The 228,082-nt window shown below is 38.5% G+C and overlaps 4 protein-coding genes and 1 pseudogene across 9 annotated transcripts; 4 read left to right on the top strand and 1 right to left on the bottom strand.

Annotated features, from left to right (window-relative positions):
* Positions 1 to 10,431: 10,431 nt before the first annotated feature.
* Positions 10,432 to 141,618, bottom strand: LOC127447903 (collagen alpha-1(XVIII) chain-like). Of its 6 annotated transcripts, XM_051710076.1 has the most exons (42): positions 141,484 to 141,618; positions 141,290 to 141,363; positions 51,351 to 51,892; positions 48,206 to 48,289; positions 47,045 to 47,098; positions 38,979 to 39,036; positions 36,861 to 36,991; positions 35,480 to 35,506; positions 34,279 to 34,485; positions 33,571 to 33,597; positions 33,063 to 33,125; positions 32,012 to 32,089; positions 31,605 to 31,652; positions 31,088 to 31,216; positions 30,719 to 30,781; positions 29,792 to 29,836; positions 29,176 to 29,307; positions 28,982 to 29,050; positions 28,874 to 28,900; positions 28,668 to 28,766; positions 27,125 to 27,160; positions 26,933 to 27,022; positions 26,821 to 26,850; positions 26,683 to 26,718; positions 26,496 to 26,555; positions 26,330 to 26,407; positions 24,692 to 24,727; positions 24,514 to 24,567; positions 20,713 to 20,784; positions 20,541 to 20,606; positions 20,356 to 20,386; positions 19,642 to 19,695; positions 19,486 to 19,520; positions 19,259 to 19,390; positions 19,014 to 19,167; positions 17,790 to 17,854; positions 17,248 to 17,379; positions 16,499 to 16,531; positions 16,087 to 16,374; positions 15,801 to 15,998; positions 14,812 to 14,927; positions 10,432 to 12,163 (listed from the first exon to the last, which is right to left on the bottom strand). In XM_051710076.1, the coding sequence occupies exons 1-42, from the start codon at positions 141,492 to 141,494 to the stop codon at positions 11,950 to 11,952; spliced, it is 3,978 nt and encodes a 1,325-aa protein (XP_051566036.1). In that variant the 5' UTR covers positions 141,495 to 141,618; the 3' UTR covers positions 10,432 to 11,949. The 6 variants fall into 6 exon arrangements, with proteins under 6 accessions (XP_051566036.1, XP_051566033.1, XP_051566034.1 ...); XM_051710073.1 differs by lacking the exons at positions 141,290 to 141,363; positions 141,484 to 141,618 and adding an exon at positions 63,404 to 64,769; XM_051710074.1 differs by lacking the exons at positions 141,290 to 141,363; positions 141,484 to 141,618 and adding an exon at positions 63,404 to 64,766 and having other exon boundaries at positions 17,248 to 17,376.
* Positions 141,619 to 154,120: 12,502 nt separating this feature from the next.
* Positions 154,121 to 156,260, top strand: LOC127448036 (uncharacterized; annotated as a pseudogene).
* An 11,545-nt stretch (positions 156,261 to 167,805) lies between these two features.
* On the top strand, positions 167,806 to 227,523 carry LOC127447933 (obscurin-like protein 1). Its single transcript, XM_051710160.1, has 25 exons — positions 167,806 to 167,962; positions 177,089 to 178,208; positions 184,461 to 184,730; positions 185,406 to 185,666; positions 185,772 to 186,077; positions 186,169 to 186,435; positions 186,532 to 186,807; positions 196,036 to 196,311; positions 196,404 to 196,676; positions 196,819 to 197,094; positions 197,173 to 197,448; positions 197,555 to 197,830; positions 202,429 to 202,704; positions 204,152 to 204,421; positions 204,508 to 204,774; positions 204,902 to 205,171; positions 205,689 to 205,955; positions 207,256 to 207,522; positions 209,648 to 209,760; positions 209,942 to 210,095; positions 210,935 to 211,096; positions 211,203 to 211,307; positions 211,658 to 211,924; positions 225,579 to 225,848; positions 226,787 to 227,523. Exons 2-25 carry the CDS (start codon positions 177,194 to 177,196, stop codon positions 226,798 to 226,800), a joined length of 6,474 nt encoding a protein of 2,157 aa, XP_051566120.1. The 5' UTR covers positions 167,806 to 167,962; positions 177,089 to 177,193; the 3' UTR covers positions 226,801 to 227,523.
* LOC127447930 (obscurin-like protein 1) lies at positions 187,117 to 189,257 on the top strand. The gene is made up of 3 exons (XM_051710153.1): positions 187,117 to 187,245; positions 187,702 to 188,541; positions 188,838 to 189,257. Exons 2-3 carry the CDS (start codon positions 188,349 to 188,351, stop codon positions 189,206 to 189,208), a joined length of 564 nt encoding a protein of 187 aa, XP_051566113.1. The 5' UTR covers positions 187,117 to 187,245; positions 187,702 to 188,348; the 3' UTR covers positions 189,209 to 189,257.
* LOC127447924 (obscurin-like protein 1) lies at positions 190,779 to 196,111 on the top strand. Its single transcript, XM_051710144.1, has 3 exons — positions 190,779 to 194,103; positions 194,459 to 194,734; positions 195,242 to 196,111. Exons 1-3 carry the CDS (start codon positions 193,791 to 193,793, stop codon positions 195,556 to 195,558), a joined length of 906 nt encoding a protein of 301 aa, XP_051566104.1. The 5' UTR covers positions 190,779 to 193,790; the 3' UTR covers positions 195,559 to 196,111.
* Positions 227,524 to 228,082: the final 559 nt, after the last annotated feature.

Here is a 228,082-nt window from a genome sequence, read left to right as displayed (position 1 = left end):
GTGCACTTACCCAATAAGTGTGATTTAAGACCACAACCGACATTAGAGTAATTAGATTGCGAGGCACTTAACCTAGCAGAATAACACTGCATGCTCCACTGCAGAACAGGCAGAGGCACAAGCCACACAGGAAGGGCTTCAGAAAGGTGCAAAGAAGTTAACCAGGCAGAAACTATACCTATAAAGCAGAAGGAACAAAAGTGGAGAAAATCATTATCTTAATCTGTATTTTTGCCTCATTAAAATAAGATAAATTTACTTGAGACGCTAAATTTGCAAAAGATATTAAAGGGATAGTTAACCCGAAAATGTAAATTCTGTTATCAGTTACTCACCCTCATGTTGTTCCAAACCCATATTAATTACTTTTCTTCGTGGAACACAAAAGTAGATCAGCATAATGTAAGCCTTAGTCACCATTCACTTTCACTGCATCTTTATCCATACAATGAACATGAGTGGTGACTGAGGTTTATATTCTTCCTATCCTCATTGATAAATAGTTTTTTCTTGTTTTAAGCATAAACGTAACTATTAATGCTTAAAACAAGAAAAAACTTTCCAGTGCGGTAAGAACAATAAACTTAATCCAAGAAATATTTTCTGAAAACAAGTCTTATTTTCTTACACAATTTTGCTGCTCAAGTAGCCTAAATGTATCTAATTTTAAGGATTTTTTTTTTATTTATTTTTTTAGATAATACAAAAAGACTAATTTAGAAAATAATTTGATAAATATTATGTAGGCCTACTAACATCAAAATATATACAATACAGTAGCATATATGTATACTGTGTAACTGCATGTTTCTTTTTTTTTTTTCTTTTGCAAAATTCTCACTAGATTCACATTTGCTGTTAGGGTTTAGAGTAAGAGTTGTGTTAGGTTTAGGGTTAGGGGTAAGGATAACAGTGTAACTACAGATGTACTAAAATGCACGTACTTTAAATGTTCGTACAATGCAACAACATGCATGCACATACTATAAGTACATCATTACATAGATGTTTAAGACACCTAATATAATTTGTTTTGGGTTTTTTGCAGTGTTAGCTTCAGTCACCATACACTTTCACTGGATCTTTTTTTTATATATACAATGAAAGTGAATAGTGACTAAGATCCTTGGAGACTAACATTTTTCCTAACCCCTCTGGCAAATAGTTTTTTTCTTGTTTTAAGCACAAACATATCTAAATTTTGTAAGATATATATATATACTTAAAGCATGAAAAACACATTTTACCAATGCAGTAAGACAAAATAAAGTTCAATGAAGATACACAGTATTCTCTGAAAACAAGTCTTATTACAGTATCTTACACAATTTTGCTTCTCAGGTAAATGTATCTTGTTTTACAGATGTTTTCATATTTTAACTATACAAAACAGTTTGATTAATAAAATAATTTTATGCTGTAAGCCACAGTGGTCAATGCACACAATTATAACGCTCCTGCATTTTGACACTGTCAGATTTGCCATCGTGCTCCCAATATTATTTTCTCTGCATATAACCAAAATCATAGAGCCGGAACGGAGTTCATTTCATAAAGACCTTTTTTTCTCCTTCACAGATCGATATTCAGGCTCAGTTCTTTTCTTGATAAATAATCAACAGCAAACTGTTAGAATGATAAATGAAATGCACATTCACCACAATCCCCTACACTGCAGGAAGGACTTATGTGGAGACGAAGATGTAATAATGTCCTATTAATATCCCACAAAGACGGTAGCTCTATATACGCTATGCATGACAGCATGGATGTGCAGTGGAGAAGCATATGCACTCAAAGCAGTGAAACTTATTTTTGCACCTCATTCTGATGTCCAAGCGGCAAGGGCATTATTTCAGGGTTGGAGCTCCTGAGCAGTTCTCAGCTTCTCAGAAGAGTACATTAACTCCTGTTGTGCTCAGTGAATTTTATGCAGTGGCAAAATCGATGTATCTATCAATAACAAAGTGCATCATGACATGGGCCGATATGCAAAGCCTGAGCAAGCACAAACATATGATGATGATGATCCAGAAAGAGTTGCTTTTTCAGCGTTCAACTTGCTATACAGCCCTCCCAGCTATCGCATACATCAGTCTGCCCGTATTTACAAGTAAACCTGTTTAAATGGATTGAAGCATGGAGCCGACAACGATGGTAAATTGTGCTAAGACTATGGCATGCCACACTGTGCAGGGCTTCCTCCAAGAGGGCTTGGTGGGAGAGAGGAGGGCCATAAAAAATGCATGAGCAACAGGAGGAGATGTCACATCGGATATGTTTCCAGCTGCAGAGATACTAGTGTGTGGAGAGCCATGAGAGTGAAAGGTACAAGTGAACTTGGGGCTAAGAGGGGAGAAGTGAGAGGAAAAGCACTTAACTTCCATGGCAAAACCTGCCACAACCATTGCCACGCTGTGCCAGCAATAACAGAGATTTAGACACAAGACCTTTGAAGCCTGAGAGATTTAATGGCTAATGGATAGCTTGATGGGGAAATATCCAAAACAAGAATTGATTTAGTCTGTAGATAGGCTGCTATTACACTATCTTCCACACTAATTTATATTTAATGTGAGACATTTTGAAGTGCCAGACCTGTTTCATTGTAAACACGCTTATGACAATGACGTTTTGAGAGTGCGGAATGTCACTGCCTTAATCTACAATTTTAGTAAGATATGTCATCAAATATTCATTAATTCTGCTGTACAATCATGCTTTAAATGTCATGCTTAGCAGGGATGATGGGTGCTGCTTAGATGAGGATTTGTAACATGTGACACTTTATAAGTGGACGTTATTATATTGGATTTTGATGTCTTTGTGTTGTGTTTAACACAAATGCAGACTTTCTACTGAACTACCATTTGTTAGTAATTTACTTGTAGGGTACTAAGCAAGGTCCAAAATTAATAATCAACAGTTTTGCAAATAAATGTTGATATTAACTGGAGTAACTGGTTATTGGAGGAATTGCAACAGTAACTGTTTTTTTTTTGTTTTTTTCAATCTCAATCCAAGACAATTACAACAGTCTGATCCTCGCTTTTTTACCAGTCAATTACAATCAGATACAATCAACCAAATAAAGCTCAGTGAATAGCTATATGCTGAATACTGGGCCTACTATCTAAAATAGTATGAAAAACAGACAACATTATGCAACAATAAATATTTAAAAATGTAGTATGCTACATTGTTGCCACATGACTTCATCACTTGCATGTTTAATACACTGAGAGGCATCCAGGGGCGTCATGCACCTATTTTTTTTAGGGGGCACCAAGGTCAGCCACCACAACTCCAGTCCGTTCAGCCGTCCGACGCCTTTCTTCCACTGAAAATACGGAATCCGCGGCTAATGAGGAACCATGTAAAACCGCATTTCATTACTTAAAGTTTTTATAATGACTGAATAGGACTTGATTCACACTGAAATAAGATAATAAGTTGCTGCTTTCTTTTAACATGTAGAAAAGAGTGTAAAGATGCCACAAAATCTGTCTAATGCGTTTCAGCACTAAATGAACAGCGACCGATTAAAAAACATAAATAAAATCTATATTAGACTATAAAAAAACTGATTGACTATTCCACAGAGATTAGATGTAGTTGGCAAACATTAGCTGCACTGAAGTTGATGCAATTAATTTGTTTTTATTACCATAACACTGTGCTCTAATTTGGTGCTGCTCAGCCTTCCGCATGAGCGCGATCTCCGAAGCAGCCACTGGACGGCACGTGTAGTGGAACATATTTGGCTCGATTGGACTTTGACAGACATAATTTAGACGTGAAAAAAGATTTCTGCCACCAAATGTTTTTTTTTACATGCAATAATCATTTTATTTCATTATCAAAAGTAAAAAATACAAAATAAAATTTAAAGTTTAAATAATCCATTCAAAATCCTCTTGGCTTAAAAGTCTAAGGGGGCATGTGCCCCCTCAGTCTGAATGGGCATGATGCCTCTGGGGGCATCCAGTGAGGATAGTTCGCATTTAAAATCCATTTTCTTTACATATACTGTATATCTTAACTTTTAGTAGTCCGATCAAATAATGAGTCAAGAAAATCGCAGATGATTTTAGTTCCAGTTCATTCAACACACTGGAGATGAACGTCAACCTTGAGATACAATATACCATGCATATTTGGTAGCAAGTCCTCCGGGTATTCTGTGCATAGAAAATGTGCAGCTGAAGTCAGAAGTTTACATACACCTTAGCCAAATACATTTAAACTCAGTTTTCACAATTCCTGACATTTAATTGTAGAAAACATTCCCTGTCTTAGGTCAGTTAGGATCACTACTTTATTTTAAGAATATGAAATGTTGTCACGAACTCCCTTGTGTTTGTCCCATCTCCTTCCCATTATGTTTTGTCTATTAGACCACACTTCCCATGATGTACCTGTTGATCACATTCATCTGTTCCCCATCTGTTCTGTGTTTTGTTATTACCATTGTGTGTATATATAGCCCTCATGTTTCCCTTAGTCTTTGTTGGTTCTTGTTAGTTTGCTTGTTTGTTAGCCTATTAGTGTATTTATGTTATTTTAGCCAGAAATCTGCTGTTATGTTTGTTTTCCCTTTTGCTCCAGTGTTTTAGTTTGATCTTAGTTCCATCTTCTTTGTCTTTTGAGTTCCTTAATAAATGTTCTGCAGTTGGATCCACACTCTCTCATCTCATCCTTCCAAGTCCCGTAACAGAAGAACGGACCTAAAAAGATGGATCCAGCTGAACAACTCGGGCGAGTCACCCAAGGGTCATCTTCCATGGAGGCTTATTGTGTAAGGTTCTAGAGCTTGGCCTGTCAGGTGAGCTGGGAGGAGAGAGTCCTCAGGACCGTGTTTTGGCTAGGACTGAATGATTCGTTGAAGGAGATGGTCCCTTTGGAATGCGACGGCCTGCCCCTTGGTGGCTTCATTACTAACATCGTTATGGCTGGTCTTCTGCATTCTAACCCAGCAGCCAACCCTCTTGCAGTGGTTTCTATGGCTCCTTGCTCCAGGCCTTCTGCGGCTCCTTGCTCCAGGACTTCTGCGGCTCCTTGCTCCAGGCCTTCCACAGCTCCTTGCTCCAGGCCTCCCACGGCCAACGAACCAGCGTCGCAAGCCTCGTCCATCCCAGAGCCAGCTCAAGCCCTAGAGGAATTTTCATTGGGCTACTATGGTTTCAGTGGTCTCCGAGCTCCCATCAACAGAGACCACTTTCTCCGCAGCCTCGGTGGCCTTGGAGCCTTCCTTCATCGAGCCTCCCATGGCTCCGCCCCTCGAGCCTCCCACTGCTCCACTCATGGCCATCTAGAAGCAGAAGAGAAGGGCTCCTATTCCACAGGAGCTGCCAGTTCTTACGACCACATAGGCCGTTCCCCCGTCACTGCCCGTGTCCACGGCGACGGAGGCTGTTCCCAGTCCCGGCCCTGTGGCTGCCTCCCAGGCCTCCTGACCCAGTCCCGGCCCTTTGGCCACCTCCCAGGCCTCCTGATCATCCGCAGGCTCCTCCCTGGCCTCCTGATCATCCACCAACTCCTCCTTGGCCTCAGAATCATCCTCCGGATCCTTCCTGGTCTGCTTGGCCCTGCCTCCCTTCCCATCCATCTTTGGGCATCAGGAGCCACCCATTAAAGTGGGGGGTACTGTCACAAACTCCCTTGTGTTTGTCCCATCTCCTTCCCATTATGTTTTGTCTATTAGACTACGCTTCCCATGATGCACCTGTTGATTACATTCATCTGTTCCCCATCTTTGTTCCCAGGTGTTCTGTGTTTTGTCATTAACTTTGTGTGTATATATAGCCCTCATGTTTCCCTTAGTCTTTGTCGGTTCTTGTTTGTTAGCCTGTTAGTGTATTTATATACACAAACAAAGATTTTTTTAGAAGAATATTTCAGCTTTGTTGGTCCTCACAATCCAAGTGAATGGGTACCAACATTTTGACTCCAGTGTTTTAATCCATGTCTTCAGAAGTGATGTAAAAAAAAAAAAAAAACCTACAGTACATTTACATATAAAATAATCATAATAATAATAAACAGTTATGAATGCTTTTGCCTCCAGTATATACAATACGATGTAACACTTAAATGAAATAAGGTTTATTTTAGCCTTCGCATAAAATATGTGACAGAACCAGACAGAGGCCTAGTCAAATCTCTCGTACCCTATTGCCAAAGAGCTTGTTGCACCCCTGCTGAGTTATATAGTATCCACGTAAGTCTCTGTGACTGCAAACACGAGGAATAATCTGCAGCTGACTGCAATCTCTGTCGCGCTGGCACAGGAAATCTATATTTATCAGCAAGTAAGTAATAACCAAGTACATCCAAATGGTCTACAGACGGTAATGATACGAGAGCAGGACAAGATGTTGGCTTTAATTACATTGGTAGCGGAGGCAAAGCCATGTCTGTCCGACGTGCTATGTTTATGCTGTCTTTGTGAGTCACTGAAATGAAGCTGCTCTGTTTTGCTGTGGGGTTTTATGGAGGTGGTTTATGCTGCTGCTTCATTTACTCTCTTGCGCTTCACCTCATCTTTGCATATGAAGGTATTATCAGACCAAACCGTAAATGAGATGCAACTTAATGTCGTATTGCACATGCTGTTTTTTTATTTATTATTATAATTATTATAATTATTATTATTTTATAAGTAAACATACTGTAGAGTTTGTTTGTTTGTTTGTTTGTTCATCAGGGACTGAAATTAATTTCAAATGAAAATACATAGCTTATTGGCTAAAGTGTGCATTTCTTTCCAAAACAATAATTTTTATTTAAAATATAACTATATCTTTTTAAATGGAGGAGTTGGACTATTTGTGGTAGAATTGAAAAATAGATTATTTTTTGAAATCGACTCTCAGGTTTATAGATTGAAGAAAAAAAGTAGCCAGTTATTGTCCAGCATACATGATAACTTATTCAATATCAAATGATATAGAGTCTGATAGAAAGAATGATTGATTTGCTCATCTGTGTGGATTAATTTAGCCTATTGTTTCTCAACACGTTATAGCAGAAACCCAGAGGGATTTTCCAAGTAAATTTTTTCCATTTGCATTACAAAAATAATAATAAAAGAGTTTTAAGAAGATCTGAAATGAATCACAGCATTTCAAACTTTGATTTCAAGCATAAAGGCATGAATGTGCATGAATGTGTACTGTGAAGACTGAGGGAATGAACGAAGCATTGTGAATGATGTAATAAAATATGAAACGACAGTACAACAGTGCAATATATATATATATATATATATATATATATATATATATATATATATATACACACTGATCAGCCACAACATTAAAACCACTGATAGGTGAAGTGAATAACATTGATTATCTTGTTACAGTGGCACTTGTCAAGGGGTGGGATATATTAGGCAGCAAGTGAACAGTCAGTTCTTGAATTTCATGTGTTGGAAGCAGGAAAAATGGGCAAGCGTAAGGATCTGAGCGACTTTGACAAGGGCCAAATTGTGATGGCTAGACGACTGGGTCAGAGCGTCTCCAAAATGGCAGGTCTTGTGGGGTGTTCCCTGTGTGCAGTGGTTAGTACCTACCAAAAGTGGTCCAAGGAAGGACAACCGGTGAACTGGCAACAGGGTCATGGGTGCCCAAGACTCACTGATGAGCATGGGGGGCGAAGGTTAGCCCGTCTGGTCCGATCCCACAGAAGAGCCACTGTAGCACAAATTGCTGAAAAACGTAATGCTGGCCATGATAGAAAGGTGTCAGAACACACAGTGCATTGCAGCTTGCTGCGTATGGGGCTGCGTAGCTGCAGACCAGTCAGAGTGCCCATGCTGACCCCTGTGCACCGCCGAAAGCGCCTACAATGGTCACGTGAGCTTCAGAACTGGACCATGGAGCAATGGAAGAAGGTGGCTTGATCTGTTGAATCACATTTTCTTTTAGATCATGTGGACAGTCAGGTGTTTGCACGTCATTTACCTGGGAAAGAGATGGCAGCAGGATGCACTATGGGAAGAAGGCAGGCCGTCGGAGGCAGTGTGATGCTCTGGGCAATGTTCTGCTGGGAAACCTTGGGTCCTAGCATTCATGTGGATGTTACTTTGACACGTACCACCTACCTAAAGATTGTTGCAGACCACATACACCCCTTCATGGCAACAGTATTCCCTGATGGCAGTGGCCAATTTCAGCAGGATAATGTGCCCTGCAACACTGCAAAAATTGTTCAGGAATGGTTTGAGGATCATGACAAAGTGTTCAAGGTGTTGACTTGGCCTCCAAATTCCCCAGATCTCAATCCGATTGAGCATCTATGGGATGTGCTAGGCCAACAAGTCTGATTTATGGATGCCCCACCTTGCAACTTACAGGAGTGACATCAGGCCCGTGGGAAGGTACAATGCATATCAACGGGTTAAAGGATCTGCTGCTAACGTTTTGGTGCCAGATACCACAGGACACCTTCAGGGTCAGAGCTGTTTTGGGGGCACGAGGGGGACCTACATGATATTAGGCAGGTGGTTTTAATATTGTGGCTGATCGGTGTGTATATATATATATATATATATATATATATATATATATATATATATATATATATATATATATATATATATATTGACTACATTATACAGTATTTTAAGGAATAATTGCACAAAAAAAATAAAAATAAAAAATAAATCACACTGCAGCTCTATTTAAGTCAATAACAATGAATACATTTTAACCAAACAATTTTATGTTGGAGGGGGAAAAAGTTTATGTCCAACTTCCCAGATACAGCATGTCATTTTATTTAATTTTTTTAAGCCATAATCATGAGCTTGTCAGGCACACCATACTTTATTATTATTATTTTAAGTATTTATTAGTATTTATGTAAGTATATATATATATATATATGGCTATTCACCAACTTTCCCAAATTCTGTTATCATGGATTGTTTTACTCCAGGCTCAGTTCACCTGCCTGAAATGCTTGCAGATGGCCTTTAAAGGAATAGTTCACCCAAAAATGAAAATTATCTCATCATTTACTCACCCTCATGCCATCCCAGATGTGTATGACTTTCTTTCTTCTGCTGAGCACAAATAAGATTTTTAGAAGAATTTTTCAGCTCTGCTGTACCTCACAATGCAAGTGAAAGAGTTCCAAAATGTTGACGTTCCAAAAAGCACATAAAGGCAGCATAAAAGTAATCCATAAGACTCCAGTGGTTAAATCCATATCTTCAAAAGGGATATGATAGGTGTGGGTGAGAAATAGCTAAATATGTATGTCCTTTTTGAGAGAATTTTCATTTTTGGGTGAACATTCCTTTAAGTCCTGAGATATGAAATGGGCGACTTCACCAGCTCGCTGTCAGCAGTCACTGATTTGTGCCTTGAGGTCCTCTCAGGGCCATATCGCTAAATCCTATTGAACAGGTTGTTAAACCCTTCAGGCGGACAGAGAGTCAGTGCAATAGGCGCTGAGGAGGGATTGCAATGTCATAAAAGAGGCACGCTGTGCAATTTAGAGACCTGCTTGAATCAGGACTTCAGGCCCTCCTGTTGTAGATGCAGAGCAGACGTTTGCCTGAGAGTTGTTCGGTGCTTAAACAGCATTTAGTAGAATAGCAAAGTTTGCAATCCCCACCAATGAGAATGAAGAGCACTTACTGTATGCTAATCAAAGGTGGCTTTTGTGTGAACTAGGCAATGATTTAAATATCGCTTCATCTAATCTTTAAAGGATTAGGTCTGTCATTATTTACTCCTCCCCATGTTGTTCCAAACCTATAAGCTGTTATTTTTTTCTGTGGAACACAAGAACAATTTTTGAGGAATCTTCATATAGCTCTTTTTCTCATTTGTGTACACATTCAGATTGAAAAAGGCTTACATTACTGACACTGAGTGCCCTTGGTTTTTGCTTGTGTTGTAACATAATACAGCGCACCATTTCAAATATGAGGAATGGACAAAGCTATCGCATGGCTTCAGAAAACTTGAAATATAGCACACTAGTCATATGAACAACTTTTATGGTTACAAAATAACATCATACAGCTTTAGAATGACATGAGTGTCAGTAAATCAAAATAACTTTGAGTTTTAGGTTAACTCTAATTGGCTAATGCTTGTATAGAAATAAGATTCTCTTCAAGCAAACAATAGGTGGGAATCATTTTTATGTGAATTTCAATTTGAAATTCATAATTGTAAAAAAAAAAAAATAAAAAATAACTTTTTTAATTAGTAATTAGTCAATCCAAATAACAGCATTAAGAGAGAAAACACACGTATGATTTAAAATGGCTTGCATGTGAATAATGTACGATATGTTAAGATTGTGCATGAATAGAGAATTAAGTTATGTGTAGATATGTGCCATAGAAAGGTCAGGTTTTAGGGAAATATACAGTATTTTAATGCATAGTGTCAAAGAAATTGTGGCAAATGACAACAAAATCATTTATTCAGTGCCTTTGAGACATGGTAGAGCACATACTTTAAAAAAATAAAATAAAAAAATAAGGACTAGGAAAGTCCATAGGGATGTACCGAATACATCAGTAGCACTACAGTGGATTACGTGTCTAATTCCATATGCATAGAAAATGAAATGTCTTCATAAAACACATCTATGTCTCTCCTAAACAACACTGTCAGCAGCTGTTTTATCAGTGAAAAGCACCAAATGCAACCAAAAGCTCTTTTATGTCTAAACAATGAATTATGGGATACAGTATGTTATCTACATTTTTGAATTCTTTCTATATCGGTATTTATTAATACAAACAAATCTTGCAGCCTCCCCTTTTTACATATGTCATCCACTTTGCTTTTTTGAAAAACAAAAAAACAAACAAAAAAAAAACATTTGGATTCAACCAGAAAAGTAAAACAATGACACTAAGAAGAATGTCCATATGAAATTTCACATTAATCACAATAATAATATATAAAAGTGATCCCAAAGATGCAACAGAAGTATTTAAAATAATTTTTGTTTTTTAAAATCCCTTTTGAGGGATATGTATTGAAATTTTCAAGGCACATTATTACAGCATACTAACTGGACTCTAACAAGAGAGTTACCACACTCAAAAAATAATAATTTTAGCCTATTTTTAAGATTCACACACTTCAATTTCATTACAAAATTCCATCAAATTTAATTGTGCAATCTTACTTTTATTCAAGTTTTATTAATTGAATTATGTTAAAGATTACACACTTCAATTTGATGAAAATGTATTATGAAATTAAAATGCGTAAGTCTTAAAAATAGGCTAAAATATATTTTTTTATGCATTTTAGCCAAGGTTAACCATTTCAGTTTCACAATTTTTTCTATGGGAAAATTGAACTCTGTAAAAAGTGCCAACTAAAAAAGCACAAAAAAAATAAAATAAAAGTTGTATTTTTCTGTTTCAAATCATATTTTAGCTCTCTTCATTGGGAAATAAATATTTTCTCTTTTTAACCCTTAACCTATAGCTAAATGTTGGCCCCTCGGTATCCAAAAAACTTTGGATGAAAATGGAAGCAGTATGGACAAATTAGTGGAACAATTTACACAAAAATATGGAGCTAAAATTGGTGAAATATACCAATTAAAACATCTTCAAAATAAACATAAAAACAACACATACAACAAAAAATTAATATACAAAATTTTATATGGATACACTTAAAAACACTGCCTCAGTTGGCCTCACTTCTCTGGTTTAACCCCCTGAAAAATATGTGCCAATGCCCTTAGAGAGCGCAAACACCTCCACGTTCAACTGCCTCTTTGGCGTTATGGTGAGGGAGCAGACAATGGGCAAATTCTCTTTAAGGCAGACTCAGTTCTTTACATTTTTTGTTTATATTCTTTTATTATTATAATTCATAGGCACAGGCATCTACTGGAGTGGAACTAGGCCTGTTTAAACAGTTGGAGAGTGTTCAAAAACTCTTGTGGACGACTTTATTTCTTGGAGTGTGTAATGTAGCTATTTTCGATGCACAGCACGATGTAGGAGCTGGAGCAGCTGCTGGGAGTCTGCTGGAGGAGTTGGCTGGCCTGCAGGGAGGAGGCCAGGCCTGTCACCACATGGTCTCCGGCCCTCCACGTCTCACAGTAGTTATCCGTCTGCCGGTGACCCTTACCATTGGACCCATGCCAGATCATCTTCTCTGGCCTACAGGACAGGGGAGGGCAAACAATTGTTTTAGCTGGTTTAATGCCTAGATGAAATGACATCCACTTTACAGGGTTCCCACACTTTTTTTTGACCAATGAATTATTTAATTTTTCCATGACATTTGTGACTGTTGGATAATGATTTTTAAAAATAATTTTGATTTAGACAGATTCACTAATGAATTGTTCAGACTGATTTATGAACTTGTTTGACCAATTTATTGAAAAGAACTGACTCAATAGAACAACTCACATATTGGACATTAGTATGTTTTGCATCTGGGTATGCCGGGTTATAGCACTCTTCTCTACCAGTTGATCATTATTTGATGAATTACTGCTGCCATGATCAATAGAAAATGTACACAAACTTCTTTTTAATAAAAAATCAGTTCACTGCCTGCTTTCCTCGGGCGGTAATAGCGTGATGTTTATTGCACCAAGCAAATAGCAGAGTTTTGTGAATTAAGTCTATAATGAGTCTAATTTACATATAAAGGAGGCACGTTTGCGTGGAAATGAATGACAATGGCTTAACATAAATACTCATGACGCAGCACTGTTTCAGTGCTGATTGTGCCTGCTTAAACTGGATTTCGAGTTGTTAGTTAATAAGATGCATGTTTTTGAAATTGCCCCACGTGATCCATGAGTAAAACTACAGTATATTCATCTTTATATGTATGAATCCATGAGATCATTACGTGTAGGGCTGTCACGATAATGAAATTTGGCTGATGATTAATTGTCAAACAAATAATTGCGATTATGATTAAAAATTGTCTCTTTAAGGGCTTTCACAATTAAGGTGTGCTTTTTTCTGCTTGTGTGCTTTATACACCTTAAGAAGTCATTTTTACACATTTAACTTAAACTATATAAATTGAATAATAAAATAGGGAAATGTGATTTAATTTTAAGGCTTTAAAAACTTATGAATAACATGAAAAATTATGTTTTAAATATCAAAATATTTCTAAATACTTAAAATATGTCTCTCTTTTTGGTCACCTTTAGTTTTGGTAAATTTTACATTTACACTGTTGTTTTTTGAACTCATATTTTACATTATATATTTTTATATAAAAATTTGTTTTATATATATTTTATTATATTTTATCATATTATGCAATAGTACAATATTTCTGTTCTAATTTCTTAACTTTCACACGTTATTTTAATGCTCTGATTAAACCCATGAGCCCTTATTTGTCATGAAGCGAAACCTTGAGATTACATTTAATCATTTCATCACTCCACAGAAATAGAGTAAGCGTGCGTCTCCTCCTCTGTGTTACTACGTGTATGAACCAGGAACATTTGCCACTACATGATTGTTTAAAGTGAAACCGGAGCACTTTGAGTTCACTATCACGGTTTATTCTTGTTCGTTTATATTTTTGCTGGAGTTTGGCTCGGGCCTCTGCTGACAGCGTGCGCATCAGTGTGTTTCACGCGCTCTTCAGGACAGGAGCTGGTTGAGGTCCGCGGTGCAGCTCAGTGATGCTCGGACACGGACTTCAACTGAATGACACACAAACGTGCCGTTCATGGCATTTATACAGTATATTTGCTTAAAATTCCCTCATTTGGGCATTAAAATGTGATTGGAATGAGAATGCCCAATAATCGCGGTTATCTGAAATAACCGCGGTTAGATCAAATAATCACGATCAGACGGTAATTTAATAATCGCGACAGGCCTAATTGCATAGAATGTCTAAAGATTGATTTTTCGGTCATTTGATCTAATATTTAATATATTTTAAATGTTGCAAATTCATGTAGCCAATGAAAATCCCTGAAATTATCACAAAATAACAAGATACAAAATACTTATTTGTCATTTTCAGTTTTGTTCAAAATGGGCTCAAATTGACTGATCCAGTCACAACAGAGATTAATTTGTTAATATAATACTTGCGATATTATAAAATGCCAAATGTGTTTGAAATTAACAGAAAATTATGCACCCTTTTCTGAAGTAGCTATTTTGGATAAGCATTATCTTAATTTGTTACTCATAAAAGCATCTTGCCATCTCAACATTATTAGCATTGGTCGAAAAATTGTGCCCTATTACTATTGCCCCAATATCTACACCATACCACTACAAACCCCCTGCGGGCCTTTTACCCCAAGTGTTTTATTTTCAAAACAACCTTCTGTTATTATATCTTTTCACACAAATTATGTTGCTCCATCAATATTCAATAAAAAGAAATCTCTCCAACAACTTTAAATTTTGAAAATTGTGGTTACTTTGCATATCAGTCAGACAGTCTCTTCCAGTCTAAGAGGGCGGATCTTGGCTTGAGTAAGCTGCAAAGTGGATCAGACTTTATGCCGATAGTTAAAAAGTCTGCCTCTGCAAGACCTTTTTAAAGGTATTTTTAAGCAGTTAGGTCTCTCTAAGTGCTTTAAGTTGTTCTCTTCACAAGCTAAGCTGTTACACAGCGTGGCAGAGACACATATGACACATATGACTGTGTATCTTGATATATTATTAAATATTAAATCAGTCATTTATAGCACCATTGCAGTGACATACTGTATTTTAGAGAATAATGAAAGCTGACAGGATGTTTCTACTAAGGCCTCTGTTCGAAGGGGTCACACAGATCAGACAAAGCCAGTGGCACTCACCAGGCACTGTCTCTCAGGACATCTCTGCCATCAAACGAGTAGATGGGAGCATTGTCCTTTATCCTGCTCTCTGAATCACTGAAGAGAGACTCCCAGCTACTGAAAAGCACTTGATCCTATAGAGAAGAGAGACCACATGAGTTCATTGTGTGGGTTTGGTATAAAATAAATGATTGAGGAATGAACAACATCAAACGATGATGAAAACAATATTTCAACAATAAATTCTGATTGGTTGAGCCATGTTCGAAGTTGTTGTGAAATGCCAATAGAACTATTCTGTTTGTAGTACAAAACTAGAAAATTAGCATTTCCAAGCCATGGGTTCCCTCTGGAATTGCTAACAGGTTTTTAGAATAGCGTTTTTATGAGTAAAACTATTTTTTAAAGAGACATTCCCATTTTGTTCTACAGCATAAACTACAGTCTCATATGTCAGACGTAAGGCACTAACAAAACATTACATAAGGACTACAACGGTCCAATTTAATGTGAGTTTACATGCTTCACAAATGACTGAATTAATCAGAAAACCATTGTACTCCTTGCTAAAGAGCAACTTGATAGCAACTAGACCACATATTCTATATTATAATGGCAAGTTTCTATGTTGCTTGGCAACTGTGAGCAACTTACAGTTACGCCACTTCCACACTAATACTTTTTCGTTTGAAAATGCATGAATTTAGCTAGAACTGCATTTTCCTCCACCGAAAATGGAGTGTTTAGAAAACGCTCTCCATTACTGCATACTTTGGAAAATGATGACATTCAGAAACTGAAAATAGAGTCTTCTGTTGTTTTGTAAAACCAACAAGAAAATTGAGGTTGCATACTACAGTGGTTTTACCATGGTTATAGGCAGGTTTAAGAACTCCCCTTACCTGTGGTAAAACCTGGTAACACACAAAACTGTACTACACAGCTTCTTGAGGCTTTTTGTTTTAATACATTTTAATGGAGTAACTGATGAGTAATGGAATACACACCTTGAGGTTAACAATCGGCAGTGTGTCTCTTTCAGATTTGCGGACGATGCTGTAGAGATCCTGAAGTTTGGAGGAAAGGAAGGCCCTGAATGTTCCCTTCAGTCCCACGGCTCGAGCTTGCTGGAAGCACAGGAAGTCCGCTCCACGAATGCCTCTCATGTTGCCCACTTGTGGAGCGTTCAGGGCAATAAGATGCAACTGAACAGAGAAATAAAAAAATAATTCTAGTCTACAACACAGAGAACCTGTGCAGATGAAATGTTGTGATGAATTTGACTGAACTAACCCCTGGTCCAGATGTGTGGGTGTGGCCTTCTGGTTGATTGACAGGGGGGTTGGGATGGCGGGCAGGAGTGACCGGATATCTAATATGTGGTTGCACAGGATTGTACCCGTTATCAGTGTGGGGTGGGTATCTAGGTTCAGGCTGGGAGGGGTACTGCAGATTTGGCTCCCTCCAAGGAAACTCAACCGGCTTGTGTGGTGGAGAAATCTGCTCTGCTCCATTGTCGGCTGTGTGGTCCTGGGAATAATGAACAACAGGGGGTGGCTGGACTGCTGCCACCTCATTGTTCTGGAGGAAGAGCCAACAAGCTACAGTCATACCTTCAGTAATTGATATGCATATCCGCAAATAGCAACTTGCTGTGATTCAATGTTGGGCGCATAATTTTAATGTTATTATTCATACAGCTTACCAGATCTCCATAGAATGGTTTATAATCACCAAGCTGCAAAAAAAAAAACACACACACAAAATAAAAAAAAGGCTCAAATTTGCAGAAAAAGACAACAATGCCTGTGTTTTGGATTAATAATATTGTCCTTGATATGTGTCAATGACAAGAAAAATTAAAACACATGCCAAGTTCTTATAAATGTAATCATTGTATTTACGTTGGTTTCATACGTTTATGAAAAAAACTTTTATACCATTTTAAAAATCAATTTGGATTTAGTGACTAAAAATGTCAAGTGGTGTAACTGTCAAGTTAAATAGTAATAACATATAATTTACACCTCAAATAAAGTTCAAAAGCATTTTCTACGAATAAAGTTTTCTTGAATCGATCCAAACATTGCCATATCATGAAAACGTCAAATTATCTGTATTTTTAAGAAACTTACTCATCTATACACAGTCATGAGTGTCGAAAGGGGTCTGCTCTGATATAATTTTGTTTTCTTGTAACATGAAAACAAAATGCCTTTCTGCATGTTTGTGATACCATAAATGCCGATTTTTCTTTTTCCCTTTTTTTTTTTTAAGTTTCACCATTTTTCAAAAATATAACACATATTAGTCATAGAAAATATGTATTTAAATCATTGTCTGAATTAATTGCATTTTTATTTTAAAAAAATGTAAATAAGTGTATAGGTCTGTAAAAAAATAGTCTCACATCATTGACCCAAATCCAGAGGTGTCCTGTTTAAAGCATCATACCATCACTTGTCTGACACCATCCCGAACTCTGATGTAGAGATCACCTCTGTCCAAAATATATATGAGAGCACCTTCTGTCTGTCTGCGTGCTGTTGCAATCATTATGTCATAAGACCTCAGCACAGTCACCTGCTGACAGCGAAAAAGTGTGTATTATGTTGTGAATGCTTCCATGCTGTGAAAATACACATTTAAAACCAGGTACAATTTAAAGTATAACACTTTGTGTGTTTTAAGGGAATGTTCACCCAAAAATGAACATTCTGTCATCATTTACTCAGCCCTAGCTTTTCCAAATCGATATGATTTCCTTTCATTTCTGTCACCATTGACTTTCATTGCATATTTTTTCCCCCATACAATCAAAGTGAATGGTGGCTGAAGCTAACATTCTGCATAACATTTCCTTTTGAGTTCCAGGGAAGAAGAAAAAGAACAACATAAAGGTGAGTAAATGATGACACAGTTTTCATTTTTAGGTGAAATATCCCTCTAATCAGAGATGCTGCATTATTCATTTCTGAAAAGAATGTCCCACTCACCCCAGATCCTTGGCCAGGGATTCCAGGAGGGCCAGGGGGACCTGGAGGTCCAGGAATATTGACCGCTGAAACAATCAAAATCACATACCAGATATACATTACAATAAATGTATAGGATTTCTTTCTAATCCTTACAATTATCAAAATAGAACATCTGTTATTTCATGTACTGAATAAGACACAATTGGAATCTCTGTAGACATAACTAAATGGATGTGGTTTTTACAGTAGGTCAACAGAACCTGCATGAAATAAAACTTATATATGAAATTAGTTATATAGATATATCATTATGTACACTATATAATGAAGGTGTACATTAAGAGTTCATTAAAGGAATGTTTCTGTTTCATAATTATAGTCACGAGACTTAAACATAAGTATTAGCATGATTTTAGTGTGACAAAGTTGTTGTTGTCATGACGATGTAGCGCTGGTAAACCCTGTAATCTTGCAAGTGGCATAATACCTGAAAATCATGTAAACATATATATTGTTTATGTTTTGTGGCTATACTTTTGAAACAGTGTGTATTTTAAAGTTTATTCACTGACCCGATTTACTTCCAATGTAGGTGCTTTTTTATTTTTTAACAAACGAGGGACAGGTCAAAATTATTTTTGTGGTAATCAACATTACACCACAAATGCTGTTGATTAAGCTTAACTTGTACTGAACCCGGAACATTCCTTTCAGTGATCGGACTCTATTAATACAATTCTCGTTTTAACTTAAATGGGATGTAAGCAGTACTTGAACAACAGTTATTTTCCCAAAAAGTTGGCAAAAAGGCCTTAAATCCATAATCAATAAAAATTACAGCGCAACAAGAAATTGAGCTTTAGTTGCCAATATTTGATGGTCAAAATAAATGAGGAAAAGCATTGTGAAAAATAAATTATAAAAATATACCGCTACCACAGACATTCCCATCCAGAATAGAATTCTCAGAGGATCCTTTGAGTTGAGAAAACAGAAGGTCATTTGCTGTGTAATTTGCTTTTACCCAGTTTACCGGAGTTGTGTGAGAAAAAACAAAGACGTTCTCAATTCTACGGGATTAAAATCACTAATTATGTATGTGAAACACAAATTTACCCAACCTCCTCAAGGACAACTAGTCCAATCTGAATAGGCCTTATATATCATCTAATCCTCTGTATAAAAAAAGTTTTAGTTCCTCATGGATATTCTTATAGAGAGAGTAAGGGAAGTCTAGCCTACCTGGTCTATAGGGTCCCGGCAAGGATTGTGACCCTGGTGGGCCAGGCGGACCAGGAGGACCTGGGTTTCCTGGACGGCCATCATAACCAACACCAGGTGGTCCTGATGAACCCTGAGGTCCCGGGGGCCCTCTGATTGAGTCTCCTTTAGGCCCCTGGAAGAGATGCCCTTGATGAGAACTAAACATCCATATATAGCTGATTACTCAATTCATTTCACATTTAGACACTCCCATTAACCCTTACAGGAAGTCCAGGGTTTCCTGGTGGTCCTTGTGGCCCCTGTACAGCTCCAAAATGCGAGTCATAAAATCCACCACCTGGTTCTCCTTTCTCGCCTTTAAGACCAGTCTCACCGCGCTCTCCCTTCACCTCATTCTGATGAAACAGATGTCACATTTGGCTATACCCTACTGCTATCATATTCAAATTATTGTTTTATCAAATACTTTCATACTGGTTGAATTTCATACCTTGAGGGCGTAGATATCAAAGTTGGAGGCAAAACCTATGACAAAATAGAAAGTATTACATTACTAAATTAAATACCTCAATAAATTTTACAATGCTTTCTGAAATAGATGGTATGGATTCCTTAGCATTCAAGAGTCTAAAAACAGCAATTTTACCTGGAGTTCCTGGAATCCCAGGGGCTCCCTGGTTTCCTTTCTCCCCTTTTGTAGCTTAAGAAAATAAAACAATGCATTGTTCAAAATTGTCTAAAATTTGAGGAATTATAAATATAATTCCATCTGTTAAAGTTAATGTGAAACTTCATACACAACCCATTTTACTCCTTTAACAGGACATTTTTCTCAGTGAAACAGGATATTCATAAAAAAGAAAAAGTAACCCATAGGACGGGATATAACTTTTATGTAGGAACATGCATTAAAAAGGGTAGTTAAACCAAAAAAAAAAAATATAATAATAATAATAATAATAATATATATATATATATATATATATATATATATATATATATATATATATATATATATATTATTATTATTATTATTATTATTATTATTATTATTATTATTATTTGCTCATGTCGTTGCAAACCCGGATTACTTTTTTCTTCCATGGCAGACAGCCTCAGTCACCATTTATTTTCAATGCATGGTAAAAAAAGATGCAATTAATGTGAATGGTGATGGAGGCAGTCACTATCATTCGTCCAAACATCTACTTTTGTGTTCCATGGAAGAAAGTCATACAGGTTTGGAACAACATGAGGGTAAGTAAATTATGGCAGACCTTTCATTTTGGGGTCAATTATGCCTGTACGGTAGTAATTTGTTTTATTATTTGCTGTGATTAGAATGACTGTAACAACCTACCTGGATACTGCCTTGCAAAATCTTCAAATCTCTAGAATGGAAGATGGAAATTACAAACTATTGCTGTTGCTTAGAGAAATTATGAAGAACATGATCATTGCACTTCAACACACACAGCATATGGAGAAAATTTTTGCCCAATTTCATGCATGAATTACAGCTTATTTGACACAAAAAGCACTTACACTGAATCTGTCCAAGGGCACAGCAGGCCCAGGGGGACCCGGGGGTCCCGGGGGACCAGGTGGACCCTTGAAAAGACACAAGATAACTTATCAGAGGAAGCCATCCACATAAGAAATACAGATGGAACAAACTGCTCTTTTTTGTTTCTGAGTTAGTGTGTGGTGTACTCACTGGGTAGCCATATCCAGAGCCAGACCCTGAGTCTCCCTTTTCTCCTTTATATCCGTTTACACCTGGACGGCCCTACAATCATAGAGTTAAGGTACTAAGTAAAAAAAAAAAAAAAAAATCCTATTTTCAGACAAGGAAAATGCCAACATGCAGCTATGTGCTAGATCGGTGGTTCTCAACTAGAGGGTCGAAACCCAGAAATTGGTCACAAGTCTGTTCTGATGGGGTCGTGGACAGCAAGGAAAAAACAATGATAAATGCAAATAATAAAATGCAACTATTAACTAACTAACTATTTAACTATTTAGCTATTTTAAATAAATAGCCTTATTTGAATAGGCCTTTTAAAAATTTTAAAGGGAGGAGAACCCAAGTCTGAGTCCCGGCTTGAGGTCTTTTTCCAATTCTGACCCCAATGTGATCCCAATTCTCTCCCCAATCAATTCCCGTCTCTCTATCCACTATATTATCTGATAAAGGTGAAATATATACACAGAGGCAGAGCCAGGATAATTTACCTGAGAGGGCATTTGAAATTCCGAAGGGGACACAGATTTGTCACTTAAGAAGTAACGCTGCTGAAAATTAAGTTTTTCCTCCTAATACATTTGTTGTCATCTGAAAGGCAGCGCAAGTCATGGCTTTGATAGATATGCACAAGCATAAGCTCAACTGAAACATCACCAAACATTCTAAATAAATAAAATCTGTTAAAATGAAAAAGCTTTGACAGTTACAATGTGTATGCTCATTTTCTCACTTTCCTAATAATGAAGCATTTCAAAATAAGCATGAGGCAAATGTTAATTAAAAAATTAACTAACTAAAATTACTAATGAGAGAACTATAACATTCCATCGAATAAAAACTGGATTGAGGCTTGCAAACCACACTAACTTAAACACCTCCTAAAGCAGAGCGCATGATATATGTTCATTTCCTGGTGTTGTGAAGCAGAGGCTGAAGCCAGAAGACGCTTCTTTATCCCTTGCTTGTATACATGTGTCTGAAATTGTGGCATGTCAGCACTTTAAAATATGCCAAAAATATACAAAATAAACAAAAAGCGAAAACCAAAAAAATCAAATGATCCTCTGGAGTGCACACTCCAAAAAATTGCCTATATTTAAGATTTACACATTTCCATTTCATAACAAAATTAAATGAATAAAAAATGAATTTAAATATGTTTAAACTGTATTCATTTTTTAATGAATTTTGTTATGATTTTGTTTGAGTGCATGATCCGTTTATCAACCTAAATAAAACAAGACAACTTTACATATATTCATAAACAAAACACAAACCAGCCCATCTGGCACCCACAATCATCCATGCGATTATCTAATCAGCCAATCATGTGGCAGCAGTGCATAAAATCATACAGATACGGGTCAAGAGCTTCAGTTAATGTGGCATGATTGTTGGTGCCAGACGGGCTGGTTTGAGGATTTCTGTAACTGCTGATCTCCTGGGATTTTCACGCACAACAGTCTCTAGAATTTACTCAGAATGGTGCCAAAACCAAAAAACATCCAGTGAGTGGCAGTTCTGCGGATGGAAACGCCTTGTTGATGAGAGAGGTCAACAGAGAATGGCCAGACTGGTTCGAACTGACAAAGTCTATGGTAACTCAGATAACCACTCTGTACAATTGTGGTGAGAAGAATAGAATCTCAGAATGTTATTCTGAGATGCGGGTTGGCACTGTTTTGGTGGCACGAGGGGGACCTACACAATATTAGGCAGGCGGTTTTAATATTGTGGCTGATCGGTGTATACGGAATATATATATATATATATATATATATATATATACTATATCTATATCTATATCATATATATATATATATATATATATATATATATATATATATATAAAATATTAATGTATATATTATGTATATACTGTATATATAACTAAACTATATTTAAAAAACGGAGTGACTATTTGCACCCCAGTGTAAATAGCATCTGCCAACAGGACAGCTATTAGCACCCTAAAAGTCTGGTGGAACCACAGAAATATACGACAACCTAGACAATAGGTTTCGCTGCAGTGGCGTTGGGTGTAAAGATGGTGTATGAATGTGTACTGTTGTCCTAGCGACTGCGGTTTGAAACTGTGTGTTGTCCCACCATTTTTTTTATCCGATTTTCTGTTTCCACTCTTAATATTTCCTTTAACACTACTTAAAATAATAGATAAAAATGAATATAAATGTTGATTTCATTACAGTGATTGATGTCGGGCAGTGCAGAGAAGGGTTTGATCCAAAGGCGTGGTCTGTGATGCTCTCTATATCTTTTGTTATGATATTAAATGCTTTGAATCCAGTCAAACCTCATGGCATTTTGTTTTGGATAGCGATTGCCCTATGCAGTATCTGGTATTATTAATATACACTATATTGCCAAAAGTATTCGCTCATCTGCCTTTAGATGCATATGAACTTAAGTGACATCCCATTCTTAATCCATAGGGTTTAATATGACGTCGGCCCACCCTTTGCAGCTATAACAGCTTCAACTCTTCTGGGAAAGCTTTCCACAAGGTTTAGGAGTGTGTTTATGGGAATTTTTGACCATTCTTCCAGAAGCGCATTTGTGAGGTCAGACACTGATGTTGGACGAGAAGGCCTGGCTCGCAGTCTTCGCTCTAATTCATCCCAAAGGTGCTCTATCGGGTTGAGGTCAGGACTCTGTGCAGGCCAGTCAAGTTCTTCCACACAAAATGTCTTTATGGACCTTGCTTTGTGCACTGGTGCGCAGTCATGTTGGAACAGGAAGGGGTCATCCCCAAACTGTTTCCACAAAGTTGGGAGCATGGAATTGTCCAAAATCTCTTGGTATGCTGAAGCATTCAGAGTTCCTTTCACTGGAACTAAGGGGCCAAGCCCAGCTCCTGAAAAACAACCCCACACCATAATCCCCCCTCCACCAAACTTCACAGTTGGCACAATGCAGTCAGACAAGTACCGTTCTCCTGGCAACCAACAAACCCAGACTCGTCCATCAGATTGCCAGATGGAGAAGCGTGATTCGTCACTCCAGAGAACGCGTCTCCACTGCTCTAGAGTCCAGTGGCGGCGTGCTTTACACCACTGCATCCGACGTTTTGCATTGCACTTGGTGATGTATGGCTTGGATGCAGCTGCTCGGTCATGGAAACCCATTCCATGAAGCTCTCTACGCACTGTTCTTGAGCTAATCTGAAGGCCACATGAACTTTCGAGGTCTGTAGCGATTGACTCTGCAGAAAGTTGGCGACCTCTGCACACTATGCGCCTCAGCATCCGCTGACCCCGCTCTGTCATTTTACGTGCCCTACCACTTCGTGGCTGAGTTGCTGTCATTCCCAATCGCTTCCACTTTGTTATAATACCACTGACAGTTGACTGTAGAATATTTAGTAGCGAGGAAATTTCACGACTGGACTGGTTGCACAGGTGGCATCCTATCACAGTACCACGCTGGAATTCACTGAGCTCCTGAGAGCAGCCCATTCTTTCACAAATGTTTGTAGAAGCAGTCTGCATGCCTAGGTGCTTCATTTTATACACCTGTGGCCATGGAAGTGATTGGAACACCTGAATTCAATTATTTGGATGGATGAGCGAATACTTTTGGCAATATAGTGTATTTCAATGTTTGCTTTTAAAAAAATTTTTTTTTACTTTCGTATGAGAAACCATTTTTGTACTGTGTTGAGTAGCCACTTGTGAAATCTAGGTCTTGAAGCAAAACCAGTTGATAGCCACTGCCCTAGACACCAATTTATTTGAGAATCATGTTACTTACAGGTCTGCCTGGCATTCCAAATTCACCTTTCGAACCAGGAGGTCCAGATGGCCCCTGAATAAATTAGATATAAATAAGAATAAATTAGATATGTTTCCATCAAGTAGAAGCTTGACAGAACTTCTCTGTAAATACTGGATGAGAAATATATATATATATAAAGAAAGAACAAACTTACAGGAGGACCGACTGGTCCTGGATTCCCTCTCTCTCCCTACAGTGAGTGAAAAACAGCTTAACTTTGATGTACACTACCAGTCTAAAGTTTGGACACACCAGTTCATTTTAAAATAATAGTTATAAAAACTGACACAACTAAAATTGAAGTATTGGAATTATATAATGAACAAAATATTAAATCAAAATTATCTTATTTCAGATTCTTCAAAGTAGCCACCCTTTGCCAACATTACAGTTCTGCACACTCTAGACATTCTCTCAACCAATTTCCTGAGGTTGGTTCACTTTTTAAACAGTATTGAAGGAGTTCAAATGTATAAGAACCCCATTAATATCTGGATCAATTCATGAATTTAAAGAATATATGATTAAAATTTTACAAGCTTTATAAAGAAAATCATCCACAATTTTTTACTTGTCCACAAAATTCATTACATGGATTATAGCATTAGCCTTTAGATGCAAGGTTTTGAAAATCATGAGAAACTTAAATTCATTTTTTTCAAACGTTTGACTGGTAGTATAAAGAAAAGTCTGAAATGACAAAACTTACCAATATGATATTACCAAATATGGTAAACGCCCCCATAAATGCTAAAAAAAAAAAATGCCATCAACCTTTATCAGATTGATTTTTCATCGCTTTTGGAAGATGGCACGCTATACACAAGCGATGAAGAGTGCGACTCTGATGATGAATGGTTGCATTTTAAATAGCGACTTGACCCAGCGGAGGATATATTTTCTGATAAGTAATTTATTCATCTATTCATTGTTTACGTACTGTGTGATAATAGGGTACAACGAGGCAAAAGGCTCCATGGGTTAAAATGCTCCTTTGATTTTATTTTCTCCCGAAACACTAATGAACAAGAAATGGTACCCTTTTCAGGAGTTTTTATTTTGAACAAGCATTATCTTCATTTGTTACTCTAAAAGCATCTTGCTGTCTCAAACATATTTGCAATATTTTACAAATTATGCCATATAACTATTTCCCTAATATTTACACTGTTTCACAAAAAAATAAAATTATGCTGTTGGTAATAGTTATATAAATTCTATTGTGCACTATGTTGTAAGTAAAAAAAATCCTCACAGTGGCATTCCACACTGACAGCCCCATTAGGGGGTGGACCCTAGGAGTGGAGTACATCAATACTCATGACCATTGACACTCCCTTGTATACAGCCTTTCTAAAACAAAAGGTGTCATACAAAAGTTAAATCAATGTAGTGTTTTATGTGAATGAATGGACAGGATGGTTTTCACAATATGTTGTAACAAAGACTCTGGTCTACTAAATCCAGTACTCAAAAGTCTTGTGAAAAAATATTTAGTATGTTTTATATGGCCCTATCTCAGTGTCCTTAATTATTTTTATTTTTTTTTAACTAATCAAGTTTAAATTTGATTTTCTCAAAAATACAAATGTGTACATACATGTTTCTCACATATTATTGTAGCAAAAGTTGTGCTGAATACAGTGTAATGCGACTTTTGCAATTAATATGGTGTAAGTAACTGAAATAAGCACAAATGTCAAAACATCTCCAGGATCCAAAAAACACCTCAGACTCAAGAGAGCTAATTCAAACGAAAATCAGATCAAAAGCCCAGTTGTTGGAAGCTTACTTTCTGGCCTGTCAATCCACCAAGATAAAGTGGGTTTCCATCAGGTCCAGTAATATGTCCGGGTTCTCCTTTTTCCCCCTGCGGACAAAATAATGCTGAAACAGTAAACTCAAGAGGTTTACTACTCTTTATATTAAGTTTTGTCTATAGATTGCTGCTTACAAACCTTAATGGCATAGCCTGGTGCACCAGGCTCGCCTCTGTCACCCTTTGGTCCTACTGGGCCCTATTTGAATAAAGAGGAAGAGTGCAAATGTGATTAACTACATTTTTGAATTTTCTGAAGAAAATGTGTGTGATGCTTGCCAATATAAAACACTTATGCTGCTTATAAAACATTATATTATACCTACCGGTAATCCTGCTTGACCAGTAATACCAGGCCCACCCTGAAAACCACAAATACAGTATAATAATGCAGTTGGTCTCCTAATCCTGTGCACCATCCTAACAGTTGTTTTTCTTTACAATTAGAAGCTGCATTTTCATACCTGAGGTCCTGCTCTTCCAGCTCCATCATACTGTATAAAACATGACAGCCAACAGCTTAGTAGAAACAAAAGCCATAAAAGGTAAAAAGGTCAAATAAATCTAAAGACTTACATTTTCAGAATTTCTATATATAATTTGTCCAGGAGGTCCAGGTGGGCCGGGTGGACCTGGAAGACTAGTCCCATCTCGACCAGGTTCACCCTAAACAGATGTACACATTGAATAATTATCAAAGAATTAGTTTTACATTTCAGAGTTGAAAAATATTACATTGATCACTTCAGATGTATAGAGTAAACTCACTCTGTCTCCTCTCTCTCCCCTGTTCCCCTTTGGTCCCTGCAGTCAAATGCAAAACATAAGCCTCTTACTTACTGGATTCTGGACACTCAGGCCGCTTTTCACACCTGGTACTAACATCCATCCCAGATGATCCGATTATAAGTGGACAGTGCTAAATACAGGTGTAAACAAGGTCCACAGCCTTTTGTGATCTGATCAATTAAACCTCAATTGGAGATAGTCACCATATCACATCACATTTGTAGTTTAAATGCTAATGCATCCTAATGCATCCCGACAGCAGCGAAGGACTGCCTACTCACCTAAAACCCCACCAAAACAAGAGATTTAAACTTTGCCAGCTTGGTATGGTTTTAAATAAACTCGTTTGATCGAATTTTTAGTGCGTGCAAAAGACCTTATGAAACACCTTTCGTATGCCTGCCTTAACATTTAGTGATGTTAATTTGCTTTTGGTAAAATCATCTTATAAATGAATAACTGTAATGAATTAAAGGAATAGTCTAGGAATAGTACTTCTGTGTTCCGCAAAAGAAAGATAGTCATACGGGCTGGAATGACATGAAGGAGAGTAAATTAAGACAGAGGAATTAATTAATTATTAATTTTCTGAGGAACTTTTCCTATAAAGGCCAACATATTCTCTACGCAAGTATGTGAATGCAGATGCGATCCCTTGGCCACTGCATTGTCAACATGTGGTCCGGTTGTACATGGGGGCATGGCCGAGCGATGTCTGTGGAGAGCGAGGATTGACACCTCTGGAAAATCACTTCTAACAGCTCTTTTGTGTTTGTAGTGAGAGCGGAGAGGGATTTAAAGGGCAATCCAGACCACCAGAGGGAGAGAGAGAGCCGAGCTTGAAGCTGTGTGTGTGTGCTAAAAAGCAAATATCTGAGTTGGTGCTTATAGCTAAAAGCGATCTTTTCTGTTAATAAAAATTTGACGTTGGAGTGCTCACCCGGCTCCCGTTTCCTCTTTACATGACCGAACGAACCTGTTACAATGCTTAATGTGCATTCTTGCGTTACCATGGTGGGAATAAACCTCAGTACTTGATGGGGTGATAGCGTTACCTTCAAATGTCTGTGCCATTGAACTGGATGTGTTATTATTCTGGTAAGTTGCTAAGAATATTATGACTTTAACTTACTTAGCAATATTGTCTTTGAACTGTTGCTCTGCCATGACAGTAGCTGACTTAAAAGAGAAAACTCACCGTAGAAGTGGACAGTTCACACTAATCTCCCTATAGTGCTCCTTGTGGCAATGCTGAGAATGCAATGTGTACTTGCGTTGGGTTATGAATTGTGCTTGGAAACATTTCAAAATGCATTGACACGTAAAATCGAGCTTGCATAGCCAGATGCGTCAGCGTTCACACACTTGCATAGAGTATGTTTCAGCCTTTATGTTGATCATTTAAAGCACTATTTTGATAAGATTAAAATTCAGGAATACTGTATTTGGGAGCAACAGTGTGCCGACTAACAGTAATACCAGGTGTAAATGGGGCCTCAGAGTTTTAATACAAGAAACATACCTGTGGTCCAGGGAAGCCATCCAGCCCTGGGTGGCCATCTCTTCCCTGAGGTCCCTCACTGCCTTTCTCACCAGGAAATCCAGGGGAACCAGGCTTACCCTTAAAAACAAATTATATACATGAAAAATCCCACATATATGATGAAAATAAATAATGATACCTTTGGATTACAGATTTAATTTTAATTAATAAACAAAACATCTTACTGGTTGTCCTGGCAAACCAGAAAGTCCCTGAAATTTAAACGTAGAACATTAAATTAACTGCTGAAAATGGAAATAGGAGAAAATAAAGATACAATCAAGAAAACTAACCTGTCTTCCCACAGGTCCTCTGACTCCAGGGACTGAACCAAAGTTAATTCCAGAGCCTTCCATATCATCCTGAACACATATACACAGCTCAATATTCTATGTATAAATGTGACCTTTTCCACAAAAAAAAATAAAAATAAAAAAAATACTACCGGTACACAGAGAATGCGTTGATCTTAATGACGAATACTCACAAAACCAACATGATAGCTTGGGCCAGGAGGACCAGGTGGCCCTGGTGGTCCAACAGGTCCCATTGGTCCTGGAAGACCAGCAAGTCCACTCTCTCCTGGGAGGCCAGGGGAACCAGGGGAACCTTGAGCACCCTTAAAAAATAAAGAAAAAGATCAATGAATGAGGGTCTGTGACCCCAAGGAGGTCGGCCAATTATTGTTCATCTCAAACTAACTTTAGTGAAAATTACAATATTAAGCTAAATTCAACAAACCTAAAGAAATGTTTTCAGTTAAGAAGTTTAAGTTCAGCTAAATGTTTCATTGTCCCTTCCACATTAAAATATATTGTTAAGCAAAATAAAAATGTATAGTACAAAACTTTGTACATCAATAAAGATTATTTTAATGGTTCTGCAATGCAAGCATCATACCAAAGTATGTAAATATATCAATATCGTCCTATGCGCATGCTATTGTAGGCCAGGTTTAAAATGCAGTACACTTAATTTCACATAATATTTGGCGGGGGTCCCTGCTCCATCTCTATATCCACTTAGGGATCCTTGGCCTGAAAAAAGTTGAAGACCCCTCTTTTAGAAATGTATGTCTTGGTGTGTGCATTACACAAACTTACCTTCTCTCCCACAGGTCCAGGTAGGCCCAGCTCACCGGGGTCACCCTGTGGAGCACATAACCAGTGTAATGTCTAAAAATAGCTACCATTACAAGGATCTCAAAAGAGCTGAATTATATAAGTCCAAATCCATTAAAGCACTATCATAGCTGGCTATATATAGACAGGGTTCCCACACTTTTTGACCAATGAATTTACATTACTTTTCATTTTTGGTTTAGAAATAATTTTGCAGCGATTATGTTGATAGATTTCAACTTGCATGTCAAATGCCAATCTTTAAAATGAAAGCTGATGTGTGTAATTATTTTCAATGTTAAAATCTATTCTCATTTCCCAGCTTTATATGTAGTCAACTATAAGCCATTTGCAGACTGATTTCACCTAAAAGTGTAACACTGTGGCACTATTAATACCTTGCTTTGTTTGTTTGAGTGGCCTGTCCAGCTCAACACAGCAAGATTGTCTCAACCAATGGTGTGAGTTTGGGGTGGAACTATCTGTTTTTAAAACCAATGAAAAACAGGGGAGTTTTCTGGAATCTGGTAACCAAGAAAGGTAATGTTCAGAATGGAATACTAGCTTATTACTTACTGAATACTGAATATACTGTAAAAATACTGAATACAATTCTGTCTGGTGACGCCAGTGTAGCAAAAATTACACACTTCAGCTTTAATAGATTAAAAATGTATGTTTAAGTGTACAAACGTCTCCAATAAACCTCAACGAACAGGCTGGTGTAATCACGCTGGCTTGGGAGAAAGTTTTACTCTACAGAAGAAAGATATCTAGCCAATGAAATTTTCGAGAGCTGAGCAAAACTAGAGTAATTTATATTCACTACAGAACTTTCCTAGACCTTTTAAGATTTGACACATTTCTATGACTTTTCCAGACTTAAATTCCCTTATATCTGACTCCTACCTTTTCTCCTCTTAGGCCTGGTGAGCCTGGTTTTCCATCAGTGCCTGGTAGACCTGGTAGTCCCTAAAATAAAATTAAAAAAATAATGCATTTAAAAAAATGTAAAAAATAATACACTTTTTAAAATTATTTTATGAGCTTCAGATAGGACAGTTGGAGAGGAAACAAGAAACAACAGGGAGAATCGAGTGGCGGTATCATGAAATGGCCCAAGCCAGATTCGAACTTGGGTTGTGCGCACACAAGCGCCACCACTCAACAAATTAGAGCACACGCAACCTACCAGGTAATGTCTTTGACTAATAAATATTGTATTGCAAAATATCTGTTCCAATGTTATACACATGTACCGTGTCTCTTCGGACTTACCGGTTGACCTGGAGCACCATTTTGCCCAGGAGGGCCAGGAGGACCAAAACCACCAGAGCCTGAAGACCCAAGGCCAGGGGGACCCGGAGGCCCGGGACGACCAGGTGGGCCAGGCAAACCGGGCAATGCCTATCAACAAACAGGAAGTGCCTAAATTAGAAGCTGCAACTTTTTGGAAACAGACAATTTTAGAATGGCAAATACTGTTTACTTGGTCATATAAATTACTATTTTCCCATTCTCAACATCCAAAGTCATTAATGCTGCACTGTAGTACTCTTGGGATATATGAAGTAAATCAAGGAATTTCAAAAAAACTTAAATGACTGATTTCCTTGTTTTTAATGTTTGTGATATTGTAAAATAAATATTTCGACACTGTTTGTGTTTACTTGGACAGACACATACAGTATATCGGTACAGTGGCTTTAATTGCTCCAGTAGGTTTACCTTTCCTTTTACAGCATGACATCTATAAGTTGATCCTAGAAGTTCATATAGTGTTCACAGGACCTACCCGCACAATGTCCATACCAAATCCAGATCCCTCCATGTCCACAAATGTCTATAAAAAGAATACAGAGAAAAGACCATTTGTGACCTGCTCTATAATTTTGAGTCACTTTGTCCCAAAAACACATTTTGAGTATTATGCACTATTGTAAAATTGAAAGAACAGAGATGTATTACATGAACCAACATTAAACTTATTATATCTCTGCAATGGTTTGAAGTAGAAACATAATTATATAGTTAGAAATCCTTAATTTTCCTTTTTACTCTAGTGCATAAAACTCAAAATGTGTTTCTGGGTCAATGTGACTCAAAATGATGGAGCAGGTCATATTTTTCTAAACCAGATTTTTAAATGTAGACATGGAAGAGGAAAGGGACCACTAAAATGAGTCTGGGTAATGAACTCACAGGCCTATCAGAGCGAGATGGGGGTCCTGGGGGGCCAGGAGGCCCACGGGGTCCTGGCTGGCCTTCACCTCGTTCACCCTAAAATGAAGACATATGACAAACATGTTGAAAAATGCTAACAAGTCACAGTCTTTGGCTCTGTGTCAAAACCTAGTAAGCTGCTTGCATAGGCAGCATTTTAAGGCATCAAGGGTGTGCTCCCATGCAAAGTCTGCTCTAAACGGTAGGCATAATTATGCTGCTTTCTAAAGGCCTGAGTATAATTCAGTTGTTCGTGTTGCTGATCGCTCCACGCACAGTATGCGTGACGTAAATTTGTCATAAGCCAGTCCGCGTGGCCTGAACGCATGCCTCCAAGATTTTCTCGACCCGCGGATGCGGTTATCATCTGTGCACATCGTCGCTGTATGCGCCAGCCATTGACTCCACTAAAAAGTATCACAAAGCAGTCGTAGTACGCATGCGTCGAACTTGTCTGTCTGCACTCAGGGTCAATGGAGCAACGTGGTCGACCAGGCGCAATCCGATCCGGAACGCAGTCAACCGAAGTATACCAGGGCCTTAAGATACCTTCTTTTGGCCAAATACTAAGGCAGCATTGCTTGTCTTCTTTGTAGAGATGTCAATCCCACAATGCAAAAATGTTGATTAAAAAATAGCTCCCTAAAAAAATCTAGTTTAATATTGTCTATTTACCCAATATGTATGTATTTAATGTGTTTTTTTTTTGTTTTTTCTATTTGTGTATATTGTCCTTAGCTTGGGAACATGCTGACGCCAAACTCTACTGAAATCAATTGTGAGTCAAGTGTACTGGGTAGTTTGCACGGGAATCTCAATTTGTATGAGTTGCTGCCTGTGTAAAGTGTTACAAATCGTTCACTTATGAAGGTTCCATTTCAGCTAGGATGCTGCCTTAAAAGGCAGGATAGGAACAGAGCCTTTAGGTAGCATATGCTTCGTAAGGATCATCATTAACTCTTTCCATGGATAACTGTATTGAATGTTGATTATTTTGAGAAGAAAAAAGAGGAAGAAAAAAGAACCTTACTTTCTCTCCTTTAGGTCCTGCATTCCCAGGAGTTCCGGGAAAACCAGGAGGTCCAACAGGGCCCTATTACAAATATAGATGTTTAGTCACTTGAACATGATCAATTTAAATGAAAATACAAATACTGCTGGTAAAACAGCATAAAAACTGGTTTGCTGGGCTTAGCTGGATAAAGCTGGTCTTTCAGCCTTGCCTCTGGTCTTAAGCTGGTTTAGATGATCTCCCAGCCTGGCCAGCTGGTGTTCAGCTGGTTTATCTGGTCAGCCAGCTGGTCTCCCAGTCTGACCAACAGACAAGTGTCCAAATCCCTCTTAACCCAGAAAACCAGTTTAGTCTGGTTAAAACATTTTTTACAACCTTAGAGAAAGCAAACTGTTGCCAAATACTGAGATTGAAAAAGGTATCATTTCAGAAGAATATTGCCATCCACACATAACGAAATGTACTTGACCCAGGTCTATTTTATAAGAGGGTTGTATTCTGAAATGCATTACTTAAGAGCACTTACAGCCTTTCCATCTTCACCAGGATCACCCTATAAAAGCAGAAAGTACAGAAAATTAGTTTTGTTCAGATATGACCAATGCACAATGCATTATGCATTGTTTCAAGGGCAGAAACAAATGTGCCTTTGTGTTTGTAATGATGCATATCTTAAACTTGTATTATCATTGTTCTCTAGTTGTAATGGGGAAAAGCATTCCAACACCATATTCTATTACTGTCCTAACCCATTAAGAGCAAACACTATAGCACTTATCACATACTGTATATGGCTTGACAATAGTGTAAGATTGTTCCTTTTAAAGGGATAGTTCACCCAAAACTGAAAATTATGTCATTATCTACTCACCCGCATATTGTTCCAAACCCGTTAGACTTTATTCCTTCCACGGAACACATGAGGAAATATTTGGCCTGAATGAAAGTCACCATTCACTTTCATTGCATCTTTTTTCCATACAGTGATGTTGAATGGTGACTGAGACTGAACATTTAGCATCTCCAAAATTATTTAACATCTTCTTTTGCATTCCACAGAAGAAAGAAAGTCATACTGGTTTTGAACAACATGAGGGTGAGTAAATAATAAAATAATTTACATTTTTAGATGAACTATCCCTTTCAGTACAAATGAATTCACTAACAGAAACGACAAAAAAAACAACAAAAAAAAAAAGACAGAGGCCATTATTGAACAGTTCAAGCTACTCACTGGCTCTCCATCAGCTCCAGCAGGGCCAGCGGGTCCTGGTGGCCCTTGTGGTCCAGGTGGTCCTCTTGGTCCCATCACCCTCTGCACTACAGAACCATCTCCCCTCACCTCTACTTCTGCACTGGGCCCTGGGGGACCGGGAGGCCCTGGAGGCCCAGGGCTGCCACGGTCACCCTTTGGTCCGGGATAACCAAAACCGGGATTGCCCTGAAACCAAAGGGCAAAAGACATTTGAGCTTGAGTAAGCCTCATAATCTCAGACAACACAGGTAAATAAAAAACAAATAACTGACAAGACACAGTTATTTTCTCTTAAAATAATAGTTCACCCATAAATCATTTGCTCAACTGATATCCAGTTCTAACCCCATTATTTCTTTTCTTTTGAAAAACATAAAAGGTGATCTTAAAATATTGAGCTCATATTTTCCATATGGTGTAAGTGGATGGTGATATATAATGCGAAGCTTCAAAAAGCACATTGAAACACCCCTAATGTTACATAAAAGCAATCCATATGAATTGTGCGCTTTTTTCCAAGTCTTCTGTGGCCATACGATAGCTTTGTGTGAGGAACAGATATAAATGCAAGTCTAGTTTACCAATAAACTTCCTCTCTGCTGTAGCTCTCAAATCTAATTTGTAGTCACATTTTTCAAACTTGCTGCATCACAATCGATTGTGTGATACCCAAGAACCAATGGTGGTTGGTGTCAATGATGTCAAACCTGGTGTGAAGCATTTAAAGGCAGCATTTTTTAACTGAACACAAATGCAAATGAGATTTGTGAGCTCTGGTGGAGGGAAAGATTATCAGTGAATAACAGCTTAAATTTTGGTCTGATGTTCACACAAAGCTGTCATATGGCTTCAGAAGACTTGGATAATAGTGAACATGTCACATGTAATACTTTTATCAGGCTTTAGTCATTTTTAGAGCATGGCGGTATAGATCACCATGTAATTTTGTTGTACAGAAAAAAAGAACCTGGGAAATTTAATCTCATTTTGTGTTTCACAGAAGAAAGAAAATAACATGTGGTTGTAACCACATGATTGTGAGTAAATAGTGACACAATTTCCATTTGCAGGTCAACAGTCAACAATAAAGAAGTTATTTACATTCCACAGGTGCAAGATATATTTTCTCATTGCAGTTATGCCCAGGTTGAGGTATCAAAACAGTATTATCACAACAAACCTTCATTCCTTTCTCTCCAATGGCACCCTGAGAAAACACAGAAAAACATTATTGTACTGTCTGCCACAACAGGTGACTGAACATTTCAGGACCCCATCATTGACTTTAAAGCTTACTGTGAATTTTTAATTACAAAAAACCTTTAAAAAAATGAGCTAAAGATGTCATAACATAAAATAATTGTAACTAAATTATAACTAAACTGAATAGTAAATACATTAACATTTGTGTATTTTAAAGGGATAGTTCACCCAAAAATGAAAATTCTCTCATCATTTACTCACCCTCATTCCATCCCAGATGTGTATGACTTTCTTTCTTCTATAGAACAGAGAGTAAGATTTTTAGAAGAATATTTCAGCTCTATAGGTCCTCACAATGCAAGTGAATGGGTGCCAAAATTTTGAAGCTCCAAAATCCACATAAAGGGAGCATATAAGTAATCTATATGACTCCAGTGGTTAAATCTATATCTTCAGAAGTGACATAATAGATGTGGGTGAGAAACAGATACATTTTTAAGTCATTTTTTTTTTATCATAAATTCTCCTCCCTTCCCAGTAGGGGGTGATATGCATGAAGAATGTGAATCACCAAAAACAGTAGAAGAATAATTGGAAAGTGAAAGTGGATTGGAGATTGACTGAGCATGGAGGAGAATTTATAGTAAAAAAAGACTTAAATATTGATCTGTTTCTCACCCACACCTATCATATCGCTTCTGAATATATGGATTTAACCACCAGAGCTGTCTGGATTACTTTTATGTGGATTTTAGAGTGTCAAAATTTGGCACCCATTTACTTGCATTGTATGGACCTACAGAGCTGACAAATTATTCTCAAAATCTTTGTTTGTGTTCAGCAGAAAAAAGAAAGTCATACACGTCTTGGATGGCATGATGGTGACTAAATGATGAGAGAATTTTCATTTTTGGGGGAACTAACCTTTTAAGATTCTTTTAGCTTTGTGTTGTGGCTAAGAACATTTATTGTATAAAACAGATAGTTCTGGATGCTGAGTAGTTAATATAATATACCAGCCAAGCTAAAATCCAAAATATAGCAACATTCCGTAAGACATTATATCTTCTAGCAAAGGGCTGGAACTTAATGATTTATTTTATTTTTTTAAAGAAAATGATGTTAAACTGAAAATATTTGTATTATGCAATAACTGATTAATTAAAACAATAAAGCACTTGAGGCTGTGAATTATACTGTGAATATAGTTAGGCCTGAAGGAGTAGCCCTTTATCTGTGACAATATTCACAACATACAGTAGCACCGTCTCTTGTAGCTTATTGATTAATTCTGATACACAGATGTAGTAAAACAAATTTGTAGAATCTCTCAGTTAGCTTCACAGTATTCAACACACCTCCTCTGCTTTTGAACCACCACCAGACACAGATCCAGATCCTGAATCGCCCTTCGGCCCCGCAGGGCCCTTGTCACCTTTGGCTCCCTTCTCTCCTCTGTCTCCTTTCTCTCCTCTTGCTCCAGTAGTACCTGTGAATTTCAATATAAAATATTAAGATAAGAAATCCAGCAGCACTGTTGCAAGCTGCAAGGGTAAATCTCATGCCCAACATAGATGGGAGCTCCTTCAATACTGTTTAAAAAGCATCCCAAGGTGATACCTCAAGAAGATGGTATGAGAAAATGTCAAGAGTACATGTCTGCAAATTCTAGGCAAAGGGTGACTACTTTGAAGATGCTAAAATATAACACAGTTTTGATTTATTTTGGATTTTGTTTAGTCACAACATAATTCCCATATTTTATTTTATGTTATTCCATAGTTTTGATGACTTTACTATTATTCTAAAATGTGAAAAAAAGAAATATATATATATATATATATATATATATATATATATATATATATATATATATATAATAAAGAATGAGTAAGTGTTTCAAAACTTTATATATATATATATATATATATATATATATATATATATATATATATATATATATATATATATATATATTGGACAAAACTAGCTAAAACTCCACATATTCATGTAAGAATATGCCTACCAGCAGATGCTCCAATAAGCAGTTAATTTTCATAAATCAATACAATTACAATATAACAATGTTTGTCCAATGAACAAAAGGCCTATACGTATGTGCATTAAACAACATACATAAGTGGCGACACTAACACTTGCTCCCAATGTGCTTCATTCTTTCTTGATCATCCGCACCTTTATGCCAGCTTTTCAAGCAAAGCATCAAGTAGAAATTCTGCTTAGAATTTCAATGCAGGTTTCCTTGGCGACCCACCTGTTGAATCTGCAGAACCAAGCCTGGACTCCACGGAAAACCACAGGCCATCATCAGCTGAGCCTAATGTTCTTAGAAAGTTTGAAACTTGTCTAGAACCATCATATGACTCTAAAATTTGTCTGGTAATTCAAACTGAGCCCAAAGTTTGTCGAGAATCATCATAAAAGCCAGAAGATTGTTGAGAATCGCCATAGGAGCCAGTGGTTTGTCGAGAATCGCCATATGAACCATAAGTTTGTCGAGAATTGCCATATGAGCTGTAAATTTGGCGGAAATCACCATTGGAGCCAGACGTTTGTAGAGAATCACCATATGAGCCTGAGGTTTGCAAAGAGTAATCATCTGCACCTAATGTTAATCAGGACTTATAAACTGAGCTAGATTTAAGGAAAAAAATCACACTTTAGCAAACTATTTACACACAACTTTGCCTTGTTTCCTTCCAATGTCTCCCTAATCTACCTTTTCTTTGTAAAGCTACTTTGGAACAATGTGTTGACAATATATATATATATTTTTTTATAAACAATATGTATTCATTGCTAAATAAATAAAACTAAATAGAACTAATTTGAATAACTGTATTAATTTAAGCCATCTATTACAAAGATCCCTTTAAAGAATACTTTTACACTTTCTCGCACCAGAAGAGGGAGCCAAATATCATTGAGTCTCCTTTCATGGATACACTTAGCTTCCATAAAGCCAGTCAAGTCTACCAGGCAAGTATCTAAAATAATTTTTTCTTCTTCATCTTCTAGTAAACTTCATGTCTAGGCAACAGGACTGACAAATAGCATCACCATGACTAAACCTCATATTTAGCTTTCAATCTATACCCTGATGAAAAAACTATCTTAGATCAGCATGAATTTGCATGCAGGTCCAGACTGGTTTAGTAAACTAGTACTAACCAGACTGCTAATGGTCAAGATGTTGGACCAGTATAGCCATGCTTGTCTTTTCATAAGGGTAAACTTATCATGCAATCTAAATGTGTTGCCTTTCATGAACAATGGATTTGTCAATATGATCGATGTGAATTCATAAATTATCCACCAAAAACACACGTATTAAAATGAAGGTTAATCCAAGTTTACAAAAGAAAAAAGAGCCACTTAGTGTTGAACGGTGCAATAAATACTAATGATGAGCTGTGCTGTCAAACTGGTTCAGACATTGAACAGAGAATGCTCACCTGTCAGTTTGCTGGTCACCGGCGGCTGCGGGAGAGGCAGAGAGGAGGGAGGTGTCGGCTGCAAATGATATATATTATTACAATTTCACTTATGTAAATCAACATTAAATCAGAATGCAATTTACAAAAGAATGTTACTTTTTAGATTTTTTTTGTCTGTCTTTATCTTGTTTTCCAGAAAAAAAAAAAAAAAAAAAACTTAAACATACTTTAATATTCCAGGTTCAATATTTATTAAGCTCACTCAGCAGCATGGCATCATGTTGATTGCCACAAATAAATTATTATATCTTATCCTACCTTTTCTTTAAAATAAGCAAAAATCAAAGTTGCAGAGGGGCACTTACAGTGGAAGTGAATGGGGCCAATTTTTGGAAGGTTTTAAGGCAGAAATGTGAGCTTATAAAAAGCTTATAATTTTATAAAAGCACTTACATTTATTATTCTGTTAAAACTTGTGGATTATTGAAACTGTAAAGTTGTTAAATCGTAGTTTTAGGGTTTACAGTGTTACATTGTCATGGCAACAAAGTTGTAAAATTGGATATAACTTTACACAGAAAAGGTTAGTAAGTGAGTTTATCGCACTAAAATCATGTTAACATGCGTCTTATGGCTATACATTTGAAACTGTGTGTATTTTAATGTTTACAGATTGGCCCCTTTGACTTCCATTGTAAGTGCCTCACTGTAACCCAGGCATTTGCTTTTTTTTAAAGAAAAGGAGAGGGCAAGTCTGAATTATTTTTTGTGGTAATCAACATTATGCTACAAATCCTGTCAATTGAGGTTAACTTGTATTGAACCCGGAATATACCTTTAAAACGATTAATTTACCTGATAAGCAAACCTGTGCAATACATTTTTCAAGCAAGATTTTGCCTCACTTGTTTTTAAGCATAAACAAGTGAAAAACAAGTGCAAAAAAATCTCCCAGTGCCACAAGATAAAATACACTTGTATACAAAATACATTCTCTGAAAACAACTTCATAGCTTATGTAGTTTTGCTTATCAGGTACATTTATCTTGTTTAAGGATGTTTAGGTATTTCTACTTTAAAAGAAGATTAGCCATTTGAGAACGGGGGTTTTATAGTGTAGCAAAGAAGAACCAAAGTAAACCACTGTTTATTCCTTGCATACCTGTTTCGACAAAGTTTAATTTCATTTTACTGCTTGTGTACAAATGCAAACACTTAGGCTTTCTGTGACCATCTCAAACAACCACAGAATGTTTACACAATTTTTGTGCCGCTGGATGCATGGTTCTGCATATGTATCCTCGCATATCGCAGCCAGACAACTGGGAAAGAGATACATACAGGGGCCCCAAAAAGTATTTGGACACTTAAGTCTTATGTTTGTATGTCATTACATCACAAACACAATATCAAACCAACAGGCATCTGCAAACAAAAATAAATTATACTAGATCTTTTCTCAGAATGAACTTTTCTTGCAATTAACTTTAATCAACTGGTCCCAATGTGATTTTAAGTGGTTGTATGAAGTCTGTTTCCTCAAGTTCACACAGGCATCCAAGCAAAGTATTGACAGATGTAATTGATCCTATTAACTATGGACATGTTCCGACAACCAGAAAGTGTCCAAATACTTTTTATCTTAATTTTGGCCTAATTGAAAATGAACAAGCTCCTTTTTGTGAAATGTGCTGCTTGAAAAGTGTTTGTGCTATATTTCTTTTGAGATAAACAGCACTTGCTTTGATATTTTTTTTATATAATGCAAAGACATTCATAAATTTTTAAGTGTGGCTTAAGTGGTCAGATACTTTTGGGGGTCAATACAGCTAACAACTGTCAAAGCCTTCTCACAGAAGAGCTGGACGAGTAAAGCGCAGACACAAAGAGGGCCTGACCTTGCACTCAGCATAACATAACACTGCTGAAAAAAGACCCAGCTGATGTAATACCAGGCATCAGGTTCTGAGACTCTCTGATCCTCAGATTTCATGCAGGGATTGAGAAAAAGGAGTGCTCTGATGGCCACCGCAAGAGGATGCTGACAGTGTGTATTTTTGGATAAAGACAACGTTCATCTTTTAGAATGCATGCTGTGGGTCCCGTGGTCTAAAGATAGGGGACAGGGGTGGGCAGGTGGGGGGGATGCATGGCTAGACAAGGAGGTACTGCTAAACATCTGCCATCACTGTCACTGCTGAGGAGATGTAAGAATGTCAACCGCCACTCACTGATAGACAGCTCTCTGCACTTCCTTACTGACCTTGAACACGTTACTGTGAGCTATGGTGGAGAGAGGGATAAGACGCAGATGGATATTTCCATACATGTTGAATGAGTAGGCCATTCTTTTCTGCATATGTTTTTTGCACCGTGGTCTTCCATGAGAGCAATTTGGATCCTTTCATGGAATGTAATAATTTCTTTTTGGATATATCTGGAGCTGGTACACTTCAGTGAGCTTGTTATACAGTGGAAGTCAAGCTTATAGGTCATTGACAAGTAATGATATGTCTGAGGTGATGAAAATTAGAAATCCTTTTAAAACTTAGGCGTCATTTTTGGGTGGAACGGGTGAGACATGTACCTACTACTTTTTGACTATGCTAATTTTGTTCCCAGCACTTTTTAAAATAGCTTTTGTCAGGTAAGTGTCTAATGCAGAATTAAAACCTCCAATTCTTGAACAGGAGTTCCCATTTGGTTCATATAATAAGTTGCATAAGAGTGCTAGAGTTTATTATTTTTAATGTTATAAGGAGTGCTCGTTGTGGCTGTTATCAGTGGCATTGAGTGATAGCAGGCGGCAATGTTCTCTCGAGCATTCAGAAGTACACTCTATACCCGCTCCGCTTGCGCTCCTTTCCAGTTAAATCGCAAAACAAAATGCAAACAGATGTGTCCCTGCTCATGATATACAGTACATCCACTAAGATACAGATGCAATCTTTGTTTATTAAATGAAAAAGCTGTATTAAGGCGGATTAGAACCCGGAAATCCTTGTACTAGAGGCTTGAAAACTTGAAACCAATCGGTCATTCTGACTGAAGACTTATTACTGATCCATGTATATATCCACTGACTAACAAAATCCCATTACTGAGAGTTGTAGATGGACGGATCAAGTTATCAAATTACTTATGCGAAATAATTATAGGAGCTCTTGAAATGGTCATCAAGAAAGACTATTTATAAAAACAGTAAAAGATTATTAAAATATCTGCACAAAAACGAATGATTATTTATGAGTTTCGCCATTTAGGGACAAACTGTCCCCACTACTTGTTCAATTTTAAATCACATGTGTCGAGTTGATAGAATCTTAATCCATGTTGGATTCATACATTTTTGAAAAAATATAGCATTTTCTACCAAAAGATAAAAAATAAAATAAAATAATTTAATTGCTTTAAAAATGTCAAGTGGTGTAACCATCAAGTAAAAGGTATTAAAATACTTTTAAATACACATGAGTGTACACAACCTAATCATTAATTTAACTTCATTTTTCTTTTTTTTTTTTTTTTTGTCACGGATATGCCTGAACAAAATGTGAAATTTCAAATAATTGTCAAAATGTGTGATATTTTTTAAAAATTTACACACAGTCATGAGGGTCTAATGGGCTCCTCTCTGTTTTATTTATTTATTTATTTATGCATGTTGGTGGACAAGTTTTTTTAAATATTAGCAATATTTAAAAAATAATTTGTTCACTGCTAATTTTTTTTAAATAAATAGATAATAATAAAATATTCCAAACTGCTTATGCCAACATTTCTTTTTCAAGAATTTTAACTTTGAATGAAATTTTTCTTTCTTTCTTTTTTTTTTTTTTTCTTTTTTACTTTCTCCAGACAGATACACCACTTAACACATTTTTTTACTTTAAAGCCCAAGAACAAAAATCTAAATTAATTTGAACTCAGAAAATAAAAAACATGCTCATCATAGTAGGGCTGTGTTCAACGCAATTGTTTTGAAATGTAATTTTGAGTGTTTTTTGAATAACTTGAATAAATTCAAGAATGAGTGTTACATCATAGGAACCCCAAATAGTATTGGGACACTTTTGGACACTTAAGTTATGGACACTTAAGTCTAAATTCAATTGTATAGATAAAAAAATACCAAACCAAGTGGTATCTGCAAATAAAATAAGATAGGCCTGTTCTTTTAGTAAGTTTTGCCATTATTTTTAACCAAGAGGTGTCAAGGTGATTTTTAGTGGATGTAAGAAGTCCGTTTACACAGGTGGACTAATAGAATAATAATAATAACCAAATACTAGTTTTTCTTTAAATTCTGAACAATACATACAGTATATTGTTTTTATAATTTGAAATCTGTAACAAACCTCTTTTTTGTGAAATGTTTTCCTTGAAAATTGTGCTTGTTCTATATTTCATCAATACCACATTCTCACATTTCAAAAAGTGTCTAAATAATTTTCTGGTCCTTTGTATATACAGTATGAGTCACTAGCTTCCCTGAGCATCATTAATGATTATTACATTTACATTTTCATTTAGTCATTAAGCAGACGCTTTTATCCAAAGTGACTTACAAATGAGGAACATAGTTATTCGAAATTGCATAAATAAAAATTAGATGAATACAACCTGCTTGAGTATGAAAGACATACTAAGATTCATTTTTCTTGACTTGAAGTCAAACTTGTGTTAACCACAATCACAAGACTTCTTTTTCCCCTCTAGATATAATAATCTTACAAAATTAGATTACACAAAGAGGCCTACACACGAGTAAGTCATGCAACACATTTTGCAAGAATGCATGCCCACCAGGTGTCCTTGCCTCAGATGCACTTTCAAACATCCAAAGAGAGTTGGATTGACTGTGAAACAAGGGTGGAAAATATCCAAGGGGAGAATGTGCCACTAATAAAACATGGATTTCTTGCTAGGAAAAAGGGAAGTTCACTTTATAGCATTTTGGAAAATGCTGTCTGTTTTCTATGTCTGTCATAGCATGTTAAAACATGTTGCATTCTGTAAAGGAGAAGAAAAGATGTCCAATTTAAAATTACTAGGTTAAATAGAAGGGAAAAAGAAAAAAACCTATGTGCTTGGCACCAGCTGTTTAAAAGATTTTAAAACAAATATAACAGCTATAAATACTTGCAAGTGAAAGGCAAGTGGCTGCTCGGAAGTAGCAGTGTTGAAACAGTCAAATAGTAGGACATACAGTTCTCGTACTTTTAATTAAATTCCTTTTTAAGGAATTAAAAAGTGCCCTAAATGTTCTCAAATTACATTACACACCAGCATTGATGAAGAAATGGCATCCTTGGTAAATATGAGCAAAGAAGGATGTGAAAAATACGTCTTTATTGTTTATCCTTTAGATTTTTCATTCAAAATATTCACAAAAATCTAGCCTTTAATTGAAGTAACTAATTGAAAGGGGGAAAAATCTCATAATTAAATAAAAACATTTCTCCAAAACATGTTTGCCACAATTGCCACACCCCTAGAAATTCTTATGAGTAAAATATATCTGAAGTATATTCCCCTTCATATTTTTTTTTTTTTTTAGTACACCTGGGTGACAAGGAACATGAAATTGTTCAGCCATCACTTCTTGTTTCACATGGGTATACATATGAGGTAACACACAGGCCAAATTCTCTTAGTCATCTATCACAATGGGTAAGACCAAAGAATAAAGTTTTAATGTGCAGCAAAAGCTTGTTGAGCTTCACAAAATGGGAAGTGGCTATAAGAAAATAGCTAAAGCATTGAAAATACCCATTTTCAACATCATGGCAATAATTAAGAAGTGGCAATCAACTGGAGATGTTAAGAATCAGCCTGAAAGAGGACATGTATCTATATTGTCTCTACGCACGGTGAGGACGATGGTTCGAGTGGCCAAAAATACTCCAAGGATCACAGCTGGAGAACTGCAGGAATTAAGTTGGGTCTTGGGGTCAGAAAGTCTACAATCAGATGTCACCTACATCACAAAAAGTTGTTTGGGAGGGTTTAAAGAAAAAAGCCTCTGCTCTCATCCAACAACAAACTCAAGCGTCTTCAGTTTGCCAGAAACTACTGGAACTTCAAATGGGACTGGGCTCTATGGTCATACAAAACAAAAATAGAGCTTTTTGGCAGTAAACACCAGAGATGAGTTTGGCGCACACATAGAGGTAGCCATATGGAAAAGTACCTCATGCCCACGGTTAAATATGGTGGTGGCTCTTTAACATTGTGGGCCTGTTTTTATGCCAGAGGTCCTGGACATTTTGTTCGGATACATGGCATCATGGACTCTATCAAATACCAACAGATAAAAAATCAAAACCTGATTGTCTCTGCCAGTAAGCCTATAATGGGCTGTGGTTGGATATTCCAGCAGGACAATGATCAAAAACACACATCGAAATCAACACAAAAATAGTTCTCAAGAACTATCTGCCATGGCCATCCCAGTCCCCTGACCTGAACCCCTTAGAAAACATGCAGGGTGAACTGAATAGGAGAGTCCACCAGCGTGGACCTCTGAATTTGAAGGATTTGGATAGATTCTGTATGGAAGAATGGTCTCAGATCACTTACCATGTGTTCTCCAACCTCATTAGGCATTATAGGAGAAGACTCAGAGCTGTTATCTTGGCAAAGAGAGGTTGCACAAAGTATTGAATAAAAGGGTGCTAATAATTGTGCCACACATATATTTGACAAAAATTTTGATCAAATTTGTGTTGTGTTTGGAATTGTTTTATATCTATTTGAGGATACATTTTTGTGAATATTGTGAATGAAAGACCAAAAGAATAAACAATAAAGATATATTTTTCACAGCCTTCTTTTCTCATATTTACCAAGGGTGCCACTATTTTTGGCCACCACTGTATGCTGTCTTTTTACATGGAACACAAAAGGAGACATTTAAAAAATATTGTTACACAACTCTTGCCATACAATACAACAACACTTTATTTATGACCATCTGTTAAGTTCCAAAAAGTACATAAACACCATAGTTAAACTAATAAATACTAAAAAAATGGAAGTCTTTGTGGCAGGGCAGAGGGTGGGGCCGGGATTCCGCACACCCGGCCTCTAATTAGGCTGATTAAGCCCGAGAGGGATAAAGGCGACCGGAGACGGCAGTGCGACAGAGAGAGAGTGTCGGACAGCTGCCCGTAACTCTCTTTCTATCGCACTGCCGTCTCCGGTAACCTTTATCACTCTCGGTCTTCATCAGCCTAATTAAGGGCCGGGTGTGCGGAATCACGTACCGGCCCCGCCCTCCGCCCTGCCACAGTCTTCTTAAACCAAATGACAGCTTTGTGAGAGTGGCAAAATTGGCAAGAAACAAAGGTGTTTTGGCATCATTGATGGGCTATTTTTGAATGTGGATGCAGACACAGGCTAGATGTGAACATTACCAGTGAATAACAAATTCTGTTCCTTACATAAAGCTGTCGTTTGGCTTTAAAATACTTTGAATATTGTGTACACGCTGTATTGATTTTTTTCCTTTTTTCTTTTTTGTTGTTGTCCTTTTTGGCTCTTGACAGTCCCCAGTCTCTATGAACTGTTGTTTTATTTGTAAAAAAAATAAAAATAAAAAAATGTTTTATTCTGTTTTCAAAGTCAAACTCTCTCTTTAAAGAAAAAGCAGACTCTTGATTAAGAGGAACTGTGCAGTCCACACTGAAGAGCCACCTGGTTTCTTCACATTGTAATTAGCTCTGGCATGCTCAGACATAGACCTTGCACATCAGGAACAATTTCCACATGGTCTATTTCTGAATTAGTAACACAAGACATGGGAAGATGGGCTTCAACATCTGGGACTAGTCCGGAGATAACAGTGCTCATCCGGGACTTTCCCTCAGAAGATGAGCAAGTGAACAGTAACAGACCTGCCAAAACTCACCGACTGCTGCTCTCTAAATAGCCCGGAACCACATGATTGTCATTGGATGCTGGTTTTAGTGGGGTGATTTAATGGATCGTAGCAATTTACTAGTGAGAGTTCAGGTTCACATGGTTACAAAGTCCAAAAAAAGAAACACAGAGAGACATTCTGAGCAAAATTATGTTAATACCTGGACTGATTGTTGTCCATCCTTGTCACCACTTCCTACGTAATCACCTGATCCCTGCAGAGGGGAGAAATACATGAATTCCTTTTGACTGTTAACAATGAGAAAGGGTCAAACCATTACAATGTTATCTATACAGCTGGAGGGCATGTTCAGGTCATACATCATATTGATGGGCTTTATCCTGTGGAAAAACTAACTGGAGGCAACCATTCTTTTTTTTTTTTTTAAATGAAAGGAGGAAAATTCCAATCACACAGAGTGATAGTAATCAGACGACAGACACTCTATTACCTTTAATGGAAAAGTGAAAATGTTGTCATCATTTACTCTCCTTCACATTGTTCCATATCTGTATAGATTGTTTTCTTTCATGAAACACAAAAGATGTTAGGCGGAATGTCCGAGCTGCTGTATTCCATGTAACATAAGTGGATGGTGATTTATCTGGCTAAACTCCAAAAAGCTCAATGAAAGAATCATAAAAGTAGGCAGCACAACAATGTTCTATATTCCAGGTCTTGTGAAGCCATACAAAGCCACATCACATGGCTTCAGAAGACTTAGAATACAGATCATATGAACTATTTTTATCATAATTTTATAGTGTTTTAATAGCATGGTGATAAAAATCACCATCCACTTTCATTGTTTGGGAAAGAGTAGCTCTGATATTCTGCCTAAGATCCCCTTTTGTGTTTCACAAAGGACAGTAAGTCATTTGGGAATAGAACAACATGAGAGTAAATGATGACCAATTTTTTCATATTTAGGTGAACTATTCCATTAAGGACTAAAAACCCTGGTACAGTCTTTTATCTCCTCGAGAAGCAAAGTCACAGCAAACCTTATTAGTTGTCACTGATCTCCCAGAGTCCAATTTCAGTATGTTGCATTTGCCATTCTTTGGATTAATCATCCATTTTACTGAACCTTTGAACCAACAATAAGTGTTTATAGCTAATGGTCTCCAACTCATTTGAGAAAATCAGATGTAATGTGATACATTCATTTTGCTATTTATTATTTTGTTATTAGTTCAGAGCCAAAGCTGCGCTTGGCAAAGCTGTTGAGATGCAAAGCTGTGGAGAGACACATGTGATACCTCATTTAGTGAAAGTGATTATTTAACTCTTTAGAGAGCTTATGTGCTTTAAGTCATACCTCATCTGAGTCATCCTCATCTTCCTCACAGTGGTGTTCAGCTGCCCTAGGGTCTTTCAACACCCTCAGATCACCGATGACACCCTAGAACACACACACAGGTTGGCAAGCTTGTTTCTGATGGGCATGCCAGGTGTGATGTATACAGTATACTGTATCTATGTCAACAAAGACTATCAAAAGAGGGGCATAACTAACCCTACAAAATTCTGAAATTCCTGTAAAATTTTCAATTTTGACTTTTCACTCAAATTGTTATGTTGTTACTTTGAAAAATGCAAAATAGAAGCATCATCACTAGTGGTCTCAGACCATGTCTACACCTTATTATAATCAATGATGCTGTCTACACTGAAAGCGGCTGTTGCGGTGCATCCATTGCGGCAACAGTAAATGGGTGTCCCATTCCATTTTGCACTGCTTTACTACTGCCAAAAACACAAATAAATGGTTTAGAACATTCGTGCCGACACATCCAGTGTAGACACCCTCAAGCCATTGCGTTGCTTCAACGGACGCGCCCGGTGTAGACAGGGTGTTAGACTTTTGGACCCCACTGTAGCTATCTGTCTCTTTGTGGGATTTCCATTTTATGTTTTTGGCATGATAACAACCCACATGGAAACATTCAGTCCGTTATCCACCAAGCAACACTCATTAATTTCCACCTTCAATACCCAAAGACACACAAAGACAGCTGCTTAATACTGTTCGTTATAATCATTAAGTTTATCTCCATTTCAGACCCCTTTGGTTGGGGTTACAGGAATTTGTCAGTGTTAAGATATGGCAGGACTTCCCCTCTAATGTCTCAGTGAACGCCCTGTGCTAAGGTCAAAGGTTAAGGAGCAGAATGCAGTCAAGGAAGCTTTATGATGTCTTAATTGCCCTTTTGTGCCATGCCGTGAACTCTGCTGAGACCCTGTTCCAGCCCCAACTCGAGGTCAGATCTACAGGCCCTGATCGCCTAACAGTTGTGCAGATAAGCATACGGTCTTAATGAGCAGGTGGGATAAGCAATCATATCCTGCTTAATCACGTCTGTAATTATGATGAAAGCCATGTGAACATGAGGACATCAGATGAGCCCAATTTCAGAAGATACTGTACATCTGCCTCTGAATGGCCATTATGAGTCCACTGAGCTTTGGGAAAAGTGAGGCATTCCTGCTGCCTCAGTTGTCTTGCTATGGGTATTTGACAAAGTGTGTGAATTATTCCATGTGGGGGCCCCCAAAACTGAGCGAAATGAGGTTGTAATCAGATAAGGTTTTTAAAGGAATAGTTCACCTATAAATGAAAATTCTCTCATTATTCACTTACCCTGATGCCTTCCCAGATGTGTATGACTGTCTTTCTTCAGCAGAACACAAATTAAGATTTTTAGAAGAACATAGAGCTCTGTCAGGTCCTTATAATGCAAGTAAATGGGTGCCATCACTTTAATGGTCCAAAAGTCACATTTAGGCAGCATAACAGTAATCCACATGACTCCAGTCGATCAATGAATTTTTTCTGATGTGAATCGATAGATTTATGTAAGAAACAAGTCGATAATCAAAATGTTTTTTAACTTTAAATCGGCTCTTCCGTCCAGGGCTCTGATGCTGTTTGAAAAGGCCGAACTCTCACGTGATGTTCGTTCTTCTGTTGCAAATAAGCGCCGCTTATGAATTCTCGTGTGAACTCGCCGACACACTTATGTCATGCAACAGCTACGTGATGCGTCAACTGCTGGCAGGAAGCGCTTTTCAAAAGTTATTAACGTTTTAATTATCAATTTCTTTTTACACAAACATATCAATTTGCTTCAGAAGACATTTATTGTTCGACTGGAGTCACATGGATTACTTTTATGCTGCCTAAATGTGACTTTTGGACCGTCAAAGTGCTGGTACCCATTTACTTGCATTATAAGGACCTGACAGAGCTCTATCTTCTAAAAATCCTAAAAATATTTGTGTTCTGCTGAATATCTGGAATGGCATCAGGGTAAGTGAATAATTAGAGAATTTTCATTTATGGGTGAACTATTCCTTTAGAACATCTGATTACAGCTTCATTTCGCTCAGTTTCGCGCCCCCCGCTGGAAATTTAACTTGAAAACTGCAGCCAATCATGTAATAAAGAACGTACTGTAATTTCAGTTTTGCAAAACTTTGCAATGCTCATGTAAATTTCATGAGACCAGGCTGGGAATATTCCATATTACGGTCCAAGGACATGATTAGTTGCGTTATATTTTTAGCACGGTATTCTTTATATAATTAATGGCACTCAATTAACGTGTTAAATCGACAGCCCTAGTTAAAACTAATTGTGGAAGTAGTTTGAACATGATGTTCTTTGTTTATCTATTTTCCTCAAATGACTCATTTTAAAATCATGCCACACATAATATAAATGCAGGCTTTGTTCATCTAGGGTGCGAGAAACAGCTTGGCTTCTTCCATTGTATAAATTATGCTTGACAGTGACTGGATTTAGTTTTTAAAGGTAAAGTGTGCAATTTCTGCACCAATAGCATTTCTCTCAAACTGTTTCTAAACATACTAAAGTTCACTCTTAATTTTAGCCCACTATTATCTAAGTAACCCCCCAACAGACTCAAATAAACTCTCTTTATATCTCTTAGTAAGGCAAGTTCATCATACCATACCAGAATAATTTTAAAGCATCCATATTAATTGATTAACAAGAAAACATGTTTCAGTCCTTCTTAGCTTGTGTCTGCTCTTAGGTCTCATCTGATTGGTTAAAGAGTAAGAAACAGGGCAGCAGTCTGTTGTTTCTCGCTGATCTGAGATCAAGCTGTGGGGTCAGCTGCAGGACTTCACCACACAAAACTAGCAGGAGCTAATTGCTCCTCCGTGGTTCCTTAAAGCAATTAACTACTCTGCTCCTACAAGGAAAGGTGGGTGGATTGTTTAATGACCACAGTATATATGTTGTTTTTCAAAACAAGCTAATTTGAGCCAATCAAATCATGCAAGAGTCACACAGCTGCAGTGATTTCCATTTCACATACTTGCATTAGTCATAACAGCCACTTTCCTTTTCTGGTCTCAACTAGCTTTGATTTGAATTGGTTTCACAGAGATATAATGATTTCAATGTATAGGATGCATAAAGAGGACATACATACCAGAAACTTATCAGGGTCTGCTCCACTGGCGTGACCGACAAACACTCCAGCCCCAGCGTCCAGATCCATATCATCTGGAGACCGCTCAAAGTTGACGGCTTTAGGGTCAGAGTCACACCTGAAGTAAAGGGACACCCGTTCATTTCGAACACTGATAGAAAACCGGGTCCAGGTGTTCAGCATAGAAGGCACAGTAAATTTGGCGGCCTCGTACGAGCTCTGCGAGTCCGGCTCGGTGTAGTAGAAGATGATATCCTGATTGCCATTCACAATGGCAGACAGCTTCACACCCACATACATGATGTTCTGAGATGGGTTTGTGATGGAGAAGATGACACCAGGCTTGGTGGACGTGGGTTTTATGTTAAAGATCAGGGAGAAGTCACGGAAGAAAGGATTGGGCAGGTAAACCGCAGCAGATTGGCCCACATTGGAGCTTGGGCCAAAAACGTAACCAGGGCTGTTATCGGGACCATAGACTTTGGTGATGCCATCGGGTGGAGGATCACCAATTAATTGCAACAGTGATACTCCACTCTCTTCTGTAGATAGAAAGGAAAAGAATATAAATGGACTTGAATGGATAGGGATGGGCAGCAGGCTGGGACGAGGTTAGAAAGCACTATTAGTGTGCTCAAAAACATCATCTAGACTAAGTGCTCAACATTGTCAGCTGTGATGGAAATCCAGGTGGTGAGTCTTGACTTATGTCCTGAAAAACTCTATGTGGGACAGATGTAGAGCAACTGTGTATTATTTAAGGCTATTTTATTTATTTTTTTCTATGGTGATCTACTGGAGGGGTAATTTCAACTCTTGGATGTTTGGTGACAAAAACAGGAACATTTTGATATCCTGAACCAAATAATAACTAGGTGATACTTGCCAAACATTTCCTTATAATATTGTATCAATTTAAAAGACCCCCTGGGACAGCAAGTCTAAAAAAGTTATTTAATCTTCACTTGGAAGGATATCAAACTCATTTTGATCTTAGACTGGGGAGTTCCATGCCAACTATCAAGACTTTCAGTTGTTTAAAAAAAGGCATGCTATTAGCATACAGCACAACTTCTTAAGTATTAAAGAATTGTAATTTTAAAGAAAATTAGGTTCATAAAGGCAGATTAAACGGAAATCCCTTATAGCTTGGTCTTATTTCAGGGGGCAATTTTGTTTGCAGATGAATACATGAGTATATTCTGTGTAAATCACAGACACTGCTGGTTGGGATCATGAGGCTGGTTTTAAGGAAATAACCTATAGATGGAAACCTTCAAACTCACACTAATGTCACTCAGCACAGACTTATATCAGTTGCTGGCAATATTTATCAAGTTGGTGGAGATGGAGACATGGAAACATCACAGGCTCCATGTGCTGACATGTCATGAAGAGCAGGGAAAAGTGTGAGGTTACACCTGGTCCCCAAGTCCCTTTGTGCCTACACATACACAATGCAACTTGTCTTTGTGTTTCTTGCTTAACAAATAGAGAAATGAAAGGATGTGTGCTCACCTTACCAAAATTAAATATCCTCCTACTTCTACAGTATTAGGTGGAAGATCAAAACAAAACAAAACAAAACAAAACAAAACAAAAGAAAACCTTAACCCTAAAACGAAAAAACTAAAAAAAAAAAAAAAAAACACACACACACACACACACAAAACAAAACAAAACAAAGGAAAAAAAAAAAAATAGACCAAACAATGGTGTTAATTATACTGATGTTTTTGTAAACATTTACAGAAACGTTAAGGATGATGACAGCTATCAAGTTGCTTTCATGTTGGAAAATTAGTGTTTTGAACTGTGACTTGACTTTTCAAACGGCCCAGAAAAAGACTACTCAATGTAGCTCACAACCACATGATCTTATTTAACAAACAAGGATCAAAGTCCTTGAGGGGCTTACATCTTCATCATTAAGTTCCTCAGATGGTGCATTTGTTATGTGTCGAAACAAAACCCATATGGTCTTTGTTGCACATTTAGAAAACGAAAACACACCTTACATATTGCTTTGCTATGACGTGTTTAGTGGCTAATGTTTAGTTTCTGAATATATTCGTTGGGGTTGGTTTAACTAGACACAGGAGAACCACTGTTTAGAATTTCACTACTCAAAAGGGTAAAGCTCGTATTTAGATTATGACAGGATAATGACAAGCTTAGAAGAGGAGTTGCTTTTTGGAACTCATCTTGCATTCCTGCACATGTTCAGGTGCTGTTGTCTAAACAGCGGACATGCTACACCACCATCCCAAATGGGTATTGGCTGAAGAGGCTTCATAAAATCACATTAGGGAACCCAAAATCCTTGACTATTACTTTTCTGATAGCAGGCAATAAATTGTAATAGCAGAATCCAGATGTGCGTCGGGATCGAAAGAGACTTAGAGAAGTCCCGGAGGCACTGTGTCTGCTCTTGTACATGAACACAAAAACCCAGACGTTTGACAATAATGAACGTCATAAAGACATAAAAAATTCTGTGCTTCCATTTTGACAGCAGCGCAACTATGAACCCAAAATTATTATTCTCATTTACTGGATGTATATCTGTTCACAAAGACTTTTTACTATTTGGTCAATGAGTTGATTGGATTCAGAATACGACATTAAAGGGATAGTTCGCCCGAAAATAAAAATTCAGTCATTGTTTACTCACCCCTGTGTTGTTATAACCCCATATGACTTTCTTTCTTTTTCTTTACAAAAAAGGAGCAAATGTGAAAAATTATTGTGCTCAGTGATGTCATACAATGGAAGTTTATGGTGACCACCTCTTCAAGCTTCAAAAGAAAGCTTCTATAATTCAGAAGTCTAATAAATTAGTCTATGAGACTCATGATTGTTACGAAAGCATACAATAAGGTTTGGTGAGAAACAAACCAAAATGTAATGTATTATTTTGTGAAACAGTTGACCGACCGTTTATCTCTTCTGCACGTTCATGAGACTGCACGAGAGCAGTATCGTTCGCGAGAGGGGGCATTCAAGCGAAAACTCGTTTTATCTAAAACAGGTCCGACACTGCAATACTAACAACAGGACACAACACAGCTGCACACAATCCAGAGAACCGAACTTACTAAACATGTCTGATGAGTTTGTAGTCAGAGAATAGATGCATTTCTATGCACAGCCTTATTTGTTTGAAATGGAGTACTTGGAAATCAAACTAAGAGGGACTGAAGACCTAACCTGACGGCAAAAGACACATGATAAAAGGTATCTTTTCTATGTTAATCAAAGTTTTTGTAATAACCAGCCCTAATGAGCGACGGAACATTCTGTCAATAGCTTGTTTTCAATTTGCGCCGTTGTGCCGGGTAACCCCGTCTGCTGAGAATGTTACAACTACCGAATATTTTCGCTGAGGCCTCACTCTGTTCTGGTGGAGGTCTGTCACACACACACACACCGGTTCAGAATGGAGAAGAGGTGACAGACATCTCTCTCAGTTTGATTGAGAACTCTTTTTCAAACAAATAAGGTTGAACATAGAAATGCATCTATTCTCCGACTACAAACTCATCAGACATGTTTAGTAAGTTTGTTTCTATGGTTTGTGTGCAGCTGAGTTGCGTCAGCCTGATCTCAATATACGTAGCTATTTGTACATTAATATTTGTAACATTTAAACGTACATGCTTGTATGTTTGGACAGACACCAAAACGTTCAATATGGACGTTTGAAAGCATCTACAACGTAAACATTTTTATGTATTTACAGCTTAGAAATGTAAAATATTGACGAATCCAGTACAAACATATTTGAATACATGAATCGATTATAAATATATTTGTAAGTTTTTACTGTTTTATAGATATTTTAGATCCCTTAACCCTACCTAAACCTCTAAACATAACCACATTTCAACAATATAAAATCATGTAACAAGTAGATTAATGTACAGTAGCAGTCAATTTTGTTATAATATAATAATTTATATATATACAGTATTACAGATGCTAATCCCACATCTACTCCTAAACCTAACCATAACCATTTATTAAGCATATAAAACACGTAACTGGCAGATAAATGTAATCACAATAGTTTATTCCGAAAAATTTCTAAATTCCATACAAAAGTAGTCCAAAGTGCGATGCACTGCATCCAATGTGCTCCCTGATGGCATACAATAGCATTGTGTGAGGTGGAGAGTAGAATTTAAATTATTAATCACTGTAAATCTTCTCCTGATGCACTCCATAATGGCTCTGTCATATCTCATTCAAACATATGCATTGCAGAATACGGCATGTCGCAAACGGTCACGAGACACTTTCGAGCCAATGAGCATCCGACATCACTGCTGTAAAACCGCTGGTCATAGTGCTTGTGGTGGCAATTTTTGAATTTTGAAAACAAAACCAACATGTCTTGACGGTTACAGCGGGCGCGACTGCACTGCGGCAGATGGAGATGGAGATCGTTTAATAAAAGGCTTGAATTTGGGTCTGTTTTTCACAGAAAGTCTGAAGATTTGGATTATAGCTAACAAGTTTATGGATTAATTTTATTATTGTTTTATGGTGTTTTTTGTGATTTATTTTGTCCTTTGGCATATTCTGAAAACTCCTTTTGTGTCCCATGGCAAACAAAAATGAAAATTAAATGCTTAATAAATGATTAAACAATTGCATAGTTTTTAATTCATTTAAAAATTTTAAAGTTGAACCTTGGTTAAAGTTATTTAATCCTTTAAAACGTTGTATAGGGCAGCAGAAATCACATAGAACTGAATGAAACCATTAAAATGTCATATAACGTGAACTGCGTTAAATAAATGTGATGGCATTTAACTAATCTCATTGATTATAAATTAAATGTAATTAACTGATTAATTCTATAAATTATTCAATATTAATCAATTCAAACAGTACACGTAAACATTTGTACGTTTCTATAGGTGTTAATACGTAAAATATTGTACATTTCAGTGTCCATGCAAACGTAAAAGAATTCGCTTGGGATGAGGAAACAATGACTGAATTTTCATTTTGGGGTGAACTATCCCTTTAAGGCAACTAGTTTCACATGACTGCTAAATTAAAGGAATGTTGGAGCACCATGAGGGTGAGTAAATGATTATAAAAGGTTCATATTTGGGTGAACTATTCTTTTAACTAGTTTTACATGTCTGCTGAAGAATGTCTATGATCGTCTGTCCATGTCATACACTGCTGATGACCTGTAACATCTACATGTTCACCAAACAATCCAACCTTGACATTAGCTTGTGGTCAGTGTTTTAAGAACCCACTGTAATCTGGTGAAGATCTTAAAGAGCTGCCATTTTAGGGTTAACAATTATCACTTCAATTAGAGTGTCTGTTTATCTATTGATATTTTTCTGGTGTAGCTGACCTCTTCATAACTGAATGGTGGAACCAAAAAGACGGGCACTCTGAAAGAAAGTGCAGGTTTTATAGTCCTGGGTTGATTTTATTACTGAAAACACAGATTTTCATTGTAAAACTATCTGTAATCATTTTAAACGTAGTAAATGTAAACTGATCAGCACAATATATGATAAAGTGTACTTTCTGTGTACATATAAGTTGACTAAATGCTCTTGTCTTCAGGCAGTGTTTCAGAGGCTTTCCTGTGGGAATATATGAAACAATTGCAGTGAACCATGTTCAGGACCTTCAGCCATTCGTAGTCACCCATTAAAACATGACCTTGGAGCTGCTAATAATGCTGTGATCCTTTCACAAATTTAGCAATTATCATGCTGATCAAGGGATGTTTCATAAAGGGGCAGAGTTCACATACTGACAAAGAGATCATAGAGGGCACATCTAATTTGCAAATGCCTTCATCAGAATTGTGAAATCTGGGAAGAAGTTAGACGTGGCTATGATCTTGCTTTGTCTAACAACAATATATGGCAGATAAAATATACACATATTTTTTTTCCAAACTGTTAAATGTGAAGGGTATAATTACCCTTCACTACTGGTGTCACCAAATTAAATTGCAGAAATAATGACTATTGTCAGCAGGTTTTTTTTTTTTTTTTTTACATTCCCACCATCCGTCATTGCGTCAATAAACTTGAGGTGAACTGTGGTGACAATGCTTGCCGAACCGTAGGTGGCGAACCATACGGTTTGTTTTTTTTCCGAGAACCATTAAACCTCTACACCTTACAGAGAGTCCCCCTTAATCCTGACAGTCAAAATCACAAACCTCATTCATCAATCTTGCACTTCAAAGCTTCAAAAAGAGGGTGACCACTTGCAAGGGTGTTAATGGGTGGGTCTACATACTAACTCAAACTTTAGCAATCAAGAAATTACCTCATTAAACCAAAAAGGCCTGCTGTATTAAAGGTGGTATTAACATTTGGTCACTTCATGCATTTTTACTGATCGGATGAAAAGACCAAGTGTAAATGCCCTCTAAGACAGACATGAAATGGATATAAATCCGATCACCAGAGGTGGTTTGAGACGCATTCCAAACAGAACTCGGTCAAGTGTAAATCCATCTGGCTGTTCAAACCACATATGTAAACTTTACGCCGCCCAAACAGCGCTACGTCACCATTTGAAAAATGAGAAATATATAGCTGAGTATTTGCATAGGGCTCGAATCACACAATAAATTATAACAAATTTAGAAACGGACGCACGTTGTTGGAGATACAGAATATTTTTCTTCATTTATTTGATGCAAATCACAGACAAAACTGAAACTAAACACTGACAATGAGCGCAGCTGACACGTATGACACATCCTACCAATGACAAGCCCTGAGGGCAAAAATACAGTGCGTGCACACATACAGACATATGGAGCAAAGTCACTTGTAATCAAATAATAAATCACATATTTTTAAATTCGCTGCCTGGCATTAGCATAATCACGGAGGAGAACTCGCGGGAATTGAAGATCAGATTTATATCTGTTTGGTGGAGACACATTGATGTGGCCAAGTGTAAATGGAATGTGCTTATTTAATCTCACAGCAATACGATCAGTAAAAACGCATGAAGTGACCAAGTGTAAATACCCCCAAAGATTTGTACCATTTATGGGACACTAGAGAGTATAAAGTTTTAACCATGGTACATTAAAAGATATTTCCCTCCAACTGGAAACCTGCACAGCAATTGGCTAAAAAAATGTAATGCTGATGTACAAGTCACAAGTCACAACACAAGAAGGGATTGCAAAAATTTGTCAATTATCACTTTAAAAAACTTAATGGCCTAATAAATAATACATTGAAATCATTGTGATATTCACAATTTTGCTACCTATTATACCTCCATGGATCATCACAAATGTATTTTGAAAATGTTATATGCAGTACTGCATATCACTCAAGTCATGTTACTCCAGCAAACACATTTAGCTGTATGCCCACTGGAGTCACTGTGATGGCACCAAAACATCTCTGCAAGATTCACTTCTGCATTTTGCCCTTTTTCCTCTAAGACAGATGAGTCATCTTAGCAATCACATTGCACAAATTGCCCTCTCAGTTCATCCATCACAGAATGAATTGAGCACATTGTCTCTTGCAAGTTAGAGACTCCATTGTTGTAGAACGAGTACATGTAGGTCCCCTGACCTAGAGGGTAATCCAATTTTCCTACTGAAGCCATTTTTCCCAATCAAATAGCTCCATTTACAAGCTTCACCAGAGTTCAGACAGAAAGTAACCCCATAATTTGACTCTTTTTGAGGAAAGCTTTCAGAACAATTAACCCTCACTGCAAAATGAATGTGTGTGTGTGTGTGTGTGGGGGGGGGGGGGGGGGGGGGTTAGGGGACAGAATCTATGGTTCGTACAGTATAAAAATCATTATGTCTATGGAGAGTCCTCATAATGATAGCTGCACCAACATGTGTGTGTGTGTGTGTGTGTGTGTGTGTGCGCGCGCGCACGCAAAGGAATTCTGATGAGGAATGCAAGTGGAATGGTTTACAATAACAGGCTAATTAACAATGAAACCAATCAATTGTAGTTAAAGCTACAATTAATATTGTTATATATAAGCTTGACCTTTCTACATGGCCCCATAGCCTCACAAAAACTAGCAATGACTAAACATTGACATAGTTAACAGTCTATAGCCTCTGACAAAAGCATATTCACTCAATTTCACTTTCAAACATTACAAGCACTCCTGGAATTCACTTTTAGTCTGTCTTTTAACAAATATCACATTTTTCACATGTAGCTAGTGTGTCATTACCATATAATTACCCTATAATTACCATTACTAAATCCATGAATATAACATTTGCATCCTGCACTTTCATAATTAGATCATCAAGGAAGCTTTACAGCCCATAGGAATTTGTTTCTGATATGCTGCTTGCATTATATCAAACAATATTGTGGTTTGATCTTATCTGTGGCCCTAAAACAGCATCAAATGTCTGCTCAGAGTTAATTTAATTTAGATGTTTCCATTATTTAAGATGACTCTAACTGAGGTTAATACTATGACTGAACATAATGCACATGCAAACACATCTTTTATTTATTTATTGTCTTGGTTTTGACACACTTGAACGAAATGTTTCTCATGATCTCAAAAATCTTTTGGTTTTTAATCTAAAGGACAGAAATTAATTTTGTGGACAAAAATAAATTGTACATAAATGTATGAATTTCCCAACAAAAATACAAATTTCGATTATTATGACTAAATTTGTTATTTTTAAAAATGACTTAATGGACAAGTGAAGAAAAAGCAGCGAACAAGTGTCCAGCACGCATGTGAACTCCTTCAATACTGTTTAAAAAGCATACTAGTATACCCATGAAAATGCCCAGAGTATTTCATAGATTTGAAGACATTGAAATAGTAGTAATAAAAAAATATGTATATGAGTCCAAACTTTTGACTCATAGTGTATTCTGCTGTGCCCCTTAGAATGGCTTGGACAGGCTACTTAAATGTGTTGTCCACTTAAAGCCGTCAACATAACAAGCTGTCTGAAAGATAAAGTCTTTAAAAAGACACTATTTTAAGATAAAGGGGATTTGGCACAGCAAACAGCTTTGGAATACAGTGCACTAACAACAATTAACAGTGAATGTTAAGACCTTTTAAAAAAACTGAACTATTTTGTAATCATGTAAAACAACTGAACCTGTTCATCATGTCTCTATTTTCTCATTATATATTTATATATGCTCACTTGTTTCACATGACAGCTTATTCTGTAAATCTGTTTCTAGATTTGATCATAAAACCACACAAATACCAGTGGTATGCTCTCAGGATTTACTTGGCATAGGAGTGCAATCATAAATCCAGTCGGAACATATGGACTTGCAATTCTGTTTTAAGACATTCCTGTCAAACATGTAACCTGAAATCTGCATTTGCTGTGTGTCAACACAAAGACATACTGTACTTAAAAGACAGAAGGTTTTGTCAAACAGTCACTAGAGGGTGAATATTTTTCTGTACTACAAACCAAGTCAAGATTTAGGGAAAATCACATGGACAGCATTTAACGTCAAAAACAAGCCAAGATCAAAGTGTGTGCCTCCTAACCATATATTCAATAAAAAGAGCTCATGTTCTCACCCTAAACCGATTGGATCACTTCAGAAGACATTGATAAAACTACTGGAGTCGTATGGAATACTTTAATGATGCCTTTTTATGAGTTCTGTCCACCATTCACTTGCATTGTATCGACCTACAGAGCTGAAATATTCTTCTAGAAATCTTCATTTGTGTTCTGCATAAGAAATAAAGTCATACACATCTGGGATGACATGAAGGTGAGTAAATGATGAGAGAATTTTCATTTTTTGGGTGAACTATCCCTTTAAATGAAACATGAAACATAAGCTCTTTTAATTGAATATATGGTTAGGATGCACACACTTTGATCTTGGCTTGTTTTTGATGTTAAATGGTGTTCATGTGATGTTCCCTAAACTTACTTGCATTCTATGGACCAACAGAGCTGCGATATGCTTCTAAAAATCTTCAGTTGTGTTCTGCAGAAGAAAAAATTGTAACGTTTGGGAGGGCATGAGGGAGAGCAAATGATGAGAGAATTTTCCTTTTTAGGTGAACTATTCCTTGAAATGCTGTTAGTTCCAGGCAAAGTACAACAGATTTATTTTGGGCACATATTTATTCTATCAAATTAAATTAAGTCACAACTAAAATAGCTCATGCCCCTTGCAACATGGACAATATTTACATTCACTGATATTATTTTTTTAAATGGCAGCTCCACTGCTTTAACATGCATGCATGTATGTGTGGAGGAATGTCTACTCACTGGTGATGTATGAATATGTTAACAGTTTGACCACTGACTACATACTGTACTCAGATTAAAACAGTTTGCATTAGAGAAAGTCCATGTGCTGATGTGTATTTACCTATACATGATAAATAGAAGTTCAAGAAAGAAAGAATGTGGGGTATTGTTAGACTATCTCTCACAGATCCAACCACAGTCTAACCACATCTATAAAACTATAATTATTTGTGCAATTACCATGCAATTATTACCACCGGAAGGAGTCTCAGTTTTATTTTCACCCAAAGATGAAAATTCTGTCATCATTTACTCACCCTCACATTGTTCCAAACCCATCTGACTTTTTTAATTCCATGGAATAAAAAGGAAACTATTAGGCAGAATGACAGCCTCAGTCAGCGTTCACTTTTACCGAAGGTGGGGGGGGTGGGGGTTGGGGGGTGAAAGTTAATGGTGACAGAGTACATAATGCTAAGCATCTTTTGTGTTCCATGGAAGATAGAAAGTCATACTGGTATGGAACAACACAAAGGTGAATAAATTATAAATTTTGGGTGAATGAGGCTCATTTTGGTCATCCAACTGCTAAAAAAAGAAAAGTTAAGCTTTGAGAAATTTGATCTTCACCAGATCCCCATTCCTATGGGAAAATTAAAGGTAGGGTATAACAGGGCAAAAGGCCCCAAGGTGTGGGGTAAAAGGCCCCCATTGCCACCATTTAAAAAAAGAAAAACATATGCATTTTATTCAAAACAACCTTCTGTTGTTATTTCTATTCACACAAATTATGTTGCTCTATCAATATTAAATAAAAATAAATGTATTTCTTGAATCTTGATACACTTTGTGTCCAGAAAAAAATAGATAATTTTCCTTAAGGTGTGCCTTTAGACCCTCTGTACCCTACTTGTCGGATTAGGCCATGAAGAAAGTGTACCATTGATTCTGAATGTGTGCAGAATTTCCCTGACTTTTTCTGCTGTTGGTGATGACTGGACAAGGATTTTTAAAAATTAGTTCATAGTAATTGCAATTACAAAGAGCGATTTCACTAAGATGAAATATTTGAAATCAGAGCATAACTAGAAAAAGTATATTCACTACAAAAAAAAAATAATAATAAAGATTTTATTAATTTCCATGACTTTACCAGGTCTGAAACCATCAACTTTAAAATCCCTACCACAGGAACCCTTAAAGTCACATGCACTATGAAAAACATTCACGTAAACATGCAAAGACTCAATTTACTGTAGTAGTGCCATGCAGTCATCCTTTGCTTCCATACAGCTTTGACAAGCATGCAAAGTGGATGCGTTAAAACATATCTCCCCCTCCCACACACAGACACCTTTGATTGCTAACAACTGTTCAGGACCACACAGCACTCATGGATAAACAAAACCCTTCGTGAATGACAAACAGGTGGTACTGATTTAAAATGCATCTCTCTTTTTTAAAGGTGTAGTTCACTCAAAAATGATACATTATTTCATTATTTACTTTCCTTCATGTTGTTCCATACCTGTATAACTTCCATTCTTCTGTGGAACACAAAAGATGATGTAAGGCAGTATGTTAGTCTCAGTCACCTTTCACTTTCATTGCATTTTTTTTTTCTCCATACAGTGAAAGTGAATGGTGACTGAGGATGCCTTTCTGCCTATCATCTTGTGAAGAAAGAAAGTCATGCATCATGAGGCTAAGTAAATGATGACAGAATTTTCATTTTGGGTGAGCTATCCTTTTAAGAGATGGCATTCTAACCGGCCATTACCTTTCTGGTTACTAACTGAAAAGCACTGATACCCATCATGCTCATCTTCAGGCAGAGAGTGGCACTCCACAGGGAGCCGACCCTCATCCAGGAGCATCCAGCAGCTGTCACGGAGGACCTCGCAGGAACTGCGACAGGGCAATGGAGGCGGCGATCCAGGTGCGTTGCACGGCGGTGTCAAGAGCAGGCAGAAAAACCATTCCAAACTATGGTGGCAGTTTGACCCCAATAGCCACGCCCACTCGGTCAAGACCACTTGAACGTCCTCCACGCTGCTTTGATTTAAAAAATTAGGCACCATAAAATTCTCCACTCCCATTCTGGTGCAAAACGGCAAATTAGAATCAATCGGCAAGCAGCGCGGAGATTCCAGGACTGTTGACATGCTAGCTATGACAAACTGCTTACTTTCAGTGGTTAGTAAATGATCTGAGACAAAGTATTCAAGGGAATACTGTGTCGTGTTATCATAATTATCATGCACGGTAGAATTACGGCCATTTATATTATTGTAACTGCTCACATTTTTAAAAGAAACATCAAGGCTTATCACTGTCCACTCATCTGTGTTGTGTCCATCCACCTGTTTCACATTGCTAGAATTGGTCTCGAGATTGAGATTTCCTGCGTGCACACTTGCATTTTCACCAAATATATGTGACAGGTTGGTTGAAGTAACATAGCCATCCTGGCTTTCATATTGAGAAGTTCCAGAAGCGTATTCAGACACTGACCCACTTCTAGATTCTGACTCTGCTTTGGATTTTTGTCCAGATCCACCCTCCAACCCAGTCCTGGATATGAACTCTGATTTACCCTCCCCTGCTGACCCCTCGAAATTGTCACCACTTCCCAAATATCTACCAAGCTTCTCGCCCTCTTTGGAGACCCCAGTTACAGAAGCTCTTGTACCTGATTTTCTGGGTGGTTCTGTCCTCGGCTGTGATGTGGGCCTTACGGTAGTCAGGTAGGCCGGCGTCTGCGTGCCCTTCCCATTTTCCTTGGAGCCATCAAACCAGAACCAGCCATGAGAGTGCTGTATCCTTAGGCACAACAGTGCAAAAAGGCACAGGCTGAGCTTGGACATCCTGTTTAATTCCAGTTAATTCAGCAATTCAAACAAGATCTTGTAGCTGTCATGCCCTCCACCAGTAATCCACACCACACACAGACAGACTCTTCCCTGGCTCACCGCAGATTTGCCACAATGAGCCCACAAGCCGGGGAGAAAAGTTTAGAGGAGGAGTAAAATATTTAAAGAGAGCAGGGGGGCTGTCTCATTGTTGGCCAAGCTCAGGACCTTTCCGCCCCCGTAGGGTTCCTGCATCTCCCCTTTGTCTCTGTACTGAAAGAATGTCTGATGATAGATATTCTGACCAAAAATGCCTGCAAGGCTTCCTTTTGTCTACGCCGTTGCTTCAAAATACCCTCACTGATGGAATTTAGAGTTGTTTCAACTTACATTTATAGCCTTTACAGGGGCACAGAAATTCCACAGTCTGTTCCCCTGTGACACAGAAACAACTGCGTAAATAGCCAAAGCATCTTTTAAAAGCTGAAATTTATACTCTAAATGATTTACTTGCTATGATGTTAATTGTAATCAAGAATAGATTTTGATTTCTTTATTGAAATAAAGTGTTGAAAATTAGTGTTAACATTTTAGATAAGCTTGTTTTAGGCTTTGGTTCTGTGTTATGAAAGTGCAGTATAAAGAAGGTAAAGAAAAATCACAATTCAATATGCAAATAGATAGAAAAAGAAGATAAATCGGAATTCAGTATGCAAATATTACCATGGCTTCATCACATTTGGTTACACTTTGAATGCCTAAAATTCTATCAAAGTAAATCAAAGGTACATTTTCAAGCTTTAATCTTAAATTTGTAAAAAAAAAAAAAAATAAATAAATAAAAATAGCATACCTAAAGCTAGAATTAACTAAAAATTAATAATATGTTTGATTGCAGTCTGTGTGTTAGGAATAGTTCCCCAAAAATGAAAAATATCTCATTATTTTCTCACCCTCATGCCATCCCAAATGACTTTTTTCTTTCGCAGAACACAAATGTGTTCAGCTCTCAGCACTGCATACAAGGCAAGTGAATGGTGACCAAAATTCTGAATCTCCAAAAAGCACAAAAAGGCAGCTTAAAAGTAATGCATGAGACTCGAGTGGTTTAATCCATGTCTTCAGAAGCGATCTAATAGGTTTTGGATGAGAATAGACCAAAATGTAACTCCTTTTCCAATGTACATCTTGCCATTGCAGTCTCTAGGCACGATCATGATTTCAAGCTCGATTACACTTCTTATTGCTTGATGCATGCGCTAGGCGCTAGATGGCACTAGAAAGTGTAATCAAACTTGAAATCATGATCGCCAAGGAGACTGCTGATGTCATTATTTATAATGAAAAAGAAGTTCCTGTACATTTTGGTCTGTTCTCATCCAAAACCAGATCAGATCGCTTCAGAAGTCATGGATTAAACCACTCGAATCTCATGCATTACTTTTATGCTGCCTTTTTGTGCTTTTTGGAGCTTCAAAGTTTTGGTCACAATTCTCTTGCATTGTATGGACCTACAAAGCTGAGATATTCTTCTAAAAATCTTCATTCTTGTTCTGCAGAAGAAAGAAAGTCATACACATCTGAGAGAATTAATTAATTAATTAATTAATAGTCAATAATGAGAGAATTTTCCTTTTTGGGTGAACCTTTCCTTTAAGTAGGCTGAATTCATTGAAGTTTAATACTTAGGGTTAAGGGTTTAGGCCAAATCCTATCAACATCAAAAAAGCGCTGCCTTGCAAGCACTGTTATTATTAATCTTGAGTTAATGGCTTGCGTGACAACCAAACCATGCACTGTTTATACAACTTCCTTATTTAAGAGTCTTTGGAGTAAAATACACAATGAAATTGACGTCACATTGCAGTTTCAGACTTCCTTCTTTCCTGAGATACAGTGAAGTGTGTAATCACTCCTTCAAAATACGTCCCTCCATTCTCTCCATTCTCTGAAAAGTAACATGTTTTCCACTTGGCTGCAAGTCAACAACAATTCTGCACCTTGTGTTTGTGGTATACTTTCATATCATCATGTTAAAGACAGATATATCATAAATCATTTCATAACTTTTTTAATGAAATTTAAACAGTAGCTAACTCCAACTAGAACAAGGCATCTAAACTCGCTCACCCCTTGAAACCACCCCATCCTGTCAATATAAATCTTGTTCTCTGGGTCTACCTCACAATTAGTTTTGACTGAGCCCACCTCTTGTTCTGTGCTTCATGTAAGGAACGGTTAAAGAGTAATCCAGAGCTTGCGCTCTTGTTCAGACTAGTAGGGATAAGCCTACGAGAGCTGGTGACAGAGACCTTCAACATGCTAATTGACTCTGCTCTATGAAGACTGTCAGAAATGAATAATACAATTGAGGAAAATCACAAAGATACAATAATTGCAGAAAAACAACAAAATACTTCAAACAGCTTACTGCACTAAGAGTAACTTTAAGGAAAGTCTACAGATTAACATCTAAATACAACAAAGAGTGGAAAATAAACAACAAGATGAGAAAAAAAGCAAAATCAATCAGATGACTTGAATTTAAATGTTTTCTGTAGGCCAACATCATATGTTACCAGTAAAATGGCACAGTTTCAGAAAATGGTGAAGATTTAACGCAATTAAAGCAATGATCAGCCGCAATCCTGTCACCAAATTTATGTTAATATTTAAATATGTGCATTTAAAAAAAAAATCAATTTTAAATCGATTACTGACCAAAACAAACAATTATTTAAAATTCATATTTCATGATTGATGCAGTTGCATTAGAAGGATTTGGTAACACCTTCTATGAAGCCTGTATTTATAATGCATTTTATGGGTATTCTTAAAACATTATAATGTATGCATAATGCCTTATAATAAACCTTATAATATGTTGTATTGTCTCATATATAATTGTAACAACAGTTATAATGTGATATAATTCTTACTTAACTGCATTACAACACACGATCAACACCACGTTTTATACACATTTCTTTTAAGTTATAATGTATTATAGGTCTCATAGTTATAATGTATTATAAGTTTCATATTTTGACATTGTTTATTTAAGATCAAAACCTGCTACCTCCCCTGGAGTCGCGAGTTCGAATCCAGGGCGTGCTGAGTGACTCCAGCCAGGTCTCCTAAGCAACCAAATTGGCCCGGTTGCTAGGGATTCTAGAGTCACATGGGGTAACCTCCTTGTGGTCACGATTAGTAGTTCTCACTCTCAATGGGGCGCGTGGTAAGTTGTGCGTGGATCGCGGAGAGCAGCATGAGCCTCCACATGCGCAGTCTCCGCGGTGTCATGCACGACGAGCCACGTAATAAGATGCACGGATTGACGGTCTCAGAAGTGGAGGCAACTGAGACTTGTCCTCCGCCACTCGGTTTGAGGTGAGTAACCACGCCACCATGAGTACCTACTAAGTAGTGGGAATTGGGCATTCCAAATTGGGAGAAAAGGAGATAAAAAAAAAAAAATGAAAAATAAAAAAAAAGATCAGAACCTGCACAATATCTTCCTGGAACTTATGAGTGGTCTTTTACCATTTTAAGTCAAATGAAAAATGCAAAGTCTTCTTATAAACATCCAAAAGGCTTTATAATGTGGTCATACTCATTTATAAGTGGTCTTTGTCTGCTTTAAATAAAGTAATAAAAACCACAGTAGGTCTTCTTTTAAACAGCCATAAGATATTATAAAGTGGTTATAAGGCACATTTGCGTTGAACATATTTATTGTAATATTTAGAAAATAAAATATTTAATAAAATCAACAAAACCACATAACATTATTTCAAATGTAAAAGAGTTACCAGCTGAAACTTGCTTACATTAAAATGAACATTGGCCTCAGAGGAAACACTCAAAAATGAACAAAGTAACAGCTCCAAAGGCTAGGCACTGGCACTGTAAATTATGGATTTTTACTAATTTGTGTTCTGAGAATGTAGGAAGTCACAACAATGTTTATTATAAGGCATTTTGCATACATTAGAATGCTTTAAGAATACACTTATAATGCATTATAAATTCAGGTTTCATTGTGTGTTATAATGCATCGTTATCTTAAAGGTTATAACCATAGCTAGGTAAGTACACTGTAAAAAATCCAACTTCAGTTTTGTCAGACAAGCTCAATTTTAAAAGTTGATTGAACTATCTAATTTCGAAAAAAGTGAGCTTACATAAAACAATCAATAAAGTCAACTTTTATGCCATTTAAATCAGAGCAACTTACATTTTTAAACAGTGAGAACATACAATATCAAGTCTGGTGGTGAAGGTAGAATATACAGGCTTTTGAGCATGCTCAGTTTAATCACTGACCCTCCAACACACCCCTCTTTGAAACATTGTGCACCTCTGTGAAATGGAGGCTTAAATTTCACTGTTGTAAGTCTATAAAGCCAGGCTCTACCACAGAAAATCAGGAAATATGTGGGAATTTAAATCTTTGATTTCGACTCATATCTTTAATGATGTTATCCATTTGTTAAAGTCAAGAAAAGATCTTGAAAATTCATGGGTTAAAATCTGAGGGAACCTTGTAAGGCTGAGCACTATGAACTTCACATTGTTGTGTCTGTTACTGAGCATGCCCACTGGTGAAGCATTGTGGCTTCTTTTTTTTTGACTGTGCAAATTGAAATGGAGTTTTCTAAACTTGTTTTTTTTTACACATGCAATATAAGCGAAAAATACACAATGAAGACTTGTGTGAAGCTCAGTTAATCTTATTATCCTCAGACCCAAGAGAACACTGGATTTAAGATCTATGCATCTATGATCACCATTTAAGATTTTGATGTAAACTGAATAAATAGCCAGACCAGGGGATTTGCTACACTGAAGCATACTCCAGTCCAGAGTTCTCTTCTGAAATGGACTGAAAGGACACAATGAGCCCTTCAGATATCTCAGTAACCTACAATCTGTGCCAAAGCCCTCGAGGCACGATGGAGAAGTCAACCCCTCTGAACAATTCATCAGAAGACAGAGCCAGAATGACTTGGGCTGTCAACAGTAAGTGTGGGAATGACATTAGCAAATGCTGAGCACCAGTGGGGTGGACAGTACTCAAACCTCAGCCAAGAACACAGTGAATCCCTGCTGTACTTCTAGCATGGACTTAACAAAGCAATAAGATGCCAAGTGGACCATGCTGGAAGGGTTCTCAATGGCTCTGTTCCAAAACCTAGTGTGTTGCCTTGCTGTCTATTGCTTACATAAGCATTCTGGAAGCAGCATCCTCACTCTTAACAACATAAGTAGGAGACTTGACTCAAAAATCAGCTTACATTGAAGAATTAGAGTAAAAAAAAAAAAAAAAGGACGTTATACTACAACCCCAATACCGAAAAAGTTGGGATAGTATGAAAAATGCTAATAAAAACAAAAAGGAGTGATTTGTAAATTGTATTCACCCTTTGCTGTATTGAAAGCATTACAACTAAACATTATATGATGTTTTACCTTTTGAATTTCACAGTTTTTTTTTTATGTACAGTAATTTCAAATCAGATAATTGCAACACTCTCCAAAAAGTTGGGACATTTGAGTGTTTACCACTGTGAAACATCACCATTTCTTCTAATAACACTACTTAAGCATTTAGGCACTGAAAACACAAGTTTGTTAAGTTTAAAAAGTGGAATTTTCCCCCATTCATCCATTATGTAGGTCTTCGTTATCGTATTGTGCGCTTCATAATGCACCACACCTTCTCAGTTGGAGATGGTCAAGACTGCAGGCAGGCCAATCTAGCACCTGCACTCTCTGCTTATTCGGCCAGTATGTGGTTTGAAGTTGTCCTGCTGAAAATGCCAGGACGTCCCTGGAAAAGACATTGCTGGATAGCAGTATATGCGGCTCCAAAATGTGTACACATCTGTCTGCATTAATGGTGCCCTCACAGTTGTGTGAGTTACCCATGCCATGGGCACTGGCTTTTGGAACTGATGCTGGTAACAACTTGGATGGTCCTTTTCCTCTTTAGCCCGGAGAATATAATATTTTCAAAAACTATTTGAAATGTGGACTCATCGGACCAAAAAACATGGTTCCACTGTTCTACTTTCCATCTAAGATGAGACCAAGCCCAGAGAAGTTGACAGCGCTTCTGGACAGTGTTGATGTAGGGCTTCTGCTTTGCATAGTAAAGACTTATCTTGCATCTGTGGATGCAGCGGCGAATGGTGTTGACTAACAAAGGTTTACTAAAGTAATACTCAAGCCCATGTTCATGATATCCATTACAGATGAATGATGTTTTTTAAGACAGTGATGTCTGAGGGATCAGAGATCACACGCATTCAGAAGTGGTTTTCGTCTTGCCCTTTGTGCACTAAGATTTGACCATATTCCTTGAATCTTTTAACTATATTGGGCACTGTAGAGGGTATAATGCCCAAAATCCTTCCAATCTGTCTTTGGGGAACATTGTTCTCAAAGTGCTGGATTATTTGCTGAAGCATCTATTGGCAAATTGACAAGTCTCGAATGATCCTTGCTCTTGAAGGACTAGGCTGTATTTGGAAGTTCCTTATATACTATGACACGATTGCCTCACCTGTTTAACATCTCCTGTTTCACATTGCCTTGTTATTTTAACCCATCAAATTAGTCTTAAATTGCCCCTGTCCCAACTTTTTTGGAGTGTTTTGCAATCATCTGATCCATTTCTTTGATCATCTGATTTCAAATGACTGTACATTTAAAAAAAAAAAAAACAAAAAAAAAACAATGAAATTCACAAGGTAAAACATCATATAATGTTTAGTTGTAGTGCTTTCAATATAGAAAAGGCTGAATATAATTTACAAATCACTACTTTTTGTTTTTATTAGCATTTTTCATACTGTCCAAACTTTTTCAGAATATGGGTTGTATTTACTGGCAATAAAAACTGCAAGATGACCTATATGCAGGAAACAAATACAGTATAGTTAATGAGACTCCATAATACACTGCAGGTTAAAGTGTGACTGCGTTCTTTTTACGTCTCTTTACACAGGAAGCAAAGGTTAATGAACTGCAAACACAACGTTTCCTTTACCCACAAGTAAACTAAAACAAGAACAGCTATGAGAACATAACATCAACACATGCTTCTTGTTACATTTGAGGCAGTATGTCACATCTATCACCCAAAGCAGCTAATAATTCTAAAACTCATTAAAGTTCTCCTGTTAGCTTTTACTCAAGGGTTAATGTTAGGCCTCATCATTCAGGTCCTACATGGGTGGGAAACTTAGTTTACAATTCTCTGTGGTGACTCCCTTGCTGTCCTGACCTTTCTTGGCACACATTCAGGGCAAACATGTTCTCTGCAATCTGCCAAAAGATTGTTAGGTGGATGAAAGATGTGCACTCATCAGGATTAGATTTAATATGAACAGTATGGCATCTTGTACTGATTGCTGTTCCTTGAAGGGATAGTTCACCCATAAATGTAAGTTCTGTCATCATTTATTTACCCTCATGTTGTTCCAAACCCGTTCTAAAAACAAAAAAGGAGACATTAGTCAGAATGACAGCCTCAGTCACCATTCACTTTCAATGCATCTTTTTTCCATACAATGAAAGTGAATTGTGACTTAGGATAGTATATTCTGCCTAACGTTTGTTATTTTTTGTTCCACAGAAGTCCTTTGTTTTTGGGTGAACTGTCCCTTTAAATCAAGTGCTTGCGTCTTCTTTAGGGAGTCCCCCATTTCTTTATGACTGTGCTGGGATATCCTTTATCCGAAGTGACCAAGGGACTTCAATGATTTTGAAAAGCCTCAGGCGATATATTTGAGTAATGTTTGTTAGCAGAGCTATTACACAAAGAGTTGTTGAAATGTGAGTAAGGGGAGTTTGAGGCTTTCAGGATATTTAGGATGTACTGCAGGAAAGGACGAGAGGCCAAAATCAACACCCACACTGGCATGCTTCCAGACACATGCCTCTGATAACTCCTGTGAGAAAACCATTTCCTGTCTCTCAATGATGAGAAATGATCTATTTAATGTCTGTCATTTTAATGGCAAAAGACTTTTTGCTACAGAAAAAAACGTTAATTTATTAATGAGTATTAACTGTAAAATATACAGTAAAAATGTTAATATATTTTTGACAATACAGTCGTTTTTACAATAAAATATTGTAAAAATTAAATTTTTTAGATGATGTTGATGATTTTCCTGTATAATTAATGGTAAAAACGTACATTATGTTTAACAAGAGAGTACATGTACTTTTTACAGTAAATTATTGTTAAAATTACAATAAAAAACAATAATCGGGCATTCCCAGAATTCCCTGCATGACCCATCATATTTCATTATATTTTATGGGAATAGTTATGTTTCTTCTTATTTTTAATTAATTAATTAATTAATTAATTAATTTAATTTTTAATATCAGTTACGTACATTGGGGTGTTCTGTTTTATATTTACTGTAGTTTTGTTAATGTTTACTGCACTATTTAAATTTCACATGTGTTACCCTTATGGTGTTTAGTATTTGTGTGAGTGCAACTGAGCACTGTCTCTAATATTAAGGTTAATATCAAGTTTATGACATTTGTTTTACTGAATTTTTTTTTTTTATTATTATTATTTTTTTAATGCCAGCGTGGTCATGTAAATTACAACAGTTTTAAACTGTAAAATTTACAGGTTGTTCTGTAAAGTTGTTAACATTTTTACTGTATTTTTTACATACTTATTCTGGCAACCACAGCTGCCAGTTTTTTTTTATTTTATTTTTTTATTATTATTATTATTATTATTATTATTTTTTTTTTTTTTTTTTTTTACAGTGTGTCTTTGGGTACATTTGAATGAAAAGGACTGTTGTTTTCAACCACATTTCTCCCCATCTGGCAATTTATTTATTTTTATTCTTTGATAGGGCTAGGCTATATAGTAAAAAAAAATAAAAAAATAAAATACGATTTCTATATTATTCAGCCCTTTGACAATATACAACATATCTCGTGTCTATTTTGTATTTAATATTTAATGTAAGAATCTAAACTTCTCTTATTACATGTAAATTTACAGTAAGTAAAACGATCATTAAAATCATTGTAATATATTTCCAATGTTTATTAATTTTACATTAAATATAATTTTATATAAGATATTTGTATATTGCCATTGGAAATATATCATGATTTTTTATATATACATATCACTCAGCCCTATTTTGTAGTGTCTATCAAACCCGCATGGGCTTCTGTGCTCATCGGTCCTTTAGAGTAGTCCAAATAGGTTAAAAAGTACCTTAGGAAACACTTTGAAATAACTGAAAGGATCTTGTGAATTTAAGAAAAGGTTTCTGTATTTCCCCGGTGAGAGGGTATTTGTTGAGTGTTTGTGATAAACTTGAGTATAGTGATAAAAACAATATCTCATCCTGTTTCTGTTGTCCATATATATATATATATTTTTTTTTTTTTTTTTTTTTTATATAGAGTTTATATGTCTAACTCAAGTTGACATGCCATAAGCAGAAGTTATGGGGTGTTCAAACAAGGAGTCCTTCATCCATAATAACACAGAAACAGATGTGACACAGGTTTTCTGCATCATTAAACAAGGCCAGACAGAACAACAAAACTTGATTAAATATATTATTCAGGCTTTCCAACTAAAGTTTGTAATTACTTAGTCTAACAGCACTGAAGCAGACATTCCTACAGTTGTATGTGAATTTAATACACCTTAAATTTGGAACTGTTTATTCTAATGTGTGTCATTGTACAAATATGACATAAAACGAGAACACTATAAAAGGAAATATTTAAATACAAATTGGAACATCTCAGAGCAGTCTAAGAAATGTGTTGATGCTCTACATGGACCAATAAATGAAATAAATTAAATTATTACTTATTAATACTAATATTTACTAATTATTCTTAATTATTACATACTTCTATAAGTGGCATTTCAATCATTGACAACTAATATCACCAAAAGTTTCTGGAAATACTGCAATTCTTGCATGTGTAACATGATTCATGTTGCATGTCCTGCATATATTGCATGTACTGGATGAATTTTTTTTTTTTTTTTTTTTTTTTTGTGTAATTCATGCTGATATATAGTATATATTAAAAATGACACTTACTGCAGTAATATGATTTTCTTTGAATTTAAGAAAGTAGAATTAATATAGAATGAAATTCGAAATTACATTCTGTTTGCTAACCCAACTCAAATTGATGATTTTAACTGAAATCTGAAACATTTTTCTAAATGTAATTTAGAACCCTGACCTCTTAAAGAGATCCAAAAATGAAATCTCCCTCATGTTATACCTATATAACTTTATTTTTTGCCTTGAACACAAAGAGAGATTTTAGGTAGAATGTTAGCCTCAATCACAATTCCCTTTTCATTGTATCTATTTTCCAGACAATAAAAGTGAATGTTGACTGAGATTAAACTTTCTGCCTAACATCTTCTTTTGTTTTCCAATGAGACAAGAAAGTCATATAGGTTTGGAGCAACATGAGGATGAGTAAATGATGACATCATTATCATTTTTGGGTGAAAATGAAAAATCTATCATTTACTCAGCCTCATTACATCCCAGATGTGTATGACTTTCTTTCTTCTGCAGAACACAAATTATGATTTTTAGAAGAATAATTCAGCTCTGTAGGTTCATATAATGCAAGTGAATGGGTGCCAAAATTTTGAAGATCCAAAAAGCACATAAAGACATCATAAAAGTATTCCATAAGACTCCAGTGTTTTATTCCATATTTTCAGTAGTGATATGGTAGGTGTGGGTGAGAAACAGATCAATATTTAAGTCCTTTTTTGCTTGAAATTCTACTCCCTGCCCAGTAGGGGGCGGTATGCATTAAGAATGTGAATCACCAAAAACACAAGAAGAAGAATGTAAAAGTGATCTGTTTCTCTCCCACACCTATCATACAACTTCTGAAGATATTGATTTAACCACTGGAGTCTTATGTAGAGATGTCCCGAAACCATTATTTTGAGAACAAGTGCGAGGACCGATACTTCGTTTTTAGTACTCACCGATACCATGTCCGATACCTGTTTTTATTTATTTTTTCTAAACTCCATATCAACAGTTTTTAGCATCAAAATTGTGTTTAAATAAATGAATTCATTAAAACTTTAATCAAATGAAAATATAACAATTAATTTTCAAAATAATAATGTAATATTTTTTATCAAATTAAGTGCTTATATACAGAACCTCACAATCCAATATACAACACTGGAGTTACATTTTGTAAAATAAAGTGCTGCATAACAGAGCATCACAGATGTTAGATACTGCTTAAGTATAATAAAATCACTACTGATTTATAATTATTATTATTAGTGGTAGTATTACAGTGAATATTACAGAAGTGATATATATATCTGCCATATTTTTCCCTATAAATTTATCTTTCATTTTGACAGAACTTTTATTTTACATTTATGCATTCGGCAGACACTTTTATACAAAGTGACTTACAGTGCCCTTATTACAGGCACAATCCTCCTGGAGCAACATGCCTTGCTCAGGGACACAATGGTGGCAGCTGTGGGGATCAAACCAGCAACCTTTTGCTTACCAGTTATGTGCTTTAGCCTACTACGCCACAACACTCATTTTGAAGTGTTTCTGTGTCGTTTTGACCAAGGAGCTCTGACGTTATGACGGCAGATTCCCACTCTGGAAACGTGACTCAAAGTGATTATTAAACCACTAAATGCTGCTATTTAATTAAATAAGTATGCACTCTGTATGTGCTTCGTGCTACAACATGAATTTGCACTCTGTTTACTTTTATCTGCAACAAACAGAGCACGCGATGCTCATGACGGTGTTTTCCCTGTACGAGCCAAGGAGGAACTTTTTGTTGTTGAACAAACAATGCAGTTTAGAGTAACGTCACTCTTTCTCCCATCACTTCACTCTCAGATCTTGGTGGCCTAGAAACCAAACATCCTGAGCACATGTGACCCACTCTTGCCCCTAATTTCAAACTTGATAGGTCAGTTCTCAATGGACACCATACTGGACAACTTACAGGGAATATAAAAGGTTTGTATCACCTGCCATTCTAACATTTCATTATATGGCACTTTACAAGCCCATTAAAATCTATATAGTTAAGCATCAGATACACAAGCTTCTAAAACTAAGCCACACAACATGCTGCCTGAGACCAATAAATATTTCTTCTTACGTGTCATTCAAACTCTGGCTTTATAAAAGTGCAATAAGCCCCATTTGCAGTAGGTGAAAGTCCTGTGTTTAACTACTGTGACCAGATAAAAGCTTCAGAATAGCACAGCAGTCAGTGAGAGTATAATTGAGCATATAATGTGACCCCTGCAGAACCCTCATGGTATTCAATTAACTTTCTATGCATTGTAGCTTTTCTACACCTATCCTCACCTCTCAGGCCTCTCTTCTAGACATTCTTTGAGTGAATGATACAGCCAATGTAACATAATACTATGCAACAAAATGAGTGAATCTGATATGCAAGGACTTAGGTTGACAAAAGCTGTAGACAGCACAAGTCCTTTGTGAAAATGAAACTTGACAGACCAAACTAAGATACCTGCATTCTTTGTCAGCTGCATTTGAATGCAATTATACAAATGTTACAAATTATAACAATCATTACAATTTCTGTACAAAAAGCATCACCAAATGAAATGCAAAAATAATGACTGCTTTCAAAAAGGTTTTTGAAATACTCCACCTGTCTTTCATTGGTCACACATACTGATAGTACCGCCCCAAATTCACGCCATTGGTTGAGTCAATGTTGCTATGTTGGTCTAGTCGGGATGCTCAAACAAACAGACAGCCACGGTGTTTTCGGGAAAATCAACCTACAAATGGCTTACTAAAAACATTAACATTTTAAAATAAATACACAAAGGAAGTGGAAATGTGTATAGAAGGTCAAGCTGCATCTACATGCATTGAGAATGACTTCTGAGCTATTTAAGGAGCATATGGCAGACCCCTATGATGTGTTATTACAGCTACAATGGGTTGTAATCCTGCACCGGGTCTCCATAAACCTAGGTCACCCTGAAAAAACAAACCAAAAAGGTTCAATGATGATATAGTTCTCTCTAAAGCCCTTTAGCCCCCTGCAGCTGCAGGGCTTGTCACAGGCAGTGTGCACAAGAAAAACACCCTTAGCCTGAATCAACTACAGACTAAAAACACAAACATCACATGAAAAAATGTGTCCGTGTGTTTTCTGTGTATGTATTTAGGTTATCTTCTCTTTGTCTTAAAAAGACAAAAGGAAATTAACTAAATGTTAGTAATTAACTTTTTATTAAAGGGATAGTTACCCAAAAATTACAATACTGTTCTCGTTCCACACCAGAAAGAAGTAATACAGATTTGGAATGGCATGGGGGCGAGTAAATGACATAATTATAATTTTGGGGGGCATTTCTGTAATATTCAGCAGCATTTTTGCGTTGAGCCCTAGTTAGTTCCAGATCCAACACACTCTCACAGTGAAATCGTCAGGATTCGTATGACTTTTCTAAATTTAGCTAATTCGTATGATATCGTGCGACTGCACTCGTTTGAATTCCTATGACTTTCACTACAGCCAATGACGTCGCTGGACATCGTTTCCATCTAATATGCGACAATTACTTGCTTCTGTTACATACAACAGCTTCCTATCTTGTTTGCACACTCTACTGATCGGTTAAATTTAGATAAGGGGTGTGGGTAAGGGCATTATATTAACAAGTATGTCCTTAACGCCTCGTGCGTGAAACTCGCACTTACTTCTGCATTACACATCCGGGAATTTGCACGTGATGAATTCGAATTCGAGTTTATGTGAACAAAATCGTGCGACATCACACGAAATAGCCACCTTGAAAATTATGTATGACTTTTCATGAGATTGGGTTGTCCAGATCCTGAATGTCGCTACAGGAGCATCTACAATGAGATGGAATGCCGGGCATGCCTTCATGTGTCCAGCAGGCTTTTGTCTGGACCTCTTTGGTTCTTGGCTGGGTAGAGAAGTCAGCAGGCAAGCAGCAGGAGGGCACTGACATGCTAAACGCTGCTTCCTCAGTGAGAGTACAATGGGCTGAGCTTACCCAGGGGGGCATCGGGCTGCATTAAAAAGTAATGAGTTTCCTTAAGGGGCATTTACTGCAAGGTGGTCTTGATTTGATCATATCTCAAGTGGCACCCTTCAAGAAGCAGCCACTTCTAATCAGTGTCTTATTGTGTATCATGACATGTGTCATCCAGGTGTGTACATGTTTTGCCATAGTGATTTCAATTAGATTGGTCCTGCAGTAGTATTGTTCCTAAAGGCACCTTTATTCTTGCCACTTGATGTATTCCTAGTTATTATTACCAGTTTAAGTAATTGTCACAAAATAGTTACAAAATATGACTTGCTCCATTATTTTGAGTCACTTTGTCCCAGAGGACAAGAATTCACTGAGAATGAATTGCACATGGTCATTCACTAAAGGAATTATGTGGATCAGGCAATGAAGCAGACGCACCCACAAAATCACTGCTGAACACAATTTGCACATGCAATACTGATCTTGCAAGCCGATTCTGAATGCTAGATAATGGAGGATGCAGAAGACCACCGTTATTTGACACACTTTGGCAGGATTTTACAACATCACTACTACTGAGATCCAGACACCTGAATCATCTCTTTAAAATGCCGAAATTGCATTTGAACACATCTAGATATATGCCAGGTTATGATGCTCTTCTCCATTATTGATCATTATTTGACCAATTACTGCTGATATGATCAATAGAAAATGTACACAACATCTGTTTTATATAAAATTAATTTTGCCACCTGTTTTCTTCTGGCGGTAACAGCACAATTTGTATTGCACCAGGTAATTTTTGTGAATGAAGCACAATAAGCCTAATTTTCATAGAAATGTGCCGTGTTTGCACGGAAAGGAATGAAAATGACTAAATTGAAATACTCAAGACACAGCACAATTTCAGCGCTGATTGTGCATGCTTAAAGAAGACTGTGGTTAGTGAATAAGACGCAGGTTTTTTTGTGCTGAAATACCGCAAGCAAAAGTGGCGCAACTGTTTAGTGAATTCACCCCTTTGAGATTTATGCACTAAAATAAAAAGGAAAGCATTTAAATTATTATATCACAAAAATGGTCTGGAGTAAAAACTCTACTTTCGAATTATTTTTTGTCTCCTGCTACCCAAACCTTACTCTCCTCTATCAACAAACATGAAAGAATGGCTCGCACCCGTTTTGCTATTTGCAAAAGGAAAAATGTAAGAAAAATAGCTGAAAATGATAAAGACAGCGGGTAGGGAGATGTGGGTGAAGTTTTACTTTATTTTCTAATAATGCATTGCTCTCCTCTTGCTCTCTCTCTGTATTTCATTGGCTGTTGCTCATTGTTAGTCTCTCGCTCATCGGGACAATGCGCACACCTGATGACAAGACATCTAGATATGAAGCTGTTTTGAAAACTGTCATAGCGTCTGGGACTAGTCTCGGCATGTCGCAGGAGTGCGCACACGATAAGACCATTCGTCGTGAGATCTGAGACTTCTTGTCGCAGACCAGTCACTGACTCAAAACATCAAAATAGACAAGTCGTGTAGTGCACACTAGGTTTTAGAATTCAGACAAAACTAGGGAGGTGATGGGGTGGGGGGGTGGCTCTCTCTAAAGGCAAATTCAAACATATTGGGCGAACACGCGTTTCTTAGTTCATCTAAAAATTATGACAAAATGTACATATGTTTTTGATCTGCAAAATTAGGAAAATTGTCTAGTCAACAAGCGTTAAAGGTTGGTCAAAAATAATTGTGGGTGTGCTTTGCACATCACCTTTATTAACAATCACGCATGCCAGCTGAGAAGATTATAGCTAGCTAGGTTTCTATCTGAAAGGTAAAAATGCATAAATTTGAAGCCCGTCTCTCTGAGGTTGTTCAAAAGTACACTTTAAAATGATTCTCAACACACTCTTCACAAAGACAACATGTCCAAGACAAAATTTACGATGCATCAGAGAATGCTGCAAATCCATTGATTTCGATTAGGACGGTGCATCACAAGGAAAAACAAATGGGTTTGTGAATGCGATGCTCTGTGACGAAAAATTGAAAAAATGTCAACTTTTGATGCATCGCACTTTGACATAGGCATCCGTTACCCAGTGTCAATCTCAGAGGTTGGTGAAGTTGTGGAAATGAAAATCCAATTTACTGTCTCCCCGGTTGATTTCAAACTTCCACACCACCAAAACTGATCTTAAACATCAAATGCTCCATCAGAGCCATCTCTAGTGTTTAAGCACCCTAACACACCACACCCATTCAGAACACTGTAAAACTTCCACTCCGATACCAAGCTCCACTACATCTGTCCCACGGACTATAAAACTACATCTTAGAGCATAGAACAATTCGCTTAACATTTCTATGGTCTGAAACCAAATCCACAGAGCTCCATTGTAGAAAATAAAGGGGTAGATTACAATACTGAACTCAAGGCCAGAAGTTCAAGCAAAACCAAATATCAAGGATTCCATAAATGAGAACAAGAGACCTCCAATAGGCATTTGAAGGTTTGTAAAATGAGGTCAGCCCATCAAGGGAGTTTGCAGCCTATTCAGGCCTGCAGGAGACTCAGAAGAGCATGTCTGGGCAGACGCAAATGTGAGACACAGTCGTTTCTTAGCTCTGAGTGGCACAGGAGTGTTCCACTGAGAAATTGTACCAGAAGGAGTGGGTTAGGGTTGATGTTTGTAACTGTAAAATGGAAAATGTCTCTCAGGATTCTGTCAGGGACATGTCATGGCCAAGCAGTGCAGATAAGGAGGGCCTCCACTTGACAAGTATCTATCAGGCCTCATTCAGGTCCTGTGCTCTGGGTAAACACATCCAGTGGAGACAACCCCATTAAGGGAGCAGCCCAGAGGGTCTTTATCCTGCTCAGACACATTCCTGCAACTCACATTCATGCTGTCAAATTATTAAAATGCAACATTCCCCGGTCAGCCCTAGCAAACCACATATTAAAGGAATAGAACACCCAAAAATAAAGATTCAGTCATTTATTCATCCTCATGTTGATCCAAACCTTTATGACATTTATGAACCTTTCTTCCATGGAAGACAAAAAGGTAGATGCAAGGCACAATGTTAGCCTCAGTCACTATTCACTTTTATTGTATACCTGTAGAAAAAAGATGCAATGAAATTGATGTTGACTAAGGCTAACATTCCACCTTTTAAAATCATCTCCTATTGTGTTTCATGGAAGAATTTTTGGATGAACTCTCCCTTTAACAATGTACTTCAGCAAATACTGCAGTCCAAATCATAACAAGCCAAAGCCGGATACAACATGTAGAGTGATTAGAACAAGACTTTCTAGAAATTATAAATGGATACAAGGCAGACTTTAGTACACAATGTAATTTGCTCACACAGCTACATCTGGGCCATTGTAAACATAATGGCATATGTTTTTTGGGGGTTTTTTTTATTGCTGTGTTATAATATATTTTTAAAGAAGGGCAAACGTCAGTGGGAATAACATCGTTAGGTATGAGTGGCTCCCTCTGCTGTAAGACAAGAGATTTACACATTAAAATATATTCATTAAAATGAAAGAACTCCATGTTGTTGTTTTAGATTAGAGATTAAATAAGAATTCAAATTATCATATTAATCTGGAGAATATTTTAGAAATCTGATTTTTTTTCCCCCCAGTTTTGTTCCATTACTCCTCAAAATGAATTTTAATGAAAAGAGCTGAAAAATGAGTTACAGTAATGGAGGGAATAGGAATAAAATGTTTTAAAAATGGGGGTTATTACTGAGATTCATTGGATACATTTTCTGACAGTTTTATTGATTAAAATATATTTATTTATTTACTTTTTTAAATGTATTTAATATTTTAATTGACATTTAAGCATTTTGCATTTATGCAAATGGAGTGGGGGGGGGGGGGGAGACTACTATCCTCCTCTGCCACTAGAGGGAACTGCAAACACTATCACTGTACAAAGAACATACAGAACAAGCTTGAAACAACCATAAGACAACATAATTATCAATGTGTAACATCCTGAAATATGCCCTTAGGCTTAATATTCCAAACTTTTGTTACATATCTAGATCTAGAGTAGCTTAATTGAAGCTTAACTGTGGAAATACTTCAGTCTGACAGATACAACCATATTTCATGTTTACAACCCGACAATGGAAACTCATTATTGCACTTACACAGCCTGATAAAACCTGAATGTATTTGATCACTGAATCTGTTGTTTTATCTAGCACTGATCAAGCCAGAGGAGAGATCGAGCACGCTCAGCGAAAGAATAAAAAAAAACCCCTTCGGCCAAAACACACCTGTTCAAACACGCATGCAGACACACACAGTCTCACACGCTCCTATTGTTAATAAGTCTTGTCAGCATTCGATGCAGTGCTCTCTGGTAACTCACTCATCTAAAACCTGCAGTTATACAAAAGCAACAGGACAGAAAAAAAGACAAACATAGAGGGACGGCCCTCATCTGCTACTTAAAGTGAAGGAGTGTTGATATTAATACCTTTCATCTTGTGCATATCAACACAATCGGGAGCCATATAACAAACAATTATAACAATGTGCTGATTGCACATAACTTTATTGACTGTATCGAGTATATTAGTTTAGTTTAGCCAGACTTTTGACTATCAGCATAAAGCCTGGTCCAGCTTATTCTGGACAAGGAAAAAACAGTCTGGCCAACACGTAAAGCCACCAACCAGTTCCTTTCATTTTTATGCGGCATTTAGGGGTGGGTTTATCTGAAATAGCTCATACAACAATAATAGACTGGTGTGAAAATATATAAATAAAAATAATACTATGAAAGTCTGTGAACGGTTGTGTATAAACTTTGTGTTTAGAAATTCTTTCCCTCTAAAAGTTACAAATGTACTGATTATTTCACAGTTGATATCCAGTTTAATTGTTACTACTACTATTTGATGCCACAAACCTGACAAACTTTGGCAAATACAGTGAGAAGTTATTTCTCAAAAGCACTAGTTGTATCAACCCTGAGACTACAGGTTTGTTTGCCTGGTCTTGGGAAAGTTCTGATAAAAAAATTACATTTGGTCTTCTTTTTGATAGTCTAATAAACAAGCATACAGTGCAGTGGTGATCCAAAATCAGCAGTTCTCTCACCCTTGATTAGTAAAAACACTGTGGTCTTTTTCCACTCAACTTAGTCATGCATCAGGGGAATGTTTTGCCATTAAGAGCTTTATCTAAACCAAACGGGTAATGAAAACACACAAAGTCGAGATCGAAATCTCCCACTCAAGCTCTTACACAATGCTGACCTGAAACAAAGACGCATCAAAACCGCAGGCATATGTTCTCTATTAACGTTTCCAGGCTGGTTTAAGTTAGTAACTTTTAAAAAAGGTTTGCCATAGTATTTACCATAGCAACAATAAACCTGATTTGTCAGTATAATACTGGCTCAGACTAGGCTGAAACGAGAGAGAAAAATTATGATAGCACCATAAAAAAAGTTCTCTAAAACAGGGGGTTTCAGACTATAGACTGAAAGGGGATGGAAGGAGCACTAAGGGATCTATGGAAATTTTGAGATAAAAAAAGTTTAAGGGATTGCTATTTTTACAATTGTAAACATTTTAGGGCTATCAAAGTTAGATTAATTGCAATTTATGAGTGCTTGCAAAAATGTGTCTCTAACTGCATCTGATTGATTTGCAATGAAACTGACTCAAGTGACAAATAGACCCACTTAAATTAAATAGAAATACCAAAAAAAAAAAAAAAAACATTCACTTTAAAATTGAAAGTAGACTTACAGGGTGCACTTAACATATTTTGTTTTTGGAAATGAATTTTATAAGATCACACTTATTATTTTTCACACACATTATAAATGGGTTTTCATACATGAAAATATATAGCATTTAGATTGATATTTTAAAAAGAGGGTCTCTTTTATAAAAATATTTTAGGATTAATGCATTTCAATATCATAACGAAATTCTATCAAATTGAATTGTCATCTTTAATAAAATTAATTAAAATAAAAAAAAATATTTTTAAGTTTTATTCATTTAATTTTGTTAAACATTAAACAATAAAATTTTGATTACATTTTTTAATGAAACTAAAATGTGTAAATCTTTCAAATAAAATAGGCAAAAAATTTTGGGGGGGTCCTTGGCATTAAAAAATTTGAAAATCTCTACTCTAAGGTACCATTAGGGAGTGCTGTTGAGCCTATTGACAGAGGGGGCCTCTCACGGGGTGCTGAGTGCAGCCTTTTCCACACTGACCTCATAACAGTGGACACTTCAATCAAAGCACTATCATTTGCAGGACTTAAGCACAGTGCTGTGTTGCAGGGTGTGTGTATGTGTGTCATGGATCACACCGGGAGAGCAGACGGGTTGCATTGCTGGACATGGGACTCGTCTGGCAGAAACAAGCCTCACCTGTGTCTTGTCAACATGTGTCTTGGCTAATTATTTACCTGTGCTGAGATTTCAGACTTCTGACTGAGTCAAGGACAGGGTGTGGCTGTCCCTGTCCAACTGTCTGTCTTGGGTTCATTGTTATCTGAGAGCAAAGGGTGAGGGTTAGGTAAAGCAAACATACTTAAAAGTAAAGTTTTGTTGAAGCTGAAATCTTATAGATGACTACTTGTGCTTTCTTTATGAGCTAAACAAATGGTAATATTTGGATATACAAACACAAATGTACTCACACACACAAGTAGTTGACTAATGTGATCTTTTCTAAGGCCAATGTCGATACCGAAATCTAGAGAGCAAAGTATAAAGATGATAATGACTATACTGGATATAGGGTGAATGCTGGATATAGTTATACACACCAACTTTAATGACAGCAAATGACACAGCCTACACAAAACAGAAAACAGAAATTGTTAAGTATCCATTGACAAGGCTGTTGGAAGGTTTTTCAAACAGACACTTAAGCTAACACTTTTGTTAATCGGCCGAGCCGGCATACCGATCATCTCAAAATAAGCTAATTTTGGACACTAAACCTGCCTTGCCAAAAAATCAGTCATTCACTTTCACACATTCAATGAAAATTTTTGGGATGAATCTTAAAAAAAATACTCTTGTGACCAAGCAGTGGCCTGTGTCATGGCCTCCTTCAATTGCAACAATAGCTTCACTGACCTCCACACAGAAACCCACACCTGTCAGTCTTTAAAATGCCCATCAATCTGTTTGCTGAAAAGAGAGCCCTCTGCTCAGGCCCGGTTCTATGGGGGTGCTTGAGGGTGCTAAACAATGTGTAATTATGATACATCTCCACTTTATACAGAGCACCCCCACTGTTTTCAGAAGCACCTAGGCAGCAGGGGGATGGTGACCATTGCAGACAACAGCTGTTTGTTGGGCAAGAGTCTTTGAAACCCTGGTTCATTGAAGCAGCAGAAAGCAAATCAGAACTTTGGGTTACAAGCAAAAGCGGACATTCACTTTTCACCCCGACATTCAAAGTGCACCGTGACATCTCAAAGTTTCTGAGTAATGCTAACTACTAACAACGTTTGCCCTTACGTAATGCAAAACACTCAAAGGGAGCTGCAAACAAATAAAAAAGGGTATGTTTGGAACAAACAAGTTACATAATTGAACAAATTTTTAAAGTCTGATTGGCTAATATGGTCATTTGTGCGATAATTATGACACAACCATCTAAGGAGACATCGGCTCTGTTCCAAAACCTAGTATGCTGCCTACATAGTATCCTGATGCGAAGGCAGTTCCAAAAGGTTTCGAAGATACCTTCTTTTGGCAGGATCATGTTTATCCTTTGCAGACAAGTCAGTCCCTTAATTAATTGAGACAAGCTCAGTGAAGTTTATATGTTTATATGAAATAGAATTCATTCAATAATATTGTGTCTATAAAAATAGTTCAATTTAATTTGAAATGGACTATTTTATATGTATTTTTAAGTTTTACATCAGGAGCGATTCTAGGGTTTCAATCTTAGGGGGGGTCAGCCCTCAATGACACTATTAAATGTGCACATTTAATGTACTCCACTCTTTAGCATAGATAGTGTTTTGTTTTTGATTTTTGTTTGTTTTTGGCTTTTTACTGTGTTTACATCATTCAAGATAGCTGGCTAGTATTCATTCAGAATTTTGTCATTTTCTATAATAAACACACCTATAAAGTTATTTAAAAAACTGAAACTGTTTTAAAGAACCATTCAAATACTATTTTATTTATTTTACATTTATTAACTAATTAAAAAGCCACCAAAGCACCTCGCGATTCAAAAAAGTGCAGCATTGTGTCTGCAGTTGTTTAAAACACTTAAGTGCTGATTGCAAATGTACAGATATTTAGGGGGGCTGAGATTAATTTTAGGGGGGCTGAAGCCCTCCTAAAAAGGGTCTAGTAACGCTGATGTTTTACACATAAATTGACATATATTTTTAGCTTAGCAACATGCTAACACCAAACTCAATAGCGCACAACAGTCTGGTTTGGGAAGTAAAAATCCTATTCGTTTTCTGCATAGGCAAATTGATTTTTAATGATAACTTATAAGCTTTTCAAGGCAGACCTACCATGAGCACCGAGGTTGTTAATCCATTATATGCTGCTGTTGAAGCCATCAGTCCATGTTATTTCAACTCGTGTTTAACAGTGCACTTTCTTGTGTAATAACTACACTATCCATGAAGGTAAACAATCCACCAATGGTGAGTTGGTCTCACAATGTTGTTTCTATACTTTTACTCAACCACTTTAAATCAATAGTTTGACTTTTTTATTATTATTTTTTATTTGTTTACGTCACTCGCAATGCTTCATAGGATTGTAGCTTCAAAGACTGTAAGTATAATGTACAGTCTTATATCATTGTCTTCTGTCCAATTTTCTAATATTTTTTTTTTACTTCATATCAAAGTTTGTAATGAAGTGATTCTTCTTGGAGCTTGTTGGTTTGGTTCATGGCTTAGAAGTCTTTTATGAAGAATTTTAAGAAAACCCTATTGAAAAAATGAATAGGAAAAATACTTCCAGAACCAATGTGGCTGGTAAAGTGGGCGGGCACTGTTGCGCTCTTTTGAAATCAATTGTATGTCAAGTCTCCAGTGGGCCTTGTGTGTGGAGCACTATATCTGTATTACACATGGAGTTGCTGCCTATGTAGACTGTTGCAAAACAGTCACTTATGAAGTTTCAGTCAGGATGCTGCCTATGTAAGCAGTAGACAGCTAGGCATCTCACTAGGTTTTAGCACACAGCCAAAAAGAGCCAATGTGATGCTTCTAAAAAAGGAGCAGGCCAATTACATGGTTGTTGTTCTCTATATAATGAAAGTCTTGCACACATAGACTCATGCATATACACCCACTTAAAAGTACTGCCAAACCTGTCAGTGTCACCTCCTTCAGGAGGTGAGTCAAGGACGCAAGCAGGGAAGCGGAGGTGGTGATCGGAGGGATTAACATCTGGAGAAGAGGCAGTGACGGGAACAGAAGTTCCTGCAAAAGGAAACCTCCGCAAGCATCCTACTTCTACCCTGAACACCGTTGTTTTCTATGACAGAAAACACTACATCCGCTGCATTTATTGGATGCCTCATAATTCTGACAGCACGTTTGATCTGCCAGGAATGTCATGCAATAGATACTGTTTATCCAAAAATCATCTGTTGCCTTTGCATTTATTTCCACATAAGTAAAGATTTTGACAATGATAGGGCACTGATCTTCAAAAGGCATCTCACAGCCAGACATTCTCCAGACATCTTTTAGGTTGAGGAACAAAGCTCCTTCAAAGAAGAGCCATCAGGGTGATGAAAAGGTGGAAAATGCCATCTGCCAGAGGAAGAATACCTGGGTTCCCTTCGCCCTCCCACCCAAACACTAGACAGGTCACAATGTGAGATCGTTTCAGACCCCAAAGCACTGTTGGACTGAACATGTAAAAAAACAGGTAGAAAATTATTTTGCCCTTCTAATTTTTCACTTATTTCCTCCATGGGCCTGAAATGTGACTTTCTTCATACTAACTTAAACAGGGACGACCATATTTAAAGGGATAATTTTGCAAATAAATGAAAATTCTGTAATTTATTTACTCACCCTTATGTTGTTCCAAACCAATATGAATTCCTTTCTTCCATGAAACACAAGAGGAAATGTTAGGTGTAATGTTAGCAGCCTGGTCTCATTAAATTTATGTGAGCGTTGCAATGTTTTTGCAAAACTTAAATTATGCGCTTCATTACACATTTGGCTGCAGTTTCCAAGTGAAATGTCCAGTGGGGGGCACCAAAACCGAGTGAAATGAGGTTGTAATCAGATTAGGTTTTTAAGGTGAATTTATGATGGAGGCTTTAACAAATTAAACATACCTCCCTAACCTAAAACTTTATCCTAAACCTAACCAATAGAGTCCAAAAAGATAAATAAGAGTTTAACAAAACAGACATCCTTACCATTACACTTAACCAACACCTAACCCTAACCAATATTGTTTTAAAACGCAAATGTTAAACGGAAAACACACACACACACACACACACACACACACACACCACACACATTTACTGAAGCACCCATATCATTTCATATCGCTTCTATGCCACTTTCAACACTAAAGGAGATGTTAGGCTGAATGATAGCCTCAGTCAACAAAAAAATTTCATTGCATCTCTTTTTCCATAGGCTACTATAAAAGTTAATGTTAACTTAATGTTAATTTACTTGATATGACGAAGAGGAGGGCAGGGCCGGGCCGTGACTACACATGCCCAGCCCCCAATCGGGCTAATCAGCCAAGGAGAGTGATAAGTGCAGCGGAATGCAGCAGTTCGGGAGAGAGAGAGCCACATGCAGCTGCCGTGTGAGTGTTTGTGTTGTGTGTCTTTTTGTTTTATTAAATATTACTTTGATTGTTCAGCCGGTTCCCGCATCCTCCTTTCCCATCCTTAACCATGTTACACTTGATAACTTAAAGAAGGCTGCACAACACATACTAAATCTAAATTTTTGTGCCTCTTTTGACTTTAACCTTTGACATTGCTTTTTTTTTAAATGTTTTATTACCCTAGTTATTGTTACAAAAGTGATAATTGCTTTGCCTTGTTACAGTTTTGTGTGTGAAAAAAAGCAGATAATATAAGAGAGTAAAACAAAATTAAATAATGATGAGTTTTCAAACAGAATGGGATTCTATGGAGCATAGGTAATACCACTGGATATACTGTATAACAGAGATAATGGCTAAAACATTGTTAGTCTTTGAAGCCCCCCAGATAGTTAAAAAGCTCTGATAGTGAGTCAGAAGTGTAAAATGTAGGAAGTTTGCCTTCAATACCAGCATTTCCTTTCAGCCTCAACTCAGTACTTTCTGTCAGTTACCCTATTAGAAGCGTTAATGAGGGCAAGAAGCTTTAAATCAAGTTGAAATGAGCAAGTTGTACAGCAAGCACTTTGTTAGGATTCCTCCGTCACCTGTGCTGGTCCCACAGGACCCACATTTCTACAGGAGACCACACCATGTAACCGTTATTCGTCCAGAACCTCACTTTGTTAAATCTAAAGAGCATGAAGTTAACACATTATCTCTGTCTACTCTTTCATATCAAACAATTTATTTTGTGTCACTCAACAAACCCGTGTTTAATATGTCTAAATTCACAGCATCTCGTCTGACCTAACCTTGTCGTTTTGTTGTACATCTACCCTCATAATTTGTTCTCATTTAATGGCTCTGTTCAAACAAAATATATTTTGCCCACTTGATTTTGTTACCACAATAAATGGCACTGCAAAGAAGCGATAAAACAAAAATCACCAGACGCAAAACAGTTTGGCCTTAAACCTTAAAAAAGCACAAGAGGAATGTTATTTTTGCACCTGAGGAATTAAGGGAATAGCTACTGATGTGTTGGGACATGACTTCACATATCTGACACCAGCAGAATTGGCCGGCAGAGTTAAAATTCTGACATCAGTTTTCCATGATTTTTCCAATTGTTCCATAGAATTTCCAAGTTCATGTTATAGGGACGTGCAAAAAAACATGTTTCTGAAATCAACTTGTTGGTCTGCTGCTTAAATTACTAGTCAACTAATCAGTCTTGAGAAAGGCTTGTATAATTAGGCTGTTTACACATGACACATTCAAAAATTGCTACACAAAGTGGAACATAATGAAACAGAACGGAAACAACTGCAAGACACGTTTTTATCAGTCTGTCAGCTCAAATAAAACCTAAAGTACAGTGCAAGATATGATGCAATGACCAAAGACGTCCATCTGAATGTGTATGGCTGTAGTGACAATACCTAAAAAGGGACAAATTTAAGACAACGTTTCCCATGCAGCAGACTGTAAGGTTGTTAATTACAACACAGCCACTAAAAATATCAAAACTAAAATATTATATATATGAAAATACCTAGATAAACTAGTCGACGTTACAAATCAACTGTTGTTGAATGACTAAAACCCCTAATTCCTCTCCAAATTAAGTGTCTTCAATAACTCCCTGAAGCCTACTTGGTAAGATTAAGGATGTAGACACAGTCAGTGACTCAGCATAAAATGAGTCGCAGCATAATTTTTCCTCTTCACTTACTCATGGGAAACTCTTATACTGGTCTCTGTATACAAACATGACGAACTGTTGATTATTTTTCATACAAGGGCCACAAGCAAATACTTATGCCATATATGCTTATATTCTTGAGTACTGCTTTCTATACACTTTGGTGTGATAGCACAACACTTACACTACAGCTGCAATTCCTCTTACAACAGTCAACCTCTCTGTTCTTTTCAGGTTCAATACAAGTTAAGCTCAATCTACAGCATTTATGGCATAATACTGATTACCACAAAATGTAAAAAATAAAATGTTTCTTTTAAAAGAGCAAAAATCTGGGTTACATTGAGGCACTCACAATGGAAGTGAACGGGGCCCATTTTTGAACATTAAAATTCTCACTGTTTCAAAAGTGTAGCCACAAGACATGAACAAATTGTGTGTAAACATGATTTTAGTGTGATAAATTCAATTACTAATCTTTTCTGTGTAAAGTTATAGCCTGTTTTACAACTTTGTTGCCATGACAATGTAATGTCAACAAACCCTAAAATGACTGTAAAAATGACAATTTAAACAACTTTACAGCTCAAGCAATACATGAGTTTTGACAGAAGAATGAATGTAAGTAATTTTATAAAATTATAAGCTTCACACAAATCCTCCAAAAATTGGCCCCATTCACTTCCATTGTAAGTGCCTCACTGTAACCTTGATTTTATTTTATTTTTTTAAGAAAGGAGAGACAATTCATAATTAATTTTTGTGGTGATCAACATTATGCTACAAATGCCATCAACTGAGCTTTACTTGTAATTATATTCCCTCACTCCCCTAATGTAGCCTATGACAAATTTAATAGAGCTGAAGTAGTGGTATGATAATATTTATTATCAATCTATTTCTGCTTAAAGTACAGTTAATGTTACTTAGTAAATTCAAGGGTGGTGATGTAGAATTCTGTGCCGAATTCAAATGGTTCCGCTTCTCGCGCCTTGCCTCTCACTGATTCTCACAAAGCTGCGAGTTTAAGAGCTTGAGCTTTAAGAGCTCCATCTACAGAGCCATAAAGGTGCATTAGCCAAGGTTGTGCCTCCACCTGTGTATTTGACGCTGCTAAACCAGATACTTCAGATGTGTCGCTAGTCTTCAAAATCAGATGAGCGTGGTACAAATGCTTACCAACCTGTATAATTAAGAACCAACTGATATACTCCAAGTCTAGATAAATGTTTTAATGCAAAGAGGAATTTGACTATAGATTTGATTTGTAACCTAACACCCCCCTCTTTGCTATTTAGCTCTCAGCGCCCCCTAGCATCCTTTGAATGCCCTCTGGGGCTTCCGTTGAGAACCCCTGCATTAAAGGAACAGTTCACCCAAAATGAAAATATCTGTCATCCTTCACTCACCCTCAAGTCATATGCTGTTATTTCTTCCGCAGAACACAAAAGGATATTTTTTTAATGCAGTTCATAGTGACCACAGTTGTCAAGCTCTAAATAGTAAAAAGAAAACACCAAAAAGCACTATAGAAGTTTCATCCAAATGACTTGTGCGACATATTTCAGGTCTTCAAAAACGATTTAAGTTGTTATTCATTGATAAACTTTCCCTTTCCCAAAGCTCATGTCTTACCTGCTTTTGCATCTAGAATTTAAAAAAATGGCACGTCATGCTCAGTTATTATACATGCGGGAACCAATGCCATTTTGCATGTGCTATTCATGAATCTGGGCGAAGGCTTGATGCGAGCTTTGGTGGAAATTATGATTATTAGTGAATAATGACTTCAATTTCTGTCTAATTTCAATTTCTCATACAAAGCTATCTTATGGTTTCAGAAAACTTGGAATATAGCACACAAGTTGTATTTACCACTATACATTTTTGTCCTTTCGGAGCTTGAAAGCCCCTGGTCACAATGAACTGTTGCTGTATGGCACAACTCTTCAAAAATTAATACTTTGGTGTTCCACAGACAGAACAAGGTTTGTAATGACATCAGGATGAGTAAATAATGACAGAATTCTCATTTTTGGTTGAACTATCCCTTTAACTTCTAATTCAATTCAGTCTAAGAATAGGTTTGCCTTATCCATTTTCGCAACCTCTTGAGTTCACACAAGTATGGCCTGCCTGGGTAAGCGACCACAAAGCTTCCACACCAAAGCTTGTGACAAGACTGTAAGGCTTCGTGGTAGGGGGCCACTAGGTAACCATCGGCAAATGACTCAACAGTCATTGGGCCTGAACATCCAAAGCCCCTTGCTAGTGCAACATTCAAGCCCATTTTTCCACAGAACTGTCTGTGAAACAGAGCCCTGTCCAATGGCCTTAATGCACTTCCTCAATTCAACACTTCCAAGCGTTAAAACAGCTTAATGAGCTCTTTGACTTACTCCAACTTAAAGGCCTACTCATTGAACTGACTCAAACATGTCATCATAAAATAATCCTTAACATGGCTTCCCTGCTGAAAAGAAACAGCTTAAACGAGCTGTTCGCTGGTCTCAGCTGGTGGTCATGTGGTCTGTTAGCTGGTTTTAGAGGGTCTTTGGCACTTGTTAGCTAGTTAGACAGGGAGACCAGCTGGATGACAAGCTAAACTAGCAGAGCACCATCTTGGAAAGGCTGGGAGACAGCTTAAACCTGCTAAGAGCAATTTAATCAGACTGTCAAACCAGCTAGATCAGCTTTAACCAGAAAACCATCTTATAATATTTGTTTCTTTTTGCATAAGATAGAGGAGGTTTAGCCAAAACGACTGCCCTGCCCCATGGTCACATGATCTTGAACTTTAGCTATCTGTATCCCCACATACTGACTCTGAGGAAACAACCTGAGTAAACCAATCTTCCCTTAGGACATAAGAAATGCTTTTCCTCCTCCATACTTCCCCTTATACAACAAGGGTTGGAAGCCTTCAAAATCTTTTCCCCAGATCTGGGGATTAAAGCAATACTTCACTAAAAAAAAAACTTTCAGATTTCATTTCCACCTGCATGCTGTTACATTTTTCATGGAACACAAAACAGATATTTTTTAAAATCTTCATGCAGCTCTTTTCCCAACAACGACAATTCAAAGTGACCACAGCTGTTCAGCTCCCAAAATGACCAAAAAAATAAATAAAATAAAATAAAGTTTTTTTTTTTTTTTAAACAAGCACCATAAAAGCTGCCCATACGACTTGTGTGCTACTTTCCAAGTCTTCTGAAGCAATGTGAAGGCCTTGTTTGCTGAACAGGCTAAATTTTAAGTCATCAGTCAGTGAAAATTTTCCCCTCCAGTGAGCCGTTATCTTGAGAACACACTGTAACAAATTGCTGTAGTTTTTACAGCAAAATTCTACAGAAATGTACTGTTTTAATATTTTACAAGTAGCAGCTGTAGTTCGCAATGAGTCATGGTTAATAAAAGTATTACAGTAGTTAACAGTATATTTCCATGTCAACTGTAAATGAATTTACAGGTCGGAGGTGCTGTGACTGTAGTTAATGTGTTTTACAATAACATAATGTGATGTTGGCATTCTGGGATTGCGCAGGCTAGTCAAGTTTGAAATCATTGGTGGACTGGAGCAGCGTGAGAATTGGTGAAGAGAACTATTCAGAATGATTGGTAAGTTTATTTGAATTTACTTCAAGAAATATTGAAAGAATGTCATATGGAAGGTATAAGCAATCCATATTTTGAACAAAAATGCAGTGGAGAGTGCGACGGGCATGACGCCATTTTGACTGAAGTGCAGGTGAGATGAACCTTTAGCTGAAAAAAATCTATAGTAAATGTCATGTTAACATCGATGGATGCTGAAATTTTCTCATTTAAATCACCTTTTATTTATTTGAATTTCTTATTTAGACTGTTTGCATTAGAGAGCATTATTGAGAAAGACTGCTGTGCGACGGGATGGGCACGATATTTTGACTGAAGTGCAGGTAAGACGAAACTCAACTACATGGTGAAAATATTGTACATGCAGTCATCTGTAGCTGACGAAAAAACATGTATGTCATGCAGTTTTCTCATTTAATTTGCCTATTTGAATTTTATATTGAGAGCATTTGCTGTACTGAAGTTCTGCGCCATATCTGTAGTCAGCATAAAGCAGTCCACTACAAACGATGTTCACAGAAACAACTGTCAACAAATATAATAACATCTTTCAATTTTCTTTTTACTTGTAGATGTTACTCTCCAAGACTGACAGTCTTAGGTAGGTGTACAAAATAATGTTCTGAAATCTGTGATAAAATAATAAACTTTGTATTGCTGTATTTTAGTTCGCATTTATATTTATAGTAGATTGCTTATATGTTTATTAATTTTAGGTGAAATGCTCACTTTAACCCAGTGGATGCTGAGCATTGAGCATCTGGTGGTTTTGACTTCTTGTTTTCGTCATCTTACAACTTCAATCTGGTGTACCAGGAGCAGGCATCTTGCACTTATATTCATTCAAAGGTAACCATGTGCTTAAAAATGTGCTGAAGTTCTTTGTTTTGTTAAAAAAATAATAATAATAATAATAATAATAATAATAATAATAATAATTTCGGTGACACTTTACACCAAGGTTGCATATGTTAACATTACTTAATGCATTAGTTATTATACATTAATATACATATATTATAATTATTATAAAATTATTATAAAAGAAAATTATTATAAATTATTATAGTTAACATTAACTAATAAATGCTGTAATAAAGTGTTATTCATTGTTCATTTTGGTTAATGTTCACTGATACATATAAATTTCTTTACATTTAAAATCTGTATATGTTAACACTACTTAACACATTAACTGTCTTGAACTAACAATGGACAACACCACATCCTTTTTTAGCATTTATTAAGTTAGGGATAATGCACAGTCAGCCAATCATTATTCGCTTCACATCAGGGTCCTGTCAGGGTTTATTTTGCGATTACGATCGGTTGACTGTACATTTTCCTGATTATTACATGGATAACTACCAAACAAATAAATAAATGGATATGAAAGATAGATTTACCTTTACACTGTTTTCATGTGAGAAAGAAAGAAATAGCAGAGTCTCTAGAAACAGCTGAATTCCTCCTCCGATTTGCGTCAGTGTTCTAGTGGTGTGTATTTTGCAAAAATGACTGTCTGACTGCTCATTATCCCACTTTATCACAAGACCATTTGCTAAATAAATGGATATGAAACATTACAACTAACAAGAAACAGCGCCTCTTTACAGTGTTTTATTTTTCTTGGTTAATGTTAATTTATACGAAGGCCTATAATAATTAATTTCTTAAAACATTAGTTCACCCAAAAATTATAGTTCTCTTGTTATTTACTCATCATTTATGTCGTCTCAAACTCTTAGGACCTTCTTTATTCTGCAGAACACAAAAAGTTATTTTGATGGAGATATGATGTGAATATATCTGTACATGTCAATGGATACAAAATTTTTCAAGCTCCAAAAATGTTATAAAGGTAATTCATACAACTCTAGTGGTTTAATCCATGTCTTCTGAAGCGTGTACAGAGCTCTGCGCATGCGTCTAGTGTGAGGAAGTGTAATCGAGCTTCAAATCATGATCACGCCTAGGAGACTGCAGATGTCAAGATTTAAAGTGAAAAAGCAGTTACATTTTGGCTTGTTTCTCACCCAAAACCAATCATATTGCTTCAGAAGACATGGAATAAAAACCACTCGAGCCATATAGATTACCTATATGATGCCTATAACCTTTTTGAAACTTGGAAGTGTTGGACCTGCATTGTTTGGACAAACAGACATATCTCCATCAAAATATCTGTGTGTTCTGCAGAAGAAAGTCATTTGAGTTTGAGACATTTACTAATGCATTAAAGAATGTTCTCATATACACCTTTTAATGTTAAGAAATATGTTAGTAGTATACATTAACATTAACCAAGATTGTAAAAGCGTGGTGTTTTTTGTTAGTTTGTGTTAACTAATGCTTTAACAAATGCAAACTTATTGTAAAGTGTTATGTTATTTTTTATTGAACTTGTTTCATTCAATTCTTTAAACTGCAACCTAAAGCTTCTGCTTGTGTTTTTGTGGTTGGTTTTTGTGCAGATGTTTTCTTGGAATCAACCCACCCACTGGCACCAAGATGGTCTCAGAGAAGAGGAACAACACAGTCAACCCTCATTTGTGTACTCCGCTCAGAAGTTTTATGGACTGAATGATTAAACATGTACAGTAGTTTCAAATGTGTTTAAACCAGGACACTTCTATCAAAAGACACTTTTGCCTTGATCGACATAAGTAAATCTCTGTCTCCATCATGTTTATGAGCTAATTAAGTGTTGTTTGTTGACACATCCACATATAGTCTGTAATACCTAATCATGTGATTTGGATATGATGCTGTATTAAGTTGAAACGATTTCACTGAGCCTTGCATTTGCTTTTATGACCAAATATGCAGTCAGTTTTAATAATTTTTTTTTTTACTTGCAGCAGCCTTGACTTTGGTTTTATTTATTTGTAAAGAAATTCAAATACAGTTTATTCTAAAAAGTTAAAGGTGCAGTATGTAAGATTCAGGAACCCTTGTTATTAATGACACCTGTGGCCGTTAAGTGAACTGCAGCCAGCTATCTGTTGCTCGCGCTCGTGCACACACTCCATAGGGACGTGAGCATTGAACAAAACAATGACGTAATGTACAAAGAGACTGAACGTCATTCACTGGCATCATGCTGACAGATGAGGTAGCATAATTAAAATTACACAGATATGATTGTTTTACTACAAACTTTGAGAATGTATATTTTATTTGACTCTCCAGTGGATATAGTGTGGATATAGGTCTGACTATGTGAGACTGTAGATTGAAGTAATCACTTTTCTTTGCATAATACATAGACTGCATTTATACGATAGCCTATGTCGGCGTTAGCTAGCTAGCCAGCTTTATCAATAGTTGTTAGCTAAATTTGGTGGATGATGACAGTAGCTGTTTATAAAATAGACTGCACATTATAAATATGTTAACACAATTCAGTATTTATGTGATTCCATCACAACTGTCATTTTGATATATCGATGCGCTATTGTTTTATAATAATTTAATTTTTTTAGAACCAAGTTACGTTACAATAATGAATGGGTCTTTTTGCATTATCTTGAACATTGTCTAGCATTCATTTCATGTGTTATTGTAGTTTACCTTGCTGAATAATTACAGATTAACATTGATTATGACAGTTACTGTGCAAGCAAGATCAAGTATGGCACTATATTTCACATGCTTTGCAGTTATGTAAGCTTACCTGTCCAATAAGAAGAATGCCAATTCAGGGTCGGTTTTGATCCCCAAGGTCCCTCCAGGAATCAAATGCCCTGCCGATGTTCACTCTAGTTTTCGCTCGACCACACTCAGAGTGTGTGTAGGAGTCGGTGTTGTGCTGGGAACCGGCCGTTTGCTGGATACCATCTCCAACATAATGTTACCTAGTGTTGCAGTTTGTTGTTGCTGCTGGATAGTGGAAGAGAAGCACCGAGGCAAGGCTCTCAGGAGTGCGCATAAACGTCACATCCTGTGGATTTTCCCGGCAAAAGCAACCCGCTCCCTTTGCATGAAAATCAGTCTACAGGCTTTAATTGGCAACCTCGGAAGTCCAGGAAGGGCTCATTTTTTAAGTTGCGTTACAAGCCGTTCACACATTGGCAGAAAAAAAAAAGGCGAATATTACATGAAAATTGTTACATATTGCACCTTTAATGAATTTACCAAAAAATAAATAAATAAATAAAATTGGCAAACAATATATTACAGCTTGCTATTGTATTAGATCATGTTTTCCTGTAAAACTATTTTACAGCAACATCTTGTCCTTTCTGGTATTTACAGGCTTTTATTGCCAACTTTAGTTGCCAGGTAACTACTGTAATTCAGTTTAATTACAAAAAATAACTGTAGAAAATAAAAGTATTTTCAATGTTACTGTAAAAAAACAACAAACTACTATATTTAATTTACAATAATTAGCTGTTAATTGCTTTCCAGTATTATATTGTAATTTGTTTTACAGCAATAAACAACATTTTTACAGTACTTTATTGTGTAATTTTTTGCCAGATAATTCCTGTAAATTCTATAGTACATTTTTAACAGTGCAGCTGTGACCAGATCACCTGTAAATGAATCAGATCCATTTGTGAAAGAATCGTTCAGTCTGATTTGTTAACTGGTTTAGCAAACGATGACAGAATTTTCATTTTTGGGTGAACTATCCCTTTAATATGTTTGCTGATCAGAGCAAGAGTGAAAAAAACAAGAGATGTAATGCTGCGGTTTTGAGCATTTGACCATTATCATTACCATTAACACACAATGCGAACCTTGATGTGTCTGGAATGGAATGGAGTTTATTAGAATATAATTAATGAGCACGATCAGAGGGCCACTTTGAAATACCGCTCTCCTGATGAGTCAAAGCACTGAGCAAACAGAGACAATGGGGCATGGAAGGGCCTGCATACAGTCCACTAATCTAATGTGACAGACAGACATCTCTAACAGTTTAAAGTGGCTAGACAAGAGGAAACAACTCTGAGAGAGAGAAATCGGTTTTGAACTGAATTATGGCCAAAAAGGTTTCCAAACACCCCCTGCCATTCCTGCACTCTCTCTTCTCTTATCCAACCCCAAAGGCCCCCTGAAGAGAATACATTCCAACTTAATTATCCTGCTGGAACAAAAGAGCCATGTCAAAAAAAAAAAAGAGAAAGAAAGTGCAAGAAAACGAACAAGAGTTCAAATCATATTGAGGTTAGGCATTACCCACATGTGAGTTCACAAGAATAAGGACAGAACCAAAACGAGACCATACATGCTTCCTGTTCAGAAAAAAAAAAAAAAAAAAAAAAAAAAAAACTGTTTCATTATCATTTATGTTACACAGTCCACAAACTGTTGATCAATCTTTTGATGTTGGCGGTGAAGATGAAATCATAGAAATTAACACATTAAGAACTCTATTGAGTGATAAAGGGATAGTTCACCCTAAAATGAAAATTCTGTCATTATTTACTCACCCTCATGGTTTTCCAAGCCTATATAAAGTTCTTTCTTCCATGGAACACAAAAAGCGATGTTAGACAGTATGTTAGCCTCAGTCACCATCCACTGTCCTTGCATGGAGAAAAAATATATGCAATGAAAATGAATGGTGACTGATGCTTACATTCTGCCTAATATCTCCTGTTGTGTTCCATGAAAAATTAAAGTCATATGGGTCTGGGTATAATATCCCTTACAGCGTCAAAAAAGAAAAAGAGCTCAGACTTCTAGTTCTTCAGTTTTACTGTACCTCTAAAGGTAAAATAATGCCATCTGGTAGATTGCTACACACAGACAGATCAAATAAAAATATTAGCGTCTTCCTTTTCAGAGGTTTAAAAATTTGTTTTCACTTGGCCTTCACTAACTCCTACTCCAACAGTGAAGCGTGACTATAAAAAACCTTCCATGTACAAATTCTTCAACATGAGGGCCTCAGGCTAGGGCTGTTTAAATTTTGTGGTTTTCTATTAGAGATGAGAAGCTTTAGTTCAGGTAATATCTTAAAGGTAGTTACATAAAGCTTTTAGTAATTAAAATCTCTAAAATAATTACTTTATTATAAAAAAGGTTTAAGAAGTGCAAAATGTTAATTACAAATTGAAAGTTCTTTAAAGACAAACTTACATGTTTGCTAAACAAAGTTTGAAGGCAGTTTAAAGAACATTTGAAGTTTGAAAGCTATGTGGTTGCTTGGGTGTTCTATTTGGCTAATAGAAAGTTGCTTAGTGGTTTCAAAGATCTAGGAAGTTGCTAGGGCATTAAAGTTGCCAAGACGTTCTAAGTAGAATTTAGGTAGTTGCTAGATGGTTTCTAGGGTATTCTGGGTGGTTGCTTGGCAGTTCCCAGACAGGAAGACAGAATGCTACATAGATATAGAGGGTTAGATAGATAGAAGGTTAGATATATTGAATGCTAGATAGACAGAACGATTGATATATGAACGATAGAAAGCTGGCTGGCTGGCTGGCTGGCTGGCTGACTGTCTGACTGGCTGGCTGGATGGATGGAAAAAACAAAGTAATATGGATGGATGGATGGATGGAGCTGTCAATGGAAGTCTATGATATTTTTGTGATTTTTGATTATATAAAGCATAAAAAGTGGATAACAGATCAGTAAGACATAAAACACAAACGTAACATTTTATGATAACACTTTACAATAAGGTTCCATTTTTTAATATTAGTTAACAACATTTGTTAACATGAACTAACAATGAACAATACTTATTAAGCATTCATGAATCATGATGTTAATTCCAACATATACTAATACATTTTTAAAATCAAAAGTTGTATTTGATAACTTTAGTTAATGCACAGTGAACTACCATGAACTAACACTGAATCATTTTATTTTTATTAACTAACATTAACAAAGATTAATAAATTGTGTAACAAATATACAGTTCATTGTTAGTTCATGACTACTAATGCATTAACTAATGTTAACATATGGAACCATATTGTAAAGTGTTACACATTTTACAATAAGGTTCTATTTGTTACCATTAGTAAATGCATAAGACATCACAATCTAACATTGAAGAATAATTGTTTACAGCATTTATTAATCTAAGTTAATATTAATTAATAAAAAATACAATTGCTCATTTTTAGTTTGTGTTAGTTAAGAATGCATTAACTGATGTTAATGTAAAATGTTTAATTTAAAAATGTATTAGTATATGCTATGTTTAAATTACAGATAACAAAGATTAATAGTCAATGTAAAATTATTGTTCATTTTTAGTTTGTGTTAAGTAATGTAGTTAACTAATGTTAATAAATACCACCTCATTATAAAGTGTTACAAACACAAATTTAAAACAGGTTGAAGGACTGTGTCAAGTATCGTGGATGAAGCTTGAAAACTCTAGGAGGAGTTACATATAGAACATTTTTGAAAAACCCCTAACCCAAGTTTGTGCAATCACAGTACGCTGGCTTAATCAAGAAAACATAAATATAGTTTTATAAAACCACTCCACTAAAGTGACTTAATCAAATTCAACCTGATCTCTCATCCTGGCTGTGAGAATTGCTTTAGACAGTCAGTCTGGCACTGAGGTAAGAGAGGAACCTATTGTACCCCACTCACATTCCTGACGTGGTCTGCACTTTACTAAGGAGACCCTGCGGGGTGGGGAGTGGCCTCTCACGCTGACCTTTGCTGGGACTTCAGCCACTCTGCTTACCAGCATTTAAAAGCAGTGGTGGGGAGCAGAGATGAATCAGCAGGAAGATAAAGGGACTTGTTCAATATGAGAATGGACAGAAATCATGCCCCTGTATGACAGGCCCCCCACTGCAGGGGGATTTATCAAAGGTAATGGGGAGTGACCCCATGGACAGTGTGAGATGCTAGCTTTCTCTCTCCCTCTCTCTGTCCCTCTCTTCAAACAATGCATCATTCATAAAAGGGATAAATAAAACAAAGCAACAATGGAAGGGAACACAAGAGACAATTTGTAACGGGGACTTTAGAAGCCATAATTTAATTAGGGCACAATGGAACTGGAAAATTGCGAAATATTCTGCAGTTAAAACAGTCCAGTCAGTTAGCTTTTTGTCAGCAGGGAAACATTTATGAATAGGTTTTATTTGACAAATGTCAGACGTACCAATGTACAGAGCAAAGCAAACGAGAAGTGGGTAATTATGAAATGTATAGGTGTGAAAGGGATTCGGGATTGTTTTAGTTTGGTTCTTGTCTCTCTTTTAGTTTGATATTCCAATTGGCTTTTATCTTGAAGTTCATGTTTCATGTTCTGGTCACGTCATTGTACCCTAGCCACAGCTTAATTGATCCAAGTGTGTCCTATTAATTCATTACTTTTAAGCCAGGTCACGATTTTGGCCATGGTTTTGCTGTCTGAGTAAAATTTCAAGGATTGTAAAAGATTTATCTTGTAGTAGGGCAAAATCTGCAGGCTTTGATCACTTGCAACATGTTCACCGACAGCCAATGAATTGCCTTTTGATGAATCTTGTTCTGGCACTGTCCAAAATTTTGCGTTGCAGTCGTGAAGTGTGACTGCTCCTATGTTACACCCAGTAAACGCTGTGAATCAGTATGATTGGAAAGTCTTGGCTACAATTTGTATTGTACAGTCTGACATAATGAGGAGGTTTACATGCACGTTCTTACACCGATTATGCTTAATAAGCCGATAGCATGTGTGGTCATGTAAACACAGGGTTTTCTTCATCGGTGTAAGGTCATGAACGGCGCAACAATAAACCAATCCACGTGTAGATTTTTGGCCATTAACACGATTTTGCATAGCAACACCTTAACTGGCATTTTTACTGGCTTATCCAGTGTACACAAGCGTTGTGCGCGCATGTATCTTCATGGTTTGACATCAAAATAACACGATTATTTCAAATCTCATTTAAAACAGATTTCTTGCTTTGGTTTTTTAAGTAAGTTGATTTTTGGGAGTAATCAGCATATTGGTGTGCATGTAAGTGGGCTCAAGGTCACACAGTGTGCTATTTCTGATGGAGAAATTAAAAAAAACAAAAAATTTCTAAATAGTGTGAAGCAAAATGTGATCTGATGTCCATGATGGAAAACAAGGTCACAGAATACAAGATCATTGTATATTTCTAGATTACACAAATCTTAAAGTTTATTTCTTCCCAAGAATGTTTCCTACATAAAGCCTTCCCTCCAGCTTGTAAACAAATTATAGTTCAGGAATGTTTTCGCTCAGTTTGTTCCTGCTTTGGGGATAACTACAGTAAAGTGCACAGACCTCAGCAGGGACAGGGGCGGAAGGACAAAAAAGGGCACTGATTTGTTTTTGTTTTTTTTGAATGAGTAGTAATTATAAATACTTAACTAATTTCTTTGCTTTTTGAGTATTTAACAATTTTCTTGTATATACAGTATATACTGTACATAATTTTTTCAATTTTTCCTTCATCACAAATAAAAGCCTATTCTGTTATATTTCTCACAAAAATCACCATGGTAATACACTTGTTTATCAATTTATTTTCAGACATGGTCTGTGATAACCCCATGTTTATGACATGTGTCATAGTAAAACCATGGTATTTTTAAAGAACTTGGAGTACCATGACAGTATCATAACGTATGAATAACGTATAACATGCGAGTAAGGGCAGCTGGTGGAGTTTCTGGTGCCCCCCTATGGCATGATTGTGCCCCCCTAGGAAGATGGTACCCTACGCAGACTGCCTGTAAAAGGTCTGCAGATTTACAAAGCACAAAGTCCACGTCCAAGGGAGTTACTCTCTCCCACAGAAAACACTGCCTGAAACATCACTACGTAACACATTTGCATAATGCCCACCTCAGGAATGCGCTGCTCAGGAAGCCTCGGGAGGTGAAACTCGGTTATGGTAAGGTGCGTTACATTTCCGACACACGCTGTAAGCGGTTGACCAATCACAACAGACTGGGCCAGCTGACCAATCAGAGAAAGGGGGGTTTTAAAGAGACAGGAGCTACAACAGAGCGTTTCAGACTGAGGGTGAAAAGTGGTGCTGCAGCAATGTACAGTATGAGAAAAATCTTGCTTTTTTGAACATTAAAGCATGTAAACCTATTCTAGTAGACCCCCAAAATAAAATTATGAACCTGTAAATGAGCATAATATGGGCTCTCATAATAACACATTATTACTGTTATTGTGAGATTATGACGAGATTTTAATTTTGTTTTATTTAACTATTTTAATTTAATTATTAAAATGTCTCCCCTTTTTCTGAACGACCAAAAGGGCACCTTGCGCCCCTGCTGCCCCCGTTCTGTGTACGTCAGTGGATAATTATATGTTCCATGTCTTAATAAGCAATATGGTAATATGAATTTAAGTCCTTTTTTACTTTAAATCTCCATCTTTGACCAGCCCCAACCAGTAGGTGGTGACATTCACAATGAATGCGAATCGCCAAAAAACAAAAGAAGAAGAATTTGGAAGTGAAAAGAAAAGTGACCAATATTAAAAAAGATTTATAGTAAAAAAGGACTTAATTATTGTTCTCTATCTATCACTCACTTGACGTTGTGTCAATGTAGTGACACTAGGGGTCATTCTTGGGAGCCCGAAACACCTCTGGTCTTTGAAAAAAGGCCAATGAAAATTGGCGAGTGGTATTTGCATACCACTCCCCCGATCATACGGGTATAAAAGGAGCTGGTATGCAACCACTCATTCGGATTTTCTCTTCAGAGCCGAACGGTCGATGCTCACTAAGCTGAATTCCCACGGCTGTTCATTCACCTCTGCTGGATCTGACGGCGCATTTCAGTGGCTTCTCCCCCCTCTGCACTGGCACACTGCAGAGAATGCCCCTGGGTGCTTCGGCACAATAAAACTGTATATTCTAAAAAAGAGTATATTTCTCTAAAAGAGCGGCATACACGGAACGTCTTTTTAAAGATGCCCTTCCATTTGTGTGTTATTCCCGATTATGGTCGTTATCTCTCGCCTTCTGACGGTCACGATCACTGTCTTTCCTGTCTGGGCGCTGCCCACACGGAGACAGCGTTCGTGGATGGGTCATGTACTCATTGCGAGATCATGTCCATGGCAACAATACGGTCGCAGCGGCTCCCCGCCCCGGTCCTTCTACCTATGGGTATGAGGCCAGCATGGCTAGCACTGGGGTTGATTTGGGGACCCCAATGGGACCACCTCTGCCGGGTATCCCCCCACGGACCTCCCATTCCCCAGCACACTCGTCTGCCCCAATCGGGTTTCCATGTAGTGGCAGGCACAAGCAGGTAAGTCCGGGACAGCTGGCAGGGTGTATCGCTTGCGCATAGTGCCTTTCACCTCCCCTGAGCTGAAGACGTGCGCTGTTGACTCCCAGTAGTGTTCATAAACTGTGTTCCCTGGATGACTTCCTCCGAGCCCTGCGGCAGACGAGTTTGCAGAGAAACTCGCTGCCGGCTCAGTACATGGGCTAACTAATTACTATAAGTCCTGTACTGGGGTAGGTGCTCCGCATGTGTTGGTTCCCCATAGGTAACCCCATGCGACGTATATCTTCCGCTAATTCATTTCCCTGTTGGTAAATCGCTTACAAAAAATCCCTGGGTGGGGTGTGGTCACCGCGGTGTCTTCCACTTGGGAGTGACACCCCCCCAACGTAGACCTGGTGGCCCCAGTCGGTTAACAAATTTCACTCTTTTTTTGGGGAGAGAAAAAAAAGAGAGGATAAGAGGCCACGACTGGACTAGCCTGTCTCTATCTTTTGGGCAGTCGACTGTTTGTCCCTGAAGGGCCGTTCGACACTCATAACAACGTTGGGGGAGGTTACGTGTCGGCCTGGTGCGCTGGCTACGAGGCACACAGTGGTCTGCCCATCACACACCGCCAGTTCAAGTAACACAGTTCAGCCAGTTGTGGCGTTTCGTATAGGGACCCCTTGTGTCACTACATCGACACAACGTCGAGTGAGTGACAGATAGGGAACATCCTGGTTACTTGTGTAACCTCCGTTCCCTGATGGAGGGAACGAGACGTTGTGTCCCTCCTGCCACAACGCTGGACTACCTGCTGAAATGGCCGGGACCTTGTCTCGGTTCCTCAGCACAAAACCTGAATGAGTTGTTGCATACCAGCTCCTTTTATACCCATATGTTCGGGGGAGTGGTATGCAAATACCACTCGCCAAATTTCACTGGCCTTTTTTCAAAGACCTGAGGTGTTTCGGGCTCCCAAGAGTGACCCCTAGTGTCACTACATCGACACAACGTCTCGTTGGCAAAGTTTTTGCCACCATTCACTTGCATTGTATGGACCTACAGAGCTGAAATATTCTTCAAAAAATCTTTATTTCTATTCTGCAGAAGAAAGAAAGTCATACACATCTGGGATGGCCTGAGAGTGTGGAAATGATTTTAATTTTTGGGTGAACTATTCCTTTAAAATTCCCTCAAAGAATTGGTGGGGGGAAACAATTGATATTTCTAAGTATTAAGATATTTTACATCATAATACTGTATTGATATTAAAAAGAATCTATATTTTTAGTTCACATTAATAGTGTGTGATAAGACGAGATGTACTGGAGCATTATGTCAACAAAGACTCTTATTTCTATTCAACCAAAATGTAAACTCAGAACTAGCTTAGAATATAAGTGTATGACTTGTTTCCTTTGTAAGGATGTCTGAGCATACTGTATACTCCATAGAGCTAGACTGCAGGGTTTGTCAAGTAAGGATAACCATGCTGGAACCAGGTACGCTATTATCACGTTATTGATTTATTTTTACTTTTAATGCTCCTTCTTTGGCTCTACAGTGACGTAAAGCAGGAAGTTTAGCACTTGTTGCATGAAGCAGTGGGGTCCAAAGAAGATAAATGAGAAACAAATGAGTAAAAGATTGCAATATTGTATATCACATTTTTGAGTCACTACACAAAACAAAAACAAAACAAAAAATCCTATTGTGACACAACCCAGATATCAATATAATTTCATATCACTTGACTATTGCTGCTTTCCACCCCAGGTCTCTCATTTCCTCTCACAGTCAAGGTCAACACGTATTCCCTGTGTCCTCCAGAGAAAATCCCACCACAAATCTACAAAAATACAGGACTCTGCTGACTTCATTATGGAATAATTTGTTGCCGCTGTGCATCTAACCTAAGCGTGAATTGGCAATGATGCATTTAACTCCTGAAAGGAAGCCAGAGCCCAGAGTTAATGCTCACACCCATTGTAATGTTCCTGCTGTGCTTCCTGGCAACCAAAGCACATTTTACAGAGAGAAATCCTAAACATTGCTTTTACTGATCTTGAAAAAATCTGTATCAAATCAGTTTAAAGAGATGCTCCATGGTGGTTAATCCTGACAAGACTTGTTGGTACCTAACAAGTACGCAGTATCTTCTTAGCAGTAATTTGCAACAACTCAAGCGTCACAAGAAGTATAAAAATTTACGGCAAGTGCCGTGCCCAAACTTGAGACTTAAACAAAAACAAATGTGTTTCAAGTAGCTTTCTTTGTTCATTCAGATTATCTGCTTTCTTTGGACCCAAGGTTTCACATAAATGAATTAATGTCAAACCTAATTCAGTCTGATGGTCAGGATTTGGATTAATCCTTTACATAATGTCCCAGAAACAGGCACTCATGCCATGGATTTTCAGTGAGGTTACTGAGTTTACGAGTATCCCACAATAATTAAAGGGTCTTAAAGGTCCTTAAGCTTATGCTTTCATAATGATGAAATGTCACAGTGTAAGTACTATCTAAAGTATTGCACTTCTGAATCAGATAAACAATGGAAATTTAAGAGAAATTATCTTGCATCCTTCCAATATAAATAAAACTCAAGCATTTACATCCTCACATTTTAGGTGGGTCATCCAGACAGCACGGGAAAAAATACAGTTCTAAATGCAAATAATGAAATTAATTTATCATATAATCATGAATAATAAGGAGAGCAAAATAACCATTGATTTAGGGATTGAGCTCCACGATCAAAGAATGCTTTAAGATTACATGAAAGTGTGTTTCTAAGTGCAGTTTGTGCTATAAACTACTTTGCAAAACTTCTTGAGTTAGGTCCATAGCGATTGCTGTCAATCAAAGATTTAAGTGTGTGGTGACATGCTTTCTTCTTCTGCTTGGATGAACAAACTGTCTGTTCATTTGTAAAAAAAATAAAAATAAAATACCCAAGGAAATTGGCAACATCAGATCCAAAACATGGATGGAGTGACACATCAGAGGGTTTGTATTAGTCTATAGCTCTTTTCCAAAAACTACTGAACAGCCTTGCTGTCTACATTTACATTTATGCATTTGGCAGACGCTTTTATCCAAAGCGACTTACAGTGCACTTATTACAGGGACAATCCCCCTGGAGCAACCTGGAGTTAAGTGCCTTGCTCAAGGACACAATGGTGATGGCTGTGGGGATTGAACCAGCAACATGTTTATGATTACCGGTTATGTGCTTTAGCCCACTACGCCACCACCACCACCACCACACCACAATACTGTAGACAGAGCATTCTAAGCTGGGATGGATTAACCACCAGGCCGATTGGGCCATTGCCCAGGGGCCTCTAACCCCAAAGGGCCCCGAGCTCCAAATTAATTATTTATTTATTTTGAGATACCTATTATAAATCCATGTAAATATCAGCCTTATGTGAAATACCATTTGTTTGGCCGAATGCGCGCTGAACGACAGCAGCGCGAGCACAGGCACTCGAGTGCGCGCTTGGGGAATCTACGTCTCACAGGTGCAGCGTGTGTTTATTTGAAGGACTGCAGAGAACAGCATCTGATTTACAAAACCCTTCCAAACACAAAAATAAGGTGCAGTTACCCTGGCTATGTACCAAGCTGATGGTTTAAATTTATATAAGTGACAGAATTTGTGCAACAGTATAGAGGACTTTAAAATGTTTAAGTCCTGCATGCATTTAATGTTTAATGATAAAGAGAAAGGTGCCTTAATTCCCTAAATACACTATATTGCCAAAAGTATTCGCTCATCTGCCTTTAGACGCATATGAACTTAAGTGACATCCCATTCTTAATCCATAGGGTTTAATATGACGTCGGCCCACCCTCTGCATCTATAACAGCTTCAACTCTTCTGGAAAGGCTTTCCACAAGGTTTAGGAGTGTGTTTATGGGAATTTTTGACCATTCTTCCAGAAGCGCATTTGTGAGGTCAGACACTGATGTTGGACGAGAAGGCCTGGCTCGCAGTCTTCGCTCTAATTCATCCCAAAGGTGCTCTATCGGGTTGAGGTCAGGACTCTGTGCAGGCCAGACAAGTTCTTCCACACCAAATTCGCTCATCCATATCTTTATGTGCCTTGCTTTGTGCACTGGTGCGCAGTCATGTTGGAACAGGAAGGGGCCATCCCCAAACTGTTCCCACAAAGTTGGGAGCATGGAATTGTCCAAAATCTCTTGGTATGCTGAAGCATTCAGAGTTCCATTCACTGGAACTAAGGGGCCAAGCCCAGCTCCTGAAAAACAACCCCACACCATAATCCCCCCTCCACCAAACTTCACAGTTGGCACAATGCAGTCAGACAAGTACCGTTCTCCTGGCAACCACCAAACCCAGACTCGTCCATCAGATTGCCAGATGGAGAAGCATGATTCGTCACTCCAGAGAACGTGTCTCCACTGCTCTAGAGTCCAGTGGCGGCGTGCTTTACACCACTGCATCCGACACTTTGCATTGCACTTGGTGATGTATGGCTTGGATGCAGCTGCTCGGCCATGGAAACCCATTCCATGAAGCTCTCTACGCACTGTTCTTGAGCTAATCTGAAGGCCACATGAACTTTGGAGGTCTGTAGCGATTGACTCTGCAGAAACTTGGTGACCTCTGCGCACTATGCGCCTCAGCATCCGCTGACCCCGCTCTGTCATTTTACGTGGCCTACCACTTCGTGGCTGAGTTGCTGTCATTCCCAGTCACTTCCACTTTGTTATAATACCACTGACAGTTGACTGTGGAATATTTAGTAGCGAGGAAATTTCACGACTGGACTTGTTGCACAGGTGGCATCCTATCACAGTAGCACGCTGGAATTCACTGAGCTCCTGAGAGCGGCCCATTCTTTCACAAATGTTTGTAGAAGCAGTCTGCATGCCTAGGTGCTTCATTTTATACACCTGTTGCCATGGAAGTGATTGGAACACCTGAATTCAATTATTTGGATGGGTGAGCGAATACTTTTGGCAATATAGTGTATGTGCACGGTAACCTTTTGTAATATTTGATTAACTGCGAGAGTTCACGAACGGTTATTGTGTTATTTGTCGGGAGTCGCGACTTGGGAATGAAGAACGTTTATTGCCACGGATGTGTCAAACACAATCTCAGATAGCAGGGAATAAAGTGCACAGTGAGCTTTGAGCCTAAATAGCACAATACATAGATCTTCAAATGATAAAATCACATTAAAGCTGAACAAAAATAATCTCTGTCACTGCCTGCAACACAGTAGGCCTATTCTTAATAAATGGAAAATGAGTAATTCTGCCCGGGCAGGTTCACTTTCCATGAGGCAGCGAACGCTAAGGATAATAGGACTTCTTCAGGATGCTTTGATTTTTAAATGATTCAGCATTTAACTTGTGTAATTACTGTCTGCACACCAGAGCAAAAGAGGGAAAAAACATTGGCTCACCATTTATCAAGTGCTGAAACTTTGCCAGGTGAAAAACAGTCTGCGATGATATGTAACAGTCACATTAAATCCTCTTTGCAACCTGAACTTCATCAGAATGTCGATTTGTGACACCAGCACTGAAAAAGCTTGATGCAGCGCAACAAAAGGTGAAACAGAACGTATGTGTCTCGAGAAGCATTAATAAATATTAAAATTATTTTTAATTTAACAGTGTCTAGAAAAATGTGATGGTCTTGCACAACGAATTGTAAAACAGAACGCAGTTGTCTTGAGATGCGATTATAAATATTAAAGTTCTTTTAAACTTAACAGTGAGTTGTGGCACAACAATCAAAGATGTCCGTCCAATGCGTGTTTACATTGCCACGACGCACGTGTGAATGTAAAGCCCCTAACTCGCCCTAGCCTACTTGGAAAAACTGACCCAAACCTGGCTGAAAACCTGTAGGTTTGTTGGGTACCATCGGACTCAGATTGGGGTTAAGACCTCTAAACACATGCAGAAAAACTGAATAGTGATTTTGGTATTTGAATACCATGCACATCCCTATTAACGCATGATTTTGGATCGGTTCAAAATTAAAAAGTACATATAACTAGCCGTGTAAGACATTGCTCCAAACTTTTCTTCTGCCAATTTGAAAAATCCAACCAAATCTGGCAAGCACCCTGTAGTGCATAAAAGTGAACATAGTCACGTGACACGTCATGGCGGGGCCTCCATGGTGTACCGGCCCATGGGTCTCTCAGTTCTTAATCCGTCCTTGCATTTAAGTTACACTTTAACTCCATCCGCCACACAAATAGTGCTCCTCACTATATATGCCCGAAAAACTTGACTCACTATTATGATATTAGCATGTTGCTAAGCTAACGCCATGGAACTAAATATGTAAATATACTGCACACACAATTATCTTCTTTTAATTGGACACTGACACCTATATTGGCACAGATGCAGCATTATTCAAACACAATAGTTTTCAGTTACTGATGCCATTGTACAGTACAAAATCACCAGCTAGTCATGATTAAATTAATGCATGAGTGAAAGTGTCCAATAACAAGGCAGTAACTGAGATTAAGCAAGAAGTATTGCGCTGGTCATGAGATCCAAATATGGCAGTCCCCATGAGGGGACCCTCTCCATGTAAAATAAAACAGCTTTAATAAGGGTACTGATATGACTGGAGTCTTCATCTTATGTGAGTATTCATATGTGTCAAAATTGCAATAAAAAAATTTGTATTTATTTTTTTATGAGGAAAATCATGAATACACCTTTTTTTTTTTTTTTTTTTTTTTTTATTAACAATTTGTATTGATTCCATTCAACAAATTAAATAAACATCACAGAAAATGCAGAATCAAATTATGTACAATTAAACCCTCCCCCCCGAACACCCCCACCCGACACAAACACACCCCAGTGGTCATAAATATTTGGAACTGAATACACCTTTAAATAATGTTAACAAATGGAACCCTAAAGTGTTACCAAGTCATTGAATGTTTACATTACTTTTGCTATTAAACACACTTGCTCTGCAGCAGCCAAAAGCAACTGACTGTGTCTAACTGTCCAACACCTATATTAGATAAAGATTTTGCACAAATTTTATCTTATTATCTTTCATCAAGAAACAGCAAAAGGAAAACCATATGTATTACATAGTAATGAAAAACATGTGTGCTTGATGCAGGACAGATTAGCTCCAAGCTTTTTAAATGAGTGGAGCTCAGCTGATCCTATAAGGAGACGCAAACAAACCTGCCATTGTCACTTTCAGAGGGCTACACTTAATACACCTAATCCCTGGCACCTGACAAGGTGAGGCCATACAGCAATGCTGCCACAGAATTCCACTGATAAGCAGTGCAGAGGGTTTAAGCTTTTGTTTCTATGGTAAATGTCAATTGAACTGGGCTTAATAAGTATTTAACATAGAAGCACCTGAACACAAAACCTCAGTATACAGTATATGGCTATATGCACTACATAAATGCTAGTTTAGTACATATCCATATCCTTTATTTCTACAGAAGCATCTTTTCTAGTGTCAAAAGTTCTTCTATAAAAAAAAAATCAGCAAAGGAACCAAATGATTTCCATTACATACAGTCTGCGTTCTTACGCCAAAACAGACAAAACATTGTACTAAAATATTCTGACAGTGTTTCCTTTATTGCTGTTCAGCAGTGCGCACTGCTCTAGGCCTGGATTCACAGAAATCTACCAACTTAAAACATTACTGTGAACTGTTACTGTGTTATGTGCTCAACATGATCTCACAGGAAGTCGGCATGCTGTTTCCGATAGTTCCAGTACCCAAGGATCGGCCACATTATGCCGACTCACTGACAAGCACCATCTCCTATCAGACATGTTTGCATCGGCTCCAGTGTGTTTCTCTTCCCCTGTGGCGTGACCCAGAAGGACGTTGCATCATCAGCATGGGAGACCTGGGTTGAGATCCCACTTTGAAACCAGGAAATAATGAAGTTTGCATAATCAGTGACGAGCACGATTCAGAGGTTGCATTTTTCCCTCTAACATTACATTTTTACTCTACAGATTGTTACGTTTATTTTTAGGGTTTAGGGTTCGGGGGTAGAGTTTGAACATGCCTGTTCAGCTGAAACTTACCAAGTTATGGGTGATCAAAGTACCTTGAACAATAAACAATGAACCAGGATATACTTAAATAATTGTTCAAACCTTGCACGAATCCTGTAAAACTCACAATTACTCAAAAAGAATCTTCTAAGCCCAGTGGACCAGTAAAACATGGAATCTGTTGCAGTTTCTTGGGGTTGCTTCATTTCAAGATCTCCAGAGACTGTCAGTGCCTGTTCACATTCCTTTAAGTAGTCATATCTAATGAAATAGGGGCCCACAGCTTCACCTTTCCGTGGGCAACCACTGACACATCAAGCAGACATCTCACATTCTTGGCATTCCCCTGTCAATCAGTAAGGGAAAATGATTTGACTTACATCACCATAAGACTGTAATGATGGAGCCAAAGATCAATAACCTCTGCGATATATTGTAAAGCAATTAACTTGCTTTTTTTGACAACCTAGTTAGAGTTGCACTTGCAATATGTTTATAACTGGTTCTTTGATGTTAAACATAACTTGTGGTATAAGCAGAGTTATTGGACGAGGCTACAAATAATATGCAATTATAGAGTCGCTATGATTCATCTACAAGTGATATAAATTCTGTGGCCTGAAAAAGGTTTGAAATAAACATTTTAATAAATAAACATAAACAAGTTTAGGTTTGTTTGGTTTAGTCAATAGCATTAACACAGATTTGAAAGTGCACAATGTATCTTCAATGTCAGATCCTCTATTTTGGTATTAAATATGTTACTGCGCAACAGTAACAGTAATAGGGCGAGTAAATGATGACAGAATTGTATTTTTGGGGGTGAACTGTCCCTTTAAATTGTTTTATATATATAATGACATTACATTGGCCATTCATGCTGTTTTCAAGATATTGACGTCAACCATTAAAAAAATAAACATATCGGTCGACCTTTAGGTAAAATCATTGCATTCTCATTCTTGCTGATGTCTGTTCATTGCCAGGCTCGTGAATCACCAACAAATTATGCACATAGAGCTTAGAGATAGTGTATTCCAGAGTTGGAGGAACAGGGATCTGTTAAAACAATATTGGCCAGGTCTGGTGTACGTACACGCTTGATTGAAAATGACAAACTAAACTCTGGAATTTCATCTGGGGTTTAAATCGGCCTTGCTCACTGATACAAAATAAAAGTGAAATGCAGTGAAGACTAATAGTGCTTGGCACACATAGCTACATTTTAAATATTTACTCAAAGAGTATGAGCTGAAAACGTGCAATTACAGAATCCCAAACACGTCAAAACATACATCAACATAATCTCACAGTGTGATATTTGCAAAGGCAAGGTTATGTTTTATGGAGTGTCTTCATTGAGCACTACATTTAAATAAGCCCCTTCATTCTGAAGACAAATCTTAATTCTATGGCATACAATGACATTAAAATTGTGTGCTTCTTTGTGGTAACACTTTGGGGAGGGCCCTTTTTCTCCTCCATTACAATGGTCCTGTGCACAAAGTGAGGTCCATGAAGAAATGGTTTACACAGTCTGGTGTGGAAGAACTTGACTGGCCTACACAAAGCCCAGACCTGAACCCTGCTGAGCATTTTTGGGATGAATTGGAATGCAAGCCATGCCACATCATCCAACATCAGTGCCTGACCTCACTGATGCTTCTTATGTGTGAATGGAAGCACATCAATGCAACAATCCAACATCTTGTGGAAAGCATTCCCAAAAGAGAGGAAACTGTTAGAAAGGACCAACTCCTTATTAACAGCAGTTGTTTTGAAATTAAATGCTCAAAAAGCATTGTGTGGTGTTTGAGTGTCCACATACTATATTATGTGAATCATACAACTTTAAAACTAAATCTGAGAAAGTACAGCTCAATGCATGGCATGAAATTCCATAGCATGGGGAATGAAACGGTCCAAGCTTCAGAATGAATCCCTCTTGTTTTGTGACTGAATGTTAAAGAGATAAAACTCTTGAGGATTAGCAGGCAAAACTATGACCTCTTTGCTGATTTGTAAAATGACTAATGGAAGTCTAAGTCTGACTAATTATTGCTGATAAAACAGAACTACAGAGTGTACATATCTCTATAAACTTACATGTAACCATAACCTACACTTCTTTAGCTGACATGGTAATCCTGTGTAATGAGGTAAGTAATTAGCTAAGGATGACGTCTTGCCTCTAGCAACATCAGAGGCTTCAGATTCAACATGATCACTGAGCATGACAAAGGGGTCCTTCATCAGTTGGGGCCGTGCCTGTCCCTCAATTAGTGACAGCCAGACTGAAAAAAACACTGCAGACTGTATTGTTTTCTGTGAGATAATTTCCAAAGAGAGTCTTAGATTTCTAGCCACTCAAAAAGGGCAATGGAATGATAATCTAAAAAAATTCTCTCTGAGAAGTGTGGTGACATTTGCCTCAGGAGGGTACTCATTAACATGATGTGTTTTGTAGACCTGGTAAAAGTACCTCAACAACATGAGACATGAGACTTACATAGCTAATGACTCTAGATCCAAAGGTTCTATTCAAGATAAAATCATGACATCAGTCAGAATCAGATACCAACATGGATCTGGCCCAACTTTGCAGTACCTCTCTGCTAGTCTCTATTCTTACAAGAGTAAACTCAGATTGACATGGAGTCTAGTTGAGTTACATGTTTTATTTTTATTTTTTTATTTTTTTATTTCTCCCCAATTTGGAATGCCCAATTCCCACTACTTTAGTAGGTCCTCATGGTGGCACGGTTACTCTCCTCAATCTGGGTGGCAGAGGACAAGTCCCAGTTGCCTCCACTTCTGAGACCATCAATCCGCACATCTTATCACGTGTCTCGTTGTGCATGACCTTGCGGAGACTCCCAGCATGTTGCGCGATCCACGCACAACTTACCACATGCCCCATTGAGAGCGAGAAACACTAATCGTGACCACGAGGAGGTTACCCCATGTGACTCTACCCTCCCTAGCAACCGGGCCAATTTGGTTGCTTCGGAGACCTGGTTGGAATCACTCAGCACGCCTTGGATTCGAACTCGCAACTCCAGGGGTGGTAGTCAGCGTCAATACTTGCTGAGCTACCCAGGCCCCCTTGAGTTACATGTTTTATTGTTCACTGTATCTCAGAAATTGGAAAGACAGGTGACCGGTACCCCTTTAACAACAACAACTGCCGGTGTTCGAATGTGCACAATGTTGCAATGGATGCTACCTGGGTTTTTGCATGTTTTGCATCAGTCTTACCAGACTGATTTGTTGTATTATTGAACACTATTTGTTGCAGACATTATCTCTTGTTAAATTACATTAACTCCAGTTCTCTGAAGTTGGAGGTTCCTGATTTGAGACCAGCAGGTTGTAGGGGCTTGTGCAGAGTCAATTTTCGAAAAGGTCCAGGATAATGGATTGACTAGCAAGTAGTTTTTCACTACATTCAGGCTGGTGCATCAACTAGAAAATCTGAAATGGGGTCACCTTACGCAGCATTTTACTTAATTTTTCATAATGCATTTTAGTTCATGTAAAATTACAGAACACACCGCTAAAGATTGTATAAAACTGCAAGGGAGTGGAAGAAATAAAATCTGCTGCTCTAACTTGCCATTAGCCTTGTAGCATGAGATTGGGTGCAAAGAAAAATGTCAACTACCAAACAACCTTATATCTTACAACCTCGTTTGACACTAATTTGCAAGTATGCAGCAATGTAGCCAGGACAATTGGTGCATAATCCCATTATAACTCAAGAACATTTCAATGAACCATGTTCATGCTCTTAGCCAAGGTTCTGTTGATGTAGAGCAAAGCAGCCTGGGAAATTTCAGCCAAAAATCCTGTAACAAGAGAGTCGACTGTTGAATCATTCAGAGTGATGGCCCTTCCTCATCTGTTGTGTGGGTGGTTTTCCCTGCTCACTAAATGTTCCAACTACCCCACAGTTGACTTAATTCCCTCCCCTTTTTGAGAATGTCTTAAAGCATGGCGCAGAATCATCTGGGCTACATCAGAGAAAAGAATGGAGAACTTTCCAGTTTCGGTTCCAGCTCATAGACAGGACAGTTGAGGTGTCCAAGCATGCAGAGCAAAGTGATGCTTTGTATTTTGTGCAGGCAAGTGCTTAATACCAGCCCATGCATTTAACAATAAATAAAAATCAATAAGTATTTTTTAATTTTTTTTATATATTATTTAAAATAAATAATAATTTAAAAAAAATCTGTACACTGTTCAGTAGGGACATGCAAAACTTAATTTTCAAAATCAACAAGCTGACTAAGCTGACTTATCGAAGCCCTGTGACCCAAAATGTGACATAAAAATCTTACTAAGCGTAAATTCACAAAAGACATGTTCTTGCATTCAGAAACAACTAGATGGAGTGCAACAAAATAGAACTGCATGCATAGGTCTCGAGATTAGTTTTTAAAAGTTGGGAGTATTTCCAGCTCTACCCATCATCTTAAAGGCACAATGCTTGTGGCGGGACACTCCAAACACAGTGCGAAACACATCTTGCATATGGCTGTAGCGGAAAATGTTTATACTGTACGGTGCAAAATCTTAGGCACATTAGTTTCACAGATACATTTGTTTTAAGATGGTTATTTTATATCTTCTTCTTTAGTGTGTCGATGGGAAATATAAATTTATAGATTTTAAAACATTCCTTTTGCAAATAGATATAGATACTTGTATATACATGTATTGTCAATATACTGTATATTCACACCGATCAGCCACAACATTAAAACTGCCTGCCTAATATTGTGTAGGTCCCCCTCGTGCTGCCAAAACAGTGCCAACCCGCATCTCAGAATAGCATTCTGAAATTCTATTCTTCTTACCACAATTGTACAGAGCAGATATCTGAGTTACCGTAGACTTTGTCAATTTGGCACCATTTGGAGTAAATTCTAGAGACTGTTGTGTGTGAAAATCCCAGGAGATCAGCAGTTACAGAAATACTCAAACCAGCCTGTTTGGCACCAACAATCAACCATGTGATTATCTAATCAGCCAATCGTGTGGCAGCAGTGCAGTGCATAAAATCATGAGCTTCAGTTAATGTTCACATCAACCATCAGAATAGGGAAATAAATTTGATTTCAGTGATTTGGCATGATTGTTGGTGCCAGACGGGATGGTTTGAGTATTTCTGAAACTGCTGATCTCCTGGGATTTTCATACACAACAGTCACTAGAGTTTACTCCGAATGGTAATAAAAACAAAGAACATCCAGTGAGTGGCAGTTCTGTGGATGGAAATGCCTTGTTGAGAGAGGTCATCAAAGAATGGCCAGACTGGTTAGAAATGACAAAGTCTACGATAACTCATATAACCGCTCTGTACAATTGTGGTGAGAAGAATAGCATCTCAGCATAATTTGGCAGCACTAGGAGGACCTACACAATATTAGGCAGGGGGTTTATATATATATATATATATATATATATATATATATATATATATATATATATATATATATATATATATATATATATATATATATATATATATATATATATATATATATATATATATATATATATATACAGTATATTAATGTGCCAATGCAATTAAAAGTATATTAGGACTTGTTAAGAAAAGCCCCCAAATTAATACAAAGACTTTACATTATTCACACAGAACGCATACTTGTATTACATCAGTGCTATTTTATCATTCTTGGACTATGTATGCATGCATTTGACTGACACCTTTAGAGCATCTCACCATGGTCTCAAGTCATGATTTAAGACGGTGTGTCAAATTAAAAGTAGTTTGAAACCCCTGAATTCCGTGTTTTTATTTTGCACATTAAATGCATCCTTAGGTATATCTATAAAATGGTTCAACATCCATGTAGACACTTAACACCATCTTATTTCCCTTATGTTTTCAAATAAAGACACTTACTTCCAAACTTCCATCCAAGTTAAACACACACACCGCTGACCCACCACTCTTGAAACCAGGGAGGGGGAGGAAATGGTCACAGCACAATATTTGCTCTATCCCAGCAAGCCCTAACCTGCCTCTGGCTGAAATGAAGAGAGCCGTACTGGCAGGGAGATCTGACAACATCCCTGAATGCCATTTCATGTGACCTCCTGTAGAAAAAGGTGTTGCTATAGAAAATAGGGTTTGCACCTGCCTCGAGAGGGCCATTAGAGTGTTAGGTCTCCTAGCATTCTTTCCTTGACAGCTAAAAAGCCCAAATGATACCGTCTCCCATATCTGACCTCAGCCCCCATTCCAAGAACTCTCAGGAGAGACTTTTGGGTAAAGGAACTATGTAAATCTGTGTTTTGTTCTCAAGCCCCCTGCTCTTGATGGTAATCTCCCCAGCCCAAGGGACAGACTTCTTTCATTCCCTTGGGGTGAGAGATTTATGTGGGGTGAAACAAGAGATCTGTCCATGAACACTGTTGTTGGTGAAAGAGGGGTGAACGAAGGGAATTTCAAACGTGATCTTTAAAAGCCACATCATGAAAGGCTATCAGGAAATGGAATAAAAAGGAGGATGAACAGCATTGTGAGGACATAAACCTACTTTAAAAACTGAGGGATGAATTCAATAAGCAGTTGCACAACTTTTGCATGCAATATTTCTTATTCACTAACCACCTGCAAGCTAGTTTAACCTTGTACTACACATCTCCCTTTGTGTTCAATGGAAGAAGGAAAGTCATAGTATGGAACAACATTAGAGTGAGTAAATTATGATGGAATGTTCATTTTTTGGTGAACTGTGTTTCTTTTCAGTATAAATATGCCTCCTTTGTAAGTATATTTGGATTATTAAAAATCACACCTAATTCACAAAAGTAAGGGCTATTTTTCTAGCATCACTACTGCTGAAATCAGGTGGTGACTGATCTCTTCTGTGCTACATGGATCAAAGAAGCCCTTAGGGGTTTGGAACATCATAAGGTTGAATGATTGAGACATAATATTCACTTTTGGGTGAGCTATCCCTTTAAACACAATTTGATTAAAAAAAAAAAGACTAACATTTAGACACATATGTGGAGCTGCATTAAACTCTGAATTGTTCTAAAGGGAATAGTCTGAGGCTAGTAAAGGTATCAGTTCACTGGCCTTTGCCATAATAGTCTTGTGTGGTGTACAGTGGTGGTCATTCAAATCCCACTTTCATTCATGAGAATAAAGGAGCTGGTATGGATTTCATGTGTTGTATCTTGTTTCATCCAGCACTGCGTTCAGCAGACTGTTACTTGGGACATCTAAACACTCCTTAAGCTGGTGGGAGAATAAAGAAGGTAAGGGGATCTTACATCTCACACAGGGGCCAAACAATCCTTTGTGCTTGACATATCTAGACCTGGGCCTAGTTTCCCAAAAGCATCGTAAGCCTAAGTTGATAGTAGAATCCATCTTACAATTCATCTTAGTTTTGCGGCCTGTTTCCCAAAAACATCGTAACTTAAGTAGTACTTGAAAATGCTCGGAGATTAACGAGTGCTCTGGAGTACTTGAACAGCGCTAAGAACATCGTAAGGACACAGACTTATGCAGACACCTGCAGGACAAACGCAAAATTACACCTGATACAATTTACATACCTATAGCTACACTTAATGCTCATTTAAAATCAGTATACGTATGTTTTATTTTATTATTATTTTTAACAGACAAGGATAATAATAATAATAATAATAACAATAATGGTTAGTCAATATTGGGAGAACAGATAAATTAATAAGTAAACAAATAAAGTTATTTGTGGACTAGTTGGTAACAACAAAGTGGTGGCATGATTGTTGCAGAGAACTGTAAAAATGACAATCAGAGAGAGAAGGAAAAAAGTCAACAACTTGCTGCCTTGCATGAAAATCATCCGTACAGTATATTGGCTCTTCATCCTCGTCTCCTCTTCCTCTCTGACACCTAAGGCCACTCACGCCCGCCTGAGTACCGCACATGTTGTGTAGCATTGCTGTTACCGTTGTCACTTTTGGGAGTAAAGAGCACATCTCCCTTTGATTGGTGAATGTCCCTAAAGCGCAGGTTCAACACATCTCCTTATTTTGCACTCCGCAATAACATGGTGAACCTCGTTATATTCAATTAATGCTTGTCATTATCAGGACCATACACAGGGCATCTGCTCTCTTCACTGATCCTGGAAGCTTTAGTCTCGAACCACAGAGCAAATTTTGAAACAGAAAAATCTGATGAACGAAGCAGTGAATGTGTAAAATAATTATGTAGTTCTGCATAAAACGATTGCAAAACAAAATGCATTTATTTGGTTGTAGTTGTACATTTAAGAAAATATTTTTAAATATTTCCAGCGAGCTAAATTACAATAGTTTTTGAAGTTACGCACAAATATAATGAAGTTACAATGACGAGCAGCACTATACAGTCACATTTCAGCACTTCCCGTTTATGGACAGCGTCTCTCTTAAGTAGCACTTAAAGCGCATCCTTGCACGTTCACGTTAAGTGCGGTTTTGGGAAACACACTTAAAAAATAATGAATGTTTGTAAAATCGCTATTTGGAAACGAGGCCCTGGTCTGCATGGAAACCATTTCCTACTGACAGCCTCTCAGCACGAACCGATTGTCAGTAACCGATTGGAAATAAATCATACAATTAACCAACACTGTGAAAATCACAATGATTTTTCTAAAATATTCTAATTTACCTTAAGACCGTGGTAGTAGGCCAGTTTTGCACCCACTCCTTATTTCACAACTGGCAAGTATGAGTGTTTTGAGACAAAGATGATGAAAACATGATGAAAACATGAAAACCCAATCTTGTCTGCATGCCATTAAATAAATCACACCATGTGATGTCAAAATGATTGGTAGCAGGCAAGAGAAACCAACGTCAGCTCTCACACAATGTAATTATTACACACCATAATTCAAGAGAACAATTATTCAAAACAGCACTCATGTGCCAGCTGTCATTTAGAAGGCAGAAAATTATTGAAAGTACAGAGAGACAATTAGGGTTTATAAATCCTTTTCAGATGGCTCTAGGCTTTGTTAATTATCTATTTAAAAATGTGCAATCAAACATGTAGTTCAAATCAGAAAAATCATGATGTTATCTAAATGCAAATAAAATATCATATACTTTATATTTTATCTGTATGTTTTATATGAACAAGGAAAACAATAAAACTACAAATGTCATGTTTTTAATTTATTTTAATTAAATTAAATATATTTTGTATAGTGGTAACTTTTGTACTACTCTGTGTGTACCTGTTTATTCTTGAGACTGTTGTGGTACAGCTAATATTGTTAGCTCCTATATAATAAAATGCTTGCGCTTAGGATAAGTTTCTGATAAATAAGTGCTAAATATAAATGAAAATGCAAAAAACATTTATCTTGAATATATAGATCTATATATATGCACAAATGTACTATATTTTTCCCCTGGATTATGCATCTATTTGTGGGGGTGAGGGCGTGGCCGAGCATTCGTCTGGGGAGAGAGGAAGCGGTAAGGGTTTTCACCTGAGATGAATTGCTGCTAATTGTGATTTCTATGTTCACAGTAACAGGCAGGGAGATAAAAGGCTGCCCAAAACCCCAGAGAGAGAGAGCCGAGCCTGCATGTGTGTGTGTGCGGGTGCAGCCCGCAGTGTCGAGTGTGACATTTTCTTTAAAGGTGCAATATGTAACATTTTTCACGTAACATTCACCTTTTTTTGCTAATGTGTGAACGGCTCGTTACGCAACTTAAAAAATGAGCCCTTCCCGGACTTCCTAGGTTGCCTATTAAAGCCTGTAGGAAGGGAGCGGGTCGCTTTTGCCGGGAAAATCCAAAGGATGTGACGTTTATGCGCGCTCCCGAGAGCCTTGCCTCAGATAGTAGCTTCTCTTCCGCTATTCAAAAGCATCAACAAATTGCAACACTAGGTAACATTATCTTAGAGATGAAATCCAGCAAACATCCAGCTCCCAGCACAACACCAACTCCTACACAAACTCTGAGTAAGCCAAAAAAAAGAAAAAAAAACATTTACTGAATCCCGTCTGGCTAAGCGGGAACGTGATAGTGGTCGAGCGAAAACTAGAGTGAACATCGGCAGGACATTTGATTCCTGGAGGGAACTTCGTTTGGTTTTGGGGATCAAAACCGACCCTGAATTGGCATTCTTCTTATTGGACAGGTAAGCTTACATAATTGCAAAGCATGTGAAATATAGTGCCATTAGGATTGATCTGTGTAATTTTAGCTAACTTGATCTTGCCTGCTAACGCTGACAAATTGCAAGCTACCTTGCTTCATAACTTTCAAATAATTTCAACGATCTTCTCTTTATACTAAAAGTTGGGTATGCTGATTCCCAGTAACTGACATAATGTTCATCTGTAATTATTCAGCAAGGTAAACTATGATAACACATGAAATGAATGCTAGACAATGTTCAAGATAATGCAAAAAGCTCCATTCATTAGAGTAACGTAACGTGGTTATACAGAAAATATATACAATCTATTATTATAAAACAATAGGACATCGATATATCAAAATGACAGTTGTGATGGAATCACATCAATACTGAATTGTGTCAACATATTGTAGCACTTCTCAGTGGAAGGAGGAGGCGAGAAGCAGATTTCCTGGTTCAGGTAGGCGTTTTTATTTTCCTCACTGCAGCACATACACACTCTCAGGGCTTTACGTTGTTGGATAACACAGTCTTAAAAACATCCACAAACTAGCTTACAAAATGCACTCTCAACTTTGTAATAATAATAACTTTTGACTTCACAGTCCGTGCCCAGGCTCTCTCTCTCTCTCTCGTCTAACTGCTGTGTGGCTCTATTTATGCCGCTCTCCCCGTGCTTACTGAAATTAGAGACAGGTGTTAGACATAATTTAACTCAGGTGTAAGCGCTCTTACCGCTTTCTCTCTCTCCGGAGAGATGCTTGACCACGCCCCCGCTGCCACATATCCCCACCGCCCGACTCAGGCCGGGGCGGCATCCGGCCTGCCTACCACTCCCCTCCCATTCCTGGAAAGGAAATCGGCGACAGCCATCTGCGCTCCGGGTCTGTGGACCACCTTGAACTTAAACGGCTGAAGAGCCAGATACCAACGGGTGATCCGGGCATTGGTATCTTTCATACGGTGGAGCCACTGGAGTGGGGCGTGATCGGAACAGAGGGTGAAGGCCCGCCCCAACAGGTAGTATCGGAGAGTGAGGACCGCCCACTTGATGGCAAGACACTCCTTTTCTACGGTGCTGTACTTAGTTTCCCTCAATGAGAGCTTACGGCTAATGTACAGCACCGGGCGCTCCTCCCCCTCCACCACCTGCGAGAGCACGGCCCCCAGCCCCCTGTCTGAAGCATCTGTCTGTAAAACAAAAGGGAGAGAGAAGTCAGGTGAATGTAAAAGCGGCCCCCCGCAAAGTGCAGCTTTAACTTGCGTGAACGCCCGCTGACACTGCTCTGTCCATTGGACCGGGTCTGGAGCTCCCAGTGAGATCAGTCAGCGGGCTGGTGACGTCAGAATAATTAGGTACGAACCTTCTATAATAGCCAGCCAGCCCAAGGAACTGTCTCACCCCCTTTTTGGTCTTGGGTCTCGGGCAGGTCGCAATCGCCGCTGTCTTGTCAATTTGGGGACGCACCTGCCCGTGGCCCAAGTGGAACCCCAGATACTGTACCTCCACCCGTCCAATCGCGCACTTCTTCGGATTCGCTGTGAGTCCCGCTCGGCGCAGCGATTTCAGAACCGCCCTCAGATGTTGCGGCGTAAGCTGAATGCGGTTTGAGGATTCGGTCTATGAGATGCTGAAACGTAGCCGGGGCCCCAAACAAACCGAACGGAAGTGTCACAAATTGGTGTAATCCAAACGGTGTGGAGAAGGCGGTTTTCTCATGGGAAATTGGTGTCAAGGGGATCTGCCAATAACCCTTCGTCAAATCCAATGTCGAATAAAAACGAGCAGTGCCCAACCGATCGAGCAACTCATCAACGCGAGGCATTGGATATGCATCAAATTTAGACACCGCGTTGACTTTTCTATAATCCACACAGAATCGCACAGACCCGTCGCTCTTAGGCACTAGAACAACTGGGCTGGACCAATCGCTGTGGGATTCTTCTATTACCCCCATATCAAGCATCGCATCCAATTCTTCCCGAACGATTTTCTTCTTGTGTTCGGGTAATCGATAGGGGCGGCTACGTACCACGACCCCCGGCTCGGTCTCGATGTGGTGATGGATGAGGTTTGTACGTCCCGGTAGAGGGGAGAACACATCCGCAAACTCCTGTTGCAACCTAGCAACCTCCGTGAGTTGACTCGGTGAGAGGTGGTCTCCGCAAATGACCGGGGTGAACTGTTTATATTTTGAACTCACCTCCGGTCCGAGCTCCACCTTCTTGGGAACTACCGTAGCCAACGTCACGGGAACCGCCCCTTCCACAATTTCAGGAGATTGAGGTGGTATATTTGACGTGCGCCCCCTCTATCGGTTCGTTTAACCTCATAATCGAGATCTCCCACTCGTCGTGTGACCTCAAAGGGTCCTTGCCACTTGGCGAGTAATTTAGAGCTCGATGTGGGAAGCAATACAAGCACTTTATCTCCCGGTGCAAATTCCCTTAGCTGAGTTCCCCTGTCATACAGTCGGCGCTGTCGTTCTTGAGCTTGGAGAAAATTCTCCTATGTTAGCTGCCCCAAAGTGTGGAGTTTTGCTCTAAGATCAAGAACGTACTGAATTTCATTTTTACTGTTTGAAGGTCCCTCCTCCCAGGCCTCTCGCAATACATCAAGCACACCGCGTGGGCATCGCCCATACAGCAGCTCGAATGGGGAGAAGCCAGTGGAGTCTTGCGAGTCGAGCCATTTATCCCAATTTCTAGCATCATCGTGCACGAACTTACGAATCATGTTTTTGAGGGTTTTATTAAATCGTTCCATCAGGCCATCCATTTGAGGATGGTATACGCTGGTGCGAATCGATTTAATATTTAACAACTCGTACAGTTCGTGTAGTGTCCGTGACATAAACATTGTGCCCTGATCGGTGAGGATTTCTTTTGGAATCCCCACCCGGGAGATTATTTTGAAGAGTGCCTCCGCAACACTGCGTGCTGAGATGTTGCGAAGAGGCACTGCTTCCGGATATCGCGTTGCATATTCCACTAGGACCAATACAAAGCGATGTCCACGTGCTGACCGTTCTAATGGCCCGACGAGGTCCATTCCAATTCTCTCAAAGGGGACCTCGATCAGAGGGAGAGGGCGCAATGGCGCTTTTGGGGTGGCCGGTGGGTTAACCAGCTGGCATTCGCGGCATGACACACACCACCTGCGGACATCGCCGCCAATGCCCAGCCAATAGAAATGGGCTATTAGAAGGTTCAGTGTCTTCCTTTCTCCTAAGTGACCTGCCATGGGATTATAATGAGCCGCCTGGAATACAATTTCCCGACGGCTCCTTGGAATCAAAAGTTGGGTTGTATCCTCTTTGGTCCGAGTGTCCTGTGTCACTCTATACAACCGCTCATTTATAATTGCAAAATAGGGGCATGAAAGGGCGATGTCAGGCTGGAGTCGTTGACCATCGATGACTCTCACATGGTCAAAGGCGTGTTTGAGGGTTTCGTCTCGCGACTGCTCCAAAGGGAAATCTCCCTCAGGGAATTTCCAGAGAAAGGGAGGGGCTGCAGCCTCTCCCCCTCTCTCGTCATTATGACGTGGAGCTGTCGAGGACGGCCCCGGCTCCACCTCCCCTGCCAGAGCATCGCACATTGCACATCTCCCTAACTTCATACAGGACACATCCGCGCAAATTCCCTTTAATAAAGCTCTAAAGTCAGGTCAATCAGTCCCCAAAATCAGCGGATGGGTGAGGCGGGAACTAACCGCGGCCTCCACTCTATGCTTTTTCCCCTGGAATTTAATCGTCAGGGTCACCACCGGATACTTGTGAATATCCCCGTGTACACATTTCACCTTCACCGTTTTAGTTGTGACCAATGCCTCGGATTGAACCAAGTGTTGGTGGATAGTGGTTTGATTACACCCACGCTTGGTGAGTACCCCCCTGACACTTACCGGTATCCGGTACACTCCGGCCCGGTCGGGGGCAGCCTGTGGGAGGTCAGAGACCCGCACCACCATCCCCAGCTCCATCAGAGGGCACTGATCTCGGAAGTGGCCCGGGCCTCCTCACCTCCAGCAGGCCGGCCCAGGCGCTACGCCCGCACTTGCGTCGGCGGGCGCCCCCCCTGAGGGGGAGAGCGGTGGGGCATTGGAATAGGGGAAGGTGTCGCCTCCCACACCCGGGGAACTGGTCTCCGTGGCTGAAGTCCTCCTCGTCTGCGTGGGGCAGGAACGGGACCTGGAGAGAGAGCAGAACGTGAGGAGATAGGGGAGGGGTATGAGACAGGGGGAAGAGAGAGAGAGAGGGAGGGCTCTTCCGCCCTCGGGATCGCCACCATGTGGTCCTCCGCAAGCCAGATAGCTTCCTCCAGTGACGCCGGGCAGTGGCACTGGACTCACTCCGCCATCCCTTTTGGCAGTTGATGTACTAATTGCTCCAGTACCACCTGGTCGATGATCCCATTGACGCCGCGGTCCCCCGCTAGCAACCATCTTCGGCCACTAATGACACCTCCCCTGTCCCCCCTCCCCCCCTTCAGTCCTGTTCCGTTTCGGGGAAACATTCCTCCAAAACCAGCATCTTGGGCTTGGGGGTCTAATGCTCCTCCTAACCCTGTCTCTCTCCACTCTTCATCCCAGGTGAAGGAGCCCGCGGCCACAAGTGTGGGCAGGAGGCTTGGGCTGGAGTTGCGGGGAGCCGGGTAATGGCCACGAGCAGTGCCCGGTAATGGAAGTGGGGGCCTTGATCCAGGTCCCCGACACCCCACAGACCTCCTCCGATCAAGCAGGGACGTACCAAATACCCGTGAGTATTGAGGGGAGTACATACCAAGCCTTGGTGGATTCAAACCTCCATCCATCAATGCTTGGTTCAAAATGGGGCATTGGATTCAAATAATCGGTTAAAGGTGTGGTGTGTGCACGGGGATATTCATGATTATCCTGTAGTGACCATCACCATAATATTCAGGGACAAAAGCATAATATTGAGGCAGTGGTTAGTCCTCGCCTCAGCCATCCACTAATTTTGGGAACCTATTGGCCAGCTTTTTGCTCATTATTGAAGGGGTTGTGTGTGGATGGGTCCTGTGAGAAAATGAATCGATGTGGGATGTGCGAGGCTGGGGAGGTGTGGCCTAAGCCATCTGCGGCTGCTCCGTGTCAGACTGACGCTGGGTAAGGGGAGGTGTCTTCCTCTCTCGCCCTTAGGGAATTCCCAGCAGGGGATTTCCCACAAGAGCAGTCAAGAGAGGAATCCCTGTGACATGCCTTTGACCAAGTGATTGTGATTGATGGTCAACGGCTCCAACCAGGCATCGCACTCTCATATCCATACTTTTCAATTATAAAAGATCGGTTATATAGCGTGCCACAGGACACTTGCACACAAGAAAATACAACCCAGCTGTTGGTACCAAAGAGCCGTCGGGAAATGTTATTCCAGGCACTCATCATAATCTGATGGCTGGTCACTTGGGACAGTGGAAAACACTAAGCCATCTCATGGCCCATTTTTATTAGCCGGGCATTCACGGGGATGTTCGCTGGTGGTGTGTGGCATGCCATGAATGTCAGCTGGTGAATCCGCCGGCCACTCCAAAAGTGCCATTGCGCCCTCTTCCATTGATCGATGTTCCTTTTGAGCAAATTGGCATGGACCTCATCGGGCTATTAGAACGGACCGCACGCGGACATCGCTTTGTGTTAGTCCTAGTGGATTATGCAACACAATATTCGCAAGCAGTGCTGGTGCGCAACATCTCAGCACGTAGTGTTGCGAAGGCACTCTTCAAAATTATCTCCCGAGTGGGGATTCCGAAAGAAACTCTCACTGTTCAGGGTATGGCTTTTATGTCACATACACTACGCGAGCTGTACGAATTATTGGGTATTAAATTGATTCGGACAAGCATGTACCATTCCCCAAACGGACGGCTTGGTCGAACGATTTAATAAAACCTTAAAGAATATGATTTGTAAGTTTGTGCATGAAGAGGCTCGGAATTGGGATAAGTGGCTCAAACCCCTGTTATTTGTAGTGCGAGAGGTCCCGCAAGCCTCCATGGGGTTTTCCCCATTTGAATTGTTATATGGGCGTGGCATGTTAGACGTCATGAAGGAAAATTGGGAGGAGGGATCTTTACAAAGCCAAATTGTAATTCAATACGTTCTTGATCTAAGAGCAAAACTCCACATGCTGGGGCGACTATCACAGGAGAATTTGCTACAGGCGCAAGAACGTCAGTCCCAGCTGTATAACAGGGGAGCTCGGCTATGGGAGTTTGCACCTGAGTCGGGCGGTGGGGGTATGTGGGGGCGAGGGCGTGGCCGAGCATTCGTCTGAGAAGAGAGGAAGCGGTAAGGGTTTTTACCTGAGATAAATTGCTGCTAAACGTGATTTATGTGATCACAGTGAGAGGCGGGGAGATAAAAGGCTGCCCAAAACCCCAGAGAGAGAGAGAGAGAGAGAGAGAGAGAGCCTGCATGTATGTGTGTGTCCATGCAGCCCACAGTGTCGAGTGTGACATTTTCTTTAATTGTGAAAATAAAATACCTTTTTAAAAAAATACCGCTTCCTCCTCACCCTCCTCCACGAATGAACCTTATTATACTATTTTAAACCCACAATTCATATTCAGACCAGGACAAAATATTATGTATTATATGTCACTTCACATTACACTTCATTATGGAATCCAAGATTGAAATGGTCAGGTTACTTCAGTAGATCAATGGATAAGAGACCTCCCAAACAGCATTAAAGCTGTCGCACAAACTACAAGCCAAAATTCTATTCCACTCACATCAGATCCACTGCACTGCAACTTTACACCATTTACAACATTGCCATTGTCGTGCATTTGTTCCCAACCCCACCCTTCTGCCCCTCCTTATCAACACAATCTTCTCCACAGCAGCTGTAAAAGCAAGACACTATCTGTAGAACCCAAATAGGAAGTTAAACAATTTCACAATATGCCTTTTATAATAAAAGTATACACAGCGCCTATGTCTCAATACTGCGATTTCCCAAAAATCAACTTTTTCTTATTTGCTTTGGATGCCCTTTAAACCACAGGTGTATTTTCAAGGAATTTGAGATGTGTACAGAACCCATTGGCCTGTCATTTGTCAAATAATGCCGTACATTTAAACTGCTGCTGCGGTTACAGCTAAAGAGAGAAAAAAGTAAGGGTTTGAACCTAGCCAGGAAGGACTTCAGGTGCACTGAGAGGCCACTCAGTGGCCTATTAGTCAAGATGATTGTAGGGTGCCAGCCGCAAAGGCTATTGCAAATCTTCCTTTTGTGACTCAAGAGCTGTAATCATGAATTTCCTATTGGTTTTTGGCACTAAAGTGCTCAAGCTCAGTGTGTGTGTGTGTGGGGGGGGGGGGGGGGGGGGAGGGGTTGCACAGACACTGAGGGCAGATGCTTCATGAAACAATACAAACAACAGCTGCTAGCGGTTAGAGCCTTGCCCTGAAAAGGAAGAGGACATGCTACAGCAAAGTCAGATCAAAGCTATCTGCTAAAATGATGGTGTGAGTCAGTAGCGTATGCATGTTCACAAATATTATCAAGATTATATGGAGTGCAACAGTAGGCTTTCAGAAGTATAAATCCCAAAAATTTCCTTCACAAATAAACAGATTTTTTAGCGATAATCTGTAAACGTTTCAGCCCGAACGCACAATAAAATCGGAAAGAGTTGTTTGACTTTTCTTTAGCAAAAATTGGTATATGCTGAATGAAATTTATAACACTGACCCCAGTGGCCAAAGCGGGAAGTGTATGGAGTATAGGCTGATGCAACACGCTACCGGTAGAGCAACGTGGGAAGGTAAACACATTGAAACCGATGCAAAAATGTCTGGTGGGAAATTCCGCATGTCAATTGACAATTCTAGGGTACCGGAACTTTCGGAAACAGCATGCCGACTTCCCACGTGATCATGTTGTTTAAAGCACACCTACCATTAAGTGCTTAAATATGCTTCTGTAGAATCCATAAGTCAGTGATTTTAAGTTAATTTGTAAAAAGCGTGTTTAATTGCCAAATTAGCATAATATGCTATCCATAATCCTGTTACCATGGAAACAAAAATAGCGTTAAAAGAGCTCAGCAGATCGCCAACTCCCCAATAAGCATTGAGAATTTTAGAATTTAATCAAGTCCTCTCCATACACTCTTAATCTACTTGCGTATATATTTGTATACAGTATGTCTGGATATTTAGCAATAAACTTTACATATCAATTTTTACAATTAAAATCAATGACAATCAATGACAATTTGTCTTTTTTCCAATGTACACATACATTTTTGTTAAAAATCATATTCTGAAAAGTTTAAACTCATCTCAGACTTGTTTGGTTCATGGCTTAGATCTTTAATGGCTATGGTGAAAATGAACAGGAAAAAAACTTCTGGAACCAAGGCCAAGGAAAAAGTGGGTGGTCATTGTTGCGCCCTAATGTGGTTTAAAGCTATAAAAGCTTTGAAGATCACTACTTCAACAGTTAGAATAAACTTAATTGTCTCTTTAAAATATAATTTGGACAGAGCTGCATTCATGGCATGGAACCAAAATGAGAGACATTTCAGTTCTGACCTCCCGAATTACCACAGTGCACACCTGCTTTTATTGAGAGAACACAGAAGCACTGGTGGGACAACTGATAGCTCATTGTGCCAAGCAAATAAAGAGAAAATCTAACTTTGCGGCCAAATAAAACAGATAAAGAAACCAGTTAAAATGGTGATCCAGCTAGCAAAACATAATTGGCAAGGCTTCTACTATACACAGTGGGGTCCAAAGTCTGAGACCAATCTGGAAATCTTCATTTAAAGCTGTAAATAAAAATTTGGAAACATTTCAAACAAAGAAATGTATGATGTAAAACGAAGAAGAAATAATTAATGTTCTGCACTTTGTTTTGGTCACTAATCAAATACAAGCAAATTTGTGACTTTGACCATGTTAACTCCTTTGTATGAAACGTCAGATTCTCTTGCTTCCAGTAAAGCAACTTAGATGCTCTTTGGAACATTCTGAAATCATGCTGGGATAACATGGATCATCAGATTTTGCATAAACTTGTGGAGTCCATGCCAGCTCATTTACATGCTATCATTAAAGCTAAACGTTGACATACCAAATCCTAAAATAGTCTGAAACTCATGTTAAATTTTTATCCGAGTGTCTATTTGCACCCTGTAAATAGCATCTGCCACACAGAGCAGCTATTCACATCCCAATAGTCTAGTGGAACCACAGAAATATACAACAAACTAACCAATAGATGTCGCTACAATGGCGTGAGGTGTAAAGATGGTGTGTGAACGTGTAATGTTGTTCTAGCGACCGCGATTCGAATACGCGCTCTGTCTCACTCTTTTTCCCCACCCGATTTCCTGTTTCCACTCTTAATACTTCCTTTTATACTACTTAAAATAATAGATAAAAATGAATATGAATGTTGATTTCATCACGGTGATTTGGTCACTGTGAAGGTCGGAGAGTGCAGAGAAGGGTTTGATCTGGAGGCGAGGCCTGTCGATCGCACTAGTTCCTGCGTGAAACCATGGATACTGTTGTAAAACCAAGGTTATTTTTTCTAAGGTAATGTTAAGGTTAGGTTTAGATGTAGAGGTTGAAGTAGTGTGTCTGTCGGACTCTAAATAAACACAATTAACACACTGCAGTGATGCCCATACTAGGTGTTAGTATTTAAATATGGGTGCAAACAGTAACTGACACTATTTGCACCAGGGTGCAATTAGTATCTACCATTATTTGCACCAGGGTTGGGGTGCAAATAATATCTGCCACTATTTGCACTGGGGTGTAAATAGAATATAACATCATTTTCACCAGGGTGCAAATAGCGTCTGCCTTTTTAATTCAACTATTTACTCAAAATGTTATGTTAAAACATAACTTGTAGTGAAACTTTTTACCGGTAAATTGCAAAATAGAAGAATTTTTAGACTTTTGGACCTTACTGTATCTACCACTGCCAAATCGTTTTAGTTTATTGTGATGTACATTTCTAGGGATCATGTGTATTATAAAAAACAATAAGTTATAAATTAAATGTATCAAACAAAAGCAGGTGTTAAATGAATTTAAACATGCCGCCTCTGTACACTACACTCCTCATAAAATATATCCTACACCACAGTTATTACACATCGCATGCTATTAAAAATCATACTCTCTAAGCCCCCCGACTCTTGTGTGGATCAATAAAAATGACAAGCATTAAGGAGTAACATATGTTCTCATTCCTGTCATTAAAAGTTAGCAGTACCCTCTGTTCTTGCAGGATTACTGTGAATGGCTTACAAAACACGGCTGTTAAACACAGATGTGTCGCAGTCAGCTTCCATTCATCACTGCGGTCCCCACCCTTATATCTGGCATATTACAGTCTCACATTTCAACATGCATACATTTATAACAAATTACCAATACTAGCGATGGACCGATGTATCAGACAGGCCAATTAATCACACAATAGTTGGTCATTCTGAGATTACAGGCACACACTGGTCGCTAACTAAACCCACCTGGCAAGTTAAAGGTATAGTTCACCCAAAAAAGAATTCTATCATCATTTACTCCCCCTCATGCCATCCCAGATGTGTATGACTTTTTTAGAAAAATACTGTATTTCAGCTCTGTAAGTCCTCACAATTTAAGTAAATCGGTACCAAAATTTTGAATCTCCAAAAAGGACATAAAGGCAGCTTAAAAGTTATCAATAAGACTCCAGTGGTTAAATCTGTATCTTCAGAAGCTATATGATTGGTGTGGGTGAGAAACAGGTCAATATTTAAGTCCTTTTTTACTATAAATTCACCTCCCTGCCCAGTAGGTGGCGATATGCACAAAGAATGTTAATCACCAAAAACAAATGTTAAAGTGAAAGTGGAGATTGATAGTAAAAATACTGAAATATTGATCTGTTTCTCACCCACACTTATCATATCGCTTCTGAAAATATGGATTTAACCACTGGAGTCATATGGATTACTTTTATGTTGCCTTAATGTGCTTTTGTAGCTTCAAAATGTTGGTACCCATTCACTTGCATTGTGAGGACCTACAGAACTGAGACATTCTTCTAAAAATCATCATTTGTGTTCAGCAGATGAAAGAAAGTCACACACATCTGGGATGACATAAGGGTAAGTAAAGGATGAGAATTTTCATTTTTGGGTGAACTCCTTTACCAGAAATTTTAGTTCCCCCACGTGTCATTCAAAATATAAATTACTCGAAATGTAAATAATAAAATGAAACTAACGTTACAAGCATATGTGGTTAGGAAAGCAAAATAAATCAACTGTTAAAAAGGACAAAACGTGTCCCATATCTTTTGTTGTTGATATCAATAGAGCAAATGTATCTGTCACTTGGTAGAAGCTAGCCAACTTAGGCAGATGCCTTCATGGACATGTATGAACAAAACTATGCAACATAAAGGAAATATAACACAGATTGCATTAAATACAGTTTCACTTGCAATATAGATACAGTAAACACAGTTTGTGCCAACCACAATTTGTTTTATGTTATTTATGAATTTTAGTGTTTGACCTTAAGTACATTTGTTGTTTACATTTGTATGATAACATTTTTTTGGTACTGTTTCTTGTAGCCACTTGATGACCAATCTAAAAACGTATTGAAATTTGTTGAATTAAACCAAATTACTAACGTCATCTACACTTTTTTACACTTTTTTACACGTTTTGATAGCTATGAACTAGCGGTCAACCGATATATCGATATATATTGAGGGAGCTGAAAATCGGCTGCTTACATGTGAAGTGACTGAGACATGTAAACAACCAGTCACGGTTCGTTTTGTTGTTACGTGCCATGGTGTTACTACAATAATAGACCGGTTTGCAACACAGTCTCATTTAAACGGTCCACATATCAGAGCTGCGGCAGACGCGTTTGAGCTCATAATGTTAAAGTGCTCACCTGTTTCATTCTCCCTCTCTCTCCTCAACAGTTCCCTGTAACTTTTAACTGACTTATCTAATGATAAAAAAGGCAAATATCAATAAAACTAATATCATACATATACCTTCTGCAAATATGCACATATCTAGTTTAAACAGATGTAATTCACGAACCTCACACAACTTGGGCAGATCCAACATCCTGTGGAGTGCTCATTTATCTACCTCCAAAGCACGTATTCTATCAGCCTCTCCTCAGCAGATCCTTGTCACTTTTAACTTTCTTTTCTAATGACAAAAGGCAAATATCAATAAAACTTCTATTATATACCATCTGCAAATATGCAGATATCTAGTTTAAACAGATGTAATTCACAAACCTCACGAAAATCTAGTGTTTTCTTCCCGTCGAGCGCTCATCTAATATCTTCCTCTGAAGCGTATTCTATCAGCCAGAATCAAAACTTCAGTATCGGGATCAAAAGTTCCTCTGATTCACAAATCATGATGGTCACTCCAAGCTGGTGATCCAGGCCATTTAAACTGTCAGGAGATTGCTGCTTTTACTAGATCCGCAGGAGCGTGAGTGCAACTTCAAAGTAAAAGCACTTCACCTGCGCTGAGTAAATGTCTTATTCACTATGCACTGTATGTACAATTGATTTGATTGTGGGAAAATTAATTATTAAAATGTTATGACTAAACAGAAATCATAAGAAACTGCTATCTACTATTTAAAATACAGTATTATTTTTACAATGTTAAAGTTTTGTGTGAAATTGAATAAATATAGTGCTAAATTTTTTTTTAGCAATTTTATGTTTTTGTTATTTACTATAACAATTTGCTATATTTTGTGATATATCGGCATTGTATCGGCCCATCGGCCACCCTACTCTCTGGATATCAGCATCAGTCATTAAAAAACCCATATCGGTCCATCACTATTATGAACTATTGATTTATTATTCCTCTCCTGAGAACATTGTGTGGGGTTGAGACCATAAACAGTTACAGTACATATCTGAAACACTAGCAATGAGTTTGAGATGCCTCAATGTTGCCTAAATGTTGAGAGTGGAAAAGAGGAATGAGAGCTATTAGTCAGCTCATTTATAAATCCTTTGCAATGGAATATATGAGTATTAGCATCAACTGTTACCAGATCACAATGCCTCCAGTTTAATGACAAATCCAGATTCTTTGTACTGATGGGTTACATCAGAGGTGCACAAACACATTCCCTCTATTTCATTCACTGACTCCCACACACACACACACACACACACACACACACACACTTAACCATCTCTTGATCCCAGGGGCTCCCATTCTGGTAAAAGTGGGTGAAATACAGCCCATTTAACTCACAGGATAATGCAGTCTCCACTGCTCCCCTTGGTGGGTTAAAGAAAAATCCAATTCACATGTCTGCATCAACACTTCTCAGCCAGAGAAATGGGCCTCACATGAGTCTGCTAAGAATCTGAAAGAAGGAGAGTCTACGACTGGGTGACATATTGAATATTTACAAAATTCTAACAATACAATAGAATCTTTGCCAATCAGAACAAATTTTATGTTTAATATACAATTATGTGGAGCAGGATTTTGGACCAATGAGATTTCAAAGTTGGCAGGAATAACTTGTGTAACGCCACACAAATAGAAACCAGGCAACCAGCAAAATGTAATTGCGGCATCCCTTTTTTTTAATCGTTTTTTTATTTTATTTTATATAGCACTGCCTTTGATCTAAATAACTCTGCCATTGGCTAAAAGGTCACACTTCACAATTGGATCATGCCCATTTGTCAAACAGGCCATAGATCATCTGTTTAAAAGGGTACATTAAACCATAAGAACTTCTGAGAGTTGTAATGATTAAATTGTATTTGCGTCATGTGAATGAAGGCATTCTGTTCTTTTTAAAGTGTGATTATGATATTGCCTGTGGGTGTTCAAAGGTTTCAGTAAAACGTGTTTAGACAGTTAACATAAATCTAGCATCAGTCCTGCCATTTAAAGCCATCATGACATATCTTGTTTAATCCACCCTTTCTAACCTCATCAACTAATCCCCAGCAATAATCATGGAAATGCAACACAAGGAGGAACTCCAAGACTTAACAAATAAATACGCTTGAGGATAGTAATGTGGCTGCTATTTTGTAAAGTCTTAAAGAAGAGCATGTAAAAGTTATGAGATCATAAATAAATAATAATAATCATAAATAAAGTCAAGGGTGACAGGTAATTTCTGTGCCACTAGTGACACCAAACTGAAGTGCAAAAATAACTTTCCGAATACTCTATCCGCCTTCCATTGGTCGGACTAACAGATAGTCCCACCCCAAACTCGCTCCATTGGTTGAACAAATGTTGCGATGTGGGGCTGGTTGGGATGCTCAAACAAACAGAAAAAAATTTTGATAGCCCCACAAAGCCACAATATTTACACTTTTCAGGGGAATCAACCTACGAATGGCTTCCTTATAGCTGTCTCTGCATAAGCTGGGAGAGTAAAATGTTGTGTTCTAACTTACTATACACTTCAGCTTTAAGCAGCATCAAAAACCAAGTACTGTACCTACAGGCAAGGCAGGTGGTTGGAGGTGTCAGAGTTACCAAAGTCTTGAGGTAGATCAACAGGTGTTAGACAATATTCGCTTCTCAACTCCCACTCTACTTTCGAATGTCCATTATTCACTATTAATAGACATTGTAGTAATACATTTAGCATTTTTCTAATTTAATATATTTTTTATTTCTTAATACTTGATAAGTCACCCTTTTGCTTTAATCACAGCATGCACATAAGCAGGCACAGGTTTGTGCAAATCCAACATCTGAGAATGTTCCATGTGCTTCAAGAAGCAAGAAAATATGACCTTTCACACATAGGAGTTAGTAAAAGTCACAAATTTACAATAATTTAATTAGTGATCTAGAATTAGCACAAACCTTACATATTTCTTATTCATTTTACATCATAACACTTCTTGGTAAATCCAACATTTTCTGTTTATTTCCAGGTTTAAATCAGGTTTTGAATTCCATATTTTCAATGTGGACATCTGAAACCTGCTGAATCTGATACCCTCTTGTCTTGTAACTTAGAAAAACTGTTCTAACTAAAGCACTGAACAGAGAACAGGTCATGAAGGTTGTCTGGTCTCCAGGTATGAGCATGGAGAAATCTTTTTGTTTTGGGTAAAAGCGTATCGTTACTTGTGACCACAGAGCTCTCAACAGGACCTTCCTGCCTCCTATTGCTTAGGCATCTATATACAGCAGGTGGGAAGCCTTGTTTGCTGTGATTTTTAATGCAGAATTTCACTCAGCGATTAAATATCCCAGTGGGTTGTCCTCTTTCAGCTGTTCCCCTCCTGCCTGCTGTGCAGTTTAGGCCATGATCAGCCAATGTGCCACAAATTGATGCACAACAAAAGAAAAGTCCTCCGTGACACAGGAAGGTAGTCAATACTCCTGCAGTCCTAACACAATGGCAGTCTCTTACACAGAAAATGTGAAACTGATCTATGATGATTTCAATGATAGTGCTGCTCACTGATAAACTGCTGAAAGCTTGTGATCACTACACTAAAAGTCAAAAGGTTGGACACACTTGACAGAACTTACGTTTCTTGTGAGTTTAAAGTCCTTTAAATCTAAAGATATATGCTTTTATGCTTTAAACAAGTTTTAGACACATGTAATTGTGTCTCCATTAAAATTTCTTTACAAAAGCACTACAAAACATTTGTTTATTTTAATAGATGAGTTGGACAGGATAGTAAAGAAAAAGCAGCCAACAAGTGCCCAGGCATTTATGGGAACTCTTTCTGTTTTTAAAAGTATCCCAGGTGGATACCTCATAAAGCTGTTTGAGAAATGCCCAGAGTGCGCAGAACTGTAATCCAGGCAAAGGATGAATAGAGAGTTTTGATTAAAGTTTTTTTGTTTGTTTTTTTTTTTTTTTTTTTTGGTCACTGCATGCTCATATTCCAATGGTGTTGTTTCAAAGTTTTGAAGACTTATTATACTTAAATGTGGAAAAGTGTTATAATAAAGATTCATGCTACTAACAACCATGATGCCAAGTTGATGACAGGGACCACACAGTAACACAGTGCAATAGACCCATCATATAGCCATTAATTTGGACACACTACACACTTGATCTCCCAGTCACCTTCCTCTCATAATCATGTAGGGTGCAGTATCTCACCCTCTTTCATTCTGACATACCTATAATTGACTGCTTCCTACATTGCTTTAAAAATCTGTAAATCCAAACAACGAAATAGGCTTACAAGGTAAATATTATTTAGGACAATATACTTATAACCTAAATAGCCAATTGAGGCCCCTTACACCCACATCTAGGTTTGTGCAGTACGCCCCTGTAATGTGATGACAGCAATAATGATTAATAGTAATAGTGATAGTAAATCAAATATTTATAAAGAGGTTCTCAGTTTCTTCATTTTCTCGATTTCAGGCTTGCTTGTTCACAACAGCTGTACAAGAAATAGACTGAGCTTTTCTTAATTAAACGCAGGTCTGCAACTGAAGTCATAGAAGAATAATACACATCGGAAGAGACTGTGCATTAAATATTACTTCCAAAACTCTATTGTATGGTGCAGGCAGGTCCCACAAATCACAACCACTGCAAAGACTTTGAGAAGTCCAAGCTAAGCCTCATGATGTAACTGAGAAAGACACAGAGACCACAGACATTTTTTTGTTTTATCTAAAAGCATACCAGAGGGGGAAATTAAACAGACCTAATTGAAACACACAAAAAAGCAACTCTAGAAGTCAAAATATTTTTGCAACACTGGAGAAAAAAAGAAGACAGACAGACAGACAGACAGATAGATAGATAGATAGATAGATAGACATATAGATAGATAGAGTTATTTTACATAATAAATTAAGAGTTCTCACATGTGCATATTGACCCAATGCTGTCTGGATCCCAACAGTCTACAAAATCGCTACGAACCCTTTGATGCCTAAAAGTTTCATTCACAGCTTTGTTGCACTACAGATATTGACGACTGTCAACAAGTCTTTTTACTCAACATCTGTTTCTCACTGGTCCAGCATCTCTCGGATCTTTTGTACTCACCTCTCCTTTGCCCTGCAGCCGGCGACAGAGCGATGCACATATACCAGAGAAGCGGCTCCAAAAACGTGAGACACCTGCAACGATGACCCATATCGGTTTTTCATTTTTAACTTTAACAATAATAATCATTAAAAAAATAAATAAATAAATAAAATTAAAAAAGCCTCGCTAAAAGAGCATATTTCCACTTGTACCTTTTTGCCATTTCAGTTTTAAAAACCGATCCTTCCGACAGCTACATGAAATCCTGGTTGAAATTTGGATGAAAATTTTTCCCACTTCTTCAGCACCCCGCGCCGGTGCAACAGCCGGTGAGAGTTATCCGAGAGCCGCAGTGATGAATGAGACGGAGGGCAGCAGCACACAAGGAAAGTTCTACATGAGAAATTCCCCCGGGTCCTAAAGCCTTCCTACGCCAACCCGCTACCTGCATCAGTCCTTCTTGACGTCACAGCCATTAGAAATTTGATTCTCAGCATCACAGAGAGGACTTTTTTTGCAGGAGCAGTGGGGTGGGGGGTACAATTTATTTATGCAGTGTCTGTCAATTTTGTCTGATTTTTGTTTTATTAATGATCAGTTTTAAAGATTCATAATTATCAATAATGTTTTTAAAATATTTTTATATTTTTGATAATTTTGTAGGCTTTAATTTAGATTCCAGTCAATGTGTTTAATTTGGAACCATTTGGATATGGGTAATTGTTACTGTATTGTTCCTTGATCAATACTTTAATAAAGATGTACAAAAACAACAGTAAAAAACCTTTTGATCTAAAAACCTGTACTTAAAAGTAGGTTTGTAGACAAATATAGTATATAGTAATTTTTACTTTCATATGGAATTTTTTTTACAAAACTATTTTATTTTTTGTCATGGATAAGTTGCACTGAATTGTGAAGAAAAAGCTTCCAACAAGTGCCTGGCTTACATGGTAACTCATTGAATATAGTTTAAAAAACATCTCAGGTACCTCTCAAAATTGGTTGAGAGAATACCCATGCTTCCATTTTCTGTAATTAAATTCAACTGATTATTTTAATATTATTCTAAAATTGTGGGGGTAACAATAAAAAAGTAACAATAAAGAATTACTAGATGTGTCCAAAACGTTGTCTTATAATGTATGAGTTTTATGTCAGTTTGACCAATTGAAATGCCTGTGTAGTCCAGGGGGTCATGTAACTAACTAGCCTCAGCAGTTAGCCCCTGCTGGTAGATGCCGAAATTACACCATTATCCAAACAGAATGCCTATTTCTTTACTGAAGGCCATTCAAACATAGCCTGTGAAAAATGATTTTGTCTTTTATTTAGCATAACTTAAAATGTAAAGTTAGAATAACTGCCCTGGATTGATCTTATTGAGATATGTAAATTGTCCAAGTTTCTATTGGCTGAACTTGTGATAAATTCTCAGATAAATTCTCACGTTTTACTGAAATCTTTGAACAACCACAGGCCAGGGTTGGGGAGTAACGAAATATATGTAACGGGAATACGTATTTAAAATACAAAATATAAGTATCTGTATTCCACTACAGTTACAATTTAAATCATTGGTATTTAGAATACAGTCACATTCAAAAAGTATTTTGATTACTGAAGAGATTACTTTGCCTTTTATTGTCATTTGTTTCATTTAATATTTAGTCCTTTCAGATGGAAAACATTTATACATATATATGATGCAATCCAAAGTGCACTTGAACAGCGGTGAAACACTTTCTTGTGTAGTGTTACATTCATACGAGCAGACAGAGAAGTAAATTTGAAGTAAATTTGGAGCAGAAGAAATAGAAATAAACCTTGAGTAAATTGTCATCTTTACGCTAAGTTAAAATAATATAGTAAGACCTTTAATATTAGGGCAAAAGTCATATTCTTGATAATAATTTTTGTATTGTTTTCCTGTAAAAATATCTAAAAATCCTTAAAACAGGATCAATTTGATTTATCTTGTTTTAGAAACAACACTGCTTAAAATTTTTAGGTATTTCAGAGAATGCATTTTTAACATGTGTATTTTGTCTTACTGTACTGGCAGAGTTTTTATAGTCAAAACAAGTGAAAAAATCTACCAGTGCTGAAGAAGTAATCCAAAGTATTTAGAATATGTTACTGACCTTGAGTAATCTAATGGAATACGTTACAAATTACATTTTACAGCATGTATTCTGTAATCTGTAGTGGAATACATTTCAAAAGTAACACTCCCAACCCTGCCACAGGCAATATCATAATCACACTTTAAAAAGAACAGAATGCCTTCATTCACATGACACAGATACAATTTAATCATTACAACTTTCAGAACTCAGAAAAACTATTCAGCTGAAATAAAAATGTAAGTCAAGAGATGTGCACATCATGCTCATGTATTCAGATTCCCATCATGCACTGTGGCATGAATAAATTATGCAAATTACTGTCTTTTCTTCTTTTACTGTTTGCTGCTTTTATTTATGCTGTTGGTTGTTGTGTTTGTTGTCACTTTAAGGTATTTGTCATGTAGCATTAATTCAAGGATCATATTTGTACTCATTGATGTGTTTGATGATTGTCACTATGATTGTTATTTGCGTGTAAAGTGTTGAGGCCCATGGGTTTCTCCTTCACAAGTTTAAGTCTGAATATGACAGAGGGATCAGACATTGGTCATTGATCATCATCTGGCCAGTGGCCATTTACCACCTAATGGCAGTTTACTTTAACCAACATCTTATGGAGTTTTGTGTTTCTTGCTACAGTCGCCTTCGGCTTGCTCCCTGGGTTTCTAAATACAATTATTATTTAATTACTTATTTTTAAACACAATTCACAATCGTATTTTATCAAACTACACAATGATGACTCTAAGACATTATATATATATAACAGTTTCATTTTCTGTTAATGCATGATTTTCTGTAAAGCTACTTTGAAACGATGTGTGTTGTGAAAGGCGCTATACAAATAAAAATGACTTGACTTTACTTGACTTCTGTACTTTTACCATTTGTAAATAATTGTTGCATTTGTTTCTATTTTAATTTCTCTTTTTTAATACATTTTAGAGACATCTGAGACAAAGTAGATACTGAAATGACACATAACTGAGAACTCTATTATGTCTTGGGCTATAAAAGAGCAACCTCTGAGCAATGAAATTGTCCAAAGTTAATTTAATATAAATTTAATATCACATGCACCTTCTTGTTCATAAGGCTTAAAAAACACTGCAGCAAATAAAATTAAATAAAAATGTTTCACAATGTTCTACATTACATTAATAATGTCTAATAGGACTGCAAAAGTCAATGAGAATAAATTTGGTGACTAAAGTCAGTATTCTGAAAATATTAACAGATCTTTGTCACAATAACTGGTAATAATGACTAAACTCGCCTAGGCTCACTTCTTGCACTTAAACAGCTACCAGATTTATGCACATTAACCAGCCTGGGGCAAGAGGGCCCTTGTCCTGATTCTATGATCAGATAACAAGATTCTTTCATGCATGTCATTGTTAGCCATTGCCTCACAAAAATAATTAAAACCCTGGCCTATATCCGTAGTTTGAGACACACTACGAACATGCATGTGAGTATCCAGTAACATAATAGGTACTAAAAGTACAAGAAGTCAGATATGAAACATTTATTACATGTAATACTTGATTCTGATTGGTAAATCATGGCAAACTATGGTCGTGTTCTTATATAATAGTCTCTAAACTGTGTAAATGACCATTGTCCCAGACAATGATTTCCTAGCTGTTCTAGTTGCAGGAGTTCGCTTGTAGCACTCTGCAGCCTTTGTATATCATAGGATAAAATATATTAAAATCAAATTAACATTTTATGTCCATTATCTTATAATAATAAATAATAATAACTTATAATAATTAATAAATAGCTGTGAGATCACCCTGTCAGAATTTCGTTTGGAATAATGACTGACGGTACAGTACAATATCCCTTTCATAGTTTTAAATAGGGAAAAGATCTTGGAAAAATAAATACTCTCATAATTCACTGCCCTGAGGGTAATATTTTCTGCAAAAACTACATGAGCACATGTATCACTAAAATTATGTCAGACAAGAATGCAGTGTTCAAACAATTTGGCCCATTGTCATGTTTCAAGTCCTAACTGTGGCATCACACCACCAAATCAAATTCTTTGAGAATACAGCCTCATACACACATCAGTCATCTGCTCAAATGTCATATTGTGGAATTTGAGTCACTATTCTAAAAGTTAAAATATGAAATCCACTCCACAACTAGCTCAGACAAATTTCTCTTCATATAGAGGAGTAATTGATGACTGATGTTCCCAAATAGAAAGGATTTTGTGTTAGAAACAGAACTGCGGATTATGGCAGAACATCAGCACAATATGAATCAAGGGGGAAGTGATTAGAGTGTAGCTGGAAGACATGAATGAGTCACTTTAAGAATGACCCTCTTATTCTTTTAAGAGGATTTTGAGCAACAATTGACAGACAAGATGGAGAGGTTCAATCACCAAGTGGAACCCAACTAAGACTCAAGTCTAAGCAGCCAATTGACAGGTGGAACAAACTTTAAAATGATCTGAGAAGATCCACTGTTTGTTCTTTGATGGATAATAATGCCCTACAAAACTCATGCAAAGGCAAAGTGTAGAAACTACACATTTTGTCAAAATCAATTAACCAAATCTGATTTGTTAAACTATGATTTATGACAGGCCTAACAACTATGCCCAAATTCAGAAAATTAAGAAAACAGAGTGAGATGATTTTATAATCTGAATTGGTCTAAACAATAAAAAAAATAAAAAATTAAAGCCATTTTTCTCCTTTTCTTTGTTGGCATAATTGCTATGTTTTTGCTTTGTAGGGCGTAATAGCCTCCTGTAAAACACATATTCATTGTGTTTCTTGTAAGAAATTTGAATTAAAAGAATAGTTCACCCAAAAACATTATTCATAAATTACACACCCTCATGTGCTATTTTTTCCTGTGAAACACAAAATGAGAATTTTGAAGAATGTAGGACTTCAGATCTTCGGAAAATGTGGAATATAGTGCATAGACTTCTTTTATGGTAATTTTATTTATTTATTTATTTATTATTTTAGATTCTTCATAATTCATATTTCCTTTGGTATTCCACAGAAATAATAAAAGTATACAGGAATTAAATGAGCGTGAATGACAGATTTTTTTTCATTTTATGCTGAACTGTTTTTAGTCAAGATAGTGTAAACTTGAGATCCTTAAAGAATGATGCATAATATAAAATATAAAGTTTGGAGGCCTGTGATTTTGTTTGTTTCTTTAGCACATGTGCAGTGCAGCGGTGTCTAAAAGGTTAATTCTAAGTCTAGTTCTCACTTATTTTAGCAAGTAAAAATAAATAAGTAAATAAAATGGTTCTTAAAGTGTATATACAATTTAATTTAAAGAATGCTTGTGGAAGGAAATTACAATAATATTAACCAACATGCTCTCATTAAATTCAAACTTTCTCATTCATGGTACTGTAAGTGCATGATGTACAGTCACTTTGAGGTTTGAACCTCAAAAGTCTTTTCCCATGAAATTCACCATATACTGTATGCCTAGAACTGCTTTTCTTCTCAGCAAGTGAACTGCGAAAGCACTGATAATTGTGAAGAAATGCTGCCTCTTATGTGTAATCTTTTAAATGTGTTATCAGGATCCTTTTAAATTTACAGCAAACACACTGTGTAATCCATATGGTATTGCATTCCATTCACTGGCACAATGTTAAGTTTTTTTTTTTTTCAGTACAGTTATATTTTCCCAAATGAATAACTTTCAAACACAATATTTCTGACAGTTCAGTAATAGCTTGGAGACTTGTGAAAAATATAACTGTATAGCATAGCCAAATAAAACAGTATTTGCCTAAATAAAATCACACCAAACAAAATTGTAATATAATCACTTTTGAGCAAGGTTTCTCAAATATCACTCCTGCCATTGTTTTGAGAAACAGTTCCACCTTTAACAGACACCATTATGTTGAGTCAATTTTGTGATGCTGTGTTTTATATGTTATTTTGCTGTATCTACACATTTATTTCACTACCATGTTCTTAAATATAACGTGTTTAATTTGTGTGCCACTAGCATCACTAAAATTAGTTTCAAACACTACCCTGCTTTCCATATTTTTGACAAACAGGTGGATCTGCCTCAAACTCACACCATAGTTTGAGCCATGTTGTTTGCCCTTGCAATTCCTTTTGTTGCCGCTTGGGGCCATAAATTACACACTTCACCCTTAATGCATTCTTTGCTTTTATAGAAATGCAAAGCTGATCAGGGCTGGGAATGTGTTACAACAGCAGCCCAAAATCTGCTGATCACACCTTTATCTCCAGAAGCAGCGACTGAACTCAACTACAATCAGACACCTCAACGATCCTCCCCATCTCCTCTCTCTTCTACTCAGAGAGAGATTAACCATAATCAGAACATGCTGGAGATGCTTTGATGAGGTGGTTTAACTGGTATATGCATATATATGTTTGTGAGTGCCAGTGGTTGTTCCTAAAATCTTAGGTGTGTGTGTGTGTGTGTGTCTGGTCTTCTTCCTCTCCCATTGACCTGCTGTTCCAAGAAAACTGACCTCAATGGGAAATCAAAAGCTGCACTCTTACTGACCCAATTCTGATTCACACTGGTGCATAAATCTGATTAGGCAACAGTTCTCTTACATTGCACTTGTTGCAAAGAATGTGTGGTCTAGCTTTGACTTGAAAGAAAACGGAAATATTTTGTGTTTTATCTGTCAATGTTTACATAGAAATATGTTTGCCCACAGTGTCATGAAAGAACATTTGCAGTAGCTAAGAATCTGAAAAATTATCACGTCTTGCTCTCATTGGATGTTTGCCTTATCTGGATTCTAACTTTATGAGACCGTTCTAACTGGCAGAATACCAGAGAGCGACAGACAATCTGACACATATTTGAGGAGTGATTAACCTTTATGTGTGAGAAGCACTCTGCTCTCAATGGACTTCAACTTATCCCTTGCATTGCAGAAGCACGGTATGTCAAATAAGCCCGAGTTAAACTATATTGCAGGTTATGCTTCTCTCAAGAGCAATGGTGACAAGTTCATCTGGAAGACAAATTTGCACTGGAAGCATAGGAGGAACTCAATGGAAGTGTTGAATGAACAAAACCCAAAGCCTCTGTACACATACTATATTGTTCCCACACAGTGACAAGATCAGATTTGTTTCTCTTTTGCTTGACCCCTTTGCTTTTTTTAAATGACAGAATTGCAACTTAAACTTCACATTATACAAACCACACAAAGACTGCATGAAAGCTGATGTGAGAAATTTCTGTGCCACTAGCAGCACCAAATGAAATTGTAAGTTGTTTGTTTGAGTGAATTCACTGGACCAGACATAAAAAAAACACTGGCTCAACCAGTGGCATGAGTTTGGGGCCAGACTACCTGTTTGTCCAACCAAAGTGTGTCATTTCTGCGCCTCTAGAATCACCAAATGTGGAATTGCAAAAAAAAAAAAAAGAAAATATTTAAAACCGTTTTCCCTAATACTCCCTCTGTTAGCCATTGGCCGAACAACAGATAATGCCACCTCAAATGCATTGGTTGTGTCAATGTTGCTGTGCCGGGCGGTAGTGCCATAGAGACACTACAGTGTTTACAGTTTTCAAGGAAATCAACAAACTGCTTACTTAGAGTTGTTTCTGCATATTAAGCTGGGATAAAAGAAAGTATTTTAACATCGAAGAGTCTATGAAATGGGAGCCAGCTGGTACGTAATAGCTGGGCGAATATGTATATGCAAACCTCACTCCCCTGGCCTCAAGAGGCACACTAGTGACTGACACTAGAGGCTGTAGCCTTTAGTCTCTTCGTTAGCATGCCCGCCTCCCATGCTGGCTAACGCTGGTTTGAACCCGCTTGGAGCGGGTCGAGCAGGACAAGTTACAGTGGTGCCATGACCCGGATGGGAGTGAGATTTAGTGGGGTGAGTGTAACGGGAGCCAGCTGTATGTGATAGCTGTGTGGTATGTGTAAACCTCACTCCCCTGGTCTTAAGAGGTGCACTAGCAACTGATACTAGAGGCTGTAGCCTTTAGCCTCCTTGTTAGCGCGCCCACCTCCCATGCCGGCTGACACCGGCTGAATCCTGTTAGGAGCGGGTTAAGCACGACCGGTTACAGTGGTGCCGTGACACGAATGGGAGTGAGATTTAGGAGGGTGAGTGTAATGGGAGCAGGCTGCTACTTTATAGCTGTGCGGTGTGTGTAAACCTCACTCCCCTGGCCTCAAGAGGCGCACTAGCGACTGACATTAGACGCTGTAGCTTTTAGCCTCCTCATTAGCATGCCCGCCTCCCATGCCGGCTGACACCGATTCGGATCCCGCTCGAACCGGTTCGAGCAGGACCGGTTACAGTGGTGCCGTGACCAGGATGGGAGAGAAGTTTAGGGGGGTGAGTGTAACGGGAGCCATCTGGTACGTGATAGTTGTGCAGTATGCGTAAACCTCACTCCCCTGGCCTCAAGAGGCACACTAGCGACTGACATTAGACGCTGTAGCTTTTAGCCTCCTCATTAGCGCGGCCGCCTCCCATGCCAGCTGATGTCAGTTCGAATTCCACTCACAGCAGGTTAAGCAGGACTGGTTACATTTATACACTTCAGCTTTAAGAGCCCTCAAAAAAAAAAAAAAAAAAAACAGGCACATGTGAAACATCAATTTTGATATAATAAAGTGTTTGCAATTCTTATGTTGCATGCAAATAAAAAAAAACAGAGTACAGTATGTGCACTGTAAAAAATCTTGCTGTTTCAACTTAAAGTACGTTTTTGTGTTGCCTAAACATTTTAAGTTGTGTTAACTTAAGAGGGAAAGTTGTTTAAACAGAGCATAAAGCTGACTTACTGTAATTCAATATAACGTAAATGAGCTTAATGTCTTTTAAAAGTAAAACTGACTTTCATAGTTTAATCAACTTCATTCTAATTAATTTAAAACTGAATAATATATCTCTCCATGTAATATTATTGATAACTATAGAAGTAGTTAGGGCCATCCCATTGTCAGATTAATGGAGAAAAATAACCTTGGGAGAAACCAGGCTCACTGTGGGGGCCAGTTCCCCTCTGGCTAACATCATGAATATAATGCCAATATTAGATGGTTTAAAATTATTAAACTAAGGAAGTGTTAAGGATCAGTGTTTAAACAAAGATTTTGTAAGAACTGTAAGATTAATTACTAATGTATTTGAAGTTCATCCTGGATTAACTGCAGAATTTCACATAGATGCATTGTCCTTTGTTAGTTGGCTGATGAAGGGTTTTGTTGGCAATTAATTGATAGACTATGTATTCCATTATAAGAGAGTGTAGTCCATCATTAGACCAAGGTGATGCAGGCAGAGATCAGTGAGGTGCGTCACAGTTCAACCGGCCGGTAATTTCGGTGAGGTCTATCCTAAATCCAAGGTTCAGGCAATGGCATTTTATGTATCCCATGTTTTATGGTTGGAGCTGATATCAATTCATCCTCTGAAGTCCATCATAATAGACTGAAGTGATGTTTGGCTGGCACCAGCTGCATTTAGTCATCATCACTCAAAGAAACCTAGCAGTGGAGTCCAACACAAAACAGGAATGGAGCTGGATCCAGCCGGTTCTGGTGACCTCAGGATAGGAGTCCCGAGGTTGAGACAGGGATACAAATAGAATAATATTAGCACAGATGGCATTCAATTTATTGCAGAGTTATAGATCATAATCAATGTTTCTGGTTTCTGGTTCCGGCAGACCTAACTAAAGCAGCCTAATTGTGAGTTGAAGGATAAATTAGATGTATGCCTGGCTAAATAGATGAGTATTTAGTCTATACTTAAACTCAGTGAGTGTGTCTGCATCCCGAACAGTGTTAGGGAGACTATTCCATAGTTTAGAAGCCAAATATGAAAAGGATCTACCTCCTTTTGTTGATTTTGATATTCTAAGAACTATTAACATGCCAGAATTTTGCGATCGTAATGAATGTGATGAAATATAGCATGGTAGAAGTTCACTTAAGTACTGCAGAACTAGACCATTCACAGCTTTGAACACAATTAACAGAATTTAAAAATTAATACGAAATTTAACAGGTAGCCAATGTGACGACGATAAAATGGGGCTAATATGATCATATTTCTTGGTTTTAATAAGCAATCTGGCTGCTGCATTTTGAACCAATTGAAGTTTATTTACTGATTTTGCTGGACAATCTCCCAGTAATGCATTACAATAATCTAGTCTTGAGGTTATGAACACATTAATTAGTTTTTTGGCATCAGCAACAGAAAGCATGTGTCATAATTTAGCAATATTTCTTAGGTGGAAGAATGCTGTTCTACAAACACTGGTAATTTGATTTTCAAAGACAGATTGGTATCAAATATAACACCTAAATTCATCACTGTTGAAGACGATGTAACAGTACATCCATCGAGAGTCAAATTATATTTTAGCGGCTTGTTTTTAGAGGTTTTTGGTCAAATAATTAGTACCTCTGTTTTGTCGGAATTGAGTAGAAGGAAATTTCTGGCCATCCAATCTTTGATTTCATTGATACACTCTGCTAATTTGCAGAATTGTGAAATTTCATCAGGTTTTGGAAATATAAAGTTGGGTATTGTCAGCATAACAGTGGAAATTTATTCCACGATTCCTGATAATATCTCCCAGGGGAAGCATATACAAGGAGAAAAGCAGAGGCCCTAAACCTGTCCCTGTGGCACTCCATACTTAACTTATGTTTGGTTTGACAATTCCTCATTTACATAGACAAAGTGGTAGCAGTCTGCTAAATAGGACCTTAACCATACTAATGTAAGTCCACAAATGCCAACATAATTCTCTAGCCTGTTCAAGAGAATGTCGTGATCTTTCATGTCAAAGGCAACACTAAGATCTAAAAGCACTAGAAGTGAAATGGAGCCGCAATCAGATGATAAGAGTCATTTGTAACTCTGATAAATGCAGTCTCTGTACTGTGATGGGGCCTAAATCCTGACTGAAATTGTTCATATATACTATTTCTCTGTAGAAATGAACATAGTTGGGAGGACACTACCTTTTCTAGCATTTGACATAAATGGTAGATTTGAAATCGGTCAATAATTAGCCAGTTCTCCAGGATCAAGTTGTGGCTTCTTAATAAGTAGTTTGATAACTGCCATTTTAAAGTTTCTTGAGACATGTCCTAAGGATAGCGAGGAGTTAATAATATTAAGAAGAGATTCTGAGATTACAGGGAATTCCACTTTTAAGAGCTTAGTTGGTATTGGATCTAACATACATGTTGTGGCTTGAGGTTTCGATAAATTTTGTTAGCTCTTCATGACCTATGACAGTGATGGATTGAAGTTGCACATGAGGAAAATTATGAGACACTGTTTTCTGAGGTACTGTGACAGATGATTGCATAATTCCAATTTTATTTCTGATTGTTTAATTTTATCAGTAAAGAAATTTATGAAGTAATTACTATTGTGTTACGACGGAATATCTGGTATGATGGAATATGCGATTCTCCGGTCACCACTCAGACATCCAGCCATTCAGTGACACTAATCTACTATAAACCTTGTTACCATGACGAGCAGGGAGGGGGCCAGAGCATATTACAGTGTCTGACATAGTTTTTGCAAGTTCACACACCGCTTTAAGCGATCTCTAGTGATCTTTGACTGGCGAAGCCGGACATCATTAGTACCAACATGAATAACAATTTTAGAAAATCTGCATTAATTATTAGCCAGCACTTGTAAATTTGATCTGATGTCAGAAACTCGAGACCTGGAAATGCATTTAACAATAGTGGTTGGAGTCTATTTCCACATTCCTTCCAATAGAAATCACCAATTATTAGGGCTCTTTCAACATGATTCTCAGTGGGTGCCTCACTGAGTGGGGAGAATCGATTGGAAACCCTAACAGGAATGGGAGATTGGTGTCGCTTTGCTGAGTATGCCGCCAAGACGTCACCCAAACGCCCTGCTGCGGCGGCTCTAGAGCTGGAACCAAAGTGTGTGTGTGTGCTCGTTGTACTACCCACATCCCAAACAGTATCTACCGGCTTCTCTTTCTCACTGACCTCCACTAGCATTCGGATGCGTGTCTCTAACTCAAACTTCTCCGTCAGCTTGACTAATTCCTTTCATTTATCACTTGCGAATTCCTCACTGCTGACGGAAGAAGCTATCATAAACATGTGACATGCAATGCAGGAAGAAATAACATGAGCGGATGCCATGACTTACAGCAATTGTTTGTTGTTGGTTGTTCCTGAGCGGTGAGGGTTTGAGATCAATGTGAATCCCTCACGCAATTGTTTGTTATTATGGTTGTTCTTGATAAGTGGTGCTTTGAGATTGATGCAATAATCAGTGTAACACAGAGGAGAAAAATGGGTGCGCACTGTAAAATACACGCAGTTTAATCGCAATAAGAGAATAATGTTGGGAGAATCCTGATGCGTGCTGAAAAATGGCAGATGTTATGGATTAAAGCTGAAAACAGATAGATAAGTGATGCTAAAAAAGCTAGCAGGCTACAAACACTCGTGTAGCGTGCTGTCAGCAACAGGACATCCAGTGTCAAATTGATGTACATTTCTAGACTTTCAATTGTGGTACCTGTCACGATTGAACTCCGGTCCCAAGCCCGGATGAAAAAGGAGGGTTGGGCGTGGGGCTAGCAACCCCACCCCATAAAACAACTACCGCTACAGAAATGTAAACAATAGATAAAACAGAGTCACACTTCCTGGAAGATGAAGGATCATCAGAGAGCACTGATTGGGTAGGAGGCGCACGGCCCCAGGATTATTACAGCGTCCCTTAGAACTAAACAGAAAAAGATAAAGATGAACATCATCCAATGCTATGCCCCCACCGACGACAACGATGATGAGGAAAAGGACCAGTTTTACAACAGAAGATCATAAAGATCTACTCCAACAAGGATATAGTCATCCTTATGGGAGACCTCAATGCCAAAATTGGACCCATCAACACAGGATATGAGCATGTCATGGGCAAACATGGAACGGGAGAGATGAATGAGAATGGCGAGAGATTTGCAGACCTGTGTGCACTGAATAATCTTGTTATCAGAGGCAGTATCTTTCCTCACAAGTGGATCCACAAGAATACCTGGGTATCGCCAAATTACAAGACAGAAAACCAGATTGACCACATCTGCATTAATAAGAAGTTCAGAAGTTCCCTCCTAGATGTTAGAGTTACAAGAGAAGCAGATGTGGCATCTGACCACCACCTAGTAGTTGCCAGAATGAAACTATAGTAAAAAAAAAAAAAAAGAATTGGATTGATGGATCATACAGAAGAGTGAAGTATGATGGCAGCCATTTAAAGGTTCCCAATGTCAGGGAAGAATTTGTACTTGAGCTAAAGAAAAGGTTTGAGGTGCTACAACAACTGCAAGCTAATGATAATGTGCAAAGTATATGGCAGATAGTAAAGGAGACCCTGAGAACAACCTGCCAGGAAGTTGTTGGAGCAAAGAAACCCTATCACAAAGAGTGGATCACTGCTGAGACATTGAGCAAGATAGAGAAGAGAAAGCAGAAAAAAAGCAGCAGTTAACAACAGCAGGACAAGAGTGGCAAAAGCCAAGAACCAAGAAGAATGTGAGCTTCTGCATAAAGTTGTTAAGAAGAACATCAGGAAGGACAAGAAATATGTAGAGGGACTGGCAGCTGAAGCAGAACTGGCAGCATACAAAGGTAATATGAAACAACTGTATGACATGACCAGGAAATGTTCTGGAAAGTACAGCAACCCTGAAAGACCTGTCAAGGATAAAGGAAAGACCATCACAGGAATAGAACAACAGATGAACAGATGGGCCGAGTATTTTGAGGAACTCCTTAACAGACCAGCACCGCCAAATCCTCCAGAAATCGATCCAGCCAACGTTGATCTCCCAATCAACTGTGACAAACCCACCAGAGAAGAGATCAGAAAAGCCATCATCCTGCTGAAGAATGGAAAGGCAGCTGGACCTGATGACATCCCAGCAGAGGCCCTAAAAGTAGACCTAGATGCATCAGTGGAGATGCTGTACCCCCTTTTTGTGAAGATCTGGGAGGAAGAAGTGACACCTAAGGACTGGAAGGAGGGCTACCTTATCAAGCTCCCCAAGAAAGGTGAACTCAGCAACTGCAACAACTACAGAGGCATCACACTCCTGTCAGTGACAGGCAAGGTCTTCAACCAGAAGACAAATGTTGTGGCAGCCATATCATCGCAGGTAGGACTCAACATCCAAAGACAAGACCAAGATCCTGAAGGCCAACATCAGCAGTACCGAACCAATCATCCTGAATGGAAGTCCACTCGAAGAAGTGCAGTCCTTTACCTACTTGGGAAGCATTACAGACCAGCTGGGAGGTACAGATGCAGACGTCAAGGCAAGGATCGGCAAAGCAAGAATGGCTTTCATACAGCTCAAAAACATTTGGAGCTCAAAAGAGCTGTCTTTGAAAACAAAGATTCGGCTGTTCAACTCTAATGTAGAGTCAGTACTGCTTTATGGGGTCAAAACCTGGAGACAGAGAAAAAACACCATCAAAAGGATCCAGACATTTATCAACATCTGCCTTAGAAGGATTCTACAGATCCACTGGCCAGACACTATAAGCAATACCAGTCTCTGGGATAGAACCAGCAAACTTCCTGCAGAGAAAGAAATTCAGAAGAGAAGATGGAGATGGATAGGGCAAACCACCAAACAACATCACTAGGCAGGCTTTGCGATGGAACCCCCAAGGAAAGCGGAAGAAAGGCCGTCCAAGAAACACCTGGCGATGTGACCTTGAGGCAGACATCACCATGATGGGATACAACTGGAGTCAACTGGAAAGAATGGCCCAGGACAGAAAGCTCTGACAATCTATTGCCCAAACCCCGAAAGGGGTGAGAGGGCATATGAAGAAGAAGACCTGTCACAGAGACATAGGATCTTTTTGCAGGATTTTAATAAAAATGATGACAGTGAAACAAACAAACAGGAACTCAAAACAACAACAAACAAGAACTGACAAAGGAATACAAAAACAAAGGGGTAATTATACAAACAAAAGCTAATGATGAAATGGAAAACAGGTGAGAACAATCAGAAGCAGATGGCAGTGATGAGGGCAGTGCATGATGGGTAATGTAGTCTGGGGGAAACACTTCAAAATAAGAGTCCTAGGAAACACGAGGGAGACAGACTGTGACACAACCCCCCCTTTAAGGGGTGACTCCTGGTGCCCCAAAGATGGCTTAAGCAGATTTAAATGCTCTTCCTCAGTTTTTATAAACAGTAAACCTACAGTGTTTTTATTTTCAAAGTAAAGTTAATTGGCCCCAGCTGAGTTTTCATCTGGATAATCTGGCCCCAGTAAAATAGTTGATACTTTAGAAATAGTGAAAATACATTTGTATAGTAAAAAAAATATATATATATATATATATATATATATATATATATATATATATATATATATATATATATATATATATATATAAATTGTTGGTTAAATCATCTCACTAGGATATAACGTGTTATAATTAACATTAAAAATAAACGTTAATTTGTTGGCTGAATGTTTACGTAATAACATTAGTACATCAGATGGTATCGGTTTTTGGTATTGGAGCATTTTTACGAGTACGAGTACCAGCACTCAGGGACTAAAAACGAAATGTTTTTCAATTTGGTTCGTTCTGAGCAAAAACTGTATTTTTCATTCCAGTTCAAAAGTTCCTCAGCCTACTTTCCACAAGGTTACCGGTTAGAACAAAATAAAAGAACGGTTAATAACGTTCTTTTTTTAAAATGACAGTACTCTGCTCTTAGGGGTGGGTGAAATACCAATTGCAGTGTTGCCAAATCTCCCAAGAGAAACAAGCAACCTGGTCTTGGAAAAACAAGCCCAAAATAAGCCACTTGCCTCACCAAAATAAGTAAAAATAAGCTATTTTTTTTTTCCTGTGTGGTGGATTTATCAGCATAGAAATCATAACAAGCAGTTAATTAACAGTTAAGTATAATTTGATTTCTTCTCAGTCAAAACCCAGCAGCATCAGATCTGTAATAATGCATCATAGCTAACAATAATTCAGTGAAGATTTGGAAACAACTGAGAAATGTACTTTTTTCCTCTAATAATGTTTTCCTTGTATCTGGATTAACCATGCATTTATATGTAATAATTATACATAGCTGTTAAAAAGGCCTTCATTCACAGAATGCTACATCCACATCGGGCAGTTAGGCAAAGAAATGTGTGATGCAGCAGTTTCCTTCAGGATCAAAGCACATGTTTCATATTTTGGGCAAAATTAAGTGGTGTAGTTAAAAAAAAAATGTACTTTGATAAACCCTTTGGCCTTTAGTTTCATGAAAAAATTATTGGAAGAAAAGTAACCGATTAGAACCGGTTACCAGCATTTAAAAAATAACGTTTTCACTCCGGAACATTTGAAAATCACTTTGTTCCGGTTTTCGGTTTTGTTCTGCTAAAAATTTTGTTCGTTTTCAGTTTTCATTCCTTGAACCGTTTTTAGTCCCCTGCCAGTACTTGAGCGCGGTATCGGACCGATACCAGTATGTGTTCCGAGGCGTGGGGCGAGCGCGAGTTGAAAGTGCGAGCGCGATACGATAGTCTGTGTTCCGCGACTGCTACCAGGTCCTTGAATAATGTGCGAGTAAGGGCAGCTGGTGGAGTTTCTGGTGCCCCATGCAGACTGCATAAAATTAAACAGCTTTTACTGGCTTTCTGATATGACTGGAGTCTTCAACTATTGTGTGTACATCATTTTCAACTTATTTCTAAAAAATTATATTCATGTCTTTATGTGTTAAATGTTTTTAATTAGCAAAAACTCACTTAGTGTACCTTTAATGAAACCCCCCTCACCCCCCAGCTCCCCCTTAGACCCGGCCATGATACTAGATGGATAGGACACAGCCTGCTTGTCAGCTAGCATCTAAAACTTTAATAGTCAATGTGGAACTGAAGACATTAAAATTGGGCTAAACTATATCACAATTTGGCTTGCACCATGAACCATACATTTTGGCAAATCATGTCCAATCCTCCAAATGAGCAACATTACCAAAACTGAAAGTTGTAGAACAAGGAGGAACTTTAAAATTAGATATGAGAAACAGAGACATATGCATTTAAACAATGTTATTCAACAATGTACTGGCCAGGAAAATGAGGACACAAAGATCATACACTCAACATGTACCCTTCTGAGTGGAATCTGCATAATTTAGTTCCAGGTGCTCTTGCTGACTGCCTTGTTCACACATGTCAGCCAGCATACCTTTGGCTACCACCCAACACATCTACTCCTTTGCCCGAAGGCAGGTAGTTAGTGTTGTCCAGGTCACAAAAGATGGTCATTAAAATTCCCGACACCTTCAATTGAGGTTAACTCAAGTCTAACCATCAGGGTGGAAGCTATTGGCACAATATGGAAAAAAGTAAAGAAACAAAAAATCTTGTTTACATGTTGAACATCATACGTGTTTCCTTTACACAAATTAGAGAAAGCAGTTGAAAATCCTTTTCAGTTATTAACTTAGTTATATCTTTCAGCAAGTCTGAAGGATTGTTTAATGGAAAGCTTTTTCTTTTGACAATGTCTGTCTGTCTCCTATATAAAATATACGACAAAGAAACATAACGCCCCAATTTGCAATGGTACAATTACAGGAATAAATGAAGATATGTAACTTATGACTGGTCCAAGGTAAGGAGCATAGTGTAACGATAACTAATGATTCTTTGTCACCACACAGTGGTTGCCAAAAAAAAAAAAATAATAATAATAATAATTTGCAGAAATATGGCGGGGTTCTGGAGTGCACTTGAGAATCTGGGATTCAAAATCTAATTGTAAACATGGAGTTTTACAATTTAGAAAAGTCTTAAAATAAATGTTATGATGTAAAACTTAATAAGAACTCTTTAAGATTCCACATTTCTTGGTAACTAATCAAATAAGATAATTTGTGACATTGATCATGTAAACACCTATGTACCAAAGGTCAGATTTACTTGCTTCCAATAAAGCACATAAGACGCTCTTTGGAACATTCTCAAATCACGCTGGGGTATAATGGATGGTCAGGTTTTGCACAACTTGTGACATCCATGATGAATAAATGTAAATATTCATGCCAGCTCAAGTGCATGTTGTCAATAAAGCAAAAGTGGGACATAATAAATACAACTAAATTCTAAAATGCATGTACATTTTTTCAGTTCCGTCTTTCACTCAAATTGTTATTCTGATAATATAATTCTTAATGAATAAAAAATATTTAATCTGAAGCAGATCCCACTGCATATTTTTGATTTACGAACAATCTGGCCTTCATTACCTACAGTACATTAATCCATTCAACTTTATTAAGATGAAACAGACTGTGTTTTAAATGTGAACGTGCTTAAATGAATATCTGGACAGACAGTTCGTAATGCCTCTGCTCAGTCAGACACCATTCAAGCTGAAATCTTTTCTGGCAAAACAAGCAAGTAGAGACAGAGTACTACAGGCCTTAAGCATCCTAAGCATTCTAAGCCTTGTGTGAAATCATTCTGAGCCATTGCCAGAACCATGCAATTGTCTGAAATAAATGCATCTCTTGCCTGTTTTCTATCAACACAGCAGAAGAGCAGGATTCATTTTTTTGCTCTTGCAATTCACAGAGGTGGTGAAATTAAATGACAGTCTGACCCTTCTGTAGATCAGCGAGGTCAGGTACAGACTTGCCAGGCTCAGTTTTTAGTCACGAGGAAACAGTGAAATTGATGTTCTAAAAACAAATGAAAATCGATGCCTTTGCACCTATGGAAACAGAGAGGTCATGACAGGTTTATGTCACTCTGACTTAGTGATACACAACTAAACACTGTCGGTCATGTCAAGAACCCTGCTGTTTGATGTGTTGACTCGAAAATCTGAAATGATGTGACAGCATGAGAAACGTTCATGTTAACAGAGCTTCCAAAACCAATACAAACACATTTTTCAATTACCTCAAAAGATCCTTACTCATTTCAGCACATGTTTTTAAGAACATTCAATCATACATCATTGTAAAATATTTCCTAGACCACTCAACTTGCAGCACAGAAATGGAAGTAGAAAATAAAATACCACAGAGTGGGACATGCACAGGTTCACAAATAATGTAACCCTTTCTCAGTATTCTGATGTCCTAAGAATCATGTTTTAAGAGGTGATCTAAGAAAGTATTTGGAGCTTGAAGCAACTACCAGTGCTTTAGGTTTAGAAGTTTATCAGCTCATTCCAGCCCATGAAACGGTAAAAGAGACATTCATCATCTTTTTACACCTTTGCAAACCAGCCCATTGAATAATATAGGGCCATTAGATACCTCTGACAAACATTAGCAGTGGTTGGTTCGTTTACCAAAATAATGTTTGTAACTTCTAAGAAATTGGAGGATGGAGTATTGGAATAATTACAATGAACTATGCACTCTTTTCTGTTAATGTTTGCTGCCACCTTGCAGTGCAGATGCAGTAGCATGCAAAAACAGAAGCACTCATGAATCTGCGCCTAGCATCATATGTAGAATAAAGCAGCTTCTTCTCCAAAACTGATATGACTTCATCTCATGTGAGTGTAGATTTTGTACATATGTTTCCAAAAATACTATTCTATTATTACTATTTCTGTTTAAAAGTTTATAAATTAACAAAATCATTTCTGAGCGCACCTATAAACAGCTTGGATGCTGCCGTCACGTGCTATCAGAATTATCATAAATACAAGTTCCCACTCGGAAGTTGCACATGACCAAACCCTCAAGTGGTAATTATGAATGGGAAACTCAGGGATAATTTTGATACCAGAGTTTCAGAGTTGGGATGAGATGTAAACTTTCAACATGGCAGAGGAGAGTACGGTTTTTGCAGTGAATGACAGGTTTTATTCATTTTTCGAAATACAACTAATTGTTAGTGCTTGCAGTTTTGGTTACATTCATGTATATCAGCAATCATTTGATGCATGTTGTACATTTTTACACCATGAAAATAGCTTGTTTTTGACCAAAATTCCATTATCGTCAGCAAGCTGAGTAATTTGGTGTCAAAATTAACGTTCCTCAAGACATGGTGTCGTCCATGTTTCCTGTTCTTTCTGACAACAAAGCACTTAATAAACACACTCGTAATTACCACTTCAGAAGTGGGAATAGGGATAATTCCAATAGCACATGAAGGCAGCATTAAACCATTTTTTTTCTCCGAGATGGTACAAAATGCTTTACCACTTGACAGACCAGAGGCAATCTTTTCTAAACAACTGACTAGAAATATACTGCACGTTTGAATGGTTGTGCAAAAAGCATGCAGTCAAGGTTCTCGATGGAGTTGGTCAGAGAGAAATTTGCTAATAAATGAGTGACTGCTTTCTGAACTTTCAGTACCTCTGCATTTGCATTTGTGTGTGGGAATACTGCAAATTTAAAGCTGCATTCAAACTGGATGTGGAAGTCACAAAGAGATGACTCTGATTAACAGAATGGGGCAAAAAACATATTTGTTATCTATTATGTCTATAGATGGACAAAATTGCTATTTGAAAATCATGTATAAATGACAGTTGTGGGAGTGTTCCAGCCAGCAGAGGGAAGAAGAGAGCTGTTTGGTGTGCTCCAGAGCTGCAGAAATGCATCAGTATATTTAAATTTGCAATCTGCAGACCTACACAGAATCTGTGGCAGCAAAATTCTGCAGAAAGCTCAGCAGATTTACACAGAATTGAAATGGCTTTCATAAAGTTCTACACATTCCTCCTCTTGTATGTTCATTTGTTAAATATTTCAGCTAATTTGATCAAACTTTCAGCTACCAATGTTTAATTTTAGTTTTTTGTCATGTTTAAATCCATTCCTCTGAATCAGTACAGAACATGCCTGGCTATTATACAAAAAAAAAGCTAAAAAAACAAAATACATAAAATAAATAATAATAATAATATTACTGTAGGACAAAGTTCAAAACTACCAGCCACGCAAACAGTTAATATACAAAGGCTACACCAATTTTTTTTATTAACAATTTAAAACAACAGGGTTAAAACAATTCTGTCCCCTTTTGCACTACAGATTACATGCCTCATGTTGTAACCCTAACTTCCTGCTTAAGCAACAACTTTTTTTCTAAAAAGCACAAAGAAAGTCCAGAAGAAAGGAGAGTGTGTTACAGTAATAAGATAATATCAAATTGCTGGTTACAGAGCACCTTTAAGGAACTCTAAAGTTGCGTTCACACAGACAGCAAATGAATTGCTGGAGGTCACCAAGTCACTGTACTGATGATTGTTAGTTGTAGGTGTACTTACTTGATTGCTTGATTATTTGAACTGTATCAGGCCCCTGGATCACGTGAACTTCACTGTCTACACTCCAACTGGTAACCGCCACACTGTGTCGCTGTGCATTACAGTACAGTTGAACTCTGCTTTACTTTGTCACATTGCCAATGGTTTCTGTCATCCTGTGTGAATGCCTCTTTTATTGCCATGCCAAACAGTTGTTTTCTTGGAAAGCTAATAGTACCACACCATTTCACCTGTGTGAAATGGTGTGATACCTATGGAACTGTGTGATGCTGACGGATAAGTACTGTAAGTAGCGGAATAATACTGTTATTGAAAACATAATCTTTACTTGTGTGGCAGAAATATAAAAAAACCTTATTAATGGAACATTTTGTTAAATTCAGGTAGACATGTTCAGGTATTTGAGCAGCTTCATTCATTATACTTGGAGCGATAGATATAATTGGATTAAGAAACAGACTTAACCAGCCAGCTAGACTCCACCTATCAAACTATCAATTAGCTAGGAAAAATGTTGTTGACCTACCAGAGATAAAAATGTGTGCTGCATATCCTACAGTTGTTAGTATTGCACGTATCCAGCCGTCTTGCTTCACTACTGCAGTTCATACATCCATTTGTCGTTTTGGAAATCTAAACACTTTAATTTTCATTAGTTCCAGGCATCCAGGGAGCATCCAGCCACTAATTGACATGGTCCAGTTTTTAACCCTGACATTTCATGACAATCATGTTAATGTTACCGCCATGAGTCACTATGAATAAAGATATTCCATCTGTTGTTTTGAATGAGTTTGACAACAAACCGGAAATGTTCTATGAACAAAGACGGCACTTCCCAAAAGAATAAATATCATTACAAATGGTCTATTAACAGACTCTCTGTTTTGTTTAATTTGCAATGCAAAATATAAAGAGAGGATGTACTTGCTAATATCCTTTTTGGCAGCTGAGGGAATTTACAAGTTTCAAAAAGAGGACCGCTAATCCCTGCAGGTTTTCACAAAGTGGCTTGTACAAACCGCTTCATTGCCAGGATGCTAGTTTCAGGGTTTGGGGTAAGATCAGATTACTTTCAATGGCTGAAATGAGAGGAGGCAGCATTGAGCCTGTGAGATGTGAGCCTCTAAACAGCTGAGGGGTCACTGCTCTCTGTGTTCAGCCTCACACATTCATAAGCCACATCACACGTGCACGTAGCACCTCTGTGGATCTGCTCTTTGAACGCTTCATTTTGAGATATTTCTGCTTTACTAAACCAAAGTCATGCTGTATTAAAAAGTAATATCTTCACCCTATGTCGTCCACTCACTCTTGTTGACAGCAGATATTAATGATCTTTTAAATTAACTTAATTTTCACTGAGCTGCAATCATCATTTTAAATATAATTATAAATATATAAAGATTTTTGAGTCAAAAACATAAATATTTTAGTCTTTCACAACCATTTTACAACCTCTCTCTGACCCTTAAGCAGCTTTCACATGACTTGCGTCGGGGCTCAATGCTCCACTTAACGTCAGAATTAAGCACCACTTTGCTCTCCACATGACAAGCTTTGTAGAAAGCGCCACTGAGGGGAGATTTTCCGAGTTTGCCAGGCAAGATAGCAGGAGGTATGCACAGTAAATACTGAAATCATTTGGAGAAGAGAAAATAATTTCTGGCAATTGCTTTGGTACATTCACTGTAGAAAGTTATAAGAGGACTCGTTCTTAGGATGGTCTTGGTGAATTTAAATTAGTTTCTGGATGCTCTGAAACTAGGGTAAATATTTATAAATAAAAATAATGAGACATTCAATATGTATTGATAAAGTTAATTTTATATTTCTTGTTGCTTAGTACTGTAAAAAGACATCCATTAGTGAGGTAAAATCACTACGCTGTTAAGTTGGACTTGTAATTGCAAAGACAGACTTTGCGTGTATGCAGATTGTCTGGTAATCATTGGCTGATGTTACAAAAAGTCAGCAGCAACAGGGTTAAATTTGAAATTGTTTGAACTTTGAGTGACAGTGATGCTGACGCTTTACTCCATGGAGTTCAATGTATTGGGCAATTCTCATACATCGGCCTGCAGGTTTGTTGTTTTGCCCAGCCTTTTGTCCACATTACATGACTGTAAACATTTTTGCTAAACTAAATTACGTGCCTTTTTACACGTTTGGCTGTATTTTCCCAATGAAATGTCCACCAGGGGATGCCAAAAGTGAGTGAAATGGTGTCGTAATCAGATAAGGTTTTAAAGGTGAATATTAAATGGAGGTTTTAATGAGTAAAACTTACCTCCCTGCGACACATCACGAACTCTCTTGAAGAGTAAACAATCCACAGCGTAGACTTTTATTAACCCTCTTCTTGTACACTTTTCAGTGTCATCACATCACACAATCACTCTGCTATTCAGCAGTACCAGTACACAGCCACACACACACAGCTTCACTTTGCACGTCTCTCTCTCTCTCCGTGTGTCTCTCCTCCACTGCGGCTCTGGCTGCGGCTTTATCTCTCATCTGCTAATACCGTAATCGCCAACTGCTGTGAGAGATAATTCTCCCCAGATGTCCATCCCGGCCTCGCAACACACCATCTTCACTCGGCCACGCCCTGCTCGCCACACTCCCTAACCTATAACTTTAACCTAAACCTAACAAATAGTGATCTAAAATCAAATGAGAGGTGGACACAAAACAGATATAGTGTCCAAAAACAAAATGAGATATTAAAAGCACATTTTCTGAAGCAAACATGTCATTCTGTGTCGCTTCTATGACACTCTCGTCTCACGTGTCAGATTGCCTGCTTGACTGGTCTCGAACTGCATTATTTAGAGTCCAACACTCAATGAGATGAGTTACTGCAGTAGCTAATCACATTTGAATAAGTGCGTAAATGTAGGTGAGTCTGAAACACAAGCGTTAAAATGTATAGTTTTTCAAATGATGCATTATAGTAAAAGTGTTTCGATAATTGTGGTGAAATGACCCACCCCTCCCTCTCGTCATCATCGCCCCACTTCTGAGAGCCAGGCTCATGATGGGAGTGGGCAGGAGAGAGAAGAGGTGCAAAATCAAAAAGCCTCATTTGGCCAGCGGGGAAAATGAGGCACACCTGATTGGGTGTTTAGCCTCATCACCGCTGCCAATAAAACGTAGAGCGCGCCTCTTCTCGGGAAGCTGGCTTCTATTCTCCATGTGTGCACACACTGGCATCCTCGTAGGCCCAGGAGCAGAGTGGGGAGGGTTCGGCCGAGTTAAATGCTTCACCGGACCTGCTCCTTGGACCCCCGGTACGAATTAGGTGCGAAGCCATGGAGGACAGCACGCGTTGCAGCCGAAGGGCGAGAGGCTGGACTACCTTCCCCTCTCACCTGCCATCGTCCTGCGAAGACAGGCCACTAAGGACGCCACCACCTCATGTGCCTCGGACCAAGGAGGGGAGCGCATGCATCCTTCGGACCCTGCTCAAGCCTGGGCCATTTCATGGACACTTCCCCAACCTACACGGAGCCCCGTTTCACCGTGAGGATGCCAGAGTTCCCTTTATTTTGAACACTATTCCCCCTGGATACTATTCATTCCCCCTTTTTGGACATTTTATGTTTACTTTTATTTTCAATAAATGCTTCTTCGAGGCTTGACGCCACACCCACTGTCTGTCTCTTGCTCACCCTGCCACAATATTATATTGTATTACTTACAGTGTGTGAGTAACAGTGCACAAAATAAGTATTTAAAAGTTATAATCAGCCGTTATACTCGTGATTTGTGTGAAAGTGAATAAAACATAGAGTTGTTATAGTGCCTTTAGTGTTACTTTCACCAGGAAACTGCTACAATAACGTAGAATTCGGCACAAAAAAGTCAGCTTGCAAAAATGTAGTTACAGGAATGTTTATTCTATGAGACTAGGTTGTTTTTTTTTTTTTATTTAGTTTTTAATTCCCCTATCTTTCAATAACAGCCTCTTTGCAAAACCTGCATTAAAAGTGACAGGTTTACAAAAGAATCCACACTTAAATACACCACACAAACATTTAAAATCAGACTGAAATGATCCTGGTCCTTGTTAAAAAATAAATTTCAGCTGCTGTTTAATAACACAGGGGTCATTCGAAAGGATCTGCAGGTGCTACACAAAGCCAGGAACAGCACAATAATTGACTTTTCCCTCTTTCTACTCTTGTAGTTTGTTCTTCTGGTTTTTAGGAATGGTTGCTATTTATTATAATCATCTATCCTGCATTCTATTTGTAACTTCACTATGAATGGATGGGCCAATTTAATGACCACCCAATAGGAATCATCATCATGTAAACATGGATGTCATTTTGATGCATTCTGTTGATACAAACTGTGTTACGCCACAAAGTTGCCATAGTTTAAGTTCTGAGTTCTGAAAGTTTCAGTGTGTTTTATAGCAAATCGAGTTTTTATGTATTTTTTATTTTTTATTTTTTTTATCTTAGAATACCAAAAAATATTTGTTTATATTTGTTTATTATTATATGACTTCTTTTAAAAATTGAGCCACACCTCTACTAGGGCTCATGACAGATCCAAATAAATGATGATTATTACCAGGAATCCAATGCAGTCTCTGAATGCCTTCGGATGACCATGTGGTGCTGCTGCCACAAACAGAAGTATCTGAAGATTAAACCAAATAATGTTTTTGTGAGGCCAGAAAGTGGCTGCCTTTCTCTTTATGTTTTATTGCAAGGTCTCAAGTAAACCAGGCAATCTGCTCAGGAAAAGCCATCCAACCTATCTTTAGCCACTGCGAGCAAGTGAATGGAGAGCCTGACTTATCTTCACTGCTGTCATCAAGGCTGCCAGTATTTTTAGGGGACAGCAGCAGCTGCAAAAGCATTTAACGGTCTTCTACGAACAATGACACTCGGGGTGTCTCAGGACTAAACGCCACAGAGATTGTGGGACCGCTGGAGTGTTCAAAGGAACACAGTTCGATAAGGCTAAACAATATCTTAAAAAGAGGCAGATAAAAGCCTTGGCAAAATGGTCAGGCAACACAGAGTAGATGTTAATGTGGAGGACTTTGAAAAACTGCCTTATTAAAGTGGAAAAGGATTATTCTGAAAAACATACACCTGGAGCTGGAACTGGAACTGTGGGCCTTCCGACTTCAGAAGAAGCTTATTGCCTTGGAATGTATATCGACAGTCGTCTCTAAGGATTAAAGAGAGGTAGGTCATGTGTGTGTTCCAAAGTGCAGCTTCACTGAGGCCAAAGGTCATTCTAATTAAATCAGGAAAACAAACATGCGGTTAATCCCCTTTTAAACCCCTGAGGGAAATTCCCAATGTACCAGCATCATTTTGTAAATGTCTGATCTTTACATATGTATACTTTAAAAATTTACCTAACTATTAGTTCAGTTAGGACAACTCTCGGAGTAGTATAACATATATTTTATTCTATATATATGACATGTTATGGGATTGGTCTTGGCTGACTAGATCTGCCCTATGCATGCTGCTGCTGCTTGACATGAGTAAATATTCTGCTGCTGTTGCATGGAACCCATGCGCTGCTGCTGCAGCTGACAGAGAAGTGTGCTGCTTCTACTGAACAAACATAAAATAAAATCCCCATATAGCATTATAAATTATAATAAAATTATTATAGCAGACCTAGACATGTGGTGCTGGGGAGGTGGAGGGAGAAACGCTGCGTGTTACCATGCTGCTGCAGCCGTGCCGCTACATTGCATGGGTGGGTTATATATAATTTGATGAGGAAAAAAAGGGTTCTGATTGGTTAGCGTAGCAAGTTGTGCCATCGTGACCTATCAGTCTGCGCCACAGAGTTTCCTAACTGAACTAATTTGTCATTTCAGTTAGGACAACTATTGGAGTAGTATAACATATATTTTATTCTCTATTTATTACATGTTATGGGCTTGGTCTCTGCTTCTGCTATACAAACATAAAATAAAATCCCCCAAAACCACATTAAAAGAAAATAAATAGACAACAGCATAGAGAATTTCTGCATAGAGAATTATTAGGCGGCCGCCTCCATCAAATTTCGTGCCGCCTCCGACTGTCGACGAAACTCAGGCAGGCAGTCACGTGCACAAAGGCGCCTGAGTGATCACCTGACTTTTTCTCTAATAACAGCAGAAAGAAATACTCCTTCATTTTTGGTCATACAGATAAGAGTAAGACATCATTAGAAACTATAAAGGGTTTACTATTATTCGTGTACACTCACAATAACAGCAAAAATTTGTAAAATAAAGAAATCATACAGGATGCGCTTTCTGCCGTCTCGGTCTCCATGAGCTTCTTTCTGGAGTGCGTTATGAAAATGAACCGAAACTCAGCGTATACTTGCCTCGCAGACATGAGAAATATGTCTATAGAAATACTGAATTGTCTATTTTCAAATGAACCAATTTAAATCGAAAACAATTATTCTCTGATTGTGTAATCCGTATGAAACCAACGAGAGGTACAGTCTTTCCCGTTTGAGCTCATTATCGTTTTTGGAAGAAGACACGCTGTGAATTTACCTCAGAAGAAGAGCGTGATCTGATACGGCCTTTCTAACACAAAAAGTGTCTCACAAAAGTTAATTTTATGAGTGAAAACTGGAGTCTACAAAATCTATTATGTGTTTCATGGCCTTATTTCAGTGACTTAAAAATAACTAACCACGCATTATCTGGGCAAAATTTTGTATTGTTATCTCAAAGCAAGTTATGGCATTTGGAACCAAGGTAGCCTTTTTTATCAAAAGTCCCAAAAACTCTCCAAACAAGTGATCTGAGGGTTTTACTGAACCTAAGAACTACTTACATTTGTAAATGCCACAATAAGCCAGAAACATAATTACACAGAATAAGTAACAAGTAATAAGATCCAGCACCGTTTCAGTTGGGCGCATGGTAAATCAAGACCTGTCAATCTAAGCAATCAGTCCAATCCAAGCTGTAAAACATTGGCCGATTGGTCTCTACACATCGTCCCTTCCCACCATACCCACCCACATACCTGAGATCAGAGATTATCTTATTATCGGTTTAAGGGGTTAATCAAGTTTGCTGTTTGTTAACTATAAATGAACACATTAGCTGCTATGTTGTATTAAATTAATTTCATGTTGAACAGCTTAGCTTTTTTAATTAAATATGCTATAAGTTGATAATTGTCATTTTCTTCAATCATCTAATTATTAGAACACCTAAAATATGTTGCTTGTAAGTGTTTGCTTCAGCCAGTGGAAGGCATGGTACAAGTGTATGTGTGCATATGATCAGGATGGTACCACCTCTGCCTCATTCTGAGCCAGGAAAAACCCTGGACAAGACAAGCAAATAAGGTGATACACACCACCCCCACTACCTCCGCCACGTGTGTCAATGGCAGAAGTAGCATGAGAGGTACGGTAGTTTGCAGTTCCGAACCCAGCCCTAGTCTGGTTTGAATGCTGCACTATGTTCAAGCCAGACAGATAACTTTTCTGCTGAAATTCTATTCCAAAATATTTAAAAACAAATGATTATAAGCAATACTGTTTGCTTAAAAAAAGCCAGACTACAGTTTGCAAGTGCACATGGGGACAAAGATCTTACTTTTTGGAGAAATGTCCTCTGGTCTGATGAGACAAAAATTGAACTGTTTGGCCATAATAACCATCGTTATGTTTGGAGGAAAAAGGGTGAGGTTTGCAAGCCGAAGAACATCATCCCAACTGAGAAGCATGGGGGTGGCAGCATCATGTTGTGGGATTACTTTGCTGCATGAGGGACTGGTGCACTTCACAAAATAGATGGAATCATTATGTGGATATATTGAAGCATCATTTCAAGACATCAGCCAGGAAGTTAAAGCTCAGTCACAAATTGGTCTTCCAAATGGACAATAACCCCAAGCATACCTCCAAAGTTGTGGTAAAATGGCTTAAGGGCAACAAAGTCAAGTTATTGGAGTGGCCAATACAAAGCCCTGACTTCAATCTGATAAAAAATTTGTGGGCAGAACTGAAAAAGTGTGTGCGAGCAAGGAGGCCTACAAACTTGACTCAGTTACACCAGTTCTGTCTGGAGGAATGGGCCAAAATTCCAGCAGCTTATTGTGAGAAGCTTGTGGAAGGCTACCCAAAAAGTTTGACCCAAGTTAAACAATTTAAAGGCAATGCTACCAGATACTAACAAAGTGTATGTAAACTTCTGACCCACTGGGAATGTGATGAAAGAAATAAAAGCTGAAATAAATCATTCTCTCTACTATTATTCTGACATTTCACATTCTTAAAATAAAGTAGTGATCCTAACTGACCTAAGTCAGGGAAATTTTTCTTCGATTAAATGTCAGGAATTGTGAAAAACTGACTCTAAATGTATTTGGCTAAGGTGTATGTAAACTTCTGACTTCAACTGTATAGTGCGTTTAGCGGCAGCGTGGGTAAATCAGCGTCACCGTTGACACGTTAACACTTGGCCTAGTAGGCTCGGGCATGCCCAGAAGATTACTTTTTCTGCGGTGTGTTTGCAGATAGGGATTCCAGAATCTCATACGATACTCAATCAGCTCCCCAGTCTTCTAGGAAAAGGAACTTTCTGGGTCTGAAGCTCAAGATGAGGCATGGAGGTGGAAAAACAAGTAGAAAATAGCGAAAATTCGTGTTACCATGCAGCCTTATATTGCGTGGGCGGGTTATATATAATTTGATGAGGAAAAAAGGGGTTCTGGTTGGTTAGCGTAGCAAGGTGTGCCAGTGTGACCTATCAGCCTGTGCCACAGAGTTTCCTAACTGAACTTAATTTGTCATTAATTAGTTGATATAATTACACAGTATTTGCTTTTGCACTTTTTGATGTGATTGCTTGGATGTTGATTGCATGCATGAAGTTCAACTGAACAGTAGTATTCTTAATTTGAGACAACATACATTTGTTGATATACAGTATGTGGGCATACTGTGAACACAGAATTGGTGTGTTTAAAGTTCTTTAATTGGTATTTCACATTGTGTTGTCTTGTTTGTACTGTAGCATAATGAACAGCTAGTGAAATGTTTTGGTTTTGAAGACAACACTTGGACTCGGATCGTTTTCCTATCGAAGACAGTTGACTGGCAATTCATGTGTTGTGCCCTCCTAAAACAGATAACCCAGTCTTGGTGTATTGACATCACCCTGTACATCCAAAAGGCCAAACTTGCAGTGTGATTTAACTTGAGAAGCCACACTTAAAAATCTGTCAAGGTCTGGATTATTTCATATGCGACAGAGGTTAGACTGCTTAGAGGATATTTTTGGAGAAAGATATCACTAAACAGTACTGAGCAAGTGTTTCTTTCTTGAAACAAATGACCAACAAACTAATTTTGACAATGATATTTAACACTTCAATCCATCATTGCATTCACCAACAGGGGTGCGAGAGAGGCATAGCATATTTTGACTAAGTGGTCCCAGTGGGGTGTGTCCTGTGTGAGACCTATGTTGTATGTGCACGTGTGTTCTGTGGTGTGCTTTGTGATACCTGACACATGCCCTCTCACAGGTCTTTATTTAGGACATACTATATAAAGCACTTTCCCATTGAAATACAGCACCAGCTGTGTTAACTGTGTTGTGGTTGCTGTTGCAACAGGGCTAAAAGACTGTTCACCTCTAGACGGCTGACGTGGGTTCTTCTCACACAAGGCATATATCTAAGAATGTCCTAGGCTTTAAGCACCCTGGTGAAATGTAACCCTTTCACTCATGGGGAGAGCCCACACTATCAAATCTCACTAGTAAACATACCAATACTTGAACTCAACAACTAGTCTTTGAGAAATAACCGAAGCACTCTTTGAAAAAATAGGCAACCTAGACTCATAGAATGAATGTTACTATAATTTTTTTTTAAATATAATTTATGAAATTAAACAACTTTTACTTGCTGCTTTCTATGTTTTGCTGCAGTTTCCTGGTGAAACAACTGTGCGTTCTATTCACTGTCACACTTATTTTCGCTCTGTTACTCACACACTGCTATTGTCACGTATTCCCTGTTTTTGCTTAGACTTTTATTTTGAAATTCTTGTTTAGTTCCCCGTTCCTGTTTCCTGTTAATTTTGTAGTCCTTTGTAGTTTCTTTTTATGATTGGTTTTCCCCTGATTGTTTTCCCCAGGTGTTCCTCATTTCCTTGTTTGCCCATTTGTATTTAAGCCGTTGTTTCCCCTGGTTTCTTTGTCAGTCTTTACATGTGTTGCCATGTTCTGTGCTTGGTTTCCAGTGTTTTTTAATTTTTTTTTATTTAATTCATATATATATATATATATATATAGATAGATAGATAGATAGATAGATAGATAATATATATTCTGAGTTTCTTTGTTTATCCTTTTGTTAATAAAGCTGCATTTAGATCCTCATTCCTCGCCTGCCTCGTCACAGAAAGAGTGACCAAAAAATGGATCTAGCAACCATGTTCACTCAATTGATCCGGGCAGATTTACCCATTAGGGAATACTCACGTTTCATCTGCGCCATTGCCAGCCTCACAGGTTTTGAGGACTCCCATCTCAAGGCAATATACCGAATAGGTTTAACATATTATCGGTGAGATGGGAGACTACACATGGAGGGAATATGTGAGGTTAACCCAGGACACTCTGGAATCTGAGGATCCTCCTCTCCCTACGCTGACCCCGGCTTCAGTGGTCTCGAAGCCTGCCACGGCCAACGAGCCAACGGCCACGCCTGCCACGGCCAACAAGCCAACGGCCACGCCTGCCACGGCCAACGAGCCAACGGCCACGCCTGCCACGGCCAACGAGCCAACGGCCACGCCTGCCACGGCCAATGAGCCAATGGCCACGCCTGCCACGGCCAACGAGCCAACAGCCATGCCTGCCACGGCCAACGACCCAACGGCCATGCCTGCCACGGCCAACGAGCCAGCGGCCATGACCAATGAGCCAGCGGCCACGCCTGCCACGATCAACGAGCCAGCGGCCACGCCTGCCACGACCAACGAGCTAGAATCCTCATCCGTCCCAGAGCCTGCGTTGCCAGCCTCGTCCGTCCCAGAGCCTGCGTTGCCAGCCTCGTCCGTCCCAGAGTCAGCGTTGTCAACTTCGGCCATCCAGAGGAGGAGAAGGAGAAGAAGAAAAGTTTCTGTTCCCGAGTCTCTGCCCATGCCCACGGCCACGGAGGTTGTTCCTGCGTCTCTGACCATGCCAACGACCATGGAGGTCGTTCCTGAGTCTCCGCCCATGCCCACGACCACGGAGGTCGTTCCTGAGTCTCCGCCCATGCCCACGACCACGGAGGTCGTTCCTGAGTCTCCGCCCATGCCCACGACCACGGAGGTCTTTCCTGAGTCTCTGCCCATGCCCACAACCATGGAGGTCATTCCTGAGTCTCCGCCCACGACCATGACCTCCGTCCACGACCACGGAGATCGTTCCTGAGTCTCCACCCATGACCACAGAGGTCGTTCCTGAGTCTCCGCCCACGACCACAGAGGTTGTTCCTGAATTTCCGCCCACGACCACAGAGGTCATTCCTGAGTCTCTTCCCAAGAACACGACCATGGAAGTCGTTTCCCATTCATCCAGGACTCTTTGTCTCAAGCCTGCCATGGCTCCGCCTTCCACGGCTCTGCCCCCAGAGCCTGCCATGGCTCCGCCCCTAGAACCTATTCCTCCAGCGGCTCCACCCCCAGAGTCCATTCCTCCTGCAGCTCCGTCCGCTCCCCCAGAGACCATTCCTCCTGCGGCTCCGCCTGCTCCCCCAGAGACTCCTCCTACAGTGGCTCCGCCGCCTGACCCTGTCCCTGTCCTGCGGCTGCCTCCCAGGCCTCCTGACCCTGTCTCGGCCCTGCGGCCACCTCCCAGGCCTCCTGACCCTGTCTCGGCCCTGTGACCGCCTCCCAGGACTCCTGACCCAGTCCCCACCTTGAGGTCATCTCCCTGGTCTCCTGGCCGTCCGCCTGTTCTGCTCTGGTCTCCCTGGTCATCTGGCCATCAGCCTGATCTGCTCTGGTTTCCCTGGTCTCCTGGCCATCCGCTTGATCTGCTCTGGTCTCCCTGGTCGCCTGGCCATCCGCCTGATTTGCTCTGATCTCCTTGGTCTCCTGGCCATCCGCCTGATCTGCTCTGGTCTCCCTGGTCTCCTGGCCGTCCGCCTGATCTGCTCTGGTCTCCCTGGTCTCCTGGCCGTCCGCCTGATCTGCTCTGGTCTCCCTGGTCTCCTGGCCGTCTGCCTGATCTGCTCTGTTCTCCCTCGTCTTCTGGCCGTCCGCCTGATCTGCTCTGGTTTCCTTGGTCTCCTGGCCATCCGCCTGATCTGCTCTGGTCTCCCTCATCTCTTGGCCATCCGCCTGATCTGCTCTGGTTTCCTTGGTCTCCTGGACGTCCGCCTGATCTGCTCTGGTCTCCTGGCCGCCCGCCTGATCTGTTCTGGTCTACTTGGTCCTCCGAACCTGCAGCGTCGCCCTGGCTCTCCATCCCTCCTGCTCCACCTTGGTTCCAAGCCTCCCTTACTTTGCCTTGTTCCTCTGCTCCCCTTGCCCCTTGTGCCCCCCTGAACTACCTGTTTTCCCCCACACCCCATGGACAATATGGTTTTTTGTTTTGTTTTTGGAGCGTCTGGAATCTGCTCCTTAAAAGGTGGGCTCTGTCACATATCCCCTGTGTTTTTGCTTAGACTTATTTTGAAATTCTTGTTTAGTTCTCCGTTCCTGTTAATTTTGTAGTCCTTTTGTAGTTTCTTTTTATGATTGGTTTTCCCCTGATTGTTTTCCCCAGGTGTTCCTCATTTCCTTGTTTGCCCATTTGTATTTAAGCCGTTGTTCCCCTGGTTTCTTTGTCAGTCTTTACATGTGTTGTCATGTTCTGTGCTTGGTTTCCCGTGTTTTGTTTTTTATATTCTGAGATTCTTTGTTTATCCTTTTGTTAATAAAGCTGCGTTTAGATCCTCATTCCTCGCCTGCCTCGTCACAGCTATGTTATGATCCCAAAACAAATTTACCCATCCATTTTAACGCTTGTATTACAGACCTACCTACATTTACACACTTATTCCAGCATGATTAGCTTGCACGGTAGCTCACCTGAGAGTGCTGAACTTTGAACTTTGAAGACCGCTGTTTGAGCCCAGCCAAGGACACTTGAAACAAAAGTGAAAGTAAAACCAAAGTGAAATATAAGCAACACAAAATGACATGTTTGCTTCAGAAGAAAATTTGCTTCAATGTCAAATTTGCTTTTAAAAAAACAATATCGGTTAGGTTTAGACGTTGGTTAAGGGTAAGGATATCGGTTTTGATCACCTTTCATTTATCTTTTAGGACACTATTGGTTAGGCTTAGGCTAAAGTTTTAGGTGAGAGAAGTAAGTTTTACTCATTAAAACATCTATCTAAAATTCACTTTACAAATCTCGTCTGATTACAACATCATTTCACTTGTTTTCTGCGCCCCCTGCAGGAAATTTTATTAGGAAACTGTGGCCGTGTAATACAGAATGTAATTTTGGTTTGTAAAAAAATGTTGCCATGGTCAAGTAAATTTCATGAGATCAGGCTGAAATTAGGGGTACAGAAATGTATGTACTGTTCTCCAAGATAAAGTATATAAGATACTTTATCTTGTTATGGTATAACAGACAAATACAGAATTGAAAAGTTGAACCAATACTGAACTACCTGGACTTGACTTGGACTTCATAACAACTAAATAAACCCATTGACATAAAATGCAAAATATATATTCTAACCCCAGGCCTAAGTAAATAATGGCAGTGAGCACAAGCTGACATCACATACTCCACATTTAGTACATTAGTTAAATTAATAAATGAATTATTTGTTCCTGACAAGGTAATTCATGGTATATCAGTAAGGGACTATGAACTTACAGTTTTTTTCTTATATAAATGAAAATTTTTAATGGATTGGACTCGAAAAATGGAAATTACGTCATAATTTGCTCAGCCTCATGTTGTTACAAACCTTTATGACTTTATTTCAAAAGGAGACATAGGGGAAAATTTAAGTCTCATTCACCACTCACTTTAAATGTATGGGGAAAAAAATTGCAATTAAAATACAAAAAAGTGAATGGTGACTGAGGCTAACATTGTGCCTAACATCTTTTGTGTTCCACAAAGGAAAAAAAAAAGTAATACGGATTTGGAACAACATAAGTTTGAGTAAATAATTACATAAAATTTACCTTTGGGTTGACTGTCCCTTTAATACATCTCAAATGATTTCCTTTCATTTGACAAATGATTGCTAGCTATTAATGATTGCTAGTTTTTACTGAACCATAAGTGAAATGTACTTTTCTTTGTTATGATTCAGAGACTTACTTGATAAAGAGCTGGGCAACAAAATTCTACCAAAGTAACATAGAGACTGAATGCCTGTGGCCTGTCAGTCTGAGCAGAGGTTGGCAAGGGAGCAGGGATGGATGTGTTTGGTGGAGCACCACGGTTTCTGGCCTACCCTCGTCCTGTGGTTGTACAGAGTGGCACAGACGCAGTTCTGAAATGCCAAATCGGTGGGGATCCCAGACCAGCAGTTATATGGGAAAGAAACAATGAGAAGATCCATCCAGAGGGCAGGTACCGGGTGTTTGAAGATGGCAATGTCTACAACCTTATCATAACTACAGTGGCAATGGAAGACAGTGGGCAATACATCTGCAAGGCCAAGAACTGCATTGGAGAGACTTATGCAGCAGCAACTTTGAAAGTAGAAGGCGAAGCACAAGAGATGGAATTGCGAGAGGAAAACAGGCCACGCTTCCTTATCAAACCCCTCTCAACCAGGGTTGGACGAGGAGAGGATGCCATGTTCTCCTGTAAGCTTTGGGGAAACCCTCGACCAGAGGTGATGTGGGAGAAGGATGGGAAGAAGTTGAGCGAGATCTTTGAGAGCACACATTTCAGTGTTAGCTATCAGGATGGAGGATGGTTCCAGCTAAAGATTTTCAAGACACGAGCACCAGATGGAGGGGTCTACACGTGCAAGGCCCGGAACAAATTTGGAGAGAGTCTGGCTGGGGCTGTGCTGTTGGTGGATGCTGGACCAGGACACGAAGATGAAGGGAATCGTAATGGTTACACTAATGGTCACTGGAAAGCTCATCAAGGAAAACAGAGAAGTGGTAGGCAAGTTGCAACAAGGCTGAAAGATGACCCACTGCCGAACTCAGCCAAAGTGAAAATGTTTGCAGTGACAGAGGGGAAACATGCAAAGTTTCGTTGCTACGTAACAGGGAAACCCAAACCAGAAATATTATGGCGGAAAGATGGGAGGCTAATCTTGTCTGGAAGACGGTATCTGCTGTATGAGGACAGAGAGGGATACTTCACACTAAAAGTTCTCTACTGCAAACAACAGGACAATGGAGTTTATGTCTGTTCTGCTTCCAACAGTGCAGGGAAAACCCTGAGTGCTGTACACCTTATCGTCAAAGGTAAGAGTAATCTGTCTAATTAGCATCTGTTTTGGGTTATGTATGTATAAATGCATTGGGCAACAAAACAATTCTTCACATTATCCTGATTAAAAAAGGACCACCTGATCTAGAACACTATAACACCATATTATTTTGTCATGCACATGTGCAACTGAGGAACCAGTTGGTGTCTGCTAAGTCAAGCATTTGGCTCCCTAATCAACAATAACTTTAATGATGATTCAGTTGTGAGAAATGTATCAAGGGAGCTTAACAATTACCCGACCAGGCAAAACTCATTAAAATGAATAGATTCCATTCAGTCCAACATCTGCAAAGTCTCTTAGGCTCTGAAAGGCCTGAGGCCCACACATGTGATAGAAATCTCTGGGATCAAGCTCATATTCCTCACATGGACCACAGTGGTGGAAAGAGTACTGATTTTTTTTACATTTTTTATCTTAAGTAAAAGTACTGCTACTGAAGACATAATTAACTTGAGTACAAGTAGAAGTAGTGAGAAATATTATGACTCAAGTAAGAGTAAATATGTAGTTTGTCATAAACTACCCAAGTAATTTCTTTACATGTTACTTTATGTAAATTATATTATATAGTATAAGTATGAATTTTGTTATTCTTACATTATATGTTGGGGTATGATTTTCATTGATTTAAATCAGCCACGTTTATTCACAATGGTAATGTTTAATCCGTTATATTATATACACATTCTACTCTGCTGAAGTGACCTGTTCAGTTCTGGGTGTATTCCATGCATTCCGATCTCTTTGTGTGAAGAACAGACCCAAATGTAAGTTTTTACTTTGCGGTCCCCCGGCGTCTGCGGTACACATTCAGCTCTCGACTCCTAGTAACAAATTCAAAAATCCCCGCCACGAGAAGGGGTCAGCACGACATCAAACGCCATTGGCTCTCACGTGTCTTGTGACCAATTACAATGAGCTCAAGATAGGATGTATCTTTTGAATGAGATGTGCGACCAGTATTGGATGTCGCTGCCTTCATGGAAGGAGGAGATTTTCAGTGATTAAAATCTTTGGTTTCAATCTGTTCCTCACACAATGCTATAGTATGTTTTGGAATTATTATAGTGCTTTTGTATAATTTTTATTTTAAATAAATGATTGTGACTGTACTTTCATCTGCTTGTTATGTCTTTAATATTGTTGAGAATTGGTTAGGTTTTGGTATAATGGTGAGGTCAGGTGCTTAAAAATATTAAAAAAAAAATGTATAAATTTTAATTATTGTTAAAAAATTTACCCAACCCCATCCCTAAACCTAACCAATTATCAACGATGTTAAACATGAAACCTCATTCATGATTTATACCGTTGATAATTGGTTAGGTTCAGGAATGGGGTTGGGTTGGGTTAGGGGATCTAAAATTATCGACATGATCATGTAATATAACCACACTAATATATTTATAAGTATAATAAAACATATTGTGGTTAAACACATGCAATTATATCCGAATACTGGCAGTGACGCCTCTCTTTTAGACTGCCCTCTGCGTGTGTCGGATACAGATGCCAGAGGGTGCATTTGGCGTCTGTAGATTGACACACTGGGCTCTTGCACAAGGGGCAGTATTTGACGCCTCGGGAGTGAGAACGGGTTGATATACTGTGTCATCTATTCCTTATAAAAGCATTCTAAAGTGCTAATTTGGTGCTCAAGAATATTTTCTTATTATTAGAACAATTGAAAATGGTTGCGCTACCTTGCAGAAATCACAAAACAGTGGGGTTTCCCCCATTTGCTAAGGTATTGAGTTCTTATTGCTTTACACTTGCAAGTCAAATTTTGCTTTTAAAAATAGGTAGAAAGAAACATTTCTCCTGAAATTCTATTTTCTACTAAAAGCTATTGTTTTAGAGAGATGAAGGTTATTCCATCCATTCCTGTTTTGGAAAAAAGTATCTCTAACTAGGATAGAGAGGGAAGTGGACGACCCAGATGCACAACAAAAAGACAAGTAAATCACAGTCACTAGTTTGAGAAACAGACTCATCACAGGTCCTAAACTAGCAGCTTCTAAATGCCAAAGACCTGCATTGCTGCAAGATGATTCTTGGACAAACAGAAAATTTTAAGTATACAACATTTATTTAAATAGAAATAGCCATTTGTAACATTATAAATGTCTCTAAATCGTCTTTAAACTACATAATGTGCATTGTGACTGAAACACATTCCTATTTCAGGTTTATTCTCATTCACATATGTCCAAGTATTTTGGCTATTAAGTTAACATACTGTACAAAACTAATATAATGCAATTTCATAGAGGAGGAATTGTATCCTCTATGATACTGCAGCAATTATCCAGATATGGAATGAGATTAAGCAAACTGATATCAACTCCTACTTGCCAACTGAATAAAATAAGGCAAAAATAAACATTTCACACAGTGTTTAGGGAGAGATATGATTGATTCAAACACTAAAAGTGGTTGTTCTGTATATGTAAGTAAATTGTAGCATTTGGTTACATTATGTTTTGTGATTTCTCATACCTTCTTTATATAACATTCATCCCTTGTGCACTTCTGGCCTCTAGTGGGTGAGGCTTTTCAGACAGATAAACAGCAGCACATGGCAGGGAAGTACAATACTGTGAGCGAGAGTGTTACCCGCTAGGACAGTTTATTTTGAACAAGAGGGGTGAACGGTTACGTAATTTAACGCAGGAGTACAATACCGAACTGATGCGGATTAATAGAAAGGGAGAGCCTGTCTGTGCACACGATGGTGCAAGGAAAAAAATAATGTTCAGTGAAAAGTCAAAAGAAGATCACAACGTATGTAATTGTAACTATATCAGATATTATTAATAAAACAAGGGAACTCCTTGCATGGGCATTTTTTGCCTCCATATTTTGAATTTCGGGGATATTTTTGTTAATTTCGGTGGCCTTTTTGCCCCGAGTCCCTGTTAATTTCTGACACTACTGGCATTGTATCTTTCTAAGGTATTTAAAAGTTTGTTTTAGACATATAGTAGCAAGAAAACAAGATATCCCCACATAAATGTCAAACTACATTGTGTTAATGTTTGACATAGTTAAAACATTGCCTACCTTAAAAACAAGTGAAGTGAAGTCATGACAGTGATGAGACATATACCAATTTACAATAACATCAAATTAACACAACACAATTTAAACATCTGATATACACATAATTACACTCAACAATATACAAATAATAACATACACTGTACAGTATACAATACGCACTATATAGATACACATTATTCAATAAAAATAAAAAATAAACATATAAAAAAAGTATATATAGTAGTAAATATAGAATGTACAGTATTGTACTGTATTGACATTCAGGCTGTCGGTTGATAGTCAGTTGTTAAGAGAGAATATAATATAATAATAATATAATCACAGAAAGCACATATTTGGCTAAATACATCAAAGTTACTATATGTAGCTTACATTTTTCCATTAATAACTGTTTGATGGTGCCAGTTACAGTTTAATCACTATGCAACAAGGCAATGTGTTAATATGCCATAGCATAGTTATATTATGAGACTTGTCTCTCTTACTTTCAGAAATTGTTTTCTGCAACTGTACCTACTATTCTATGAGTAGTTGACATAAAATGTCACAGCAGCGGCAGCTGTGTCTTGCAGTGTGACATGCTATACTCAATCTAAAACCATTTAAAGAAAACATTTTCTAATTCTTTTATCGTTATTATCAGAGATGGGAGGGATACTTTAAAAATGCATTTCAGTACAAACTTCTACAACCCCAATTGCGACAGTATGGAAATTGGAAATAAAAACAAAAATAAGTGATTTTTAAATTGTATTCACCCTGTGCTATATTGAAAGCACTACAACAACACATAACTTATTTCAAATTTGCCTGTTCATCCGCTTCACTGTCTGTGCAGATGTTAGTTGCAATATTACATATATGTTGTGGCTAATCACATCTATAAATAGAATGTATTTGAGTGATGTAATTAACCCGTTTTAAAGCGGTTTAAATCATTTTCCCTGAGTTCATCAAATTTAACTCATCATACTGGATTATTGGATTAGATGAAACATATCTAATATATTCTTATATTAACAGATGTTTTTTAGAATGATGTTTATATCTTGTACTGTTAATATCTTACAGTACTATTTTTTATTCATACATTTTTCATCAACATTATGCTTTAATAAAAATATTGAATTATCATCATGATGCATCTTTTTCGTCTTGTATTAGTTATAGTAAACAAAGTAAAAAACCTTTCGTCAACAAACGAGTGATTTCGTTGACGATTCTAAAATTGAACAGGTGAGGCAATCATGTTATAGTATATGAGCCTCCAAAAAAAGCCTAGTCCTTCAAGAGCAAGGATGAGTCGAGGCTTGTCAATTTGCCAACAGATACATCAGCAAATAATCCAGCGCTTTGAGAACAATGTTACCCAAATAAAAATTGGAAGGATTTGGGGCATTTCATATAGTTAAAAGATTCAAGGAATCCAGTCAAATCTTGGTACGCACAATGGACAAGGCCAAAAACCACTTCTGAATGCGCGTTATCTCCGATCCCTCAGACATTACGGTTTTAAAAAACGGCATGTGCCTGGAATGGATATCATGACATGGGGTTGTGAATACTTCAGTGAACCTTTGTCAGTCAACACCATTTGCCGCTGCATCCACAGATGCAAGATAAGGCTTTACTATCTGGAAAGCAGAAGCCATACATCAACACTGTCCAGAAGTGCAGCCGACTTCTCTGGGATCGGTGTCATCTGAGATGGAAAGTAGAACAGCAGAATGGTGTTTTGTGGTCCGATGAGTCCACCTTTCAAATAGTTTTTGAGAAAAAACAGCCATCGTGGAAAAGGACCATCCAAGCTGTTATAAGCATCCGGTCCAAAACCCTGTGTCTGTCATGGTACGGGGGTGTCTGGGCCCATGGCTTGGGTAACTTTTTGGTAACTTGTATGTGAGGGCACCATTAATGCAGAAAGTTATGTACAAATTTTGGAGCAACATATGCTGCCATCCAGACAGTGTCTTTTCCAGGAATGTCCTTGCATTTTCCAGCAGGACAACGCCAAACCACATATTGCCCAGATTAAGCGCATGACTGCATAAGCAGAGCGTGCGGGGGGTAGACTGGCCTGCCTGCAGTCCTCTTCTGCCTCCAACTGAGAATGCTGCATGTTATGAAGCACAAAATATGGCAACGAAGGTCCCATACACCTGCGGAGCTGACAACCAGCATAATGGATGAATGGGGGAAAATTGTGCTTGCTAAACTTAACAAACTTGTGTCTTTAGTGCCCAAATGCTTAATAAGTGTTATTAGAAGAAATGGTGGTTACACAGTGGTAAACACTAAACTGTCCCAACTTTTTTGGAGCATACTGCAATCATTCGATTTGAAATTAGTGTATATTTTCAAAAAACAATTAAATTCACATGATTAAACATCAAATAATGTGTTGTTGTGCTTTAAATATAGCACAGAGTGAACAGAATTTTCAAATCGCTTCTTTTAGTTTTTATTAGTATTTTTTAATGTGGTCCGAACCTTTTCAGAATTACTTTTTAAAACTTTCATCAGTAGCCTACTACTAATCTTTTGGATTAACTCAGTCACATAAAGACAAGACAGTTTATCAAAAACACGCACACCAGAATGATGTTTGTAAGGTGCTGAGTTCAAACAATGTCTTAAATCCAAAAAACAATTCTCGCAAGAGAAGTTCTGAAGAGGTCTCTTGTGGGGGTTGAAACATTAACCACATGGTTATTTATAAGGAGATATTTTGGAGAAATAAGTAAGAATGCAATCTCTCTTTTTCGGATTTGAGACATAAAGACAAGAGGACATTTCAAGTAGCTGACTTTGAATTTTCATGCTGGTCTAGCAGGTGAACTAGCATAGCCATGCTGTTCGCTGTTTGATGCTAGTGTCCCCACCGGGCTTCTTAACTATCTTAACCAGCAAGACTTCCTTGATTAACCAGCTTCTCCACAATTTTCTCCAGACAGCACCAAAACCGTACTAGCCAGAATAAACCATCTTAGATTAGCGTGGAAATGTAAAGTCAGCTACAAAGACACAACATATTGTATGCTAGATTTTATTTCTTCTTTTTTTCAGTAGGGCAGGTTTTAGATATTCTGCAAATATGACATCCATTTATGACATAAAGAAATCTTTTGAGACCTTCAGTGTTTTCTCCTTCTTGTAACAGAACCACCAGTGCGATTTAAGCAACCACTGTATGACCTGCAAGTCTGGGAGAGGGACTTGGCTATTCTTGAGTGTGAAGTTCCTGAAGACTCTGTTCCAATCACATGGTACTTAGAAGACAGGCGGCTACAGCCAGGAGCCAAATACGGGATGGAGGAGTGGGGGACAAAGCGTCGACTCACAATTCGTGATATTGGAGTTGATGACGATGGGATATATCTCTGTGAGATGGCTGATGGAGGCAGAAGCATTGCTGAGGTAGCAGTCAAAGGTAAAGATCTTTAAGATATATTAAATAGATACTACACCCAAAAATGGAAATGTTGTCATCATTTCCTCACCCTCTTTACTTGGAGTTGTTGTGCTCAAACTAATCAAAATAATTTGGCTTCAGGTGCGTAGAGCCAAAAAGAGTGAGTCAAAAATCAACAGTTGCTAACCGCACACTGAATTGCAAAACAGACTAAAAAGGGTCTAGCAAAAATATATAACTTTATTAAATTACCATCCTAAAAAAAATTTGCAAAGTGAGTTAAAAGCCAGACCAACAAAGGTAGCAGATGTTTCAGCACATTGCTTTAAGCAATGTGCTGAAACGTCTGCTCCCCCACTTGTTTCATAGTCGAATGACTGATTTTCTTCTGTAGAATATAAATGGATATGTTAAACAGTATGTTAGCCTCAGTCACCATTCACTTTCATTGCCTCTTTTCTCCATACAATGACAGTGAATGGTGACTGAGGCTGTCAGTCCCTATCATTCTGTCCAACATCTCCTTTTGTGTTCCATAGAATAAAGACCTATGAGTTTAAGTAAATTGGGGGCAAGTAAATGATTTACATTTAGGGGTGAACTAACCCTGTACCTTGCTAGCATCCATTCCTATTCACATAAATATGATTAGCATGTTTTTGACTTCCATCAATGTAAACATATTCTTTGAAGGCACCATTGTAAGAAAGCTGCCACGAAAAGTTGATGTCCTGGAGGGAGAAAATGCAGCATTCTGTGTGGAAGTGGAGGAAGAGGAAATGGATATTCATTGGTACAAAGATGGAACAGAGCTAAGGGAGACCCATCAGACCATTCTTAAATCTTTTGGAAGGACACACATTTTGGTATTTGTCAACACTACACCAAAAGACTCTGGACTGGTCACTTTCTACGTGGGTAGATCAAAGACATCATCTCAGCTACGAGTAAAAGGTTAGAAAACATTCGCACAAACCATTTGCAGTTATTAAAATGCAAACACCTTCATTCCAGAATCTTCTAATGTATTACCAACTATCCTCTTCTTTCTTATTTCAGCGGCAAAGCACTGTCCACCGAGCTGCCCTATTGGGGTACAGATAAACACAGAACGAGCAAATGCAGCTCTCCTTTCCTGGTTTCCTTCACAAGATTCTCGAAAGAATCCACCTTCTGGATATATAATTGAGAGACAAGAGGTTGGATCACAGGAATGGCTGCAATGTTTGACCACTGACTCTGCAACCTCAGTGGAAATTCTTGGTGACAGTGTTCCATGCGAGGCAGACTACAGATTTCGGATATGCAGTGTCAATAAATATGGAAGGAGCGGAAATGTAGAGTTCCCTCGGGCAGTTCACCTTGGTAAGTGCAACTTTCTTCATGAGGGTGAAGATTGTAATGAAGCTGTCCTGTTCGTACACAACACTAACAAACTAATTTCCAACTAATCTAGTTCCAGTCGCCAGAATTCAAGCACCTCTGCAAGATGCTTTAGTGCCAGAAGGCCAAGATGCCTGCTTTACCATCGAGCTCTCTGCCTCAGTTATAGGCACTTGGTTTCTCAATGGAAACCAGCTTCAAGACGATGAACGTTTCTCCATAAGGCGTTCACGTACACACCAGTCCCTACGCATTCATGGAGTACGAGACACAGAAAATGGGGCAGAGATCACCTTCATTGCCTATGGAATTCGGGATTCTGCTGCTCTGTATATACAAGGTGAACACTTCACATTGATTTCCTTACTTTGAGATGTATTTATCAGGACATTAATAATTGTTCTGTTGTATTGGCTTATCTGTTCCTCTCATTCAGCTCCATTGGTAAAATTCACTCCACTATCTGAAATGGATCGAAACAAATTTGTGGAAGTTGGTAACCCTATAGTGCTCTACTGTGAGCTGTCAGACCCTGAGGCCCCAGTCCGTTGGTATAAGAATGGTGTTGAACTTCATTCAATGGAAGGTCTTCACATCCAATCAGTAGGAACAATGAGGAGGATTGTCATCCAATCAGCGGATTTCTCCCACTCAGGAGTTTATAGCTGCGATGCAATTGATGATGTCATCAGGTTTAATGTGGAGGTTGAGGGTAAGTGATTTTAATTCTTTTCCTCAGTTGACTTGTTTTAACTTTGTTTAGCTGAACAAATCATTGATTAATGCACAAAATTCCATTCATATGAAATGGAATCTTGCACATACATTAAGGTTTTTAAGTTTACCAAATAATACTGCATCCAAACACATATAGCCCCACCTGTGAGGTTCTCAGTGCTTCCGGAGGCTGAGAGGAACAAGTCAATCGAAGCAGGCTCAACAATAGCACTGATATGTGAGCTCTCAGATCCACTCACCCAGGTCTCCTGGTACAAAGACGGAGCAAAACTACTGCCACAAAATGGACTAGACATCCAATCCAATGGCACAAAGAGGGAGCTGGTTGTCCAGTCAGCTGAATTTGACCACTCAGGGGTGTACAGCTGCAAGACAAGGGATGATGCTGTCCACTTCAATGTGGATGTTAAAGGTGATTTAGATTTTACTGAATTTATTGAGATATTTAAAAGTTTCATTTTTCCATGCAACTAATGATCACACATATTGCATATTCAGTGCCATTAAACTGCACATGGTTAAGACTTAAGCTGATTAACCTCTTGATGCTCATTGACCTCACCCATGGGTTTGGCTTTACTTTGCTTAAATTAGTTCACATTTACCATATAGTGTAATGTTCAAAATTGTTCATAATGTTGACAAATTATACATCTTTATAATATATCAACATTATTAACTCTTTTTTGACTAGACTATATAGTATATGTAAACTAATTTAAGCAAAGTGACATCAGTTCTGGCTGAGGGATCAACAGGTTAAAAATTTAACACTGTACAGCTGTAAAAATCTACATATATTTAAAATGAAGTAAGTAAAAATGAGTATTCAAAGGTGAGGACTTAAAACACTCTAAAATATCTATAGCCCCACCAGCAAGGTTCTCAGCTGTTCCCGAAGTTATGCAGAGAAAATGCATTGAAGCAGGCTGCCCCATTGTTCTACAGTGCGAGGTATCAGACTCAACTGCACAAGTCTACTGGTACAAAGATGGGGATCAGCTCCTTGTAGAAACTGGGACAGACTTCCAATCAGATGGCTGGATGAGAACACTGAGTATTCAGTCAGCACACCTGTCTCATGCCGGTGTGTACAGCTGCATGACAAAGGATGATGTCATCAAGTTTCATGTGGACATCAGAGGTGATTTTGCCTTCTTTATTTCTGACTTACAAATTAATTGTAACTTCTTGCATTTATGCCACTAACAGTCACTGCTTCCTATGTTGCTCTTTTGTGTTCTTCCAAAATGTTTCAAAGATTTGTTCTCTTTCAATATTTACTGGCTTAGTTTCACAAATTTGGTTTACCTTTTCAGACACAATGTTCTTTTATATTCAGTTGTTAAATGTTATCTTAATGAAATAGGTATTTTAATCAGGAAAAGTTCTTGTAATTCTTCATGATTCTGATATGAATCATCATCTATAGCTGAACCAGTGAGGTTCTCAGCTGTACCAGAAGCTGAGAAGAATATAAGCACTGAAGCTGGTGGCCCCTTTGAACTCCGCTGTATGGTCTCAGACCCTGCAGTCCAGGTCTGCTGGTTCCACAATGATATACAGCAGCAGCCAGGGAATGGTTTGGATATTCAGTCTGAGGGAGCTATAAGAACACTGGTAGTCAAGTCAGCTGAGCCCAGTCATTCCGGATTATACCGCTGTGAAACCTCTGATGATTCTGTCCAGTTCACTGTGGATATCAAAGGTGATTTGTGATTTTTTTTTTCATTTTTGCTCAACTAGATGCAAACTAACAAAAAGCTTTTTGTGTCGTCAGTGTCTCTTAGCACAGCTTAGCACTGTTATGGACATGCCTCTCACCATTGCATCCAACCTGTGGGCAGAAATTTGATATAGATGTTACATGTTTTGCACTACATTGTTTAACTTGCTTCTTGGCAGCTGGTCTGAGAAATTACAGATTAGGCAGTCTAGATAACATTTTCATAAAGGATATTAATTTTATGTATATTCTTTAATAATGCAACGGATCACCTTTAGACCCACCAGTGATGTTCTCAGACTTACCAGAGACTGTGAAGAAGCAGGTGGTTGAAGCAGACTACTCCACTGATTTACACGGTGAGCTCTCAGACCCAAATGCCAAGGTGTGTTGTTACAAGGATGGTGTAGAGCTCGTCTCAAAAAGTCAGCCTCAAATCAAAATGGAGTGTACCAGGAGGACAGTAGCTGTCAAGACAGCACAGCCCTCTAACTCTGGATGGTACGACTGTGTGAGAACAGGTGATGTCATCCCGTTTAATGTTCAAGACCAAGGTGATTTTCAAATATTTGCTTCTAATCTACTTAAATGTTTTTGTGTGGCAACTAACAATGTTGTGCTCTGTGTAGCTTTTTTGAATTCTCTTTAAATGTATTCTGACAATGTTACTAGTACATGTCCTTGGCTTCAATAGCCATAATTGGTTCTATCCTTCTTAGTTTAGAAAATGAGTCCCTTATACTGAATAAAGCATTCCTCTGTCAATGGTCATCTGTAGAACAAGCAAAGAATATTTTGGCTGTCCCTGATGTTGAGAATACCAAATGCATTGAAGAAACAGAACCTGTTGTACTACATTGTGAGATCTCAGATCCCACTCCACATGCCAACCAGACAAAAGATGGGAAGGTCATGCTTCATCAAGCTGCAATTGGATCTGAACTTGAAGTCTGCTCAGAAGCATCTAAAAGAACTTTAATCATCAAGACACCCAAGACATCTCTTTTTGGAGTAATCAGCGCAAATACATTTGATAATCCCATCCAGATTAAAATGGGCCAAGGTGGTTTGGCACATATTTCTAACCCATTCAAAATTACGAGTATTTCCATGGCTGAAGCAAGTCAGTTACTGTTTTCTTTGTGGCTTTCCTAACAGCAGAACAGTCACACTTTGATGTATACAGTGGTGAGACCTATGATGACTCTGTCCAGTGCACTGTGGATATAAAAGGTGATATAATGCAACTTCAACCCAAGCATATTTAACCTAGTGCCTCTATGCCACTAACAAGGGTGGTTTTAACTATCCAATGGCTCTTCCCGAAGATGCTGGTCCCCTGCATCTTGGTAACCATCCCCAAAATGGTTTTTACAACTAATCCCTGCTATCATGTCTTTATCCAACATCCAGTTGGTATGCAGTCCCATCTTCCAGACTAAAAGTCATTGTGTAGATTTACAAATCTTCATTTTTCATTAAAGCACATTTCATTTAAACTGATACTTTGAACAATCAGTCTCCATTCGCTTGAATCTTGTCAATTTGCCATTCAGAATCATCATCAGTACTGTACTGACAGTTGGAATTCAGAATGAATGTTTGTGTGAATGAAAAATTGGGCACTCAATGATGCTCTGACTTCTTGCGTAATGAGGTGTTATTTTTTATATTTGTTTTAACCACTGTTATTTTTAGAGGTGATATGGTCATCTCTCTTGCATTTGTTTGCTTAAATCTTATGTTAGAATATCTTGAAATTAAACAATAAAAAACAAGTCTTTGCAAGCTTTGCTGACTAAAAAGACAGAAAAGTACTTCAACTATTCTTTTTCTAAACCACTCAACTACAGAAGAGTTTATGAGACAATCAGGATCAGGAACTGAGGCTGAGATGAGATCTGAAGCTGAGAAAAAAAATCTCACAGAGGGAAGCTCTGGAAAGAGGACTCAGTGGGATGCTTCATTCTCCACTCCTCCAGCTTTAAGATTTATTGAAGAGGAACCACAGCTACAACCAGTGAACCACAAAAATATTTATATTTCCCAAGCTGAAGGCTCAGATCTCTTCAAAACACAAGAGCATTGCATGGATCGTGATGTCTTAGCTTTTAAGGTGGATGTTGAAGGTGATTTAAATAATTAGCGAAATAGATGGCATTGACAACATTTATCACCTAACAAAAAAATGTAATGTCATCCCACTGTATTTTGATCCATCTTTTTAATCTGAATAATATTGAAACATGCAACTTACATGAACAAAATCAAACAAGTTCTGTATATTATTTTTTTCTACAATGTAGCAGAATTTCGTAATTATTTTACGAATTATTAACCAGTCAAAATCCATCACTAAATCTATAGTATATCTAACAAAGATCATCATCTCATTATAAAAATGCTATTGTTTTGTCTAGCTGGAAAAAAAAAAAGTAATGGAACATTTTGATCAAAATTAAAAAAAATTAGCTAAATACATCTTGTTAATGTAAAATGTAATGTGTTATAAAAGTAATACATGTCTCTTCTCATATAACTTGAAACATTCCTAGCTTCGAGGATGAATTCCACACCAATATGTGGAATGGATGAAGCCTTGCCCATTGACGCAGACTGTTCCAGTGAACTACAAACTGAGAACTCTGAACACATGACCCAAGAGTGTGGGCACCAAGACAAATCTATATCCTGCCAACAAGATGGGGCAAGTGGGAAAAACATGTCTCATGATTCATCTCATAATTTCATAAAAAAGAAAGAGCTTATCCAATCATCAGAGATGTGTCTCAAAGCGGATTGTGAGACTGAATCAAAGGATCAATCTGTTGTCTATCAAGAAGGAGTAAAAGGTGACTCAAGACTTTGTGTCTAACACAACATTAATGACCATAAAAGCAACTAACTTAGTTTGGCTTTTTGCTTAAATGTTCTATACATAAGACAATTATTTTTATTTAATTTTTTCACATTTAAACTCTTGATAAATCACAATGCTGTAACTCACTATAAACCATAACTTTGTCCCCTCAAAACTGAAGAACCTGGCCAAAAAGCAGAATTATTTACACAACCACCAGACACTGAAAGGGTCAAACCCACTGAAGGTGATTCTCCAGTTCACTGGTACACAGATGAAATACAATTCTACTCCGAAAATGGACAAGTGATTGAATCAAAGGAAGACTTACGAAGACTGATTGTTCCGACAACAGACTTGGGTCATTCAGGGGTATACTACAAGACAATGGATGATGACATAATATTTAAGGTGGATGTCAAAGGTGATTTAAAAATAGTTTAAATCCACACTGCTACAGAATCAGTTCCAGACATTCCAAAAGTCATTTCCAAAAACAAGATATTATCATTTAAATTAACCTAAATATCAAACATAAATTAAATCTAGTCTAAAAAAGCAGAATTCAGTTATCATAACATACAACATTATAGTTAACAAGCAAAGAAACACAACCTGCTTTTAACTGACTACCGATCTCTCATTTGCATTTTGTAATAAAGAAACAAATAAATTTCCTGTCATGCATGTTACATGTTAATAAAAAAAACATTTCTGTAAAATTTTAACTATTTCGGTCAAAATAACTGCTTACATTAAATTATATAAATTAAACCCTTTAGCTTCATCACTGCAAAGTTCAACAATTCATGAAACTGAGAGGAGAAAGTCAAATGATGATACAGACAATGCAAATTTTCCACAACCTGATCTACCAAGCACAACAGCAGAGGTGTGTTGGTACAAAGAAGGTGAGGAACTCCTACAACAACATGACATTATCTGCCAATCTGAGACGAATATCAGAGCTCTTGTTGTTAAATCAGCTGAGTCGTCTCACTCTGGAGTACATGCTTGCGAGACAGATGACGCTACTGTCCAGTTTGCTATGAACCTACCAGGTGATTCATCAATCATCTACGCCAGCCCAACCCATCTGATTACCACACTAACCCCTTCAACCATGCAATGGTCACTAACTCTGTTGAAATAATTTTTAAATAAATACCAGGCTAATATGTTGTTGTAAGTTGTTGTGAACATTTCAGTACAGCAATGAAAATTTTGACTATTTTCCTTTAAGTTATTGAAAAGCTAAAACTAACAGTGTGAAATAGTTACGACAACTTCAACTAGAAGACACGGTTTTTGGAATACGTTTAAGCTCAGGAAACTCTATTGCCATTTTTGAGGAAACAGTTGTCTCCTTTATGTATATTCAGAGATGATCCTTTTAATGTATTATTGTTATTATAGTATATAATTCATTTTAAGTATAATTTGTGAGAAAAAGACAAGAAATCCCATCAAAACTATGTACAAATATGAAGGCCTGATACATTTGGATGTAACTTGTGACTAAATCCATTTTCAGTTTGTCTCTTTGCTGTCTAAGTCTGTCTTTGTTGTTTAATGTATTTGTCTGTGACGTTCCATGGCATCTGTCCTTTACTCTTACGCTACTAATCCTTCATCTTACATTCTGATGTTTGAGTATGTCCGTTTTCTATGTTTTGTCTTTGCATTTTATTGTTCATTACGGTTAATCATCAGTATATCCTTAAAGGCTTTTCCGTAACAACTAGACTCTTTCATAAAACACTGAATATTAATATTTTGGTGCACTCTTGAGAAACGTGTTTTGAGAAAAACAATGCTTCTGAAATTAAATGTCTGTGCAAAATAAAATGAAAAAATAAGCAATATAAGTAAATGTGTCTTTACAAAATTGTCTATAGCTCCACCAGTGAAGTTCTCCACTATCCCTGAGGCTCAACGGACTAAATGCATTGAGGCAGGCTGCCCCTTTAGACTGCAATGTGAGGTCTCAGACCCTGGTGCACAAGTCTGGTGGTGCAAAGATGGGAACAAGGTGCTGCCTCAAGATGGTGTGATCACTGTGTCTGAGGGAGCAATGAGAACACTTTCTGTGCAAACTGCTAAAGTATGTCAGAGTGGAACATACAGCTGCCAAACAAACAATGATGCCATCACATTCCATGTGGAAATCAAAGGTGATTTGATGCTTTCTTTCATGAAATTAAAATCGTCTCCTTATAAGCCATATATTGTGCTTTTTAATAAGCAGGAGGTAAATGGTTTGGCCATTTGTCTTTGAGAGGCAGCATTTGCTTGGCATGTTAACTTGTTTTCAGTCAAAAACATGCATTGATGAAAGGGAGAAAAACCATTTGTCAAGGTCCACTAAATCATGCAGTTCTTTCTCTATGCCATTCACGACTTTGTAGCTCCATCAGTGAAGTTCACACCAGTTTCAGTAGTGGAGAAGAACAAGTCCACTGAACTTGGCTCACCAATTGTTCTGAAATGTGAGCTATCTGACCCTACAGCTCATGTTCTCTGGTGCAAAGATGGTAGAGAACTCTCCCTAATCTCTGGGCTTGATTTCCAAGCTGATGGAAATATGAGGAAACTAACTGTTCAATCAGCAAAACTGTCTGATACTGGACACTACACCTGTCATGTTCCAGGTGATACCGTATCATTCAAGGTGGACGTTCAAGGTGATTTTCACAACATATCACACAATTATTATAGAAATAGTAATATTTTTTTTACTGGCCCTTTATGTGTGTGTGTGTGTGTGTGTGTGTGTGTGTGTGTGTGTGTGTGTGTGTGTGTGTGTGTGTGTGTTTTTTGTTTTTTTTTTTTTTACTGGCCCTTTATATTTTCTTTCATTTCTAATTACCCTCCAATGAAAAATTTTCCTCTAATTCTACTTCCTCTAACATCTTTTACCATCCATTTAAACCCCAAGTACAACGGCTTCTCTCACTTATTGATAACTGGACATATCATGTGATTAACACATTTTGCACTTTTTTGCACAAATTTACTTGATTTTAAAAAATGTCATAGCTCACCCTGTTAGGTTCTCAGCACTCCCAGAAATGGCAAGGAACAAGTTAATTGAGGCAGGCTGTCCCATTATACTTCAGTGTGAGATCTCAGACTCCACTGCCCAAGTTTCCTGGCTCAAAGATGGAGTCCAACTCCAACAACAAAATGGACTTGACATCCAATCAGAGGGTACTATGAGGACAATGATCATCCAATCTGCTGAGCTCAAACACACTGGCATATACAGCTGTGAGTCTGTGGATGATCGAATAGCATTCAAGGTGGATGTTGCAGGTGATTTTGAGTGTAAATACTTTTTTCTCAAAAACACTAACAATGTGTCAAATAACACTTCATCCACTAAATGCAACTAAATAATCAAATCCTCATTTTGTTAAATAATAAAATTATTTATTCAACAGCACCGAATCCTTTACAACCTTTGTTGACATGAACAATAATTATAAAAAGCATTGTAAGGACTGTTTTTGAAACATCTCTCGATCAGTCATTGCTGATTATTACAAATGTCACCTAATTTAGAGATACCCAGTAAGTTAAGAACATGCTTCAGGAAACACTACCATATAACAAGAGAGATCAGCTCCTTAAAATACTTAACGGAATCAGCAAACTATTTCATTCATTTGCCATACATAAGTTTCAATCTTTTTTCATTGTTTCATTTCATTATTTTCATTTCTTTTCTTATCGATTAGCAGCTGGATACATAACTTGTACATATGAAAGGCTTTTTTGGTAATTCTATGAATTTTTTTGACTGAACAAAAATGCTCTTAGCTCCACCAGCGATGTTCTCAGCTGTTCCTGAGATTGAGAAGAACAAGTCAGTTGAAGCAGGCCACCCAATCATTCTCCAATGTGAGATATCTGATCCTACAGCCCTGGTCCAGTGGTACAAGGATGGATCACAGCTACTCCCTCAGACTGGAGTTCACATTCAATCAGAGCACACCATGCGGACACTGGTTATCCTATCGGCAAACTTATCCCACTCTGGGTTTTACAGCTGTAATACCGCTGATGATATCAGCGAATTTTATGTGGATGTTAAAGGTGACATACACAGTTTATCCGAAAACTATTTTGTTATATAACTAACAAATATGTCACTTAGTAGAGTTCAGTTTCCATTGGGTGAATGCACTCTTCTCCAACTTTCGACAGATCCATTCCACTGCTTTTATGGGCTCTTTAACCATTTTCCTAATGCAGGAAACTATTTTTGAAGCTTCCCAAGTATTTGTAATTTTTCCACCAACTTTGCCATCCTTAGATGCCATTTTCCCAGCATCTTGATTCTCTTTCCTTTAAATTAAGAAACCATTTAAGCTGGACAAGCATGCCATGTTTCCATTATCTCTGTACTTAACAGCATTTCATTGTCACAAAGCATTCATTAACTGTATTCTCTTTTCTTTGTTTTCCATCTGGCTTTTAGATTGGAGACAGAGTTCTTCAGGGCTGCCCAAGCAATCATCAGTGCTTGAAATGCATGTTTAACATGTCGTACTCATGTGACAAAGTAAGCGCAGCATATAAAAGAACTAATGTCCATTGTCTTGTCATTGCAGCACCTCCTGTAACATTTGCCTATATCCCAGAGGATAATCTGCACAGAAATATTGTGGAACAAGACGATCTTCTTCTTTGTTGTGAGGTATCCAGGTCAGATGCGACTGCACAATGGTATAAGGACGGAGTAGAAATAAAGTCTAGTGACAATGTCCTTATAGAGGCAGAAAACACTATACGAAGGCTAATCATCCTGTCCGCTCAGCTCTCAGATTCTGGGACATATACCTGTCGTGCTGGAGATAGTGCCTTAATATTTAAAGTTAATGTAAGAGGTGAGTAAATGTGCTTATATTCATTCTAACAAAGAAGTATCTGATATAATGACATTGAGTGGGATGCCTAACTTTTTTGTCTTGCTTTACAGAACCTCCAGTGATGATTGTATATCCCAAGGAGGATGTCCATCTTGATCGTCTTGTTCCTGAGGAAATTGTCCTTAGCTGTGAACTGTCACGGCCAAATGGAAAGGTAACGTGGTACAAGGATGGACAGAAACTTCAGGAGAGCGAAAACATAAAGCTAAAGATGGAAGGTCCGTACAGACGGCTAAACATTCTGCGCAGTGGTGTTGAGGACTCCGGAGAATATGTCTGTGACACAGCTGATGACTCAATATTCTTCAATCTGAACATAAAAGGTATTTATTGATAAGAATCATCATTATTCAGTAGAAGTGAAGCTTGTCCATTAGAAATTATGAGTCGTCCAGGATAAGTCCCATTTGAACAATGTTGCTCTTTGTCCAAGTACATTAGATTTTGTGCTATGTATCCTTATAGAACCGCAGGTATGCATAGTTTCTCCAAGCCAGTCCCAAATGGAACTTTGCCAGCAGACATCAGAGAGGATGGTGCTGAGCTGTGAAATCTCCAGACCCAATGCCAATGTGCGTTGGTATCGAGATGGACTTGAGGTGGAGGAAAGTGACAGCCTAATCCTTGAGGTTGATGGTGTCTACAGGAGACTTATTATCCCAAAACCTACAGTTACAGACTCTGCAGAATATGTTTGTGACACCGCTGATGACTCTGTGACCTTCTTCGTAAATATTGCAGGTGCACAAAAATACCTTTTCTTTAATAATTCGCACTCAGTTTTAGGTGTCTTCATAATGGCTACTTTTCTTCTTACAGAGCCACCAGTTAGATTTATACGGCCAAGGAAAATGGCCTGTGGAGTAGAAAAACTGGTTGGAGACATTGTGGTGCTTGAATGTGAAGTGTGTCGATCAAACGCTGAAGTTAGCTGGAAGAAGGATGGAGAAGAGATTGAGGAGAACAGCAACATAACTATCACAGAGGATGGAACAAGTCGACAGTTAACAATTCATTCAGCAGATTTTGAGGATGCAGGGCAATATGTTTGTGATGCCAGAGATGATGTAATGGATTTCCTAGTGAAAATCAAAGGTACATAGTAAACTGATTTAAAAAAAAAAAAAAAAAAAAGTTTTTAAATGCTTTGCTAAATCCATCCCTGCTTCTAACTGAAACAATTCCACCCTATTCCTTCCAGATCCACCTCTGAGAATACTACGAAAGGCTGATTTAGAGACAAAAAGGCATTTTGTGGTACCTGATGCCATTGTGTTAAAGTGTGAGATCTCAAGAGCAAATGGGGTGGTCAGCTGGCTTAAAGACAATGAGAAGATTGAAGGAAATGATCATTTCATCTGTGAAGAGGAAGGCACATTCAGATCTCTGATTGTCCTGAGTGCCGAGTTGAGGGACTCAGGGGAGTACATTTGTGATACACAGGATGATAATGTTGTCTTCAGTGTTACTGTAGAAGGTACTACTTGCTAAAAGGATGATGCAATATAAATATGAAAAGTAAATTACATTATATACATTGGCGGCCAAAAGTTTGGAATAATGTATTTTGCTCTTATGGAAAGAAATTGGTACTTTTATTCATCAAAGTGGCATTCAACTGATCACAATGTATAGTCAGGACATTAATAACGTGAAAAATTACCATTACAATTTGAAAAAAAATTTCAGAACTTCTTAAACTACTTTTAAGTGTTCTCGTCAAAAAATCCTCCACGTGCAGCAATGACAGCTTTGCAGATCCTTGGCATTCTAGCTGTCTGTTTGTCCAGATACTCAGGTCACATTTCACCCCACACTTCTTGTAGCACTTGCCATAGATGTGGCTGTCTTGTCTGGCACTTCTCACGCACCTTACAGTCTAGCTGATCCCACAAAAGCTCAGTGGGGTTAAGATCCATAACACTCTTTTCCAATAATCTGTTGTCCAATGTCTGTGATTCTTTGCCCACTCTAAACTTTTCTTTTTGTTTTTCTGTTTCAAAAGTAGCTTTTTCTTTGCAATTCTTCCCATAAGGCCTGCACCCCTGAGTCTTCTCTTCACTGTTGTACATGAAACATCCTGGTTACTTGCGTAACCTCCGTTCCCTGATGGAGGGAACGAGACATTGTGTCGATGTCTTGGGAGCCCGAGACACCTCTGGTCTTTGATAAAAGGCCAATGAAATTGACGAGTGGTATTTGCATGCCACTCCCCCAGACATACGGGTATAAAAGGAGCTGGTATGCAACCACTCATTCAGGTTTTATGCTGAGGAGCCGAGACAAGGTCCGGCCATTTCAGTGGGTAGTTCAGCGTTGTGGCAGGAGGGACACAACGTCTCGTTCCCTCCATCAGGGAACAGAGGTTATGCAAGTAACCAGGACATTCCCTATCTGTCACTCACTCAACATTGTGTCGATGTAGTGACACTAGGTGTCCCTTTACAAAATGCCGCAACTGGCTGAACTGTGTTATGTGAACTGGCGGTGTGTGATGGGCAGACAACTGTGTGCCTCATAGCCAGCGCACCAGGCCGACACGTAACCTCCCCCAACATAGTTATGAGTGTCGAACGGCCATTTGGGGACAAGTCAACTACCCAAAAGATAGAGACAGGCTAACTCAGTCGTGGCCTCTTTTCCCCTTATTTTTTTCCACTCCCTATAAAACAAGGGGGATTATCCGACTGGGCTGCCAGGTCTAGTGGGGGGTGTCCCTCCCGAGGGGAGGACACCACGGAGACCACACCTCTCCCAAAGAGAGGTGGGGAAATTTAAGTGGAAAATATGTCACATGGTCTTGCCGACCATGTGGAGAAGTCTCATGGTAGATCCTACCCAACGGGGGAGGAGTTACTACAAACATGGAGACTGTGGCAGAGGGGGCTCTGCCCAAGGAAGACGCAGTTTGCCAACAGGGAAACAAATTAGCGGAAGATATACATTGCATGGGGTTACCTTACAGGGAACCGCCACACAAGGAGCACATACCCCAGAACAGGGTTCTTAGTTAGCATGTGTACTGGGCCGGCAGCGAGTCTCTCCAAAAACTCGACTGCCGCTCGGAGGAAGTCAACCAGGGAACATAGTTTGTGAACACTACTGGGAATTAATGGCACATGTCTTCAGCTCAGAGGAGGTGAAAGGCGCTATGTGCAAGCGATATACCCTGCCGGCTATCCCGGGCTTATATGCTTGTATTGCATGCCACCACCTGGGATGAAACCGGTTCCACCTGGAGGTTGTAGAACCTTGCAAAGGTGTTGGGTGTTGCCCAGCCTGCTGCTCTGCAAATGTCTGTTAGAGAGGCACCCCTGGCCAGGTCCCAGGAGGCCGCTACACCCCTGGTAGAATGGGCTCGTAGCCCTACCGGGGGCGGCACATCCTGGACGTGATATGCCATAACTATGGCGTCAATGAGCCAGTGGGTGATCCTCTGCTTGGAGACAGAGCTTCCTTTCCGCTGTGCACCAAAGCAGACAAAGAGCTGCTCAGAGATCCTAAAGCTCTGCGTGCGATCCAAATAGATGTGTAAAGCGCGCACCAGACAAATGACAGGGCTGGGTCTGCCTCCTCCTGGGGCAGCGCTCGCAGGTTCACCATCTGGTCCCTTAAAGGGATCGTGGGAACCTTGGGAACATAGCCCAGTCGGGGTCTCAAGATCATATGAGAGTAGCCCGAACCGAACTCCAGGCACGTTTCGCTGACAGAGAACGCTTGCAGGTCTCCAACCCTCTTGATGGAAGTGAGCACAGTCAGGAGGGCAGACTTCAAGGAGAGTGCCTTAAGCTCAGCTGACTGCAAAGGCTCAAAGGGGGCTCTCTGTAGACCCTGAAGAACTACAGAGAGGTCCCATGAGCGAACGAGGTGCGGTCTGGAGGGGTTCAGCCTCCTGGCGCCTTTCAGGAACCTGATGATCAGGTCGTGCTTCCCTAAGGACTTACCGTCCACTGTGTCGTGGTGTGCTGCTATAGCAGCAACGTACACCTTCAAGGTGGAAGGGGACAGCTGCCCTTCCAACCTCTCCTGCAGGAAGGAAAGCACCGATCAAACTGCGCATCTCTGGGGGTCTTCCTGTCGAGAAGAACACCACTTAGCGAACAGACACCACTTAAAGGCATACAGGCGCCTCATTGAGGGGGCCCTATCCTGAGTGATTGTGTCTACCACCACGGGGGGGGCTGTCGCGAGGAGCGTGAGGTCGGAGAACCATGTCTGGGTGGGCCAGTAGGGTGCTACCAGAACGACCTGCTCCTCATCCTCCCTGACCTTGCATGGAGTCTGTGCAAGTAGGCTCACTGGGGGAAACGCATATTTGCGTAGGCCAGGAGGCCAGCTGTGTGCCAGCACGTCTATGCCGAGAGGTGCCTCGGTCAGGGTGTACCAGAACAGTGGGAGGATTCTTGGGAGGCAAACAGGTCTACCTGTGCCTGTCCGAATTGACTGGTTCAGTACTTGTACGTCCAAGATTGGCTGCAACCCACTGCCTTTTTTCGGTACGATGAAGTAGGGGCTGTAAAACCCCTTCTTCATCTCGGCCGGAGGGACAGGTTCTATCGCACCCTTCCATAGGAGGGTGGTGATCTCCACGCACAAGGTAGCAGCGTTTTCGTCCTTCACCAAGGTGAAGTGGATACCGCTGAACCTGGGTGGATGCCTGGCGAACTGAATCGCGTAGCCAAGTCGGACGGTCTGGACCAGCCATCGTGACGGATTGGAAAGTGCAACCCACGCATCCAAGTTCCGCGTGAGGAGGACCAAAGGGACAACGTCGTCGGACGTACAGGCAGGTGGGGCCTCGCGGCGGGCAGAGCTCGAGGTGCCACACCATGTTGTGGCCGTGCTGAGTGTAGGGACATCGAAGCACTTACCTGGCTCCTTGTGACCACCCCCGGAACAGGCTGGGAAGGGGGAGGAAGAGGCCTGTCCTCGCAACCCGTGGAGACTGTCACATCAGGGGCGGATGTGTGCCTTTAAAAAGACGTTCCATGTGTGCCACTCTTTTAGAGAAATATACTCTTTCAAGAAAATATACTCTCTTTTTTCTGCCGAAGTGCCCAGGGGCGTTCTCTGCAGTGCAGAGGAGGGAGAAGCCACTGAAATGTGCCGTCAGATCCAGCAGAGGTGAATGAACAGTCATGAGAATTCAGCTCAGTGAGCATGACCGTTCAGCTCCGAAGAGAAAATCTGAATGAGTGGTTGCATACCAGCTCCTTTTATACCCGTATGTCCGGGGGAGTGGCATGCAAATAGCACTCGCCAATTTTCACTGGCCTTTTATCAAAGACCAGAGGTGTCTCAGGCTCCCAAGAGTGACCCCTAGTGTCACTACATCGACACAACGTCGAGTGAGTGACAGATAGGGAACTGGTGTTGAGTGGGTAGAATTCAATGAAGCTGTCAGCTGAGGACATGTGAGGCATCTATATCTCAAACTAGTGACTCTGATGTACTTATCCTTTTGTTTAGTTGTACATATGGCCTTCCACATCTCTTCCTGTCCTTGTTAGAGCCGGTTGTCCTTTGTCTTTGAAGACTGTAGTGTACACCTTTTGTATTAAATCTTTTTGGCAATTCCAAGCATTGCATAACCTTCATTCCTCAAAACAATGTTTGACTAATGAGTTTCTAGAGAACGCTGTTTCTTTTTTGTCATTTTTGACATAAAATGTACCTTAAGACATGCCAGTCTATTGCATACTGTGGCAAAACAAAAACAAACACAAAGACGATGTTAAGCTTCATTTAATGATCCAAATAGCTTCCAGCTGTGTTTGATGTAATGGCAAGTGATTTGTTAGTACCAAATTAGCAATTTAGCATGATTACTCAAGGATAAGGTGTTGGAGTGATGGCTTCTGGAAATGGGGCCTGTCTAGATTTGATCAAAAATTACTTTTTTCAAATAGTGATGGTGCTGTTTTTTACATCAGTAATGTCCTGACTATACTTTGTGATCAGCTGAATGCCACTTTGGTGAATTAAAGTACCAGTTTCCTTCCAAAACATTAAAATCCGTACATTACTCCAAACTTGTGGCCGCCAGTGTATATTTACTTTAATTCTATTTTTCAGAGGCTCCAGTGTCCATTGTTGGGAATATAGAAAATCCAGAACATCACACTTTAATCTCAGGAAATGATCTTATCCTGGAGTGTGAGGTATCTCGAGCAAATGCTGTAGTTCAGTGGTTCTACAATGGAAGTTTAATACAGGAGGATGCGCGCACATGCATTGAAAGCAGAGACACAATGAGGAAGCTTGTAATATCAGGACTTCAAGCATCTGACTCTGGTGAATATCTCTGTGATGCTATCGATGACAAAATGACAACTATGGTAACAGTTGAAGGTAAATTTACCAATAGTATAGCCAATATATATATATATATATATATATATATATATATATATATATATATAAATAAAAAAATAAAATATATATATATATATATATATATATATATATATATATATATATATATATATATACATACACACACATATACATACACTGATCAGCCACAACTTTAAAACCGCTGATAGGTGAATTGAATAACATCAATTATCTCGTTACAATGGCACCTATCAAGGGGTGGGATATATTAGGCAGAAAGTGAACAGTCAGTTCTTGAATTTCTTGTGTTGGAAGCAGGAAAAATGGGCAAGTGTAAGGATCTGAGTGACTTTGACAAGGGCCAAATTGTGATGGCTTGACGAATGGGACAGAGCATCTCCAAAACGGCAGGTCTTGTGGGGTGTTCCCAGTATGCAGTGGTTAGTACCTACCAAAAGTTGTCCAAGGAAGTACAACCGGTGAACCGGCAACAGGGTCATGGGCGCCCGAGGCTCATTGATGTGCGTGGGGAGCAAAGGCTAGCTCGTCTGGTCTGATCCCACAGAAGAGCTATTGTAGCACAAATTGCTGAAAAACGTAATGCTGGCCATGATAGAAAGGTGTCAAAACACACAGTGCATCGCAGCTTGCTGCATATGGGCTGCATAGCTGCAGACCAGTCAGAGTGCCCATGTTGACTCCTGTCAATCGCCAAAAGTGCCTATAATGGGCATGTGAGCGTCAGAACTGGACCATGGAGCAATGGAAGAAGGTGGCCTGGTCTGATGAATCAAGTTTTCTTTTAGATCATGTGGACAGCCGGGTGCGTGTGCGTCGTTTACCTGGAGAAAAGTTGGCAACAGGATGCACTATGGGAAGAAGGCAGTCTGGCGGAGGCAGTGTGATGCTTTGGGCAATGTTCTGCTGGGAAACGTTGGGTCTTGGCATTCATGTGGATGTTACTTTGACACGTACCACCTACCTAAATATTGTTGCAGACCACGTACAGCCCTTCGTGGCAACGTTATTCCCTAATGGCAGTGGCCTCTTTCAGCAGGATAATGCACCCTGCCACACTGCAAAAATTGTTCAGGAATGGTTTGAGAAACATGACAAAGAGTTCAAGGTGTTGATTTGGCCTCCAAATTCCCCAGATCTCAATCCAATTTAGCATCTATGGGATGTCCTGGACCATCAAGTGTGATCCATGGAGGCCCCACCTCACAACTTACAGGACTTAAAGGATCTGCTGCTAACGTCTTGGTGCCAGATACCATAGGACACCTTCAGAGGTCTTATGGAGTCCATGCCTCGATGGGTCAGAACTGTTTTGCCGGCACGAGGGGGACCTACACGATATTAGGCAGGTGGTTTTAATGTTGTGGCTGATCGGTGTATACTGTATATATCAATGTACATCCATTAAAACTTTATGTGAATCATTTACAATTCTCTGTCATAGAACCACCATTCAAATTCATCAAAAAAGAAGATCGAACGAACATTTCAGCCTATGAAGAAGACAGTGTAACACTATGTGCCACTGTTAACAGGGTCAGTGCCCCTGTGCAATGGCAGAGAGGTCACAGTCCAATCAGAGGTGATCGTTTCCACACAACAAGCAATGGAAACATCCATTACCTCACCATTAACCCACTTAAAAGATGTGATGTTGGAGAGTACACATGTAATGTGGGATCTGATGAGATGCACTTCAGTGTCCATGTTAAAGGTAAGACCAGAACAGGGAATGGGCCGTGTTGTTGACATCCAACAAATTGTTATATGATAAGGTGTCTATACTGTTTTTTTAATCAGCCATGAAAGTGAAATTCTCCAAACCACTGGAAAATGTGGTGGAACTCAAAGGTAATGATGTGGTTTTGAAGTGTGAACTGTACAAGTCCAAAGGAGATGTTCAGTGGCTAAAGGACAACCGGGAGATTGCACCAAACAGACATTTTACAATCAGGGCTGAGGGTCGAGTGAGAAGCCTGACAATACATAATGTAACAGAAGACGATACTGGAGAATATGCTTGTGAATCCAAAGACGAAAGAACATCAGCTGCAGTAGTAGTCAACAGTAAGTTAAAATCCTACCAAAGCACCTGGAATGGCTTGACTTTCTATATATGCATAAAGTTTAATCTGAAATCACGAACGTATCATATATTATTTTAGAGCCAATTTCCTTCTCTTCTTGTCCTAAGTTCCTCGCATTGTGGAGTTTATTGCGGAGCTACACAACATAACTGTCATGGAAGGAGAAGACGCCACATTTAAGTGTGTGGTGTCTCCAGAGGATGCGAAGTTGGCCTGGTTTAGGAATGGCGAGCCAATTTCATCAAATGAGAAGTTCAACATCTCAAGTCATGGATTATGCCATGTGCTGCATATCAACAACTGCCAAGTCTCAGACAGCTGCAAGTTAACAGCTGAAGCTGAAGGTGTGCTTTCCAAAGCCATCCTTCAGGTCCAAGGTACAATATCATCTATCATTATTTCATAGCTTTGCTTGATTTTGATTTGCTCATGAATCAATTAAAAAGAATTCAAATAAACACACAGACCGATGTTGAGAAAAGCCATAAAAGTGATTACCAGAATATCAGAGGACAAAGTATACCAGTTAGTTGACCAGATTGAGTAATTTTGTAATTGGGTCATTTTCTGTAAAACAGTATTGGAAAGGGAGCAGGGTGGTATTCTTTAAAAGCCTTTAATGCCATGTCAACATGTTTGGGTTTAATAATGACCCCTTCAGACATGCCTGAATTGTTGAAAAGGTGCTTATGATGGCTTGTGCTTAACAGCTTCTCCAGTTAGAATTCCACTCTTAACTGACAGAGACAAGTGTTACTACTACAGCACATAGCAATGTGGAATGAGGAACACATGAAATAATGTCCTTCATTGGCTTTCTGATTCAAAGGGTTTTGAACAGTCTTACAAACTGCCAATGGTAAAGATGAACAAATCTGCCTGATTTGTACACAGAGACACAAGTGCTTTTTACAAAGAGCATGAAGCCAGTGGTGGCAGAAGAGTTTGGAGAGGCAACACTTGAGGTGGAGGTCAACCTCGAGACTGGGGAGGTGCAGTGGATGAGACAAGGAGTGGTTATACATCCAGGGCCCAAGTTCACCTTGAAACAGAATGGCCAGGAACGCTCCCTCACAATCCACAAGCTCGCCCTTACCGACCGGGGCACCTACAGCTGTGAAACACTCCACGACCGCACGCAAGCCAAGCTTAGTGTGGAACGTGAGTCTGCACGTGCTGCTCTCTTTCTCACTATGTGCTGTTGTTAGCATTTCTTTACTGCAGTTCCTAGTGATGGCCCCTCATTGCAGTCTGTTGCGATGGTGTTGTTTTAAACAAATTCAATCAAGTGACCAAGAGTAATGTGAGCAAGGGGCAGCTACTTTGGTGACACTTGCTCCACAGACTGACAGCAGCAAACAGGTGACTGGCAAACTACTTACTGGGTCCCGAGGAGCAGCTTTCTGTATTGACATTAGATCAGAGGTGCTATGATAATTCAATTAACCATGTTAAATGAGAAGTGGATCAAGAGCTGGTACAAGGTCCTGCCTGAGTAACCTTTTAATTCCTCTTAGTTGTCTGTGAAATATAGATATTATGAGAGTGAGATAAAAGTCATGCATTCGTCAACTGTTTGCTATTTTTATTGACTAGATATTTCATCAAATTACCAATCAAGCTTTTCAAGATCTCTTCATATGACCCCAAAGGATTAAATAAATTTGCTTTTTATAAGACAATTGTCAGTTGTAAACATTCCTTGTAGGATAGCTTGAGTTGAGGAAGCTGTGCTATACAATTGAGCAAGTGATGAGAGAAAGTCTGCACTTTGGCCGCTCCTGGCACCATGTATGAATCTGGATCTGTTTTCATGGCAGCTAAATTTATGCACTGGCCTTCAAAATCTAGGATGGTGTCACCAACTCTCTAAAATAAATCTCTCTTTTCCACATTGAATGCCTGTCAGCCTGTCTGTTTTGGAATATTTAAAAAATGTTGGCATAGCCCCAATCGAAGGCAGGATTTAGTGTTTTGCTAACACAGACCAGATGAAACTGAGCCAATTAATTCAACAACTGTTGTTCTGCATTATAAACTTACCGTGTTTTCATCATCCTTTCATCTCTGTCTGCCTGTCTCTCTACTTTTCTCTTTCTTTTCCCAATGCCTTTCTTTGATCTGTCTCTTCACTTGTAATTGCATCACCATTGAGCTACAATTTTCTTTTGAAACGTTTACCCAACAAAAAAAAAATAAAATAAAAACAAATCAATTTACTCACTCTACTCACTATGGTGTTCCAAACCTGCATGACTTTCTTTGTTCCCCCATCCTCCCGTGGAATTCAAAAGGAGATGTTAGGCAGATTGTTAACCTTGTATTAAAAAAAGATGCAGTGAAAGTCAATGGTGGCTGAGGCTGTCATGCTGCCTAACATTTCCATGGAAGAAAGAAAATTTGCACAACAGGATGAGTAAATTATGTCAGAATTTTCATATTCTGCTTTACTGTCACACAGCACGAAAAATCAAGATCCGGAAGGGTCTAACTGAGACCCAGACTTATGAACGAGAGACAGCTTCTTTTGAGGTGGAGCTGTCACACAGCAATGTTGAAGCAGTGTGGCAGAAGGATGGACACTCACTCAAAAACAACAACCACTTCCGCATGACTGCAAAGGGACGGGTACACAGCCTTACCATCTCCAACCTGAACTTAGATGACACCGGCACCTACACGTTCTCTGTTGAGAATGTCAAGTCATCAGCAAGATTGATTGTTAAAGGTATTGCACAAATCAGAACTAAGCTTGTCAAATATTTAAAGGTGATTTTGTTTGTTAATATACTTTATCTCATTCCAGTTTAAAGAGGAAATGTCTGTGCCACTATTGTCATCCAACACAATTTCAAAATCAGTAAGGCCACAGCACAGCACAGCAGCAGAATTCGGTTGTCAGACCTGTTTTGAGTGCTTAATATGGTTACATTCACACACAGGATGGTTATTTACGGGTGTGACAACCGCATTCTATAACCAAATTGACATCCGCAAATGTTCAGGTCTCAGAACCGCATTCTTGGCAAACCTGTGCTGTGTGAACGGAACTGTACTGGACAGCAAGTTGTTAGTTACGTCATGTGCAGTGAGAGACACCCTGCTCTGTACACGCGTGTGTCTCGTGAATTTCATGTGGGGTTTCATTAACTCATGGGAGACGGAGAAATAATCTGCGTGTCATCCAAATATTCAGCCGCTGTTTTCCACCAGCTGCCCGCGGACACGAGCCATGTGACACAAAAGCTCCGCTCTTCACGCGGTTAAAAAGCATTCAAAGCTGCTGTTGGTTAATTATGATCTGATGGATGAACTTGCACCTTGATTGGACTCGTTTAATAACGCGCCGGCAATTTTGTAAGACACGCCGGTGTTATGGATGTCGCCATCTTTTAGTCAAGTGGTTAGAATTGCTAGAATACGGTTGTGACTTCGATTGTTCATTCATACAGACAGCATTCAAACTGCTAGTGTACGCTGTTGTATGAACGGGACATTTCGAGACTCACACCTTTAAGTAAATATGGTTGTCAATCCCAAACACTGACTGTGTGAATGTAGCCTAATTGAATTCATTCTAAAAGGTTTTCTAACACAGTCCCCCATCTTCCATTGGTTATGCAAACAGACAGCCCTGCTTTTAACTTACCCCACAGTTGTCGGGAATGCTCAAACAAACAGAGCAATGTGACAGTGCCACAGAGCCACAGTATTCACAATTTTTATGGGAATCAACCTACTAATGGCTTACTTACTACACTTTACCAGTAATAATCCTAGAGACAACAACAACAACAACAAAGTAATTCATAGGTTCACTTCTTGTGGTGCTTTCAAAACTTTGCTTGCGTTGTTTGAGCAGTCCAACGAGTCGACTTCTGGCTCAGCCAATGGCATGAGTTGGTCGTGGAACTACCTGCTGGGGGAACGTTAGGGAAACCTGCCTAAAAACAATCATTATTTCTGCAATTCTGTTTGGTGTCATTAGTGGTGCAGAAATTACACAGACCACCTTGACTGTGACAAAATACACCTAAAATGGCCTGAAGGACATGAACACCTTAAAAAAACTAAAATAAAATAAAGGTCATGCAAATACCCATGTCTTCTCATTATTCAAGGGTATACATGCTAGCAATGATCTGCCCCTTGATTTATCATTGCCTTGGCAACAATTAACTTATAAGGGGTGGAATTTGGCTACGATTAACTAAGTCATGGGAGGTAAGGGGGCCCAGCTCAATGATGTAAGTCTTCAAATGAGTTAAATTTCAGATGCTGATGACAGTACAATGGCATGGACAGACAGTTTTGCTACTGCTCTTACCATGTGTCAGGTTACACATATAAAAAGATATGGATAACATGATCAGACTCAGGCTACTGAAACATTTCAAACATTCGTAAGCATAAGATGTTGGTGTAAGGTAATCTCTTCTACGCCAAGTCACTTAATAGGATTTATCCCTTGGAGTCACAGAGCTGTCACTGAGGATGACAATAATATGTAAATGCCACTGTAACAAAGGACCTCTCAGCACAAAGCTGAGGTAAGGTTAATGCTAAGCCCCTGCTATACTAGACAGATTGACATGCACATAAATGTCTCATGTGATTTCAAAAGTCAAATTGGGGCTACCAGAGGTAAAGCAGTAAACCTTTCAAAGGTATCAAAATGTGTGTGTGTTGTGGCACGCTTGTTAAGCCATAAAATTCAATCAAAAAGTCCAACCAAGAAGCAAGTGTTTCTCTTCTCCCTAATCAAATGTGGATACCTGACAAATATTTTCATGTCAAAAGCATAGTTTGTATGTTCACATTGGCTGATATAAGTATCATCTTTGCCTTCTCAGAAATACCAGTATCAATCCTGAAAAAGCTTGAGGATGTCAGCCAACCAGAGGGTTCTGCGGTAACACTTGAATGTGAGCTGTCTCGACACAATGTAGACATAAAGTGGACAAAGGTAAAATAACATGACAAATCCTGCCCCTCACTGCTGCATTAAATCATCAAATTCGACTCTGTTAAAAGTCCCAAACCATGGCTATTAATTATATGAACACAAAAAGAGCTTGAAATTGATGTGCTGCTTTTAGCAGCAGGTGATTTTCCTTTAAAAAAGTGGGGATGTGTTTTACTTCTAGAATGGAGTTCAGCTTAAGCCAGGAAAAAATCATCGTATATACTCTATGGGAAGGAAGTGCTTTCTACAGATCCTAAAGTGTGAGCTGGGAGATTCTGGCTTGTATGTGTGTGATGCTGGGGATGCCAAAACATCCTGTTCAATAGAGATCTATGGTAATAACAAAGAATCTGTCAACTTTTAGGTGGTTTTCATGCTGGGCATGTTTGCTACAGTCCGAATCTGAGTGTGATTGTTCCCGGTGCCCCCTGCAGCACTGGTCTTATTTCAGACTTACTCATGATTCTGTCGAACCCTGGTGCTTTTCCATCATTAACTTGCATCATCATAAACTCCCACATGATGGAGAACACAATGCAGGTCGCTATATTTATGTTTTTATTAATTTGGTGTCATTATGTACACCAGAGTGAGCAACAATGGGCACCTCTGTGCGTCACATGCCTTGATTCAGCAGTTGTACATATTTTATTTCCTGAACAAGTGCGGACCTGAGTAAAAGTTGCTTTCTTACTCATGCAAACTGCGCCATAGTTCCATTGCAACTGAGCTCAAGTAGTCACGTGTTTAATGCCACGGCCCGCAAAACAGTTTTCACATACAGGGCCATAGCAAGGTAATCTGGGTCCCCTGACTGTATATTGCTCTGGGCCCCTTTCCTATAAAAATAAAATAAAATACTGTTTAGAATTTGTTGTGGAATCATTACCACCTTTCACCCCACTAGCTATGGCCCTGTTCACATAACCAATTTTTCATGCGAACCATGCTCTGTTTTGCACTAAACTGCCAGTGTGAAAGCCCCCTTAGTTTATCACAGCATTTAAGTCTTTATCCTACTGGGGAAATAATTCACTCCAAGTGCAACACTGCCACCCACTGGTAAAGACTTATTTGATTTTCTGCAAAATGACAAAAGGGAAATGTTTTCACTTTCTTTGTTTTAACTAAAGTAATGCATCATGTAATTCTAAAAATAATCATATTTCGACAGAGAGGGAGCTTGAGATTTTGCAAAGCTTGGAAGATCTGGATATTCAAGAGGATCAGAATGCAGTGTTCATGTGTGAAGTGTCCCTGGATGATGTTCCCAGAGAGTGGTTTAAGAACGGCGAGAAGATAAAACCAACCAGCACCATTAAGATTCGTCAGGAAGGTAATCCTAACACCTCTTCTTATATTTTGACCTTGTGATAAAATTTACCTCTCTGCTTCTCTCTGTGAATATCTGATTGTGACTTTTCTGTACCTTGTTTTCTTAGGATCTAAGCACTTCCTCCTCATATGCAATGTAAAAGGAGAGGACTCTGGAGAGATCAAGTTTGTTGCCAAGAATGCTGAGTCTACAGCTTACCTTAAGGTTGAAGGTCTGTACTTTCTGTACACTAGCCAATTTCAAATAGCTAACGTTACAAAAAAAAATTACAATCTTTTGTATTATACAACAATCTATGATTCGCAACATTGTAACCAAACTTTTTTTTTTATTGGCGGAGCAAAAATGAACAAAATAGCTGGCAATATTTCATCTGAAATGTCAGGTAGCCAATATTAACTTATTTATAACTGTTGTATAAAAGCAGTATCATGCTTGCAATCATGCTGTTGTGCTGAGTATTAGCACAGCTGTTTTTATCTGCCTACGGCCGAATCAGTCGTGCTAACATTATTGAAAACAGCAATCTAAAATTAAATATACAACTTTGTATCTCCACAGCACTCCCAGCGAACATTGCAAAGCCACTTCAGGATAAAACAGCTCTGGAAAAAACCCGCGTTGTACTGGACTGTGCGGTGACTAATCCCCGTTGCAGTATTCGTTGGTATAAAGGCCCTAATGTCATCCTGCCCTCAGAGCACTTTGAGATCTGCAGTGAGGGGTGCTATCGAAAACTTGTCATTCAGCAGGTGAAGTTAGAGGATGAGGGCACCTATAGTGTTCAAGTTGGGAACTACACATCCTCAGCAAGACTTACTGTGGAAGGTGAGGCACGTTAAGTCCAAAACGCTACCCAATAGCTCTGTAAGCTGTGAGTCATGCAATTGTTTCATTCTTTCTTGTCTGGTCAGTCAAAATCATGTCACATTTAGTTTTAATAATAATAAGGATTTTCTCATATAAACCATGAGGACTATTATATTTGAACTTTTAGCATATAATAAGTGGCATATATAATCTGTTGCATAGTGTACAAATCAATGATATAAATACGTTTTCCATTTCCAAGTTTTTTTCACGGCTTCCTCTAAAAATTCACCAGAATTGCAGCAACAACGAGTTTAATATACGTACCAATAATCTATATAAAGTACATGAATGAATGTGTGATATTTTACAATTTATTCGCTAAAGTAACGCAATCTGCTTTTACTGCTTTCATGTGTCCATAGAAGTAAGTGGAAGCACGGTCCATGGAACCCTATTTAAACCTTGCTTCAATGGGAGTCAATGGCAGATACCTGTACCATTCATGTCAATGGGGCAAAAGATCAATGTTGGTTGCAAGGAATCAGCACTTTCAATTTATTACTTTATGACTTTTTCAAAAAACATCAATCATTATTGGGTTAAATCAACTACAAAATGTACTGTGTTCATGGACATACCACTAGATGCAACATAAAGGGCTCTACTTTTGTGAGTGCCCTAGGCACAATGCAACGTGCTAAGAGAGTGCACTACGTCTTCTCATTTTCGTGAGAGTGCTAATTCTAACCGCAAGCGCGCAAAGCGCGAGTGGCCGTGGGCGGGAGTGTTTGCGCTGTCTGTGGGTGTATGCTCATAAACTGTGGGTGTACTGTATGTTAATGAAGTGCCGCAAAGTGCAATTTGCTATTTTCCTGAGAAAAAGGTAATTGCGCCAAGACGTTTGAGAGGCATGTGTAATTAATATTAATAAGTTCTCTTATATTTATATTTTATATATGGAGTGGTGTTGGTGTAGTGGCCTAAACCACTGAACTGGTAAGCAGAAAGTTGTTGGTTTGATCCCCACAGCCACCACCATTGTGTCCTTGAGCAAGGCACTTAACTCCAGGTTGCTCCTGGGGGACTGTCCCTATAATAAGGGCACTGCAAGTTGCTTTGGATAAAAGCATCTGCCAAATGTATATAGAAGCTTCCTAAAAAGCATTATTTAAATTCATATATTTTTATTAAAACATTTTTGTGCAAAAACTACTCCACTTATTTTTTGGAACCCGAAAGCATATTGCATAATACAAAATTATGCCTGTGGGACCCAGTCAAGTTTATTATTATAACAAAATACTAAATTATCATCATTGAGTATTAGATTTGTTTTATCTAAAAGTAATATATTTTAGTCCTATTTACTTCACCCTTACCTGGAGCTTGTATTTTGACACTGAATACGTTTACATGGACACCAGAAAGCGGGTTATTGTGAGAAAGCGGCATATTGTGAGAAAGAAGCGTTCTTGTTTACATGCACTGTTTAAGTGGCGTATTCTTTACTCCTGTATACTTGCGGCTCAGTCAGTAAGCAGCTTTCTCCAGAGCAACATAACTTCCCCGTGATGCTTGTGTAAATAACAAACATGGTATCTGAGGAAGACTATTTTGTTCTCTGTTGCTTCACTTTATTTCCAGATATTCCAGAATTGTTGCTGTGTTTGTTTCCTTACCTTTCTATCGTGACCTGCAGTGGAATTGCGCTGCAATAGTGGGGCTTCCCTTTATGTAAAACTCTGGGATTCCCTCATTGTACCAGCCTATATAGGTGAACGTGAGGGACCGTCGATATTTTAAAGTGGTGTTTGTAAATAGGTATAGTTTATAGTGTATTTCTTTTCCCACTGTACTCCCAGAAATGTTTTGTTGACTTGTTAATGGCCTCCATCCTATGACGTTTGTTATCTGATCTGTTCCAAGCACATGCATACTCTTCAAAAACCTGTTAGAACGCCGCATATGTGTTTAAGCTGTCATCTCCTCCTCTTCTGATATACTATCCTTCTTTGTAGATTTGTATAATAACTTGTAGCAGTTACTAATGTGTGCTAATAATTGAACATGCAGTATTTTCTTTCACAATGCATGTGAACTGTTCTAAAACTGCTTTAGAAAATTAGCCCATGAGCCCCGCTCATGCACAAAACAGTGTATCACCCGATTATTCTGAAACACATCAGCATTTTGATGTTATTGTGATTAATTGCGCAGCCCTGAAGGATTGTGTAATTACAGTAATGTGAAAAAGTATATGCCCCCTTCCTGATTTCTTTTATGTTTGTGTATTTTTCATAATAAATTGTTTTAGATCTTTAAACGAGATCAAAGAAAACCTGAGTAAACACAAAGTACAGTTTTCAGTTTTTTTTTCTGAAGCAAAAAAGTTATCCAACACCTATATCACCCATGTGAAAAACTAACTGCCCCCTTAAACTTAATAGCTGGCTGTGCCACCTTTAGCAGCAACAACTGCAACCAAACGCTTCCGATAACTAGAGATCAGTCTTTCACAACACTGTGGTGGAATTTTGGCCAACTCTTCTTTGCAGAACTACTTTAGTCCAACCACACTGGAGGGTTTTTGAGCATGAACTGCCTGTTTAAGGTCCTGCCACAGCATCAAGTCAGGACTTTGACTAGGCCACTCCAAAACTTTAATATTGCTTCTTTTGAGTCATTCAGAGGTGGACTTACTCCTATGCTTTGGATCATTGTCTTGCTGCATAATCCAGTTGCACTTGAGCTTCAACTCACGGACTGATGACTGGACATTCTCCTTTAGGATTTTCTGGTAGAGAGCAGAATTCATGTTTCCCTCAATTACCGCAAGTCACCCTGGTCCTGAAGCAGCAAAGCATCCCCACACCATCACACAACCACCACCATGCTTGACCGTAGGTCTTTTTTTGTGGAATTTTGTTTGATTTACGCCAGATGTAACGGGAACCCTGTCTTCCAAACAGTTCCACTTTCGACTCATCAGTCCACAGATCATTCTCCCAAAAGGTTTGAGGAACATCAAGGTGTGTTTTGGTAAAATTCAGACGAGCCTTAATGTTCTTCTGGGTTAGCAGTGGTTTTTGTCTCACCACTCTTCCATGGTCTTTCTGATAGTGGAGTCATGAACAGTGACCTTTATTTATGCGAGGGAGGCCTGCAGTTCCTTGGATATTGTCCTTGGCTTTTTTGTGACTTCCTGGATGAGTTGTCGCTGTGCTCTTGGAGGAATTTTGGAAGGTCGGCCACTTCTGGGAAGGTTCACTACTGTGCCAAGTTTTCTCCATTTGGAGATAATGGCTCTCACTGTGGTTCTTTGGAGTCCCAGAGCCTTTGAAATAACTTTGTAACACTTCCCATACTGACGTATTTCAGTCACCTTTTTCCTCATCATTTTTGGTATTTCTTTCGACCTTTGCATAGTGTGCTACTGGGTGAGACCATTTAGCCAACTTCATGCTGCTGAAAAAGTTCTATTTAGGTGTTGAATTGATTTAACAACTGATTACTGGCAGTAATCAGGCCTGGGTGTGTTGAGTCCAGCTGAACCCCATTATGAATACAGTTTCATAGATTTGGGGATTTAGTAACTAAGGGGGCAAATACTTTTTCAAACAGGCCCAGTTGGTATTGGATAACTTTTTTGCTTCAAAAAATAACATTATCATTTAAAAACTGTATTTTGTGTTTACTCAGATTGCCTTTGTTTTATGTTAGATTTAGTTTGAATTTTTTAACAATTTAGTATGAGATATACACAAAAACAGAAGAAATCAGGACAATACTTTTTCACAGCACTGTAGTCTACTGATGCTCCGTATGTAACTTAATGGCCAAAATAAAAAGCATATTAAAATCATTGCAATTTTCACGATATTGCTTAATTTGATATCGTAAACACAATCATCGTAATTAATTAGTGAATATTTGATATATCGCCCATCTCTAATGCCTACTGTGTGTATGCAGACATCTATAGTAGTTATTAAAGTTAATTACAAATGCTTATGTTAAATACTATGCCCAAGGTATCTTGACTGGAGGCCATTCTCCTAAAATCTGGCGTGAACATCGATTTGGTTTTTTCATGCACTAATTGAGGCTCTCGACAAAAAAAATGGCTACACAAATCTTACAAATATTACAAATATTTTTCACCTTATGGACGATATCCAATATACAGTATACCTCAATAACTATGTATTCCCTCTGAAACGGCACAAAAGTGTTTTTTTAATCATAAGAACCTTCATTTCAACCAAATGCATGAAATAAAAAATCTAGTTAAAATAATAAAGGCATCTATTCTGCAGTTTTTCACTAAACTAAACATAGTAATATTTAATAATATTTAATAACTTTAATTTATTTGCACCAATACAGCAATGGGCATAGTAAAAAAAAAAAAAAAAAAAAAAAAAAAACATTATTTACCTGCACATATTTTTTACAAAAAATAAATAAATACATACATTGTGAATTAACAGTATGTGCAAAAACTACAATATAACTTGACTCATTGTTTTTGGAACCCATTTGAATATTACTTTATTTTATTACAATTATTATTAATAAATTATCATTGTGGGTCCCAGTCAAGTTTATTATTATAATAAACTACTGAATTATTATTTTGAGGATTAGATTTGTTTTATATCAATTGGAGTTTTTATTTTGGCAGACTCTGAGACTTTATTTTGGCAGAAAGTACAATGATTATTTAACAGTTTATATTGTTGCTCATTTCAAATCTGGTTAAACACTGTTATCTCCTCTTCTGTGATTCTGTGTCACATTCTTAGATTTGTGTAATAACCTGAACTGGTCACAAATGTTTGGAATTGCACTAATGTTTGAATCTGCAGCACTTTGATTTCACTCTGAGAATGCTGAAAACAGCACGATTAGTGTGTCACCCGTTCGCTCTGAGATGCACACATGTATTAATCTAATTCAATAGTAATCACCCTGCGCAACAGAGGCCCCCTTTACACCTGGCATTAGCATGTTTTCTGTAATCAGATCATGATCAGATCAAGCTTGACCACATTAAATGACAGGTGTAAATGCACCCAAGATGCATTGTGATCGGATCGTGATTGGATTGGAATACACTTGGAATATCTCGTCTCTCTCCTCAAATCCCCACTCGCTCGCGTCTCTCACCGGTTTTCTAATCACCTGTGACACTCACGTGAAATCAGTCTTCACTCACTCATTTCAGATGAGAAGCATATACTACAAAGCGCTGAAAGCAAGATGAATATCATTAAATTTACTTCGGCGCCACAAAATTTAGCTCTGGCAGCCACCAAAACATTTTCAATGAAGGAAAAACCCTGACTGTTAAAATGATAGAAAGCATTTGAATTATCCAGCAATGTTTTAAACATTGGCTAAAATATGGAGAATTTCAGTTACCACAGACTCTAATGTAAGTAGTGTTTTACCTTTTGCGCAGGTAACTTGGATCGGATCTCTGCATTTGACTGCAAGGTGTAAATGCAATCCAGCTAAAGTTTATCCAGATACTATCTGGATACGAAACACATGTTAATGCCAGGTGTAAAGGGGGCCAGATATATGGGAGCTTTTCAGATATCTTGTGAAAGCTGTTTGCATTGTAAGGAGCATCTGAATTGCTTATAGACCTTATTCAATGTAGTGCCATTTTATTTTTTTTAAGGGAATGAAAATGAGTCTGTGAGGGCTAGAGTATAAAGTGCACAGTGTAGTGTCATTTGGGACACAGTTACAGTCTCTTCAATGGTTGGTACTGTTGTTTAAATTGGCTTTGCTCACTCAGCTGAGACAACATTGAAAAGTCATCTTTCCAAAAAAAAAAAACTTCAGAAAACACGAGTTGTGAAAATAGATGTGATCTATGAGCTTTAAATAGTGCATGACATTTAAGAGACTGTAAGTCGATCCCTCGCAGCCTCATTTTCATTCCCGTCAAAAATTAAATATGGCGCTACTCTGAATAAGCTCTGTTTCTCAATGTGCATTCTTTTGTGTTCTTACATTCTCATGGACTCGTTCGACATCATCATCCACTGCCGAAGTTCAATTCTAATACTCAAGAACGCAAGTTCCGATAATGCATTAAATTACTCGGATGTTTTCAGGCTGAATATTGAAGATGCATCAAATGGTTACTTGTGGGCAAGAACCTGCCTCTACGGTGGCAGACGAAGAACATTTATTGTTATGTTTTCTCAAGAGTCTGACAGCTCAGTGCTCCAGACTGTGACTATAATGGTCACAAGTGCGACCAAAAATAAATGGATGCGACAATAATATAAAATCTAGTCGCTGGTATGCGGTTTCGTCAGATATCATCTTGTGAGTTACTGAATACATCTTTAGAGCACCAGTTTGTCTCACACTGCTTTTCACCCTTTCTGTTGATGATATGAGCTCGCTAGCTGCAAGCAACAACAAACACAGTGCGAGCCATGATGTCCGATTTGTGAACAAATGACTCTTTTGAACCAGGTCTTTGTAATGAATCACCTGACAAGAGCTCGCTGGTACTCAGGAGCTCAGGTTAGCAGTTTGGATTCAAGTCACTTTCTCAGCGAATCAGCCGTCAGTGAGTTCACAACTGGGAGCGCAGACATTTCAAAATAGTAGTCCCATGTTATTCCGGGCTTGTTTATAATTAAAAGTCCTGTGTTATGTACCAAGTCTTTTTTTCCCCCGTTTATTATTAATTGGGATTGGAGTAGCACAATAAACTGCATCTAGGATTTCATGCAATTTGCACTCTTGTAGTCTTTCTGTGACTAGATGGCCCAGACACACAGAAAGACTATGATTTTTTTTCTTTTAATTATATATGTATAATATATCAAATCAATTTAATATATGTACTCCCATATACATATACACTGGCGGCCAAAATTTTGGAATAATGTACAGATTTTGCTCTTATGGAAAGAAATTGGTACTTTTATTCAACAAAGTGCCATTCAACTGATCACAATGTATAGTCAGGACATTAATAACGTGAAAAATTACTATTACAATTTGGGGAACAAATTTCAGAACTTCTTAAACTACTTTAAAGAGTTCTCATCACGTGCAGCAATGACAGCTTTGCAGATCCTTGGCATTCTAGCTGTCAGTTTGTCCAGATACTCAGGTGACATTTCACCCCATGCTTCCTGTAGCACTTGCCATAGATGTGGCTGTCTCACGCACCTTACAGTCTAGCTGATCCCACAAAAGCTCAATGGGGTTAAGATCCATAACACTCTTTTCCAAAGATCTGTTGTCTGTGTTTTTTTGCCCATTCTAACCTGTGTTTTTTTCTTTCTTTTTTTTGTCTGTTGCAAAAGTGGCTTTTTCTTTGCAATTCTTCCCATAAGGCCTGCACCTCTGAGCCTTCTCTTTGCTGTCATGAAACTGGTGTTGAGCGGGTAGAAGATGTCAGCTGAGGACATGTGAGGTGTCTATTTCTCAAACTAGAGACTCTGATGTACTTATCCTCTTGTTTAGTTGTACATCTGGCTTTCCACATCTCTTTCTGTCCCTGTTAGAGACAGTTTATCTTTGAAGACTGTAGTGTACACCTTTGTATGAAATCTTCAGTTTTTTGGCAATTTCAAGCATCATATAGCCTTCATTCCTCAAAACAATGATTGACTGACGAGTTTCTAGAGTAAGCAGTTTCTTTTTTTGACATTTTTGACCTAATATTGACCTGCCAGTCTATTACATACTGTGGCAACTCAAAAACAAACACAAAGACAATGTTAGGCTTCATTTAACAAAACAAACAGCTTTCAACTGTGTTTGATATAATGGCAAGTGATTTTCTAGTACCAAATTAGCAATTTAGCATGATTACTCAAGAAAAAGGTGTTGGAGTGATGGCTGCTGGAAATGGGGCCTGTCTAGATTTGATCAAAAATTACATTTTTCAAATAGTGATGGTGCTGTTTTTTACATCAGTAATGTCCTGACTATACTTTGTGATCAGTTGATGCCACTTTGGTGAATTAAAGTACTATTTTCCTTCCGAAACAGCGAAATCTGTACATTATTCCAAACTTTTGGCCACCAGTGTGTGTATATATGTAATTTATTTATTTGTGATGTGAGATTCAGCTTTTGTTACTTAGGTCCATTTGAGGGAATCTTACACATCAATTACACAAGGTGCAAACATTCACTGATGCTCAAGAAGGCAGCACACAACTATATGCATATTATACTTTATGTAAATACCTGTTATGTAGATTCTGAAGGGCAGTACTAAATAAAAATAAAAATAAAAAAAAAGATTTTTTATCTCTTATATTTGTATAAATTCTTAAAGGGGTGTGAACTTGTGAGACAAAAGGGGAATGCAAATCTGTGCACTCAACTATACAGTATATATATATAATTCAACACCTGATTATCAGCTGTCTTTGACTTTCTATCTTGTTTTTGAACAACAATTTAAATTGAGCAATTCTGTGATGTGGCAACTAAAACAGCCATTTGGCTCCTAAATGTTTCAGTTTAGGAGCCAATGGCTCCTTACTCATTTTTTTAGTCTGTAGCCCTGCAGCACGAGAGTCATTACACTCCATCAACATTTGTTGGACATTATTTTAATAAATAAATAAAAACATGGAGGAATCAAATGTTTACAGACTTTATTCTTTTAACGTGTCACTACTCCTGCAAAACCTCACTGGAGTCACATATGTGATAATGACAGTAGTTCTCTCACTGACTACAAATGAGCTGGGACGGTTAATTGTGCAACAGGAAGATTGCAGCACATCTCAAAGCTCGCAATAGATGTGTTCTACATCGTCCTGTCCATTCCGAGTTCATCCTTCCAGTGTAGCTTGGCAAGACTGGTCTTCATTAAAATGCAAACTGCATTCTTTGCATTGAGAAACACCCATGGTCTCAAACAATGCATTTTTGTCCCGCCAGAAAGCCCGACTACTCTATGGGTCTGTTCCAAAACCTAGTGAGCTTCTTTCGGAGACAGCATTTTGAGGCATCATAGGCGCACTCCCGACGTGAAGGCTGTTCCAAAAGCTAGGTATCTTAATTTTGCTGCCTCATAAGATACCTTGTTTTGTCCGAGTTCTAAGGTAGCACTGTATGTATCCTCCTCCGTGTAGGCGATCCTAGAATGCACTGTGAGGAATTTGGTGGAAAAATAAATCCAAAATGGCGGACGAAGCGAGAGAAATTTAGATTATGAATATACTCATTATAATCCATTCAATACTGAAAAGTATAGATAAAAAATAGTTTAATATCATAGTATTTATGTTCATTAGAGGATTGCGTCTTTCCTCTCGCATCACCTGTGTTGAAATCTATTGTGAGTCGAGTCTGTTGCGCTGCGTGTGAGGAGCGCTATTTGAAAGACACATGGAGATGCTACCTATGTAGAGCGTTCCAAATCGCTCTCTTATGAGGCATCATTTCAGTAAGCATGCTGCCATAGAAGACAGCTGCCTATGTAGGCAGGAGACAGCAAGGCAGCTCACTAAGTTTTGGAACAGACCCTATATGTTGACATCCCAACAAACGGTCAATAATTTAAACAGCGATGTACAGTAGCTTACGTGACAAGCATAGCTGCCATTTACGCTTATTATTAGTGGTCGACCGATATATCGCAGAGGCTGATAAATTTTCCTGTTTGGCCAATTTTTTTCTTGAAGGCGCCGAAAATCGCATGCTTGCATGTGAAGCGACTGAGACATGTATACGACCAGTCACAGTTCGTTTTGTTGTTACGTGCCATCGTGTTACTTCAATAATAGTGTGCAACACTGTCTCATTTAAATGGACTGCATATCAGGGCTGTGGCAGATGCGTTTGAGCTCAATGTTAAAGTACTCGCCTGTCTCATTCTCCCTCTCTCTCCTCAACAGTTCCCTGTAACTTTTAATTGTTTAGTCTAATGATAAAAAGGCAAATCTCAATTAAACTAATATCTTATATACCATCTGCTAATCTGCACCGATCTCGTTTAAACAGTTGTAATAAACCAACCTCACACAACTTGAGCAGATCCAGCACCCTGTGGAGTGCTCATTTATCTACCTCTAAATCATGTATTGTATCAACCTCTCTTTAGCAGTTCCCTGTTACTTTTAGCTTTCTTTTCTAATGATAAAAGGCAAATATCAATAAAACTTCTATTATATACCATTTTCAAATATGCAGATATCTATTTTAAACAGATGTAATTCACAAACCTCACAAAAATCCAGTGTTTTCTTCCCGTCGAGCACTCATCTAATATCTTCCTCTGAAGCATATTATATCAGCCAGAATCAGAACTTCAGTATCAGGATCAAAAGTTCCTCTGATTCAAAATCATGACGGTCACTCCATGACAATCGAAGCAGGCGATCCAGGCTGTTTAAACTGTCATCAGATTGCTGCTCGTGCTGGATCCGCACGAGTGTGTGAGTGCAACCAAAGTCTTAAAAGCAAGTCAGTCCACTGTCGGCCATGTTCGGAGTTGATTGACAGTTGATGGCTGTATCTAAAAGGTGATTGGCTCCTTTACCTCTAAGGCAGAACTTCCTATCTACATCCATTGACCGTTGGCTGCAGTTGGGCGTTCTAATTTCTCACGTTCATTTTAATAGAAGTGGCCTGTCTCTGCTAAATATTCTCTGGTGCAACTTCAAGGTAAAAGCGCTTCACGTGTGCTATAAGTAAATGTCTTATTCACTATGCACTGTATGTACAATTGGTTTGATTCGGTATTTTTTGAGTAAATGCAGTTGCTGAGTGATGGTGGCCTAGTGGGCTAAAGCACAGAACTGGTATGCAGAAGGTTGTTGGTTTGATCCCCACAGTCACCACCATTGTGTCCTTGAGCAAGGCATGTTGCTCCAGGGGGATTGTCCCTGTAATAAGGGCACTGTAAGTCGCTTTGGAAAAAAAGCATCTGCCAAATGCATAAATGTAAATGGACATGCCATCCATGGTTGCTGGACTACTCTGTGTACTGTTATTTCCTGCGTCCTAATATATTAACAATTTCTTCGTGCAAATAAATTACTAAGGAAGAGTCCAAAGTGGCCAAACAGACACACGCAGCACTGTCTTGCATATACTTGCATATTTGCGCTTCACACCGGAAACTGGATCAGTGAGGCTACATTCACACAGTCAGTGTTTGGGATTGACAACTGTATTTACTTACAGGTGTGAGTCCTGAAATGTCCCGTATAGTAGCATTTCGAATGCTGTCTGTATGAACGAACAACCGAAGTCACAACCGTATTCTAACAGCTGTAACCATAGTGATGGTGACTAAAAGATGGCGATGTCCATAACACCGGCATGACTTATCACAACTGACACCGCGTTATTAAATAAATGAGTCCAATCGAGGAGCAAGTTCATCCATCAGATCATAATTAACCAACAGTGGCTTTGAATGCTTTTTAACCACGTGCAGAATAGAGCTTTTCGTGAGCAGAAGCGGCTGAATCTTTGGATGACACGCAGATCATTTCTCTGTCTCCGTGAGTTAACGAAATCCCACATGAAACACGAGACACGTGTGTGTACAGTGCAGCGTGTCTCTCAATGTACATGACGTAACTAACAATTAGTTGTCCAGTACGGTTCCTTTCACACAGCACAGGTTTGCCGAGAATGCGGTTGTGAGACCTGAAAATTTGCGGTTGTCAGTTTGGTTATAGAATGCAGCTGTCACACCCGAAATAACCGCCCTGTGTGTGAACGTAACTGTATTAAGCTCTCAAAACAGGTCTGACAACCATATTCTGCTGTGTGAACGTGGCCTGTGTGACACTGTCACTAGGCAACCCACAATGACAACATGAAAAAAAAAGAGGTAAAAAGTAAGCTTCTCCGTTTTTTCCAAGTCTTTACAGGATGATGATTTTATGATACTGTTGGAGTTTGAATGAGAGACCTGTAATTAAAATTATCCATACAATTTATATTTTGTTTTGGCCTTAATTTGTGTTAATGTTCGCTTAGAATCTAATTTAAGCCTAAAATGACTTACTACTCTGGCTTCAGCCTACATCATGAACAGATGCCAATTGTATTTATCTATGATATGTTTAATACAAATCATGTATTCATTGAATAGATTAAGTGATCTAATTTTTCAATATGACAGTAAGGTAGCGTTTAAAGCTGTATTTATAAATGTTAAATTGCAAGGCTGTAGTCCATCCAAAAATTAATGTATAGATGCAGGCAGGGGTCAGTAAAGTTTTTTTTTTTTTTTTTTTTTGCTGTTGGGCGATATAGCAATTGAGTAATTATCAAGTCATTTTTCATTTAATATATTTAATATATATATTTTCAGTCATAAATAATTATGCATTTTATCAATCACAGTATTAGACTGCCAGACATTTTTTATATATTTTTTTTCCATTAACGTTTAACTTTATTTTTCTGTATTTTGTTGAATAATTTACACACATCCCTGAGAAACAGCCACTCACTGGAGTAAAAATGTGTGACAACTAGCCCCTGGCCCCCGCTGGAAAACTAAGGGTTGCTAATTTTGAGCTTGTTTTTCAAGCCCGAATTGCTTGTTTCTCTGGCAACACTGATGACAAGCATGCTTCGCGGGCCGCTGCGTTTCGGAGATTTATTCTTAGCTTTCGTAATCCTATATTTTGCCTATTTGGCGCTTTTAATAGCTGCAACTCTGAAAAGCACCAGTCACCAAGCTCTTAATCAACTTTCTCACACAATTATCCTAAAATAAAGTCTAAAAAGCCAATGTTTCTGGGTGCAAACATGTATCAGTCACGAAACCATGTCACTCACAAGGATAGCGTCTCAAAGCATAGTCTTGTGTGAATTGCCTCACATATTCGGTTTTAAATTAACATATTTGCTGTTCATTCGACGCCTAGTACAAGACAAAAGCTTCTTAACATGTTTATAACTAAACTTCTTGAGCCATGTATTTATTCGGAAAAATGTCTTACCCAATATACCGTATTCTAGACCATGAGGGCTGCCCAACTTACCCTCAGCAAACTCTGCAACTGTGAACGTGAGGCACAGGCAGGGCCGTAGCTAGTAGGGTGAAAGGTGGTAATGATTCTAGGGGCCCAAATGTCCAGGGGGGCCCACAACAAATTCAAAACTGTATTTTGTAGTAGGTAAAGGGCCCAGGGCAATATACAGTCAGGGGGCCCAGAAACATTTGCGATGGCCCTGGGCACAGGCACTCACTCCAAAATTCCATTACGGTATCCGGCAGATTGCGCTATACCCCTTTGTGGCAGAATATAACAAGAACTTATTTACATGTACACCCTTGCTAGCAAATGAAGCAGATTGCTTCAAAATCAGTCGCATACTTATAGTTAATATCATATATAATATGTTAAAATGGGGTCCGCTTTTTATTAATTTGCACAATTAAATATAACATTTGTCATTTACACCCCAAGTCAGAGGCAAGGCCAACTTATCGCTTCATGTCTATGACCTCTAGTGGTAGATTTTTGGAATAGTGTTTGTGTCTCTTCTGAAATGTTATTGACAAATGATTGTAAAGGGTAAAGGGATTGTGGTATACATTGTATTGTTGCAGTAGAAAAAAAAAAACTTACATTTACATGCCTGGATTATTTTAACATCATGTGCATTGGTCTCCCAACAATATCTGAAACAGCTCAGTCCATCCTGATTGTGAGAGAGCTGCAGGATGTGGATGTTACTGCCCCTGGGGATGCATGCTTTGCATGTGAAGTCTCTTTACCTGTGGCCAATGCTCTGACTTGGACCCTGAATGGCGAGACACTGCATCCTGGTCCTAATGTCATTATAGAGAAAATGGGAACTGTTCATAGGTTGACTCTTAAACAGACATCTGAGGACATGTGTGGTACTGTGTGCTTTATCTCAGGAAAAGTCAAAAGCACTGCACATCTGTGTGTCAGAAGTAAGTAATATATTTTGTTGCTCTAGCTGTTGTTATGCTTTCTAAAGTGCAAATCTTGTTTAGACTTCCGCAAACCTGTTTTAAGTTTTGTTTTAAATTATTATTTTAAAGGTGTTTATGTTAGAGTACCAATGTGCATATTTATATATAGACATTTAGATTCTAAAGGGATAGTTCACCCAAAAATGAAAATACCCTCATCATTTACTCACCTTCATGCCATCCCAGATGTGTATGACTTTCTTCTGTAAACACAAATTATGATATTTAGAAGAATATATCAGCTCTGTAGGTCCATACAATGCAAGTGAATGGGTGCCAAAATGTTGATGCTCCAAAAAGCACATAAAGGCATCATAAAAGTAATCCATAAGACTCCAGTGTTTTAATCCATATCTTCAAAAGTGGTTTGATAGGTGTGGGTGAGAAACAGATCAATATTTAAGTCCTTTTTTGCTAGAAGTTCTTCTCCCTGCCCAGTAGATGGTGATATGCATGAAGAATGTGAATCAGCAAAAACACAAGAAGAAGAATGTGAAAGTGAAAGTGGAGATGGACTGAGCAGGGAGTAAAAAAAGAACTTAAAAATTTATCTGTTTCTCACCCACACCTATCATATCGCTTCTGAAGATATTGATTTAACCACTGGAGTCTTATGGATTACTTTTATGCTGAATTATGTGATTTTAGAGCTTCAAAATTTTGGCACCTAGTCACTTGCATTGTATGGACCAAAAGAGCTGAGAAAGCTAAAAATCTTCATTTGAACAGATGAAAGGAAGTCGTACACATCTGGGATGGCATGAGGGTGAGTAAATGATGAGAGAATTTTAATTTTTGGGTGAACTATTCTTTTAAGCATGTTTATATGTAAAGTTTAAGGATTTAAGTGACTGATTACCTGCTGACTTATTTATGTTTTTTCCCACTTTTTGCAGGTAACCATCAATAAAAAAACTAAAAAAACTTGTAAGTACATACAGTGATCAATACCGAACTACGCCACCATTTCTATACAAAATGGATCAAATGAAATGATGACACCATCAAGTCTCTTTTTCTTTTAATGTGTCTGAATATGCTTGTCTGGGTTTTTCTTTTTCTTTTGGAACTGTCAAAGTCAACTTATTCCCATTCTATAAGTTGACCATCCAATATAGAAACATTTCTTCAATTCTGATGTAATCTAAATCTTTTATAAAAAAAAAAAAAAATGCAATATGTAAATTACACAAAAATGAACAGCACCAACCCTGACAGCCAGACATGTAATTCATCCATTTTGTTACAACTTACATTTCTTGCACATTTAATTTGGTATTTAAATTTGAAACTTGTGTACTATATCCTTGTATAGATTTTCTGTTTTTTAATTGTTGTTTTGTGGGATGCAGATTAAAGTGGGGAGGTTTTTTGAGGTGAGTGCATGTGATAAAATGTGCAGGGCCAAAGATGATCAAAGGAGGGTTTGAGCAGTTTCAGCATATGTAACTAACAAATTGAATGAATGAAAAGAGTATGGAAAATGTGTAATTTACAAATAAATTGAAATGCTTTCAGGAGAAATGTTTTAGTTGTTTGCTAAATTCAACTATTTAAAAAAAATTACAATCCTATAGTGATCAATATGATCCCTTGTTTATCAATATCTTTCAATAAAATAAGATTTACAGAGCATGCTTCTAGTCTTAACTTTTCTTTATGTTCTTCTGCTATTTGAAATGAATCATGATATTAAAGAGATAGTTCACCCAAAAAATTTAAATTCTCTCATAATTTACTCACACATGTCATCCCAGATGTGTGACTTTCTTTCTTATGCTGAACACAAACAAAGATTCATAGAAGAATATTTCAGCTCTTTTGGTCCATAAAATGCAAGTGAATGGTGACCAAACATTTGAAGATCCAAAAAGCACATAAACTCATCACAAAAGTAACCCATACGACTCCAGTGGTTTAATCCATGGGTGCATCTAATTTCCTAAATTGAGCATCCTTGTTTCCTCGCTCCTCCGTCCTCGAGCCCATGACCCGGAAACCAATCGAAGTCCGCCATCATGTAGGACATGCCAATTCTCTAGTCTAAATGCACCGCGAGGAGGCAAGGATCAAGGACGCTTAATGAGGATGCTTGAGCGAGGAAACACCGGAGTATCCTATGCACCTTATTTTGCAACGTGGAAGTAAGCAGCGGCTACATTTCTGGCGAATGTGAGAAAGTTCTGCTGGCA

Source organism: Myxocyprinus asiaticus, chromosome 11 (assembly GCF_019703515.2).
Source record: "Myxocyprinus asiaticus isolate MX2 ecotype Aquarium Trade chromosome 11, UBuf_Myxa_2, whole genome shotgun sequence".
Classification (NCBI taxonomy): Eukaryota; Metazoa; Chordata; class Actinopteri; order Cypriniformes; family Catostomidae; genus Myxocyprinus; species Myxocyprinus asiaticus.
The sequence above is the reverse complement of the archived record's forward strand: the minus strand, read 5'-3'. Positions and strand labels throughout refer to the sequence as shown.

Coding starts and splice junctions, on each gene's coding strand:
- LOC127447933 (XM_051710160.1), top strand. CDS start 177,194: ATGGATGTGTTTGGTGGAGCACCACGGTTTCTGGCCTACCCTCGTCCT. Junction 186,808..196,035: donor GTTTAATGTGGAGGTTGAGG/GTAAGTGATTTT, acceptor TTGTCATTGCAG/CACCTCCTGTAACATTTGCC. Junction 205,956..207,255: donor AGCCAAGCTTAGTGTGGAAC/GTGAGTCTGCAC, acceptor ACTGTCACACAG/CACGAAAAATCAAGATCCGG.
- LOC127447930 (XM_051710153.1), top strand. CDS start 188,349: ATGGTCTCAGACCCTGCAGTCCAGGTCTGCTGGTTCCACAATGATATA. Junction 188,542..188,837: donor GTTCACTGTGGATATCAAAG/GTGATTTGTGAT, acceptor GATCACCTTTAG/ACCCACCAGTGATGTTCTCA.
- LOC127447903 (XM_051710073.1), bottom strand. CDS start 64,490: ATGTCCAAGCTCAGCCTGTGCCTTTTTGCACTGTTGTGCCTAAGGATA. Junction 28,901..28,981: donor GAGGACCTGTGGGAAGACAG/GTTAGTTTTCTT, acceptor TTTAAATTTCAG/GGACTTTCTGGTTTGCCAGG. Junction 26,556..26,682: donor CTGGTCAAGCAGGATTACCG/GTAGGTATAATA, acceptor TTATTCAAATAG/GGCCCAGTAGGACCAAAGGG.
- LOC127447924 (XM_051710144.1), top strand. CDS start 193,791: ATGCAGTTCTTTCTCTATGCCATTCACGACTTTGTAGCTCCATCAGTG. Junction 194,104..194,458: donor ATTCAAGGTGGACGTTCAAG/GTGATTTTCACA, acceptor AAAATGTCATAG/CTCACCCTGTTAGGTTCTCA. Junction 194,735..195,241: donor ATTCAAGGTGGATGTTGCAG/GTGATTTTGAGT, acceptor AAATGCTCTTAG/CTCCACCAGCGATGTTCTCA.